Source organism: Lissotriton vulgaris, chromosome 11, assembly GCF_964263255.1.
Source record: "Lissotriton vulgaris chromosome 11, aLisVul1.2, whole genome shotgun sequence".
In the NCBI taxonomy this organism is placed as follows: domain Eukaryota; kingdom Metazoa; phylum Chordata; class Amphibia; order Caudata; family Salamandridae; genus Lissotriton; species Lissotriton vulgaris.
Genome location: NC_141699.1, coordinates 1,094,128,860 through 1,094,409,565, shown reverse-complemented (window position 1 = coordinate 1,094,409,565; position 280,706 = coordinate 1,094,128,860). Strand labels below are relative to the sequence as shown.

Below are 280,706 nucleotides of genomic sequence, written 5' to 3'. Positions count from 1 at the left end.
AATCTAGGTGGATTTATTTACCTGAAAAAATACAAATGTTCAGCATGTCAGTGTTTGCCCCCAGCTCCCGCACTACGATCAGTCTTTTCACGTAAAGACCACGATTTGCACGTTGTCAGAGCTCTTTAAGAGGGCAATGGGGCAAGCAGGAGCTACTGGTCCAAAGAAGGGTGGAGGCCTTTTACTCCTCATGACCTGGGACCCAACTTCTATGGGTTGCAAGTACTACCACTTCGGCACTTGACTCTCAGTGACAGCGTGGGTCGAGCAGTCAAAGGATACTCTTCAGGGGTGGGTAATTGAAGGTACATGAGGGATCATACCTCAGAATACCCACAGTGACCTCAGTAAGATGTTTGCACAGTCCAAAACTCTAGTGTAAAAAGCAGCATTTATGATACGCCTAAGCACAGAACATTGATAACCCACACACGTAGTCTCTCAAGACGACAGCACTCACGCTTGTCAGGGCAGTGCCCACCTGGGCAGGTCCTCTAGTTCTCCCTTCCTCCTCCAGGCTATACTCTGAAGCCCCAGCCGATTGTAAGAGATGCCCCAGGTGATGCCCGCTCCAGCCATGTGTATCAAAACCTGGCTTTGGCCTTGAAAGTTTTGAGCTCTCCAGGCAATAAACCATGAAGCATGAACAACTTTGAGATGGGCCTGTGCTGCTTCCACCTTATACCAACCTCAGCCTTCAGAAGAGTCCAGGAGACAGGGCGCGTCTCTCCCCTGCCCTCCACAATGCGCAGTTCGCATGGCCCCTTTCCCGCGGTTGGTGGTATAGGTGCACAAAGACCCTTGCAGAGGGCGATGGCTTCCAGGTACAGCGGCTCCTTCTTCTTCATGTTTTGTGAGGGTAAGTCCTTCCACTGGTCCTGAGGACTCCTCCAACACAGCGACAGCTTTAACTGTTATGGTGGCCCCCTCCTGGCATGCAGGGGTCACAGCCCTGATCAGGTTAGATCTTCCTGTCAAGGGCCGCAACAGTCTCAGTAGCCACCTCCCGAATTACGAGGTCCGCGGACATGGGCGACGGCTCACAGTTGCAAGGGTAGTGGCCCCAATAGTCTCAGTGGGAATTTCTGATGGCTCTAGTGGCCCCAGTGGGAATTGGTGATGTCTCCAGTGGCCCCAGTGGGAATTGGTGATGGTTCCAGTGGCCCCAATGGGAATTGGTGATGGTTCCAGTGGCCCCAATGGGAATTGGTGATGGTTCCAGTGGCCCCATTGGGAATTGGTGATGGCACCAGTGGCCCCAGTGGGAATTTCTGATGGCTCTAGTGGCCCCAGTGGGAATTGGTGATGGCTCCAGTGGCCCCAGTGGGAATTGGTGATGGTTCCAGTGGCCCCAGTGGGAATTGGTGATGGCTCCAGCAGCCCCAGTGGGAATTGGTGATGGCTCAAGTGGCCCCAGTGGGAATTGGTGATGGCTCCAGCAGCCCCAGTGGGAATTGGTGATGGCTCCAGTGGCCCCAGTGGGAATTGGTGATGGCTCCAGTGGCCCCAGTGGGAATTGGTGATGGCTCCTGCGGCCCCAGTTTCCCTCTCCTGGCAATGGGTGGGTCAGAGACACAAGCAATGGCCCCAATGAGATCTGTAACGCCCCTCACTTCACGGTAGCCACAAAAGTGATTGCGGACTTTGACAAAAGAGTGGATGGCTCTATCGGAGGACCGGTACCTACTGGACTGGGTGCCTCACACTCTGCTCACTGTGATTCACCTGCAAGGATCTGCGCTGATCCTCGCTCCTTCCTGGCTCTCTCCGCCTCCTTATGAGGCACTCTGGTCTTGGCAGACAGGGAGAAGGCTGTTTCTGCAGGCACAGGGCACGTGCTCTTGGCTCCTGGGTGATGGTTGTTTACCCAGATGGGAGACTGGCCCACCTCGGTCAGTCCAGGTTCCAGAAGCAAGTTGTCGTAGTGAGCTTCCTTGACCTGATGGGTCAGTGCTGATCAGTAAAGCATGAGTCTCATGCTCCCACGTTATATTCCAAATCTAGACATATACGTGATGTGTCATCTTTTTTGAAGTGCTCTCTCCTCTGCCCTACCTTTTGTTAAAGGGACAGTCTCCCACAGCAAGAATGGCTCAAACTCTGAATAAATTACAAGAAAGGCCAAGGTAGTAACTGCACTTGTATCAACTTAAGGTCAGGCAGAAGACCTCTGCCTTCACAAGGGTAGCGCTTGGAGTACCACCCCTATTCTAAGCAGACCACGAGAGGGACGTAGGCCATGGTACACACGTGTGATCAAAATTGGATAGAGCGGGTTCTCTCAGCTGGCCTATGAACACTAGAGGCCAGCACTTTTTTTTAACCCAGCTGCCTAATTCAGATAGGTTAGAGAACTTTAAAATGCGCATACCTGACTGGCCGTCCCAAGACAGCTGGCCAAAGAGACATGCGTATTTCAAAGAGCAGAGCTCCCTGGGGCAGCACTGGTCCCGCCCCATCCTGTCTCTTCAGGACGGGGCGGTTGCTGAAAAATAAGACGGTGATACATAAACTTTATTACCATTTTATTTTTGAACTCTGACTTGTGGGGCGACCTTCCTCCACACAAACGAAGGATGGGCCCCTGGGTACCCCAAAGACAGAAACACTCCCCCATCTTCTTATCACTAATGACGGATTGTTACCAAGTTTGATACAAATTGTCATAAATATTGAAATTGCGCGCTCTGCACTCCAGCGAGTAATTCGCTTGTTTAAATGTAAATAAACTGCATTAAGGGACTGCTTCCTGCTTTTCTTTAAAAGAACAGGTTTGGGGCTTCAGAACACAGAAGGCAGCTCTCGTGGGAACATGCACGCCTCGTGGTGCGCGCCAGGGCTTGAGTCGGGGTACCACGCGGGTGGACGGCGTCCCCCCACTTATTTTGCCGGGAGCTCGATAACTGGAGCAAATGGAGCCACACATTCACTCTTTGGCCTCTCTGGGGCGAGATCTGAGCTCATTCAGAATGCTGCTCACGCGCTGGCTTCTCTGATGCAATCGCGTCAAAAGGGGTGAGCGAGGGGAGGCAATGAGTCTGATGGTACAAGCCACCTTTCGTGATGTCACTTCCTGTCGTGACGTCAGTGTCCCCCCACTTCTTTTTAGGACTTGTGCCCTGATGCGCGCCATTTTCTGTGTGACTCTAGGATTGGTCACTCTTCCTTTTGTTTCATTTTCTTCGGCTGCTGCTGGTGTTCTCGAGACATTTTGCTGTTTTGAGGGTTTTTCGTTTCAATGACAGACATCACTGAGCATGAAATTGTTGAAGGCCCCCCCAGCGCCACGGAGTGAATAACGAGGCATTAGCGCCAATCAATCCAATCCATCCTGAACGTCAGAAGCGATGACAACTTCTAATGTGTAATCGACGAGAGATCCCCGCTCTTAAATAAGGAAATGTTAATACTGACCTCCGAGCATTAACTGCAGCTCTCCCTAATGATGGAGAGGTGGGAAACTGACGCGTGTGCCTACAAAAACACGGAAATACTCAATTACCAATTAATGTATTCATGGGAACCACGGAATGTTCCACTGATGGTATAGCAAGCAGACAAGTGAGAACTGTTCCATATGATATGCTGGTGTGGTTAAAATAATAAAGACAGATGTGATGTGGTGTTGAGCAGTCCCAGAGCAGCGTCATATGCTGCCCTCTTGTGTTGAACAGTAGGAACTGCAGGTTAGTTTTACACAGAAAAGGCACATGAGAGTCAGTTTCTGTACTGAGCTGTGTGTGATTTACAAAAACCAACCACACACAGGACTATATGGCTCACAATGTTGCCGTTACTCATAGCCAATTATACAGAGAACGCAAAAGCACGAATAAATGGATGTTGCAAGGAAGAGCAAAGATCTCTGGAGAAAGTCGGCAAAGGTTCCTACAGCGTTACAAACAATGTACTAAGGGGCATATTATCAAGCATAAGCGATAATTATCGCTATGCTTGGTTAGCGGCAATAATTGTATCGCCGTGCTTTGCCTATTTTTATCACTTAGAAGCCTTGCTATTATCAAGGTTTATCTCCTAAGCGATAAAAATCGGCCGAAATGCATGAATATCGCTGAAAAGTCAGCAATATTCATGCATTACCGAGCTAATGCTCTTAGCCATGTTATCCACCTACCATTGGATAACATGGCTAAGAACTGCTCAGGGGCAGGCATTAGCTTTTGGAGATATTCCCGCTTAGCGTGAATATTCCCAAAAGTTGGTAATCGGAGGTAGCGATGTTAGCGGCTGTTTTCAGTCGCTAACATCTTGGCACGCCCACTTTGCATGTCATTAGTGATAATTATCGCTGACATGCAAAGTGGGCCCCTATATGCCCGCTATCACCTACAAGCTGTTGCTAACTGGTGTTAGCGACAGCTTGGTAATAGGGCGATGAAATTATCGCCGCATTAGCGGGAAAAAGTCCCGCTAATGCGGCGATAATGGCCCTTGGTAATATGCCCCTAAATGTGTGCACCTCAGATTGTGTTGTATTGAAACACAGATAGCGCTTTCTGGCCATATATGGGGCGCTGAAGCACTTTCCTGCATAAGTAGCACACTGCATGTGCTGGGTGGAAGAGTGTTGTGTTTGTTTTGCTCCTGTGTGGGAAGTATTTCCTTGTTGTGCATGATGAGCAAGAGGTGTGGTTATTGTGTTATGGGACGCAGAGCTTAGCAGTGTGATGTATGAAGAACTGTGAGAGATAGCTGCGCAGTTTATGGTTTTCTGTACCGTGGCAGACTTGAGCAGCTCTGCGGGACACTTTATGCCACTTCTGATGTTCATAGTCCTCTTAGCTGCTTATCGCACCGGGTTGTCCATTGTGAGATATTTTGTTTAAAGTTTCTGGTCCGGAGCAGGCATGGGATGAAAGGGGGAAATAGTGGCGAGATCTTCTAGGCTGGACTTTGTGAATATCATCCCATATTCGATTGTCACCGTGAGATGTCAAGATGCGATTGTAGTATGTAACTAGGCAGAACCATAAACTTCTTCTTAACACCCTCAAACAACGGATTGGAGTGGATGGCATGCTACTGAAATGGTTCACATAATTTTTTCACAACCGCTCTCAACGAATCAAAATTACCAAACGCAACTTCAGATACCTCCACTATAACCAGAGGTGTTTTCCACGGCTCAGTGCTCTCACCTACTCTCTTCAATATCTAGATGGAGCCCCTACTACCATAATCAAGCAAGCTAACATCAACGTCCACCTTAATGGAGACGACATCCAGTTCTACCTGGAAGTATCCTCCCCAGAAGACATATGCCGTCTAAACGATACTCTAACAAAAATCCAAAACTGGTTATCTAACAACCACTTTAAAAACTCAACCAAGATAAGACAGAAATTCTTCTCCTCTCAAGCGATGGACAAACCCACCAGGTCCAAGAATGGATAAAGCTTATGAACTCCAAAAATTATGACCTAACCCTGGCGGCTCCGCCAAATCCCTGGGAATCATACTGGACCCTAACCTAAACATGAGCTCACACATTAATGCTACCGCAAGAAGTGCCCACAACAAACTAAAACTACTTAACAAAATCAAACCCTTCCTTCCTCCTAATGATTTCAAAACCGCAACGCAAGCCTTAGTTCTATCCAGACTAGACTACGGGGATGCTACCCTCACAGGCACAGCAAAATCCCACCCAGCCCCCATGAGAACAACTCTAAATGCAGCAGCAAGGATGGTCACCGGAGCCAAAAGGCATTATCACACCTCCCCCTCCCTGAAAGATCTCAAGTGGCTCACAATTGAAGCTCGTTGCCACTTCAAACTTGTCTGTCTCACTCACAAAGTCCTTCACACTGCTAAACCAGCCTACCTGGCAGCCAAGCTCACCAAGGCAGGCCCGGCAAGAATCCTGAGGAACACCAACAACCTACTTCTCATTCCCCTCAAGAGGCATAAACAAAAAGCCCTGGCTCGCTCCTTCTTGGGCAGTGCCCCCAAAATCTGGAAGTCCCTACCAGCAGATCTCAGAACCAACTCCTCCTTTATGACCTTCAAGAGAAAAGTAAAGGATCTCCTCCTCGCTCGGCACCTTTGACCTTCCGGAGAATATACCATAGCGACAGTCAAGTAACTCTCAACGCTATTACCTGCCTTCGGAACCGCTGTCCATTGTGCTGTGTCTGTTTCTCTTATTGCCTCTGTGTACATGTTGTAAAGCGCTCTGATTCCCACGGGTCTTGCTAGCATTATAAAAAACTCTCTAAATAAATCAAATAAAATACATGCCGATGTAAACAGAGATCCTTTGAACACTGTGGCATATTATGCAGTATTGTCTATGTGGAGAGTTACTAGAAATTGGGGACTGTGTCTGAAAAACAACCATTTGCAAGGTTGCTTAGTAAGTCAATATTGCATGAAGCCCAAGTTGGCTTGCCACAATGCCATCACATGCATAAACTCGAGATACAGCAAGCAGTGAAGGACGGCTCTGATACCAGCAGGTTCCACTTGGTCACAGGGGGCCTCAGTGGCACTCACACAAGCAAAGAAACCCCACAGTCACCCCTTTGGGTACTGCAACAATCCTCGGCATGAAATACTTATCAACGCGCAATCGCATTCTCATACTAAGTCAATCACTCATCTATGAGACAGTATTGTGCACCATACTCCAACCCCTCATGCCTCCATGCTGTGCACCAGAGGCAATAGTGAGTGCCCTCTAGGACATGGCTGAATATGCACCGCGTCAGTGCTGCTGGCGGGAGAGTACAGCCGGGCACAGGTCCAGGCACGAGTCACCAAAGCGCTGGTCACTGGAGTGCTCCAAAAATGATGTGTGTGCTTGCTCAAGGGAATGTGTAGAAGCCTTCCTCACCTACAGCAGGCAGGAGGTGTGCTGCGGGTCTTGTATCGTGTGTCAATGGACAACTCCTTACCTTAGGTGACCATGGACGACCCCTGACAAGGCCAATGCAGGGACGGGATGGAGTGGTCAGGGAGCCTTCCCCACATCAGCATGCTGGAACTGCTGCTAAGCATGGAACAAGAGATGCTTGGCATGCAAACACAAACATGCAAAGGCAAAGCAAAGGACTACGCGTTGATCTAAGAGGTTCTGCAGGCTACCACTGCTGACGTACACCCAAGGGTGCACTTATCCCTCCAGCACGTGGCATCTTCTTTGTCCATCCAGGCCCAATCGAATCAGCCTGTAAAATCATCCATTTGTGGCAAAAGTTGAGACAGTGGCCAATGGACTGCTCTGACCAACGTCAACAGGTACCAATACTGCAATAGAGGGCAGACATACATGCCAACCCTCCGGATTCAGGCGAGAGACTACCAATTTCAAGGCTAGATTCGCTCCCCCTGATTCCTCAATGCAAAATCCTGATTTCCCTGAAGGCGTCCGTGACAGGGCCTGGTCTTGTGTGACTCGGAGTATGTACTGCCAGTAACCTGCCCCAGCAGGCCAGTGCACAACATTGTTGGCACGCTCTCTGTCTTCCAAAGCGCTTTCTTGCTCCTGACAGATTAAAAAAACATATATTTGCATTTCTGATATCCGATCCTGCAGCAGCACACTTGCAAGTCCCATACATGATAAAAGGCCAGATTCAGGCCTCAATAAAGGTAAATGGGAGAAATACATTCTCCAGATTGTTTCTTTAAAACTCTACAATGTTGGCATATTCAAGTGTGCATTGGTGCATGCTTGTATTAGGACGTGTTAGGAACTAAGGCCAAACCTATTGAACTTCCCAATGCTTGTTGTGAAGTACGAGGAAGAATTCACTCAAAGTGTCAGTTAAGGTGGTAGCAGTGCATTCCAACCTCAGAGACAATCTAACAGTTGGTACTTAAAACAAAATGAAAGCAAAAACAATTGTGTTTTTAGATTTTACACAACTGTAGTTATTGTTCAATGTTCAAATAGACTGACCATCTGACAAGCAATGTATGTGGCTATCCATGTTCAGCGCAATGTGCATTTCTACAAAAATATCTTTTTTTTAAATGCTGAAATAATTACATACCTGTCGTGGCATAATGTTATACCTGCTGCTCAGCCAGTGTGAGTGTGCCGTGTGGAATGTTGGTGCATGGTGATGCCTTGGAATGTTGGGGTGCCGGAGTGGTCAGTTGGAGAATGGACCGAGCAGCAGGGAGGCTGCTCCTGGTGGGGCTTACTGTTGGAGCCTATCACAGAAACTATCCTTACATCTAAGCTAAGGGCTTTTTATTGATGCGTATCACTTGCCTGCAACTAAAATCAGTAGCGGCTCGTGGAGGGAGTGCCGCAGGGGGGTGGGTCGGGGTGGGGGAGTGGCAGGGTGGGAGGCAGTAAACTCCGGCTCGCGGCCGACCGGAGTAATGTAAATAAATAAATAAATAAAACTAATTTTATTGCGCACCCTCAAACGCCAAATGCATTTCAGCGCATGCAATGTAACCGCCCCACCGCCCCCCGGCACTCCCTCTACGAGCCGCTACAGACTTAGCTAAGTAAACCATCTTATGGAACTTACACCTCGGCTACTTGACATCTTTTTATTTGTAATACATATTTTATTTTGTGTGAAATTAGCCTCATCATGCAGTGAGTTTACTGTCAGCCTTGCCATTTCTAATATGGCTGCCACCTTCATCGATGTGAGACGGGACTCTGTTAGGTGACATGTCTGACCTCATTATTAATATTGGGGGGTGGGGTGGGGGGGTGAGAGAAACTGTTCTTTCATGGGACTAGACAGGAAAGGTGGTATCTGCATTTCCACTCTGATCGCAAACCGTTAACGCCACTTGCTTTGGACCTTATATGTCCCATATACAGTGGCAGCCACAATATGAGTCAATACAGAGATAAAAAACAAATTAAAATGTCTTGTTTTCTTCTTAAATGATTGAGCAATTTTCCAGCAACTGCAGCTGAAACGTTTATTATTTAGAAAATTAAATCAAATGATGATACTTATTTCATAATACGTGGATGGGGTGAACATTGGTGTTCTGTGCTCTCAGAAAACATGTCTATCAGGAGTTGCTATGCACTTGACTGAAAAACTTCTCTGGTGTGTGATGATCACCAACAGAAATGGGAGGAGTGCTGGCGAATTACACGCAAAATAAGGGGCGTATTGATGAGGCCTTGCGTCACTTTTTCACGGCCGGTGCGTCACTTTTAGTGACGCAATAGCGGCGTAAAAAATGTGCAGTGTTGTGTCATATTTACAAACTGACTCATCTAGGTAGATGCATCACTTTGTAAACCCCTGTGCCACATTATACCTGCGCCAGGTATAATGTATGCAGGGTGGGCGTTCCGACACAAGTAAGCCTCATAGAAGTGAGCCACTTCTAGGACTCAAATGCGTCAACATCTTACACCTGCATCATGGCAGGCATAGTACTGATGCAGGCAGTTTCACATGGGGCTTGCCCATGCGTAATGACCCATTGCTGAAGTTGCATCACTTTTGTGACACACTCCAGCAATGCATCATTTTTGCGCCTACGGATATGTCGGAAATACTGACGTATCTGTAACTCCTTGCAACATGATGCGTCATACTGTAAATATGACGCATCCAGCATGTCGCAAAGAGGGCGCAATGCAAACTGACGCATCGCTGTTTTCACGCAGCGATGCGTCACTTTTCATAAATGAGGCTCCAAGAACTTTAATTAGCTGCCTGGGTCTGGTTTGATGCTAGTGGTAGAAAAGATCTGCTCTTTGGTTGATTTCGCTAGACATCTGGTGGCCATGTTCCTCTGTTGAATGTATGTGTGCGGTATACGATTGAATACGAGGAAATGTGTGCTATTTAGAAGTAAAATAATCCCTCATGCATTGCAATGGAAGCATACCAAGCAGCCGTAGCACGAGGTGAGACAGTGTTACTCTGGGTCCAGTGTGAGTCTATGGGCAGAACTGTAGTCACAGAAGCTCTGGCACACAGCTGTGTTCTTAAGTCAGACTTAACAAAAGAGGGCTAACCTTGTTTGCTACACTTAAAAATACCAATTTTCAATAAATAAAACAAATGCTCTATCCTCATTTAGTAAACTCTTTGGTGCTGTAACTCCTACCGGATTGAGATGGTTTGTAGTTCCATCTTTGTTTCTGCCCCATCAGCCTCTAGATAGAATATTCACTCTACCCCCTGGTCTTCAGGAACCTGTAAGAAGAGCTGGAGACATACTTTCTTCTTCACCTGCCCCTTCCTGCCTTCCTCTCCTAGCAGAAAGGAAGGATATAGTTTTTTTCTCCCTCAGGCAGGTCCTGCCAGAATTAACAATGTTCAGGTCCAGGTGGTCTGACTCTATGAGCACAGGTGGCTGGTAATTGTGGTTACGAGAACGACTTATTACACGGATCGATACGGGTTCTGAATTGGAAGGAACACAGATACCCCGTCGTGTTCCCACATTTATATATATTTTTTTTCAATAGGAGGCAGATTTGAGCACTACTTCTATTTTCATATATAGTTTACCTTATATTTTTTAATACAGCCGCTCAGAACACTGAGTACGAGATAATTCACTAGGTCTTGGCATCTGTGAGTGTGATTCGTGGTCACGAACACCCCCTGTCTGAAGACCTTTTCGGTTATAACTTTTCTTCTTGAGGGACTGGGGTACCCCTTGTCGCGCTATACCACTAACAGTATGTGGCTAGCAAAAGAAGCAAATATACAGTTGGTAGAAGCCAATTAATGTATTTGTCCTGAAGAAGGTGGAATATTCTAATTAAGACTACCGAAACGCATCGCCGGAGCACATAACACAACCCACAGTGCTCAGACAGTCATAATATGCATCTGAACATGTCCCTCAATACCAAGTGACATGAACAATGGAAATTAATCTTCTTTTGAAAAACTAATTGGAGTTTTCTAAAAAATGTTTCCTCTTTTTTAATTGTTATGTTGTGTATTGTGTTATTGTGCTATTTATGTCATGATGTATTAAGGTACATTGATTGTTCTTTTCATAACAATTTATATTGGCTGTTATTTTATTGAATATACGATTAAATACTCAATATATATTTTCATAAAATCCTGTGGTACTAAATTTGTTTGACTGTGGAGACTGAATGTGAATAGATGGATATTGTGCAATAATTTGTGAGGGAAGCCTTTCCGTATTCTCTGGCTCTTCCTCCACCCATGAATTATTGGTGGGCCCCAGACCTATACGCCCCTATAACCCGGCTCCCATGCTTTCAATCTTTTGTGGGGGTCACAGTTTTTTTTTTATTCGCCCAGTTGTGAAAATATTCTTAGAAGAGCTGTTGGTGAAATATATCGAATTGTCTCCTGTATGTTAGGAAATAAATTCCTGACCAAAATCAATCTGGGTAGTGGGGTGTGGAGAAAGACAATTTTATGGACCAATTAAGGAAAAGATAGGTGTTGCACTTTGTGGTATAAAACTAATTTGCGTTCCTCAGAGAACATTACACTCAAGGAGGATTTTAGCAAGTCCCAAGATGGGGTCAGGTCTAATATTGGAGTTGTAATTGTGGCGCTGCATCTATGCACTAAATAGTCCACAACTGAAGAAAATTTGCAGAAATTATGGTGGAATGTGTTTCCACTACCCTGGAGCTAGAAGAAACTTGGGTGAATACTAGGTGTGGGCGGAGTTCGCAGAGTTCCTCTACACGGAATTCCGTGAAGTGACAAAAAAACTCTGCCAAGCTACGGTGAGTTCCGCAAGCGGCGGAGTGTGTTACCTTGCACCGTTTCCACGGATTTTTAGCACCAGTTGTTTGTCCCATGCTGTAAATTCAGTGTGAACGGCTTACGGCGCAGCGTGAGAGGGCGCTGCTTCTTTCTGCCGCTCAAGTAGAAGTTCTGCTCAAGCGGCAGATTCCTCAACGCAAACGGAAGGTTTCTCAATGGGACAGTAGTGACCTTCTGCGACCTCCCGCGTTGAGAAATCTTGCAGGGAAGAACGGAGCGGAGTTCACCGCCCAGGCCTAGTGAATACCCACCATGACAGGGATGATGTGAGATGCCAACAAATAAAACCAGGGATGAGGGGCTGGTGGGACAGCTGACCTTGAGGAGAGATTTGGAAAGGAGAGGTCTTTTTCACTGGCTGTGGAGTGTCCAGGTGGTAAATATATCTGCAGGGCAGTCGTGCCACCCCACCGCTAAAGAAAGGGTGGTGAGCCTGTTTTCTATTTTCAGGGTGAGGCAGTTTGCTCACCAAGATCTGAAAATAAATGCATTCAATTGTAAATAAAATAAATTGTAAAAATGTTTATGTTTTCAAGATGTATTCAACAAAAAGTGTTCCACAAACTTCTTATTTTGGCGAGGTGTAGCAGGTTCACTGTCTCTTGGAAATATTCAACTGCTTTGGGCCTGCTTGCTTGCTCAGACCTTAGGGTTATCCCAAAATGCTGCAATGAGGCCTCCTCTCCCGCCTCGGTCCAGCACCCCAGATGTGGGCCTGCCTCCAAGATGGATTCCAAGAAAAGCTGGCCCTGAAGGCGGGCTTTGTCGGGTTTCATAAGCTGAATTCTTCGATTCAACCTGCACATTCCACGTGGATCCTGGCAAAGCTCCTGGACATTCCTCGGATGGAAAGGTCGGTCAGAACATTCTCTCTCCAAAGTCTTTAACTCAAGTTTAACGCAGCTTATAAAAGTATAGGGCATATTAGCAAGAACCTCGTTAAAATTATCGCCGTTTTATTGGCAGGAAACTGCCGCTAAACCGGCGATTATGTTGCATACAGGGGCTTGAATCCCGCCCCTTGTTTATCTTTGGTTAGTTTAGCTGTCACTCGATGTGCTTGCTTTCTATTGGATGGTTCTCTGTGTTTCAGCCGTCCAACTTGTGTTTGCTCCTTCCCCGAATGCGAAGCCTGTTTTTCCATCCAGGAGAATCTACAAACCTCCTGAACCTCTAGAAACCCCAGAATGTTGGGAAGAAAGGGCTCAAACCTGATGTGGAAATCTACTGTGGAAATAGTTGTGAAGGTGTAAGTATAAAGTATCTCAAATAGCAAAAAAAACAAGCATTAGCATAGTCAGTAGGTCTCACCTATGCAAGAGCTACATGCTTTACCAATGTGTTTTAGCCATGCTGTATATCAGTGTGGATGCTGTGTAGCATGGCTAGAAGTGAGTGGCATAGGGGAAAGTGACATGGAGTTGAGTCGTAGAGTAGAGTGGTGCAGAGTGGAATGTCATGGAGTGTCAAGAAGTGGAGGGTCATGGAGTGCCGTTCAGTTGAGGGTCATGGATTTGAATATTGTGGAGAGAGTGCAGAAGAGTGGAGTATAGTTGAATGGAGTGGAGTAAAATGGAGAAGAGTGATGTAGAGTGGAGTGCATAGCTTGGAGATGTCTAGAGTGGAGCGGCATAGAGTGGAGGGGCATAGAGTAAAGTAGAGTGTTTTGTAGTGTGAAAAGGTGTAGCGTGTAGTAGAGTGCCATACAGTAGAGTGTTTTGCAGTACAATGGAGTTGTGGGTTGTAGAGTTGAGCGGAGCGGGATGGAGTGGCATAGAGTGGAGTAAAGTTGCATAGAGTGAGTTGTAGAGTGGCGTAATGTGGAGTAGAGTGGTGGAGTACAGTGTCGTAGAGTGGCATAGAGTGGAGCAGAGTTTTGTAGAGTATCGGAGAGTGGAACGGCGTAGAGTGAAGTGGTGTAGAGTGAAATAGTGTAGCATATAGTGGAGTAGGATGTCATAGAGTAGAGTGGAGTGGCGTCCAGTGAAGTGAAGTGTTGTAGAGTGCAGGAGCATAGAGTGGAGGTGCAATGAATGGAGTAGAGTGCCCTAGAGTGGAGTGGCATAGAGGGGAGTGGTATAGAGTGTTGTACAGTGGAGTGGTGCAGAGTAGAGTATTGTGCAGTAATGTCTCATAGAGTGGAGTGGAGTGCCGTAGAGTGGAGTGTTTTGGAGTGGAGGGACATAGAGTGGAATACAGTGTCATAGAGTGCAGTGGTATAGAGTAGCATACACTGGAGTGGAATAGAGTGGAGCAGTATGGAGTAGAGGGTCGTAGAGTGGAGTGGCATAGAGGGGAGCAGAATGTTGTGGAGTGGAATAAAGTGGCGAGGAGAGGTGTAGAGAGAAGTGCCTAGAGTGGAGTAAAGTGTCATAGAGTGGCATTGAACGGAATAGAGTGTCACAGATTGGAGAGTCATAAAGTGAAGGGGCATAAACTGGTGTAGAGCGGAGTAACATATAGTAGAGTGGAGTCGAGGGTCATAGAGAGTAGGGACGTCGAGTGGAGTAAAGGGTTGATGAGTTGAGTAGAGTGGCATAGAGTGGAGAGGCGTAGAGTAGAATGGAGTAAACTTTCATAGAGTGGAGTGGTAGGAAATGGCATAGAGTAGAGTAAAGTGGCACAGAGTGGTATGCCGTAGAGTGGAATAGAGTGGAGTGTTGTGGAGTGGCATAGAGTAGAGTGGAATAGAGTGAAGTGGCCTAGAGTGGAGTGCCATTGAATGGAGCAGAGTGGCGTACAGTGTAGTGGCCTATAATGGAATAGATTGTCATAGATTGGAGTAGGGTAGGGTCGCATAGAGTGAGCGGAGTAGATTGGTATCGTAGAGAGGTGCACCATAGAATGGAGTAAAATGTCATGGGGTATGGTGGAGTTGTGAAAAGTGACGTGGAGTGTCATAGAGTTGAGTGGCATAGAGTGTTGTATAGTGGAGTGTCCCAGAGTGGACTGTCATAGAGTGAAATCGCACAGAGTGAAGTGTTGTAGAGTGGAGTGGCGTAGAGTGTCATGGGGTGTCGTAGAGAGGAGTGTCATAGAGTAGTGGAATATGTGATTTTACAACACCACATATTACCCTGCAGTAGGTAACAACACGGTCGTTACAACAACCGCGTTGTTACCACGCTATACCATTACTACGCAGGTCTTTTCATCGACTTGCACTATATGGCGTGCTAACATTAGAAATGTGTAATTTACTATTCCAACTCAAGCCTACGTAATAGTAGGAAAGGTGTTGGGATAATAAACCACACTATTTCTAATGTTAGTACGCCATCTACTGCAAGTCGATGTAAGGAATTGCGTAGTAATGGTATAGTGTGGTAACAATGCGGTTGTTTTAACGACCCCGTTGTAATGGCATTGCGGTGTAATCACTGCGATGTAAAGGATGTCTCCCAGAGTAGTGTGGCTTAGACTAGAGTGGCTTAGATTGAAGTGGCATGGAGTGGAGTGTTGTAGAGTGGAGTGGAGTCTCGTAGAGTGGATTCGGATAAAGTGGAGTGGCATGGAGTGTCGTAGAGTAGAGTGGAGTGGCATAGAGTTGAGTGGCTTAAAGTGGAGTATGCCTGGTGTGGTAGTGCACTGCCATTACAGACAGCACATTTTTTATTGAAATGACCATTACATTTGCACATACAGTTTTAATGATAAAACTATACAGCGCGCAAACGTAAATGTGGGGAAAAGTCATCACATAGTGTACTGATTTGTTTTGATCATCTTAAACTCACTGTTTCCATCCCCCTCAGAATTACAAGAAATGTGCTTCATTTGTGCTTTCCCAATTCTCATATAATCTGAAATATTTGCACAGTTCATTAACAGACATTTAAATGTTGTTGTGTGCTAAAAAGAAAGCTTTATTTTCCCACCCCCACTGTACAGCAAAATTGTCACATAAACTCCCTCCTTAAAGGATAAGTTCCGTGGCTCTCTAGAATTGTTCCACAAAATATGGGGGAAATGGTTCAACACGATCCCGCCATGAGTCTAGTTATACTGAATGTATTAAGCTCTGCCGTTACTGTCATACGAGGTGAGATGCTGGACTGGAATGGACTGACGCTGCCTGCATGTCTTCTTGACTCAGATCCGCTACATATGTTGATTTGTGAGCTGCAACTAATGAATTTTTTTTTGCAGTTTTATATATACTCAATAAAGTTGATTATAAAAAAAGGATAAGTTAATCAAGAGTCAGTTTGAAGACAAATAAAGAAAAACATGGTTAGAACAATCTACAAAAAGGCTTTCGAACGTGCTCAATGTGCAAAGCGTGTAAAATTGGAAAGAACATTAAAGACTTTGTGGATAAGAATGGATTCACAATCAAAATCAACTGAAACAAATTTCATGTGAATGATCCTTTGTAGTGTATATTTTGGAGTGTCTGTGGGTAAAGTATGTTGAAAGCACCACTTCCCCATTAAAAAAGAAGATTTTAGAACATATCAAGGTGGTCAAAAATAAAGATCTTTCATATGCAATAGCAAAGCACTATATGAAATATCATGCAGAGAATTGGCAATCCATGAGGTACTATGGTATAGAGCACATATTGCAGGCAGAGCAAGGAGTGGAAAGAACCATCCTGCTTTGCCAGAGAGAATCCAAGTACATTATTTGGTTACAAACTAGAATTCCCTTTGGATTAAACAATGATGAAGAAATGTTCATTTATCTGTAGGAAATGATATATTTGATGCCAGAGGAGCTATAAAGTTATACACCAAATATGGAAATCAATAATCCGAAATCTGGCCACAAATGTGCATTGTGTGAAAATTACATTCATTCGAAGGAAGAGGAATACGTGCACATTTGTGATGTATATGAGAACTAAAGGCCTCATTTACTACCTTTTGGCATAGGGCAGCGACACAATTGTCCATGCAATGCTGCCCTACATCAAAAGGAAAGGGCAGAAATGCAATGTATTAATGAAATGCAGCACTTTTCTTGTACTCTCTGCCTGCACTGCCACACAAGTTGGTGCCTAACGCCAACGCAGGCACCCTTTCACCATCGTGCATGGGTGTCTGCATTGTTGACACAATTGTCTTTGTGCAGGAAGGGACACCTTCCTGCACAAAAACAATAAATGGAGGCATTTTCCTCTTTCTATGTGTGCTGCAGACATGGCACAGGGTCAAGGCTGATTTGCATATAGCCATTGTCTGACCTAGGGTGGTGTGGAGTGCAAAAAAGCGATGGATTTAGGCCCAGATCTTTGTACTGGGGTGAATGTAAGACATTGTTCTGCATTCTGTCCATCAACTGTGTTTTTTGCAATTTTCACCCCGAGTGGGCTGGGTATGCTCAGACGTGAGTCCCAGGCTCTCCACATCACTGGAGTCAAGCTATCCAGGCTGAAGAAGGCTGATAGCCAGAAACCGGTCCTTGGATGCTTGATTCTGATCTAGGCAAGACATGGCTTGGTAGTTCGGGCTGGACTGGTCCCATGAGACACAGGGTCACGGCTGATTTGCATATAGCCATTGTCTGACCTAGGGTGGTGTGAGGTGCAAGAAAACGATGGATTTAGGCCCAGATCCTTGTACTGGGGTGAATGTAAGACATTGTTCTGCATTCTGTCCATCAACTGTGTTTTTTGCAATTTTCACCCCGAGTGGGCTGAGTATGCTCAGACGTGAGTCCCAGGCTCTCCACATCACTGGAGTCAAGCTATCCAGGCTGAAGAACACTGATAGCCAGAAACCGGTCCTTGGATGCTTGATTACGGTCTAGGAAAGACATGGTTTGGTAGTTCGGGCTGGACTGGTCCCATGAGGCACAGGGTCAGACTGATTTGCATATAGCCATTGTCTGACCTAGGGTGGTGTGGAGTGCAAAAAAACGATGGATTTAGGCCCAGATCTTTGTACTGGGGTGAATGTAAGACATTGTTCTGCATTCGGTCCATCAACTGTGTTTTTTGCAATTTTCACCCCGAGTGGGCTGGGTATGCTCAGACGTCAGTCCCAGGCTCTCCACATCACTGGAGTCAAGCTATCCAGGCTGAAGAAGGCTGATAGCCAGAAACCGGTCCTTGGATGCTTGATTCCGGTCTAGGTAAGACATGGCTTGGTAGTTCGGGCTGGACTGGTCCCATGAGGCACAGGTTCAAGGCTGATTTGCATATAGCCATTGTCTGACCTAGGGTGGTGTGGAGTGCAAAAAAACAATGGAATTAGGCCCAGATCTTTGTACTGGGGTGAATGTAAGACATTGTTCTGCATTCTGTCCATCAACTGTGTGTTTTGCAATTTTCACCCCGAGTGGGCTGGGTATGCTCAGACGTGAGTCCCAGGCTCTCCACATCACTGGAGTCAAGCTATCCAGGCTGAAGAAGGCTGATAGCCAGAAACCTGTCCTTGGATGCTTGATTCTGGTCTAGGAAAGACATGGCTTGGTAGTTCGGGCTGGACTGGTCCCATGAGGCACAGGGTCAAGGCTGATTTGCATTTAGCCATTTTCTGACCTAGGGTGGTGTGGAGTGCAAAAAAAGGATGGATTTAGGCCCAGGTCTTTGTACTGGGGTGAATGTAAGACATTGTTCTGCATTCTGTCCATCAACTGTGTTTTTTGCAATTTTCACCCCGAGTGGGCTGGGTATGCTCAGACGTGAGTCCCAGGCTCTCCACATCACTGGAGTCAAGCTATCCAGGCTGAAGATGGCTGATAGCCAGAAACCGGTCCTTGGATGCTTGATTCCGGTCTAGGAAAGACATGGCTTGGTAGTTCGGGCTGGACTGGTCCCATGAGGCACAGGGTCAAGGCTGATTTGCATATAGCCATTGTCTGACCTAGGGTGGTGTGGAGTGCAAAAAAACGATGGATTTAGGCCCAGATATTTGTACTGGGGTGAATGTAAGACATTGTTCTGCATTCTGTCCATCAACTGTGTTTTTTGCAATTTTCACCCCGAGTGGGCTGGGTATGCTCAGACGTGAGTCACAGGCTCTCCACATCACTGGAGTCAAGCTATCCAGGCTGAAGAAGACTGATATCCAGAAACCGGTCCTTGGATGCTTGATTCTGGTCTAGGAAAGACATGGCTTGGTAGTTCGGGCTGGACTGGTCCCATGAGGCACAGGGTCAAGGCTGATTTGCATTTAGCCATTTTCTGACCTAGGGCGGTGTGGAGTGCAAAAAAACGATGGATTTAGGCCCAGATCCTTGTACTGGGGTGAATGTAAGACATTGTTCTGCATTCTGTCCATCAACTGTGTTTTTTGCAATTTTCACCCCGAGTGGGCTGAGTATGCTCAGACGTGAGTCCCAGGCTCTCCACATCACTGGAGTCAAGCTATCCAGGCTGAAGAAGGCTGATAGCCAGAAACCGGTCCTTGGATGCTTGATTCCGGTCTAGGTAAGACATGGCTTGGTAGTTCGGGCTGGACTGGTCCCATGAGGCACAGGTTCAAGGCTGATTTGCATATAGCCATTGTCTGACCTAGGGTGGTGTGGAGTGCAAAAAAACAATGGAATTAGGCCCAGATCTTTGTACTGGGGTGAATGTAAGACATTGTTCTGCATTCTGTCCATCAACTGTGTTTTTTGCAATTTTCACCCCGAGTGGGCTGGGTATGCTCAGACGTGAGTCCCAGGCTCTCCACATCACTGGAGTCAAGCTATCCAGGCTGAAGAAGGCTGATAGCCAGAAACCTGTCCTTGGATGCTTGATTCTGGTCTAGGAAAGACATGGCTTGGTAGTTCGGGATGGACTGGTCCCATGAGGCACAGGGTCAAGGCTGATTTGCATTTAGCCATTTTCTGACCTAGGGTGGTGTGGAGTGCAAAAAAGCGATGGATTTAGGCCCAGGTCTTTGTACTGGGGTGAATGTAACACATTGTTCTGCATTCTGTCCATCAACTGTGTTTTTTGCAATTTTCACCCCGAGTGGGCTGGGTATGCTCAGACGTGAGTCACAGGCTCTCCACATCACTGGAGTCAAGCTATCCAGGCTGAAGAAGACTGATATCCAGAAACCGGTCCTTGGATGCTTGATTCTGGTCTAGGAAAGACATGGCTTGGTAGTTCGGGCTGGACTGGTCCCATGAGGCACAGGGTCAAGGCTGATTTGCATTTAGCCATTTTCTTACCTAGGGTGGTGTGGAGTGCAAAAAAACGATGGATTTAGGCCCAGATCCTTGTACTGGGGTGAATGTAAGACATTGTTCTGCATTCTGTCCATCAACTGTGTTTTTTGCAATTTTCACCCCGAGTGGGCTGAGTATGCTCAGACGTGAGTCCCAGGCTCTCCACATCACTGGAGTCAAGCTATCCAGGCTGAAGAACACTGATAGCCAGAAACCGGTCCTTGGATGCTTGATTACGGTCTAGGAAAGACATGGTTTGGTAGTTCGGGCTGGACTGGTCCCATGAGGCACAGGGTCAGACTGATTTGCATATAGCCATTGTCTGACCTAGGGTGGTGTGGAGTGCAAAAAAACGATGGATTTAGGCCCAGATCTTTGTACTGGGGTGAATGTAAGACATTGTTCTGCATTCGGTCCATCAACTGTGTTTTTTGCAATTTTCACCCCGAGTGGGCTGGGTATGCTCAGACGTGAGTCCCAGGCTCTCCACATCCAGGCTGAAGAAGGCTGATAGCCAGAAACCGGTCCTTGGATGCTTGATTCCGGTCTAGGTAAGACATGGCTTGGTAGTTCGGGCTGGACTGGTCCCATGAGGCACAGGTTCAAGGCTGATTTGCATATAGCCGTTGTCTGACCTAGGGTGGTGTGGAGTGCAAAAAAACAATGGATTTAGGCCCAGATCTTTGTACTGGGGTGAATGTAAGACATTGTTCTGCATTCTGTCCATCAACTGTGTTTTTTGCAATTTTCACCCCGAGTGGGCTGGGTGTGCTCAGACGTGAGTCCCAGGCTCTCCACATCACTGGAGTCAAGCTATCCAGGCTGAAGAAGGCCGATATCCAGAAACCGGTCCTTGGATGCTTGATTCCGGTCTAGGAAAGACATGGCTTGGTAGTTCGGGCTTGACTGGTCCCATGAGACACAGGGTCAAGGCTGATTTGCATATAGCCATTGTCTGACCTAGGGTGGTGTGGGGTGCAAAAAAACTATGGATTTAGGCCCAGATCTTTGTACTGGGGTGAATGTTAGACATTGTTCTACATTCTGTCCATCAACTGTGTTTTTTGCAATTTTCACCCCGAGTGGGCTGGGTATGCTCAGACGTGAGTCCCAGGCTCTCCACATCACTGGAGTCAAGCTATCCAGGCTGAAGAAGGCTGATAGCCAGAAACTTGTCCTTGGATGCTTGATTCTGGTCTAGGAAAAACATGGCTTGGTAGTTCGGGCTGGACTGGTCCCATGAGGCACAGGGTCAAGGCTGATTTGCATTTAGCCATTTTCTGACCTAGGGTGGTGTGGAGTGCAAAAAAACGATGGATTTAGGCCCAGATCTTTGTACTGGGGTGAATGTAAGACATTGTTCTGCATTCTGTCCATCAACTGTGTTTTTTGCAATTTTCACCCGAGTGGGCTGGGTATGCTCAGACGTGAGTCCCAGGCTCTCACCATCACTGGAGTCAAGCTATCCAGGCTGAAGAAGGCTGATAGCCAGAAACCGGTCCTTGGATGCTTGATTCCGGTCTAGGAAAGACATGGCTTGGTAGTTCCGCTGGACTGGTCCCATGAGACACAGGGTCAAGGCTGATTTGCATATAGCCATTGTCTGACCTAGGGTGGTGTGGGGTGCAAAAAAACGATGGATTTAGGCCCAGATCTTTGTACTGGGGTGAATGTAAGACATTGTTCTGCATTCTGTCCATCAACTGTGTTTTTTGCAATTTTCACCCCGAGTGGGCTGGGTATGCTTAGACGTGAGTCCCAGGCTCTCCACATCACTGGAGTCAAGCTATCCAGGCTGAAGAAGGCTGATAGCCAGAAACCTGTCCTTGGATGCTTGATTCTGGTCTAGGAAAGACATGGCTTGGTAGTTCGGGCTGGACTGGTCCCATGAGGCACAGGGTCAAGGCTGACTTGCATTTAGCCATTTTCTGACCTAGGGTGGTGTGGAGTGCAAAAAAACGATGGATTTAGGCCCAGATCTTTGTACTGGGGTGAATGTAAGACATTGTTCTGCATTCTGTCCATCAACTGTGTTTTTTGCAATTTTCACCCGAGTGGGCTGGGTATGCTCAGACGTGAGTCCCAGGCTCTCCACATCACTGGAGTCAAGCTATCCAGGCTGAAGAAGGCTGATAGCCAGAAACCGGTCCTTGGATGCTTGATTCCGGTCTAGGAAAGACATGGCTTGGTAGTTCAGGCTGGACTGGTCCCAAGAGGCACAGGGTCAAGGCTGATTTGCATATAGCCATTGTCTGACCTAGGGTGGTGTGGAGTGCAAAAAAATGATAGATTTAGGCCCAGATCTTTGTACTGGGGTAAATGTAAGACATTGTTCTGCATTCTGTCCATCAACTGTGTTTTTTGCAATTTTCACCCCGAGTGGGCTGGGTATGCTCAGACGTGAGTCCCAGGCTCTCCACATCACTGGAGTCAAGCTATCCTGGCTGAAGAAGACTGATAGCCAGAAACCGGTCCTTGGATGCTTGATTCCGGTCTAGGAAAGACATGGCTTGGTAGTTCGGGCTGGACTGGTTCAATGAGGCACAGGGTTAGACTGATTTGCATATAGCCATTGTCTGACCTAGGGTGGTGTGGAGTGCAAAAAAACGATGGATTTAGGCCCAGATCTTTGTACTGGGGTGAATGTAAGACATTGTTCTGCATTCTGTCCATCAACTGTGTTTTTTGTAATTTTCACCCCGAGTGGGCTGGGTATGCTGAGACGTGAGTCCCAGGCTCTTCACATCACTGGAGTCAAGCTATCCAGGCTGAAGAAGGCTGATAGCCAGAAACCGGTCCTTGGATGCTTGATTCTGGTCTAGGAAAGACATGGCTTGGTAGTTCGGGCTGGACTGGTCCCATGAGGCACAGGGTCAATGCTGATTTGCATTTAGCCATTTTCTGACCTAGGGTGGTGTGGAGTGCAAAAAAACTATGGATTTAGGCTCAGATCCTTGTACTGGGGTGAATGTAAGACATTGTTCTGCATTCTGTCCATCAACTGTGTTTTTTGCAATTTTCACCCCGAGTGTGCTGGGTATGCTCAGACGTGAGTCCCAGGCTCTCCACATCACTGAAGTCAAGCTATCCAGGCTGAAGAAGACTGATAGCCAGAAACCGGTCCTTGGATGCTTGATTCTGGTCTAGGAAAGACATGGCTTGGTAGTTCGGGCTGGACTGGTCCCATGAGGCACAGGGTCAAGGCTGATTTGCATTTAGCCATTTTCTGACCTAGGGTGGTGTGGAGTGCAAAAAAACGATGGATTTAGGCCCAGATCCTTGTACTGGGGTGAATGTAAGACATTGTTCTACATTCTGTCCATCAACTGTGTTTTTTGCAGATATGGAGAATGCAGCACACATAGAAAGAGGAATAAACAAGGAGAAATAAAGTTATTGCTGCTCCTTACACCTGCCCTGGAGGTTACACTTTCGAGAAGTCTGCACCACTGCAGCGTCATAAAAAGTGACTCTCCGATGGCGCAGGCCTCTTGTAAATGAGGCCCTCAGACTTTTATTTGTGTGAGAATTATTAATTAAAATGTCATGATTAACTTCTATGCTGATTATGTCGAGCTCTATTTGATACTTCTGTTTACCATATAGTGGAATAAGGGCAATATAGAATATGAGATCAAAATAAGTGGGGTAATTATAGGCTTTTCATACAAAGGTGCTGCACATGGCATTCAAAGTGTGAAAAAGATAGTTCAAAATTATCTAAATCATGTTGCTTGCACACATTGATCTGCCAAGGTGCACTTAGAAAGTGATATAAGAAACGAAACGTGACAAGTGCAAGAATGGACTGTTAACTACAGTTTTACACTCTCACATAGAGGTAACGATGATGGTTATGTTGAAAAAACCATTGGAAGTTCTCAAATGGTGTGCACTGATCATTTTCCTCTTCTTAGAAAATGGCTGAGATACCCGCCACCCCCTCTCAACACAATCCCCAAAGAAGGGAAACCGGAAACAGTTCTTGGAGTTTTTGGAAGAGGGAGGGAGTAACCCTCCCGGCCGTATTTATTAAAACAAAATTAAAACATTAAATCAACATTTTATATTATGTACAATTTCATTACCACATTGCGATGTTTGGCTAACCTTAACAGATTCTCTAATACAGAGGTTCTCCTAGCCGAACTAACATCCTACACACATTTACTTGAAATTATGAAATTGTACATCCTAACGTTTAAGGGCCAACGGCAAGGTCGTAACCGGTGTCAAGATCCCTAACCAAAAATACCCCCCCCACTTGTGAGGGGCGACAGCACTGAGGCGTACCTCAAGTGCAACTACCAATTTCCCTTTGACTTGACGGGGGCACCAATAAAACTCGACGCCACTTAAAGGTCGTTCGAGGACTCGTGTGAGGTATCTAGAAGGTAGCGTAGACCCCCCCCCAAAAACCCTGCACAACTTACCACATCTGCCGTCGCAGACGTCACTGGCCCCGGGAAATTCCCCAGGAGGGGGCTGTAACCCCTCCTACACAGGAAGGGGCCTTGACCGCCTTTCCTTTTCTTTCGGCGACCCATCCTTAGAAGGGACCGCCTCCCCGTTGAGGGGCCAATGGCCACCTCTCCCGAGCGCTCCCATCCGTGTTGGGTGACGCCCACTCATAGGGATCTTCCAATTAGTGCTCACCGATCATGACCTTACCGCCCGACCAAAATAAATACGACAATGCTATCTAAATGACTAAACTAAAATCACAGTAGCAACTATACCTTCATTAAAAGCATGCTACCAATGAACACGAAAGCAGAATTTCTTTATTTGCAAAACGTAACACAAATCGACATTCTTTATTACATACTCAAAATCATCACGAAAAATACCACAACCTGTAAACGAAAATCAGAGTTATCCATCAACTTTATTCAAAACCAATTGCTGTCATCAGGGGCTGGTGGGTGGGTCAAAATTGGCTCTTCGTTCCGTCTCGAGCTCACGTGCAGCGAGGAGGTGCAGCTTCAGAGCACAGGAACAAGAGGATGCCTTCCGGTCTTGCGTCCCCTTTTATCCGTCTTCAGGGCGGGCGTAAACCCGCCCCTGCCTGCCCCGAGGGCGTGGCCAGCCGCGTCAGTGTCTAGGCCAGCCCACTCTAGGGCGGGAAAAAAGCGCGCCCCGGCTACGCCGCTTCGGGCATACCAGCCGAGACACGCCTCCCGCCCAAGATGGCTTCCCGGGGGGATCGTGGTACTCTGCCATACGTGCGGGGGGACCGAGTGGTCGCCCCTTTCCATATGGCTGAGATACCCGCCACCCCCTCTCAACACAATCCCCAAAGAAGGGAAACCGGAAACAGTTCTTGGAGTTTTTGGAAGAGGGAGGGAGTAACCCTCCCGGCCGTATTTATTAAAACAAAATTAAAACATTAAATCAACATTTTATATTATGTACAATTTCATTACCACATTGCGATGTTTGGCTAACCTTAACAGATTCTCTAATACAGAGGTTCTCCTAGCCGAACTAACATCCTACACACATTTACTTGAAATTATGAAATTGTACATCCTAACGTTTAAGGGCCAACGGCAAGGTCGTAACCGGTGTCAAGATCCCTAACCAAAAATACCCCCCCCACTTGTGAGGGGCGACAGCACTGAGGCGTACCTCAAGTGCAACTACCAATTTCCCTTTGACTTGACGGGGGCACCAATAAAACTCGACGCCACTTAAAGGTCGTTCGAGGACTCGTGTGAGGTATCTAGAAGGTAGCGTAGACCCCCCCCCAAAAACCCCGCACAACTTACCACATCTGCCGTCGCAGACGTCACTGGCCCCGGGAAATTCCCCAGGAGGGGGCTGTAACCCCTCCTACACAGGAAGGGGCCTTGACCGCCTTTCCTTTTCTTTCGGCGACCCATCCTTAGAAGGGACCGCCTCCCCGTTGAGGGGCCAATGGCCACCTCTCCCGAGCGCTCCCATCCGTGTTGGGTGACGCCCACTCATAGGGATCTTCCAATTAGTGCTCACCGATCATGACCTTACCGCCACAGGCCGGATAGTTGACCGGCTATCCGGACCCCCCACAAAGCTCCTACCTAAAGGTCATGTTTTAACATTTTTAACCATGCTAAAAAGTCTCCTATGAGTAACTCATTCCCCACCCGAGACAAATGCACACCATCCCCCAAATACATACTGTCATCACTAATACAGCCATGCGAAATAGAATGCAATGTCCTGGAACGGAACAACCTACTCACTTTGTTATTAAGCTTTCTAACAGAATGATTCAAAGCAGGAATCGAAACAGCCCCCCGCCATACCTTTCGTGGGATCATATGGGACCACGCAATTATGCACCCCGGAACTCTCCTCGCCAACCAACTTACAGTGGAAAGCATTGCCTCCAGGAGAAGTCGTCTACCGGTGGTGACTAAATCATTGCCACCTAGATGTACTATGACTATAGACGGCGGTGACCTCGTCCGCCCTAACAAACCCTCGAAAAATGTTTGAAACTGGTCAACACAGAGACCGCCCCTTCCGTAGAAGGACACCCTGTACCCGTATTCCCCAGCTACGTGAATCATGTCACCTGCTTTGAATACGTCCGCGGCACGCCTCACGTATGAGTGGCCCACGACCCACACCTCCTTTGTCACAGCCGGTGATGTCTGACCGCTGGCCCGGTGTTGGGTCGACTGCATAGTCCGCCCCGCCTCGTAGGCTTGCGCAACTGAAAATCAAACAAAAACAAGAGGCGTGAGTACATCATTACAACATGTGCAACCGCACATACCTCTTATAACAATTGGAGGACCAACGCCCCACACGTTTTACGTGCTCAACATTAAGACCCCTAGCTGTAGCTTCTGTAGCAGCCCCTATCCGAAAGGAATGGGTCCCAAACTCGCCCGGGTTCAAGCCCGCAGCGGCAATTGACAACGCAAGCACCCGCTGAAACTGAAATTTCGTCAGTGGGGTGGCGTCCGCGTGTCTCAACAAGGTCCCCCCCCATGATGCCACCCTTCGTGCTAGGTAATCATCTAAACACTTTACCGGACACATGGAGGACCCGGGAATCCTGCGTATGATTATGCAGTCACCCATCCCACCCTGATCGGTCTTGGACCTGACAAAGGAGACAGTCATCGTCTCTCCTCTGATCTGAACGTGTTCCTGGCACAAACCCCCTGTCACATCCTGTTTGTTCCTTGCCACTAGTTCACTTACCCGCATCGCCCCATGAAATGCCAGCGTAAACGCGGCTCGGAACAACACTGTCTCAAACTGAGATGAACATGTGGAAGGGAGTGTGGCCAACAACTGGGCCAACCTATCCAAACCTATCGGGCGCCTCTCATCTACCCTGCGACCCTCAAGGCGTTGCCACCCACGCAGCGCCTTCCGTACCACGAAAGGCGCTGTCGGGTCCTGGATACTATGAGCCCTGGCAACAAAGGAAATGGCAGCACGATGCCTCTGGGCCGTAGCCACTGATTTCCCAGCCCTACGTAAGGACATCAGGAAATTCACTACCCATTCCTCATGGCCCCAAAGCCCCTCTCTATCAGTCCCCAAAAAGGCTAAATAGGACCGAAACGCCCCTTCATATGCCTTCCTCGTCCTTGGTGCTAGACTCTCTCCCACGAGGTGACGAAGTTCGGGGCACCGAGAGACCAGAGAGCTTCGGGAAAGGGTGCCGGCTCTGGGTCCGCTGTGGGAAGGAAACCCGAGAAAGCCTGCATATGAAAACGAGACAGTGCATCAGCCGCCTGATTCATTACCCCCGGGACATGTTTTGCTCTGAATAGCACATTCAGTTGCATACACAGTAACACAATTTCTTTGAGCAGTCTTAAAATCAGTTTACATCGTGCAGCCTGGCTATTGATGCACTCGACCACGGTCATATTGTCAGACCAAAATATCACAGAGTGATCTTTGAACCCTTCTGGCCAGGTTCTCAGGGCCACCAAAATGGGGAAAAGTTCAAGGAAAGCAATATTACTTGTCAAACCCTTGTCATGCCACCATGTCGGCCACCTTTGTGCCGACCATTCTGTGCCGAAGATGGCACCAAAACCTATGCTACCTGCTGAATCTGTCCATAGCCCCAGCTCTTCCGAGGACACGGCTGGTTTGTTCCAGACGACTCGACCATTAAAGTCCGCCAGAAATGCTAGCCAAATGCGCATGTCCTGGCGGACCTCAGCCGAAAGTCTCGTGCGATGATGGCCCTCCTTTAAGCCGACCATAGCTTGGGCAATTGAACGGGAGAAGGGGCGGGCCATTGGTATAACCCTCAGGGCAAAATTTAACTGTCCCACCAACTGCTGTAATTGATGCAGCGTAACTTTAGATCCATTTATACACACTCGCAGGGTTGCCCTGAACTTCAACACTTTGTCAGCTGGCAAACGAAAACAACCCTCACCGGAGTCTAACTCGATCCCCAGAAACTCGAGGCAAGTCGCAGGACCCACCGTCTTACCTGGTGCCAATGGCACACCAAACTGCTTCATTAACATACAAAATTCGGCCAAGGCCCGGCCACATTCAAGATCCCCGGCTGCCCCAAGGAACAGAAAATCATCAAGGTAATGCATTACATGTCGGAAACCCGTCTTCTTTGTGAAGACCCATTGTAGAAAACTACTGAATTTCTCGAAATAGGCACAAGATATTGAGCACCCCATCGGCATACACCTATCCATGTAATAATAACCCTGAAACATGAAACCCAGGAGACGCTGGTCGTCTGGGTGTACCGGGAGCAATCGGAACGCTGATTCGATATCTGACTTCGCCATCAGCGCCCCAGGCCCCAGGCGATTCAAAATGGCTACGGCCTCATCGAAGGATGCGTACCGCACCGAACATACTTCCGGATCTATTGCATCGTTTACAGAAGAACCACGTGGAGCTGATAAATTGTGAATCAATCGGAACTCACCCGGGTCCTTCTTGGGGACCACCCCTAAAGGAGAACAAACAAAATCCTGCACCGGGGGTACACTAAACGGGCCGGCGACCCGACCTCGAGTAACCTCTTTCCGGATCTTATCTTGTACCACGGTCGTATGCTGCAGGACCGACAGTTGATTTTTACACTTCTCCACACCCTGAAAGTCCCCTACCGGGATGCGGAAACCATACGAAAATCCGTTCCGCAGCACCCCAGCAGAAGTACGATCCGGGTATTCACTGAGCCAGGGAATCATCGCCAAGGTATCAATCGGGGTAGGTAAAGGCGCCCCTCGGACTATGTTAGACCTGTTTGGCGCCTCCTCTCCCCCCGTTATCACCCGTTTTGGCTCTGCACGTGGACTCAGGATGGGGCGACCCGCACCCACTACATTCATGTTTAAATTTACACGATCCCTGGGGCCTAGTACATTTACCTCTGTTGAAATTAAAGCATAACCCCTTTTTTCCTGTATTGCCGGCAGGCCTCGAGTAATCGTCGGTACCCATACTTGAACGAAATGGCGTCCCCCCATATTGGCGGGAGGATTCGCCAATATTACTTCCTACCAATGGCATTTTCAACATTCCTGTCTCCTTCATTTTATCCCATGTCAAAGAATCGTAACAATCCCAGGTTAAGCTTTTATTATGCTCTTTCGCCTTTCTAAAAAGATTATCGTAACAAAACCAATGGTTACCCTGGTATGATGTCGAGTACCCCATGATTCGCGACTGATAGGTCGGCAACTCGGCAAGCAACTCGGGCCGACGTTCCCCTACGATCGACGTAAAGATTCCCCATGCATTGCCCCAATTGCCAATATTTTCATTCACTTTAAAGGCTGCCATTTTTGCGCGCCAAACACTCGGATGCATGAGGTCTTTCTGGCCCTTAACATGCTCCACCTCATAATGATCAACCAGCAACGAGAAGATGTTCACATATTCCCCCGCCCAAATCTTCTCTTTAATTGCCATAGGCACATGTTGACCCAACCTTTCTCTACGAGAGGGTGCTGACTCATCCCTCGCAATCGGCAATGGCCGCTTACCTGCACCGGACGCTGCCTCTGCGGTCGTAATCGTCCCTTGTGGCTTGTCACCTACTGCAGCCGGCGCGGACACCTTGGCTGCATCCCGTTTCTCGCGCAATTGCTTCATCAGCGCCTGCGCGTCGACAGCCGTGGCGCCCTCGCTACTTTCGCCCAACCACGCTGTAAGTTGTGCTGCCAGCTCGGGCGGCATATCTTCATTGGACACCGGGGTGACCACCACGGGAATCGGATTCCCCTCCACGGGTACTGGGGCTGGTGCTTCGAGCGGGGTACGGGGAACCGGGACGTCTCCCCCAGCCGGTCCCCTCCTTGGCCTCTTGGCTCTCCCTCCTGGGGCTGCTCCACCCGAAGGACGTTCCGGCCCCCCTTCCCCCTCTCTCTCCGCCACCCGCTTCTTCAGCTCGGTCATCTCCTTCATGAGGACCCGAAGCATCTGTTCGGTCGTCATTCTCTTTCCGCCTTTCTTGGGCATTTCTCCGACAGAGTATCTGTAAGACAAAAGAAAGATTAAAACGCTCAAAATTGGCTCTTCGTTCCGTCTCGAGCTCACGTGCAGCGAGGAGGTGCAGCTTCAGAGCACAGGAACAAGAGGATGCCTTCCGGTCTTGCGTCCCCTTTTATCCGTCTTCAGGGCGGGCGTAAACCCGCCCCTGCCTGCCCCGAGGGCGTGGCCAGCCGCGTCAGTGTCTAGGCCAGCCCACTCTAGGGCGGGAAAAAAGCGCGCCCCGGCTACGCCGCTTCGGGCATACCAGCCGAGACACGCCTCCCGCCCAAGATGGCTTCCCGGGGGGATCGTGGTACTCTGCCATACGTGCGGGGGGACCGAGTGGTCGCCCCTTTCCAGACTCATAATGCCTTTGTATGGTAGCATTTTTCACACAAGAAAACATTAATATATGTTGAACTGTGAAATTTGTACTTATCTTTGCTCGATTATTTTAAAATTAATAGCACTTTTTCTTGCACAGAGTTCACTTTATTGTTTTTACTTGTCACTTTAGTTTAAACTGTACTACAAGTCCCAGGATACCCCCCTAATGGACTGATGGGAAACTCTTTAAGCAGTAAGTGAAAACACACCTGTTGGCCGTGACCAAGACCATGAGGTTGAAATGCATCAGCAGTTTTTATACTGTTACCTTTATGGTTTAAATAAATATCCGTTTTAAGAACAGTCCTTCCAGTGCCACAACGTTTGTGGTCGTCAGTAAGTCGTTATAGTTAGTTCTGCTTTTGCATAGACGGAGCATTTTTTGGCAAGTGTCTTGAGACCAAAACTAAGCTTAACTGAGACAAAGGTCTAACTTTGCTACTCATAAATGCCCTTTTTGAATACCAAAAGTTAGACTTCCGTCTCAGTTTACCTTTGTGATTCCGACCCTTACTTTGGTGGGAAGTCGAAGGTACCACCCCCAAAACGTGTGGGAGTGCACGGGAAAGGGTTCCTACAGAGGAATCATATTTTCCACATGAAGGATACAAACAGAGCACAGATAGCATTTCCTTCAGTTTTGTACATTATTTGGAATTCTGCATGCTGAAATGTCTGCACAGCTCCAGCTGCAACCTCACCAAAGCATTACAGGAGTGTCCACGTGAACCTACCGCTATAATCCGGGGAAACGTAGTGAATTCCTAAACGGAGTTGATGGTGTGCGTCCACCTAATAGTTTATAGGCAGGACACCTTCCCTTTTCGCCCAAGGTTGAGCGAAGAGGAAATTGCTGTTCGGACAAGGTGATAACTCATAAGTCAACCAACATGGTGTAAATCCTACTGCTGAAGGCAGTACGAGAAGCATGTTATTGAGGTGCCCTGCTCTGCATCCAAGGTTTTTATAGCTTATAAAAAAAATCACTCGAAGTCTGGTTGACCACCTCAATTTAACATATAAAAGTCCCGCCCAACAGTTTACCTCTAAGTTGTTTTTAAATTCTGTTTACATTTTTATGAGCAAAAAATGTTTTTTCGGCCTGAAGGGGGCTTTATGTGACCCCACACAAGGAGGGGAGCTGGGGTTCCAATTCCTTAATGGCTTTTGAACCCCCCTACTCACACTAGCCTCATGTTAGCCTTCACTTCAACAGTGCATGCCCTGTCATCGCAAGCACTATAATGCTGAATCAGCATTTATTGCGTGAAGCAATGAGGGCGGAGACTGATTTGCATGAGACAGCTTTATGTACACAGCCACTTACTTCTGCTGCCCTAGCACGAGTGACGGATCGGAAACCTCCACAAGTGTCATCGTAGTACTTAGCGTAATGTGTAGGAGTGTGCAATAAATTCCGATTGGCCGGTGGAGTTCATGGAGTTTTGGTCACTATGTGTTACGCTTGTAATGCGGAGTCTAGCCAATCTCCGCCAGCCGCCATGTGGTGAAGTTTTTACTCATGCACAGCTCGCCAACGGTAAGTTCATGAGCGCGAGCGAGAATTGGCCTCCCTTAGCTCCATTTTCTGCTGCTAGGATAAGCACCCAACAAGATTTTCTCAATGCGGAAGGTTGCGACCGTTTGCGGTAAGAAAGCTGCAGCTCAAGTAAAAAATCTACTTTAGCAAAAGCAAAGAAGCAGCACCCTCTGACGAATCACGTGGTGTCATTTGCGCTGATTATGCAGAGCGGAACAAGCTCCCAGAACTAAAAATCAGCACGAGCAGCGCAACATGCTGATTTCAGCCCACTCGTGGAACACTGCGGAATCTCACTGAGTTTTCATGTAACTCCATGAAATTCTGCAGAGTGAAACTCAGCGAGTTCCACCCACCCCTAATAATGTGGTGATTGCTTACAGCCGCGGGAACCCCCCCTTCAACCAGCCCACCAGGATAGGCCGCTAATGTGCTTTACATCACATAGTCTGATATTTTTACTATCATATGTTCTTTTCACAATAACGTTTGTGATCACAAATAAACAACAGTAGAATGGATCACTTGTACCTGTATTACAACCAGTGGGACAAACTAATGTCAGTTCGACCGGAGAATGAACCGACACACATCTCGGGAGGAACTTAGTGTCTGTCTCTTAATGGAGCAGCTCCACCATGGCGAAGATGTAATTCAGTCTGGACTGATTGTGGTGTCCGTAGGAGCGGTATGTGCATTGGTGAGACCGTAGGTGCATAAGTCACCAGACATCACACAGTCTGGCCTCCCTCAACCAGGTTTCGAGAGGCGCCCTCCTGGGGCATGCAATAAGATGGTAGAGTCCAGTGCGCTGTACACAATTGAATTAAAATCCCTGCCCATGATCTCTGTGCCTGCCAGCATTTTTTTAGAAGCCCCATTAGATCCTGAAGTGACCCGTTGATAAATGTTGGTGTGATGTTTACATTAGCTATGGACCATTGCCTGCCCTTTACGCTACCTGTACTCACCACATATCATTTGTCATAGTAATGAAGAGACAAGAGAGACTGGGCCTTATGGTTTTGTAGAAAGACTGTTGAGCTGTGGGAGAACAAGAAGAGGAAACTAACAAAACCCAACACCCCCCACCCCATACTTCTGAAATGGAAGCATCTGTCGCCCCTTGTCTCAGGCTTTGTCTAGACCTGTAGAGGGAGCCCCCGAGTGCCACCTAGAGGACAGTCTGTTGGGGGATTGTTCTGTCGCCGGAGAGGCGCCTGCTCTTCAAATCACTCCCAAGCAGCTCCCAGGGTGTCAAAAAACATTGACTTGCCTTTAAAAATCCCTTTAAGTCTGGCAGGGTAGAGAAGCGTGTACGAGATGTGCATGGGTCTGAATTTCTGCAAGATCTCAATAAATTACTTGCGTTGCTTCTGGACTTTGAGGATATAATCTGGGAAAAACATTATGCTGGCAGACTTGCAGCTCAACTCTTTTCTCTGCCTGGTCAAGTACAGAATGACATCTCTCTTACCATAATTTAGAAACCCTATGATGACAGGGCATGTGGTAACCACGGTGGTGGCTGTAGCACCAGGGAGTAATGAGCCCTCTCCAGCACAAAGCATGGTGACAGTGCCTCCGCCTGGACCCAGGCTCTCATCCAGGCAGTGATGAATTGTTCCAGCTCCATGCCCTCAGCACCCTCTGGGACCCATAACCAGGCAAAGGTTATTTCTGTGGAGTCAGCCCTCCTTATCTTCGCTGCCTGTCTAATTTCACCACCGTGTGATGGAGTTTTTCATCTCTTTTCAGAGAGCAGTCATTTCGTCCTCCACAGTGGAGATGCAGCATCCACTGCCACGGTGTGTTCCATTACATTCCATCGGTTTTGGCGGAGGAGCAATATCTTTATCACCACTCCTCCTATCTTGTTCTCCAGAAATGTTTTGGACTCTTGTACGACCTTCAGTAGCAGGGCAGACATGTCTGTCTCTCCAGTGTCCAGGCAGGGGTCATGTGGTCATATGATTCTCCTGTGTCCGATGTCTTAGTGGGTTTGGTAAAGTATTCAATCTTGCCCCGCCCATGGCTGCTTGGGATTTATCTTTGCCCGTCATCCCTCTCCTAGCGTACATGGGCACTACAATGTATGCATAAAGTGGTAATAACACCTCTCCAGGGTTGGTTTAGGTGCAATTACGAGTAAGGCAGTTCAGCCAGGCACGGTCTCTGAAGTGGCAGAAGAAGTACTGGTGAGACACTCAGCGGTTGATGCCGAGAGTTACTGGATGTCCCATTTCCAGGCAGAGATGTTCTCTCCCCCAGGGGTGCTCTTCGGCTGTTCATCAATCATTCAATCAAGGACTTATAAAGCGCGACTACCCACCCTTGAGGTTCTCAAGGTGCTGGGGGGGAGGGGCTGGGTCTGTGGTTCAGTCGAAGAGTCATATCTTGAGGTTCTTCCTGAACTGCTGCAGCGATGGTGATTGGCTGAGGTTCAGAGGCAGGGAGTACCAGGTCTTTGCAGTGAGGTCAAAGGAGGATCTTCCTCCAGCCGTGGTCTTACGGATCCGCGGGACGGTTGCCAGGGCCAGTTGGGAGGTGCATAGATGTGTGGTGGGGCTGTAGAAGGAGAGGCGGTGGTTGAGGTATGCAGGTCCGGCGGTGTGTTGTAGACATGCGTGAGAAGCTTGAAGGTGATTCTCTTGTTGACAGGCAGCCAGTGACGGTCTCTGAGGTGACCGGTGATGTGGCTGCAGCATGGGATGTTCAAGATGTGTCTAACGGAGGCGTTCTGGACGGTCTGCAGTTTCTTTTGGAGTTAGCGGGTGATGCTGGCGTAGAGTGCATTGTCGTAGTTGAGTCTGCTGCTGACGAGCGCATGGGTGACTGTTTTTCTGGACTCAATGGGGATCCACTTGAAGATGTTAGGAAGGAGGCGGGGCTTGTGGAAGCATGCAGACATGACAGCGCAGATTTGGTGGTTCATATAAAGCAAGGAGACCATGATAATGCTGAGGTTTCGTGCATGGTCTGTGGGTGTGAGGAGATTCCAAGCGCTTCTCTCTGGATGCTCCTCACCCCACCTCCACGGGACTTGGTAGCCTTTACTCCTGTGGGGCCCTCAGTCCCAGGTCATTCACTCCTCGTGTGTGGTGCCGGGTTCCATTTATTCAGAGTGAGAGGGGGAAGAGAAAAAAAGGAAATCCTTATCCAGCTATCCACTGCCGGTGGCCAGGTCCCCGGAGGAACAGCCGGGCCTTTGGCTGTCATTAGCCAACTGAAAGTGTAATTTAAGGGATGGCAAAAAACTGGATCTCACCTAAAAGGTCCCCTCTACCTTGCACAACAGACTGTAGTCTACTCTTCCCCCCCACCATCCACCAAACAGCAGTTCAAGCAGACTAATCTGCAGTTATTTATTCAGCAAAAGACAAATTAATTTAGAAATTAGCCTTGTCTCCTCTTCGCTCACGTCGGCATCTAGGGCTCCTTCCACCAGTTTCACAAAAATCAGCAATACAATTCCACGGTCTGGGAAGTCAACCTCATCTCCATCGTGTGCAAAAGGCCCGGCCAGGGATATCCAAAATGGATGCCATAGGCCTCCATTACCCTGGTTCACTCACACATGTACCACACATGAACCATGCAGACCACATACACAAACAGGCACTGCATACACTTGGGGTGTTTGCACTAGGATTGGGTAAGCACATAGAAGCAGAACTTTACATGAGCAGGCCAGTAGGTCTTCTCAATAGTGACACAGATAAAAAGGTCGGGTCACAACTATGAACACACAAAACACAGTCGAGTGCCACAGCCTCTCGAGCTAAACCAACAACAGGAACAGTAGCCTGCTGTATGACAATGAGGCAGGGCACAAGTCGAGGATACAAGTGGGTAGATGGCGTCCCCCCAATATTTTTAGGTCTCGCCTTTTCCATTCCGAAGGAATGGGAAATGGAGAGAATTCAAGTGCTCAAAATACTCGTGAAACCAAGGGCTTTTTGGTGCGGTTTTCTTCGAGTTCACGTGACCAAACAAGCACGCGCATCAGCCTCCCTCCCTCCCTCCTAATTGCATTTTTTCACGGCCGCCACCACATCAAAGGGCTTCTCCCAGCATGTGCTCTGCGGCTTCTCCTCCCCTAATTATTCATGGCTGGCCGGTGGCCGGCCGTACTTTCAGTTTCTGGCGTTCTGTTTACTTTACTAACATTTGAGATTTGAATACATTCTACTGAATAAACTACATGCCCCAACACTCTGGGCATTCTCAGTAGTTTCTCGCGTGGTCTAGCGAGACTTTGTTCGAGATCAGGCCCGCTTTGTTTATTCTGGGGCAATTTTGGAATAATTCTTCTGTAGGCTTGCGACCTTCTAATAATAGTCATTGTACATCTTTTCTCCCTATCAGGTGGCTTCCATATATTTGGTAAAAGCTTATTTTGATGAAGCAAGAACCAAGGAACTACATTTCCCATGAGCCTTAGGGATCGGTAGTAGTTTCTCGCGTGATCACGCTTTCAGTTTCTGGCGTTCTGTTTACTTTACTACCATTTGAGATTTGAATACATTCTACTGAATAAATTACATGCCCCAACACTCTGGGCATTCTCAGTAGTTTCTCGCGTGGTCTAGCGAGACTTTGTTCGAGATCAGGTCCGCTTTGTTTATTCCGGGGCGATTTTTGAATAATTCTTCTGTAGGCTTGCGACCTTCTAATGTTATGTTAAATGTTATGTTAAATTAACTTATTGAGCGCGCTAACACCATTAGGTTTCTTGGCGCTATACAGAGGGAGCAGGGAGGAGAGACAGAAGATAACATAACACAGAATGACGGCTAGTAATAAGCTACAGTGAAAAGGTGAGTTTTGAGGGAGGATCTGAATGTGGTGTAGGGGGAGGGCAACCTAAGAGAAAGAGGTAAGGTGTTCCAAAAAGACGGGGCTAAGAAAGAAAACCTGAGGCCACCGTGTTTCTTCCGCTTGAATCTGGGGACAGAAAGTAAGGCCAATTGAGATGACCGAAGAGTGCGGGAGGGAACATAAGGATGAAGCAAAGAAGAAATGAAGGAGGGACCATGACCAGTGAGGGATTTAAAAATGATGCAACCAAGCTTAAAGTTGCAGCGGGCAGAAACCGGAAGCCAGTGGAGACTTTTTAGGAGAGGTTGGACGTGCTGATCTCTAGGTTGATGATAGATCAAGCGGGCAGCTTGATTTTGGATCAGCTGGAGTCTCCTAAGTTGGTATGCAGGAATGCCTACGTAAAGTGCATTTGCGTAGTCAAGCCTAGACATGACTAACGCAAGCAGGGCCAAAGTGAGGGCATCGGTGGTAAGTAGGCGGGAGATTTTGCGTATTTTCCTGAGCTGGAAATGGCTGGAGGAGACTACAGCGCTGATCTGGGGTGTCATAGAAAGGTCGTTGCTTATGACAACTCCCAGACTTTTTGCTGAGTTGACAGGGCAAGGGGGGCTGCCCAGACTGGCAGGCCAAAAGGAAGAGTGCCAGGGATTAGAGGGCCCCCCGACAAGCACCAGCTCAGTCTTGTCGGGGTTAAGTTTCAGATGGTTTGTGCCCATCCAATCGCTGATGAAGCAGAGGGTGTTTTGGAAAGTGGAGATGGATTGGTCACTGGAGTCGATAGTGAAGACCAGTTGAATGTCATCCGCGTAGTTGAACGCGGAGACATTGAATTGGCGGAGGGTACGGATAAGCGGGGCTAGGTATAAATTAAAAAGGAGAGGGGATAAGGAGGATCCCTGCGGGACACCACAGGTCAGCTCGACTTGAGAGGCAGAAAACTGGGACAGTCTGACAGCTTGATGGCGGTGAGTCAGAAAAGAGCGCACCCAATCCAGGGCAGTGCCCTGGATGCCAGCCTCTCTGACACGGTCGACCAAAATATCGTTGTACATCTTTTCTCCCTATCAGGTGGCTTCCATATATTTGGTAAAAGCTTATTTTGATGAAGCAAGAACGAAGGAACTACATTTCCCATGAGCATTAGGGATCGGTAGTAGTTTCTCGCGTGATCACGCTCGTGATCTTGCGCAGCTTTCGAGACAATGAGGAAGTGGGAGAAGGCAGTATTGAGGACTTGGACACATTATAAACATCGCAAATACCACCGATCGGTACCTCCCCAACGGCTTGGATGACCGCCCGAGGTACCGACGGTTAGGTGAGTGCACGCTCATTTTTTGCCGATTTCCTTAGGCATAGCACCATCTTTTGTTCTTTCCAATTTTCAGAGATAACAGTAGCTTTGTTGTTCATAGCACTCGTCTTGACCAAGGCTGGTCTTGCGTGGTTGTGCGCAATGGAGGTGTGTAGTTTGTCCCCTGCACACACCCTGGTGCTCATTGAAAGTGGGCTGCAAAATGTCTTGCAGTATTATGGCTAATTTACAGGCATTTTTATGGGCAGTTAATAGGCTCTGTAGGTATGATTGCCTATAACCAACAAAATTTGGCTTATTGGGGTCTAGTAATAGCATATGCATACCAATTATGCCACATTTTGTAGTTGTTGATACTACACATCACCACAATATTATACAGTGGTTGATGGGTTGTGTATTAAAAGAGAGGGAGTTTTTGTGAGCAATGAGGGTTTTACTTTATATGTTGGCACTATTGTTGTGCTTTTTAACGTTAAGAGGAGTTCATTGGCATGTGGTCCGCTGACAGATTCTAAATTCTCTGCTATGTGTGTCCATACTGTGCTCAGGTTGGGTAGACCTACAGGCCTCCTCCTAAAACTTCATGTTTTGGTTGTTACTACGTTTATCAGAAGGCTATACGTTTGTCTTTAAAGATGGCTACTTCGCTGATGTCTGACTTTACTTAATGCTTTATGCAAACGTGCAATTATGCATTGAGCATTTTTGTATTGCCATTGTGCAAGCGCATACAAATGTAATTTATTTTATATTTTTTTTATTCATCACACACCCTCACATCCTCTCACCCTCACAAACCCTCACCCTCACCCACCGTCACACCCTCAACCACCCTCACCCACCCTCACACCCCCTCACCCTCACACCCTCACTCACCCCCTCATCCTCACCCCCCCTCACAACCCTCTCACCCTCACTCAGCCTCACACCCTCACCCTCACACACTCTCACCCTCGCACCCCCTCACTCACACTCACACACTCACACACCCACTCACCCTCACCCTCTCACCCCCACACCACTCAGTGCTACAACACATATGTGTGTGTAGGTGCAAATGCAATGTTCTTGGATTTTCGTCACAATAAAATACACTGAACATAATCTTCACAACATTTATTTACAAACGTTTAAGCTATTGCCATTATAAATTACAATAACTTTTATTTAAGTATTAATTATTTACAAAATTAAAAACCATTGTTATTTGTAATATCAATACATCTAAGTCACGTAAATACAACACACATTGCATTACAAATGCTATAGGTGTCACATTTGCGAAAGTAAAAACTATTGACATTGTAACTGACAAAGCTATTAATTTTGCTATTTTCAAAACCAACACATAAATTTAAAAAGTGTCATTTACAATACCAATCGCTCAAACTTTCCTAATGCGAAAAGTTAAAAGTATGGGCATTGTAAATCACAAAACAAAAAAATAAAATGTCATTTAGAAAACCAATAGCTCAAACTTTCCTACTGCGAGACCTATTCGCAACGCCAGTGCTTGTTACAAGGTAGAGGCCGTCTACCCTGCCATGAGGTTGGGCCCAACTCAAACATGCTGAATTCGTCCTGGTGTCATTTGCAGACCCCGGGACACATTCAGCAGCGCCTGCACGTTGTCCGCTTTTGTTCCGAGAACAAGGTGCATGCGGGAAGGGGGCTTCGTTCTTTGAATTTCCAGCTGGGCCCAAAACAAAAGGCAAAGTCTAGTGGTCATCAGGCCTCCTTTTGATTGCATACCCTGACTGGGAGCTGTCTGGAGCCTCACACTTAGATGTGAATACAACGGTGGGAAAACAAAGGCACACAGCTTGTTATCTCTCCACGGTGCTTAAGAGAGGCAGGGTTTTAACTTTGTTCAGTCTCTGTAGATAACAGATGAATGCACTGTAAGAATGAAAGGTGTGTCGGTCTGTCCCAGTATTTACACAAATAGCAATTTAAATACCACTAATTTGTTTTATTTATTTATAGCGCCACTCATCCCAATGCAGGGTGTCAGTCACTTTACATCACACATACACATTAAACATTGACAATAAATCATATGTGAGTGCGTAAATCAATGTATAGAATGTTCTATATAAGACAGTGAGGGCTATAAGGTGTAGGAGGCACATGCCCTCCACAGCTCTCTGTGCTATAATAGAAGGATTACAATTCATGAACTGCAAGTAACAAAGGGATCTCTAGGTTAAAAACAGTTACCCACTTACCGAGCAACATAAAAGAAAAATCTGCCATCTGCATGTTACATTATGTGCTTTGCAGTGGCCATGTTAACCCTCTATGCTACCTTTCTTTCAGAACAGGGACTAGACGGAGCACAGATCTCTCCAGCACGTGCTTAACCTCTAGAGTCATCGCATCATTATTGTTCTTTCCTGATATTTGGTGGGCACACAAAGATCTCTGCAGCAGGCACCTTAACCCCAATAGATATTTCATAATACAGACTTGGCAACAAATTATGCAGAATAGACTTACTCCCAAGTTTCTCCATGTTGCCAATTTCTTTGTAGGTGAGTTTTTTAAAAATACATGTATATGTTGATGCCCACGTTTTTGTGTTGGGTTGCGTCACTTTTTGGCACACCCGCGATTCAAAATCCCATTTGTTAAATCTCTTAATGTGCTCAAATGTAATCATGATAGACCTGCTAAACATATGTGAGGTGTTAAGATTTGATGTCACTTCTTCTGATGCTACTTCCTGTGAGGTCAGGGGTTGGGTTGTCATTTCCTGTGATGCCACCAGCGATGTCACGTGCTTTGATGTCACGCGCCATGATATCACTTGCATACTGCACAACTTGTTAGGTACCCCTGATGGAGCAAGGATTCGCACGTTACGGGACTTGCTTGTATTCATGAACCTCGAATAACGTTAACGTCATAACCAATATGTTTATCTTATTAATATTGCACTTTTACACTACACGGGGGTGTCCCAGTGACGCTTGCCTATGTGTTTACTAATCCTAACTACCCTTGCCTAAAAAATGGTCGCTGTTTTGTGGGAATACAGTCTGCGCATGCGTCGGTCATACCCATGTGATGTGACGCACTCGCAGTTCTGGAGGGAACTTGTTGCTCATGCGCAGTACTGCTAAAGATGGCCGCTTTGTTTCTCACATGCTCTTCGCTTGCACTGCTGCTTTGGCCCAACTGTTTTATTCTGCTTAACTCCTAATGATATAGTTATTATAAAGTAAGGGGTGTAGCATAGCCAACCATGGTATACAGTGTATTCGTTTTTTCTGTGTTTCTAAATTGTTTTTGCTTACTTTTCATGTATCGATCTTTGTGGGCCTGGGAGAGGAGTACAACTCCATCTTTGAAGCCCGTGCGGTACTAATCACGTGATGGGGGAAAAGAGAGTCTTGCAGCAGTGGACCTCAGCCAGCTGGCTGCTGAAGCTGAGATGCTCATGGGAACCTGAACCATGCCCCAGCGAGAAGAAATCAACTCGTACCTGCACTTGATACATTTATGTATGCTCTATTGTATTCTGACTTTCTATGCCATGGGAACTGGAATGTAAGGGGTGGGTTCAGAAATTGAATATTTAATATGAGAAAGTTAAAATTATAGGTGGTGTCATGACCTAACCACCTCTCTTGTCCAATCCGAAGTTGGGGATCCTTTCACTTGCAACATTGGTGGGTGGTACACTGCCCCGAAAACAGTATAACTAGCCTAGGTTTAGCTAGAGAAATTGTCCGACTTGTCCGAATAGCTGACCTGTCACTGACCCTACGAACTCTATAGGTGATTGATACAGAGAGCTGCGGAGCACTCTGTCCGTAATTTCCACAAACTCAGTCTGGGGTGGAAGAAACCTTAAGTGCTTGGCGAAGCACTTTGCTGGGAGATTCGAGAACCCAATCGGGGTTATTGGCAGATTCCGTGCAGAGAGGGAGTAGCGCAGGCGTTGCATCCGAAGCTGCGAGTGTTGGTCGTACCCTTTGGTGAGCCCGGTCCTGATCCAAATCCTGGGGTTATCCTGTCCTGACTGTCCATGCGCTGTACCTGCTCGCCTACTGGCATCCTAAGTCCTTGAGGGTCCTTTCCCGCCTTTCCCAACTGACCCGTGGCCAGGGTTAGTCTCTATCCTGTTCTAGGTAATTATATTCTGTGTGGGTGTTTGTCCTTCTGAACTTTTCTCTCTCTCATCTTGAATAAAGCAAACTTGCCTATGTTAATTTCCCTGTCTTTATATAAATTACTTTCATGCAAAGCGTTTACTAGCATGTTCCATATTTCTCCCTACCTTTAGTCGAACATTGAACTGTTTACATATATAGTATGTTCCATTCTTACCCTTTCCTATAGGAAATAAGTACTTGTTGATATAAAAACTTTCATGAGTTACGTTTCTTCTTAACCGTTAGCACAATACGAAAGCTTACTTTGATTAGTATGTTGCCTTTCTTTACCCACCCTTAGAGACGTTGTGAAAGTCTGTTAGACTAAATAGCGTGTTCCTTATTTTTCCCTCCCTTTATTCTTCAATTTATAGATGATTCTTACTTTGATTCATAGCTACACTATATTTCTGATCCTAGTTATTGATAGTCTGATCTGTGTAAATGTCATTCTCATGGCATATGAAGAAAATGATGATTAGATAAAGCTTTGAAAACTCCTTGCGTTTGTGGTTATTACAAAAGTACAAACAATTCAAATGTACATGGTATTTGTGTTTTCCACTTAATCCCACAGCTAGCTCCTGATCCATTGTGATCTTAGGTACCTGTTTTCGAGGATTGGTAAGTCAGGTACAAGGAAATAAATAGAAAGGAACAAGAATTACTGATAGCGGTGTGTAGGTTACCTGATTTATGAATTACAGTGATAAATACGTTATGGGCCCAAGTGTGCATATTTGATAAAATAAGAGTCAGGTGACATGCGCGCTCTATCACCCCCACTTCTTTTATTACAACGTGTGCCCTGCAATGAGGATACGCTTGGTGCACCCCTCAGGTCTTAGGAGAGGTTCAGGACTTCACTGTTGTCAAGGGACTAACCTAGGCTTTTGCACACATTCAAAAGTTGCTGACACCAGGGCCAACATTTTTTTTTAATGTAAAACAGGATACAAGCAATCAGGCGCTCAAGGGAAAAGGAACACTTCGAAGCAACTTCCTTCAAACTCTTCTTATAGATGTGCATTTCAACAGTCTGGGCAGTGCTTAATTTGAGCTGGTGGTTTCCGGTGCTCAGCACTAGCACTTACTTGTCAACACCAGCACTTCGGACAATCTGCCACAAGGTGGCACTGTCCAGTTAATTTACTGATGACTATAACTATAGTAAATTATCAATTCAATACACATTAAAAATGACTATTACCTGTGCCAGGGCTTTAAAATGGGCCGGGTCTCACCGGGTCTGAGCACCGGCACATGGATGTGCGCTGCTCACACTGCTCACTTCTCACTTGTGGAGAAGTTACGACATGACATCATGCCAGGTGAGTGTTGTGGGGGGAAGGGAAATCCTTTAAAGAGTCATTTTCTCTCTGGATTTCCCTTTTCTTTTTGAAATGCAGGAACAACAACATGGTCATGGTGTCACCAGTGGAGAGGTGTGGCGCAGCGGCCAGGGCAACTGACTTCGGAGCAAAGGGTTCACGGTTTGATCCCCGGCTCTGGCAGCTTAGCACCATGTGACTCTGGGCAATAGCTCACTTAATTTCCACGACTGCCCCCAGCGCCTTGAGACCCGTATGGGTGAGTAGTTTGTGCTTTACAAATATGGATTTACCAGCGCTTCAAGTGGAAGCATTTTCAATATTATTTCCAAGCCGTAGTTGCTGCATATGTATCTTATGCAACTATCAAGCATTGACAAAGCCAATAGTCATAATGTGGTGTAGGTATGATGTTACTTCTTGCATCATATATCCAGGGGGCTTTAAGTGTGCCGGGTCTCACCGGGTCTGAGCACCGGCAGTTTTTTAAAGGAGGCCTCGAAACAGGTCTCTATCGGGTTCTGTTTTGTGCCCTGGCACAGGCGGTCCGCTTTTTCCGTATTGCAGTGACAGCAGGTACATCAATGGATGCTGCTCACACTGCTCACTTCTCACTAGTGTGCGCTGCTCACAATGCTCACTAGTGTGCACGTGCTCACACGGCTCACTTCTCACTAGTGTGCACGTGCTCACACGGCTCACTTCTCACTAGTGTGCGCTGCTCACAATGCTCACTTCTCACTAGTGTGCACGTGCTCACACTGCTCACTTCTCACTAGTGTGCACATGCTCACACGGCTCACTTCTCACTAGTGTGCGCTGCTCACACTGCTCACTTCTCACTAGTGTGCACGTGCTCACACGGCTCACTTCTCACTAGTGTGCGCTGCTCACAATGCTCACTTCTCACTAGTGTGCACGTGCTCACACTGCTCACTTCTCACTAGTGTGCGCTGCTCACACTGCTCACTTCTCACTAGTGTGCACGTGCTCACACGGCTCACTTCTCACTAGTGTGCACGTGCTCACACGGCTCACTTCTCACTAGTGTGCACGTGCTCACTTCTCACTAGTGTGCACGTGCTCACACGGCTCACTTCTCACTAGTGTGCACGTGCTCACACGGCTCACTTCTCACTAGTGTGCGCTGCTCATAATGCTCACTTCTCACTAGTGTGCACGTGCTCACACGGCTCACTTCTCACTAGTGTGCACGTGCTCACACGGCTCACTTCTCACTAGTGTGCACGTGCTCACTTCTCACTAGTGTGCACGTGCTCACACTACTCACTGACCCAGCGAGTGTCCCAACTCCCGTGTTTTGGATAAGAAAAAAACGACCCCAATGCCACTTGAGAACTTAAATGTATAAAGTTCAGAAACAAAAAATCCCCTTAGTCACCATGAAAGATTTTAGAAACAGGGACTCGGAAACATTTTCTGCCGATTTCTAAAGGCGAGAAGGGTTCCTCTGGCCGGAATCCCGTGGTGTGTCCGAGGCGCGTGCCAGGCATCGACCAGCTCCGCCGGGGCAGACTGGACCGGGAGTGGGGGGGGGGGGGGGGCGGAGCTGGGAGGGGGATGATGGAAGCGGGTGGTGTAGGGGGGCAGCGCCTCCTTGTCCTGTCAGCCTCCTCTGAGCCGGAGGGGCGTACCCTGCCTGGGAAGAGCCAGCCCCGGACAGAAGGACAGACAGTCATACAGCCCTCTGGACGGAGCTGGGAGCCCCGGGAGGACGGAGGAGGCGGGCGAGATGAGGTGAGCACCGCGGTTGTATGCAATGTTGTGCATTTAGAGCAGTGCTTTAAATGGGCCGGTGCTCACCGGTACTGACAACCGGAATCTCTCCGTGCCCACGGAGAGTCCCGGTACTCACTGCAGCATGTCGAGATTTCTCAAAGTTCCCAAAGAAAGGGTCATCATGAGAGCACGCACAGCATTTCAACTCTGCAGTGCACGCTCACGTGATGAGCAGGTCACACTGGCAGGGACTATCCTCTCGCATCAGCAAAACGTGCCAAGTAGGTCTGTGGTGGCTCAGCCCGATACCAGCAAGTTTCATGATGCACCAATGTGATTGACAACAAAAGCGGTTCCAATGTGTGAAATGGCTCGTTTGGTTAAGGCGCCTGCAGCAGAGATAAGTGTTGTCTTCGTGCTTACGGGTTCCACGATTTCAATGCGGCGACTCAGCCTTTCATTCTTCCTAGGTCGACACCGACTACCACCGAGTTAGATAATAGTACGAAATATTACTTGAGGTGGTAAAAAATAGAAGGGTTGTCCAGCGGCTTCAATTAATGTTTTTAGGCAATTTTACTTTCATTATCTGTTTATTCTGATGTTGCTTGTAGGATTCGAGTTGGCCCACTGTGAATGAAGGATTTTGGGCACCATAGAAATACATTAAAGTGCCACGACAGTTTACTTTGTGGTGGGCGCTATGTTAATAGGCCGCTTATATATTCTCTTTATTCGTATTGCACCCTCCTCTTCTCTGAGAAGTGAGTGCAAAAGGTTTGCAAAAAGGCAGAGTTCACTTTACATCTTGTGTAAGATTAAGGTTTGGGAGGGAGTTAGAGACAGTTTTAGGGTTTGAGGAAGGATTGGGGTAAATGGTAGAATGCTTTATTTTAAGTAATTGGTGGATTATTTTGAAAGATAGATATCTTTTGCATTTCAAACTTATTAAGTCTCTTAAAGACTGCCCTTATTTTCGAATTATTTGTTTCGAACTTTTTGGCTTCTTTGCATTTTCCAACCGAGAATTTCCCAACCTTTAATTTACAGTTTAAGATCGCTCACAGCCCAAGGCCCAAACACTGCCCAGACATACCTCTGTACCACCTCCTGGCTGGGCATACACATTAAAAAGAACAGGTGTCCAGCCCTGCGACTTCCCAGTTTAAAACTTTAAAATAAAGCCATGAGAGTTGCTGATCCGCAGTTCTGATGTTCTGTGAATAGACCAACTCAATAGCACTCATTTTATCGACTTACATGGGATGAAAGGCTGAGCTGTTTGCCCGGCAGAAAAGTGAATGAAGGCGCGGGCCCTGCTGAGTCTGGCTGTGTCTGGCTGAAGTGTGTTGTGAAAGATTCCTCTGTGAGGCAGACAAGGCGGGGGCCACTTATATCTGAAAAGGTGTTGTTTCTGGGGGAGGGGCGGACGGGTCTCTTTAGGAGGGAGTGAATGCCCGGATGTCAGACGCTCATTCACAAAGGCAGGCTCTTGAGAGGTGGGGGCTGTGGCGAAGGGATATTCATTCACTGGCATTCCCAGACACCTCATGTCTCACACAGAGGGTGTGAGGCGTTCTCCTGGGAACAGGTCCACATGACAGGCTGATCACCCCTTCACTTTCACCGCCCCCCACACCCGTGAAACATCACCCCACCCTTTGAAACATTCACTTCTGCATCATGAAGCTCCTGTCTGCCCTGGTGGACTCTTGCACCACGAGAAAATCTCAGCCTAGAGTCTAAATATAAATTAAACAAGCAATGGCAAATCCAATCGGTCTTGGGTTAATGCACTGATGCATGAAAGCACAGGCCTCGCTGTGCTGTCTCTGTCCAACTCGCCTCTTTCTGTGCCTCGCCAGCCCATCACTTGGGTTTTACCCTCTAAACCTGCAGTGTGGCATGGCATCAGAGTCACAAGCTTAGGAAATAAAAACTGAGGCCCTGCCAGCCCGGTGAACTAAAACACCAGCCCAGCAAGCCTTGAAAGAAAAACTTTAAACAAAGAAAGTCCATAATATGGAAAGGACGATGAGAATTGTGTCCAGAGGATGCCATGATTATGCCAGGAGCGCCCGCAATTTCACTCGAATGGTCACTATCAAGCCATGGGATAATGCCAAGGGTGCCAATGGTATGGGGAGGAGAACTGGCATTATGTCAGGAGAGGCCCTATTATGCCAAGGATGCCCACTGTGTGCAAGGAAGTACTGCCATTATGCCTTGCCCAGCATTGTGGCAGGAGTGGGCATCGCCATGTCTACGGTAGCCTCAACATGCCTTGAATTCCCACCGTTACGTGGAAGGATGCACCACTACAGAGGGTGGGGCCAGCATTTATTTATTTATTTATTTATGCAATTTATAAAGCGCGCAACTACCCATGGGTGTCTCAGCATCATTCCAAGGATGGTCCCAACGTGCCAGAGCTGTACCCTGCACACTGGTGGCCCTCTTTGCTTTATTTACATATTTTAATTTCATTCATAGATATGTTTGGTGCTGCCTTGTAGCACAGAGCCACTCTGCACTGCTACCTCTTAACCAGTCAAATATTTGCAAGTGAGAACCTTTCATCCCGGGCGGCAGTTGGTGAAGGGTGGTCGGGTCCGAGGGTTCTTCCGGGTTGTGTCCATTGTCTGTGGCCCCCAGGGATATACTGCCCTTCGACGGCTATCCAATGCTTTCCCTACTGTTGCACTCTGTGGAGTGGGAATAGTAATTTTTACCTCTACGCTATCCAACGCTTTCCCTACTGTTGCACTCTGTGGAGTGGGAATAGTAATTTTTACCTCTACGCTATCCAACGCTTTCCCTACCGTTGCACTCTCTGGAGTGGAAATCATAATTGTTACCCCTACGCTATCCAACGCTTTCCCTACTGCTGCACTCACTGGAGTGGGAATAGTAATTCTTACCCCTACGCTATCCAACGCTTTCCCTACTGTTGCACTCTCTGGAGTGGGAATAGTAATTATTACCCCTAAACTATCCAACACTTCTTCTTGTTAAATGCAATGTAATGGTATGTGTTGTAATGGTATGCGTTGTAATGGTATGTGTTGTAAAGGTATAATGCGATGTAATGGAATGTGTTGTAAAGGTTGTTTTTGAAAATGCAATGTAATGGCATGCTATGTGAAAGGATACGTTGTAAAGGATGTTGCGATGTAAAAACTGCGTTGTAAAGCATGCATTGTAAATGTATGCGTTGTGACATCATACATTCTTCTCATGGGCAGCCTTGGTGACTTCCATAGATGTGAACCAAGAGTTCTGATTGTTCGTCCTCTGGGAAACTTTTAGGTGAATCTGGTTTCAGCATCAGTTGTGCTTTGCTTAGTCGGAGGTTGCGGGTGGGCTTGTAGTGCAGAGTCAGCTTTGGGGGTAGCTCAGCCCCCACACCTTTTTTTGATTTGTAGATGGTCCATAGTACCCCTAAAGTGATCCTCTGGGCCGCTGGGAGCCAGTGGAGTATCTCCGGAGCTGGGGTGATGTGCTTCCCATCGTCGGTCGACGCGGAGCCTTACTGCATGGTGTTCTATCCTTGGAGTTTACAGGTGCCCTTGTTATGAGCTCCTCAGTAGATCTTGTTGGATCATCAATCTGAGAGGACCGGGGTCCTGGTGTCTTCAAGACCGTGCCGTAACTGACAGATGCCAGGATCCCTTTTGTGTGTCACGAGTTGGTGTTGTTGCTTTTTACTGTTGCTGTGATTTTCTGTGCAAACAGCATGGCAGACGCAAGGCCAGCTTTAGGGTGGTGCAGCTGGTGCATCCGCACTGGGCGCTGACCTGAAGAAGGGCCACTGACTTCAGGGGGGGGAGGGGGGCGCTGTGTTTAGCAATAACTTATGAATAAAAAGCACCTGCAGCAGAGTTCCTTGTGCATCCAGCTTTCAGGCAGCAATAAAAATGTCAAGATAACTCTTGTGATTAATGCTCCTACTACAGAGAGAGAGATCAGAGTTTTGTCTAGTGGCAGCTTTGACTCCCCATAAAGTAGCTCAGCGGGTTAATATGCCTGCCTGAATTTTATGTGGAGAGCTGAGTGCATTAGTAACCCCAGCCTTTACCAGTGCTTTGAAACAAATGAAATGTATGTGAGAGAGGAGCTATGGAGAGATGAGGGGCTCTGCTGGAGGGTGATAGTGAGAGACTCAGAGGAGACGGTCATGGAGAGGGGGGCACCAAAAGATATTGTGGCACCGGGTGCCACCAGTGCTAAAGCTGGCCCTGGTCAGATGCTTTTATGGGGCAGAGGGCAAAAAATGTGCAGGGCTTCCGATTCAAGGAGCAGCTCATAATTAAGGAAATATGTCTGCTGAGAAGCAGAAGTAACAGTATTTGTTGCCAACTAGCTGGTGAAACACTAAGGAGCGAGTCAAGCTTTCTGCTTGTAATAAGAGCACGGAGCCCTCAAAAACTCGGGCCCAGAGCAAAGAGCACGGCTGCAATCTCCTTGGGAGGCCTTGTGAGTAAAAGAATGCACTTTGTCGCACTTATGGCTTCTCCAGCTCCCTTGGACACCGTTACCTGAGACTCCTTGACGTGATGTTGACCCTTCTCAGGGTTCCAGTTGTTGTTCCGTTGAAACCACAATAACTCTCCTTAATCCAGCGGTCGTTGTGTTTTACACATGTACTTCCTACTGGATCCTGATTTGAGGGGTTCACCTAACCATGGACGTCATTTAAGGGTTGCCAAGGGTCGCAGTTGCAACCCCTGGCTTGCCCCTTGTGACCACTGGCACTTCCTTTGCAACCCTTGTCCTCAGAGGTCGCAAAATCAGTACCAGGAGCGTATAGGCTGCTCAAACTTATGGACGTCAGTTGCGGCTGCACTCATCTGTGTATTGTCAATATTTGTTATTACACTATTTGGGGAAGGGAAGGCTGGGCATCTGTGCCCTTCAAGGGCCTGTCTCTAAAAGCCTCTCCCCAGTTTAAAGGCACAACTGTTTATAAAAGAAGGGCCTCAGACGCCAACACTTCAGTAGACTTCACGACGTGTGGATACTCTGCCAGGAAGAAGGACTGCTGTGCTGCTGAAGGACTTCTGCTGGTCTGCACTCTGCTGGACTCCTGGTTTGCTGTGCTGACCTGCTGAACCCAGAGTGACTCCAAGGGCTAGTTGGCTGGCCACCTGATGTGAAGCCTCAGGGACATAACAGACTTCCAATGACCTTGCGCTTGCACCTGGACTCTGCCATCTGTGAGTCTGGCCTGCCAAGTGTTGCCCCCCCCAGTCCTGGATTCTTTGAGTTGGGCCTAAGGGGTTTGCCAGCAGAACTGATGCATCTTCTCCGCTGAGAGGTGCATCACCAAAAAGAACCAACGCAACTCCTCGACTGAATGGCAGTGGCACATACCTTAGCGAAACCAATAATTTGCGACTGCTGTGTGGATTGGGTGGTTGGAAAAGACCACATCGCCCACCGCAGCATCTCAGATCCAATGCATCGCCCCAGTGGCACGGTGCATCCAAAACCCAGGTTCTCGCATCTCTTGTCGATAGCAGTCTCGATTACGGACTCCGCACCACAGCTCCGTGCCACATCCCTGACACCGGACTACCCATCTGAAGCCCAGCCTCGCTGCATCCCGGGACCAACGTATCACTCTGTCTTCGTGGCCCATCTACGATCCAGATCCACGCAACGCTCCACAACCAGGATTTAAGATACTCTCTTCAGCGGGCCTAACTGGTTACCTGTAGCCAGCACATGCTCCATCACAGTCAGACTGAACTTGTGACCTTGTCCCTGTCTGGTGCAATCAGATATCGCCAGCAGCGCTTTGTGTTTTTGGCGCCATTTATCATTATATAAAATACAATATCTTCAGATCTACTAATTGGAATTTTGTCATTTTGGTCTTGTTTTATTTAATACATTCTGCGATATTTTTCACACCTGGTGTGGGATCCTTTTGGTGTGGTGTTTTCACTGTTTTACCATTTGAAGTGTTGCACAACTACTTTACACAGTGCCTGTAAGTTAAGCCTGACTGCTCTATGCCAAGCTAGCAGAGGACTGAGCACAGGTTATTTTGGGGTGTGCTTGTGCCTTACCATGACTAGGATTGTGGTTGCTGCTTGACCGGGGCTCACACCACAATCCACCAGTAACGCAATTTCTAGCAACATGCCTTTAAAGTTTCAAGCAAGTTACCATTTACCGCTTTTGGGCTGTAAATTCTCTTCCGCTCGCGGAATATGGGTAATTTTGCGTTCCGCAGAGAACGCGGAATTGCCAAAAAATTCAGTGATCTGCGGCTTTGCAGACTTTTATGCTTGTTCCGGCTTTCAAAATGCGTGTTTGCAAGATATTTCTCCCTGAGCACGTAAACAGCATTCGCGACAGGAAAAAAGCATTGCGAACGGGCGGAACAAGCAATTCTGCGTGTTCACGGAACGTTTGCGTGCTCGCAGAGATTTTTTACCATTTCGCAGAGTTTTGCGTAGTGCGACTACGCAAATTCCGCCCACTCCTAGGTAAAATACAGCTGGTGCCGCTCTTCAACCCCCTAAGACACCAGTCTCCCCAACACTGGGGCAGAGAACACTTCCAGTGCTCACCATACGGGCGTTACCCCCAAACAGAGACCAAAGTAGGCTATGACTGTGCAGTGAAATAACATTTTCCCCTTTCATATAAAGGGTTAAAGATTAAGATGACATTTTCACACACAACCCCTCTTACTTCTTGCAGTTTCCACCATGACATGACATTGGCTGACACTGATATATTATTTTTTTCACTTGGGGCTGATGTTGTTATTGCCAACCGAGTCAATGACACTCATTTTATCCTCTGCAGAAGGACAGCAACTGAAATTCAAACCTTTGACCTGTGTATTGCAAACTGATAATCGCAGGAGGCGCTCAATGCACTGAGCTATTTTTCCAACTATCAAATTTGGTTGTTTTTTTCTCAAGGGAAAAATATTCCAGTCACGTCAGCTGGGAATGCTTTACGTAAACACAGATTTTTGCACGTGCCAAACTTTCCCTGTGTTTTTTGCAAGTATCACTTTATATATTTCGTTTAATTATATTTCCCTGGTCTCCCCAGTGCCCCTACAAACGTCCCCAATCTAAGTTCTCGTTTGATGCTCAGGGGTCACTGACTTTGACATCCTGTCCTAGAATCATTTATAAAACCTGAAAAAATGGTGCAATTCTTGCTCAATGTTTGTAAAATTAGAAGACGAACCTTTGCCCCTGGCCTGAGGGAGGCTCGTGGGCTGCTCGGAATGTCTGCTCGGACTTTAACTCCATGATTTAGCAACAGCAAACTTCGTCCACAGGAGATCTGTATCACGGAAAAACAGACACATCTCTGTGGGCAAATGAAGGCGCGCTCCTTAATTCACAAACGTTTTAAACATAGCTCCCAATTAAAGAAGCTGTCTGATTCTTGGGAAGAGACCCCAGCCACACTAACAATATTTTTGTAAAAAAAAAAAACAACTTCTAATAGGGTTAGAAACTATTTCTTGGTCCAATTTTTTAATATAAGCTATATGAGTTATTCCTAGAAAGCTGCAACTCTTGTACCAGAAATACACCATGAATACTTTCAGGTCTCCTAAAAAGTAAGAAATGAACTTCAAATTTAGGAGAATTTGGACTCTTTTGTTCCCACACTGCGGTTTGTTCCTCCACAGGCCATCTCCCAGCTGCTGGTCCCAGCCTACTTTTTCTTCTCCTCCCTTAGACCTTCTTCCCATAAATTATTGCTTTATGTTGAGCGCACTGACACCCTCCAATGTAGGAGAAGCACTATATTAATTACTAGCAGCCCGTCCTGACGTTGTCCGGGTATACACACGCCCACAACGGAGTCCTGTGAACGCTTGTTTTGCAGGATTTCTGCGTTCCATTTTTGCCGAATGCCCGTTCAATGCCGCTCCAATTGCTGTATGGCCACGCCCCCACATGCCCACAACAGAGCCCTGTAAACGGTTGTTTTACCTGATTCCCGCGCACCATTTTTTCTGAATGCCGCTTGAATGCGAACGCTTATTTTACCGGATTTCCGCGCAGCATTTATTCTGAATGCCGCTTCAATGCCGCAACCATTGGTGTATGGCGAAGCCCCCTGCACAACGCACACAGCCACAAGAAAGTACTAACACGTAGCGAATGCCGCGCCTATTGCTGTATGGCCACGCCCCCAGCACAACGCACACACACACGCCCCCAGCAGAACGCCCACGCCCAAAAGGGTCTACTTTGCCCCTAAGGTTCTATTACCCTTCGAATGTATATGGTGGCCAGCTGTATAGCCTATGTCCATCTGCTGCAACTGTCCTTTCCAACGCTGTTTTGGGTGTTGTGATTGGTGCTGTGGTTCCTGAGATTACCCGCCTCAAAGGTTTGGGCTCTCTCTTTATTATATTAGTATAGATATAGATATAGACTAAAATAAAATGAAGGAGGTCATACCTAGTGGAAATCCAAACATCCTGCAAGGTAAGCAAGGCCTTTGCCACAACTGGCCATCAGCACTTCCAGTGTTTCTGCTGCAGGAGGCAACATGGAGATCCCTCTGCTTTAATGGGATCAGACCCCCCCACAGTGATGTGCTCTGGGTTCACGCCATTTCTCTGCAGCGCAAGACTTTGGACCTCCTTTAGAGCTTCACACAACTTGGAGTCCTCCAACTACTGGAGGAAACTCTAGATGTGGAGTAGAATCCCCAGACCGAATTGTCACCACCATAGATTTTTGTGAAGGTAATTCAGATGATAAATCATTTTCTACTCTATATTTAGAATGAATAGTTCCCTCCCATCTCTAAATGAAGTCCTGTATGCTCTTGTTGGCCATGGTGTACTGTTTGTGACTTGGTGAGCCCAGGTGTCTCCAGGACATGACCAGGTCATCAAGGAGTTTCCCATCCTCCCTTGGGCCATGATGTAGGGTCTGGAAAAGCTCAGGGGTCACTCATCCCGCCTGAGGCTGCAGGACAGGTTCGACGGCAGCTCACGTGTCTTCCATTCTGCCTTGTCCCGCAGTGCAGGTTTGGGAGCAGGTCATGAGTATCCTTTCCAGCCTCAGACCATGGTTCAGGTTTGGGAGCAGGTCATGGGTCTTCCATCCAGCCTTGGACCACAGTGCAGGTTTCAGGGTAGGTCATTGGTCTTCCATCTTACGTTGAACCTCATTGCAGCTTCGCCAGTAACTCATGGGTCTCCTGTCCTCGCTTGGGCTGCAGTGCAGGTTGATGGGTCTTATGAGTTTCCCATCCTGCCTTGGAACAGGCGGCAGCCGGCCTTGCCTTACAGACCGTAGTACTTCTGCACCGACTTTTTCAAAGATTTAAAGCCAAGTGTACCCAGAATTCGCCTGCCTTCCTGTTCCAGGTACCAACTTGTCTACTAGCTTTGTGACCCCGTTCTGAGTCCCTGCCCACCACCCAGGTCACTCCGCTTACCCCTGGCAGCCAATGGGTCAATGGGTAACCCAGGAAAGCATGCAAATTTCAAAAAGTAATACTAAGCATCAAATGCCGTTTGTGTACCCCTCCCCTGGGCTAGGTGTCAGGCCTACCTGTACCCAGAGCCCCCCAATAACTGTGTTGTCCCTTAATTCATTAAGGGGACAAAGACATGGGATGGATAGGATTTGACCAAGAGCAAACAGTTTGGTGAAATGGGAGTGCAAACATCCTAGTGCAGGTCTGCTTCTTTCAAGGTTCGTACCTTTCGAAATGGCTGTTGTTGGTATTAGAATAAATAAAACAGATGAGCGATAAATGTCGCTGGTTCTTCTCCTCAACCTCGACCCCTGTTCCTCACCGTAGATCAGCTCAAACCCCTAGAGAGATGTAAGCATATGTGTAGGCAAGCTCGTGCAAGACTGATCCTCTTCTTACAAGAGTATCACCTATTAACGATGGGCGGGTGGAACGTATAAACTACGAAGATGCACATCGGAATTGAGTCTATCTTGGGGCCTGATTTAGAGTCTAGCGAATGGGACCCACCATCACAAATGTGAGCAATACCCCATCCGCGTTATTGCAACTGCTTTATATCCTATGGCACTTGTGATGCGGCGGGCGGGATTTCCGTCATGTTTGTGGCAGAGCAACCCATTCACCAATCTCTGTACCAGACACCGAGGATTCATGTTCAGTTCTAAACTGTGTGTGCTTGTGCCTATCCATGTCTCTTTGTGTTTTAGAAACTCCGGCAGGACGTTTACCCAATTTCATTCTTTCCTTAGTCCCAGTTAACTTTCTCACTGCACCTCATTTTAGTTAATGGACTGTGACACTGTGTGTTCTCTCCCATGTGTGATATCAAATGATTGTAAGTTCCAGGCCTTTTTTCTTATGACTTACTTAGTAGTTATGTAAATTGGAGAAAAATATGCTCAAAAAGTGATAGTCCAAATCCACACAATTCGTCACAAGGAGAAGCAAGCTTAATCAAAAGCATGGCTTCTGGTTTCATAGTTTCCACCTTGCTCATTACATACCAACTGTTGTGTGAGGGGTTCCAATGGTGAGACCCTGGGACTACAGTCGTCAAACAGATGCCACTGTGTGTGGAACCTGCTCAGTCTTTAAATACAGAGTTCACCACCAGCATGTTTTGGCAAAGTGGCCAAGACAACCTCCTAATACCATGGCTAAAACGAACCCTGGGTGGTGAACCCCACACTGTTCGCTGAGTTTTCCGCACTCCATGTCACGCAGAGCTCATGGAGTTCCGAAAAGGAGCAGAGTTTTTTCCTCGCTCGCGTTCGGCAACGTCAAGTTGGCGAGTGCGAGTGAGGAAAATCAACATCACGGCGAGATTTTTCAACGCTTGGGGGTCAGGCTTCTCATTGCGGGTGGTCGCGTATGCTCGCGACAACTCGCGTTGAGAAACTGCCCTTTCGCATTGAGAAAGCTGCCACTAGACTAAAAAGATACTTGAGCGGCAGACAAGGAAAGCAGGGAGCCCTTGCGCTGTGCATGGTTCTGTTTGCGGTGATTGCACAGTGCGGACAAGCATCCGGCACTGTGCAATCACAGCGAACTGCATTTTGCTATCATACTTCGCAGCTGGCGGAGCTACGCATAGTGTGGCAGAGGTTTTTTTGCACTTCGTAGAGTTCCGCGTAGTGCAACTCCGCGAACTCCGCCCTCGATTAGCTAAAAAGTTCCCACTGCATCACATCGAGTGGGGGGAGTGTTTGTGTCTGCCCACCTTCATGCATTGCACACCTCGTGGTGGGTGAGGGGTTTCTTTGTCACTGATTCTTTTTATACCACTTGATGCCTTAACTGAGCCCATTTCTAAGCACTCCTAATGCTTACAGATAAAAGATAAAACAGTATATGGTTCTAATATTGTCCCCGTATGGATGAGTTGGTGTTGCAGGATTCAAACTCGTGACTTCCAGGACCTAGTAACAGTGACCTTGCACTTCACTGACCCACCTTGTTATCATGTATAGACCTTTATAATCCGAACCTCTATAGATTTGCACTGCTAACCTTCGTACGAGCCCCCTAAGGGCTCTGTATGAACCCTTAAAGCCTTTGTGCAAATAGTGCACATAGGTGTGTGTTGCTGCACAATGCCCCTCCCCACTCCTACTACAGTTACTGCCCATTAAATCAGTTTCAATGACTAGCTAAAGCTTCTCTAGATGAGGACAACTGCCCCTCGGCATCTCCCCCATCAAAGATTATGCGAAACAGACTCAGAAGGATGAAAGGCTGAGTCGGCCCGTACTTGGGGGCAGATTTACAAGCCCCTTTGCGCCTCCATTGCATCACTTTTTGACGCAACGGCGACGCAAACAATGCACCCTATTTACAAAGTGACGCATCTAGGGAGATGCGTCGCGTTGTAAAGCCCTACGTCACATTATACCTGCGTCAGGTATAATGTATGCAGGGAGGGCGTTCCTACGCAGGAAAGCCTCGTAAAAGTGATGCAGTGAAATCTTCAAGATTTCACTGCATCACTTTTAGGACGCCACTGCGTCAAAACCTTATGCCTGCTTGAAGCAGGCGTAAGGAGGGACGCAGTGTAGTGGGAATAGGACACAAAATGCATTGCTGGAGTTGCGTCATCCTTGCGACACGACTCCAGCAATGCGTGACTTTTGCACCAACAGATGCGTCAGAATTTCTGACGCATCTGTCAATCCTTGCGCCATGGTGCACCGTATTGTAAATACGGCACATCCATGGTGGCGCAAGCATTTTTTAGGGTGGCGCAAGGAAAGTGACACATCTCTAATAGATGCGTCACTTTCTTGTAAATCTACCCCTTGGTGTGTTCATGCAGCCATTAACTACTTCAGTGAAAATGACCTTGCTACGTGTGATAACTGGCGTTCCAGCACTTTCCTCACGCGCCTCCTTGGGCAGACGTATAGTGGTTTTAAAGAGTGGTCCTAAGCTTCCCAGTTATGCTGGTGTATCTGGAGGGTCAGTAGGGCTGGGGAAGAGTCACCCAAGACAATAATGCAAACAAGAGACGGCTAGAAGGCTGCCTGGAGCAGCCGGTCACGTGTCCGCTGAGTTCCCAGGACGCCTCTGCCTCAGTAGTACAACAGGAGCGGACAGGATGCTGGCAGCTGACTGACACTGCCACAGCCCTTCCGGCCTTCCAGAGGCGAGCTTTCTTTTCAGTGGCTTCGGTACAGAGGTGGAATGTCACAGGGTTGCCCCAGTGTTCCTCTATGTGCAGTGTCACCTGTACCACCAGCTGGGCTGCAGCCCTCTTGTATCCCACAGAGGGTGAAGGGGCGTGAACTAGAGGGAGTCTGTGGATGTCTTTTATTGGGTGGAATCTAATGCGGCTACAGGGGCGGCTCTAGGCTCATGGCGGCCCTGGGCAGGGAGCGTAGGTAGGGGGCCCCGGTAGAGGGGGGCCAGGTGGAGCGCGGAGGCCAGTGAAGAGGGGGGAGGTCAGGGTGTTAGGAAGTGGAACAGAGCCGGGGGCCGCCAAATCCCTGCCAGGGGCCGCCACGCAAATATGTATCCATCCTCAGAGGATTATTGTATTAAGGATATATATTGGTGTGGTGGCCCCTTGGGTTTGGAGGCCACGTGCAGGTGCACAGCTTGCACATGCCTAAAGCCGCCCCTAGCGGCTAGCTCCGCGAGGACCTGCTTCCTCAAGAAGGAGCTATCCAAGCTACTAAATCAATCCCCGGGTCATCATCTATTCTTATAAGGACACAATAGACCCCTAACAACGTCCTCAGAACATCCAAATATCTCCCCACAATACATCATCTGCAGCCATGGCAGCCAACCCTGGCCCGCACTGGGCCACCACCGGGGACCATAGCGCCCAAGACTTCCCAGCACTATGAAAAAGATGCTGGCGCTTTATACAACACCATTTAAAAACCATGTTTCTACATGAACGAACCAAATACATCTTTTTAAATGTACATTTCCATGATGCCCGGGATGGGGAGCACCCAGACACCTACGCCAGCTCCTCTTTGCCCCCCCCCCTTCCTTGCCCCCAGGTGGGCCCCATAAGCCCCCTAGCCCCGCCCCTTTGTTATGTACAATGCTTGGGTGATTCCCAGCAGCAAACACGTTAGCCCCAGGACTTTTCACCTCCACCCGTCACCTTAAGAGTTAATCCGCTTTGAGGGATTTCCTGTGCGGCCCGCCTCTTTCTTCATTTATCAGCAGGTGTGTGACTCCTGCAGCTGTGAAAAACCCTGAGACACCCCAGTAAACTGGGAAAATCCGGCCACCACCCCCTTACAGCCCGTCCTAGCAAAAATGTGACACCTTCGCCCCCATACAGCACACTCCGTGAAAAGGAAAAAGGCTGAGAGTTCCTTTTAAATCATATTTGTTATCAATTCTTTAAACATGAGTAGTAGTGTGGCTCACAGTGAAGTAGTGTGGCTCACTGGTTAGAGGCGGCAGACCCGAGCGCAGAGGACGGCCCGGGACCAGGGTTCGATTCCCGGCGCGGCAGGTTTCTGGACCAGGGTCAGCGGACTCGATAATTCTCTCGCCTCGGTGCCCACTCTGATCTGCGATCACACTCGGCAACTCTGGGCATTAGCTTGCCTCATCTTCACTAACGGCCCCACCAGACCGCCGGGGATGCCTGGTCTCACCCTGGAGATACCCATTAAGGGACCATCTCTCAGGGAAGCCAGGAAGGGTTTCGCAGCGGTCGAAGCGCCTTGGGACCCTACGGGTAAGTAGTGCGCTATATAAATGCCAATACATACAAACATATGCATGAAGCGGCTTCAGCTCCTCCCAGTGGCGTGTGATCCTCTCACCTCCTGCTATTGGCTGTTTGGTGTATCCTTCCACCATTCCAAGTAGTGCTTCCGTTGAAATGCATGCTGAACTACCTGAAAAGCACACTCATGCTGTTGGTTTGTTCTTTATCTAATTATATGCATTCTGCTCAAACACTAATCTTTTCTGCTATTTTTTTCAAAGCACTGGCAAAGTCAATTGAGCAGGCCTTCATGTGATAAACAATGATTATGCATGAAAGCCATGTAAGCAGCATTTCTGGATGCCTGTATTTCTCTGCATTAGCACATTACAGCAGGAACGATTGTCTTTGGCAATGCTTGTTAAACGTTAACAATTCTTGTAATTCCAGTAGCAAAGTTAAAACAAGCATTGGCAAAGTCAAACGGTCTCGCTTTGCCAATGTTCAGTGTTTTTTTGGGCTTTGCAAATGCCGAATGCTTTTGAAAATGTGTGAACATTGGCAAAGCCAATGCCAGTGGTTAGCTATCTCTCAGCTGAAAGCACAGAACCAGACCAACGTTAGAACAAGCATTGGCAAAGTCAAACGGTCTCGCTTTGCCAATGCTCAGTGTGTTTTTTTGGCTTCGCAAGTGCCGAATGCCATTGAAAATGTGTGAACATTGGCAAAGCCAGTGCCAGTGCTGGCCATCTCTCAGCTGAAAGCACAGAACATTTTATTTTCTACACCTTTAAGTTGACCAAAACCAGCAAGAGATACAGTGAGAGAGCTGTTGGAGAGGAAAGAAAAGGTGCGAGAGAGGAGAAAAAGAGTGTGAAGCGACGCAGAGGAAGGAAAGAGGAAGAAGAGGGACCCAGAGCCCAATCCCAAGTCACAAGAGCACTGTGCTGGGGTACGGCGAAAACAGAGCACGATTGAGGGGATGAAGGGTTGTCAAAGAGCAAGGAAAAGAGAGCGAACATGGGTTTATCAAAAAGTTTAAAAAACAAACACATTGGGAAAGAGCGCAAGTGTCGGGGGGAAAAAAATGAAAGAGAGGCCAGAGCAAAACTTGCGCTCCCATGGAGTGCTAAATTCCAAATGACAAAGGAAAAAAAGAAAAAAGAGTTCCAGGATAACATGGTGGAAGGATACCACTCAGCCAATCAAATGCAAGGTTAAATAATAAATGTTTCATGGGAGGAACAAACACCAAAGTAAGGAGGAAAGTCACCCAATAAAGAGCAGTGAACAGAGACAGACAAGAAAAGGCACCCAATCATGTTCAGGGGGCTGACCCAAAGTCTGGTGTGATATTTTAGACAACGCGTGCGGTGTGTAACATAAAGCTTAATCTCCCTGCAGTGAGACATCAAAAATACGCAAAGCAAAAGACATTAATTTCTGCAACTGTGCACACCCTTGATAAACCCCTTCTCACACATCACACAAAATATAATGAGATATTTGGGGAGCTTTCTAACCATAACTGACACTCACGCCAACCTCATTTAGTGTAACTTTGGTGGTGAATTCAGTGTACAAATTGGTTGTTATTTATCCATAGTTATATTCTGCTCAGAGAAAAAAAATAAGTTGGAAGAAGTATATTGGAACATTTATTTAACTGATAATTGTCCCCTTGCCCTCTGAGAGTAAGATGTTAGAGCCACATACAACAGAGCAATACACACTCCTGGAAACATCAGCATTGTAAAACTTACACATCTTCAGCTGTTTAAGATTCATTAGACAATTCCTGTCAGTGGGAACAGCAGCTGGTCATGAACTCATGACTGTTAGAAGATATAATGTCTTTATTTTTCGCTTTTAAACTTAAATATAGAAAGGAGGCAATTTTATCCATCCATACTTATGTGACAAAAATTCGTAAAAACTGAAACCTGGACTCTTTAGTGATGATGGTAAACATCCCTGCTTGGCTGACCTCCATGGCAACCATCTTGCCTCCTGTGAGTATCTCACTGACCCTCCTTGTACATGTTCTTTGTCCTTCCCAGGTTCCACCTGTTCTTCGCCGCCTGCGCCCTGCTGTCTTCTGCGGTGAGGGCCATTGAGATGACCGACATGTTTGGGACCATCCAGTCCCCCAGGTTCCCAGAATCCTACCCTAGTGACACAGAGGTGACTTGGAACGTCACGGTCCCAGCCGGATACAGGATCAAGATATATTTCATCCATTTCGACCTGGAGCCGTCCTACCTTTGCGAGTACGACTACGTCAGGGTAAGCGACATGTCCTTACTGCGCGGTCTGAGCCCGAGCTGGCCAGAGAAGGATAGATTTTATATCAAATGATGTAGTCGAACATATGCAGAATTGTCAAGCACTTTGCACCTATTTAAGGATTTTTAATATTAAGAATGTCCTCACATGGGAAGAAAAAACTATAACATAATACTTAACACTGACGTCACAAATGTAATGTTTGCATGGGTTGAGGTCAGTATCCGAACGAGGGTGACTCGTCAAAGGTTTTAGGCCCTGTTTTTTAACTCTGTGGTCAAAGAATAACTTGTTGCCCGATAAACTTTAAAAATTATCCTTAACTCTTTAGTTAATCATTAGTAACCCTCTGTCAAATGTAGGACTTGAAACACTTGAGTATACAATAGAAATTCCTTCAGCCACTCTAAGCTAAAGAAGGTTGCAAATGCACCAGTTCTGGGTTTTGTGTAGTTTATACATAAAGATAGAGGTCACATACAGACAAACATGCACAAGTCGAGCACACATGAATGCAGAGCAACATGTCTACAAGTACAGGTATCCAAGCTTAAACACTTACCTAAGCATATTTAAATTTCTGTAATTCCTATAAACATGCTTTTTACGTTTATGATATTGGACAGTTTGACTTACTTTTGTTTAACTATTTACAGGGATTTTTATGTGCTCCTTCTTAGTTCACATTTTCTATATGAACCTTAATTAGAAAATAACAAACATGGCACAGTATGCTTAGGTATTCATGTAGTCAGTTCAATGGTGCATCAGGTGCTGTGGCACCGGGACCCTGGATAAGTGGTGGCTAGGGACACTAGGTGTCCCGGATTTGCTGGGACAGTCTCGCTTCTCCATTATCTGCCTCCCCAAATTCCAGTAAATTAAGCACAAGCCCTGGTTTTTGGAGAGGGTCTAGTGAACATGGATACAGGCACGTGTCCAGTGCAGAGGGTGTTAGTAGCCCCTAGCTGAAAGCAGTTTAATAAACACAGATGACACTGGATGTAAAAGTTCCATTTAACTACTCTTAACATCAGTAAGTTAAATGTGACTTGTGGACGGCTGAAATTAATTGTGCCACCGATGCTGTTACAAAGTGAAAATAGGACTCGAGGCCTCCACTGCTGCCAAGTCGGGCAGCTTTAAAACCACCAACTCAACTGGGCAAGATAAACTCTTTTTGCCAGTTCAAATCCATCCTTTTCAAGACTAATTATCCACCCCTAGAGAAGGCCTTGGTAGCCCGCCAGGCAGGGTGCTTGTTCAGTGGCGGCCGGCATGAGGGGTGTGGTGGGGATGGGTCGCGTGGGGGTTCGTGCGGGGGCAGCAATTTAAAAATAAAATAAACTTACCTTCCCGGTAACCTGCTCTCCCAGAGAACAGGAAGCATGCAGCCTCCCTCCGCTCCCCTAAGCCAATCATAACGCTGCAATGGCAGTTTTGTGATTGGTCGGGACTGACCAGCCAGGCGTCTATGGGGAGGCCGTTTTCTCCATGGTAGTCGTCAATATTAATGGGGTGACCCAGTTACGCACAGAACCTGGGGATAATTACGTTACGTGAACAATGGTTCTGCCACGAAAATCGAATAGAACCCTTCTTATTCTGACCCCACAAATGGGAGAACTTCAATTAATGGTGTAAAAAGACACAACATTGATTCTCTTATGTAATAAAATTAATTAAATAAACCACTGGCAATAAATGAAATGTGGGTAAGATTTATATGAAGAAAATCATAACTTTCCAAAATGAAATTGAAGCCCAGGACTTAAACACACAAAAGAACAATGTGGGTTTTACACAATACCTCGCGGGTTACTCATCGGCATGCTCGTTGCATCGATAGTAGGCATTACACGCCTATAGCTCAACACGAGCTGTTAATCCTTCAGCCTTTGATACTTTGTGCAGATTTGTGCTTATACTTGGCTTTAACACCCGATTAGGACCGGGTTGGAATTATCACCGGTTCCCCGATACCACGTAACTCCACACTTTTTCAGCCCTGAAGAGTCATTGTGTTAACACCCTATCTGACGAAACACGTGTCGGCTGGTTTCTTTCTCAGTGGGTCTCCTTTGATAGGAGGACCATCCAGATACCCATTAAAACAAGATAGAAAGAACACTCGTGTGTGATCTTATCCTTAACACCTTACTATGATTACTCATATCATTACATTTGTTGTGTGCGCTTGATTGGTCTTAATGAACAGACTGCGGGCGCACAGCGGACGCTCCGCTGGCACGCCGAAGGCGCTCCAAAGGCATGCCCGTTTGCGTCCGTCCGTGCCTGGACGTCGCCAGACGCCAGTTATGCTGCCGGTTTTAGTAATAATATTCTCTCTTATCCTCGTGACAAACTTCTTGCCATAAGGCTAACCGGGAGACACTGTGGCCTTCCTCCCTGCAACCCACTTGAGGGTCCGTTCTGTTGTGGGAACTGTGGTTTTAATTCATGGGTGACCATCTCATCCCCCCTATTCATCTTCCTGGCTACAGACAGGACATTAAATTGTTCAGTCGTTAGTTAAGCACCACCTGGATGCGTATGATTTGTTACATGATGAATTCCCTGATGTTCTCTTTTTGACGGAGACATGGTTGTTAGTACATACGGTGACAGAGCCAGGTTTGGCGCTACCTCCGGGCTACAGTATCGTTGCTCCCAATCGAGAGGCCAGAGGTGGCGGTGTTGCTGTTGTTTTTAAATTCTGCTATACCTGCACCCTTTTCAAAGAAACCGTAGTGGGTTGCGAGTATGGACGTTTTGGATCTCCTTTAACTCCAACTATACCATGTCTGGTATACTGGTATACCGCCCCCCCCACCCCCCCCCCCCCCAGGTCCTTTGAAGGAATATAGGGCTGCACTGGTCGATATAGTTGGTTCTCTGGTCGTGAGGTACGCAAGCTTCACTGTCATTGGTGACTTAAATCTGCATCTTGACAACCCCCACGGCTCAGAAGCAGCTAATTTCTCAGCTGCTCTAGCGGCCTGCCAGCTGTTCCAACTACTTTAAGGTCCCACCCACTCTGCTGGCCACTTACTTTATCCACTTTTTTCCAACATTTCATGTGCTCGTCAGACAGAGTAGTAGTGAGCGCCATGACATACGAGCCGCATTCCAGAATTTTTGCAGGATGAACGGACATGGTCAGGAAATCACAAAGCCCGTACCCTCAAATTTCAATCGCGGGTCCTAAGACACTTTCAAAATCAGTCCATGAGTTTGTCTTAATATCCACATTTGTAAAGCACGAACAATCACCCGTAAGGGTCTCTAGGCGCTGGGGGCCGTCGGGAAGATTAAGCAAGCTATTGCCCAGAGTCACATGGTGCTGGGATAACCTGCCGCCGGAGCCGGGGATCACACCGTGATCCCCAGATTCCAGCATCTGTCGCCCTGGCCGTGGTGCCACACCTCTCCTAATATAAAGAAATATATGGAAAAAATAACGCGTTCGATGCTGTAAGCCTTCCCATCAGAGTGACTAGAGGCTCCGTTGTAGAGGGGTGAAATCGGAGGTCCCTCCTCTTCAATACAGAAAACTTCTGCGTTGGGAAATTCCAATCCGGTAAAAACGCTTACATCAGGAAATTCGAACCTGTTTTAACCAGTTCATATTCTACGAAACAATTACCGATCCAGGGGACAACATCGCTCCGGCTGGAGTGTGTCTCTTTAACACCAGAGACAAAAGATTCCTCGCTGTCCACGATATGAAAATTAGAGAACCAATGGGTCCTGATGAAGATGGAGACAATGGGCCCGATTCACAGAACTAACTTAAGACAAAATCCTAAACTTACTACCATTTATTCATTTTGGTATTCACAGAAGGCACTTACTCATTTTGGTATTCACAGAAGTTATGAGTCCTAACTTTAGGACTCCTAAACTGTGAAAAATCCTAACTTTAAGACTTTTGGTATTCACTGAAGGCATTTAGGAGTCCTAAAGTGCCTTCTGTGAATACCAAAATGGTAGTAAATTTAGGATTTTGTCTTAAGTTTATTCTGTGAATCGGGCCCAATGTGACACGTCCATCGAAATGTACATCAACTTGATAGTATGATGCCCCAGTTACCAGCGCAGCATTTGAGGGTTGATGTTCTCACCCCCAGTATTTACCGTCTGTGCATACGGTGTTGTACTGGGGGGTATGAATGTGTGTAGTATGTGTTAGAGATATGAGTGAGGAGTATGTGAATGAGGTGTCATTTTGGGGATATCGTTTCTTGTTTGGAAAATTGGTTTCGATTTTTGTATAGATTACGCAGGGATTCTGATTACTGTATAAAAAATGTACAATTAAAATTTGTAAATAAGTTGGGAATTAAAAATAATGTAAAATAAATTGTATGATGAAAATCATGATCCTGATTCAATTGTTTTTAATAATGTGAATAACAAAATAAAGTATATATGTAATCTAAATCCATGTTTGGCGAAATTATGAGTCAAGGCCCCGCTTCCACGCTATATGCTATTTAGTATTGAAGGAATTCAGGTCAAGTGGGAGTTTGTTCATTATTTCCCAGAAGCAAAGCCCTCCACATTCTTCTTCACACAAATTCTGGTTCAGGTTAGAAGCTTGCAGACGGTGCCAAACCACTGCTGTGCATGGCTGTAGGCCATGTGCTTTGTGGTTGGCTGCCTGAAAAATATTTTACACATCCTAAATTAACATGAAAAAAAAGGAAATTCTATGAAAAAAACTAAAGTTAAAGTGACATTATATTCGGGTATGACGAAGGTGCCCCATGTCTTGCACAGCCCCCCTTGCATTGTTTATGTGCATGATAGCATATGAAATGGCAGGACATATGTCAATAATGCTCTTTCATACCCACATAGCATACCCCTTCAATCCATACCCTGTAAACATAGAACTAACCATGGCTGTCTTCTGATCTAGGGATGAAAAAAGAAACTTCGTGAAAGGTTTGTTTTTCAGCCCTGCGGCTGCTGGACGTGCTTGTTTATTCTCATCCAAAGCACATTGAACGTCTTGGGTTCATTCCTGTCTCATGATAATGGGTCTATGGAGGGCCTCTGGCCTCACATACAGACATAGCCCCCTCTGGCCAAGAAGATGGCTCAGTAGGTTAAACTCTCACCGCTAACATCTGTGGTTATCTCCCAAAATCTACATCACCAGCACAGGTTCGCTTAGAATTTGGCCTGCTGAACCAGAAGTTTCGCAGCATGGGTACGTTTGTAAAACTCTGTCATAAAGTACGCATGTCAGAAGAAGGCTCACTAGACAACCTGTGTTGGAAAGAAATCGACATCCAGCAGAAACAGCACGTGCCTCACAGTTGGGGAGATTTCCTGTCTCAATCCTTGACCTGCATAGGAATCGAATCAACATGGGATTTGATGCCAGATAGAACTAACTTTGATAAAATTACTAACAATGCGGTCAAATGGAAATCCTACCTCGAAGACAAGTCAAGCACCGCAAAACGACGACACGCGTGGACAGTGATAAACTCTTATTCCGGGATAAAGCCACAGCCGTATTTAGAAAGTCATTTTAATATGCAAATAAAACAAAGATGCATAGAACATCGGCTGGGCCTACAGTTTTCAAAGGACTTGTTACCATCCTGGAAAGGTAGTTACACCAACCTTAATTGTCGCCTATGCGGATATCAAAATGAAACATTAACTCATCTGCTATGTGCTTGCCCAGCTCTTATAGACCTAAGGAGACTGCTTTTAAAGAACATTTTTAATAACCTGAACATTCGAACATGCAGGCAAGCAGTTATTCGATGGCTAGATGGATCATCTCCTATGTTAGCTTGTAGGGGGGTTAAATATATGAGGGAAGTACAATCTCTTTTACAACAAGTGGACCCAGGAAAACACGGTGAATAGGAAGTGCACACTTGAAAACTATAGCCAAAAAAGAAATGTGCAATCAAAATGAAATTTTTATATTGTATTCATTGTACGGACTATTGATTTTACCTTGTGAACAATTGAGTACATTATTTATTAACTTTTATTGTTCACTTCAGATGTATGTTGTAATCATTTTTATTAATTTTAAACAATAAAAAATTGACTTGACTTGACTGTGGTTATCTGTAAATTCCAACAGATTGACACAGCCTTCCATCCTTCCGAGGTCGGTAAATTGATAAGCCTTTTATTTGTTATTGTATTTTTTTTTAATTTAAACTGAATGTTTTGGTATTATCATGTCCCTTATTGCAAAACTAGCAGCATTAGGTGACCCCTGCTGCTGAGGGCCTGTGGAGTGATTCCTTTCAGGCTCTCCCTGCCTGCAGCAGTACAGCACTCGCAGAGGTCCAGTAGCCCAGGATATGTGGCCCTGACTGCTGAGGAAGCGCTCCTCACCTCAACATCCTTCTTATATGTGTGTCCTTTGCTGCTGAGGGTGGTAGACTGCACCCCAGAGGCTCCCTCTAACCCCACAATCAGGGTAGTATGTGTCCCCTGCCGCTGAGGGCTGTAGACTGCACCCCAGAGGCTCCCTCTAACCCCACAATCAGGGTAGTATGTGTCCCTGCTGCTGAGGGCTGTAGACTGCACCCCGGAGGCTCCCTCTAACCCCACAATCAGGGTAGTATGTGTCCCCTGCTGCTGAGGGCTGTGGACTGCACCCTGCTGGGGGCTGTAGACTGCACCCCAGTAGCTCCGCCTAACCCCACAATCAGGGTAGTCCGTGTCACCTGCTGCTGAGGGCGGTAGACTGCACCCCTCAGAGATTACTCCCGCCTCCACATCCAGGTGTGTCCCTGCTGCTGAGGGCTGTAGACTGCACCCAGAGGCTCCCTCGAACCCCACAATCAGGATAGCATGTGTCCCCTGCTGCTGAGGGCTGTAGACTGCACCCCAGTGGCTCCCTCGAACCCCACAATCAGGATAGCATGTATCCCCTGCTGCTGAGGGCGGTAGACTGCACCCCTCAGAGGTTACTCCCGCCTCCACATCCAGGTGTGTCCCCTGCTGCTGAGGGCTGTATACTGCACCCCAGAGGCTCCCTCTAACCCCACAATCAGGGTAGTATGTGTCCACTGCTGCTGAGGACTGTAGACTGCACCCCAGGGGCTCCCTCTAACCCCACAATCAGGGTAGTATGTGTCCCCTGCTGCTGAGGGCTGTGGACTGCACCCTGCTGGGGGCTGTAGACTGCACCCCAGTAGCTCCGCCTAACCCCACAATCAGGGTAGTCCGTGTCACCTGCTGCTGAGGGCGGTAGACTGCACCCCTCAGAGGTTACTCCCGCCTCCACATCCAGGTGTGTCCCTGCTGCTGAGGGCTGTAGACTGCACCCAGAGGCTCCCTCGAACCCCACAATCAGGATAGCATGTGTCCCCTGCTGCTGAGGGCTGTAGACTGCACCCCAGTGGCTCCCTCGAACCCCACAATCAGGATAGCATGTATCCCCTGCTGCTGAGGGCGGTAGACTGCACCCCTCAGAGGTTACTCCCGCCTCCACATCCAGGTGTGTCCCCTGCTGCTGAGGGCTGTATACTGCACCCCAGAGGCTCCCTCTAACCCCACAATCAGGGTAGTATGTGTCCCCTGCTGCTGAGGACTGTAGACTGCACCCCAGGGGCTCCCTCTAACCCCACAATCAGGGTAGTATGTGTCCCCTGCTGCTGAGGGCTGTGGACTGCACCCTGCTGGGGGCTGTAGACTGCACCCCAGTAGCTCCGCCTAACCCCACAATCAGGGTAGTCCGTGTCACCTGCTGCTGAGGGCGGTAGACTGCACCCCTCAGAGGTTACTCCCGCCTCCACATCCAGGTGTGTCCCTGCTGCTGAGGGCTGTAGACTGCACCCAGAGGCTCCCTCGAACCCCACAATCAGGATAGCATGTGTCCCCTGCTGCTGAGGGCTGTAGACTGCACCCCAGTGGCTCCCTCGAACCCCACAATCAGGATAGCATGTATCCCCTGCTGCTGAGGGCGGTAGACTGCACCCCTCAGAGGTTACTCCCGCCTCCACATCCAGGTGTGTCCCCTGCTGCTGAGGGCTGTATACTGCACCCCAGAGGCTCCCTCTAACCCCACAATCAGGGTAGTATGTGTCCCCTGCTGCTGAGGACTGTAGACTGCACCCCAGGGGCTCCCTCTAACCCCACAATCAGGGTAGTATGTGTCCCCTGCTGCTGAGGGCTGTGGACTGCACCCTGCTGGGGGCTGTAGACTGCACCCCAGTAGCTCCGCCTAACCCCACAATCAGGGTAGTCCGTGTCACCTGCTGCTGAGGGCGGTAGACTGCACCCCTCAGAGGTTACTCCCGCCTCCACATCCAGGTGTGTCCCTGCTGCTGAGGGCTGTAGACTGCACCCAGAGGCTCCCTCGAACCCCACAATCAGGATAGCATGTGTCCCCTGCTGCTGAGGGCTGTAGACTGCACCCCAGTGGCTCCCTCGAACCCCACAATCAGGATAGCATGTATCCCCTGCTGCTGAGGGCGGTAGACTGCACCCCTCAGAGGTTACTCCCGCCTCCACATCCAGGTGTGTCCCCTGCTGCTGAGGGCTGTATACTGCACCCCAGAGGCTCCCTCTAACCCCACAATCAGGGTAGTATGTGACCCCTGCTGCTGAGGGCTGTAGACTGCACCCCGGTGGCTCCCTCTAACCCCACAATCAGGGTAGCATGTGTCCCCTGCTGCTGAGGGCTGTAGACTGCACCCCTCAGAGGTTACTCCCGCCTCCACATTCAGGTGTGTCCCCTTCTGCTGAGGACTGTAGACTGCACCCCGGTGGCTCCCTCTAACCCCACAATCAGGGTGATATGTGTCCCCTGCTGCTGAGGACTGTAGACTGCACCCCAGGGGCTCCCTCTAACCCCACAATCAGGGTAGTATGTGTCCCCTGCTGCTGAGGGCTGTGGACTGCACCCTGCTGGGGGCTGTAGACTGCACCCCAGTAGCTCCGCCTAACCCCACAATCAGGGTAGTCCGTGTCACCTGCTGCTGAGGGCGGTAGACTGCACCCCTCAGAGGTTACTCCCGCCTCCACATCCAGGTGTGTCCCTGCTGCTGAGGGCTGTAGACTGCACCCAGAGGCTCCCTCGAACCCCACAATCAGGATAGCATGTGTCCCCTGCTGCTGAGGGCTGTAGACTGCACCCCAGTGGCTCCCTCGAACCCCACAATCAGGATAGCATGTATCCCCTGCTGCTGAGGGCGGTAGACTGCACCCCTCAGAGGTTACTCCCGCCTCCACATCCAGGTGTGTCCCCTGCTGCTGAGGGCTGTATACTGCACCCCAGAGGCTCCCTCTAACCCCACAATCAGGGTAGTATGTGTCCCCTGCTGCTGAGGACTGTAGACTGCACCCCAGGGGCTCCCTCTAACCCCACAATCAGGGTAGTATGTGTCCCCTGCTGCTGAGGGCTGTGGACTGCACCCTGCTGGGGGCTGTAGACTGCACCCCAGTAGCTCCGCCTAACCCCACAATCAGGGTAGTCCGTGTCACCTGCTGCTGAGGGCGGTAGACTGCACCCCTCAGAGGTTACTCCCGCCTCCACATCCAGGTGTGTCCCTGCTGCTGAGGGCTGTAGACTGCACCCAGAGGCTCCCTCGAACCCCACAATCAGGATAGCATGTGTCCCCTGCTGCTGAGGGCTGTAGACTGCACCCCAGTGGCTCCCTCGAACCCCACAATCAGGATAGCATGTATCCCCTGCTGCTGAGGGCGGTAGACTGCACCCCTCAGAGGTTACTCCCGCCTCCACATCCAGGTGTGTCCCCTGCTGCCGAGGGCTGTATACTGCACCCCAGAGGCTCCCTCTAACCCCACAATCAGGGTAGTATGTGACCCCTGCTGCTGAGGGCTGTAGACTGCACCCCGGTGGCTCCCTCTAACCCCACAATCAGGGTAGCATGTGTCCCCTGCTGCTGAGGGCTGTAGACTGCACCCCTCAGAGGTTACTCCCGCCTCCACATTCAGGTGTGTCCCCTTCTGCTGAGGACTGTAGACTGCACCCCGGTGGCTCCCTCTAACCCCACAATCAGGGTGATATGTGGCCTCTGTTGCTGAGGGCTGTAGACTGCACCCTAGCAGACTCCCCGACTTTCACAGCAGCACAGTAGTTAGTGAGGCCAAGATCTCAGCATGCTTTGGGAGGAGGGGTAGGGGGGGGGGGTGCTGCTGTTGAATCCGCCCCACGCAGCAGGCAGCTTGTTAATTAGGCGCCTGTGCTTGTTTACCGCCCTCCGGCCGGGGGTGGGGGGGGGTCTTGACATCCACATTTTCACTGCTGAAGACGTGTCCCTCGGCTGCAGAGTTGTCATAACAAGAGATAAGGCGGTGGAATGGCCGCCAGCGCGCGCTCTGCTCAGTGTCACCCCCAGACCCAACCCCCCCCCCCCCGCCACCCCCCCCAGACCCCCCTCCCCCCAGGCCTGCGGCCACTTCTGGGCTGTGAGTCGAGGTGAGTGTAACCGAGGCCGCCTCTCCCGGGGTGCTTTCAGGAGGCACGTGCGCTGTTTCAGTTCACGCCGGGTATCCCTGCAGTCACTGACTCTCCCCCAGCCCGACCCTCGGCTGGCTTCTCTCACGCACCGTCCTGTTGGTTGGACTGACAGGGCCAAAATACAGTCTTCAAAAATGTTGGTTATTTTACAAACTATTGCTTGCTCTCAGTTAGTGCCCCCACCAATCCGCATTCCTCTCCTTTCCGCTGCCCCTTGCCGTATGATGTATTTTAACATTATTTACCTGGGTGATGGTTGGAAAATCTGACCCCACCCACACACAATCCTACTGTCCAAGCCACGCCCCTGATTACAGCCAGGCTATTAAACCAAACACAGCAGAGGTTCATATGTGATGATGAAGAAAAGGAGGCAAAGGCCCCCATGCATCAAGCGTTTTTGCATTCGCAAACGGCGCCAATCGCAAAAATCGGCCGTTTGCGAATGCAAAAACCTTTTTTGGGATGCATCATTTTTTTTCATTTATCGCAATTTAAGAAATCGCATTTTATTGCGATTTCTCAAATTGCAACAGCATTTAAGAAGAAGGTAGGTGTGGGAGCACACTGCTTCACCTCCCAGCAGAGTCGCCCCTAAGCATCATGGTTGATGCAGTCCGACAAGCGAGTACACTTGCAAAGTCATTCGAGTGTTTCACCAGGTGGGTGCAGATTAGTGCTGGCCATCTCTGGACACGTGTTTCTGGATTATTATCCGTCTTCAGCAGAGATTAGGCAAAATGATTTGGGGTTGCTGAGCAGGCTGCCATATCCTTGGAACGTAGTATCTCTCCAGGCGCGCAGGTGCCTCTCCACGAGCTCGTCAGCCCACAGCGGCTCGAGGGCAGCCTTTAAGTAGAAGGTAGGTGTGGGAGCACACTGCTTCACCTCCCAGCAGAGTCGCCCCTAAGCATCATGGTTGATGCAGTCCGACAAGCATTTAAGAAATCGCAAATTTTGCGAATTCTTAAATGCTATGCATGACTTAATTTAATTTGCGAATTCGCAGTTAGGATGGGGAAAATTACCATGAAGTAAACCTTCATGGTAATTTGCGAAAAGTTTCAAAAATGCCAAAAAATGCATTTTTGAAACTTACATGTTACATGCACACATGCCCTTGGGACATGTGTGTGAGTAAAATGTACTTACGTGACATTCCAGGGGTGCAGGGGGGGTCTATTTGCGATTAGCAATTAAGGAATTGCAAGTAAGGAAAATTAAGAAGCATGTGGGCCAAAGTGAAGTAAAATATTTGCCTAGGATCACACATTTTGGCCCACATGCATCATTGTAGGAATTTGCGATTCCTAAATTGCGAAAATTAAGGAATCGCAATTTAGGAATCACGAATTCCTATGCATTAAAAATTCGCAAAAGTTTTTGCGATTTCTTAATTTTCCTTATTTGAGATTCCTTAATTGCGAATCGCAAATAAGGAATCGCTTTACATTGATTCCTATGGGCCTAGAGGCCCATAGGAATCAATGGGAAGGCATTCTCATTTTGCGAATTCGCAATTACGGAATCGCAAAATGAGAATGCAATTTCAAGGGTGCTGGGGGGGTCCAAAGGACCCCCCCGCACCCCTGGAATGTCACGTAAGTACATTTTACTCATACACATGTCCCAAGGTCATGTGTGTGTGTAACATGTAAGTTTCAAAAATGCATTTTTTGGCATTTTTGAAACATTTTTAGCAAATTACCATGAAGGTTTACTTCATGGTAATTTTCCCCTTCCTAATTGCGAATTTGCAAATTAAATTAAGTCATGCATAGCATTTAAGAATTCGCAAAATTTGCAATTTCTTAAATGCTATCGCAATTTGAGAAATCGCAAAAAATTGCGATTTCTTAAATTGCGATGAATGAAAAAAAGGATGCATCCCAAAAAAGGTTTTTGCATTCGCAAACGGCTGATTTTTGCGATTCGCGCCGTTTGCGAATGCAAAAACGCTTGATGCATGTGGGCCTTTGTTTTAAGCAGGAACCCTGATCTGGTAGGAGGTCCCTCCTCGCAGGTCACAAGCTACTCGAAGAAGAAGCCTGATCTTGTAGGAGGGACGTAGGAAGCCCCCCTCCCCCTCGCGAGCTACTCGTTGGAGAAGCCTGATCTGGTTGGAGGTGCCCTCCTCGTAGCTCAGGAGCTACTCGTTAGAGAAGTATGATCTTGTAGGAGGGACTTAGGAGGTCACCCCTCGCGAGCTACTCGTTGGAGAACCCTGATCTCGTTGAAGGTTCCCCCCTCGTTACTCACAAGCTACTCGTTGGAGAAGCCTGATCTTGTAGGAGGGACTTAAGAGGTCCTCCTCGCGAGCTACTCGTTAGAGAAGTCTGATCTTGTAGGAGGGACTTAGGAGGTGACCCCTCGTGCGCAACTCGTTGGAGAACCCTGATCTCGTTGAAGGTTCCCCCCTCGTTACTCACAAGCTACTCGTTGGAGAAGTCGGATCTTATAGGAGGGACTTAAGAGGTCCTCCTCGCGAGCTACTCGTTGGAGAAGTCTGATCTTATAGGAGGGACTTAAGAGGTTCTCCTCACGAGCTACTCGTTGGAGAAGCCTGATCCTGTAAGAGTTCCTCCTTGTAGCTTACGAGCTACTCGTTGAAGACGCCTTATCCTGTAGGAGGCCCCCCTCCCTTCAGAGCACAGGCTCTCTGTGTTTTGAAGCTGTGTCCTTCATAAAAGCATGAGCTCTAAAGCAAACCTTCTTAGGGAGTAGAGCGCCCCAAATATGGAATTAAACCCTTTCGGATAAAAGGACCAACCTCCCTAAATGACAATTCTGGGGAAAAGCTTTCCAACGTTTTCAGCTGTGATGAGATTCAAGCATGTCCACCTATGAAGGTGAAGATTTGAGTGTTGCACAAGAATTTGTTAATCAGGACAAATGTTGACATGTTACCTGCCTTCTACTGTGAGAGGGGACTCTAGGCTCTGTGTTACCACTCTCTCTGAGTCTCTCCTTATCACTCAAGGGTGGGGGCTTCCAGGAGCGGCTCTAGGCTCATGGTGGCCCTGGGCAGGGAGTGTAGGTAGGGGGCCCGGAAGAGGGGGTCCGGGTGAGGCGGAGTGCGGAGGCCAGTGAAGAGGGGGGGTCAGGGTGTTTGGCAGCGGAACAGAGCCAGAGGCCGCCAAATCCCTGCCAGGGGCCACCACTCAAATCTGTATCCATCCTCAGAGGATTATTATATTAAGGATATATATTGGCGTGGTGGCCCCTGGGGTTTGGTGGCCCTGTGTAGGTGCAAGGCTTGCACATGCCTAAGGCCGGCCCTGAGGCTACCCTCGAGGTCCGCCCACTTCCCGTTACTGACATTTGTAGCTCTTATTTTGTACTTGACTGCCTATATAATCTCTGAATGTTATTTGCTGTTTGCTTTCCCTACCATGCTGCTACATAAAGGGCTCTGGCGCCCTGGTAAGTCTATAAGATTATTAAATAAGAAAGTATATTTTGCTGAGGTAGAGAGTCCAGGGTTACAGGTCGCTTATGCAGGGCCGGACTGGAAACTCAAAGACCAATTTTGTGGGACCAGCCCTTCCAGCCTCCCGGGGAAGCGCCCAATGCCTGGTAAGGCCAGTCCGGCCCTGCTCTCTTTGAAGATGGAATTACTCACCCCATGGTCTGCTTTTCCCATAAGTGACAAATGCAAAAACCACAGTTGATGGACAGGATGCAGAACAATGTCATACATTCACCCCAGTACAGGGATCTGGGCCTTGTTTTTGCATTTCCCCTAAGTGAGGCATGAGTAATACATTTATTTATTTCTTTATTTATTTGTTTATTTATTTATTTATTTGAGAAGTTTTATAAAGTTTAGTTTCAACATCTACTGTGAGTCCAGCTATTCAGCCCAGATGTTGCTCTGTGGGTACACCTGGTACGTACTTGAGAATTTTTATTTTAGAATCCGATATAGTGGCGGATCTTATATGGCTACTGTAAGATTTTATAAACCTGATCTTGCGGTCCCTGGGTTGATGGGCGACCCTCTATCCCTGGCTTCCATACTTCTGCAGTATCTTGAGGGGTTTCTCATTGGCTGTCAGGGTGTCACTATAGCGGCTTGTAGTCCCGGTGGGGGAGTCGGCTCCATGTTCGTAAGTTGTTCTCTTGCGCTCTCATAATATGTGAAAGCTGTGCCTGTGAGGGCTCGATGGCCCTATAAACGTACTTAGACCCAGGAGTCAAGCTTCACCCAGAGGGGCACAGTTTGTCCTGCTTGCTCCTTTCTTTTGTGACTCTTTAGCATTTGACATGCTTTTGCTAAAAATTCACAGTTTCTTAATTGTGCTCTGTCAAATTGTACTAATTAATAAGATCCGAAAGGATATTGGGCTGAAAACACTGATCGGTGAAAAAACACTGATCAGTGGTATACTGGTCATCAGTTATCAATCAATCAATCAGGTGTCTTGTAAAGCGCAACTACTCACCCGTAAGGGTCTCAAGGTGCTGGGCAGGGGGTAAGGGGCACTGCTGACGTGCAAGCATGAAAAGGGCCAGGATCTGTCAAGTTTTTAAGTTAAACTTGTAACTGAATCTCTGGGTCCATTTGGACCAGGGCTTGGGTAGTCTCAGACATATGGTGGTGAACCGGCGGTCCCGGGGCGCTGGTGGGCGGCTCGTGTGCAGAGAGCACATCTCTCTGCCCTGAAGGCGTACCTCTGAAGAAGGATGCTGAGGCATGGATGAAGGATGCTGACTCATGGGTGAAGGACGCTGAGGCATGGGTGAATGATGCTGAAGCATGGATGAAGGATGCTGATTCATGGGTGAAGGACGCTGAGGCATGGGCGAAGGATGCTGAGGCATGGATGAAGGATGCTGACTCATGGGTGAAGTACGCTGAGGCATGGGTGAAGGACGCTGAGGCATGGGTGAAGGATGCTGAGGCATGGGCGAAGGATGCTGAGGCATGGGTGAAGGATGCTGACTCATGGGTGAAGGATGCTGACTCATGGGTGAAGGACGCTGAGGCATGGGTGAAGGACGCTGAGGCATGGGTGAAGGACGCTGAGGCATGGGCGAAGGATGCTGAGGCATGGATGAAGGATACTGACTCATGGGTGAAGGACGCTGAGGCATGGGCGAAGGATGCTGAGGCATGGATGAAGGATGCTGACTCATGGGTGAAGGACGCTGAGGCATGGGTGAAGGATGCTGAGGCATGGATGAAGGATGCTGACTCATGGGTGAAGGACGCTGAGGCATGGGTGAAGGATGAATATTCTGGCTCAGAGTGGGCACTTGGCTCACAGGCACCTCAGATAAGTTAACTCGTACACTGGCACGGATAGAGGCACTGTCGAATATAGGTAGAGGCTGGTTACAGCAAAAGAGCCATAAGAAACAAACACAACCTTAAGCCCAATCCATCAATCACGGCAGGTGGACTACATTACCCAGTTACCCGTTGGACACAAACCAGATGCACAGCCAGGCAATCAGGTTCCCTTACATGTGTTTATAGGGGAGGATAAATGAGAAAAAAACATGCCCCACTCGCTTATGTGGTGACATTGAAACCAGCACTCCGTTTGTATTCTTTTCTAAAATCCAGCAAATTCATTCAAAGAACTTGTTAAGGTCATAATGATCTTCTAATGAGCAGCAGTACAACTCTAGTTCCCCAATGGCATTAACTTTACCTTATGATAAAACAAATTGCAGCTGACACATGTTTCGCTCAGGGAGAGTATTCCCTTGGGCGTGTTCAATGGGTAAAGGTTAAAATTCAGCTTCCCTCTATGAGGGTACCTAGTGAATTATGAGAACTGAATCCCAGAACAGCACTTCTAACACCTGTTGCTAAAACTGAGTGAGAACACACTTTAATTAAAAGTTAAAAAGATCAGTGTTAATATGAAATACAGGGAGGAAAGTTGAGGTCACAAATATGAATTCACTCAGTGCCTTATACCGATGTCACAATGTGCTAGTAACTCACACTGGTGACCATTAAATAATAACTTTGACAGTGCTTTTATGTTGGAAATGCACACAAAGGGGATTGTTTACAAAAAACTTTCATCAAAATATGTCCATGATTTTGTTTAGGAAGAAAGTTGTTTGGGCTCAGGGCACGATTCAGAGCTGGGAGGAAGGTTACTTCATCTCAAATGTGTCTTCCTTTTCCATGGTTGATGTAACGCTATAAGTGGCCAATGGTATGCCCCGACATGGGTCCTGTGCTCTCTGTGCCACTGGAACCAAGGTACACCGACTGAAGAGCCCCAGCCATGGTGGAACACTAGGGTTGATTTGTTCCAGTTCAGGAAGAACCTGGCCTTTAGGATTGGGCTGATTTGTTCTTATTGGAGCCTGATTTGCATATGGATGGGTCTAAACTGAGATGGCATGGTGAGCATAAACATGATGGTTTGGAATGCTACCCTGGTGATGTCCAGAGGTTAGACATATTGCAAGTATTCCTCCCACCGCCTTATGTGTGTTTGATGTAACGCCCTAAGTAGCCATGGGTATGCCCAGACATGGGTCCCGTGCTCTCGGTGCACCCGAACCAAGCTACACCCAACTGAAGAGCCCCAATCATGGCAAAACCGGTCTTGGGTGGTTGTGTTTCGGTTGCCAGTGCCAGGCGCAGTGTCTGCGTGTTGTAAGGTTGATGTAGCGTTCCCCGTTAAGGCCCTATAAACAGTGCATACTGCAGCTCAGTAGATGAGCTCCTAGTGAGAGCGCTACAACATTTCCTTGGCCAGACATAAATGTCCTGTACAATTTGGTGCCACATTAGCTCAACCAAAATACAGATTTAAGACATGAAAGCTGTACTTCCTATTAGTAAGGCAAAGCCAGGATGTACTCAGCCCTTAATTAACAGTGGGTACCATATTGGATTTTTCAAACGTGGCGGAAAAGGAATTCCAATATGGTACTATCCCAAACACAGGCATGGTTCAAAAGAAATTCAGAAAAAACAAAGGATTCCATGGGCCAATGATGGTCTTATGAATCTGTATTTATAAGAAATGCTCTTTAATGTCCCATTACAATTCCATTAGTATTCAGGGGCGGGCACCAGATTGAAGCATGGGTAGTGAATAAACGTGAAAGAGAGCCACTCACTAGATTAAACATTAACTTGAACACCGTACAGCTGTATGTACCTATATATTAGTTATATTCTAACTTTTACTGGTTTGTAAAAAAATAAATATTTTTAAGGTAACTAACCAGCTGTTGGTAGACCCCTCAAGAGGGTTTTTCCCAACTAAAAAGGGGCCAGTTCTTGTTGTTAAAAAACACAATGTTAAGATACTAGTGAGTGCTAAAAGTAAAAAAAATAAGTGAATTTGCATCCTTAAAACTTATGCAACCAAGAGAAATATATAAACATATTGGTGACCAAACACACAGAGAAAATTTGAACGGTTATGTCTAGTGTAGCCTTAGTACTAGTAGAATTCCCTTCCAGTACAAAATACTACTCCTGGACAAACTTTAGAAATGTTTCCCACTGTGGATGTGTGTACAGTTCAGCACACGTGCAAAGTCGCAAAAGTTTGGAGAAATAAAAGCAGCATTTATTTTTATGACTGCGTCAAAGATGTGTTATGTGTTTGGGCAAATCTCTCTCTACCCCTGTTAGTAATTAGGGGCTTGAATCGAGAACCATGGGTGGTTGATGGGAGCACCCATTTACCACCCAGTGAACCACGCCTCGACGCAGAGTATTCAATGCAGCACAAAGTGTTTACATTACTTTAACCTCTTCCGCGCTATCGCATTTTCCCACTGTGCGCTGGATTTTTTAAAATCCCGCATTACGTGACAAAGCCAGCTCATAATGCGCGCAGCGCAGGTAACGCCCATGACGAGCTGGCTTTGTCATCCGCGCGGAAGGGGTTAAGGCAATTTTTCCAGTACTGCCGGAAAGTAAATTCAAAAAAACATGTTGCGCTGATTTGGAAAAGTATTGTATTGTATTGTAATTGCATTTATATAGCGCTTACTACCCCTGACAAGGTGTCAAATCGCTTTTTCGATGAGTAGCACGCTACTCTGGGACCCATTAAGGATTTGTGTTGAATTAGTATAGTGAAATATGAAAGTAATTTAAGTGTTGGATAGGTTAGTCAGTTATTTGGATTCCGAAGGACAGAAGAGGAAAAAAGGTTTGTATTTATATAGCGCTTGTTACCCCTGATGGGGTGTTGAAGCAGTTTTTTGGGGGGCAATTATCACGCTACTCCGGAAACCCATAAAGGATTAGTGTTGAATTAGTACGGTGAAATATGAAAGTAATTTCAGTGGTGGATATTAGTCAGTTATTTGGAGTGAGAAGGATAGCGGAGGGATAGCAGGGGAAGGAAGGTTTGCATTCATATAGCACCTGTTACCCCTGATGGGTTTTGAAGCGCTTTTCCGGTGAGTAGCACGTCACTCCGGAACCCATAAAGGATTAGCTTTAAAAATTAGTATAGTGAAATATGAAGTAATTTGAGTAGTGGTTATGTTATTTAGTTTTTTTGGATGGAGAAGGGTAGGTGGCGGGATGGTAGAGGGAAAGAGGTTTGTATTCATACAGTGCTTGCTACCCCTGATGGGGTTTTGAAGCACTTTTTTGCGAGTAGCACGCTACTCTGCAACCCATAAAGGATCAGTGGTGAATTAGTATTGTGAAATATGAAAGTATTTTGAGTGGTGGATAGGCTAGACAGTTATTTGGATTGAGAAGGGTTGGGAGGGGTAGAAAAGGGGAAAAGGTTTGCATTTATATAGCGCTTGTAACCCTGATGGGGTATTGAAACGCTTTATTGGCGAGAAGCACGCTACTCCGGAACCCATAAAGTATCAGTGGTGAATTAGTATAGTGGAATATGAAATGTGAGAAGTGAACATGTTAGTCTGTTATTTTGATTTAAAAGGATAGTGGAGGGATAGAAGAGTGAAGGATTTCGATTTATTTTTTTGAGGTCATAGCAGTAGGAGGAGGCTTTTGGATGAGTTAAAAAGGGGTTGTGGAGAAGAAGAGTCAGAGGGAAGAGATTAGAAAGGTTCGTTTTTGGGGATCGGTATAGTAAAAGAGGTGTCAGAGTAGAGGGGTAGAGTAGGGGAGAGTCTAGAAAGGGTTATTTTGGGGGTCATAGTAGTGGTATGGGTTTGAGGTGAATTTAGAGGATATATTGATAGATGTATAGGGTGAGAAATGGGGTAGTGCATTGAAAAGAGTAGTAAAAAGAAGTTTGAGATGAGTCAAAAAGTTGGGATAGAAGATATATTGAGAGAAGTATAGGCTGAGAAATAGGGTAGTGCATTCGAAAGTGATAATATATAGGGGCAGATTCACATAACTAATCTGAGACAAAATCCTAAACTTCCTACTTTTGGTATTCACAGAAGGCATTTAGTAGTAGTAAAGTTAGGATTTTGTCTTAAATTTGACTTAGGACAGACTTAAGACAAACTTAAGACAGACTTAGGACAGACTTAGAACAGACTTAGGACAGACTTAAGACAGACTTAAGACAAAATCCTAACGTTACTACTACTAAATGCCTTCTGTGCATACCAAAAGTAGTAAGTTTAGGATTTTGTTTCAGATTACTTTTGTGAATCAGGCCCCTAGACCCATAAGTACATTGAAAGTATATAGGTGCATAAAGGAGGTAAGTATGTGTAGATTAAAGATATTGATAGGGTACATTATGAGAAATAGGGTAGTGTATTGGATATGCTTTTTCAGGAGAAATGTAACAAACACACAGATCCAAGTACATGGAAGGTACATAGATGCACAATGGAAGTATGTACATGTAGACCAAAGATGCACCAGATAAACTCCAGTTTTCAAGTGTTATTGTACTTCAATTCTTTTTAAGCAACATAATTATTCTACATGTTTATACAAAGCAATACACAAAGATAGGTACATATCTTTAGTAAAAATAAATGCTTGTATACAGAGGCATATGCTGTAAATTTACGTTGGCGTATGGTGCTTATGTGATGCCAACCTGGTGCAAAATGTTAGTAAATCTACCCTAAGTATAATATTAAAGTACTGAATGTGTCGCTTGTCTGGTTCATGTGATGTACAGACGTTTACAGTCTTGGCGCCTCCTGGTGGCACAGGGGCCAGAAGAGCTAAAGGGGCTAGGGTGGAGCAGCCCTTCTTGGACACCCCCACCAGCCCCAGAACACGGAGCCTTGTTACTGGAGAGTGCAGGCTTGCATCGCACCATCACCACTGAGCAGCAGGGTGCACGCCCATGTGCGACTCTAGGGCGGTGCAACCGGTGCAGCCGCACCTGGTGCTGACCTCAGAGAGCACTGTGATTCGACTAATATGTTTACAAGCACCTGCTGCAGAGTTCTTTCTGAGTCCAGCAGTTTTCAGGCAACAATAAAAATGTCAAGATACCTCTGGCGATTAATGCTGCAGCTGGGCAGAGATTAAGAGTCTAGTGGCAGTTTCCACTCATAATAAAGTAGCGCAGAGGGTTAATATGCCTGCTGCAAAGAACGCGTGCCACACAAATCCCTGCACTGTATTGTACTGCTTTTTTCACAAAGATCCTTTTGTTACCTGAAGTTCAGGGGTTACAACCCTGACATAGCACAGTGAGCTATAAACTGTCATGAAAGAGCTGCATGCAAACTGCATGGCATAGGTTAGGATGTTATCTTTCTTTCTGCTGTCTTTCTTTATCCTAATGTTGCTAAAAAGGGTTCATTTGAGTAGAAATACATTCTTATTAGTAAAGCCAACCACATGGTCCGTTTTTTATTTGAGTTTGTGCCAGTCCAAAGCAAATACTCCTTAAATGCACTGCCTGCTAGAATCGGTGACCACTTCTACACCTTGTAATCCCCACTGGTTTATGTAACATTCCCTAAAGAGTGGTTTACCACGTATGAATCACCAGCTCTGTAGAATGGTGGGGGATGTTAAGTGCTCTGACGCCCTACTCTGGTATGAGTATTGTATTGTATTGTATTGTAATTGCATTTATATAGCACTTACTAACCCTGACGAGGCGTCAAAGCGCTTTTTCGGCGGGTAGCACGCTACTCTGGGACCCATAGAGGATTAGTGTTGAATTAGTATAGCGAAATATGCAAGTACATTTTAAGTGGTGGATAGGTTAGTCAGTTTTTTAGATTTGGAATGATAGCAGAAAGATGGAGGAGGAAAAAAGGTTTGCATTTATATAGCGCTTGTTACCCCTGATGGGGTGTTGAAGCACGCTATTTAGGAAGCCCATAAAGAATTAGTGGTGAATTAATATGGTGAAATATGAAGTAATTTCAGCGGTGGATATTAGTCAGTTATTTGGAGTGAGAAGGATAGCGGAGGGATAGCAGGGGAAGGAAGATTCATATAGCACCTGTTACCCCTGTTGGGCGTTGAAGCGCTTTTCTGGCGAGTAGCACGCCACTCCGGAACCATAAAGGATTACTGTTGAAAATTAGTATAGTAAAATATGAAGTAATTTGAGTGGTGGATATGTTATTCAGTTATTTGGGTAGAGAAGGGTAGGTGGTGGGATGGAAGAGGGAAAGAGGTATTTATATAGCGCTTGCTACCCCTGATGGTTTTTGAAGGGGCTCTGGAGAGATGGGGGCCCTGGGGGAGTGTGGCAGGGAGGGAAATCGTGGAGAAGGAAGTCTTGGGGGGTGGGGGTGCTTCAAAGATTGTGGCCCCGGGCTAGAGCCAGCGCTGGGCGCGCGCTCCCACAGGGCAGAGTTCAACGTACACTTTGTGTAGATGGAGCGGCGTGTGAAACGAAGCTCCTGTTGACAAGTGCGGGGAGAGGGGGAGGGCCATTGTGAGCGCTAAGCCCCTTTGAAGGCAGAGAGGCGCTAGCCTGGAGTGGCCCATATGGAGGCTGCGCCCCATTGTGCCCGGGCATGATGTATGCAGGCGCCTCAATGCCAATGCAAAGGCCCTCGGCTGCTGCCTCGCTTCCCATGAACCCCCAACACTGGCACCAGTGAGGGAGGGGCTGGGGGGGCGTCGATCACATTCAAAGGCCCCATTGCCATGCAGGGCGCGCTGCAGACCCGCAGCTGCGCCGCACAATGTTGACCAACAGGGGCCCCGAGCCAGAGTAAAGTGAACCCCCAGAGAGCGGAGGGGAGGGCGGACAAAGAGCCTGGATGAAGGGCCCTGGCACGCACCCCGGAGGGATGGGGGCAGAGCGTGCCCCCCTGGGCCAGTGCTTAGATCCCTTCGAAGAACAAGGGCCGGAAGCTACTGGAGTCAGGGCTCACAGGGGGCTTTAAAAGGGTCTGGTGCAAACTCTGCGCCAACATCCTATGTGACGTGCAAACTCTGCGCCAACATCCTATGTGACGCAATAGGGGCAAACTCCGCACCAACATTCGACGTGACGCAATAGGGGCAAATTCCGCACCAACATTCTAAGTGATGCAATAGGGGCAAACTCTGCTTCAACATTCTAGGTGACGCAACAGGTGCAATCCAAGGGGCAGATTTATGTTAACTGGCGCATCCCCAGGGATGCGCCAGTTAACATGCGCCACAGTGCGCCACAGCTCCGCCAGCCATGGTGCGCCGCATTTATAATGCGGCGCACCATGGTGCAAAAACAGCACAGATGCGTGACGCATCTGTGCCGGAAATGTGGCGCATTGCTGGAGTTGCGTCGCAAGCGCGACGCAGCTCCAGCAAGGCTCGGGGGTGCCCCATTTTAACAATGCTGCGTCAAGACCTACGCCTGCTTCAAGCAGGCGCAGGCTTTTGACGCGGCATTGGCTTAAAAGTGACTGAGTGAAATCTCATAGATTTCACTCAGCCACTTTTGCGAGGCGCACCTGCCCCAGAACGCCCACCCTGCGCCGGAACGCCCACAAGCGGCGCAGGCTTTACAACGTGACGCATCTGCCTAGATGCGTCACGTTGTAAATCGTTCGTAGGGATGCGCCACATTTACGCCGCCTTGCGTGACGCAACAGCGGCGTAAACGTGGCGCAAGGGCCTCATAAATCTGCCCCCAAGTGCCTTCATGAATTGAATTGAATTGAAAAGGGATTTATCCAATGCAACATTGCCCATAGGCGTCAAGGCGCTAATGATGGTATAGGCTGTGAGGGGGGGGGGGGGGGGAATTACAGATAGATCATTCTATGTGATCTAATATGTGCAAACCCCGCGCCAACATTATATATGATGTAATAGGTGCAAACTCTGCGCCAACAGTCTACGTGGCAGATGATGATGCAGTAGGTGCAAGCATCAACATTCTACATGACACAATAGGTGAAAACTCTGCACCAACATTCTACGTGACACAATGGGTGAAAACTCTGCACCAACATTCTACGTGACACAATAGGTGAAAACTCTGCACCAACATTCTACATGACACAATAGGTGAAAACTCTGCACCAACATTCTACGTGACACAATAGGTGAAAACTCTGCACCAACATTCTACGTGACACAATAGGTGAAAACTCTGCACCAACATTCTAAGTGACGCAATAGGGGCAAACCCTGCACCAACATTCTATGTGACGCAATAGGGGCAAACTCTGCACTAACATTCTACGTGACGCAAAAGGGGCAAATTCTGCACCAACATTCTATGTGACATAATAGGTGCAAACTCTGCACTAACATTCTACGTGACACAATAGGTGAAAACTCTGCACCAACATTCTAAGTGACGCAATAGGGGCAAACCCTGCACCAACATTCTACGTGACACAATAGGTGAAAACTCTGCACCAACATTCTAAGTGACGCAATAGGGGCAAACCCTGCACCAACATTCTATGTGACGCAATAGGGGCAAACTCTGCACTAACATTCTACGTGACGCAAAAGGGGCAAATTCTGCACCAACATTCTACATGACACAATAGGTGAAAACTCTGCACCAACATTCTACGTGACACAATAGGTGAAAACTCTGCACCAACATTCTACGTGACACAATAGGTGAAAACTCTGCACCAACATTCTACGTGACACAATAGGTGAAAACTCTGCACCAACATTCTAAGTGACGCAATAGGGGCAAACCCTGCACCAACATTCTATGTGACGCAATAGGGGCAAACTCTGCACTAACATTCTACGTGACGCAAAAGGGGCAAATTCTGCACCAACATTCTACGTGACACAATAGGTGAAAACTCTGCACCAACATTCTACGTGACACAATAGGTGAAAACTCTGCACCAACATTCTAAGTGACGCAATAGGGGCAAACCCTGCACCAACATTCTATGTGACGCAATAGGGGCAAACTCTGCACTAACATTCTACGTGACGCAAAAGGGGCAAATTCTGCACCAACATTCTATGTGACATAATAGGTGCAAACTCTGCACTAACATTCTATGTGACGCAAAAGGGGCAAACTCTGCACCAACATTCTACGTGACGTAATAGTTGCAAACTCTGCACCAACATTCTATGTGACGCAATAGGGGCAAACCCTGCACCAGCATTCTAGGTGACGCAATAGGTGCAAACCCAGTGCCAACATTCTATGTGACCTAATATGTGCAAGCCCTGAGCCAACATTCTACGAGATGTAATAGGTGCGAATTCTGCGCCAACAGTCTACGTGACAGATGATGACGCAGTAAGTGCAAGCACCAACAATCTACATGACACAATAGGTGAAAACTCTGCACCAACATTCTACATAACACAATAGGTGAAAACTCTGCACCAACATTCTACGTGACGCAATAGGGGCCAACTCTGAACCAACATTCTACATGACGTAATAGGTGCAAACTCTGCACTAACATTCTACGTGACGCAATAGGGGCAAACTCTGCACCAACATTCTACGTGACGTAATAGGTGCAAACTCTGCACTAACATTCTATGTGACGCAAAAGGGGCAAACTCTGCACCAACATTCTACGTGACGTAATAGGTGCAAACTCTGCACTAACATTCTACGTGACGCAATAGGGGCAAACTCTGCACCAACATTCTACGTGACGTAATAGGTGAAAACTCTGCACTAATATTCTACGTGACATAATAGGTGCAAACTCTGCACCAACATTCTACGTGACGTAATAGGTGCAAACTCTGCACTAACATTCTACGTGACACAGCAGGTGCATCTCTTCTACGTAACTTGTTTGACAGAGCAATAGTGAAACATATACATCTGGGCAAAGCCAGGGGTTTGAAGTGCATTAAAATGTATGGGATCTGCACTTGTCAGAGAATAAACACAAAGTTAAACCCGGGCGCCCTGTCCATTAGAGCAAGAAGCAAGAGATGCTGAGATCAGAGACTCTACCCTGGCCTAAAAAAGAGAGGCTTGAAAATGCAGAGTGGCCCCCCGTGGAAGCACACTATGTGGCAAGACAATGCACACTATCCGGCGGGACGGAATGCGGAACATTGTCAAACACTCACCCCCAGTCACAGACCTAGGTTGAATCCATCATCATTCTTTAGCTCACTTCGCAACTCCAGTTCAGACCCAGCCATATACAAATCAGTCTTGACCCTGTGCCTCATGGGAACAGTCCAGCCTGAACTGCCAAGCCATGTCTTCACTGGACTGGAAACAAGCATCCTGGGACTGGTTTCAGGGTAACAGTCCTCATCAGCCAGGCTAGCTTGAATCCAGTGGCAAAGTGAGCAAGGGACCCACGTCTGGGCATACCCTGCCAACTCAGGCTGACTATAGCACTGCAAAAAGAGAATTAGTACCAGTTTAACACTCAAATATAGCAATAAGCAACAGAAAATTTACCAGTCAGCCATGGCAAAGTGCCTTCCACTGCACGGCAACAAGTGTTGCGATGTGTTTCGTAACTTTTGAGTCTTTTGAGGTAGAAATATTTTTGTTAACATCAGCTGATTATGCAGCAGACGATGGATTTTGTGGCAAACACAGCAAATCTATAATTATGCAAAAAGTGCCACCGCTGCGCAATCGCTTAATTTCAGTGGTCCTGACTATATTGCAGCCAGTCCTACCGAAAGCACCCCCATGTCAAGGGTGCGTGCTGTAGTCCTGGAAGAAGAAGCACTAGAGCACGTGAGCCGAGACACCTCTTGAAATGACCACGAATCCTGGACTCCAGCGAGTAGATAGTAGGGCGTGAAATAGAGGAGACCCCCTCGGTCACCTAGAGTCAGGACGGCGTGAGCATCGGGCCAGTGCTGTAGGTGCCGTCTGGTCTGCACCGTCACTGGCGCTACCCATGCTACTCACATCCGCAGGTCATGGTGGACGTGGCTTCTCCATGGGTGGGGGCAGGAGGAAGGGCGAATGTACACATCAATGTTTCTACGCAGAGATTGAGGCTGTCGCACCAGCATGTACCCAATCAGAATACATTTATATCAGCTCTCCCACTACACTCCCTAATGTTTGTGGAGGATGGCTTGTCCCACTGAATATGACACTTTACAATGCATGTGTTACAATGCGTGTCATTACAAAAATAAATTTACATTGCAAAATCCATTACAACGCATGTCATTACAACGCATAATCCATTACAACGCATAATCCATTACAACGCATAATCCATTACAACGCAATTCTATTATAACTCCGCCGGGGCGTTACTTTGGGGAATGTGTTGTAATGGATTATGCGATGTAATGACATGCAATGTATCCCGTCCCGACCAGTTGTAGGGCTCTGATATCCCTCAGGGTCCCATCAACCTCTTTCCTTATGATTCTCTGAGGATGTTGAGGACCACCGGATTAAAATGATTCTGTGAGGACTAGGTCGGTTTCAGGGCTCAGGGCAGAGGGTCTGGGGTCTTTATTTAATGGGGAGCAGGGTTTTGTAGGCCTAAGTGCAGTGGAAGGGGTAGGGGTACTTTTAAGGGCAGGACAGAGCTAAGTGTTAGGTCTTAGGGCGGGGGGACTGGTGTCGGGGTAGTTTTTGGTAGGGGGCAGGGTTTTAGGCCTCAGGGTTGGGAAGGGGTAGTTTTAAGGGCAGGGTGGGGTAGGTTTTAGGCCTCAGGGCAGGGGGGTGAGGTAGAGGGATAAGATTTAGGGGTTACGGGGTCAGGGTAGTGGTAATCTTCAGCAAGCATGTCCCTTTACCAATCATGCCTTTACCACAAAAGTGTGTGTTAAAGGCATGCTTGGCACGGTGACGCATTCGTGGTTAGGACTGCATTGTAGGGGCACGTGTGGTTCGGTCATGCGTGCACCTGTCATACAACCAGTAGAACAAGAGCTATAGGGGAACAGAGGAACCAACTGGCCATCGGTGGATTTATTGTAACAGAAGAGAGTACCTACAGAGACCAGGAAGTATTGGAGAGGAGACAGTAGAGGATATCAGTCAATCAATCAGTAGATTTGTAGAGCGCTACTTGTCACTCACGAGGGCTTCCAGGCACTGAACACATGGACTGCGGAATGGAGTTGGTAAGAGCGAAGGGAGGTCTTCCAACAACAGAATGTGGAAAGAAGAAATATGAGAAACAAGACTAATGGAAAAGAACAGAGTTGCCTGGAGAACCTCAAAACCCTGCTCTCAAGTCCTACACTTAGTGATAGTGAAGTGACGCAGTGTCCGCGAAGAGAACAGACTGGTATGCAATGCACGAATAGGTTATAACATAACATAACATAACGAATGGGCAAAAGAAAAAAATAGCAAAGCAAAAAAAAAAAATTTGAAATAACACAAAACTAAAATATTTTAAGAAAAATCTGAAAAACAGGATGAGTGTTTCTAACTACCTTTGCCAAAGCTTGTAACTAACCAGCAACCAGTATCAGGATAAACAACTGGATGAAATGTTATTTTAATATTTTTTTTAAAATGGCAACAGATCAGGGGAAGTCAAATGAAATAAGGAAGGGCATTCTATAAAGGAGGAGCTGCTATGGGAAAGAGATCTGCTGAAAATTTCAGCTTTCTTATCTCTAGGAAACCCTAAATGAAGCAACAGGCCACAACGTCTTTACGGCTATGCTAGTGCTTCGCAAAATCTATAATCTTTTATCCAATATGCTGCTCATTTAAAGCGTAAGGGTCCTGAAAACAAGATATACCAGCCAAGCCAAATTGAAATATAATGGATGCCACTGGAGACAAAACGAAATTGACATTATATGTCTGCACCAAAAACACTTGTGAGAGATTGGGCTGTTGGTTGAGGTGTGTATGAGCCCTTCTCAATCAACAGCCACAATCCTTGTCAAGGTGAACAACAAACAGTCACTCAATTAATCTGTGCTTGGCCCGCTGGTAGCTTGGCAGAGTAGCAACTCAGGCTTAACTTAGAGGCAATGTGTAAAGTATTTATGCAGCACGCACACATTAATAAAGTAAAACAAAACACAAGAAAAATCCCACACTAATTTACAAATATAGATGAAACTAATAATTTAAAGCCTTAACAGCAACAATCCAATTAGTAGAACAGGAGATATGCAATTTTAAAGGTTTTGAAGAGAAATAGCACTTTGAAGCCCAAAGCGCTATTTGCGGTTATCTGGTCATGCTGGACCAGGTCCCAGTCACAAAGTTATGCCGACCATTATGGAGCATGGGCAGGACACAGGACTGTGTTCAATCTGCTGTTAAAGTACCTCTTCTCCTGGGTGTCGAGATGCAAAGTCCTTGCATTGGCCTGGACAGCACAGGTGCAGAGGAGCCATCGAGTTTGGTCAGTTGTCGGTGTCGAGATGCAACATGCTGGGACGGTGCTTAAGTAGCCGATGAACAAATACTGTGATGTGTGGTCCTGCATTAAGATGCGTTGAGCTGTGTCGACACCAGAGCCTGTTGTGTTCCTGTAACTCAGGACAGGAGGCCAGCCAATTAGCCCTTGGAGTCACTCTGGAGGTCCTTCTTCCTCAGGCAGCAGAACAGCAGAGTAGTCTTTCTTACAAGTAGAGCAGCAGTGCAGCTGGGCGGTCCTTCGTGCAGCAGGGCAGCAGAGTTGTCCTTCTTCTGAGTCTTCCGCAGGTCCAGAAGTGATCTAAACAGTGGGGCCCGAGTGGTCCAATATTTATACCTGGTGCTCAATATGAAGTTGGATAAAGTTCTAGAGTTTTCCCCGAACAGATGAGTCTGGAATTTCCTGACTCCCTGCTCAGGCCTCAGATCATCTAGGATCACAATAGGGTAATGTGACGTCCTTTGAGTGTGAGTTGGGCCAGTGCTTTTGAAGTGCAAGTGTTGAAGGTGACAGCTTTGCCCCTTGTCTTGGAAGAGAGTTCCCATCCAGCCAATACCTACAACCTCTATTGTGATGCTGTCTGGGAGGAATACCCAAAGGCCAAATGCCAATTACACTTAGTCAATTGACCCAGGAAACAGGCTGTGGGCACCAAACTGTTAAGCCAAAACAAATTACATTTCTAAAAGTGGCATGTTCAGAATTGTGAGTTAATTTCTTGGACACCAAACATACATATCCTATCTAATCCCCTGCAAAAGTTAACACTTATTAAATATAATAAGGTAACCCAATGTATAGAATGTAATCAAGGTTTAAGGAGTTTGACACATTTTACGATGTTCTAGAATTATTCCACATACAAAGATCTTAAACAGTATTATTTGTTATTTTCTGTCCAAAAGGGAATGCCTCTAAAGAGTATCAGAAATGTGAAAAGGAACACTGTGTCAGACAGCTAGCTAGGTTTTCTTGACAGGATAAACAAATTCCCTCAAAAACAAGTAAAAGCCGGATTTGTCTCAAATGTCCTTTTGGAATTCACACAGTACAAGGGGCTAAGAAACTGATAAGATTAATTCAGACCTGACTATTACTACTCGTTTTAGGAACGCTTTAGCTTGGAAGGGGATGATACCAGAAATATCTACCTAGTGTTGTGTTAGTATTGTTAAACTAATGTGAACCACAATGTTTAACCATAAAAACATTATAGATTTTATTCATATACATTATTTACTGGGTGGAATGGGGAGCAGCCTAATAATTCGTATTGACATATTTTATTGCTACTTAGTTAGGGTTATTTTGGATGTTGTAACGATTTGCATCATGGTTAATTTGATTCAGATGAATGAAGTTAATTTTTCATAATATTTTATTGAAAGCACAGAGGGTTTGGGGGTATTAGGAGATAAGGGAACTGGGTGTCTTTTTGTGGCAAGCGGAAGAATTGGATATGAGGTGGTGTGAGAAGCAGAAGATATTATGTGGCAGGAGAAATTGGGGACAAAAAAATACAGGATGCACGGGGTGGTGTGGGGCAGGGGTGTTGGACACAAAGAAACACAGGAGGCAGGAGACACTGTGTGTCACAAATGTGGGTGCCAGAAGGCATACACAAATATGACATTTTGGAAACTAGGGGCTATGAGATGCAGAGGAAGGTATGAAATAGGAGGCTGAGTAATGGGGGATTTGTAGGAAGTCTTGTAACAGGAGGATTCACTCTTCGTTCTGCTTGCAGGTTGAAGCCGAGGGCGAGGTCTTGGCCACTTTCTGTGGGAAGGAGAGCACCGACACCGAGCAAGCACCAGGACAGCAGGACATCCTATCCCCGGGCACAACCCTCAGCCTCACATTCAGATCAGACTTTTCCAACGAAGAGCGGTTCACAGGTTTTGATGCGCATTACACTGCAGTGGGTGAGTAGCTATAGCAATACCAAATATACGTAGTTCATAAAAGTATTGTGCAAATGGGAAATTCTTCTTAGTGCTATTGTACCAGTGTCGCGGAGCAGTATCAGGTGATCCTAAAATGAATCGGTAGTAACAATGACGCAACACACCAATGTTGGGGCCCGCGAGGATTAACGTGGTTAGTGGGCCATGACATTCCTACCACTGGTGGAGTAAGTGTCCAGCTGTGGGCACTGCCAGTTCTGTGAGGTCACCTCACAACCGTACTACGACTTAGTGCTGAGAAACACCCTGGTGACACACTGTGAAGTAGGAAAAGCACTTTGCATAAGTGTGAAAAACAACTCGGAATTAATATATGGAGACATGCTAACGACAGCGGCAGGATACCCTTGTGGATGACTGAGCATTCTACAAGTACATAACATAACTGACATCACAGAAAACAGATCCAGATCCTCCTCCAAATATCTAAGCAATTAATATTGTTTTTGTTTTTAAAAATAGACAAATATCAAAATCTAGTTGGTCAAACTATACACGTTGGTTTCATTTTTTGACAGAATGTGGAAAAGCTGAAAAAGACCTGTCACAATATGCAAGTGTGGCAGCACCTAACAGGTTAGTACGCAGAGAGTCAAATGGTATGATTATTCTGCAGTTCAAGAGGAATGCTTTTTTGGGAATACACACTAGTACATTTTGCAGTCTAATGCAATCACTATTCTTGCAAATACTTCTAAACTTTACCATGTCTTACCTTCCACCTTTGCCAGTTATAAGAAACACAGTAACAGATATCATTTTATCACATAAAAATAAAATATATACCTCAACCAAAGCAAGGCTGCTTAAATATTTCAAATCCTTTAAAAGATGAGTTTTATTTATATCACCACAATAACGAAGAATTTGTAGGTTAATCCGAGCTAGGACCAACACCCACACCCACCAACCATGCAAGAATCTATGGATCATCCTAGTTGACAAGCTCAACATGAAGGCTCAGATCAAGGTAGTGTGCACTACCACATCCCACCCATGCTGTGAAAGATCTTAAAATGGTTGCCTCAGAACACCAGAAGGACCGACATGCAAGGACTCATCACCAGCAAGCTGGACTACAGCAATGCGCTCTATGCCGGAATCTCCAAACAACTCCTACACAGACTCTAGACCATCCAGAACACAGACGCAAGACTCATACCAGACCTTCCATGCCACAACCACATTACGTCACACCTCAGGAAGCTTCAATGGCTTCCAGTTCACAAGCACAACCAATTCAAACTGGTCTCACACACACACACACGCACACACACACACACACACGCACGCGCACACACACACACACACACACACACACACACACACACACACACACACACAGAAAGCCCTCCACAACACAGGACCAAAATAACCGAACAGCTGTATACACTTTCCCCAACCCACCAGACACCTACGCTCTGCCTCACTCTCCATCGTACGCACTCCCTGCAACCTCAAAAGCAAAACTGGAGGTTGTTCATTTTCATTATCCTACATCGCACCCAGTGGTGTAATGAAATTTGAAGGGCCCCCCTTGCACAGTACATGGAAGCCCCCCCCCCCCCACACTCCAGACCCAATCAGAAGCTCTTGGGCCAGGGGCCAAGGCAGGGCCTGCGGGGGCTATTGTCACACCACTGATCGCGCCCGAGACATGGAACAACCTCCCTCAACACATCAGATCCTCCTCCTTACTTCTTGCGTTCTGCAAGAAGCACCTTGGGACAACACACCTACACACCTTGCCCAGGCGCCGGGATACACTCTTAGGTGATTAGTGTACTATACAAATCAACATAACATAGCAACTCAGTCTTGGCTTAACCACGTGAAAAATAGCTTGTGTTGTAAATTATCCTAAGCTCCACCACACAGCCAGGAGAGTTGCACACCCTCCCATCACAGGGCGTTCCATATGAGACTTTTGTAACCATCCTATTTGAAGTTGCACCTATTGAAAAAGATGTAAGGCTTTTCAGGTTTTTGTGGGCCTGAGTGATAAAAAAAGTTTTTTCTTTGTTTACAGAGTTGTTATATAGCGCAAACTTGACCCGGTATCGGGTATCAGAGCGCTTTACATAGCACAAGTTGCGTTACATGAGGACACATTCATTTTTGTTAGGTACGGGGAGATTGAGTAATTTGCCCAGAATCACAGGATGTTGCGCGTTACCCAGAATCACAGGATGTTGCGCGTCCTTGCCGAGACTCGAACCCGGTTCCCCAGATTTGAGGTCGACCACTCTAGCCGTTAGGCCAACTCCTCTTGCTTCAAGGAAAGAGAAAACACAGCATCTCCAGCAGTTGATCCCGTCTAGTGGGCAGTAATAATTAGGCCTCAAATGGCACTGCCCGGCAATTAATGCCCATTTGCACCCGCAACAACCCCACCCATTCCACATCAAGGCCCAAAATCTTTTAGTCTAATAACTGGATCAGACACAGTTCCACCTGTCAAAGATGGTGTAGGCAGAGCATATTTCAAGAGAGCTCATTTCACAGATTACCACTTGATCCTCCTCAACAGTTTTCTGGACCACATTTTATTCGGTTGTTGTACACTTACCCCAAAAGTTCCTACGCAGGAGGTTCTCACAGTCTTCTTTTTTTCTCAGTTTTGTCATGGATTTGCCTTCACAAGATATTTGGTAGTTACAATCCCCTCCAAGCACAATTCTGACAGATTTAAAGCCCTGTTGGGAAAGCTGAAAGGCATAAACAATACCAGCTCTCAACCAAAAACCCCACTGACACCAAAACCAGACCAGATTCTTCTCCGACCCCACACTCTGTGTTTGCTCTCTCCCTCGTGTGTTTCTCCACCCACCCCTGTGTTACTCTCACCTTTGTGTGCTACGATTCCCCCTCTCCCCCACCCCTCCAGGTTTATTTTTATTCTACCGCCCACCCACTACTTTTGTCTTCCCCCACCCACTCCTCTGCGGCCCCACCCCACCCCTGCAGTCATCTATTTCTTTTAAATATAATTATTTTGGAGGGACAGGCAGCAAGTTGCTTCCAGCCTCTCTACCTTACAAAAAGTGATTTTACACAAGCGACATTACATTTATTTACTTAATAATCCATTTTGGACTGGTAAATAAAATAAGGCCAGCTGCATCCATTGGTATAGTCATGCATACACTTGCATCCGTCATCCGTCGTGCACACACCTACAAAATGACATCACACCTTTCATTTGCTTTATAATTCTGATGCTGTAGAGTAGTGGCCGAAAACTCTTTTGGTCCATGATGTGTAGCATCAGAAACCAGCATTGGCAAAACCAATAGATTCAAAAGGCTCGACCTACTGGCTCTGACAATGATTGTTAGGTTTTGTTTTATAGCTTTATTGACCAGTGACAACGGTGAAGCGATAGATATTGACACATGACCGGTGATGAATTTTTAATGTTATTTGCTTTTAATAAATGTTGCTTCTATTACAATCACTTGCTTAAGACATCCTCATAGCCATGGATTACAGCTGGAAGACTGCAGTACCACTTACCACATCTAGAAGTCCTTGCAATGGATACATATAGAAATATGTCTGCATTTCCAGTATAAACAAACGGCAAAAAGCAGGTACATGTTTGCAGCTTCCTGGATGTCATTTATGATCTCATTGGTGATGTTTTATGCAATGTCACCAGTGATGTCATCAAGGAATGTCATTTCTCATATCATCTGTGTATATCGATACCAAAAGCTGTTACCAGTACACCTCCAATCCTTTTTTAGGTGTTGCCTGCACAGCACTTGCGCTGTGCTTGAGAAATCTATTGTTTTAAATATAAACTTAAAAGGGGCTTACATCATGCCTCCTCTCTTTCCTAGCTTCTCATTGGTTCTTGTTCATGCCACTTAGCTTTCCTCCACTTCCATTGGATGTAGCATATTTTCCTGCATTTACCAATGCGTGTTCATCGTCTGCTTCTCTTATCATTTTCCCGCGGTCCAAGACATGAACTAAGATCCCCAGCTCTCAAGTCAGCAGCTCTAGCTGCTGTGACACATCCTCTCCACTCCATTGTTATCTGTCAGGTAGCTCTTTCCTTCTTCTGGACGATGATGGATGAAAAAAGCTCTTTATTCATTACATAGGCGAAAGCAATGCATTACCAATGCTTGTTTGACTTCACGTTCTACCTCCTTACCTAAGACTGACTGGATGGATTTTCATTATAGCGCCTTGCACTTACTCCTGGTTTTTGGTGCTCTGAAGTGACATTTTTTGCACTTAGCATTATTCATTCTTTCATCTGCCAATCGTTCTGCGGTTGGTATTATGGTGTCTTCAAACTGACCTGCATAATTCACGACCCTCCCCAGTGCTCACAATCCAGTCTCTCGCGACACTCCTTCACCTGTTGAGCCGTTGATAGAACCAAGACAGATGCAGTAAATTACAGAGAAGAACCTTGTGCAGGTGGCTTCTGGGATGTAGTCATTATGTAAATTAGCCAGAAGCCTGTCCCTTCTCACCTCCATGAATCTATTTGCACAAACTGGGGCAGCCTGAGACAGATATGCTGGAGATGGGAGGACGAAAGGATAAGCGATCATGGAGTTTGTTGACAGGTCTGGTGTCTCTGCTGAGCAGTCCTGTGCTGTTTACAGGGTCAAGTCACAGCTTGTAATTCTGGTGTTACAGCTGCTCTCTGCACTTCAGAATGCTGCTGGGATGGGATTTACGCCTGAGAGCTCTGCTCTGCCTCATCAAATGCGAATGTCGCGAGGCCTACTGAAATTCTAATTCCATTTATATAGTGCTTACTACCCTTGACGAGGCGTCGAAGCGCTCTTTCGGCGAGTAGCACGCTACTGTGGAACCCAATAAGGACCAGTGGTAAATTATTATAGGGAGATATTACATTAATTTGAGCGGTGGATATGTGAATTTTATTTGCATTGAAAAAAGATAGTGGAGGTATAAAATGCTTATGCTATCAATGCAACGTCATTATAGATTACTGAATGTAACAACAGTTCAATTATAATAATGATATAGATTTGCTAGTCGTGCAGTCAGTCATTGGTTCAGCACAGTCACGCCTGTAAATGTTGCATCGGATTGTTAATTGCATTAGCAGGAGATCATGGTGTCTCATTGGCTCACACTGTGTGTTGCATCCAGTGCTTAACTTGTGCCGGTGCCTTGAGGTGGTAGGCACCGTAACTCAGTAAAGTGGCCTAAACTTATTTTTCATTCTCAGGCTTTGGCCCAGAAAAAGAGAGAGAAAGGAAGAAATGGGAACAAAGAAGGAGGGAGTAAAATATAGGAAAACAGGGAGAAAGCGAGGATTGAAATAATTTTCAAGATTGAAGAAAGTGTAGTAGGGTGTAATAGGGGGGAAGAAAAGAGGTGGAAGAAAGGGGCATGAGGTGTAATCAAGACCAGGCAACCTTGGTATTCATGAGATAAAGAGAAAGGAAGTATAGGGTGGTGGAAGAAAGAGGTGTGAGGTGGAATCCACATAGGTTAGCCTTGGTATTCACGGGATAAAGAGACAGGAAGTGTAGGCAGGTGGAAAAAAGGTGGAAGGAAGAGGAAAAAGGTGGAATCAAGACCAGGTAATCTTAGTATTTATGAGATAAAGAGTCAGGAAGTGTAGGGGGTGGAAGAAAGAGGCAAAGAAAGAGGCAAAAGGTGGAATCAAGACCAGGCAGCCTCGGTATTCATGAGATAAAGACACAGGAAGTGTACAGTGGAGGAAGAAGGAGGCGTGAGGTGGAATCAATAGCAGGCAGCCTCGGTGTTCATGAGTTAAAGAGTCAGGAAGTGTAGGAGGTGGTGGAAGAAAGAGGCATGAGGTGGAACCAGGACCAGGCAGCCTGGGTATTCATGAGATATACATGAAGTGCAGGGCTGTGGAACAAAGCAGCATGGAGTGGAATCAAGGCATAGCAATCTTAGTGTTCACCAACTCAAACATTTAGGGGCCGATTCCGATGTCGGTCGGAAAGCACTCCGACCGAACCCGATCCGGGATGATTTCTGACCGAAGCAGACTCCTGCAGTCCGACCGAGCGAGTACGATGCGGCCGTATGCTGTCAGACTCGGTTCGGTCGGACTCCCATAGCAGTCAATGGCAGCCGGTCGTACAACGCGTACATGGGCTCCATTGACTGAATGGGTATGTTGCGTACAAGTGCGCCCCCTACAGTGTGTACGCGTCGGTGCCATACGCACTGTACATGCCTGTGTTGGGGAGACTCATGGGTCACCCCCTGTGTCCAAGTCGTAAGGCTGCGGGTAACTGAGAGTCCGGCGCGGACCCCCAAAGACTACCTCGAGGAGATTTTGTGAGCCGGAAGCTTCAACTCGATCCAGCTATCAGAATCGAGCATCGTACTGGCTCGGTCGTGAAACGTCTCCATTGCGCACCACAGTTAGCTTACGTCCAAGTCGTACGGAGCGATTCGGACCTGGAAACGATTGGTACGGAGATTCTGCGCTTCTTCACATCGTACTTCGTCGTCCGGACCCATGTACGAACCGGACGGAAATTCAGCCTCTGAATCGGATCTGCTGATGCCGAACCCGATTCGGTACCCTTCCGACCGAGATCGGAATCGGCCCCATAGTAGTGACGAGCTCCTGAGAACACCTTTAAACTCCATCACTTATATTTTTTTTACAAATTAGGCCCTGCACCCCTGCGTCCACTGAATGCAGCAGCCAGGCTGTTCTCACATGCTACAAACAGGAAAGCTTCTTTATTTAGGACCAGGGGGACACCCCAAGTTCAGAGGTGCAGATAGGTTATTTTACAGGACACCCGTCAATGAGCACTGCACTGGTGACCTCCACCTCCATGTTTTACCGGTTTAAGACGCAATTTACCCTCAGAGTGACACGCGCACCTTCCGTCACCAGCATTATTACACAGTCTGTGCAGGTACTCACCCAACACTGAAGACGGTAAGACACACCAGGCAGGCGGTGGGAGGCCGTCTTGGTTAGAATCCGTAGCGCGTGATCCTAGGTGTGGGGACACCATCTTAGCATGTCATTTGCATAACTTTACACTAATAGTGTTGAAAGTGTCATTCTTCTGTGCAACAAGTCTGCTGGCCAATCACCTTGCTTGGAACAAGGCCATTGGTTTGTAGGAAAACCCTGTGGCCAAAATGGCCGCCGTCTGAAGCTAAAATGGTGGCTACAGCGCAAGCATCCTTGAATCTAGCGGTTGTCGCCTTAGTAACCAGTGCAACATCACTGAGGCACTTTATACTAGTTCACACTGTATTGTGATTGCATTTACAAAGCACTCACTGCCCTGACGTGGAGTTGATGTGTTGCACCTGGCCTCACTGAATGTTTACTACTGTGTTAAAGCAAATGACCTTGAATATGTGTGAACATTGGCAATGCGCACATCCCAGTATTTGGGCACTCCCTCTGGTTCAAAGATATATAGACTCCTATCTTTGAACCAGAGGGAGTGCCCAAATACTGGGATGTGCGCATTGCCAATGTTCACACATATTCAAGCTTATATCTTGGCGTAAACGGACGGTTACGCCACCAGTTGGAGCACCTTTAAACACAACAACGTGTTTTTGAATACTCAACTACACTCTTTAACCAACAACGCTGTGCATTGCCCACCCTGTCTTTTGAGTTAAAGCAAATGACACCTGTAACCATGTCTGGACAAAACCTGATCCGAGAGACTGCAGAGAGAGGGGTTTGGTTACATTTTTCTTGTGTTTTTTTATAAGTTCTTGAAATTCACAAATTCACTCAAACTTTTGAAACCAATTCTTGACGTAGGCATTGGTGAGGTTGGCTACATTTTAACCCCCTCAATCAGTGTCAGGAGCTAAATAGCATTTTATATGATGCATGATGAGTTAACCTCTTGAGACATGCAAAATGTGTATAAAATGATGGAATGCACATGAGATGTGAAAAAACAAACATTTCCAGAATTTATGAAGGCCATAAAATCATAAAATGTCAGTTGTCTGGATATTATCACTTCCTTCTGAGTTGACACTCTGGTAATTGTTTGAGGTCCGGCTGCATCCTTAGCTCAGTTGTAGACATCTTCCAGAAGCTGTCAACAAATCTGCTCACAGGCCTAAGTGACGTCTGAAAATGTTACTTAACCCAAAGAAAAGCAACCTGTGACCACAGGAACGGGCAACAAGAGACCCCATATCACTGGTTACCATAAACATTAACATTCAAGGAAAAAATTCATACCTTTCCATACATGGAGCACTGAAATAATACAGATGTGTAAACTTTAAAGAGCTTATCAAGCTTGGAATGATGGCTAACATTAGTAAGAAAAGGTCTGCGGCTACCATGGTTACACCAAGGCAAATGACAAACATTTCACAGAGTCCAGGCCAAACTTAAGACAAACTTAAGACATACTTAAGACACACTTAAGGCAAAATCCTAACTTAAGTCTGTCTTAAGTCTGTCTTAAGACACACTTAAGACAAAATCCTAACTTAAGACAAAATCCTAACTTAAGTCTGTCTTAAGTTTGCCCTAAGTCAAATGTAAGACAAAATCCTAACTTTACTACTACTAAATGCCTTCTGTGAATACCAATAGTAGTAAGTTTAGGATTTTGTCTTAGGTTAGTTCTGTGAATCGGCCCCACAGAGAGGAAAGCAGGGTTTTAGATGTAATTATGGATTTTTGGTAGAGCTGTACAAATTGCTTTCTTCAGAGGATTTTGTACTTAGCTAAAAACATGTGCTCTTGTGCCTATTGGGGACATTTGTTATACAAATTGAAGCATGTGTCAGAATATCCTGTAAATGTTTAACTAGGGAGATGCATTTATAAAAGGAAATATGTCTCTTGCTAACCAGAGTATTCATAAGAACCACATATCTTTAATATGTATAAAAATATTGAAGCAACATTCTTCAAGGTTATAAAAGTTATTAAGATATTTGTAAAAAAGTGTGTTAATACATTTACATGTATTTAATGTATTTAGATGTCAGTGATACTGCAGATGAAAATGGAGATTTCCCTCTCAGAAGAAAGTATAAAATTAACTGAAAAATATTTTTCAATCATTTGAAAAAAAAGTTGCTTCATTGTAAAAGCAAACACAGACATGGTGGTCTGCTGTCCCAGGCAGGCCACCATCCCTGTGGTTGTAGCCATTCCCAATGGGTCGCAAATTGTGACCTGCTTTATGAATATTAATAAGGAAGGTCATTTGCGACCCCATTGGGTATCGCTAAATGTGTCTAAGACACATTAGTACATTCTGTTTTGCGAGTTGCAAACTGCAAGTTGCAAAAAATCGCATTTTGCGGCCCGCAAAAGAGAATGGTCGTACAGCTGGCCCCAAGGCCTCTAGGCATGGTGCTCATGGTGTGAAGGTGAAGTCCTCCCAACTAGTTTTTGCTCTTGGATGATGAACGGTTGCACTGCACAGGGCTGCACAAGACAGCAAGATCGCTACCAGGTGCAACGCCGCCGTCGCACAGGCCATGCATTGCTGAGAGGAGCTGACACGGTAAAGAAGCGGTTCTGGGGCATTACCCTTCCCCCCAGCAATGTGAGGTGTGATTTAGGAGCAAGATGAACGGTCTAAATGTTGCTTTGCAATCAAGGGTAGCAAGATCTATGTAAAAAAATTGTGATTATAGCAGTATTGAATCTGTACTTAAAAGTGTGCAGAAAAGATTTGTTTGTAGGAATGAGCTAGGCAAATCTATCACTTCCCACTCCCTTATTGTTTTTGGACCCATAAGCTCAGACCCTTTGTACTGACGAAATGATGTCTATTTGTGGTGATCATATTTCACATGTCTGTGGTAGTGTCCACTCATGCTATAGAAATGGTCTTACACTTGTTCCATTCGGCTTTCTTGTGTCGATGACCCCCTGACTCTCCTAGCATGGGTGGTTTGTATTTGATTGACATGAGTCTAAATCTCCTTACTTGATATTCATCCTCTTGTGGTTTGTTCCTTGCTCTCTCCCCACAGACGTGGACGAGTGCACGGAGCGCGGTGACGAGGAGCTCGCCTGTGACCACCACTGCCACAACTACATTGGAGGCTTCTACTGCTCCTGCAGGTTCGGTTACCTACTCCACGCAGACAACCGGACATGTAAAGGTAGAGTGATGCAGAGAACTGTCAGTCCTATAAGTCAATTCAATTCAGAGAACTTTATTCGGTTACTATCTCAATCCCAATTTTTTTAGCACAGGACAGGACAATCCGTCTTTTTCTCGGAATGGAATAAAATTTACAAAAGAAAAATATATGTAAGGATGACTGTGCAGAAACATCGTCACACGGGCATTTACATAGTGCTCTAGACCACTCATTTAGTTCAGGGAAGCTTAAAGATCTATGTAAAATGTTCAGTCTAAAACGTGTTAGCAAAAATCTATCATAGTCTCCAGTAATTAACAAAATATATGGTTGTGAAGTTGAGGAAACCAGGGTGAGATGACGGGCTTGGACCGTTGTTTTTTTTCATTTCAGTCATAATTCTAAATTCGCTCAATAATCACATACAGCTATTTTTAAAGTCCTTCCTGGACACATTGCACATAGTGTGGGGGTCATTGTAGTATTCTGCATGGCCTAGTTGAAGTAAAAATGTTTTAACATATTCTAGCCATCTTAAATGTTTCACCCCATCAATCCCCAGGGCATCCTTTAATATATGATGATTAAAAGCAGACTCGTCTGTGGTCCAAACCCTATGCCACAGGAGGACGGGCTGTATCTTAATCACATCTTCCAAGTATGGCATACCCAGTTCTGCATGACAAATGCAAAAACAACAATTGATGGACAGAATGCAGAACAATGTCATACATTCACCCCAGTACAGAGACCTGGGCCTAAATCCATCGTTTTTTTGCACTCCACACCACCCCAGTTCAGACATGGCCATATGCAAATCAGCCTTGACCCTGTACCTCATGGGAACAGTCCAGTCCGAACTGCCAAGCCATGTCTTTCCTGGACCGGAATCAAGCATCCTAGGAGCGGTTTCTGGCTATCAGCCGTCTTGAGCCAGGATAGCTTGATTCCAGTGGTGTGGAGAGCATGGGACTCACGTCTGAGCATACCCATCCCACTCGGGGTGACAAATGCAAAACAACAATTGATGGACAGAATGCAGAACAATGTCATACATTCCCCCAGTACAGAGATCTGGGCCGAAATCCATCGTTTTTTTGCCCTCCACACCACCCCAGTTCAGGCATGGCCATATGCAAATCAGCCTTGATCCTGTGCCTCATGGGAACAGTCCAGCCCGAACTGCCAAGCCATGTCTTTCCTGGACCGGAATCAAGCATCCTAGGACCGGTTTTGTGGCTATCAGCCATCTTCAGCCAGGATAGCTTGACTCCAGTGGTGTGGAGAGCATGGGACTCACGTCTGAGCATACCCATCCCACTCGGGGTGACAAATGCAAAAACAACAATTGATAAACAGAATGCAGAACAATGTCATACATTCACCCCAGTACAGAGATCTGGGCCTAAATCCATCGTTTTTTTGAACTTCACACCACCCCAGTTCAGACAATGCCATATGCAAATCAGCCTTGACCCTGTGCCTCATGGGAATAGTTCAGCCCGAACTGACAAGCCATGCCTTTCCTGGACCGGAATCAAGCATCCTAGGACCGGTTTCTGGCTAACAGCCGCCTTCAGCCAGGATAGCTTGACTCCAGTGGTGTGGAGAGCATGGGACTCACGTCTGAGCATACCCATCCCACTCGGGGTGACAAATGCAAAAACAACAATTGATGGACAGAATGCAGAACAATGTCATACATTCACCCCAGTACAGAGATCTGGGCCTAAATCCATCGTTTTTTTTGCACTCCACACCACCCCAGTTAAGACATGGCCATATGCAAATCAGCCTTGATCCTGTGCCTCATGGGAACAGTCCAGCCCGAACTGCCAAGCCATGTCTTTCCTGGACCGGAATCAAGCATCCCAGGACCGGTTTCTGGCTATCAGCCATCTTCAGCCAGGATAGCTTGACTCCAGTGGTGTGGAGAGCATGGGACTCACGTCTGAGCATACCCATCCCACTCGGGGTGACAAATGCAAAAACAACAATTGATGGACAGAATGCAGAACAATGTCATACATTCACCCCAGTACAGAGATCTGGGGCTAAATCCATCGTTTTTTTGCACTCCACACCACCCCAGTTCAAACATGGCCATATGCAAATCAGCCTTGACCCTGTGCCTCATGGGAACAGTTCAGCCCGAACTGCCAAGCTATGTCTTCGCCTGGACTGTTCCCATGAGGCACAGGGTCAGACTGATTTGCATATGGCCATGTCTGAACTGGGGTGGCAGAGTGGGCTAAAGAACGGTGATGGAATAAACGAAGATCTGTTGACTGGGGGTGAGTGTTTGATTCGTTCAGATGCTCCGCCCAACAGCACCCCCACCACCATCTTTTATACTGCATGACAGACATATGTTAACGTACTTTCCGGTACAGCCAAGAAGAACCTAAGAAACATATTTTCTGCCATCTGGGGGCAGTCCTATAAGTCACATTTATGGCTTTTACTGGTTTTCTACACAGACAAAGAGTTAGATACTAGAAATTAGGGACATAGATATGGAGACTTCTGGAGCAGCCCTGGTAAGAGAGTCAACGCTGAAAGGGCATCCAGTTCGAAGGTCAAGGAAATGAACGATAAGACAAGGAGAACAGGGAGACAAGGAGAACCCAAATGGGCCAAGGTTTGAAAAATAACATCAAAGTAAAACTGTTCCCACAAAAGATGAAGGGATTTCCTATCTTTCTCATTACCTTTACTCACATGTTAAGTGGTCTGTTTCGGATAGAGTGTTTCCCACTCTGCTATGTTCCTGTTGTATTTTAGGTTTGACATGCAGAGCAGGTTGACTTTCTGCTATATAAAAACTGCAAAAAAAGTGCAACACAGCTTACCAATAAAACGTATACAAAGGAAAATGTGCCCAAATGGAGTACGTCCAAAGTATGTGGTGTTTGTTACCTAAATAGTAGTTCATGTTTTTTCTTCACATGGCGCTTGACAGACAAGCCCAAGAATTCCTTATACATGCATCAAATCTTTCTTCGACATTATAGCTTTAAAATGGCTTTGCGGGAGAGCAGATGTCATGCTTGCTCGTGAATTTAAAAAAAGTACTGAAGTGGCTGTCTACTTGGGCTCCGGGGGGAAGGTGGGGTGCAGGAGGTGATGAACGCACTCAAGTGGATCTCTGCTTGTGCCCCAGGGGGCGGGGGCACTACGTTGTGCGTGCTTTGACCAGAGCATGAAGAAGAAACAAGCCCGGTGAATCCGCATACACAGGACAGAAAAAAAGCTACAAACAAAACATAGACGAAAGTTACTACAATCTCATTAGCGATGGTTAATGTTTAAATGGTTAAACACGAAAAAAGTGGCAAACAAGTCCTGCACACATGAACACAGAACAAAAAGAGCAGTGAACAAGTCAGGCACACACATCAAACATGAACAAGGACAAAAGAAACATTTCCACCGAAAACACAGAAAAGAAGGGACAAACAAACAAATAACCCACTAGCAAAGAAGCTATTCTTAAAGACAGTACAACAAACCACTAAAAGCCAAGGGGCTGGCTGGAAAGCCACAACTGATTACAGCATGTCTTGAAGAGACAGCGCATGCGCTGCCGAGGCTCGCACTAAAAAAGGGGAGCTTGAGTACCCCAGCTGTTTCAATACTCCTGTATGATAAACCAATAATTTCAGGTTACCCTCATAAATAATGGGGCTGCAGGCAACATGCCAGGGGTCGCAAGCTGATGATCAGGTGCGACCTCCAAATGACATCCATGCTGGGTCATCTTGCATTGTGGTCTACTCTGAACAGTTATGTTATGTTGTGGTTTGGAAAGCTGTGATACAGTCTGCTGAGGAATCTTGGGCAATCAGGCCCTCCAGAATTTGCCATTTAAAAATGTACAAAGAAATAGCTATATTGGCAGTTTTGAGGGGAAAAAAACTACACTTTTATGTGTCCCCTTCTTTTGGCCCAGGGGTGACTGCTGGAACAAAAGAAAGGAGACTCAGCAAGCAGGTGAGACATTTGTTTTTTTAATCCTCTTGCTCAATGCTTTAGCCTCTAGAGAGCTTCCTCGCTACCTGGACCGGTTGCCGCCAGCATGCAGCGCCTTCTTGAATCTGAAGAGGATCATCGAGAGAGGAAACTAACTTCATCGTAGGCAATGATATTGTAGGCTTTGTCCCAGCAGAGCCCGCGCCTACACAAAGCATCAGTGTCTGCCCATCAGCCCTCCTCACCAGCCCGCCCACTCTACCTACCTCTAGCGTTGGAGCAGCACAGTGGCCCCTGGCCCCTATCCAAGTACCAGCTAACACAGATGTGATTCGGGCCCCCAAGGTCTACCCAAAGTGCAATTTTCTTAAATCCCAATTACTCAAAGTTGTTTAGACACAGCAAAAGCATAAAGATATGCTGTTCAGTCTCGGTACATTGGTCTAATGACCATTGGACACTTACACTATTGTTCCAAACAATAACTAACTATAATGACCTCTTGGGCAACAGTGATAGTGACTGCACCACATTTGGTGGATATATTACAGCATGTCTAAGGGACATCTGACCTCCCTCCTTGTTGGGTATCCGGCTTACTGCCCAAATCGAGAGATACATACAGCTGTAGGTGCCAAATGAAACATCTTTGATGATGCACTGTGCAGAGTATTATTATAGGTGATTTGTAAAGCTCATGGCTACCTAAAAAAGGTTTCCCAGCACAAAGCTCTTCAAGAAAACATAGCTCCAATCCAGGGCATCCCAACAATGACACCCAATCGTCAAGCATAAGGATGGTTGAAACAGCCAAGTTTTTAGCATTCTCCGGAAAGCTGTAAGTAAGCTACAGGTTTTTTGCTTCTGCCGCATGGTATTCCAGAACTTAGGGCCTTTAAACGCAAAGGCCTGACCCCCTTGGCAGGATTACCTAACTCTAGAAACCACTGACAACTCACGACTACTTGAGCGGGGCGAACGATTTGGCACATCCCAAGTCGCTAAAGATCTGAGGTGCAGAGGCCCAGTGTTGTAAAGACATTTATGAATGTAGCATTAAGCTTTGTATTGAATGTGACGTTCTGCTGGTAGCCAATTAAGTTTGTGGAGAAAATCCAGTCTGGAAATGGCCAGAGCCAGGACCATCGTCCTCTGTATTGAAGCCGGAAGACAGCCAAGATTTTTTCTGAGCCATTTAAGAATGCAAAAATGATGACCCAATGTTAAGGATAGTCATCTGTTGTGGGAGGTATCATAGGCAGCAGAAGAGATGAAGTTGAGGTGTAGGTTTTAGACCACATGGTAAGCGAGTAGGAATGTCACCGACACCCATAGTCACAGATTCAGAATTCTTGTAACCAACCTCTTTCTGTTTCTATGTCTTTTCTTGGAGTGCAGTGACCAACCTCTTTCTGTTGCTATGTCTCTTTCAGTGGAGTGCAGTAACCCACCTCTTTCTGTTTCTATGTCTCTTTCAGTGGAGTGCAGTAACCAACCTCTTTCTGTTTCTTTGTCTCTTTCAGTGGAGTGCAGTAACCAACCTCTTTCTGTTTCTTTGTCTCTTTCAGTGGAGTGCAGTAACCAACCTCTTTCTGTTTCTATGTCTCTTTCAGTGGAGTGCAGTAACCAACCTCTTTCTGTTTCTATGTCTCTTTCAGTGGAGGGCAGTAACCAACCTCTTTCTGTTTCTTTGTCTCTTTCAGTGGAGTGCAGTAACCAACCTCTTTCTGTTTCTTTGTCTCTTTCAGTGGAGTGCAGTAACCAACCTCTTTCTGTTTCTTTGTCTCTTTCAGTGGAGTGCAGTAACCAACCTCTTTCTGTTTCTATGTCTCTTTCAGTGGAGTGCAGTAACCAACCTCTTTCTGTTTCTATGTCTCTTTCAGTGGAGTGCAGTAACCAACCTCTTTCTGTTTCTTTGTCTCTTTCAGTGGAGTGCAGTAACCAACCTCTTTCTGTTTCTAGGTCTCTTTCAGTGGAGTGCAGTAACCAACCTCCTTCTGTTTCTATGTCTCGTTCAGTGGAGTGCAGTAACCAACCTCTTTCTGTTTCTATGTCTATTTCAGTGGAGTGCAGTAACCAACCTCTTTCTGTTTCTATGTCTCTTTCAGTCCAGTGCAGTAACCAACCTCTTTCTGTTTCTATTTCTTTTCTTGGAGTGCAGTAACCAACCTCTTTCTGTTTCTATGTATCTTTCAGTGGGGTGCAGAAACCTACCTCTTTCTGTTTCTATGTCTCTTTCAGTGGAGTGCAGTAACCAACCACTTTCTGTTTCTATGTATCTTTCAGTGGAGGGCAGTAACCAACCTCTTTCTGTTTCTATGTCTCTTTCAGTGGAGTGCAGTAACCAACCTCTTTCTGTTTCTATGTCTCTTTCAGTGGAGTGCAGTAACCAACCTCTTTCTGTTTCTATGTCTCTTTCAGTGGGGTGCAGTAACCAACCTCTTTCTGTTTCTATGTCTTTTCTTGGAGTGCAGTAACCAACATCTTTCTGTTTCTATGTATCTTTCAGTGGGGTGCAGTAACCAACCTCTTTCTGTTTCTATGTCTTTTCTTGGAGTGCAGTAACCAACCTCTTTCTGTTTCTATGTATCTTTCAGTGGAGTGCAGTAACCAACCTCTTTCTGTTTCTATGTCTTTTCTTGAAGTGCAGTAACCAACCTCTTTCAGTTTCTATGTATCTTTCAGTGGGCTGCAGTAACCAACCTCTTTCTGTTTCCATGTCTCTTTCAGTGGAGTGCAGTGATAATCTTTTCACCCTCCGAAGTGGTACGATATCCAGTTCCGACTTCCCAAACCCGTACCCCAAGAGCTCGGACTGTCTCTACAGAATCGAACTGGAGGAGGGTTTCTCCATCACCCTTGTGTTTGACGACAGCTTTGACATTGAGGACCACCCTGAGGTTTCGTGCCCCTATGATTTCTTGAAGGTGAGTCTTGCTTGTTCATAGTGTGCCTACTCAGACGAGGGGATGATTTGTACAATGAGTTCTGGTCCCTCTTGTGCTCCAGGGCTGACAGCTATACTTTGCAGGTCCCTGGGGACCAGAGCAGATGGGCAAGAGTTTCTCAAGGTTGTACGTCAGAATATCATCTCCAAAACATCATGCTATGCAAATAGTATAGTCAAATGTTGACTGCCACAATACTGTGATGGCAAGGATATAAAGGGAAGTTTGGAGATGTATGTTCTTAACTCCACACACAAACACATAGTCACTTACATAATTGTGGAGTTACGTATAGTAAATTTATACTTTCAATAATAATGTAATATTGAGACCAGAAATGCTGTTCAGTCTAAGGGCTTGATTACGAGTTTAGATTTTATTTATTGCACCCGATAAACAGCTAGACTAAGGGGGTACACTAATTATCGGGTGAGATCATTCACGCCTATTATGAATTTGTGGGGAACAACATGCAGATTTTGGATTTTAATGCATCATAATCTGCATGGTACGGTAAATACCATGGCCTAGATGTATCAAGCATTTTGCGATTCGTTAAGGCCGAAATTCGCAGACTTTTCTGCCTTAACGAATCGCAAACGGACATTTTGCATGTTTTGGGATGTATGTGAAATTAGCAAAATAAGCAATCGCAAAAATATGCGATTCCTTATTTTGCTTAATCATTTAAGGGATCGCAATTTTGCGATTCCTTAAATGCCATGTATGAAGCTTTTTTAATTTGCGAATTCAGGTTAAGGAATGGCAAATTAACACCAACTTGAGGTTCGTGTTAATTTGCGAAATCCTTTCAAAAACCAAAATTTGGCAATTTTGAGGGTGGCATGTAACACACATACATGCCCATAGGGCATGTATGTGCACCATATGCACACACATGTAAGTTTCAGCGGTGCAGCAGGGTGTCCATAAGACACCCCTGCACCCTTGCAATAATTCTCTAATTGCGATTAGCAAATTGCGAATTTGCAATGGGAGAATTATTTCGCAATCTTGCGAATTCGCAAATTAGGAATAATAAGGAATCGCAAAAAAATAGCGATTTAAAGCATACATCCCATTTTGCGATTTCTTAATAGTGATTCGGTAAAAATCGCTATTAAGAAATCGCAAATAGGAACGATGATACATCTAGGCCCATATAATTTTTTTACGTTAATTTCGACAGGTTTGACCTGCCTTAATTTAAGGGCCTAATCCTGACTCATGCGTGAACAGTAGATTTTAAGATGGGTTGGAATATAAAGAGCACCCCGTAATCAAGGCCTTAGAATCAGACGCACTTCAGACTTTAACAATATTTGAAGGTGGGCTCTCTGCAGCCACCCATGCCCCCCAAAACACACTCAGCAATGTTTACTATACAGTAGACCAGTATAGAACAGGAGTACCAAAATAATAATTGGAAAGGTAAACAAAAATAAGAATGCAAAATTCTTTATGGAGGTATGTACCCCAATAAGATCAGCCTCTAGGTCTGGGATAACCTGAAGTGTATTCACCGAGGAGCCTAACTGTTCTCGCAGATGCCCACGAATGCCCAGGCACTGCATGCTGATAATAGGCAGGACCCCTTATGAAATGGGGTGCGCCCTGAATATCGAAACCACAATATCGATGGGACTGAATATTGAAGACAAAATGTTAAACAAATAAATACATACAGGTTAGTAAATCTAGATATATGTACCCCGGTGGTACACATACCTACAAAGTATGTAGATGTGAAGTTTTTAAATAGTAAATCGATACTGCCCTATCTGCACTTACCTTTAGATATTTTGTGCCTCGGATATTCTGCCCTCTATATTCTTGTACCTCGATATTGTTGGAGTCGATATTCAGAAGTATAACCCTTTGGGACCCGGCTCTCCTGATAGAGATGTTCACCTCTAAATACATAATGGTAAAGGCACACCTATGTGGCATCTATAGCCTTTTATTCATGTTTCATCATATGATGTACACAAAAAGAACATTTGTCTGGGTACATAAAAAAGTATTTTGTCAAGAAGTCGATCAGAAATATTTGTATACATAAATACTCTGTAGTAGATAACATAACTATGTTATAAAATGGGAAAACCTACTTCAGGTTAAGTGATGCAGGTCATATGTTTACTGGGGAACATGACAGTCAGAAAAAGCATAAAGATGTAAGTTTTTAATCAATTGTGGATGTGAAGAATGACTTGTGCATCTGAAATAGTGAGTTTGGTGAGTGCCCATCATCTAAGACTTCACACAGAGGATATGTTAGCCTGCATTTAGCTGCACATAAAACAAATGCACAAGGTCCTGGAATGAACACTGTGTACAAAGGGGTCAGTGTGGGAGATTCTTGTTGGTGAGGGCAAAGTATCACTTATTCTCTACTCAAGGACCAGTTTGGTGGAAGAGAGTTCCACTCAGAACTCACGCCTAGGGACTGATCCACACGTTTTACGCTTCTCTTCGGCCAAGAGGTAGAAAGAAGAATTCCAAAATCACAAGTGATCCTGGGATCTGTCCCGAGGATGTTGGGTTTATTGCTGAAAGAAGATGGGGGCCCTGGTGTCCACAGCAGGCCACACACCAGTCCTGAATCCAGGAGGTGGACGCAACCAAGCGATGCTACAAGCCGTGGACTCTACGTCAGTAATGTGCTGGCCACGTAATGATGCTCAGGGCAGGTGACTTGCTTAATATGTGCAATTCCCTTTATTGAATAAGGCACATGCATAGTTTTTCTGATTCCTACATATGAGCAGAGGTTATATTTCTGACCCAGATGACCCCAGAAATCATTCTAAACCTGTCCCCTGGCCTTTGCCGCACCCACAGCCACCTGTTCCACTACCCCCACCTTCCCCCCCCCCACCCCAATCAGGCTAGGTCCAGGAGTCTCTGGCACGTTTACCTGGTTGTCCACATAGGGATGCTCTACTCTGACAGAATGGGGGTTGGGAGCACACTGCCTCACTGTCTCAGCAAAGTTCGCCCCTTTGCATCCTGGTAAATGCAGTACACAGTTCAAACTTACTTCAAAATTAGCTGGAGTCTTTCACCCAAGTTGGTGCTGACATTGCTGTATATCTCTAGACACGTGTTTCTGACACCCTGGTGGTTCCAGGAGCAGGCCCTTTCCCCTCCCTGTCTCTGGGGAAGCCCATTGGTTCCTCCCCACACCAGCTTAGCCGTCTACAGACACAGTGGGGTAAAGGAAATCACCATGGTTGTCCAGGTTAGGGAGTCAAGCATGGCCCCTGTGTTTGCCACCTACAAGCCCACTCCACCCACTTTAAAGTCCAGCGGTGGATTCCTCCTCCCAGTTCAAAGGTGCAGTGTTTGGAGTGAAGCTAGAGTGAGCCAAAGGTGGTGGTAAAATTCCCCTGCCCCCGCCAATCCAAAGGGCCATCGAACCAGGGAAGCTGGTCAAAGGATCCTGGTAGCTACGTCGCCCAACACCCATACGCCCCACATACTCTGCCAATCTCTGAACAGGTCGTATATGCAAATTTACTGGAAAACTAAAATATTTTTTTTTTAAAGTCTGATGGGGTTGTTGGAATGATATGAGCCACACTGTTGAGCAGTCTCACTGCTAATGACATCATAAGGAGCAGACGACGCAGTGACCTGGTCGACATGAAGGACAACAAAAATTAACCTTATGTGCAGTTAGACTCAGACCGTACTGGTACTACAGGGGGACTCCAGAACAGCCTGCAGCACCTGGGTTCACCCACTGCACACAGCCCTGCTGGCCTCAGACAACAACCTTTGGCATGAACATTGTACATGTGGTGTGGCTTCCTGTTGACACATTTGATCCAAGGCTCTGTTGGAGCGCTGCATGTCAAACAGGCATATTTGTAATTATATAAGACAACCTTCTGAGCTTTTTCCTTTACCCCTTGCATGCTCATGACGAGCTCAGCTCGTCATGAGCTACAGTGCTCACGTGCTCATGACGAGCTGAGCTCGTCATGGCCCTTAGAACGCTCGCACGCTGGGATAATTTCCCTGTTGTGCTGAACGTTCTACTGAAACGGGTGCGGCCGTGACGAGGTCAGCTCGTCATGAGCACAGGAGTACTGAAGCTCATGACGAGCTGAGCTCGTCATGAGCACCGGGGTGCTGTGCCCGCCCCCCCCCCCCCGCCCCCCAGCACAGCAGGAAAATTCCCCCAGCAGCCAAGGGGTTAATGTTTGCTATGTAGGTTTTTATTTTTTCTGCATCAAGTCGATGCTGGTCCGTACGTTCCTTATTTCTTGCATGCCTTGTTATGTTGTTTTAATTTGTTACCCGCAGCACCTCTCGCGTTTGCTCTAGGGACTGCCTTGCTGTTTGGGTCAAACTGCCAAAAGTAATCCATGGATCAGCAACTGAGACCAGTTTACCCGTGGAATCCCGTGTCAAGGCAGTGTGAGAGCTGTGTCATAGCTCATATTATGTCTGAGGGTCTTCCACATGCAGCCGGACAGTCTCCTGGCACTCCCTCTCAGATAACAAACTCCAGTGGATCTTAAACTTCTGACTCCTGTAGACCCCCACTGAATCATCAATGGTATCCGGGGACCCCCACTGATTCATCTTTGGAATCCGGGGACCCCCACTGAATCATCAATAGAATCCGGGGACCCCCACTGAATCATCAATGGAATCCGGGGACCCCCACTGAATCATCAATGGAATCCGGGGACCCCCACTGAATCATAAATGGAATTCGGGGAGCCCCACTGAATCATCATTGGAATCCAGAGGCCCCCACTGAATCATCAATGAAATCCGGGGAGCCCCACTGAATCATCAATGGAATCCGGGGACCCCCACTGAATCATAAATGGAATTCGGGGAGCCCCACTGAATCATCATTGGAATCCAGAGGCCCCCACTGAATCATCAATGGAATCCGGGGAGCCCCACTGATTCATCATTGGAATCCGGGGACCCCCACTGAATCATCAATGGAATTAGGAGCCCCTCACTGAATTACCATCGGAATCCGGGGACCCCAACGTATTCATCATTGGAATCCGGAGACCCCCATTGAATCATCAATGGAATCCAGGAACCACCGCCCAGTCGCACCCTCACTGAGTCGTCATTTGAATGTGGGACCGAGCAATTTTGATTATTTGAACGGCAACAAAATACACGAAAATACGGAAACAAGCACTCATCAAACAAATACACACATGCTGAAATATTTTATTCAACTCACAAACAAATAGTTCAAAAAATCTAAATTTGAGATGCAATGGGAAGGTTTTAGCTTTTCTAAATTCAACTGTGGTCACTCATCATCCATACTGTATTCGGTTTAAAGCCCTAAAACTGCTCCCATGAATCAATCTGAGGACCCTAACTTAATTTTTAGATTACAATTTCGAATTCCTTCCCATTTCTTGAATGTTTTACATGTTCACATTTTACATGTTGCTTCTTTATTTATATTCAGCTTTTTACGCAAATCTGATAATATTTAATTATCTAAGCTGTCAGGTACCCTGAGTACGCTTTGTGGACCAAGGGTTGCCAAGACCACAGGTTCAGAACATCTGTGCTATTTCATTTGCCCCAAAGAGTGCTTATAATCCATCATCTCTGAACTGTCTCTATCTCTCGCTGCTTTTCCTCATATCTTTACTGCACCCTCCCCTGGCAGCCAGTTCTTCTTACCTCTGCCTTCCAGGTAAACTCCTCCCCATCCCCAGACAGCCACCCCTCCTGTGTGCCCTCCAGAGCTTCTGCCTTGATGGTTACAACACTTTCTTCTATCTTCCTTCATTCTCTTCTGCCTCAGTGATATTTTCAGACACTTCTTTCTCACCAGCTTCTAAGGAGGATGCTTCATATCTTTGCTCTTGTCCTCCAGCTCCAGACCCCCACAGATCTTAGATTGTTTCCTGATAACAATTGCCTGTCTACCTCATCCCTTTCCATCTCCCGAACCCCGCGCTGCCTTATTTTCACATCTCTATTCTATGTCTCTCCCATCACTGATACATGGACCCCACTCATCTTAGAGTGTGCGATCTCATGTTGCAAACTTCACAAACTCTTTGGCTTCAGCACTGTAGATCCCCTCCCCCTTCTATCTTCTCCTTTCTGACCTCATGGTCTCTGCCCTTTTCTGGTTCTCCTCCTACCCAGTTGTCCACAGCTTCTCTGTATCAATATCCACATTCCTCCCCTGCCAATAACCTTTCCTATAGGTATCCCCCAAGGCTTTGTCCTGGGTTCTCTTTTCTTCACAATTTAGTCTACCATCCTGGTGGCACCATTCTTCTCTAGACTTTTTATGACCTCTGCACCAATGACTCCTAAATAATCTTTGCCTTCCCAGCTCTGTCCTTCCATTTCCAGCCTTGGCTCTCCATTGCTTTTCTGCCATCAGAGGTCTCTTGCGTCCTTCATTCTCCTCTCCGCCACAGGAAGGCCACCGATATTTATGGTTCTTCGCTTAACGTCATCTGCCTGGTCTCATCCTCTCTCATCTAATCACCCTCGTACCGCCATGTAAGAAATCAATTCAGGAGTAATTTTAAAGAAGTTATGGCTCAAATTCTCCATCACCACTACTTCTGTTACAACCAGGAGAAATAGGTACCCCTCTACTCAGCCAGTCTCTCATTGAATGTCTGACATAATATCGACAGACAGAATATCGAAATACAAACATATCGGCACAAAAATATCGACATCAAAAATATCGGAGTCATATCTTCATAAAGGTAAGTACAAAAATATCGAAAAAATAATATCGTAGTACAAAAATATCGAAGTTAAAAATATCGTTTTTTTAAATGTATTAATAATAATGTAAAAATAATTTTAAAATAAATATAATTTTACAAATATTAAATAAAAATATTAAAACAAAATTAAAACTAATACATATACATTTCAAATAAATAAAACACTAAATAATTTAATGTAATTTTATTTTTTTTAATTTCATTTAATTGATTTAATGTAATTTTTTTTATTTTTACCCTGTACGCCTGTACCCCAAAACACCAAAACTGACCCTTAACCCTAAAAATATCCCTGTACCCCAAAAACCCAAAACTGACCCTGAACCCTAAAAATATCCCTGTACCCCAAAAACCCAAAACTGACCCTGAACCCTAAAAATACCCCTTTACCCAAAAACTGAAAACTGACCCTGAACCCTAAAAATACCCCTTTATCCAAAAACTGAAAACTGACCCTGAACCCTAAAACACCCCTTTACCCAAGAACTGAAAACTGACCCTGAACCGTAAAAATACCCCTTTACCCAAAAACTGAAAACTGACCCTGAACCCTAAAAATACCCCTTTACCCAAAAACTGAAAACTGACCCTGAACCCTAAAAATACCCCTTTACCCAAGAACTGAAAACTGACCCTGAACCCTAAAAATACCCCTTTACCCAAAAACTGAAAACTGCCCCTGAACCCTAAAAATACCCCTTTACCCAAAAACTGAAAACTGACCCTGAACCCTAAAAATACTCCCTTACCCAAAATTAATTAATATTATTTAATTACCAATTAATTATTACTTAATAACAATAAAGTAAATATATTAGCACATTACCTGTAATTAATTTAATTTAATAATTATTATTTTTCCCAATTAATTAATTAAGAATAACAAAAAATTATATATTAAAAAATTACTCTAATTAATGTAATTAACTAATTAATATTAATTAATTACCAACTAATTAATAATTAAAAATATGTACAAAATTATATTAATTAATTAACTAATTAATATAAATTAATTACCAATTAATTATTAAATAAAATATTTACAAACATATATTAATTAATTATTATCAAATTACTTCCCACCCTATTTCCCTATAAACCCATAACCCGCTACAGAACATATTTATCAATTAATCAATTAATTAAAATTAATTAAAAATTAATTCTCAATTAATTAATAATTCCTACTAATTAATAATTAATTTAACATAATTAAATTACTTCCCACCCTATTCCCCTATAAACCCACAACCCGCTACAGTAGTAATAGACAATATTTAATTAAATTACATTAAAAATAAATAATAAAACATACTAAATACAATATAATATACACTAAATTTATTTTAAAATTGATATTAGTAACATCGAAGTTATTATTTCGATATTTTTGACATCGATATTTAAAACTTCGATATTACTGATATCATACTAATATCGATATTAAGACTGTCGATATTACTTACCTTCGATATTTTGTCCCATCGATATTTAAACTTCGATATAATTGTATATCGATATTTAAATTTCGATATTTTGTCTGTGTACCCTCTCATTAATGCTTTTGTTCTGAGCAGGCTGAAGGTACGAACGGGCTCTTGGTCAGCCTTTCACAGCACGCCTTCTACTCCGAACAAAGTCCTAAACTTTACCGCCAGACTTTTCAAGCTTCCAGATCACATTCCTCCATTCCAACCTGGCCTTCAGGTTGGAGTTTGTCACCTAAACACTGAGTTCTCTACACGCTCCTCACTCTGATATTGAAAGTGGAGCTTCGCATGGACCCGCTTTGCCTCGCTTGGTTGTTCATCTGCTGCTCTTCGTCCAGGACACTACGCTCTGCATGTAAACTCATATCTGTAGTTACTACTCCATGGGCTATACCCCACATGAGCTTTATTCTTACATGTTTACACTTACCTTGTCCATGTGCACCAGATCCACACCTCAAGCATTCTAGAGAGTCTTCAAATTCTATCCTACAGCTGAGAGATTTACAATTAAAACCCTACGTAAATCTCTGACGTAGGGGTGGGAAAGCCAATCAGGAGGTGTTTGTGAACATCAGCCAATGTTGTGTAGGTTCTGAGAACCATTTTGCAGGTCGTTTCCTACCCTTGGAACAGATATAAAACCTCTCCTGTAGATGGCAGGGGTAAGTGGCTTTTCAGGGTGTGACCGGAAAGGGTCCCCCCAATATTTCTTTGCGGGGTACCCAAGCCATTCCACCTGATTCTTGGAACGGAACTTATGCATATGGCCTTACTCTACTCAAAGTTGTCATCCTAAAGTCTGGTTTTACAAACGTATAATTTTCAGTGCATCATCCCCCATGTAAATGTAGTAGGATTTGTATAGCCCACCAAATCCACCCCCGAAGGGGTATCTCAGGCGCTTGTACGCATACTGCTGTGGAACCCTTCCTGGCTTTTCCCTGTGAGGCGTCCACTCCTGGGCACACCGAGGCAAGAATTATCAGGTCCGCGGAAATTGAGCCCAAGACCCGCCGAGGCGGGAACTGAACCCTGGTCCCGGGCTAGACCTCTGCATCAGGGTCTGCCGCTCTAACCATTGAGCCACACTTCTCCACATATATATTCTAAATGTGTATTAATAGGTAAGTACTATGAAAGACCATGCACAGCAAGATGAACTGGCACTGCAGGCCATGCTGCTGGTTTAGACATTAAACAGAAGTAGTTTGGTTATGTGGCCCTTAGATTACAAGAGATTGCTTCTGCCACACATACCTTACACTACACCCTGGCATGCTTTGTAGGTCACAAGATATCTCAGGCCTGAGGAAGGTCCCTTGATGCTCCACCGCCCCAGGCTTGGTAAGGATATCTGCGAGCTTACCTTGGCAGAGGGATTGTCCATTCGTACAGATCACCTCTAATGTATGTTTTTGTTTTTCTTCCCAGATTAAAGCCGGAAGGAAGGAGTTCGGCCCCATCTGTGGTGATAAATCCCCAGGGAGGATAGAGACGGGAAGCCACAGTGTCCAGATTCTGTTCCACAGCGATAACTCTGGGGAGAACCGGGGGTGGAAGGTATCTTACTTCGCCACAGGTAAGCCCCATCATTTCCTTAGTTCCTCCAATATGGTCAACCTCAAGAAAAGGTTCCATGCATATGCATGTGGTATTGTAAAGCACATACTTAGAGAAAATCCAGCATGAAACTAATGCACTGTGGCAGAGCTACTCAAGAGAGCACCTACACCAAGGGCTCCACGTGAGATCGTAATGCGTAAATATGTTTCTTCTGACTTTTGGAATTTGGAAGTAAAGTGCTTTCACAAAGGCTTGATTCTTAACACTTACAGCCCAAAAAATGTTGTGGAGATATTTTTTTAAATTTTCTTTTGGATATGTTTTTAAGTATATTCTACTTTTGTAGCTAGTATACAGTAAATGTAAAGATGTTCTCTTCAGATCACACGGCAGCAACTGTGGAGTGCTCTTTCTGACCCTGCGCTGTTATTGCGGCTGATCACAAAATGACTGCAGCGTGGTCCGTGGGTACAGACTTTGGCACATCCTTTACTTTCTATTTATGATATTGATGAGATAATAAAGCGAGGAAGTAACATGAACTAACCACTGCTTAAATTATAAAAAACAAACAAATAAAAACAGGGCCCCTGTCAGGAGGCCGCTGCAGCCTGCAATACCCATTGCCCCTGACATCGCTGCCTATGACAGAACCAACACAACTACAAATCATTATATTCCTAGAAGCGTGACAATTCAGAATATTCAAGCCAAAGCTATAGTAATAGCTTGTTCGCAAGTATTAGTTATTTCTCATGTATATTGTATTAATAAATAGCTGTTGTTGTTCTCATCTGTAAATTAGACAAATATCGCCACCATGTGGCAGACTGTCATAGGTGCTGGTGTTAAAAATTAAGTGCCAGTGCTGAGCACTGGAAACCACCGGCTCAAATTAAGCACTCAAAATAACAACTTGCCTCACGTCTGCAATTATTTCTGGATCACAACAAAATAATAAATACATAGTATTCTGTTTATTCTTATCGCCAACATATTTTACTGCACTGCATCTTCGCTGCACATTACATTGCATTGATTAATGCCAGTGTAGGTTATTCCACTGCTTTGCATTATGAAATCATTGAACTCAACATACATGTTTTTGGTCCTTTCTGGATCTCTGATATGTATGGTGGATGAATGGATTACTGTTATCTGGCTAAGGGGGCTTTTTCTGATGCAGCTCCTGGTTGGCTCACTCAGTGTGAAATATAACTAATGCAGGGTCACAGCTCTTCTCCATTTGTTTCTCCCCAAACTAGAGGTGGTCGAGCCACTGAAATCTCGAGACTGGCTTGAGCCTGAAGCCTGGATCTGGCTGAGCTTGAGGTTCTGTTGGAACCTCGAGCCCATTAACGAGCCAAGCTTTCATATGGCTTCTGCCTGCCACTTATCCCTACCCAGGATGTGGTGGTAGGGTCAGAGCTGACGACTTTGGAACTGGGGAACCAGGGTTGAGTCTCGACTTCATCTCACCATTCTGTGATCCCCGGCATCCCTGTTAATGGTGACCTTGTGACTGGTGCTCATGTTAAGCACTCCAATACCTTCGGGTCGAGTTTGTGCTATATATAAACTTCAGAAAAAAACACAGAGGAAAGATAAATAAATACCCATCTACTGGCTGATTTGGACAAAGTGAAACCAGAAACTGGATAAAATTGCAGCTTCCTCGCTTAAATTGTGTGATCTTAGGCGAGTATTTTCTTTTACCAACAATTTTTTTCCTTATCGTGTATGACAACAGTTTCATTTATGTGACTTACGAATATCAATTTTATAGAAACCTATTGTGTTTGATTTAGTAGAATACAATGTTTCTCTATAAAAATCTGGGCCACGTACAAGGTTTACACATGACAATTGCCTCTAAGATCTGAGCCTTGGCTCGGCTCTCCCTGTTGATGTGTTGGCTCAGCCAACGCTACCCAAACCCTTTCAACACAAAGCCTGTCACTGTCAGCCTGTTCAGCTTCTATTGCTATTAATTCAGACAGGAGTCACCTCCTCGCTCATATGCCCCTTTCAACATTGGTCTGAGCAGGTGGACGTTGGCTTGAGGTGAACATTGTCCTGGGCTGGTAAACATTGGCCTGAGCTGGTGATCATTGGCCTGAGCTGGTGAACATTGGCCTGAGCAGGTGAACATTGGCCTGAGCAGGTGAACATTGGCCTGAGCAGGTGAACATTGGCCTGAGTAGGTGAACATTGGCCTGAGCAGGTGAACATTGGCCTGAGCAGGTGAACATTGGCCTGAGCAGGTGAACATTGGCCTGTGCAGGTGAACATTGGCCTGAGCAGGTGAACATTGGCCTGAGCAGGTGAACATTGGCCTGAGCAGGTGAACATTGGTCTGAGCAGGTGAACATTGGCCTGAGCAGGTGAACATTGGTATGAGCAGGTGAACATTGGCCTGAGCAGGTGAACATTGGCCTGAGCAGGTGAACATTGGTCTGAGCAGGTGAACATTGGTCTGAGCAGGTGAACATTGGCCTGAGCAGGTGAACATTAGTCTGAGCAGGTGAACATTGGCCTGAGCAGGTGAACATTGGCCTGAGCAGGTGAACATTGGCCTGAGCAGGTGAACATTGGCCTGAGCAGGTGAACATTGGCCTGAGCAGGTGAACATTGGCCTGAGCAGGTGAACATTGGCCTGAGCAGGTGAACATTGTCCTGAGCAGGTGAACATTGGCCTGAGCAGGTGAACATTGGCCTGAGCAGGTGAACATTGGCCTGAGCAGGTGAACATTGGCCTGAGCAGGTGAACATTGGCCTGAGCTGGTGAACATTGGTCTGAGCAGGTGAACATTGTCCTGAGCAGGTGAACATTGGCCTGAGCAGGTGAACATTGGTTTGACATGAGGTTGTTGAATTGAGTTATTTACTTCGAGTAGGCGATTGTTGATCAAAGGACATGATCACAGGGCTTGCTTTAGGATACTGAGCTCGAGTCAGGCCTGTATTTAAATTACCTCCTTGTTGCTCTGAAAACTTCGCTAAGGTTGGGCGATCCTATCTGGTGCAATGAATATGAGCGTGCTTATTGCAAAGGGATTCTACATGGATAAACATTTAACAAAAGTCTTCAAATTCAAGTGCTATATTCAACTAAAATCAACCATTATCTACAACATTGTGTTAATCAATCATTATTTTTAAAAAAACTGAAAAACATGAACCTTGGAAAACTGTTACTCAACCAAGAAGAAAAAAAGCACAACTCTACTGAAATAATGGAGATGAATAAAATGCAAAGGGTATAATCACCAAGTGTAAATGTGAATATATAACAAAGCAAACATCTTGAATTTTACTAAACATAGCTGGTTGCGAAATAAAAGAAGCACATAATCGCATGTACTCTGGACAGCAATACAGCGCTATGATGCACGATTCACATTCAGTTATGAGATTCAATGTTTCGGTGTTTTTTCAGTTAAAGGCAGAGACCATCATCAGGACAAACATTATCAACACTTTTACAAAAAAACAATCATAAAAAAAATCCATAACATAATTGTTCCTATAAATAAAGCATGATGAGCTGAGCAGAAGATGAATACCAGCAAATAAGCTTACCTCATGTCAACATGGATCCTGGAAATGATTTTGATAATTGATCTGCAAAAAGTGTATAAATGGTCTAAAATGAGGAGGCCACTCTTACATCTCAATAAAACCAGTTTGTGAATCAGAGACCGTGTCACCAGCCAGTCCTACTCAGACAAGATATGAGACTTCAGCTCAGTCTTGAGTGGAAACCAAAGCCTGTCAAAGACCATGAATTAAATCAGAGGGGCAAAAAGAGTTTGGCTACAAAAGAATTGAGTGCTCTGGATAAAAGGCACTAAAGAAGGCCCAGTATATTGATAAACAGGACGCAAGCAAAAACTAGAATCACTTTCACCATGTAGATCATAGTGGTATAACAGTTACAACACAAGTAGTCTCCTTTGCGAGTCACCAGAACAAAAATGAAAGAAAAAGAAATGAAAATATTGTTTTTAAAAAAAGAGGGGCACAAACAGAATGGGTGGGGGGTACTTAATTCATGTAATGATAGGAGCCACTATATGTCTATATGCCCCAAGCTGGTGTTAAACAGTTGTTTGTTTGTTTATTTGTTTTGTTTGCTCGTTTGTTTGTTTGCTTGTTTGTTTGTTTGCTTGTTTGATTGTTTGTTTGTTTGATTACTTGATTGAGTTTAAAGCTCCAGTTTTCCACATTCCAGCATTTGCTTACTCTTGATTTACAGCCCATTTTTTTTACACACTTTACCTAATAGGTGACCTCATTTCCCTTCAGTCTGCAGTCAAACTAAATATGGGTTTGATTGACGGCACTTCTGATTTCAATATCTTTAGTTTGTGAATTCCCATAGAAGCCCAGGTTCTGGTGTTAACCTGGGCTTCTATGGGAATTCACAAGGGCCTATTATCAAGTCCATTATCGCGGCTTTAGCGGCAGTTTCCTGCCAATAAAAGCGGCGATAATGTATCACCCTTTCTTGATAATATGGCCCAATGTTTCCTCATATACAAAAATGCCAATAAAAAGTGCTGCTGTACATATCCAGCATGCACATTCCATAATCAGTGGCGGCTGGCATGTAAGGTGGGTGGTGAGGATAAATAGACTTACCTTCCTCATACAACGTCCTCCTTGCTTAGGTGTTCTCAAGGCAGGCTCCGATGTGGGACCCAGGAAACTGCACTAACCATTCCTGGGGCTACTCTCATGCCGCATGAGAGAAGGGCCAGGATTGGAGGGAGCGGCCTCCTTCGCTGCTCCTGAGGACACTGAAGCGCTATGCTTAATCCAGCTGTCTTAGACAGCTAGGTTAGAGAGGTTTAAAATGTGCATGTCTGGCTGGCCGTCGCTAGACGGGCGGCCAAAGAGACATGCGCACTTTAAACTTAAAGTGCCATGCCCATCACTGCTCTCTGCTGCTGCCAGTCAGCAGCAGCCCCGCCCCCGTCCTGATGCTCGACTCAGGACGGGGTTATTCAAAAATAAAAAGGTAGTAAATAAACTTTATTGCCATTTTATTTTTCTTCTCTAGGGGCAATTTAATTAATGAGGCAATTCTCTTCCACCTTAACGGGGGAGCCGCCCCTAGGTATAATCATCAAGACAAAGAAATCTGTTTTCAGAGATTTCTGCCCACAGGTGCTGGGCCACCACAGTGATTACATCTCTGGAAACACTAGCCACAGGTCCACCGTGCTATAACATTATGGCCCTCTGCAGAGGGCTGTACCAGCTGATTAAGGCCCTGAACTTGAGTTGTAGAAATTTTGCTGCAAAAGTGCCTGTTTGGTTCAGACGGAGGGCAGCTCAGACTTAAGAACCAACGGTTGTATTGTAAAATATGTGTTCAAACTTTGTACTTCATCATGTTTTGTGTTTTATCATACAGGAAACTCCTGCCCAGTCTTAGAGGCGCCGGCCAATGGAAACATCGACCCCATACAGTCGAAGTACACCTTCAAGGACCAGGCGCTCGTTACCTGCAACCCCGGCTACCACGTGCTGAAGGTAAGGGGCGTGTGTCATTCATGGCAACAAGGACAAGGGTGAGGGAATGATTATCCACACGGCTCCAGTGTCCCCGATGTTTCCACAACTACAGACCTCAGGCGCCTGCACCATCTTGTGAGCGCACTGTACGATATCGCCAAACTTTTCCCACACCTAGGCTCCGCGTCACTCACCGCCCACCGCCAACCTGGCTTCACGCTACCCACCACGCTGCCAGACACTGGATCGCCACCACCTGTAAGCTCAGGCACTATCTTCCTTTCAACCGCCTTGGAGTACCCTCCCAGCCTTTCGTTCCGATCACGCTGCGCGGCTTAATTCTAGCCCGCATCCACTATTATTCATCCGCTCTTCTACACCAGCGCAGAGCGCTTTCCAGCGCCGACATCCTCATCACCTTCGGTTTTCTGCTCACCCCCAACCGGGATGGAATTATCACCGGTTCCAGGGGACCTGCACAACTTTTTATGCAATCGCTATAAAGCCCTGATGAGTCACGGGACATTTCCTAGTGACGAAACACGTGTCAGCTGGTTTGTTTTGTTCAACACAGTCGTTGCTGCAATATAAAGAAACTTTTCAAACTTATACTGGTGTCGACCACTGCATTTATATAATGATTTAAGACTGAATTTAACACTATAGATATCCTCATCACGTGTGCCCAGGGCTGTGCCTACTTTACAGTGTAGATCCTGTGATTCACACATCCCCAGGGGTTATCAGGTTACTCCCCCGACCTGCCAGCACCATACCGATACAGGTCCAAGATAGTACACGCAATAGCACGAGCGCCACTCTCCTGACTTAACTAAAACCCCATCCCTAACCTTCACAGGGTAAGGTAATGGACCAAGAGTACACAGAGTGTCCACAGAGTGATATATTTTTTTTACAGGATTGCTTTGGTGGCACAAATATGTGACCATCCCCCTGTTAGTTTATATAAAGTAGGGGTGTCCAATGTCGGTCCACTTTTTCAAGATATCCCAAAGAAATACACTTGCATAATATCAGTACAAATAGGAATCATTTCCATAGTGAGCGATATTCTTAGAAAGGTTGCGTTCCTTCAGTCCTCGTGGACCTACATTGTACACCACTGACATCAACCTTGTTGCATGTTAATGGGTCTTTTCAAGCATGTATTAGAATTGTTTTCCTTTGGAGGGTCTAAATTAGATAGCAACAATTCAATCAGGACAGTGTCCTAAATTATTTGGTGGATTAAGCCAAAATAATTTTAGTGCATTTCAGACTGGGTATTAAGTAAGGAAATTCTGACAGTGATGCAGTCACGGCTCGCTCGTCTCGCGGGTGGGGGATTACATTTTTTTTTTAAACTTACGTTACAGGGTCCAGCACCGCCTCCGCTCCTGCCCGGGACCCGCGCCCGCGTTTTCCTGCTGCAGGCATCCTCCCTCCCCTCCCATAAGCCAATCACAATGCTGCAATGCAGTGTTGTGATTGGTGCAGAATGCTCTAAGCCGGGTGACTGTAGGGAGGCCATTTTCTCTATGTAGGCTGCATGCAGCCTACATAGAGAAAATGCAGAGTGCGCATGACCGGTTTGGACGGCCCCTGAGGGCGCACCAAACAGTCAGCACCCACTGCATTGGGCACTCCTACCCGACCCACCCACCCGCCCGCCCGCCCCCAACCAGACATACCATTCTGTACATAAAATACCATTTTATGTTTCTGCTTCTCGCACTGCGAGAAAGTAGTGAGGTGACGCTCCTCTGCAGAAGCAGAGGTGGTGAAGGGCAGAGGGGTACCCTGAAGCATCCTTCCCTGCTACATACTCTGTTTCAGCTCAAACCAACCTCCCCTTCAACAGAAAGTATGCAGCAATGCACCCCTGGAGAGAGGTAATTTCTCGCACCCCTCTTGAAAAATGGATCATATCCAGTTGTTCAAGGGGCAATCTGGTGGCAATTTACGTTTGGCATCAGGGGCAGCTGCATAGAAGGTCTATATTGTTACACAGGCCCTGAAGAAGCCTCTCTGAACCAGTGCCTAGTTTGTAAAATAACGTGTCATAGCCCTCGGTAGGAGGCCACGGCAGCTTACATCACCCATTGCCCCTGCCAGCGCTGGCAATCGCAGTACCAACCAAACTATTACCAATCACTCTTACAAGTGTGACAATTCAGACTATTCCAGGCCCCCCAGCCTATAAGAATGACAGGTATTAGTCTTTTTTTTAATTTATACTGAATTAATAAACAACTGTTGTTGTGCTTATCTCTAACTTATACAGACAGTGCCACCATGTGGCAGACTCTCACAAGCGCTGGTGCTCACAATTAAATGTTGGTGCCAAGTACCGGAAACCACGGGCTCAAATTAAACACTGCTCTGACATTTTTTAAAACGGTGGCCATGCCATCACCTCCACTCAAAGATGGACTAAAAGCTGCAAACAGCTGGTTCCTCTTTCAGAAGTGTGCTGGCCCCATGGTTGGCGTGGGTTAGCAACCGCAATGGGACCAGTGCTTTTGATGTGATACTGTGCATTGTCCTGGTTTTGGCCAAGAGCACACACTTAAGGGTCTGACACTGACCCTGTCTGTAATGCGGTTCCTGACTTTAAAATGAGCTTCAGACCCTCTCAAACTCAGAGCGCCATCTTTAAATGTCTGTTGGTTTGAGAACAAAAGTCTGTCCTGTAAAAAAAATGTGCATGAATATTGAAACTAAAGGTTTTCAGAACAAAGAAGGGTTTATTATTTCTACCCTGACTGAAATATGTATAACTAAGTAGGGTTATTGTTTTCTGTGCAAACGTACTTTCCATATCCATCAGTTGGGTATATTGACTAACATGTGGGAACTCTTCCTCATTGTTTAATATCTGTCCATATCAATCGGAAACTTCAAAAGTAACAAATATAACTTTTGGGTTTTTAGAGTTTACAAAGTAACAATTGCTGCACTGCCATGTGTGTAGAGTTTTAGTAACTTTTCATCAGTTTGACCTAGAAACCCTTATTTTGTTACAATATGTGTATTAAGGGAGAATAGTTGGAAAATGTGACAAAGTCATACTTATGAGGAAACACTGCACAGAACACTTATTTTTCATGGCATGGGTATTCCAGAGTTAAGGGATTGATGTATTGCCTATTAGAAATCTAAGGCGGATTTTAAACCTAACCCCTTTTTTTACTTAGAGCCCTGCGTTACTCGTCCTGCGTTGGAGAGTAAGACAGCCTCCAACGTCTACAAACTCATGAATTTATTATTTGTCTTTTTTTATCCATAAGGACGATATTGAGATGGACTCGTTCCAGATCGAGTGTCAGAAGGACGGCACCTGGAGCAACCTGGTCCCCACTTGTAAAAGTAAGTGAAGACATATCTACTCTGTTCCCTAGTTCTCTGCAGCGCATTCGCACATGCACATTGGTAAAGTGATCAATATTGGTGAGGCTCAGGTGTGCAAGATTCACCAGTGAAAGTGGTACTCACCTTGTCTGGGGAGTCAAAGCCAGCCAATAGGTATACAAGGCAATGAGGAGATACTCAGACCAAGTTAAGCCAATAGACCTGCAAGCCAATAAGGAGATGCCCAGACCAAAGTTAAGCCAATAGTTAGCAAGCCAATAAGACAATACCGAAATCAAAGACCAGCCAATAGGCATACATGCCAATAAGGAAATACACAGACGAGTAGACATCAATTACAAGCCAGTCAAACTTGGAGAAAGTCCTTCGCCAGCCTATCATGCCCACCTATTTGGGTCTGGTGCAGAGTTTAGCGGTTTCCCTAGTTTCATGTAATGCAAATAAAAACCATAAATTTAAATATGTATATACATAGAGAAGCTTTGACCTGTCCCTCTTAATCCATTGGACTGTTCAGCAGTCTCTTTCATTTTGCTTCCATCCTGCCCCTGTACAGCTTGGAGCACTGGGTCAGCCCACGTCTGCCGTTGGCTCGCTTCCACTGTGAGTGTCAACACTGGCCAATGCTTGTTTTAAGAGTGGTTACCTGTTCAGGATCTGAATAAATAGCATTGCACAGTGTTTCAGGATTCTTTCATAGAACATTTCACGTCTACTGAAAAGAGACCTCGTGAAGTAACGTGAGTCCACCATCGCTGGTGCACCTATGGTACTGCCGTCTCTTGTCTTTTGAAAGGGCGGGCCCCAGGAGGCCGAGCATGCGCAGTATTAGTAAATATCTTCAGAGATCCTGCCTTGTGGGGGCTCCAACCATTCGGGCAGGCCCCTCACCTGGGCTCTTCCTTGCAATCCTTTCTCACCTCAAGCCCGTAGCTGTAGAACAATGGAAAATGTGTCTTACTCGAGGTTTAATACAGTCAAAAATGTAATTTAGGGCCACAAATCCTGGGATTTCCTCCCAGAAAGCCAAAGTTTATTGCAGAACCTGGGACAGATGTACAACTGTTTTTTGCTGTCTCAAACGGGAATTCGACCCGTTTGCGACCGCAACATAGGTCTGCCCTATTTACAAACCCTATTTAGCGAGTAGGTAACCTTTTACAGACTTGCAAAATATTCTTTCTGACCCGCTGTTAGGCTGGGGCATGCCAAGGGTGTCCCTTCCTAATAGCGACTCGCATTGCAATGTAAGATTGTTTTGCAGCCGCAATTGCGGCTGCAAAACACTCACAGTTTACCACCCATTTTAAATGGGTGATAACCCACTCGCAAACAGGAAGGGGTCCTCAGGGGACCCCTTCCCCTTTGTGACTGGTATTGAGAATGTTTTTTAAGAGCAGACAGTGGTCCCACGGACGACTGCCTACTCTTAAAACATAAAACAGTAACGTTTCATTTTTATTTTTTAAATGCATCACATTTTTCTTTAAGGAAAAGGGGCTGCATTTTTTAAAAAAACCTGCTTTATTTAAAAATCAGTCACAGACATGGTGGTCTGCTGACCCAAGCAGGCCACCATCCCTGGGAGTGCCTGCCATTCCCAATGGGGTTGCAAATTGCACCTGTCTCATGAATATTAATGAGGCAGGCAATTTGCAACCCCATTGGGAATCGCAAACAGTGTCTGAGACCCATTTGTACATTCCTATTTGCGAGTCGGAAATTACGAGTCACAAAACGACACAATTTGTGACTTGCAAATTGATAGGGTCATACATCTGGTCCCATGTTTTTTAAATGGGTCCAATATTTTTATTTTCTCTGGAGCAGGTCAGGCATTTCACCATTTTTTCCAAGAGTGCAGGTAGTGCCAGGTGGTTGGGATTTGAATGTTTATGGGTACTCATGTTGCCTACGCACCTTCCGCATGTCCTTACCTGGGCTGTATAAAAATATTTATTTGTTTGGTGCTGTTGCCCATTTGGATACATTTACATTTAGGGAAACAGTTTTGAAGGTGATTTTACCTGCAAGAATCTGTATGCAGTAAATTACCGAAAAGGAGAAAAAGAGAAAGCAAACAGCAAAACACACATACGTTTTGAGAGGTGAAAGGACATGGAGAACCAACGAAGAGAACATAAAACAATAGAAAACAAATAAAAGATCTAAAAGAAAAAAATCAGACAAGCATGAAAAAAGCTATAAGAGATTAAATGCATGACTGAAGATTAAAAGAAACCAAGGCTTGAAAAAAGTGGTAAAAAAAGAGAGAAATTGGAAAAGAATTACACTTCTTTTAATGAGATGAGAATTGCAGATGATGGCCATTCCTGCTTATGCAAAGTTGATATGTTTGACCTGTCTTAAACATTGATAAATTGGCTTACTGATCCATGTTTATTATACTAAACCCTTCCCTGGTTTTCTGGTGCATGTGGTTGATGCTCAGTCCAATGGCACCTGGTCTGCAAGCTCTTTGGTTTGGCACTCAAATATCTAACATTGTAACCTGCTGTTGTGTTAACTTTTTCTCTCTGCGGTGGTTGGGTTTTCTGCATGGTGTCTACGTGCATGACTACTAATTCCTTTCCTCTTTCTTTCTCTCTCCTCAATCTGTTGCCTGTGTCTCCTCTGTCTGCATTGTGCATCGCTGCTCGTTTTCCACCTCCGCTGTGCTACAGAAACAGAAAACCGGATTAGCCGAAGATCGGCACCAGAAGAAGTGCTGGACTAGCCTTTTGGCGACAACTGCTCTGTTGAATTTGGAGGACTTACCTGGTTTATTTTGACTCTTTCCTGGACAGTCATGTCTTCTTCCCAAAACGTTACCTGTAGAGTCACATAACATCTACGTAGAGAGGTACCACCGCTCCCTGAGCTCTTGCAGTTTCATCATCTCCAGGACTTTGATGGTGGTGTGATCGCCGGCACAGACTGCATCCTAGTACATATGGAAGTAGGACTGGTCCAACGACTGGCTTAACAGTGGCTGGATACCTAGCTACCACTATAACTTCTTAATCTGGGTACCACTGTTTTGAAGAATCTGACTATCCACCTGCCCCAAGTTATTTTTGGGAATCCAAGGTTTTCCACTTCTAGTCACTCTATTTGCACTAATCGTAAAGCTCTTCGCCTCTGAGTTCTCCCTTCCAGGGTCATGCTATACTAATGCTCTTGAGAAGCCTGCTTGATACAATGTGTTGCTACTCTTACGAGAAGGGGGAGAGCTGTGTTACAATTTGTCATTGCCAGGAATCAGTAGAGTGGTGAATCCAAAGAACATGAACCATGACGCTATCACCCAAGTGACGGTGCTTCAGGTCACCGACTCTTCCCTCATCGTAGCTACCTTTTCAATTCCTACCACCCGTTGGTAACTCAGGTCCCGACAGGACCAATAACCTCTCTCTGCCAACAGCACAGCCTGCAGCAGGCTAGACTCATGCATTACCATACCTGTGTGACTCTATCATGGATTCATGCTCTTCAGATACACCCGTTGAAGTTAGGGCGCAACACTGGTAACAACAAAACTAGAGTAATGTATGGTAAGGAGACTTGTCCTTGCCCATGTGCGAGTGCAGTAATGAAGAGAGCGAATCTCCAAAACAAAATAGGATGAAAGTGTCACGCCTCATTACACTGTGTGCGTGAAATGTCAGACATCCACATGCACACATACACATGTACGGACATGCACACATATGAACTTTCATGAACACATATGTACAGACACAAACACATGCACACACCCTAACACACACACACACATGCACACAACCCCCCCACACACACACACACACAAACACATACAACACAACACATAAAATACATAGGAGGATTCTAACTAGATCCTTATTTAAGGAACCAAGCCGACTACCTCAAGTTACAGACTTGGAATCATATGTATGACAGACACAGAATGGGTAAACACCTTTGATACAGGCCATTGGGGACTTCTCTATAGAAGACCTCATAGGGAAAAGAACAGCTTGCACGAAACAACATCCTCATCACAGGGACCATGGTGAGTCATGAGCTAGTTGGATGAGAGGCAATATATAAACACGCACAATTGCTACACAAAAGCACAACAGTAAAAAACTTCATCAGAGAGTAGTTTTTGGTCTTTTATTTCCAGATGTATTTGACATGCAATTTATGAAAACAGCCAACGGAGAATAAAACCGATCTAAGACGTGGTGAAGAATACTTGTAGTGGAGAAAAATTCTCTGTGTTTAGGCAGTGCGAAGTACCGTACTTAGAACGGTTTTATTCTCCGTTCCTAACCCAGCAACTAAGGATGTAACCAATTTCATTATCTCATTGCCCTGAAAAAGCCCATGTTTGGGCGAAACGTGTCGGCTGTTTCCATCAATTGCATGTCAAACACATCTGGAAATAAAAGACCAGAAACGACTCTCTGCTGTCGTTTTTTTACTGTCGTGCTTTTGTGTACCAACTGTGTGTGTTTATATATTGCCTCTCATCCAACTAGCTCATATATTCATTTTCATGATCTACAAGCAGCAGATAATTTGAGGTGGGCAATATAAGTTTTACTTAGTGACTAGTCCAGGAGGTGCAGTCTTCTAAAGACCCAGCTGCTTTCCTTTTGTCCTTCCACCATGGTGAGTCAATAACAAAATCTAGTGAATATGTGACACTTTTTTTAGACTAGGCTCTCTGCTCTTCCAAGCTTCTCCAGACCATACTGCAAGGTCTGGTGTCCTGCCAGAACCTTGGGGTGTCCTATCTGAGCCACCATACTCCCGGGGGTGTTCTTGGACCACTCTGAATCTAGGTTTCAACCTTGCGCCAACTAGCATTCTGGAGCAATATGTTTTGAAGAATTTGAAACTCCATAAATATATAAATGCACACGCAAACACATAAAAGCACACACAGATTCAAAAACACACACTTATGCACACAAAAAGGGCTTCAACACTTCGTCAGCGTTAGTAACTTCTACACAAATGCAATTACAATGCAGTACAACATGCACACACACATTTACACACAGACACAAGAAAACACCCAACATGCACACTAAATATTATTTATTTAAATATATACTATTGTAAACCACCGGACATGGAGCAACCCCAAAACACCACGTAATAAAAACAAATTACTCAAAAACAGGCTGCCTCTCTAAATGTGATGGCATTAGGCTTGCCGGACAAGAGCTTTGCTAACAGATAGTATCCCCACCACACCAGGACAAGTCAACAGGTCAACAGCAAACAATCCACCAAGAGAAAGGGAAATCTAAACTGGGAGAGCAAAGACTGTTAGTGAAGAAAACACTATCCTCAGTAGACATGACCCAACCTACCGACCGCAAGCAAGTAAAAGCACTCCTGTGTCCGCAAACTTTCAAAACTTATTTAGACACAACACAAGCAACATGCTCTTGCATAGTGTCTGATGGATACACCCCAAACACCACCAGTTCTGCACACTGTGCTACCGCTCCATGGTTGTGTTCAATGTTTTATTCTCTGTGAACATTCTGCAACGCCCAGAGGGATATTGTTGCAGGCCTGATATGTGAATGCCCCTTCTGTGTGACAAGGCATTTCCCTATGAACCAGTCCACTCCTGTAAACCCGATGTATATTGATTTTATGTCTCAAGTATTTCTTTGTAAAGTATACATTTCGAATAATGAATTTTATGCTACTTTATGCTACTTTTTAAATATTGCTGCAAAAGGAGTGTTCAATTTCAATCAATCAATGTCCTTTCAATAATCCCAGGGATTATAGTCTTCTCCAACACTTCGCCCATAGGTGTAGACCTAATGGGCACTTTGACTGGGAAGCCAGAATGATGACGCCCTGATGAAGTCCCATGTGGGACGAAACGCGTTGGCTGAGCTGTATGGATTACTTCTGTCAAATTGCAATATTTTAATAAAATTGGATGCCAAGATATATACCAGACTCCTGAACTTCTACTTTGAATGGGATCATGACGATTGGATGAAGTGTGGTGCTTTCACCTTGATCAGGACTATTGGATGAAGTGTTGGAGAAGCATATAATCCCAGGGATTATTGAAAGGAAATTGATTGATTGCAATTGAATGCTCCTTTTGCTGTATTGTTTTCGTTTGGACCTTGTGTGTTGGTGGCTTCAGTGCAGTGGGGTCACAAAAAGTAGAGCATTGTAATTAGCTAAAATTGGAACCAATAACACACCAGTGCACCTTTTCTAGCCCCCACTGTCAGTGTGCTTTTTAAGTACTTTTTAAATATGTCTAATATGGCTACCACAAACTAGGTAATTGTTTAATTTAAAAAGTTGTACAAAATCGACCTTTCACCATTTGTGCCAATCCCCTATTGGTTCTGTCCCTTCCGCACGACTGCCAATCACAAGCCCTGCAGAGTAAGGAAATGATTGGCCCTTTTCAGCCACCATGGTGTGTCTGGGTGGTTTTCAAGCTCCTCTTATCCTAATGTGCTGATGTTTCCTGCCTTAATATATGCTACTTGTGCTGCCTGCTCATAAATATGCAACCAGGTGCTGCAAAGTGGAGAATCTATTGCACTACACAATTTGAACCACTCCTTTGTTCTCCTTGTGCACCAATGAAATAAAGTACACTCCTGAGACCACAGTGTTCTTGTATTCCTAGGAAACCTCATTAAACGCGGATTCTGCTTAACTACAACTGATGTAGTCTGTAAATGATCAATGTGAATGGATACAGTCGCTCCCACCCGGGTGCTAGTAAGTGTTCCAGGGAAGGTGCCGTCTCCGGCCATTTTACTTTCTTTAATATTCAAGCCCATGGAGCCGTGTGGTGCTCTACTCACGGATAATAATATCAAGATTCTCCAATACGGCAATGAGACACATCTCTACCTGAACGTATACTCTGCTTTAGACATTCTATGGGCCCGATTCACAGAAACTAACTTAAGATAAAATCCTAAACTTACTACTTTTGGTATTCACAGAAGTTAGGATTTTGTCTTAAGTTTGTCTTAAGACAGATTTAAGACAAAATCCTAACTTAAGTCTGTCTTAAGACAAACTTAAGACAAAATCCTAACTTCTGTGAATACCAAAAGTAGTAAGTTTAGGATTTTGTCTTAAGTTAGTTCTGTGAATCGCCCCCTATGTCTCTAACACTGGGAGTGCATCAGCCATACATGGGTGTCCCATGCCTACCTGAAGGTCATCCCAACCAAGAGAGAACCCCTCTCATTTACCAAGAACAACAAACAAGAAATAGTACAAACCTGGCTCAATGACATGACCCTGTGAAGATTTGAACCCCAACTTTTAAAGAGTGCCAAGTCACTTGGATTCACCGCAGACACCAAAAAACAATGACCTGGTACAATCTGTCTCCTCTAGGGGGCAAATATTTTCGTCCAGAAGGCAACTTTTAGAACAGCTGTTCAACACCTAACACTCTTACATCTGCCTCATGGCCTCCCAGACTCCGCACTGGTACCCCTTAAGGTCATCAGACATGATGCAGCATGTCTCATCCAAGCCTGAAGAAATATTGTCCAATCACCATCATCCTGATGAAACTTCATTGGCTCCCCTGGCCAGACCGCACCATTTTCAAAGTCCTCATGGCCAGTCTTCCCACTTATCTTGCAAGCTCGCCATCTCTGGAGGTTCTCTGCACGCACGCAGCCACGACACAGACTGCAGACTAAGAAGTATAAAAAGCCCACAGCAACAGGTGTTTTCCATCTGTGCACCCAGAATCTGAAACTACACCCCCATTTTCATCAGGACCCCCCAGTGTTGCTCCAATAAGGACGAAGTTGAAGATGCAGCTCTTTAAAAACACGGCATCACACTGCATTAACAGACCAAAAAACACTCTACCTTTCTATCACACATTCAGGCACATGCCTCAAGAAAAGATTTTGTGAGCCTTAATTGTGATTATTAAAGAATCGCAATTAAGGACTCTCAAAAGCCTATGCAAGTAGGAATCGCTATTAAAATACAGGCCCATAGGAATGAATGGTAGATTGCATTCGCAATCTGAGAGTACCAATAGGTACCCGCAAATTGCGCTTGCAGTTTCAAGGGTGCAAGGGTGTCCAAAGGACACACTGTTGCACCCCTGAAATTGCTCTGTGCACATATGTTGCACACACACATGTCCCAAGAGCATGTGTGTGTGTGTGTAACCTACAACTTTGAAAAATGCACTTTAGTGCATTTTTCGACGTTTTTGCAAATTACCATCAAGTTCAGCTTCATGGTAATTTTCACCCCCTAATAGCGAAATCTCTATTTTAAAGTGGTTCTTGCATTGCATTTAAGGAATCGCAAACTGTGATCCCTTAAATGCAATCGCAATTTGAGAAATCACAATTATTTGCAAATTCTCAAATTGCGAGGACCTTGAACCTTGCTGCATCGCAATTGCGCTTTTTGCGGGCTCTAAAGGCCGATTTTTGTGAATCGCACAGTTTGCGCTCGCAAAAATGGGTGATGCATGTGCCTGATTGATTTGTATGCTTGTCTTTAACACTGTCCAGTGCTCCACTGCCTTCCTGCTAGGTTTTTAGCAGATGCATACACACAAAGGTAAGAGCTAGAAAACAAGACGTAGAATTTCTGTAATTTGCCAATTTCAAAATCTCTTTTAAATGCTTCTGGTGCTGAGCACCTCCCCCACGTAAAGCCCTGACACACCTCTCTCATCCCCCCCCCCCCTCACACGCCCAGACAGCCCCTGAGTGTTGTGTAAACGGGCAGCAGTCTCACACTGTTTGCACAACAGTATTGGACTGTCAAAAAGCAGATTTTCAGGATCAAAAAAGGCCCAGTTCACTCAAATGAGCGCCTGTGGGACTCACTGGCAACTGTTGCACAAATGCAAACCCCCAATTATAACACAATCTTGAACCTGGGCTTAAAATGCACATAAAATATAGAATTACTATGTAAATGGCAATGTATATCATGACAGTCTCAGTTTTCGTGACGTGAAAGCAGGCACCACGTGAATGTCAGAGAGTGAGGTTGTGAAGATGTGGTGAGGGGGCGTAGGTCGTGTTCGCCCCGTTCTCTGAACAGACAGCTATAAGAACCTGCCGAGAGCCCCTACCTGAAGCTCTAGCCAGTGGCGTAACAAACCCTCACCCCTCCCCCCTGGAAGGTAAGGATAGGGGTCACCGTTACCCATTCTCTAACTGCCTTTCTGCTTCTGAGTGTTTTATGTGTTTTCAGCTGGCCAGCAGAGGGGGCCTCCTTAGAGGAGAACAATGTGACCCCCTGCACAGCTGGCACCTTTCTCTCTTCAGGGTGCACAGCTGGCACATTTCTTCAGGATGCACATCTGGCATCTTTCTCTCTTCAGGATGCACATCTGGCACCTTTCTTCAGGTTGCACACCTGGCACCTTTCTTCAGGATGCACATCTGGCACCTTTCTTCAGGATGCACATCTGGCACCTTTCTTCAGGATGCACATCTGGCACCTTCCTTCAGGATGCACACCTAGCACCTTTCTGTCTTCCGGATACACAGCTGGCACCTTTCTCTCTTCAGGGTGCACAGCTGGCACATTTCTTCAGGATGCACATCTGGCATCTTTCTCTCTTCAGGATGCACACCTGGCACCTTTCTTCAGGTTGCACACCTGGCACCTTTCTTCAGGATGCACATCTGGCACCTTTCTTCAGGATGCACTTCTGGCACCTTTCTTCAGGATGCACACCTAGCACCTTTCTGTCTTCCGGATACACAGCTGGCACCTTTCTCACTTCAGGATGCACATCTGGCATCTTTCCCTTTTCAGGAGGCACATCGGGCACCTTTCTTCAGTATGCACATCTGGCACATTTCTCTCTTCAGGTTGCACAGCTGGCACCTTTCTCTCTTCAGCGAGCACATCTGGCACCTTTCTCTCTTCAGCGTGCACATCTGGCACATTTCTCTCTTCAGGATACACAGCTGGCACCTTTCTCTCTTCAGGGTGCACAGCCGGCACCTTTCTCTTTTCAGGGTGCTCAGCTGGCACCTTTCTGTCTTCAGGATACACAGCTGGAACCTTTCCCTCTTCAGGATGTACATCTGGCATCTTTCTCATTTCAGGAGGCACACCTGTCACAGCTGGCACAATGCTGTCTGGATTTCTTAGTGATGTGTTCTTTGAAGGAAAGGTCTGTGTTGAGGGTGGAAGTAACGGCCTGATTTATAGTTTGGTGGACGGCTTACTCTGTAACAAACATGATGGGTATTCCGTCTACCAAATTATATATCTCTTAGCACATAAAATAAGGTAAACAGGTTATCCATCACATTTGACACATCTACCAACCTTTAACTCAGGCCTCAAGTCATTTTGTGTTTTCTGTCTGCTGGGGGTCACTTGGGATTGATGTCAGCTCCCATCGGGCCTGGCGCTGGTGTCAAGAAGGATAATTCTGTCTTTTTCAGTTGGCTAGAGCCAAAGGCATAACAAAGGCCCCCGCAGCCAGAGAAATGTGCCAGCTGTGTGGCCCGAAGAGAGAAAGGTGCCAGCTGTGCATCCTGAAGAGAAAAAGGTGCCAGATATGCATCCTGAAGAGAGAAAGGTGCCAGATGTGCATCCTGAAGAGAAAAAGGTGCCAGATATGCATCCTGAAGAGAGAAAGGTGCCACCTGTGCATGCTGAAAATAGAAGGTGCCAGCTGTGCACCCTGAAGAGAGAACGGTGCAGCTGTGCATCCTGAAGAGAGAAATGTGCCAGATGTGCATGCTGAAGAGAGAAAGGGGCCACCTGTACATGCTGATAATAGAAAGGTGCCAACTGTGCACCCTGAAGAAAGAAATGTGCTAAATGTGCATCCTCAAGGGAGAATTGTGCCAGATGTGCATCCAGAAGAGAGAAATGTGCCATCTGTACACCCTGAAGAGAGAAAGGTGCCAGCTCTGCATTCTGAAGAGAGAACATTGCCAGATGTGCATCCTGAAGAGAGAATGGTGCCAGATGTGCATCCTGAAGAGAGAAAGGTGCCAGCTGTGCATCCAGAATAGAGAAATGTGCCAGAGGTGCATCCTGAAGAGGGAAAGGTGCCTTCTCTGTACCCTGAAGAGAGAAAGGTGCCAGATGTGCATCCTGAAGAGGGAACGGTGCCAGATGTGCATCCTGAAGAGAGAAAGGTGCCAGCTGTGCTTCCAGATGAGAGAAATGTGCCAGAGGTGCATCCTGAAGAGAGAAAGGTGCCATCTCTGTACCCTGAAGAGAGAAAGATGCCAGATGTGCATCCTGAAGAGGGAACGGTGCCAGATGTGCATCCCGAAGAGAGAAAGGTGCCAGCTGTGCATCCAGAAGAAAGAAAAGTGCCAGTGGTTCATCCTGAAAAGAGAAAGGTACCAGCATCCACCCTGAAAAAGAAAAAGGTGATAGTGGTCCATCCAGAAGAGAGAAAGGTGCCAGATGTGCAACCTGAAAAAAGGGGTCAGTGGTTCATCCTGGGGAAAAAGGTTACCAGCTGTCCATTCTGAAAGAGAAAGTTGCCAGATGGGCATCCTGAAGAGAGAAAGGTGCCAGCGGTCTACCCTGGAAAAGGAAAGTTGCCAGCTGTGCAACCTGAAAAGAAAAGGAGCCAGTGGTCCATCCTGGGAAAAAAGGCACCAGCTGTCCATTCTGAAAAGAGAAAAAAGCCAGCATCCACCCTGAAAAAGAAAATGGTGATAGTGGTCCATCTTGAAAAGAGAAAGGTGCCAGATGTGCATCCATAAAAGAGAAAGATGCCAGATGTGCATCCTGAAAAGAGACGAGTGCCACCGGTCTACCCTGCAAAGAGAAGGGTGCCAGCTGTGCATCCTGAAAAGAGAAAGGTACCAGTGGTCAATCCTGAAAAGAGAAAGGGGCCAGCGGTGCATCCTGAATAAAAGAATGGCGTCAACTATGCATCCTGAAAAAAGAAACCCTTCCCACCCTGCTTCATAAGTACAGTGCACAACCGGCTACCTTCCACCAGGATAGAGGCAACGTTCTTCTCAACAGCCTCCCTGATATTATAATGACATCCTTGAATGGATCCTTTATCCTTCCACAAGCCTCATAAAGGGCCAGTAGAACTTCCATCCTGTTACCCAAACTCTGCAGGAACCACATTAGCTCCCCCGAGGCCCACAGCACCTTCATGTCCAGCGGCATCATCTACAAGGCATTCAGATACAACACCCTGCTTATGTGAGAAGACAAATTGTCTCAGGCAGTCAGAACCTTAGAAGGAGGTAGGACATCACCAGACTGAAGACAAAGATATGTAAGTAAGACCGGAAAGGAGACCATCCCTACACCAAGGACCTGTGACATCCCCACCGAAATCAGACTGGCTCTGACTTTCTACAAGTCAGAAATAAAGGGAAGAACCATCTCTTTAAGATGCACAACCACCCTACACAATAGAAGCCAAGTTACTTCCTGCCCTCATTATAAATGAGGGCCCAGGGATGCTGTCTGGTGCTCTGCTGATCTCTAGCTAGGTTTGTGCTATAAAGATGATGCAGAATTACATACATCCGTCCATCAATTGTGTGTCTTTTGCTGAATTACATGCAACAGCAACACTCATGTCCCATGTCTCCCAGATAACTTTTTAAAAATCCATGCCTTTGTAAGTTCTTAACATTTAGGACATGCCATGGAAGCTTTAGACTTTTCTGACCATTCAGCTCACTTATGAAGAAGGCACTAACTGTCAATATTGGCCTCCTTCCCACAACTAAAGTCTAATATAATAATGGGTACCAGGCCAATCAGAGTGTGATTCTCGCAGCATTTTCAACCCCTTTGATCTTAACCTCTTTTCAATATACTCATTATAATATTACAGCACAAAGTCTGTCAGACAACATGGCTTTGAAGTAAAATAGGCAACGTCATTAATGTTTTATTAGTTTTATTTTTTTAAACATAATCCTTACATGTGTCCTAAACCCCCACTGCTTCAGGAAAGCAACGTATTGCACCACTAAGGAATTCTCATTGAGGTGTTCCTTCATCACCCTCTCTTTGGATTTTCACCTTACTCTTTGGATCCATAACTGGTTTCTGGGCAATTATCCCATTATAATGCTGCCTAGAAAGTTTGTTAATGCCTTCTAGAGAAGAATTGTTCCTCATGTCCCGGATTCTGAGCTCCTTCACTTCAACTTGACTCTGGGGATTCTTAAATAACCCCAAGGAAAACAACCCTTTGAGAGTTGAATATCCATCTCGACTGAACAGTTGCTGGGTCCTACGCAATTTCATATAAAATTGATTCAAGTGTTTTTCCTTTTAGACCTGAGCCTCTGGTGTTGATGGCAAAACGCCAAGAAACCTTTGTACAAATATGTTTGTTTGCTAATATTAATCAAGCCTGACACATCATTTTTTCAACTCTTTTTGGAAGTTTGTAAGTGCCAAAACCTATAAACAACTGTTTTTCCCAGTTTTTGTGACTGCTGGTGGCACATAGGTAACTGCATCACCCGCTTTTGCAGCTGTGCTCCCCTACGCACTGGACTCCCAGGTCCCCTTATTTTGGGGTTCCTGTTTTCACTGAGCAGGTCTGCTAGGTAGCACATGGGTTAAAGTATCCCTTACTGTTTCCTTTTAATGCTCTGTATTGGAAATGTGTGTTTTTTGTGCTTTTATGATTTATATAAATCGAATAAAGCTTACTTGACTTGACGTATCACGTAATGTCCCTAGGTCACTGAACACTATAGGGCCCGATTCACAGAACGAACTTAAGACAAAATCCTAAATTTACTAATTTTGGTATTCACAGAAGTTAGGATTTTGTCTTAAAACAGACTTAAGACAGATTTAAGACAGACTTAAGACAAAATCCTAACTTAAGTCTGTTTTAAGATAAATTTAAAACAAAATCCTAACTTCTGTGAATACCAAAAGTAGTAAGTTTAGGATTTTGCCTTAAGTTAGTTCTGTGAATCGGCCCCTATAGTGTTTAATGAGTTACTCAGGGACATCCTTTCTGAGGTTACGGAACTCCGAAATATTTTTGGACACCCTATTTTTATTTGGGAGAGTGTATTTAATTCCCTGTAGCACAGAGTTACACCACTGTAGGACCCCTGATCAAATCTGCCAAACTCCCCATCTTGCTCACTCAGATGCAGGAGGCCTTCTGATTGTACACAGATAGAACATAAGCTCCATATGTGCTGTGTAAATCTCCACATCAACACACAGATTTTAATTTGTTGCACACTAATATTCAGTGTAAGACACTTCCAAAGTCTGCTATGTGGTTTGATTGTTTCCTTGGTATGAAATCTGTCACGGTGCTATAAATAAACATTGTACTGAATTTTATTCTATGGTAGTGTTGTTGCTTTTTCCTACACCTTGGCAGACTATATGGCTTGTCTAGTGGGGAGCTCCTATATATGGGCCAAATTCACAAAGGTAAATTACGTGTGGTAAAGTTACGAGTGCGCAGTCTCTGCACTCACGGCGGAGTCTTCGCACTCACGGCGGAGTCTTCGCACTCACGGCGGAGTCTTCGCACTTACGGCGGAGTCTTCGCACTCACGGCGGAGTCTTCGCACTCACGGCGGAGTCTTCGCACTCACGGCGGAGTCTTCGCACTCAGGGCGGAGTCTTCGCACTCACGGCAGAGTCTTCGCACTCGCGGCGGAGTCTTCGCACTCACAGCGGACTCTTCGCACTCAGGGCGGAGTCTTCGCACTCACGGCGGAGTCTTCGCACTCACGGCGGAGTCTTTGCACTCACGGCGGAGTCTTCGCACTCCCGACGGAGTCTTCGCACTCACGGCGGAGTCTTCGCACTCACGGCGGAGTCTTCGCACTCACGGCGGAGTCTTCTCATAGCTCACTGCCGAGAGTGTGCCGTGTGCAGACTCCGCACTCGTAACTTTACTACGCATAAGTTACCTTTGTGAATCTGGTTCTTTGTGTTGTTTATCTACGGCTTCATACTACTCTTGGCGCCTTTGAGTGCATGGTTGTGGAGGAGATGTTTGTAGTTTGTCCTAAATGGGACCAGCTGGGTGCGGTTTGTGAGGTTTGAGCGGACTGGTAGGGTACATACGCATGGGCTGCTGTGAAGAGTGGGGACAGACACAGACACACATGCAACTACACGCCATCTTTGCATGAACAGGGTTGTAAGTGGAAGTGAAAGGTGAGGACATTGATGTGATCAGTGAGGTTAATATTACAAGGGCCTTGGCAGCGAGGAAAAAACACAAGAACCCACCCCTGTTGTTGGTGCAATGAGGGCTTTCCCATCAGTTCATTGGAAGGACATGCAGTGGGGGTTTAGTGGGTAGGGCAAGCGGCAACCGTGGCCAGACCCACTGGCTGAGCCACCTGGTAGGGCCATCCAGATTTTAATCCAAAGTGACAGGGTTTCCTCAGCTCATAGTAGCTAAATCTTATGGAGTCTAAAGACCTGAGAATCTATAGACTCATGGTAAGTTGAGCCAAATGATGTGGACAAAAAGCCAGGTTTTTGGTGCTTTTCAGAAGTTGAGGTTGCTGATGATTATCCGTCCTTTCTTGGTAGGGAGTTCCATAGATTGCATGTTTTTTAATCAAGAAGTCGGTTCCTCTAAAAGGGGTGTCTATGAAGCAGTTCATTCTTGATTCAAGCTTCCTGGTATAAGGGTTCCCCGATGAGCAGCGCAGAGCGCTTGGAAAGAGATTCTTCTTCTGACAGACAGCCAGTGCAGAGTCCTCAAGACAAGAGTGACGATGCCCCACCAGTTCACACTAAGAGCTGGTCTGCAGCAACATTCTGAATATTTACATTTTGTTGACTAAACCCATTGGAAAGGTCGTTCACCTGGTCACAGTGTGAGCCTTTGGGAGTAGGCCAAGTAAGGAAGGATGCATTGTTATGCCAGCCGAGGCTGCTGGCGACCCACAGTGTTGGGGCAGCGGGTGGGGCAGAAAAATAAAAGGTCACTTCCCTGTGTACGGCTATCGCATCTGCTCCGTCCTCTTCTTTTGCTAACTCCCTGTAGCACACTTGCACCCGGACTCCCCTAAGCCAATCACAAAGCTGCTGTCATGCTTGTAATAGTTTTACCAGCATAGATTGGTCTGATCGGACTGGTTTGCTGCTCAGGCTATGCCTGGGGGTGGAGAAATGCTAAGTGCGCCTGACGGGTTGGCCGTCCTAAGAAGACAGGCCAAACCGTCATGCGCACTTATTGTGCCCACCACTCCTCCTCCCTGCTGGCTGCGGCTGTCCATCAGGATAGCACAGCCCCTCTCAGCACTGAAAAATAGAATGTTAAGAACATTGTGTTATTATCATTTTTTCCCTTTTTGCACTGCTCAGAGAGCAGTGGGGCGACGCTCCTCCGCCTTAATGGAAGGGCCGCCGCTGCGTAATACTCGCATGGTGTTGAAAGCCCTTTTTATCACATTATTTACCGGACCCTGGAGTGACAATTTAGAGTGTGTATCTAATACCCAGGTTTGTTTTTGTTACTTGGGTTTAGGGTTAGGGGCTTAGGGCAGGCCATGAGGTCAGAGGGGTCATATGGGGTCCACAGGCCCTCAGTTTTTTGAGGGGTTTAGTTTCAGGTGATTCTATAGCATGGAGGACTTTGATACCTGCAGATATTCTGACAGCCCAGGTGACCCTGGGTCTGCTGTGTTTCCAGTTTGACAATAATCTAGATGTTGTCATTTTAGTTGTAACAGATAAGCATAAAGATACTGAAAGCTTGGGAAGTGCAGACAGATATACATTAAAAAGAGTGGGTGGTCGTTGAGCCTTGGGAGACCTCCACCCTTTGCAAGAATGACGCGGACAGAAATGTAAGGTGTTGTGCAAGGTAGGATGTTACCTGTTCCAGGGTGCGTCCTCACCATGAGCTCCTGCGGTGTTTACTCTTTGGAGTAGAAGATGGCGACGCACAGTATCAAACGCGGCTGAGAGGCCCGGTAGGAGGAGCGTAGGGTCCATCGAAGGCCACTGGTTGGAAGTGATGAGGTTTCTTGAGTTTTGTAATGTTTGCTTTGTAGATTCTGCATTGTTGCTAACTTTAAATCTAATGTGTGGTGACTGGGCGTCAGACCCTGTGTGATAACCATGTCCCTGGCACTGCTGTCTAGAGCCTTCATGTGACATGATGATGATTCATTTTGTTGTTGCTGTTATTATTATGTTTATTATAATGATTATGATGATGCCTAGTATAACAACAATAATAATAATACCAAGAATAATAACAAGAGTTATTATTACTATTTTTATTATTAATATTATTACTATGATTATTATTTCCACTGTCATTATGATGATCATGATTATTATTATTAATAGTATGATTGTCGTTATTAGTATTAGTATTATTATGCTTATTATTATTAGCATTATGATAAGGATTCTTGTTATTATTATTAATAATATTATCATGATGCTTATGATTATTATTATAACTATTATTGCTCTTACTATCATTATTACCTTTACTATTACTATTATTATTATAATTATTATGATTATTTTTACTATTATCCTTATTACTAATATTATTATTACTAATACGATTACTATTATTACTATTGCAATTGTGCTATTGCTATAGCTATTGGTATTAATATGATTACTACTATTACTATACTATTATTTTTATTTTTACTATTATTATTATTATTATTATTATTATTATTATTATTATTATTATTACCAATAATAATAATACTAAAAAAAAAAATAATAAAAATATATGCACATAGTTTAAGATTCCGGCATGACACCGAGTGCACGCTTGTGGCGACCCCGCGGTGGGAGATATATCTTCACTTGATGCTGATTACATGTTTTTTGCTTCTTCTGTTTCAGTTGTTGATTGCAAAGCTCCATTGCAACTGGAAAATGGGCACGTAGCCTTCCTCACTGCAAACAGTGGTACCACCTACCAGTCGAGCATCCAATATTCCTGCCAGCAGCCGTACTACGAGATGAAGCCGAACATCACCAGTAAGTGCCTCCCACCAGGGACTCATTTTCAGTTTTTCAGTTGGCCAATAAGCCACCATACCCCTAGAAATGTCTTCCACTTCCTCTGTAGGCGTCTTGTTGGTGAGAGGAAGGAATGTTACAATGATACCAGGTAGAGGGTGCTTGAACTTAAATAATTTTTAACGGCGAGCAACAGAAACCTTGTAGGTGCAATGACCGGACCCTTGAATAGGGTCATTTCTGTAGCTGGCCAAAGTAAACAGCAGTAGCTTCAGGGAGAGAAATCCAGTCTTTACAAATATTGAGACACAGCTGGCATTGAAACATTGGACAGCCGGTCCCTTTCCGACTTATCTGTTCTCCAGGGTATGTGGCAATGACGTTAGGTACGAGCGAATACCCAGATTATTTATCGGCAATGTTCATCACTCCTACACCAACTCTTCCTTGTCGCAGTCACTGATTATGAGGTGGCCCTACTTTGTAGCCAGGGAGCCAAGCATCAGAGGACCCGTACCCTTCCAATGTACTGGAATGCACCCAGCTCATACATGTCCACCATGTTCTCCATCTTGTTTTTTCTATTCAAGATCACAAAACTTGACCAATGTACTGAAATATAAAAGAGCGGGACACGGATGGTGTTCTCTCTTGGTCCAAACATCTAATGAATGGAATACCATGCCTACCTCTCTTCCTGCCCAACCTAACTATGAAAGTTTAACATAATTATTAAAAGCTTCTCTGTTCAGCAAATAGCTTTTTGTCTGCTGAAAACTTTTCTTGTAGAGTGGTTTGAGAAGTGCCAGGACACCTCTATCTGAGGTACTTGTACGCTGTACAGATTTCTTCTCACTCACTCATTCATTTGTTCGTTCAGCTGCCCTGGAGGTCTGCGAGTGCTGCACCCTCTTATCTTCTCTTTGTGTTGGCTGGTGAGGTGGTCCGGATGAAAGTTGTCCCTACGGAGACCCCGGTGTGAGATGCTGATGGAAGTGCTTTTTGAAAGGGTTGACGAAGGGACTGGAGGGTCTACCAAGGGGAGGGGGTGCCGGCTCAAGGTCCCCCCCGCTAAAAGACAAGTGTTTGACTGCAGTTGCCCGTAACATATTCCAGCATCTGCTTAGATACCTGGGTTGGGTGCACACATCCTGGGGATTCTGCTTCTGAAGAGGAGCTGTATCGTGTGACCAGTGGTCTTGTGGCCATGATGGCTAATAGGAAGCCTTGATAGTGACATAAGGGATTGTAGAAACGAGGTTAAAGAAGAGAGAATAAAAAAGAATGGGAGGATGGAGCAGGGACATTCCTCTCTCCCGTAGTTTCTCTCTCTGTCTCGCTCTCTCTATCTTCCATTACCCTCTAACGGTCTCTTCTGTCACCCCCCCCCCCCCCCCCCCCCCAAGAAGTCCTACTTGTATTCAAGCCCACTGCAGTTGTAACTTTAAAGCTGCTGTAACATTGGCAGTGGAAGGAAAGGACTTGTCATGACCCACAGATGCACCAACATGTGGTTATTTGAAAGCTTCCGATAACCCACAAGCAGATCTTCAAAGAAAAGAAAGGAGGGAAAAAGGAGAGAATCTTAGGGGTGGCCACATTCTACACGCGTTGTCTTAGGATGCGCGTTGCTCTGGTATGTTTTCTGTTGTGGGAACAAGCGCTTAGAAGACTTACGTACAATCATTTACATGAATGCCACCTCCCTGCAATTGCAGCAACACCCTTGTTTCAACGTGCAGTGGGAGGATCGCCACATTGCGTAATGAGAGGATGTGACCTAATGGCTAGAGCGGCCAAACTCGAAGCCGCGGAACCGGGTTCGAGTCTCAGCAGGGACGCTCAACATCCTGTGATTCTGGGCAAATCACTCAATCTCCCCATGCCTAAGAAAATGAATGTGTCCATCTGTAAGGCAAATGGTGCTGATGTAAAACGCTCTGATACCTGCGGGTCGAGTTTGTGCTACATAACTGAAAAAAAAGTAATTACCACTTTTCTAATAGCAAAGTGTGTGGCACCTGGCTGAGCTCAGAGAGATTCTTTAAAGACTGGATGGAGGGAGGATGATAGCAACAACAAGAAGAACAATCATAATCACAAGAAAATGGGGGGAACACCGAAAACTTACCTGAGGCACGCCATCGGGCCAGAGCCGTGAGGGAAACGGCAGAAACAGCGCAACGCCGGGAGGCAGTCCAGACCAGCAGACTACACTCCCCAGCAGCCCCTGGGGCGGAAGCACGCCCGTGACATGCGAGGAGCGCCCGGAGGCGCCTGTAAAAGGCTGACCCCCCGGGAGCCCAGGGGGGAACACCGAAAACTTACCTGAGGCACGCCATCGGGCCAGAGCCGTGAGGGAAACGGCAGAAACAGCGCAACGCCGGGAGGCAGTCCAGACCAGCAGACTACACTCCCCAGCAGCCCCTGGGGCGGAAGCACGCCCGTGACGTGCGAGGAGCGCCCGGAGGCGCCTGTAAAAGGCTGACCCCCCGGGAGCCCAGGGGGGAACACCGAAAACTTACCTGAGGCACGCCATCGGGCCAGAGCCGTGAGGGAAACGGCAGAAACAGCGCAACGCCGGGAGGCAGTCCAGACCAGCAGACTACACTCCCCAGCAGCCCCTGGGGCGGAAGCACGCCCGTGACGTGCGAGGAGCGCCCGGAGGCGCCTGTAAAAGGCTGACCCCCCGGGAGCCCAGGGGGGAACACCGAAAACTTACCTGAGGCACGCCATCGGGCCAGAGCCGTGAGGGAAACAGCAGAAACAGCGCAACGCCGGGAGGCAGTCCAGACCAGCAGACTACACTCCCCAGCAGCCCCTGGGGCGGAAGCACGCCCGTGACGTGCGAGGAGCGCCCGGAGGCGCCTGTAAAAGGCTGACCCCCCGGGAGCCCAGGGGGGAACACCGAAAACTTACCTGAGGCACGCCATCGGGCCAGAGCCGTGAGGGAAACGGCAGAAACAGCGCAACGCCGGGAGGCAGTCCAGACCAGCAGACTACACTCCCCAGCAGCCCCTGGGGCGGAAGCACGCCCGTGACGTGCGAGGAGCGCCCGGAGGCGCCTGTAAAAGGCTGACACCCCCACTCGCCCCGCGAGTCGCGCGCGGGAGCGACCGGGAGAAGCCCGGGACAAGGGCGGGACAGTCTACGGCAGTCCACGGCAAGACCAGGCAGGGCTGGGCCACCTATCGTACATCTCCTGCAAATATGGGTAAGCGGAAAAGCGGAGCTACCGCAGACGATGGCGGAAAAAAGGCTAAAGTGGCAAAACAATCTGACTCTATTTTGTCCTACCTTACTTCTGCGGTGGGGGCTTTAACTAAAGAAATTGCTACAGCACAGCAAGAACTGGGTTTAATAGTTAAGTCTCCCTCCTCAGCTATATCACCTGAAGCACAAGCCATTCCTTTAGAGCCTGACGTCATCATAACAAAACCCACAACTGCTACTGTTTCCACTTTACCTCAAGCTTGCGCATCCCAAACTTTGCTTCCCACTGTAAGTCTGGACCCTTTGGGAACTTTAAAATCATCCTCGAAAAAACGTAAGAAGAGGGAGGCCCCCCCTCGAGTTACTCATGGGATGGAGGAGTCTCTAAAGGACCTTATTGAGGCTCTTTTCGAGGAACGAATTGAACCCCTTTTAGTGGGAATTGCAAAGGACATAGTAGACACTATGAACACATGTCTCGAAGGCTTGTTAAAAAAATGTGTCCTGATAGATGATATAGCAAAAAAAAATTGATAGCTTGCATCTTGGCGATAAAAAGGTCGTAGATTGTCACAGAGCACAACACCTACCTTTACCACTACCTGAGGCCACCTCCGAGCCCATGGAATCAGATATAGTAGGTTTACAGGTTCCCCAACCACCCATTCCTATTACCCGACAGGAGGTCCCCTCAACATCAGGGGAAACTAATTACTTGGGAAGCAAGATTCATTTAAATCTGCCCCCTGCGGTAGTACCCTACGTAGCTGTTTTCCTAGGGGTGACCCCGCTAAGGGAAGGCGAGGAGGAGTCAACTCCCGCACTTATTGGAAAAGCAAAAAAATGGTGTGATGATTTAAGCAGCGGTGATTCAAATACATCCTCTAGCATCATAGCCGCAAGAAGGGTAGGATGGGTGGGAAAACGGGCTAAAAACGTGAAAGGTGATTGTGTGGTGATAAACTTCAATAACGACCATTGCCCGAGTACTCTGTTCTGGGATGGATCAGATATTAAGGAAAGTGATAGCCTCAGGGCAGTCCCATTAGGCTTCTTTTATCCCCCACAGCCCCATTTTAACTCACATAGGATGCCCCCCCCAATTACGGTCCCATCAGTGAATGGGTGGCAAACTGTAACTAGGAAAGTGAGCCGAAATCCACCAACGTACCATAACACAGGCCCTATTATGGATTTGGTTAATCGTTTTAATCCTTTAAGTGATTTGAACACCAACGATTGACTATCTATACCCCTAACATCACCTATAATAGCTATGCCTGAGAGGGTAACTTCCCTACCATGTACATTTATGACCTGGAACGTTGCAGGAATAAGAGCTAAAAGATCAGACCCTACTTGGACCCAATACATTTCTAAACATAAGGTCATAGCTCTGCAAGAAACGTGGGACACTTCACTTTCCTTTTACTTAGATGGCTTCCTAAGTTTTACAATACCCGCTAGTACCAGTAACGCGGGGAGAGCAAAAGGGAGGCTTATTACATTTTTTTCATTAGATCTAGCAGGAACTTTTAACCTACTGAATTCAGGTTCCCCAAACATTCTAGCAATAGAATGGACAGTCTCCCCAAGCTGTATCATACTAGTAATTAATTTTTACAATGCCTGGGGTGGACCAAATGAATTCGAACATGTGCATTGTTTGGCGAACTTGATAAATAAATACAGTCAAAATTCACATACTCCCTTCGAAATTTTTTTAATGGGCGATTTTAATAGCCACAAATGTCAATTGCCTTGTCAATCACTAGATGCAGATTCTCCTGACGGAGCCTGCATTCCTCACTTTGAACACACCAAAATGGGGGAGTCACTTGACTTATTGTGTGCCAATTTTAATTTATACGAATCATTCAAAACTGCTATTAATGAGAAGGTCCCCACGTATAAAGGTACAACTAAGGGGACGATAATTGATTACATATTTATATCCGTAGGCTTAATTTCAAAGACAAGTGACTATAAAGTTACTGTCTCACACCATAGTGATCATAACCCTCTGTCAACTGCAATACACTGGAGTGACTTATGGCGCAGGCAGGTGGATCAGCCCCGGGTTTGCGCCTTGACGGTGCCCAGTGATCAGGGCAGACGACTCAGATGGGGTATGGCCATGGAGGAACGGTTTATGGAAACCCTACTTCCCAAAATTGAGGGACCGATAGAAACTTGTCTAGATCAAACTGCCTCGAACCTTCAGGTTGTCGCAGCTTTTAATTGTATCTGTGCACAAACCGTCAGGGATCTTACAAAACCTAAATCTAAGTACCCCACAAAGCCCCACAAATGGTTTGATAGCAAATGCTCAAGGGCACATAGAGAACTGAAACTGGCTCTTAAGGCCAAGGAAAGGGATAAAGAACTAATCTCTCATCTAAGACGGGCCTATAAAGCCAATGTGAGGGCAAGGAAAAATGAAATTAAGAACAATGCTTGGACTGATCTTCTCAATGTAGATGTTTTAAAAAACAGTAAACAGTTCTGGGAAATCATCAACCACTCCTTTTTTACAGGGGAGAACAACCTGAACACAGATTGTGTAATTCCCGATGAGAGATGGGTACAGCATTTTAGCAAGATTTACGGGGGTGAACCATTAGTCTGCCCAAGTACCACTGAGGTGGCTCACTGTGCAGCCACAGTGGTATTTACGGAAGAGCAGGTCCTTAAAGCCATTACGGATACCACAAAAAATAAGGCTCCAGGCCCGGACGGTGTCCCGGCAGACTTTTTTAAATATTGCCCAGTACTCTGGAGTAAAGTTTTGACCAGAGTGTTCAGAGCAGCAGCCGAAGAATGCCTACCTCAAACTTGGGCAACATCCATAATAGTTCCCATTTTTAAGAAGGGAAATCGGGAGGACCCCGGGTGCTATCGCCCAATTTCCCTCATCGACTCTACTTTTAAAATCTTAGGTAGAGTCCTTTTGAACCAACTAAGGGAAAATATAGAACTGAATGGGGGACTCTCGAATATCCAATACGGCTTTCGTGAGAATAGGGGGACATTGGAACAATGTTCTAACCTCCACCTTCTAGTCTCCAGGTATACGGTGGCCGGGGAGGGGACAGTTTACCTGGCCTTTATGGACCTCTCCTCGGCCTTCGACCTGGTGAATAGAAGTAAGCTATGGACTATCCTACTAGAGCTAGGCATAGAGGAGCCCTTGGTGGCATTTATGGCAAGGTTACATCAAGATCTCAAGGCAAAAATAAGAGTCACCAGGGACGGAAGGTGCACGGAAAGTTTTAAATCTGATAAAGGGGTGCGCCAGGGTTGTATCCTGGCCCCTCTTCTTTTTACTATTTATATAAATGGTCTGGGGAAACACCTAGAAACAGGATTGGCTGATGTTCCCCGTGTAGGAGGAGCTCAGAACCAAGCCCTCCTATACGCGGACGATGCCGTCCTGATAGCACAAACAGGGATTAGCCTACAGATTCTTCTGGACCGTTTTGGTTCCTTTATGGAGAATCTAGACCTGAAAATCAATGTCTCCAAGTCCCACACCATGATCATTGGTCGTAAAGTAAATATGTTGCAGAAAAAATCTTTTATTTGCAAAGGGGAGATCCTTTCTAGGGTCCCAGTCTTTCCTTACCTGGGAGTCCTTTTTGACCAAAGAGGGTCCTGGGTCCCCCAGGTTAAAGCTAAAAGTCTTAGCTTAGCACGATCTTCATCAGCCCTGCTGGCCTTTACAAAAAGACTGGGAGCAAAACCAATGGAGGCTGTGATTAAAATATACAACAGTAAGTGCGTTCCAATCGCTATGTATGGATCTGCGATTTGGGGCTATGCAGAGACGGCAAAAATACAGAGGGTAGAAAACGGTATCATCAGGAATATTCTATCTGTCCCAGATTCCACACCCACCTTCTCTATCCATGAGGAAATAGGCTTACCATACATCTCTGATAAACTAAAATTAGCCCCCCTCCTTTTCTGGGTCAAAACGTGGTTGAATCCCGAGCTGACGCTAAACCATGCCATCCTCAAGGACGTCATTGCAAGGGATAACGCCATGAGAATCCCCTGGCTAAAATTTATTAAATCTACTTTACTAATGCTGGGGAGACCGGAACTTTTTAATGACCCATCTAACATTAGGAGGGAGGATGTCAGATGGATTAAGCAGATGTTTTTGGAGAGGGTTCGTATGGATAGAGAAGATTTGGAACTGAGGAAACCCATGGTGAGGGCACATATCGTTTTAACTACTTCGCCCACCATGGAACCCTACCTAAAAACTGTGACTAATCCTCTTCATAGACTCCTACTGACTAAATTCAGGATGAATTTAATCCATTACTCTTTAGGAAATTTTCCGGTGTGGTCAAAACCTGATGATGGTCCGCCATGCGGATGTGATAATTTTTCAGTTCAAGACACCCTTCATTTTATATTTTTTTGTGACTTTTATAGCAGTGAAAGGAAAAAATATCTATTCCCTGTCTTGAAAGCGGCGGGCTTTACTCAAATAAGGCCAGCCTTAATCTTCCTCCAAACGTTAGCAGATACTTACACCATGTTTAGTGTTGCTTGCTATCTAACCGCGGCATTTAGAACTAGGAAGAAAAGACTACCCCAGATTGACCAGTTTTAACTCAAATTTGTTTTTAAAGGAAAATTTTTAATATTTGTAAATAGATTTGTACTTTTGCATGCAACAATCTGATGAAATGTAATCATTATGCAGAAAACCCTTTTTGTAATGAGATCAAGTGATGTTTTTAAATATTGTATTTGTGTTTGCTTTATGCCTTTTATGATTTTAACAAAAATCGAATAAAGAGTATTTTGACTTGACTTGACACAAGAAAATGTCAACAAGAACAACAAGAACACTGGTACTACACAACAGCAAGGCTATAATGGTGATAGCAAGTACATTAACATTAGTAATAAACGTAGTATTAGTAGTAAAAATAATTACAATAATAATACATGTTTTGATAATAATCATCATGATAATTGTAAGGCTAATGTCCATGATCAGAGTAATTATATTAGGCATGCTAATAGTTTTGATGATGATAATAATAATTACAAAACTAATAATGATAATGATGATAGTGATAATATTGATGAGGATGATAGTGATAATGGTAATGATGATGATGTTGGTATTTCTAATGATGATGATATGATTAGAGCAACAATAATATTCACAAGAAAATGTCAACAAGAACAACAATAACACTAGTACTACACAACAGCGAGGCTTTAACCGCATCGCTGCTGCAGCGATTTTTGCGCTGCGCAGCTTTTTTCTCTTTTCCGCGTTACATGACGAGCTCAGCTCGTCATCAGCATCGAAGGGGTTAATGATGATAGCAAGTACATTAGCATTAGCAGAAGTAGTAAGACTAATAACAATAATAATACATGATTCTATAAAAATCATCATGATAATTGTAAGGATAATGTCCATGATCAGAGGAATTATATTAGACATGCTAATAATTTTGATAAGGATGATAATAATAATAATAATAATAATGATTATACTGATAATAGTAATGATGATGATGATAATAATGATAATAATAATGATGATGATAATATTAATAATATTATTAATAATAATAATAATGATCATCATCATGATCATGATGATGATGATAGTAATATCTGCCATTGGCCTTCAGTGTGACATCTTCCTCTCAGTTGCAGGTTTCTCCATTCCTCACAGTAGTGTGTATTTGAGCCACGGACCTCCGAACCCCCCCCCCCCCCCCCCCCCACCCCCCACCTAGCCTTTCTAGTTCGTTAACTTGTATTTTGTATCGAAGCCTCAAGAGGCAGAATTGAAGCGGTTCACCTCTGCCACGCCTGACGTCACGGTGTAATGCCCTCTATCATGTGCATCGTCTTAAGTAACGCCCACAGGGACCTATTACTCGCAGTAGCGCACGAAGCCGATGAGAGTCAGTCCGAAGCTTGTGTTTCGTATTGATCACAGAGCGGTAAGAAGAAGGTTACACTATTGTCACAGGTCCTCTTGGGCCCTGATACCTGGCGTAGGACACATCGCTCCGTCGGCAACACGGGTTGCTGAACACGTCATAGCGAACGCCATTGACGCGTTGGAATAAGGGACCTACGGCTATCAGAAATACCAGATACTAAGAGCAGACATTTCACCTCAAAGTTACCACATCCAGGAAGTGATACTTTATTGATGAAAGTCTATCTGACTTCCAAGGGAGCCCAACTCACTCCCTCCCCAAAACAACGCGGGACCACCCATAGGTAATATTGTGGGAGTCTAAGAGATAGACTTTATGTGAGATGTGATTCCGGCCATTCAGGAACAGTTAAATAGTGAAAAGGATCTGGTAACTGTAACAATAAGATAGGTCTGTAAGGTGATAAAGTAGAAGCGGGATTGACCTTGTATGGTATCAGTACAACAAAGGAAGTTAACGGGGCAAGAGTGAGGTAGGCCCTATAAACCTATAAAGTAAGAGTAACACGGGAAGGTAACAGTGCAAGAGTGAGCTAGGCCCTGTAAAGTAAGAGTAACACAGGAAGGTAACAGTACAGGAGAGAGCTAGGCCCTGTAAAGTTACAGTAACACAGGAAGGTAACAGTGTCAGAGTGAGCTAGGCCCTGTAACGTAACAGTAACACAGGAAGGTAACAGTGTCAGAGTGAGCTAGGCCCTGTAAAGTAACAGTAACACAGGAAGGTAACAGTGTCAGAGTGAGCTAGGCCCTGTAAAGTAACAGTAACACAGGAAGGTAACAGTGTCAGAGTGAGCTAGGCCCTGTAAAGTAACAGTAACACAGGAAGGTAACAGTGTCAGAGTGAGCTAGGCCCTGTAAAGTAACAGTAACACAGGAAGGTAACAGTGCTAGGGTGAGCTAGGCCCTGTAAAGTAACAGTAACACAGGAAGGTAACAGTACAAGGGTGAGCTAGGCCCTGTAAAGTAACAGTAACACAGGAAGGTAACAGTGCAAGGGTGAGCTAGGCCCTGTAAAGTAACAGTAACACAGGAGGGTAACAGTGCAAGAGTGAGCTAGGCCCTGCAAAGTAACAGTAACACAGGAAGGTAATAGTACAAGGGTGAGCTAGGCCCTGTAAAGTTACAGTAACACAGGAAGGTAACAGGGCCAGAGTGAGCTAGGCCCTGTAAAGTTACAGTAACACAGGAAGATAACAGTGCAAGGGTGAGCTAGGACCTGTAAAGGAGCAGTAACACAGGAGGGTAACAGTGCCAGGATGAGCTAGGCCCTGTAAAGTAACAGTAACACAGGAAGGTAACAGTGCAGGAGAGAGCTAGGACCTGTAAAGTTACAGTAACACAGAAGGGTAACAGTACAAGGGTGAGCTAGTCCCTGTAAAGTTACAGTAACACAGGAAGGTAACAGTACAAGGGTGAGCTAGGCCCTGTAAAGTAACAGTAAGACAGGAAGGTAACAGTGCAAGGGTGAGCTAGGCCCTGTAAAGTAGCAGTAACACAGGAAGGTAACAGTGCAAGGGTGAGCTAGGCCCTGTAAAGTAACAGTAACACAGGAAGGTAACAGTGCAAGGGTGAGCTAGGCCCTGTAAAGTAACAGTAACACAGGAGGGTAACAGTGCCAGAGTGAGCTAGGCCTTGCAAAGTAACAGTAACACAGGAAGGTAACAGTACAAGGGTGAGCTAGGCCCTGTAAAGTAACAGTAACACAGGAAGGTAACAGTGCAAGGGTGAGCTAGGCCCTGTAAAGGAACAGTAACACAGGAAGGTAACAGTGCTAGAGCGAGCTAGGCCCTGTAAAGTAACAGTAACACAGGAAGGTAACAGTACAAGGGTGAGCTAGTCCCTGTAAAGTTACAGTAACACAGGAAGGTAACAGTTCAAGGGTGAGCTAGGCCCTGTAAAGTTACAGTAACACAGGAAGGTAACAGTACAAGGGTGAGCTAGGCCCTGTAAAGTTACAGTAACACAGATAGGTAACAGTGCAAGGGTGAGCTAGGACCTGTAAAGGAACAGTAACACAGGAGGGTAACAGTGCAAGAGTGAGCTAGGCCCAGTAAAGTTAAAGTAACACAGGAAGGTAACAGTGCAAGAGTGAGCTAGGACCTGTAAAGGAACAGTAACACAGGAAGGTAACAGTGCCAGAGTGAGCTAGGCCCTGTAAAGTAACAGTAACCCAAGAAGGTAACAGTGCAAGAGTGAGCTAGGCCCTGTAAAGTAACAGTAACACAGGAAGGTAACAGTGCAGGAGAGAGCTAGGACCTGTAAAGTTACAGTAACACAGGAGGGTAACAGTACAAGGGTGAGCTAGTCCCTGTAAAGTTACAGTAACACAGGAAGGTAACAGTGCAAGGGTGAGCTAGGCCCTGTAAAGTTACAGTAACACAGGAAGGTAACAGTGCAAGGGTGAGCTAGGACCTGTAAAGGAGCAGTAACACAGGTGGGTAACAGTACAAGGGTGAGCTAGTCCCTGTAAAGTTACAGTAACACAGGAAGGTAACAGTACAAGGGTGAGCTAGGCCCTGTAAAGTTACAGTAACACAGGAAGGTAACAGTGCAAGAGTGAGCTAGGCCCTGTAAAGTAACAGTAACACAGGAGGGTAACAGTGCAAGAGTGAGCTAGGCCCTGTAAAGTAACAGTAACACAGGAGGGTAACAGTGCAAGAGTGAGCTAGGCCCTGCAAAGTAACAGTAACACAGGAAGGTAATAGTACAAGGGTGAGCTAGGCCCTGTAAAGTTACAGTAACCCAGGAAGGTAACAGTGCAAGGGTGAGCTAGGACCTGTAAAGGAGCAATAACACAGGTGGGTAACAGTACAAGGGTGAGCTAGTCCCTGTAAAGTTACAGTAACACAGGAAGGTAACAGTGCAAGGGTGAGCTAGGACCTGTAAAGTTACAGTAACCCAAGAAGGTAACAGTGCAAAAGTGAGCTAGGCCCTGCAAAGTAACAGTAACACAGGAAGGTAATAGTACAAGGGTGAGCTAGGCCCTGTAAAGTTACTGTAACCCAAGAAGGTAACAGTGCAAGAGTGAGCTAGGCCCTGAAAAGTTACAGTAACACAGGAAGGTAACAGTGCAAGGGTGAGCAAGGACCTGTAAAGTTACAGTAACACAGGAAGGTAACAGTACAAGGGTGAGCTAGGCCCTGTAAAGTAACAGTAACACAGGAAGGTAACAGTGCAAGAGTGAGCTAGGCCCTGTAAAGTTACAGTAACACAGGAAGGTAACAGTACAAGGGTGAGCTAGGCCCTGTAAAGTAACAGTAACACAGGAAGGTAACAGTGCAAGGGTGAGCTAGGCCCTGTAAAGTAACAGTAACACAGGAGGGTAACAGTGCAAGAGTGAGCTAGGCCCTGCAAAGTAACAGTAACACAGGAAGGTAATAGTACAAGGGTGAGCTAGGCCCTGTAAAGTTACAGTAACACAGGAAGGTAACAGTGCCAGAGTGAGCTAGGCCCTGTAAAGTTACAGTAACACAGGAAGATAACAGTGCAAGGGTGAGCTAGGACCTGTAAAGGAGCAGTAACACAGGAGGGTAACAGTGCCAGAGTGAGCTAGGCCCTGTAAAGTAACAGTAACACAGGAAGGTAACAGTGCAGGAGAGAGCTAGGACCTGTAAAGTTAAAGTAACACAGAAGGGTAACAGTACAAGGGTGAGCTAGTCCCTGTAAAGTTACAGTAACACAGGAAGGTAACAGTACAAGGGTGAGCTAGGCCCTGCAAAGTAACAGTAAGACAGGAAGGTAACAGTGCAAGGGTGAGCTAGGCCCTGTAAAGTAGCAGTAACACAGGAAGGTAACAGTGCAAGGGTGAGCTAGGCCCTGTAAAGTAACAGTAACACAGGAAGGTAACAGTGCAAGGGTGAGCTAGGCCCTGTAAAGTAACGGTAACACAGGAGGGTAACAGTGCCAGAGTGAGCTAGGCCTTGCAAAGTAACAGTAACACAGGAAGGTAACAGTACAAGGGTGAGCTAGGCCCTGTAAAGTAACAGTAACACAGGAAGGTAACAGTGCAAGGGTGAGCTAGGCCCTGTAAAGGAACAGTAACACAGGAAGGTAACAGTGCTAGAGCGAGCTAGGCCCTGTAAAGTAACAGTAACACAGGAAGGTAACAGTACAAGGGTGAGCTAGTCCCTGTAAAGTTACAGTAACACAGGAAGGTAACAGTACAAGGGTGAGCTAGGCCCTGTAAAGTTACAGTAACACAGGAAGGTAACAGTACAAGGGTGAGCTAGGCCCTGTAAAGTTACAGTAACACAGATAGGTAACAGTGCAAGGGTGAGCTAGGACCTGTAAAGGAACAGTAACACAGGAGGGTAACAGTGCAAGAGTGAGCTAGGCCCTGTAAAGTTAAAGTAACACAGGAAGGTAACAGTGCCAGAGTGAGCTAGGCCCTGTAAAGTAGCAGTAACCCAAGAAGGTAACAGTGCAAGAGTGAGCTAGGCCCTTTAAAGTAACAGTAACACAGGAAGGTAACAGTGCAGGAGAGAGCTAGGACCTGTAAAGTTACAGTAACACAGGAGGGTAACAGTACAAGGGTGAGCTAGTCCCTGTAAAGTTACAGTAACACAGGAAGGTAACAGTGCAAGGGTGAGCTAGGCCCTGTAAAGTTACAGTAACACTGGAAGGTAACAGTGCAAGAGTGAGCTAGGCCCTGTAAAGTTACAGTAACACAGGAAGGTAACAGTGCAAGGGTGAGCTAGGACCTGTAAAGGAGCAGTAACACAGGTGGGTAACAGTACAAGGGTGAGCTAGTCCCTGTAAAGTTACAGTAACACAGGAAGGTAACAGTACAAGGGTGAGCTAGGCCCTGTAAAGTTACAGTAACACAGGAAGGTAACAGTGCAAGAGTGAGCTAGGCCCTGTAAAGTAACAGTAACACAGGAGGGTAACAGTGCAAGAGTGAGCTAGGCCCTGTAAAGTAACAGTAACACAGAAAGGTAACAGTACAAGGGTGAGCTAGTCCCTGTAAAGTTACAGTAACACAGGAAGGTAACAGTACAAGGGTGGGCTAGGCCCTGTAAAGTAACAGTAACACAGGAAGGTAACAGTGCAAGGGTGAGCTAGGCCCTGTAAAGTAACAGTAACACAGGAGGGTAACAGTGCAAGAGTGAGCTAGGCCCTGCAAAGTAACAGTAACACAGGAAGGTAATAGTACAAGGGTGAGCTAGGCCCTGTAAAGTTACAGTAACCCAGGAAGGTAACAGTGCAAGGGTGAGCTAGGACCTGTAAAGGAGCAGTAACACAGGTGGGTAACAGTACAAGGGTGAGCTAGTCCCTGTAAAGTTACAGTAACACAGGAAGGTAACAGTGCAAGGGTGAGCTAGGACCTGTAAAGTTACAGTAACCCAAGAAGGTAACAGTGCAAAAGTGAGCTAGGCCCTGCAAAGTAACAGTAACACAGGAAGGTAATAGTACAAGGGTGAGCTAGGCCCTGTAAAGTTACTGTAACCCAAGAAGGTAACAGTGCAAGAGTGAGCTAGGCCCTGAAAAGTTACAGTAACACAGGAAGGTAACAGTGCAAGGGTGAGCAAGGACCTGTAAAGTTACAGTAACACAGGAAGGTAACAGTGCCAGAGTGAGCTAGGCCCTGTAAAGTTACAGTAACACAGGAAGGTAACAGTACACGGGTAAGCTAGGCCCTGTAAAGTTACAGTAACACTGGAAGGTAACAGTGCAAGAGTGACCTAGGCCCTGTAAAGTTACAGTAACACTGGAAGGCAACAGTGCAAGAGTGAGCTAGGCCCTGTAAAGTTACAGTAACACAGGAAGGTAACAGTGCAAGGGTGAGCTAGGCCCTGTAAAGTTACAGTAACACAGGAAGGTAACAGTACAAGGGTGAGCTAGGCCCTGTAAAGTTACAGTAACACTGGAAGGTAACAGTGCAAGACTGACCTAGGCCCTGTAAAGTTACAGTAACACTGGAAGGTAATAGTACAAGGGTGAGCTAGGCCCTGTAAAGTTACAGTAACCCAAGAAGGTAACAGTGCAAGAGTGAGCTAGGCCCTGTAAAGTAACAGTAACACAGGAAGGTAACAGTGCAAGAGTGAGCTAGGCCCTGAAAAGTTACAGTAACACAGGAAGGTAACAGTGCAAGGGTGAGCTAGGACCTTTAAAGTTACAGTAACCCAAGAAGGTAACAGTGCAAGAGTAAGCTAGGCCCTGCAAAGTAACAGTAACACAGGAAGGTAATAGTACAAGGGTGAGCTAGGCCCTGTAAAGTTACAGTAACCCAAGAAGGTAACAGTGCAAGAGTGAGCTAGGCCCTAAAAAGTTACAGTAACACAGGAAGGTAACAGTGCAAGGGTGAGCTAGGACCTGTAAAGTTACAGTAACACAGGAAGGTAACAGTGCCAGAGTGAGCTACGCCCTGCAAAGTAACAGTAACACAGGAAGGTAATAGTACAAGGGTGAGCTAGGCCCTGAAAAGTTACAGTAACCCAAGAAGGTAACAGTGCAAGAGTGAGCTAGGCCCTGAAAAGTTACAGTAACACAGGAAGGTAACAGTGCCAGAGTGAGCTAGGCCCTGTAAAGTTACAGTAACCCAAGAAGGTAACAGTGCCAGAGTGAGCTAGGCCCTGTAAAGTTACAGTAACACAGGAAGGTAACAGTGCAAGGGTGAGCTAGGCCCTGTAAAGTTACAGTAACACTGGAAGGTAACAGTGCAAGAGTGACCTTGGCCCTGTAAAGTTACAGTAACACTGGAAGGTAACAGTGCAAGAGTGAGCTAGGCCCTGTAAAGTTACAGTAACACTGGAAGGTAACAGTGCAAGGGTGAGGTAGGCCCTGTAAAGGTACAGTAACACAGGAAGGTAACAGTACAAGGGTGAGCTAGTCCCTGTAAAGTTACAGTAACACAGGAAGGTAACAGTACAAGGGTGAGCTAGGCCCTGTAAAGTTACAGTAACACAGGAAGGTAACAGTGCAAGGGTGAGCTAGGACCTGTAAAGTTACAGTAACACTGGAAGGTAACAGTGCAAGAGTGACCTAGGCCCTGTAAAGTTACAGTAACACTGGAAGGTAACAGTGCAAGAGTGAGCTAGGCCCTGTAAAGTTACAGTAACACAGGAAGGTAACAGTGCAAGGGTGAGCTAGGCCCTGTAAAGTTACAGTAACACAGGAAGGTAACAGTACAAGGGTGAGCTAGGCCCTGTAAAGTTACAGTAACACTGGAAGGTAACAGTGCAAGACTGACCTAGGCCCTGTAAAGTTACAGTAACACTGGAAGGTAATAGTACAAGGGTGAGCTAGGCCCTGTAAAGTTACAGTAACCCAAGAAGGTAACAGTGCAAGAGTGAGCTAGGCCCTGTAAAGTAACAGTAACACAGGAAGGTAACAGTGCAAGAGTGAGCTAGGCCCTGAAAAGTTACAGTAACACAGGAAGGTAACAGTGCAAGGGTGAGCTAGGACCTGTAAAGTTACAGTAACCCAAGAAGGTAACAGTGCAAGAGTAAGCTAGGCCCTGCAAAGTAACAGTAACACAGGAAGGTAATAGTACAAGGGTGAGCTAGGCCCTGTAAAGTTACAGTAACCCAAGAAGGTAACAGTGCAAGAGTGAGCTAGGCCCTAAAAAGTTACAGTAACACAGGAAGGTAACAGTGCAAGGGTGAGCTAGGACCTGTAAAGTTACAGTAACACAGGAAGGTAACAGTGCCAGAGTGAGCTAGGCCCTGCAAAGTAACAGTAACACAGGAAGGTAATAGTACAAGGGTGAGCTAGGCCCTGAAAAGTTACAGTAACCCAAGAAGGTAACAGTGCAAGAGTGAGCTAGGCCCTGAAAAGTTACAGTAACACAGGAAGGTAACAGTGCCAGAGTGAGCTAGGCCCTGTAAAGTTACAGTAACCCAAGAAGGTAACAGTGCCAGAGTGAGCTAGGCCCTGTAAAGTTACAGTAACACAGGAAGGTAACAGTGCAAGGGTGAGCTAGGCCCTGTAAAGTTACAGTAACACTGGAAGGTAACAGTGCAAGAGTGACCTTGGCCCTGTAAAGTTACAGTAACACTGGAAGGTAACAGTGCAAGAGTGAGCTAGGCCCTGTAAAGTTACAGTGACACTGGAAGGTAACAGTGCAAGGGTGAGGTAGGCCCTGTAAAGGTACAGTAACACAGGAAGGTAACAGTACAAGGGTGAGCTAGTCCCTGTAAAGTTACAGTAACACAGGAAGGTAACAGTACAAGGGTGAGCTAGGCCCTGTAAAGTTACAGTAACACAGGAAGGTAACAGTGCAAGGGTGAGCTAGGACCTGTAAAGGAACAGTAACACAGGAGGGTAACAGTGCAAGAGTGAGCTAGGCCCTGTAAAGTTACAGTAACACAGGAAGGTAACAGTGCAAGAGTGAGCTAGGACCTGTAAAGGAACAGTAACACAGGAAGGTAACAGTGCCAGAGTGAGCTAGGCCCTGTAAAGTAACAGTAACCCAAGAAGGTAACAGTGCAAGAGTGAGCTAGGCCCTGTAAAGTAACAGTAACACAGGAAGGTAACAGTGCAGGAGAGAGCTAGGACCTGTAAAGTAACAGTAACACAGGAGGGTAACAGTGCAAGAGTGAGCTAGGCCCTGTAAAGTAACAGTAACACAGAAAGGTAACAGTACAAGGGTGAGCTAGTCCCTGTAAAGTTACAGTAACACAGGAAGGTAACAGTACAAGGGTGAGCTAGGCCCTGTAAAGTAACAGTAACACAGGAAGGTAACAGTGCAAGGGTGAGCTAAGCCCTGTAAAGTAACAGTAACACAGGAGGGTAACAGTGCAAGAGTGAGCTAGGACCTGTAAAGTAACAGTAACACAGGAGGGTAACAGTGCAAGAGTGAGCTAGGCCCTGTAAAGTAACAGTAACACAGAAAGGTAACAGTACAAGGGTGAGCTAGTCCCTGTAAAGTTACAGTAACACAGGAAGGTAACAGTACAAGGGGAGCTAGGCCCTGTAAAGTAACAGTAACACAGGAAGGTAACAGTGCAAGGGTGAGCTAAGCCCTGTAAAGTAACAGTAACACAGGAGGGTAACAGTGCAAGAATGAGCTAGGACCTGCAAAGTAACAGTAACACAGGAAGGTAATAGTACAAGGGTGAGCTAGGCCCTGTAAAGTTACAGTAACCCAAGAAGGTAACAGTGCAAGAGTGAGCTAGGCCCTGTAAAGTAACAGTAACACAGGAAGGTAACAGTGCAAGAGTGAGCTATGCCCTGAAAAGTTACAGTAACACAGGAAGGTAACAGTGCAAGGGTGAGCTAGGACCTGTAAAGTTACAGTAACCCAAGAAGGTAACAGTGCAAGAGTGAGCTAGGCCCTGCAAAGTAACAGTAACACAGGAAGGTAATAGTACAAGGGTGAGCTAGGCCCTGTAAAGTTACAGTAACCCAAGAAGGTAACAGTGCAAGAGTGAGCTAGGCCCTGAAAAGTTACAGTAACACCGGAAGGTAACAGTGCAAGGGTGAGCTAGGACCTGTAAAGTTACAGTAACACAGGAAGGTAACAGTGCCAGAGTGAGCTAAGCCCTGTAAAGTTACAGTAACACAGGAAGGTAACAGTGCAAGGGTGAGCTAGGCCCTGTAAAGTTACAGTAACACAGGAAGGTAACAGTACAAGGGTGAGCTAAGCCCTGTAAAGTTACAGTAACACTGGAAGGTAACAGTGCAAGAGTGACCTAGGCCCTGTAAAGTTACAGTAACACTGGAAGGTAACAGTGCAAGAGTGAGCTAGGCCCTGTAAAGTTACAGTAACACTGGAAGGTAACAGTGCAAGGGTGAGGTAGGCCCTGTAACGTAACAGTAACACAGGAAGGTAACGGTGTAAGAAAGAGATGCATAGGGTAACTGTTCAAAACATGAAGTTAACATTGCGAGCGTGACACAGGCTGTGTATGGTAACAGTGTAATCAAGGAAGTTAACAATGTAGAAAAGGAAGTTAACAGTGTAAAGGTGAGATAGGACCTGTAAAGTAACAGTAACACAGGAAGGTAACAGTGTAAGAAAGAGATGCGTATGGTAACTGTTCAAAACATGAAGTTAGCATTGCGAGCGTGACACAGGCTGTGTATGGTAACAGTGTAATCAAGGAAGTTAACAATGTAAATGTGAGATAGACCCTGTGTAGTAAGACTATAACCCCCCCACGAGATTACAATGTAACTATGAGTTTGGGCCTGTGTGCTAACACAGGAAGTTACCAACATAACATCAAGACATGTTCTTCAAGGTGATAGTGCAGCATAAAGGGGTGGCTCCTCCGCTAAAGCGGGGGAGCGTCGCCCCACTGCTCGCAGAGCAGAAAAAAAGAAAATGATAATTGTTATTATTATTTTACTTTGCTTTGCTGCTGGGCTGGGTTAGGCGGGGCAGGGCCGGGGTCACAGGGGGAGGAGTGATTTACACACTCAAAGTGTGCATGACTGCTTGGTCGGCCTTCTTGGGCGACCAAAAATTAACGCTCACTTTGCATCTAAGGCACAGCCTGGTGAGGAACATGCACAGTCCCCCTGTCCCAGTCTGAGTGCCGAACCCTGGCGCTGAGACCAATCAAAACGCTGCATTTTAGCGTTGTGATTGGCAATGAGGAGCCTGGGTGCTTCCTGGTTCGGACCTCGCCAAGAAGAGCCCAGACGTGGGTCCCGTGCTCTCCATGCCACTGGATTCAAGCTATCCTGGCTGATGAGGGCTGGAAGCCCAAAACCGGTCCTTGGAAGCTTGTTTCCGGTCCAGGGAAGACATGGCCTGGCAGTTCGGGCTGGACTGTTCCCATGGGGCACAGGGTCAAGACTGATTTGCATATGGCTGGGTTTAAACTGGAATGGCATGGTGAGCAAAAAAAAGATGGATTTGGGCCCAGATCTCTGTACTGGAGGGGATGTATGACACTGTTCTGCATTCTGTCCATCAACTGTTCTTTTTGCACTCGCCAAGAAGAGCGGCAATGTGACGGAGAGACAGCGGCCGTTTTAAAGGTAAGTGTTTTTTTTTCCAACCCCTCTGCCCCGCCACCTCCATTCTCTGCCAGCCAAAACTGGTAGCACAGGAAGTTAGCACTGACCTGTGCTCTTGAAAATAATAGTGCAGCATTGAAATATGTCCTTTAGAATGCCTGTGTAGCAGCGTGTGTCAGCAAGGGGTACACCGAAAGGTTTAGACACCCCCAAACCTTTGACCTCAATCAGAATGCCCACATTCGCCATATCGGATTGCTGCAATGTGTCCCCATGTTAAGCCACCCATCACAAATTGGAAATACAAATTATTAAGTAAACTGACTCACTCAATAACTGAGTTCTAGGTTAATAAAAGTTAAAAGGGTTTATTACAAAAATTCAAAAATAAACTATGCGTTAAGGCTCTCAAAGAAAGGACAATACAGAGAAATGAAAATTCTGAGAATTATTTTAAGTTCTAAGTGCCCAGCAAAACCGGGAGAGCACTGGACAGCAACTCAGAAGAACAGGAAAGTCCTTCTAGCTCATCCCCCAAATCAGTGGTTTTTACACAATATTTTCACATATTGAATTCCAGAAACTGCAGAATCGCTGTGGTTTGAGCAGAGTATCATTTCATCAGCAAATCAGAGCACGTCAACTTTAAACGTCATGTTGTCTTAATACCTAAGCACTACTCAACTCAGCTTGACTTTGTGCTGCAGACATTTCAAGTAGAGGATGGGCAGAGAGAGAGAGCCTGCCTGACAGAGGTGACTTCCATTTTAGAAAAGATGGTGCTTGTACATAAATTGTGACCTAGTCAACACACTTCAGGAAACCACACTTCTACACATCATAGAGAATTTGTTTATAAAATTTTAAAGACCAATAATACCATGTGAATGTATAGATGCGCAATCGAGGGTGAAAATAGATCGTGCATGTTGTTAATGATGCAAAAAAAATATATGAACTTGTCTTGGTGGTAGGTTTGTGAATGACTTCAGAATTGTTACCTGTCATTCATTTCATTGTATTAAATTGACTCTAGCTGAATTGTGCTTTTCAAGTGTTCTGCTTGAATGAGTGTAAACATAAAATGTTTCTCTGCATGGATAGTGCTGCACACCAGCATACGTTCATTTGTGTGTATGTGACCTTTACATCCTTACCCCTAGGTGCCTACACCTGTGACGCAAGCGGAGTATGGAAGAACGCGGAGCTTGGATCCACCATTCCAACATGTCAGCCAGGTACATAAACACTTCTGAGAGACAGACCTTGACGTGTCTTTGATACTTACCCTGTCCGCCTGCCTCGTGCGGTGATGGGACGCGGGGTGGTTGGGAAGGTAAGCAGACGCTGGCCAGAAGGTGGGCAGGGCTGATACAGGCACAGGGAGGAGCTTGAAACCTGAACCAACCTAGCAGTTAACCTGTAAGACTTCATAAGATGGAAGGGGTGGGTCAAAGATGGAGGAATGAGGTAAAGTGACCAGTGACAAACTGGAGTGTGCATAAGAAGATGAAAGAGCCTCCACTTTGAGCCAGAGACATCAAACAAGTGAGACATCTATGTGAGAAAGGTGTAGGCATTTCCAAGCAAGCATTAGCATTTAAGAATGCCTATAACATTGTGTGATGATATGTTATCTGTTACGTTATATGTTAAGTTATGCACATATTTTGTCTTTATTACGTGCCAGTATGTCACAGAGAAGCCTTCAGTACTCTATGAGGGGCATCCTTTGCACATACCAGTGAATTATGGTGGGGCTGGAGGCATAGGTGCTTATTTCCGAAGGCCCAACCACTCTCTGGCCCACCCAGGGCTTTAATCTTAAGTAAATACCTCCATTTTTACCTCCATTTTTTTCTATGGGAGGGTGGCTGGTCACGTGCTGGGTTGGACTTACTCCAACTCTGAGCAGGAGTACATTTATGACTGTTTTGGGTCAGTTTTGGCTTCAGTAACATTAAATGTGCAGTTTGTGGATAGCAATGGGCCCCAAATAGATTGCCTATTTCACTCTATGACAGGTAAAAAGGTCTAGTCGACCTGGAGAATACTATGTTAATTCTAGAGAAATAATCCCGTCTTTCCAGTGGTCTCTCTCTCCCTAAAAGCCTCAAAACCTCTACTTAGCCCTACCTGAACCCCTCCCATTTCATAATAAGTATGTCCCTTTTTACAGGCTCCCCCCTGCTCCCCCCCTGCTCCCCCCCCCCTCATTTAGTACTGAGTAGTAAACTTACAGGTTTGAGGGTCTCCTCATAGAGAAGAGTTGAGATTTACAATTATGTTTGTAAAATGCATTTTTTAGTAACTAAAACGTATTACTGTAGCGCTACTTTATGTACTATAAAATGCAGTTTGCGAATCAGGCCCTGGGTGTGTTTCGTAATCGTCTATGACATTACGCATGTGCTACGTAGGAGCAATGGAGACTGCGCTGGCTCATGTTTTCTGGTGGATGTTAGCACGTTGTTGCCTGCTGGCAAGTGTTCTGGGAGCAAATTGATAGCCAATTAAAAGGCAAATCCGAGCTTTGCCTCTCACTTGTGTACAACCATCTCTGTGCGTTCTTTCTGAAGAGATCTGGGGCCTCATTTATGAGAAACGACGCATCGCTGGGTGAAAGCAGGGATGCGTCACTGCTCAGTGCACACTCCTTGTGTCATGATCGATGCGTCACATTTATAACATGACGCATCATGTCGCAAGGAGTTACAGATACGTCAGTATTTCTGACGTATCTGTAGGCGCAAAAGTGACGCATTGCTGAAGTGTGTCACACACAAAAGTGACTCAACTCCAGCAATATGTACTTTCACATGGGCAAGTCCCATGTTGTTAGTGCCTGGGTCAGTCTTACGCTTGCCATGAAGCAGGCGTAAGATTTTGACGCATTAGCGGCCAAGAAATGGCGCCGTGAAGTCTTATATATTTCACTGCGTCACTTCCATGACCCTTTCTTGCATCAAAATGCCCCCCCTTGCATACATTATACCTGGCGCAGGTAGAATGTGGCGCAGGGGTTTACAAAGTGACACATCTACCTAGAAGCTTCACTTTGTAAATGTGGTGCAACAAGGCACATTTTTTACGCCTCTGGTGCGTCACAAAAAGTGACGCACCGGAGGCGAAAAAGGGACGCACGGGCCCTTGGTCCTTTCAATGCGCTGATGGTTGCAAGGAATGTTCTAGGGAAAGGAACATCTGTGCACCTTCTTTGGCAATATGGAGCCTGGTGTGTCGATCACAGCAGTGATCGGCACTTCCAGAGTATCACAAATGAACAACAGACCACAATGTCGTATGTTATGTTAAACTATTCTATGTTATGTTATGTTGATTTGTATAGCACACTAATCACCTGAGAGGGTGTCCAGGCGCTTGAGCAGAGGGGGTGTATCCTGGCCTCAGACATTGCTGTCGGAGGAGGTGTGCTTGAGAATGGAAGTAAAAGAGCCAAGTGCAAGCCTGAGACGAAATGGGGGCCCAGTCATTTTTACAAAGCCATCTACACTCCCAGTACAACCCTTGCAAGCAATGGTAAAGCCAATAGGTCTGGCTTTTATTTTTATTTCAGTGCCTCCACCTTGACTGGCTTTTTTGCTTGTGTTGTTATATGGATTGTTGAGTGGGTGAATGAGAAAATGAATTCAAGAATGAATGAGCGGATATTTCCCCTGTTGAAACCCGCTAAAATGGGGCAAAAAATAGGGAGTTACCATGAGAGTTATACTTCCGATTCCGGTTTGTGTGCCTGCTGTGTCTGTGTGCCCACATCTGTGTGTTGTCCATGTGCATTGCTGCATGGATCTCTGCGACTGCACCGGACATCAATCAATCAATCAAGCATTTATAAAGCGCAGCACATCACCCATGAGGGTCTCGAGGCGCTGGCATCTCTCTGTCTATCACAGCTCTTTACTCATGCTCAGTCCTTGATTCCTCACAATCTTTGCTGCCTCTCTTTCACTTCTTCCTCCCCTGCCTGCCTCATGCTTCATCCTTTCTGACCGGAAACTAAGGTTCATTTGCCGCACGCTCGCTCGCAGGGATTAATTTCTGCCGGTGCTTACCGGTGCTTAGCATTTTCCGCACGCCCGCTCCGCCCGTCACTTTGGTGAATAACATTGGATTCATACATCTTGTTTCTCGTTCCCTCACTTATTCCCCCATTTTCACCCTCTTGTTCCTTCTAGAGCTCTCAGGAGGCTTAAACGCTGGATAATGTCTACACAAGCAAGGTGCATCAGATGTCTGTGTGTCTGTGTGCTTGGATGACTGCCTGCTCGGTGGTCTGTGTGCATGGGTCCCTGTGGCTCTGTGTCTAAGGTGCCTGTTTACCTGTTGATCGGTGTGCCTGTTGTCTGCAAAGACGTGCTTTTTTGTGTGCTGTGTCTACGTATGCTCAGATATATTTTTTTTCCTTCCTTTTTTAAGGCTTTACATTTTTGGGGGATGTTAAGACCAGGGAGAGGGATGTGAGACACATCGTGAGCAAATAAATATAAATCCATACATGACATTGGATCACTTACTTAGACAGCATAATTGGTACTATTGCAACAAATTACATTATATATGTGTGTGTATATACACATATATATGTTTGTATATATATATATATAAATATATTTTAAAAAATAGATATATATGCAAAAAAAGAAGCAGAGAACTCTGGGTAGTTCTCCAGTTTAGGTGGAAAGCAGCCCCTGTTAGAGCACTCTCAAACCAGCGACACTCTAGATCTGCTCACCTCAAATGTCTGCTTTTCTATCAAAGTTTTTAAGCGTAGGATTAGCACCGTGCCATCCACGCCGAGATAGAAATGGACAAAGCCTTTTGCCATTTATACAGCAAAGTCCTATGCTTAAAGACTTGGCTGTAGAAATGGCAAAAGAGTTTGTCCTTTTCTATCTCGGCGTGGATGGCACCATGCTAATCCTACGCTTAAAAACTTTGATAGAAAAGCAGACATTTGAGGTGAGCAGATCTAGAGTGTCGCTGGTGTTGAGAGTGCTCTAACAGGAGCTGCTTTCCACCTAAACTGGAGAACTACCCAGAGTTCTCTGCATCTTTTTTGCATAATTTAAACAGCACTCTATGCCTGAAAGGGTATTGTGTGTGTGTGTGTGTGTGTGTGTGTGTTTGTGTGTGTGTGTGTGTGTGCGTGTGTGTGTGTGTGTGTGTGTGTGTTATAGTGGACATGAGTGTACTAGACAGAGTCCACCTCACTGGCATAAGTGGAGCTTATTAATCACTCTGGACCCAGATGCTGGCGGGATGGAGATGTTCTGTGTTCATAATTGCTTGATAAGGCAGGGCCCGCCCCCTGGCCTCTCCAGTAATGAGCAGAGGAAGCTGCTGGAGGCTGCTGAAACATAAACATTTCTCTCCCAGTGTGTATGCTAACCCTGGGCCCTTGACTCCTGTTCAGAGATGAGCAGACATGCCTCATTTTCCCAGGACCACCAGAGTTACAGCAGGAAGTATTCATGGGCCAGAGTTGATGTGGAGAGACAAGACTGGCCATAAGTATGTTTTGGAGGGACAAGAGGGGGACAAGATATATTTAGATATCTTATGGCTGTAATATGGGCGAGGACGAAGACCAGTGACATAAGAGAGTCACTTAATTAAAAAACAAACCTGTGCAGGAGGGTGGTACACACATTCAAGTACTTTTGGGTATGTGTACAGCAAGAGTGGAGGGGTGACATGGAAAGTGTGGGAGAGAAATGCCAGTACCCCTGGGGTACCATGGAGGGCAAGAGGGAGAGACGAGATACCAAGGAGACAATTAAAGAAACTCCAATTGAAGAGTGAAAAGGGAGATGCTTGATGAATGACCCCATGTGTGAACACCAGGAGATCCCACAGGGACAGTAAGAACTATTGGGGTGTAAAAACAGCAGATGAGGGTGCAGAGAGATATGAGACATGTTTACTGACCTCCCCTGCACAAACCGGAGCAGAAGGACAAGGGAGATATCTGAGAGAGATATTAAAATACTACAGAGATGAATAGAGAGAAACAAAAAAGTAGGAGGGGGTATAAGACAGGGAATTAAAAAAAAACAATAGGTTGAATTGTGGCCTTCGTGTTACGGGTAGCAATGGGGTGGTTTACTACAGTGCACTAAGTTGTCGTCACTAAGTGGGCGCGCCTTAATTTTTTTATGCGGTTATGTCTTTTTGTCTTTTTTAGATATACCAATAATGAAAGTTTGTTTTATTACTAAGTGATATCGATGTTTTATTCTGTGCTTTTACGGTCATGTTTTGACCGAACAACGATTTGACTTACTGACTGAATGGAGTAGAGGATGGCAAGGGAGATACAAGGGAGATTTAAATGTTTCAGAAGGATAAATACACCCTGTATTTCATGCAGGGCAACAATGTGTGAAGTTGGTGCCAGGGGAGGGGTGGTGATCCCAGGGCACTGGGTGCCAGGGAAAGGGAAGAGGGTCTGAGGAGCGAGAGACTGGGGGACGGGAGCACAGGAACAATGGGTGCCATGGGGCAAAGCAGGTGCAGGGAAATGGGTGATATAAAGGGAAGGCACCGAGGAGAAGAGGTGCCACAGTGGCAAAGGGTCAGAGGAATGATGCTATGGGGGAAATGGGGCAGACATACATAGCCACATGGCAAGAGGGGCCAAGGAAAAGGGTACCAGTGGCAGAGGGGGGATCAGGAAATGGGTACTGTAAGGAAATGCCTCTTTTTGCCTGGTCGCCTCCAAAGTTTTCCACTGATGCTGCTGGTTTTTCAACTCTGAGAGTGCACAGGGACTACGAAGCAGACCTCAGTGCCACTGTTCCAACCCTTTACAAAGTGTAGGTTGAATTGACTATCCACAATTAGCATAAATGAACTTACTTGTAAGTCACTAGTATGTGGTACCAAAGGTACCCAGGGCCTGTGAGTTAAAGTGTCCAACCAGGGCTGCAGCGTAGATTGTGCCACCCTGGCTGTGACAAAATACAACATGGCCGCCCAGCCGGCCACTGCAGCTCAGAGGAGCCGTTTTAAACTGCTAGATGAACTTTGCTATTTATTCCATTGGGAAAGCTCACACTTCCCTGAATAATATTTATGTCACCCTTAAGGAAACCTATCAAGCCCTAAGACAGGGAGCTGCATATGATTAGGCAGGGTGTGTACTTTAATACTTCCTTACAGTAAAAATCCCAAACTAAAGTTTTTACTCTGGAAAGGCTACTAGCTCCATTGCAAGTACAGAGTTACCTGCTGACATCCCAGCCTTGATAACTTCCGAACCAGACTACTAAAATAGGTACTTCAAGGTATCAAATTAATCAAGGCATTAAACCTGACTTGATGCCAGAGTCAAATTTAATATCACTTTTAAGGAAAAGCAACTTTTAGAAACTTGCTGGACTGTGCCAAGTTTTTCCAGTGAAAAAAACGAAAAAGTGCCTGCACCCTCCTTATTTGTATGACGTAGTTAATCTAATTCAGACCAAACCAATACTTAATTTCGTTCAATCAGGTACCTTAATTTGTACCACTCATTTTTTTAGCAAAATTTCAAACGTGTTTTAGGCAGAAAAACAGATACACCTTGACATTTAACACATATATATACATTTCATACAAAGCAAAAAAATATATTCACAATTTATACAACAAAACATCCAAATGACATTTAAATAATGAACATTGCGATTATTATTTTCAAACAAACATCAACTGCATGACTTATCATAAGACAACGTCAAATGCCCAGGAACATTGAGAATTTTTCATTAGTCCTAATGTATACTCAAAATGTTACTCTGTTCCCGTTGGTATGCCGACGCGTTTCGAGTTAGGGCCACTAGGGTTCCCGAACTCTCATCAGGGCCTTATGAGTAATCCGTGTGGGATTTAAGAAAAATAATGACTTTTCATTGAAAGACCATGAGCCTCGTGTGACCCTAATATCATAAATTAATAAATTACAGATTGTACCTGTATTTTTGAGTCAAAAGAGAAGCAATGTGTTCTCAAACTTCCCAAATGAACGGGGCATTTCTATTTAGTCCGCCCGTGTACCCATGTCGTAATGCTGCTGCTCCTAGGTCAAGACACTGTCAGTTTATAATTCGCTACACTGAAAGACTCCAAAATAAATGCATGACATACCTCGTTTCTAGTATTGTGTAATCCTACTCGGATGGTTATACTGCTTGCGGCTTACGTATGTTGATTACCTGTTTAAACAGATATATATCAAGATACGGTCGGCATTTCAGACCGAGGGAGCTTTTAATGATTGACAAAAGTGCTTTTAGCTATTTGACGTCCGCTTCGTACCTGTGTTTATTCGCGCTCATCGTAACACATTCAATCACTGTTGGGTTGCTCTCTTGGTCAATATACATCAATGGCGGTCCGAATTATATGCACTGTACGCTGTTTCTAAATAAAGTGCGAAGAAACAGGTTAGTCCCTCGCGTAGGAAGACGAGCACTAATTTCGATTTTGAACGAGAGGACAGGAGCTTACTTTTTAGCTGATTCGTGCCAAACGCACAGTCGTCTGCTTCCGCATGAAGTCGGGAGCCGTCTGACCGAGTGAGAATGTTTTAACACTAAAATGGTTCTTCTTAAGAATCATGAAGAACTACGTCTCCCATAATTCTAGAGGGCCTAGCCTGCACCCACAATGCAATCTTAAAATGGAGTTCACGGCATTCTCACTCGGTCAGACGGCTCCCGACTTCATGTGGAAGCGGACTACACCGCTTCTCTTTTGACTCAAAAATACAGGTACAGTCTGTACTTTATTAATTTATGATATTAAGGTCACACGAGGCTCATAGTCTTGCAATGAAAAGTCATTATTTTTCTTACATCCCACACAGATTACTCATAAGGCCCTGATGAGAGTTCGGGAACCCTAGTGGCCCTAACTCGAAACGCGTCGGCATACCAACGGGAACAGAGTAACATATTGAGTATACATTAGGACTAATGAAAAATTCTCAATGTTCCTGGGCATTTGACGTTGTCTTATGATAAGTCATGAAGTTGATGTTTGTTTGAAAATAATAATCGCAATGTTCAATTTTTAAATGTCATTTGGATGTTTTGTTGTATAAATTGTGAATATATTTTTTTGCTTTGTATGAAATGTATATATATGTGTTAAATGTCAATGTGTATCTGTTTTTCTGCCTAAAACACGTTTGAAATTTTGCTAAAAAAATAAAAAAGTGAGTGGTACAAATTAAGGTACCTGATCGAACGAAATTAAGTATTGGTTTGGTCTGAATTGGATTAACTACGTCATACAAATAAGGAGGGTGCAGGCACTTGTTCGTTTTTTTCTGTTTTAAAAAAGGTCCAGCCGGCCCCTGTCCCGTTAAGGACCTAGCTCAACTCCCTTGGGTTTCAAAGTTTTTCCAGTGGCCATTCACAGATGCTGGCCACCAGACAGCCTTCTGCCCTCCTGGGGATGAGTGCAAATGACTTCCAAGCACAGGAACAATAGAGGCCTGCAGCAGAAGGAGGTGTTACATCGCACTCTCAGGAAGCCACACAGAGTGTTGGCCCAAAATGGCAACCACACTCCAGGTGCCCTTTTATTCAGGAAAATGGGCTGGCTTCCAGGAACAGAAAGGGGAGACCAGTTGCGAAACCCTTTTTTTCCCTGGGCATGTAGCTCCTGGTGGGGTGCTCATGCCAAAGAACACTACTTCTGTCTAATCTATGTTGACACAGTTGGCTTTCATCCAGTTAGCTACTTAGGTCATGCAGGCAGTGAACTTGTTTTCTGTCATGAGAAAGGCACATGGAGTGACTGTTTCAATAATCTTTTTATACAGCTCTTGAGTGCTAATAACGGTCTTGGCAGAGTGGACATTGAGATGTTGGGGCTTGTGTGTTCAGTGATTGGGTGTTAGTGTTTGCATGTGGTGTCAAGGTCATAAAGGCAGAAAAACTAATTTTCCCACCAAAACCGATAAATGCAAAGCTGTTGCACTGGGTGCTTATAGGTAGCAATTTCTTTTCTGCTCCAAAAAATAGACTCTGGGTACCACCAGTCACCCTAGTCACTTCTCTTGCATAAGGACCCCTTAGCATATACCACAACACACGGCTGCCAGCTCCCTCCTACCTCCCTGGCTTACTGGAGAATTGGTGGTCCTTGCGGCTTGCTGAACAGAAGAGCAAGAAAACACATGAACACCGTCCATATGAGAAGCCGAGAACCTCCAAAATCTTACCCTATTGCTACAAAACCTTTGGAGGTTTCCTGATGGCTCTTTACACAAACAATCCCTCAAATTGTGATGTCCATGAAAATGAAACCTTCAGCACCATCGGTCTGAGCCACCAAACCAAAGAAGACAAAGGTCCACGTCAACAGAGATGTCAGGTAAAATCTCCGGGAGTATGAATTGCCTATGCATGACCGACGCACCAAAATCAAATGAAATCACTTCACGGTCAAAAAGAATCACCAATTTCTTTCGATGATCAATGGAAATTCAATTTAACAGCTGATATGCATGGGGAAAATCACATTGCTGTATGTTTGTTGGTATAAATATGGATTTCAAATCAATTTCTTGAAAGTAATGACCTTGAAAATTTACTGACATTTGTTTTCTCTGTAATGTCTAGACCAGACACCGCAAACTAGGTTTTTGTGGTTAGACCTGGACACAAGGGGTCACTATCTTAGACCCACAGATGTAAAAAAGGACTTTGATTTGCACGAATCTTCAAATCTCCCCACATACACCTTCTGACCTCAAACTGATGCTCATCCGTATCAAGAGTTCCAGGCTACATGAAATGGGTGATCAAGGGCTCGCCTAAATTCCAGAGCCTTGGCAACACCAAATAAGAACGGCATATTTATGTTCTAATGGTTTTGATGATTTGGCTAGATATCAGTGAGGTGAATTTCTGGTTGAATATTCTTTGAGAAATATAGACACATTATTTCCTGAAGAATGTCAATTGAGCTTATTACTAAGTCAATTAAGTGTTCATCAAACAGTTTGCTGTCGTTGTGGAGCTTGCTGTAGAACTGAACTACCATGGGTTATATTGCAGACTAAAGATGCTAAAAAATGGATCAACCCCTCACCCCTTATGATATTCAATTTTTTACCAATGCAATGATGGGTTGCGTAGCCTAAACTCGCACACCACTCTGGAATGCAGGTATGTTAGACCACCCCGGTCAACTTATCTCATTCCCAAAAAAATAACATCCATATTATAGTACCTAGTTATAAGGGTGTCTTCTTAGCATTAAATGGAGGAATAAAAAGCCTTTGACACAGTGGAATGCTCAGAGTCTTAATGCACTTATTGTTGGAAGAACAAGCCATGGGCTCACATGCTTGCTCACCAATACAGTGTGTTGGAGGTCAATTCAATCAGAATCAGTAAGAAGGGTAAGTGAGACATCTGTCATCTGCAGCATTTTGGGATTATTGTCAAAGAGGCCTTATGATGGAAGGAGTAGAAGTCTTACTCTTCGAGAAATATGTAAGTGTTTGATGTCCCGAGAACAGTTCTCCCATTCTACTTGTAATTCCACTGCACTCATGTAATCTCAATCATTCATTATTTAGCTATCATGCCCAATAGCACTCAGACAACCCAACTTAATGGGACGAAAGGTTATTGCAGATAACCGAAGCCACAATGAATGCTGATGCAGACTTGTAAAGGGAGGTTTCCAAATCTGAGGTCAGATCAACGTAATCAATTTTAATCAGCCATGTTCAAATGAATACTTAAGTACTCAGGTGATTTGCCGTGATCTGTAATTACTGATTGATTGATTGATTAAGGTACCTGCTTGGTGTTTGCCAGCATTAATTGATTTTATTAACGTTTCTTCTTTTTTTTTGTCTTGACAGTGTGTGGTCAGCCGACCCGCCCTCTGCCGGGAGTGATTAAACGTATCATTGGTGGAAGGAACGCCGAGCCTGGTTACTTTCCATGGCAAGTTCTCATTGTGGTGGAAGATCTCTCCAGAGTGCCGGAAGAGAAGTGGTTTGGAGGAGGAGCTCTTTTATCTCCATCTTGGGTCCTAACAGCGGCTCATGTCCTCCGTTCCCAGCGCCGAGACAGCACAGTGATCCCTGTCTCCAAGGAGCATGTCACCGTCTACCTGGGGCTGCACGATGTGCGCAATAAGATGGACGCAGTCAACAGGACAGTGGAGAAAATCATCTTGCATGATGACTTTGATCCTAAAATTTATAATCATGACATAGCACTGGTAAAGTTGAAGGATAAAGTTACCCTGAGCATGTACGTTATGCCGCTCTGTCTCCCCCAGTTGGACCATGAAATGGAAGGGCCTCTTCCCAACACTCTTGGCCTTGTTGCAGGCTGGGGCATCTCCAACCCCAATGTCACTGTTGATGAAGTTATCAGCTCTGGGATGAGGACGCTCTCAGACATCCTTCAGTACGTCAAGTTACCTGTCGTGCTGCACGCCGAGTGCAAGACCAGTTATGAATCTCGCTCTGGAAACTACAGTGTGACCGAGAACATGTTCTGTGCTGGGTTCTACGAGGGCGGAAAGGACACATGCCTGGGAGACAGTGGCGGTGCCTTTATCATGCAGGACCCAGATACCAACCGCTGGGTTGTCCAGGGGCTGGTCTCCTGGGGAGGACCCGAAGAATGTGCGAGCAAACAAGTCTATGGTGTTTACACCAAAGTGTCAAACTATGTGGAGTGGTTGGAAGACAAACTGGGAACATAAACTTGCAGACAACAATCTCTACGCTAGCTACTCTGCATGCAATGGCATATTACCAGACACTCTACATGCAATCATATATTATCAAATACACGGCAAAGACAACATAAGGCTAAATAATCTGTGTAGTTGATGGCCTTGCGTACGTTGCAAGGGTGGCATATTGTGAAGTCTCTACAACAATAGCATCTGGCAGAATTGACATATCATCAGGAAATATGCAAGCGGGGACATCTCAGATACAATGCAACCAGTAGGATTTCACCAGTTGGTGGTAATGGCTTTGCAGGCACTTTAAGGAGCAACCGATCTATCTACAAAGGATTGCAGGATTTCAGGCAACCTTAAAACTATCAGATGACCAGCAAACATGTTGACATATTGGCCATTCTCTCAATGATGCATCATCACACACTCCAGTCAACTAGTGCCCAACATGCTTTGACCTATCATCTGATATTTAACAAGGATTGTAGGATATCTGACCGCAGGAAACTCTCCGACATGCTTTCCGTCAGCGAATCTCCCACAGTGAGGGTGCTGCTTCGCTGGTTCTTCCTCGCTCTACTCATTGTGTGTTATTTTGTTCGACTGACCAATCGTAGAGCCTGTTGGCTTGTACCAGTACTGGTGGCATGACAATTGGGGCGAGTGATCACCCGAAACTCCTTCAGTTTCCATGTCATGGCATGATTCTGTTTTTTTACGTAGGGTGGATTCACTCCCTGCTCCCATTTTCTTCTTTCTTTTTTGGGGTTCCATTCATACCCACCTCCTTCATCTTACCGTCATTCTTTTTTTTTGTTTGTTATTCATTTTTTATTCTATTCTTGACTCGTCCATGCTGTTTCATCCTGTGGCGAAGTGCAGGAAGAAAATTATCCATCGGCACGCATGATGCAACATGCAAGGCCGCAGGCCTTTAACAAACGTTGACATCTTATCAGTCCTTAGCAAGTTTTGCCATATAATCACATACACAAATAGGACTGAAGTATCATCAATACTCAACAACCATTGGTGTATCACTAGATATTGTAAAACATTGATGTACTGCCACATACTTTACAGGCACTGAAATATAATCCGATACTCAAAAGAGTTGACATATTATCAGGTACTGAACAAGTGTTGAAATATCATCAGACAATCAACAAGTGTTGACATCATAGGATATTGTAAAAAAATTGATATAGCATGAGATTCTTCACATATGTTGATGAATCATACGATACTCTACACGCGTTGACAAATCACATACTCTAAAAGGGTGACATATTGCCAGACAATCTAGAAGCATTGGCCTTTCTCCGTTTACCCTATGGATCAAGACTTATCAGATAGCCTGTAAGGGGAGATATATAGACTACAGGTCACCATATGGCATTCCATTGGAGCTTCGCTCAGCCTGACAGACATTCTTTAAAGTGGCCAAAAGGAGAGGGGGCGTGGCCCCTGAGCCCAATCGGACAGGCTGCAGCTGGTCCTCCTCCATTCTTGCAAACTCTACACCATCTGGCAAACTGTAATTTAGGCCCTTTGAATCTTAACACCTTTTTACTGCACATCTGGCCTCCTGCTGGATGACCACACACTATGTTTAGAGACGCCTGGGTATCCGCGAGGATCGTTTGGCAGAAAGTGGTCCAAGGAGTGCAGTGGGACCACTTGTGGCAAAACAGTATTACCAGGCGACCATCATGTCTTCGCATCAGGTCAGGAATGGCTCTATTTTTTGCGCAGAAACAGACCCTGAAAGTTGGGGCTTATGCCTGCAAAAAATCAATGGCCCCCATGTGTGTGAAGTACACCCCCCCCACTGTATTAACCCAGAGATCCCCGTTTAGACTCCTAGACACAGATTTTGCTCCTTTGGACTTGGTTTATTCTGTGCTGACTCCCAACACTCCTTGATTGGGACCTCTGTAGGCTGTTGACTTCCAGAGCCTTCATAAGTGGATGGCTACAGCCCTACTACTCGTCTCCCTCTATGACCCTCATTCTGAGAGTAGAGGAGATTAGTTTGCACAAGGATTGCAATCCTGGAATGTGCCATGATTATCACAGTGCTGTTGTCTTCTTCTAACAGAGTTTGGTCGGTCAAAGCTCCTGATATTAATTGGGGAAAATGTGCAATAAAAAAAGGAAAACATGCAGATTAAGGTGCGGTTAAAAAACTGATTCTGCGTGTTATGCCTCATTTTACTCCATAAAACTCAAAATAGGAGGTATTTACCATACACAGTAAAAGCTTCCACTTGGAGATCGGTATAGACGTAGAGCAGTAAATCCTACTCAGAATCATTGCCAATATGTGGGGTCTTGGGCCATATGTATGAACACATTTTCCCCTAGACACAGAATGGGTAGAACCCTTTGATACATCTGGCCCTCAGAGACTGGTGAATTGACTTCTTTAGGCCTCCCATAGGCTCTTTGCATCTGGTTCCATGTACTTTCGTTTTGTCTTTTATTGACGGCTCATTTCAATTCTATAGGTTCTGAGCGGACGCCTGTGATCCGCCACAAAAGAAGATGCTCACATCATCGGCCCCGTATTTTAACTCATAGACCCTAAGGGGTTTCCTGTCAGCTCTGGGTATTCGCTTCACTAGAGTCCATGCGTTGATTTCTATAGGTCGAGTACTGACTCCCGTACGCTACAGACACATCCGCCTATAGTTCGCGGCCCAGATTTACAAAGAGTTTGCATCAGGGTTGCATCACTTCTTTGGCGCATCCTGAATGCAAAATCCTATTTGGGATTTACAAAGCACTCGCATGTCGTTTTGCGTTGCATTGCGGGGCTTTGTAAAGAAAAAGTAACGCAACACAGTGCATAATGCTGCCTTGGTAAACCTTGCATTAGGGAGGTGTTCCATGGGTGATGCACGGGCGTTCCATGCATTCACCAATGGATTGTGGCCCAAACCCATATTTAAAAAGTCTTGTATCCATGGGTTTGGGAGCGAAAAGCTGCCCTCCCCAGGGCAGGTGCAATGTGGAGAAATATCTGTATCTATCCTCGTTATTACCTCCTTTCATAGGTGCTGCGTTCTACAGCACATATACAAGGAGGAACCAGCCTTAAAGGCTATGCCGACCACCAACAGAGGCACCCTTGCGCCATGATGCAAGGGTGCCTGCGATGGCGCTAGGCTGCCACAAGTACGCCAACACCAGGAGAGAGCAGAGCTGCGCCATAACTTTGAAAATATGGTGCTGTTCTGCTCCATCTTTACTCGGTGTAGCACAGCAACTCTCTGCTGCCCTGCGCTGCATTCAGTGGATTTTTTTATTTATTCTGGGCTTGTGTGTTTACTCCCATACACCCTAGGGGGCCGATTCACAAAGGGCTTCAGCACTCGTGGCGGAGGCCCCGCAGTTGTAGGGGAGTCTCTGCAATCTGTAACTACAGTGGGGAGGACCCAAGACGAGTGCGAGACCCCCTCCAATGATTGCATGACCCCCTGCTGCGAGTGTAGGACCCAGCCATGAGTGCAGGACTGCTCGTCACAAGTGTGGGAACCCCTACCACGACTGCGGGGCCTCCTCCACTAGTGCAGGACCCATCCACCACTACTGTGGGGCGTCTGCCTGTAGTGCAGAACCCCCGTGACAAGAGCAGGACCCCCTGTCATGACTGCGTGCCTCCGCCACTAGTGCAGGACCCTCCCCGCCAATCCTGCGGGCATCCGCCACTTGTGCAGGACCCCCTACCATGACTGTGGGACCTCCGCTGTCAGCGCAGACCCCCTGCCACGAGTGCAGGACCCCCTACCATGACTGTGGGACCCCCGCTGTGAGCGCAGACCCCCTGCCACGAGTGCAGGACCCCCTACCATGACTGTGGGACCCCCCGCTGTGAGCGCAGACCCCCTGCCACGAGTGCAGGACCCCCTACCATGACTGTGGGACCCCCCGCTGTGAGCGCAGACCCCCTGCCACGAGTGCAGGACCCCCTGTCATGACTGTGGGACCCCCCGCTGTGAGCGCAGACCCCCTGCCACGAGTGCAGGACCCCCTACCATGACTGTGGGACCCCCCGCTGTGAGCGCAGACCCCCTGCCACGAGTGCAGGACCCCCTACCATGACTGTGGGACCCCCCGCTGTGAGCGCAGACCCCCTGCCACGAGTGCAGGACCCCCTACCATGACTGTGGGACCCCCCGCTGTGAGCGCAGACCCCCTGCCACGAGTGCAGGACCCCCTACCATGACTGTGGGACCCCCGCTGTAAGTGCAGACCTCCTGCCACGAGTGTAGGACCCCCTACCATGACTGTGGGACCCCCGCTGTGAGCGCAGACCCCCTGCCACGAGTGCAGGACCCCCTTCCATGACTGTGGGACCCCCCGCTGTGAGCGCAGACCCCCTGCCACGAGTGCAGGACCCCCTTCCATGACTGTGGGACCCCCGCTGTGAGCGCAGACCCCCTGCCACGAGTGCAGGACCCCCTTCCATGACTGTGGGACCCCCGCTGTGAGCGCAGACCCCCTGCCACGAGTGCAGGACCCCCTTCCATGACTGTGGGACCCCCGCTGTAAGTGCAGACCTCCTGCCACGAGTGCAGGACCCCCTACCATGACTGTGGGACCCCCGCTGTAAGTGCAGACCTCCTGCCACGAGTGCAGGACCCCCTACCATGACTGTGGGACCCCCCGCTGTGAGCGCAGACCCCCTGCCACGAGTGCAGGACCCCCTACCATGACTGTGGGACCCCCCGCTGTGAGCGCAGACCCCCTGCCACGAGTGCAGGACCCCCTACCATGACTGTGGGACCCCCCGCTGTGAGCGCAGACCCCCTGCCACGAGTGCAGGACCCCCTACCATGACTGTGGGACCCCCCGCTGTGAGCGCAGACCCCCTGCCACGAGTGCAGGACCCCCTACCATGACTGTGGGACCCCCGCTGTAAGTGCAGACCTCCTGCCACGAGTGTAGGACCCCCTACCATGACTGTGGGACCCCCGCTGTGAGCGCAGACCCCCTGCCACGAGTGCAGGACCCCCTTCCATGACTGTGGGACCCCCCGCTGTGAGCGCAGACCCCCTGCCACGAGTGCAGGACCCCCTTCCATGACTGTGGGACCCCCGCTGTGAGCGCAGACCCCCTGCCACGAGTGCAGGACCCCCTACCATGACTGTGGGACCCCCCGCTGTGAGCGCAGACCCCCTGCCACGAGTGCAGGACCCCCTACCATGACTGTGGGACCCCCCGCTGTGAGCGCAGACCCCCTGTCACGAGTGCAGGACCCCCTACCATGACTGTGGGACCCCCGGCTGTGAGCGCAGAACCCCTGCCACGAGTGCAGGACCCCCTATCATGACTGTGGGACCCCCGCTGTGAGCGCGGACCCCCTGCCACGAGTGCAGGACCCCCTTCCATGACTGTGGGACCCCCCGCTGTGAGCGCAGACCCCCTGCCACGAGTGCAGGACCCCCTGTCATGACTGTGGGACCCCCGCTGTAAGTGCAGACCTCCTGCCACGAGTGCAGGACCCCCTACCATGACTGTGGGACCCCCGCTGTGAGCGCAGACCCCCTGCCACGAGTGCAGGACCCCCTTCCATGACTGTGGGACCCCCCGCTGTGAGCGCAGATCCCCTGCCACGAGTGCAGGACCCCCTACCATGACTGTGGGACCCCCGCTGTGAGCGCAGACCTCCTGCCACGAGTGCAGGACCCCCTACCATGACTGTGGGACCCCCGCTGTAAGTGCAGACCTCCTGCCACGAGTGCAGGACCCCCTTCCATGACTGTGGGACCCCCGCTGTAAGTGCAGACCTCCTGCCACGAGTGCAGGACCCCCTACCATGACTGTGGGACCCCCCGCTGTGAGCGCAGACCCCCTGCCACGAGTGCAGGACCCCCTACCATGACTGTGGGACCCCCCGCTGTGAGCGCAGACCCCCTGCCACGAGTGCAGGACCCCCTACCATGACTGTGGGACCCCCCGCTGTGAGCGCAGACCCCCTGCCACGAGTGCAGGACCCCCTACCATGACTGTGGGACCCCCCGCTGTGAGCGCAGACCCCCTGCCACGAGTGCAGGACCCCCTACCATGACTGTGGGACCCCCGCTGTAAGTGCAGACCTCCTGCCACGAGTGTAGGACCCCCTACCATGACTGTGGGACCCCCGCTGTGAGCGCAGACCCCCTGCCACGAGTGCAGGACCCCCTTCCATGACTGTGGGACCCCCCGCTGTGAGCGCAGACCCCCTGCCACGAGTGCAGGACCCCCTTCCATGACTGTGGGACCCCCGCTGTGAGCGCAGACCCCCTGCCACGAGTGCAGGACCCCCTACCATGACTGTGGGACCCCCCGCTGTGAGCGCAGACCCCCTGCCACGAGTGCAGGACCCCCTACCATGACTGTGGGACCCCCCGCTGTGAGCGCAGACCCCCTGTCACGAGTGCAGGACCCCCTACCATGACTGTGGGACCCCCGGCTGTGAGCGCAGAACCCCTGCCACGAGTGCAGGACCCCCTATCATGACTGTGGGACCCCCGCTGTGAGCGCAGACCCCCTGCCACGAGTGCAGGACCCCCTTCCATGACTGTGGGACCCCCCGCTGTGAGCGCAGACCCCCTGCCACGAGTGCAGGACCCCCTGTCATGACTGTGGGACCCCCGCTGTAAGTGCAGACCTCCTGCCACGAGTGCAGGACCCCCTACCATGACTGTGGGACCCCCGCTGTGAGCGCAGACCCCCTGCCACGAGTGCAGGACCCCCTTCCATGACTGTGGGACCCCCCGCTGTGAGCGCAGACCCCCTGCCACGAGTGCAGGACCCCCTACCATGACTGTGGGACCCCCGCTGTGAGCGCAGACCTCCTGCCACGAGTGCAGGACCCCCTACCATGACTGTGGGACCCCCGCTGTAAGTGCAGACCTCCTGCCACGAGTGCAGGACCCCCTTCCATGACTGTGGGACCCCCGCTGTAAGTGCAGACCTCCTGCCACGAGTGCAGGACCCCCTTCCATGACTGTGGGACCCCCGCTGTAAGTGCAGACCTCCTGCCACGAGTGCAGGACCCCCTACCATGACTGTGGGACCCCCGCTGTAAGTGCAGACCTCCTGCCACGAGTGCAGGACCCCCTACCATGACTGTGGGACCCCCGCTGTAAGTGCAGACCTCCTGCCACGAGTGCAGGACCCCCTACCATGACTGTGGGACCCCCGCTGTAAGTGCAGACCTCCTGCCACGAGTGCAGGACCCCCTACCATGACTGTGGGACCCCCGCTGTAAGTGCAGACCTCCTGCCACGAGTGCAGGACCCCCTACCATGACTGTGGGACCCCCGCTGTAAGTGCAGACCTCCTGCCACGAGTGCAGGACCCCCTTCCATGACTGTGGGACCCCCGCTGTAAGTGCAGACCTCCTGCCACGAGTGCAGGACCCCCTACCATGACTGTGGGACCCCCGCTGTAAGTGCAGACCTCCTGCCACGAGTGCAGGACCCCCTACCATGACTGTGGGACCCCCGCTGTAAGTGCAGACCTCCTGCCACGAGTGCAGGACCCCCTACCATGACTGTGGGACCCCCGCTGTAAGTGCAGACCTCCTGCCACGAGTGCAGGACCCCCTACCATGACTGTGGGACCCCCGCTGTAAGTGCAGACCTCCTGCCACGAGTGCAGGACCCCCTACCATGACTGTGGGACCCCCGCTGTAAGTGCAGACCTCCTGCCACGAGTGCAGGACCCCCTTCCATGACTGTGGGACCCCCCGCTGTGAGCGCAGACCCCCTGCCACGAGTGCAGGACCCCCTTCCATGACTGTGGGACCCCCCGCTGTGAGCGCAGACCCCCTGCCACGAGTGCAGGACCCCCTACCATGACTGTGGGACCCCCCGCTGTAAGTGCAGACCTCCTGCCACGAGTGCAGGACCCCCTACCATGACTGTGGGACCCCCGCTGTAAGCGCAGACCTCCTGCCACGAGTGCAGGACCCCCTACCATGACTGTGGGACCCCCGCTGTAAGCGCAGACCTCCTGCCACGAGTGCAGGACCCCCTTCCATGACTGTGGGACCCCCCGCTGTGAGCGCAGACCCCCTGCCACGAGTGCAGGACCCCCTTCCATGACTGTGGGACCCCCCGCTGTGAGCGCAGACCCCCTGCCACGAGTGCAGGACCCCCTTCCATGACTGCGGGACCCCCGCTGTGAGCGCAGACCCCCTGCCACGAGTGCAGGACCCCCTACCATGACTGTGGGACCCCCGCTGTGAGCGCAGACCCCCTGCCACGAGTGCAGGACCCCCTTCCATGACTGTGGGACCCCCCGCTGTGAGCGCAGACCCCCTGCCACGAGTGCAGGACCCCCTTCCATGACTGCGGGACCCCCGCTGTGAGCGCAGACCCCCTGCCACGAGTGCAGGACCCCCTTCCATGACTGTGGGACCCCCCGCTGTGAGCGCAGACCCCCTGCCACGAGTGCAGGACCCCCTACCATGACTGTGGGACCCCCGCTGTGAGCGCAGACCTCCTGCCACGAGTGCAGGACCCCCTACCATGACTGTGGGACCCCCGCTGTGAGCGCAGACCTCCTGCCACGAGTGCAGGACCCCCTTCCATGACTGTGGGACCCCCCGCTGTGAGCGCAGACCCCCTGCCACGAGTGCAGGACCCCCTACCATGACTGTGGGACCCCCGCTGTGAGCGCAGACCTCCTGCCACGAGTGCAGGACCCCCTACCATGACTGTGGGACCCCCGCTGTAAGTGCAGACCTCCTGCCACGAGTGCAGGACCCCCTTCCATGACTGTGGGACCCCCGCTGTAAGTGCAGACCTCCTGCCACGAGTGCAGGACCCCCTTCCATGACTGTGGGACCCCCGCTGTAAGTGCAGACCTCCTGCCACGAGTGCAGGACCCCCTACCATGACTGTGGGACCCCCGCTGTAAGTGCAGACCTCCTGCCACGAGTGCAGGACCCCCTACCATGACTGTGGGACCCCCGCTGTAAGTGCAGACCTCCTGCCACGAGTGCAGGACCCCCTACCATGACTGTGGGACCCCCGCTGTAAGTGCAGACCTCCTGCCACGAGTGCAGGACCCCCTACCATGACTGTGGGACCCCCGCTGTAAGTGCAGACCTCCTGCCACGAGTGCAGGACCCCCTACCATGACTGTGGGACCCCCGCTGTAAGTGCAGACCTCCTGCCACGAGTGCAGGACCCCCTACCATGACTGTGGGACCCCCGCTGTAAGTGCAGACCTCCTGCCACGAGTGCAGGACCCCCTTCCATGACTGTGGGACCCCCGCTGTAAGTGCAGACCTCCTGCCACGAGTGCAGGACCCCCTACCATGACTGTGGGACCCCCGCTGTAAGTGCAGACCTCCTGCCACGAGTGCAGGACCCCCTACCATGACTGTGGGACCCCCGCTGTAAGTGCAGACCTCCTGCCACGAGTGCAGGACCCCCTACCATGACTGTGGGACCCCCGCTGTAAGTGCAGACCTCCTGCCACGAGTGCAGGACCCCCTACCATGACTGTGGGACCCCCGCTGTAAGTGCAGACCTCCTGCCACGAGTGCAGGACCCCCTTCCATGACTGTGGGACCCCCCGCTGTGAGCGCAGACCCCCTGCCACGAGTGCAGGACCCCCTTCCATGACTGTGGGACCCCCCGCTGTGAGCGCAGACCCCCTGCCACGAGTGCAGGACCCCCTACCATGACTGTGGGACCCCCCGCTGTAAGTGCAGACCTCCTGCCACGAGTGCAGGACCCCCTACCATGACTGTGGGACCCCCGCTGTAAGTGCAGACCTCCTGCCACGAGTGCAGGACCCCCTACCATGACTGTGGGACCCCCGCTGTAAGTGCAGACCTCCTGCCACGAGTGCAGGACCCCCTTCCATGACTGTGGGACCCCCCGCTGTGAGCGCAGACCCCCTGCCACGAGTGCAGGACCCCCTTCCATGACTGTGGGACCCCCCGCTGTGAGCGCAGACCCCCTGCCACGAGTGCAGGACCCCCTTCCATGACTGTGGGACCCCCCGCTGTGAGCGCAGACCCCCTGCCACGAGTGCAGGACCCCCTACCATGACTGTGGGACCCCCCGCTGTAAGTGCAGACCTCCTGCCACGAGTGCAGGACCCCCTACCATGACTGTGGGACCCCCGCTGTAAGTGCAGACCTCCTGCCACGAGTGCAGGACCCCCTACCATGACTGTGGGACCCCCGCTGTAAGTGCAGACCTCCTGCCACGAGTGCAGGACCCCCTTCCATGACTGTGGGACCCCCCGCTGTGAGCGCAGACCCCCTGCCACGAGTGCAGGACCCCCTTCCATGACTGTGGGACCCCCCGCTGTGAGCGCAGACCCCCTGCCACGAGTGCAGGACCCCCTTCCATGACTGTGGGACCCCCCGCTGTGAGCGCAGACCCCCTGCCACGAGTGCAGGACCCCCTACCATGACTGTGGGACCCCCCGCTGTGAGCGCAGACCCCCTGCCACGAGTGCAGGACCCCCTACCATGACTGTGGGACCCCCCGCTGTGAGCGCAGACCCCCTGCCACGAGTGCAGGACCCCCTTCCATGACTGCGGGACCCCCGCTGTGAGCGCAGACCCCCTGCCACGAGTGCAGGACCCCCTACCATGACTGTGGGACCCCCCGCTGTGAGCGCAGACCCCCTGCCACGAGTGCAGGACCCCCTTCCATGACTGCGGGACCCCCGCTGTGAGCGCAGACCCCCTGCCACGAGTGCAGGACCCCCTACCATGACTGTGGGACCCCCCGCTGTGAGCGCAGACCCCCTGCCACGAGTGCAGGACCCCCTACCATGACTGTGGGACCCCCCGCTGTGAGCGCAGACCCCCTGCCACGAGTGCAGGACCCCCTTCCATGACTGCGGGACCCCCGCTGTAAGTGCAGACCTTCTGCCACGAGTGCAGCAGCAGGACCCCCTTCCATGACTGCGGGACCCCCGCTGTAAGTGCAGACCTCCTGCCACGAGTGCAGGACCCCCTTCCATGACTGCGGGACCCCCGCTGTAAGTGCAGACCTCCTGCCACGAGTGCAGGACCCCCTACCATGACTGTGGGACCCCCGCTGTAAGTGCAGACCTCCTGCCACGAGTGCAGGACCCCCTACCATGACTGTGGGACCCCCGCTGTAAGTGCAGACCTCCTGCCACGAGTGCAGGACCCCCTACCATGACTGTGGGACCCCCGCTGTAAGTGCAGACCTCCTGCCACGAGTGCAGGACCCCCTACCATGACTGTGGGACCCCCGCTGTAAGTGCAGACCTCCTGCCACGAGTGCAGGACCCCCTACCATGACTGTGGGACCCCAGCTGTAAGTGCAGACCTCCTGCCACGAGTGCAGGACCCCCTACCATGACTGTGGGACCCCCGCTGTAAGTGCAGACCTCCTGCCACGAGTGCAGGACCCCCTACCATGACTGTGGGACCCCCGCTGTAAGTGCAGACCTCCTGCCACGAGTGCAGGACCCCCTACCATGACTGTGGGACCCCCGCTGTAAGTGCAGACCTCCTGCCACGAGTGCAGGACCCCCTACCATGACTGTGGGACCCCCGCTGTAAGTGCAGACCTCCTGCCACGAGTGCAGGACCCCCTACCATGACTGTGGGACCCCCGCTGTAAGTGCAGACCTCCTGCCACGAGTGCAGGACCCCCTACCATGACTGTGGGCCCCCCGCTGTAAGTGCAGACCTCCTGCCACGAGTGCAGGACCCCCTACCATGACTGTGGGACCCCCGCTGTAAGTGCAGACCTCCTGCCACGAGTGCAGGACCCCCTACCATGACTGTGGGACCCCCGCTGTAAGTGCAGACCTCCTGCCACGAGTGCAGGACCCCCTACCATGACTGTGGGACCCCCGCTGTAAGTGCAGACCTCCTGCCACGAGTGCAGGACCCCCTACCATGACTGTGGGCCCCCCGCTGTAAGTGCAGACCTCCTGCCACGAGTGCAGGACCCCCTACCATGACTGTGGGACCCCCGCTGTAAGTGCAGACCTCCTGCCACGAGTGCAGGACCCCCTACCATGACTGTGGGACCCCCGCTGTAAGTGCAGACCTCCTGCCACGAGTGCAGGACCCCCTACCATGACTGTGGGACCCCCGCTGTAAGTGCAGACCCCCTGCCACGAGTGCAGGACCCCCTACCATGACTGTGGGACCCCCGCTGTAAGTGCAGACCTCCTGCCACGAGTGCAGGACCCCCTACCATGACTGTGGGACCCCCGCTGTAAGTGCAGACCCCCTGCCACGAGTGCAGGACCCCCTTCCATGACTGTGGGACCCCCGCTGTAAGTGCAGACCTCCTGCCACGAGTGCAGGACCCCCTTCCATGACTGTGGGGCCCCCCGCTGTAAGTGCAGACCTCCTGCCACGAGTGCAGGACCCCCTACCATGACTGTGGGACCCCCGCTGTAAGTGCAGACCTCCTGCCACGAGTGCAGGACCCCCTACCATGACTGTGGGACCCCCGCTGTAAGTGCAGACCTCCTGCCACGAGTGCAGGACCCCCTTCCATGACTGTGGGACCCCCCGCTGTGAGCGCAGACCCCCTGCCACGAGTGCAGGACCCCCTTCCATGACTGTGGGACCCCCCGCTGTGAGCGCAGACCCCCTGCCACGAGTGCAGGACCCCCTTCCATGACTGTGGGACCCCCCGCTGTGAGCGCAGACCCCCTGCCACGAGTGCAGGACCCCCTACCATGACTGTGGGACCCCCCGCTGTGAGCGCAGACCCCCTGCCACGAGTGCAGGACCCCCTACCATGACTGTGGGACCCCCCGCTGTGAGCGCAGACCCCCTGCCACGAGTGCAGGACCCCCTTCCATGACTGCGGGACCCCCGCTGTGAGCGCAGACCCCCTGCCACGAGTGCAGGACCCCCTACCATGACTGTGGGACCCCCCGCTGTGAGCGCAGACCCCCTGCCACGAGTGCAGGACCCCCTTCCATGACTGCGGGACCCCCGCTGTGAGCGCAGACCCCCTGCCACGAGTGCAGGACCCCCTACCATGACTGTGGGACCCCCCGCTGTGAGCGCAGACCCCCTGCCACGAGTGCAGGACCCCCTACCATGACTGTGGGACCCCCCGCTGTGAGCGCAGACCCCCTGCCACGAGTGCAGGACCCCCTACCATGACTGTGGGACCCCCCGCTGTAAGTGCAGACCTCCTGCCACGAGTGCAGGACCCCCTACCATGACTGTGGGACCCCCGCTGTAAGTGCAGACCTCCTGCCACGAGTGCAGGACCCCCTACCATGACTGTGGGACCCCCGCTGTAAGTGCAGACCTCCTGCCACGAGTGCAGGACCCCCTACCATGACTGTGGGACCCCCGCTGTAAGTGCAGACCTCCTGCCACGAGTGCAGGACCCCCTACCATGACTGTGGGACCCCCCGCTGTGAGCGCAGACCCCCTGCCACGAGTGCAGGACCCCCTTCCATGACTGTGGGACCCCCCGCTGTGAGCGCAGACCCCCTGCCACGAGTGCAGGACCCCCTACCATGACTGTGGGACCCCCCGCTGTGAGCGCAGACCCCCTGCCACGAGTGCAGGACCCCCTACCATGACTGTGGGACCCCCCGCTGTAAGTGCAGACCTCCTGCCACGAGTGCAGGACCCCCTACCATGACTGTGGGACCCCCGCTGTGAGCGCAGACCCCCTGCCACGAGTGCAGGACCCCCTACCATGACTGTGGGACCCCCCGCTGTGAGCGCAGACCCCCTGCCACGAGTGCAGGACCCCCTACCATGACTGTGGGACCCCCCGCTGTGAGCGCAGACCCCCTGCCACGAGTGCAGGACCCCCTACCATGACTGTGGGACCCCCCGCTGTGAGCGCAGACCCCCTGCCACGAGTGCAGGACCCCCTACCATGACTGTGGGACCCCCCGCTGTGAGCGCAGACCCCCTGCCACGAGTGCAGGACCCCCTACCATGACTGTGGGACCCCCCGCTGTGAGCGCAGACCCCCTGCCACGAGTGCAGGACCCCCTACCATGACTGTGGGACCCCCCGCTGTGAGCGCAGACCCCCTGCCACGAGTGCAGGACCCCCTTCCATGACTGTGGGACCCCCCGCTGTGAGCGCAGACCCCCTGCCACGAGTGCAGGACCCCCTACCATGACTGTGGGACCCCCCGCTGTGAGCGCAGACCCCCTGCCACGAGTGCAGGACCCCCTACCATGACTGTGGGACCCCCCGCTGTGAGCGCAGACCCCCTGCCACGAGTGCAGGACCCCCTACCATGACTGTGGGACCCCCCGCTGTGAGCGCAGACCCCCTGCCACGAGTGCAGGACCCCCTACCATGACTGTGGGACCCCCCGCTGTGAGCGCAGACCCCCTGCCACGAGTGCAGGACCCCCTACCATGACTGTGGGACCCCCCGCTGTGAGCGCAGACCCCCTGCCACGAGTGCAGGACCCCCTTCCATGACTGTGGGACCCCCCGCTGTGAGCGCAGACCCCCTGCCACGAGTGCAGGACCCCCTTCCATGACTGTGGGGCTCCACCACAAGTGCGGAGACCCTTTGTGCTTCAGCCCCTATGAGTGTACCCTTGTGGACGGCGCGTCTTGCACGCTGCGCTGAGAGATCGGTCACTCAGGCAGATGTTGTGTGATTGTATGACTTATCGATGGTGACACCAAACTCAGATTCATGCTCCAGGACAACCAAACCAGGCTTGTATTTTATTAGCAGACAGGCACTGAGTCAGGGCTTTAGCTGAAATGAAAACACTAGTATTGACAGATTGCAATGCACCTTGGGATATGTATGCAAACCCAGGTGCACATGCGCAGTTTAACCATACAATGAGGTACACAGCTGCGAGCTCTTTCTGCTTTGAGTGCATAGACATACCACTGAGCCCACGCATGCAATCGATCAAAACGAATCAATAAAATAAACGAACACATTATTTTATTGTTCCTCGTCCTACTTAAGTGACGTATAAGGCGCACAGCGGGGAGCATACATGAAAACCACAGGGAACCATTTCTTCTGTTACCTGCTGACTCCTCACTTCACAAAAGACAGTAAAGGGACACAAAAGTCTTTCAAATGCAATAAAACTATTTACGATTTTATTATGTTTCATCCATGTGTAATTTACTCGAATGCAAAGGCTAATTTGGTGCCATTAAAATATATACAGTGAATTAAACCAAAGTCCTCAGCTAAGTTGTCTTTTCCTTTCAATCCACTAACAATTTATCTGTGGATGCCACAAAAACATAATATACAGCCCAGGTGTCTTTGATATTTATGTACAATCTGACATGAAATGCGGAGGAGTGACTGTGAATGAAGTCCGTCGACAGTCAGTGGGTCTCGGGGGAACTGAACACAAACTTAAGATTTCACGACTTCCGGCCTTTGCTACTACTTATTTATTCATTTATTTATCTAGGGCCAGATGTAGGACGGCAAATACCGGAATCGGCCGTTACCAACACGTATTTGAAGATGTAGATGTAGGGGCATGCTAAAACACAGATTCGGTAATTTTACCGAATCGGTAATTTTACTGACAGGTACATGCATCAAACTCGACATTTGCGATTCCTTAATTGCGATTTTTAAGGATTCGCAATTAAGGAATTGCAAATGCCTATGCATCAAGAAATCGCTAAATAAATTGCGATTTCTTAGAATTAGATTTCCTAGAGGCCCATCGGAATGAATGGGAAGACAATCTCAATTTGCGATTCGCAATTAGCGAATCGCAAATTGAGATTGCGATTTCAAGGGTGCAGGGGTGTCCAAAGGACACCCTGTTGCACCCCTGAAATCAAACAATGCACATATGTTGTGTACACACATGCCCTAAGGGCATGTGTGTGCACAACATGAAAGTTAAAAAAATGCAAAAAATTGCATTTTTCTAACATTTCGCAAAATCACCATGAGGTCCAACCTCATGGTAATTTTTTCTCTCTAATTGCGAATTCGCAATTTTTTTTAGTTTCATGCATTGCTTTTGAGGAATCGCAAATTTGCGATTCCTTAAAAGCAATCACACTTAAAAAAATCGCTAAAATAGCGATTTATTCACTTTTAAGTTGATGCATCCCAAATAGTGATTTGGGAATCGCAAACGGCCGAATTTTGCGATTCGCACCGTTTGCGATTCCCAAATCGCTTGATGCATGTGCCTGTGAATCTGTAAAATACCGAATCGGTAAAATTACCGATTCTGTATTTTGATATGTAGGTAGCACTGCAATCAGTGCTACAGGGGTTTAAGAATTTGTTATTTACCACCAACTAGAAGTTGGTGGTAAATAATGAAAACCCTTTAAAAAGCTTTTTTTTGCTTTTTAAACAGTGCCATGTTGCAAACATACATGCCCTAAGGGCATGTATGTCTGCAACATGTGCACCCATGAACAATTGAGGGGTGCAACAGGGTGTCAAAGTGACACCCTGCCACCCTTCAATGTTTCCCCGACATTCATTCCTATGGGCCTCCAGACCCATAGGAATGAATGGCAATTACCGAATCGGTAAATACCGATTCGGTAATTACCGAATCATACGGATTCGGTAATGAAATCGGTAAAATTATCTAAATCCCGATTGCCAGTTCTAAAATACCGAATCGGTATGATTCGGTATTTAAGAATCGGTAATCTGGGATTACCTACATCTGGCCCTAGTGTTTTATAGAGCACGAACTTGACCCGTGAGGGTATCAGAGCGCTTTACAAGGTTTACAAAAATACATTTACAGAAGTGAACAAAAAGGCTTAGAAATGCAGAAGCATACAAAACGATTGGAATGGGGAAGGGGTGCTGGATACATAGGGGAAAGAGGGACACGTGTGTGTGGCTACAGATGCAGTTAATCACTATAGAACCCCACAGCTTCTTGGTGGAGTGAGTAGGTGATCTGATGACCAGGCGATGGTCTTAGATTAGTCAGGCTCTCTGTGGTGGTTGAAGGCAGAGATTAGGCGAGGAATTTTCCCATGAAGAAAGTTTTGGCCTCCATTTTGAAATGTGACAGAGAAGGAATTCTTCTGATGGCGAGTGGGTGAGAGTTCCAAATTCTTGGTGGGGCCCCGGAGAAAGCTCAATTGTAGTTTTTTTTTTTTCCAAAAGCGGGCAGGTTGGAGCAAAAGGTCTCTGGCGGAAAGGGAGTTCCTGCTTCTTCCAGATACCACTAGTTTCTGTGCAAGATTTGTATAAAGTTAAGCTACTGCAGTGATTAGAGCTACTGATTTCTAAATCACAGATCTTTAGGTAGTAAAATGAAACTATTTTAACAAAGTATGAATCTTGTCAAAGTCGGAGGGTCTTGGGGCGGCAACGCCTCCGGGGCAGCCCACACCAACTGGAAACCAGCACTGGGTGATCTGAGATGCTCTAAAGACCCCTTCCAAATTCGTAAAATACTAACAACAAACTTCTTTAAGATGCACTTGAGTTCGTTTTATTTTCTAGCCTCCAGCTTCTCTTTTTTTCCCTTCTCATTTCATCCATTTTTCTTCACGCGACTCCTAATGTCCATACTAATTGAGACATCTCACTCGAATTTCTACATTCTCTGACTTCTTGCTTATTATCTTTCGTTTACGTACTCTTAGGGCCCGATTTATTTAACTAAATAAAGACAAAATCCTAAACTTTCTATCATTTTAGTTTTCACAGACGGCACTTACTCATTTTGGTATTCACAGAAGGCACTTACTCATTTCGGCATTCACAGAATTTAGGAGTCCTAACTTTAGGATTCCTAAATGCCTTCTGTGAATACCTAAAGTCTTAAAGCTAGGATTGTTCTCAGTTGAGGAGTCCTAAAGTTAGGAGTCCTAACTTTAGGACTCCTAAACTGGGAAAAATCCTAACTTTAAGACTTTCGGTATTCACAGAAGGCATTCAGGAGTCCTAAAGTTAGGAGTCCTAAATTCTGTGAATACCAAAATGAGTAAGTGCCTTCTGTGAATACCAAAATGAGTAAGTGCCTTCTGTGAATACCAAAATGAGTAAGTGCCTTCTGTGAATACCAAAATGAGTAAGTGCCTTCTGTGAATACCAAAATGAGTAAGTGCCTTCTGTGAATACCAAAATGGTATTTAAGTTTAGGATTTTGTCTTAAGTTAGTTCTGTGAATCGGGCCCTGTGACTCCTCTTGAATTGCACAAACCCCTGCCACCCTCTTATCTCTCCCTGTCTTTGTATCTTACCTCATCATAGCTCTTCTCAACCTAAGGCCCTTCACCTCAAGTTCTTTCTCATTCCTAATATCCTAATACTTTTTTTGACTCAAAGTTCTCATTTTCCCAACCTCCTCAACTCTCTGCCTTCTTTCTTTTTCTCTTCCTGTTTGTCTTTTACTCTCTGTTTCTCTCCTGTCTCTAATGGTGAAACAGGTTTCGACATTATGTTGTTGCCAATGGCTCTGAAATTCTGCTCTCATTGTGAATTATAGGTAATATGTTAGGGGTTAATCTTAACCCACTCGTATTGTACTCTGGCACCTCCTTGGCTGAGTTGTGCTTTATTGGAATGCACAATAAATAAAGCAGAATAAATGACAGATGCGGCACCATAGGGGAAGGTGATTCATTGCAGGCCATTGGCCAGACAAACAAGCTCTGTCCTTCCCTGGGATTAAAAGGCTAAAAGAATTCCTATAATCTTTTAGGAGGGTGACTGGGCAATTGATATATGTTGACTAATTGTCCCTTCCTGCCAGCACAATGCCCCAATATATACCACTGATTTTGTACGATGGGTTTAATCTTCAGGGGGTGTTAGCATTCTGTCCTGTACACAGTATCTTGTGAAATGGATACTTGTATAGCGCACTACTCACCCGCAAGGGTCTCAAGGCGCTTGTACGAATACCACTGTGGAACCCGTCCTGGCTTTCCCTGTGAGGCATCCACTCCTGGGCACCCCCAGGGTGAAGGCCAAGCATCCTTAGCGTTGTGGGGGCCGTTGTGTAGATTAAGCAAGCTATTGCCCAGAGATGCAGAGTGGGACTCCATGATTGGAAAAGGCACCGAGGCGAGAATTATCAGGTCCGTGGAATTTTGAGCCCAAGACCTGCTGAGGCGGGTATTGAACTCTGGTCCCGGGCTAGACCTCTGCAGCAGGGTCTGCCGCTCTAACCATTGAGCCACACTTCTCCACTTGTGGAGGTGGTATGTGGTGTCCTTGTGTCTTCTTGTGTCACCTGAAGGCAACATGTTATCAGTGAGACATTCACTCTACACCCATTCCCAGTGGCCCTCTCCATTTCTTCTGTCCCACCTGACGCCTAAACCAACCAGGACATATACAACTCTGCCTACTCAATCTCTCCCACTATCCTCCAAGCTCTCGAGGTTTCTTGCGGTGTCCACTCCTTAATCCCATCTAGGAAGCACGCCGTGGCTTACCACTGGTACCCGCTGAACTGAGGGCACACAGACCTCAGATACAGTGGGCAGAAAGAAAGTGGAGCCAGTCCTACTCTTCCAAATCTCTTCAGACCCACAAACTCAGCTCAAACTCTACAATATGTTCCTTCATTTGGCCTAAGTCACCTATTATAAGCACCTAATTCAAACATCTGCAAACTCAGCTTAAATAATGTTTGGGGGATCTCATCTACTCAGCCAGCATGCGCTTCACCATCCCTTCTGCTCAAGAGCTGTGTGGCAGATTTGCCTCTTTCTTCACAGATAAGATGCGTCTCATATACTACAATATTAGAACTGATCTATCCCATCGTAACCAGTAGGTGCCCAAACTACTTTACAGCAAGATACATTAGTGGAGGTTTTCTCCGCTGTTGAAGACTTTCAAACATACTACTTTCTTTCCTCAATTACATGCACTCATACATGTCCTACCGTTGCTTCTTAACATCTTCTCCTCAGGCTTGTGCCCACCTGCTGGAAGAAGAGGATTGTCAAACCATAATTAAAGAAGCCTGTTTTATATCCTAGGATAGAGAGTACCTATAGATATATCTTTCTGCTCCTCACCACTGCAGAACTAGAGCTGGAACATCATCTCAACGTCTCATTAACTCTTTAGGATACATGAATTGCTAGATCCAGAAGGGTGAGTTTTCGTTCAGGAATGGCACTGATACAGCACTTTTGTCGCTATTTTGTGATGGTTGCTAGACATCCCCATAGGACTCATTTTGTTGAATCTCTCAGTAGCATTCAATAGGTTTGGCCATTCTATTCTGCCCAACCGTTTGGCGGATGTTGGATTAGGTGGACCTGCCTTTCCTGTTTCTCATCTTTCCTATCTGGGTATACTTAATCCGTGAATCTCTCCGCTTTTCAGTCTAAACCCTGTCTGGTAGTCTGCATAGTTCTTCAGGTATATTGAAGGCCTGGGCGGTGAATTCCGCCTTGTTCGAGGAGTTTGCAGAGTTTTTCGCACTCCTCACTCTGCCGAGCATGCAAAGTTCTGAAAAACTCTGCTCTGACCATTACGTTTCCTCAAACCTTCTAATATGTTTATGTGAGTGTATATATATATATATATATATATATATATATATATATATATATATATATATATATATATATAAATTATGAAATGATGTTCAGACACTGTGGAGTGCACCAATGTTTTGTGGGTTTTGTGATTGCATGGTAAGCCACTACCATGAATGGGAGCATCCTCCCGCAAGCAGTTCGGCAAGATGAAGTGGCAATTGGTGGAACTATATATATATATATATATATGTGTATATTTAGAGAGAGTGAGATAGGCGTAGATTAATACAGATATATATAGAGAGAAAAATAGATATTATAAATATATATATTTAAATTAATTTAACCCCCTGCCCCAATCCCATGACTCTTAAAAAACACTTTCCACTCCATACTCTTAACCATGCTGGTACCCTAAAAAAACCAATTCACCAACCCGTACGCATATCCATCCCTTCACCTTAAAATTTCCTTAAACCTTTTACTACTCCTTATCCTTACCCTTCCCTGAACCCTAAAAAAACCCTTACCACTCTGCACCCTTAGCCATTCTCAAGCCTACAACCCCCTTTCTACCCCATAACTTTACCTACCCTTGAACCCTAATAACCCCTAAAATCTGTCACTAATCCATACCCTTACCATCCAAAAACCCTAAAAAACCTTACTACCCCATACTCCATGCCCTTACTCATCTCTAAACCCTTAAAACGCCTTTCACCCCTCCCTTCTCCTTAAATCACTTAATTATGTAAGTAAAATACATGCCTATTTGTGGTAAAGTCCTCCACTGTAAAGTGCCAGAAAGTGTCATCTGTGGTACTTGCATCCATGGTAATGGTGGCATTGTCAATGTCCAGCGTGGTAACACCACCATTGTGGGTGCTATATACCTCTTAAATACACTATGCATCACCACACGTTCAATCCTCCTTAAATCTACCTCTTTGATTCTACCTCCTTGGTTCTACCTCCTTGATTCTACCTCCTTGATTGTATGTCCTTGATTCTACCTCCTTGATTCTACCTTCTTGATTCTACCTCCTTGATTCTATCTCCTTGATTGCCTGTCTTCGATTCTACTTCCTTGATTCTACCTCCTTGGTTCTACCTCCTTGATTCCTCCTCCTTGATTGTATGTCCTTGATTCTACCTCCTTGATTCTACCTTCTTGGTTCTACCTCCTTGATTCTATCTCCTTGATTGCCTGTCTTCGATTCTACTTCCTTGATTCTACCTCCTTGGTTCTACCTCCTTGATTCTACCTCCTTGATTGTATGTCCTTGATTCTACCTCCTTGATTCTACCTTCTTGATTCTACCTCCTTGGTTCTATCTCCTTGATTGCCTGTCTTCGATTCTACTTCCTTGATTCTACCTCCTTGGTTCTACCTCCTTGATTCTACCTCCTTGATTGTATGTCCTTGATTCTACCTCCTTGATTCTACCTTCTTGGTTCTACCTCCTTGATTCTATCTCCTTGATTGTCTGTCTTCGATTCTACTTCCTTAATTCTACCTCCTTTATTTTACTGATAGAGCGCGCAGGTCACCCGACTAATTTTATTACCAAATATGCACACTTGGGGCCATAATATATTTTCATTACACTTTTATTTAATCGGGTAACCTACACTCTACTACCAGTAACCCTGTTCCTTTCTATTTATTCCCAATGTAACTGACTTACCAATCCTCGTCACAGGTACCTAAGATCACAATGGATCAAGGAGCTAGCTGCAAAATAAGTAGACAACACAAATACCATATACAAATTGAAAATGTTTGTACTCTTTATAATAACCACAGACTCAGGAAGTTTTGAAAACCTTTATCTAATCATCATCATCATCATATGCCATGAGTAGAAGATTAACACAGATCAAACTATCTATAACTAGAATTAGAAATATCGTATAGCTATGAATAAGGCAGAGAATCATTTAGGAATCGAAAATTAAAGGGAAGGAGAAGAATAAGGAACATGCTATTTTAGATCAACAGACTTTCACAACTTCACTAAAGGCGGGTAAAGAAAGGGAACATGCTAATCAAAGTAGACTTTTGAAATTCACTAACGGTTCAGAGGAAATGAAACTTATGAAATTTGATTCATCCAGATGTGCTTAGTCTCTATAGGGAGGGTAAGAATGGAACATAAACTATATAAGAAAACGATTTAGCATTTGACTAAAGGTAGGTAAAAAAGTGGAACATGCTAATAGACAAATGATGCATGAAAATCTCATTTATAAAGGACAGGGGGAGAAAAGGAACATATGCAATTATGCTTTATTCGAGACGTTAGTTTAGATAAACAATCACCCACACAGACTTTATATTTACCTAGGATAGAGTGAAGACCAACCCTGGCCACGGGTCAGTTTGGGAAGACGGGAAAGGACCCTCAAGGACTTAGATTGCCAGTAGGCGAGCAAGAACAGCTCATGGACAGCCAGGACAGGATAACCCCAGGATTCGGATCAGGACCAGGTTCACCAAAGGGTACGACCAACACCCGCAGCTTCGGTTGCAACGCCTGCGCTACTCCCTCCCTGCAAGGAATCTGCCAATAACCCTGATTGGGTTTTCGAACCTCCCAGCAAAGTGCTTCGCCAGCACTTCAGGTTTCCCAAACCCTGAGTAGGTCTGTGAAAATTCGGACAGAGTGCTCCGCAGCTCTCTGTATCGATCACCTATAGAGTTCGTAGGGTCAGTGACAGGTCAGCTATTCGGACAGGTCGGACAATTTCTCTAGCTAAACCTAGGCTAGTTATACTGTTTTTCGGGTTAGTGTATCACCCCCCAATGTTGCAAGTGTAAGGATCCCCAATTCTGATTGGACAAAGGAGGAGGTTAAGTCATCACACCACCTAAAATTTAGACTTTCTCAGGCTTAATATTCAGTTTTCGTACCCACCCCTTAACTTCTAGCTTCCCATGGCATATGTTTTACAGGGAACAATGGGGTACACAGCAGTTATTACAAATGTAACAAATTCTAGTACAGATCAGCTACTTCGGCTAGGTAGAAGTTCAGTTTCCCAGGAGCATCTTGGCCGTGGCTGCCAGCTGGCTGGGTTCTACTGCTGCATGGTTTTCTTTTCCCCCATCACGTGACTGGTACCATACGGGCTTCCAAGATGGGTAGTAAGCAGCTCCCAGGCCCAAAGAATACGATATATGAAAAGCAAGCGAAAACAATTTAGAAACACAGAATAAAAGATTACACTGTATACCATGAATGGCTATATTATATCCCTTACTTTATAATAACTATAGCATTAGGGTAAGTGCAGAACAAACAGCTTTGCAAAAGCGGCAATGCAAGCTTGGAGCATGTGAGAACACAAAGCGGCCATATCAGCTGTATTGCGCATGAGCAACAAATTCCCACCAGACCTGCGAGTACGTCATATCACATGGGTATGACCAACGCCTGCGCAGCCTAAATTCCCGCGTAGCAGCGACCATTTTAGAGGCAAGCGTATTAAAATTAGTAAACACATAGGCAAGCTTCACTGGGACACACCGTGTAGTGTAAAAATATGCAAAATTAGTAAGACAAACAGGTTGATTTAGTCTATTACATTATTTGAGGCTCTTGATACAAGCAAGTCGCTTAACGTGCGAATCCTTGCTCCATCACTACCTCCTTGATTCTACTTCCTTGATTCTACTTCCTTGTTTCTACCTCATTAATTCTACCTCCTTGACTCTACCTCCTTGAGCCTATCTCCTTGATTGTACCTCTTTGAATGTACCTCCTTCATTCTACTTCTTTGATTCTATCTCCTTGATACTACTGCCTTGATTTTACCTCCTTGATTCAACCTCATTGTTTCTATCTCATTGATTTTACCTCCTTGATTCAACCTCATTGTTTCTATCTCATTGATTCTTCCTCCTTGATTCTACCTCATTGTTTCTATCTCATTGATTTTACCTCCTTGATTCAACCTCATTGTTTCTATCTCATTGATTTTACCTCCTTGATTCAACCTCATTGTTTCTATCTCATTGATTCTTCCTCCTTGATTCTACCTCATTGTTTCTATCTCATTGATTTTGCCTCCTTGATTCAACCTCATTGTTTCTATCGCATTGATTTTACCTCCTTGATTCAACCTCATTGTTTCTATCTCATTGATTTTACCTCCTTGATTCAACCTCATTGTTTCTATCTCATTGATTCTTCCTCCTTGATTCTACCTCATTGTTTCTATCTCATTGATTTTACCTCCTTGATTCAACCTCATTGTTTCTATCTCATTGATTTTACCTCCTTGATTCAACCTCATTGTTTCTATCGCATTGATTTTACGTCCTTGATTCAACCTCATTGTTTCTATCTCATTGATTTTACCTCCTTGATTCAACCTCATTGTTTCTATCTCATTGATTTTACCTCCTTGATTCAACCTCATTGTTTCTATCTCATTGATTCTTCCTCCTTGATTCTACCTCATTGTTTCTATCTCATTGATTTTACCTCCTTGATTCAACCTCATTGTTTCTATCGCATTGATTTTACGTCCTTGATTCAACCTCATTGTTTCTATCTCATTGATTTTACCTCCTTGATTCAACCTCATTGTTTCTATCTCATTGATTCTTCCTCCTTGATTCTACCTCATTGTTTCTATCTCATTGATTTTACCTCCTTGATTCAACCTCATTGTTTCTATCTCATTGATTTTACCTCCTTGATTCAACCTCATTGTTTCTATCTCATTGATTTTACCTCCTTGATTCAACCTCATTGTTTCTATCTCATTGATTCTTCCTCCTTGATTCTACCTCATTGTTTCTATCTCATTGATTTTACCTCCATGATTCAACCTCCTGGATTTTACCTCCTTGATTTTACCTCCTTGATTCAACCTCCATGATACTAGCTCATTGTTTGTATCTCATTGGTTTTACCTCCTTGACTCTACTTTCTTGATTCTTGCTCTTTGTAATCACCTCCACCCTGCTGACCACTCTGGACTGTCTTCCTGTCTCATTCTTTTAGATCTGTCCACCACCTTTGGTCCAATGAGCCCCTGTATTTTCCCTTTATTCTTTCTCTTGGTATTTATGTCATAGCTCTTTTCTGGTTCTCTTCTTCTCTTCTTATGCCCAAGATCCTATCTCTTGGGCTAATCTTGTTTTATTTTTCTCTGTGTGCTGCCCTAGTAGTGACTTGCTGCCCTCTTCTCTTCATTGCTCAAGAGAACCCCACCCTCAGAGGTCGTTTCTTTTTTTGCCCCTTCTTATCTATATGCCAATTATTCCCAGCTCTATTTCTCTTTCTCATCTTTAACCTAGTCTCCAAGATATAATCTCCTGTTGCTTATCGTCTACGTATTGCACCTGAATTCATCTGAAACTAAAATTACCATCTTTCCTGCAGCACCCACTCCTTCTCCCCCACTCCACTTTGTTCCTTTTTTCCCTTTGCTTCTCATCTATCTCTGTTACCTTTCACACATGCTCTGGGCATGATTTTGAAGTCCAGCCTCTTTTCTGTATATTTTTGATGTTTCTTGTTTGTTCCACAAAATACTTCTTTCTTTCCAATTTACCAAACCTCCTATTCTTGATCATTCTGCTCCATCCTGCAGAACGCTCTTTCTGCCCTCTCTGGGCTGTTACGTCTGCCATTCACCTTCGTTTTTAAAGGTTCCTCCACCGTCTACTCTCTCCTGGCCTCATGTCTCTTCTGTTTCCTATACATTCACTTGTAATGTGCCCTCAGTCTGGCTCCTCTTTTCCTCTCATTTCTTGTTCAGCTCCTCTTTCCTCCTGCCCCCTGCATTCTGGTTTCCACTTCAGACTGCTTCGCCGTTCACCCTGTGGCTCCTGCTGATATAATATCATCAGTCTGCCCTCAATCTCTGGAAGATACTCTCTTTAACTGCACTCTCCTCTCCTCTTACATTTTTAGAGCTTCTTTGAATGGCCATCATTTCGACGGGCTTCTGTCGATAGGTTTTAGTCCATTACATCAGACAGCCTGGCACCAGGGCAGGGAGGCAGGAAAATACTGACGATTCGGGGGGGGGGGGGAGGGGGGGGGACACCAAACGTTTCCACTTCAAAGGGGGCACTGTGCTTATGACGGAGCGGTTCCGTCATGGCCCGCCCCGCTCAATGGAACGCTCAGCACAGGCGCAGAATTCACGCCACGCAGGCGCTCCGAGAGGGGCATGACGGAACCGCTCCGTCATCAGCACAGCGTCACCGCAGCTGATGACGGAGCGGTTCTGTCATCAGCAGGCAAGGGGTTAAAAAAGAGACTAAGTTCAAACATAAAAATCTTTACTGCAACTTCGTCCAGCGGCTCCCCATTGATGACGCCTACTCCTCAGACACAGACGGCTGTGTTGCCCCGCTGAACTTTACCTTCTCAGTCATTTTTGTTGGAAAATTCTTCTAAATCTTAAGGGAAAAGGAGACAGGGCCCAATCCACTTCATGTGTCCGACCTCTGCTCTACCGCGGTCGACCATAACCTTTGACTTTGCCATGGTCTTGCGTGACCAGATCTCCACCGTTGGCGTTTTGATCATTTAGGCGCTATTTTTCACTTTCAACTATAAAAAATTCATAACTCCAGTTCTACTGATTGGATTTTTGTTGTTTTAGTGTAAAATTATTTATTAAAATGTACTCTATTTTTCTAAATTAGTCTGGGATTTTTCTTGGGTTGTACTTTCTCTTTATCACTGCTTAGGTGCTGAATATATACTTTACACATTGCACCTAAGTTAGACATGACTTTTGTGTCACGCTACCAGAGGGTTAAGCATAGATTAATTTAGTGAGTTTTTGTGGCTCACACTGACAAGCATTGTGTCTGTTGCTTTAGCAGGGTTTCACCCCCTGACCACCAACCAACAACCCAATTTCTCACAAGTATGATGCTCCGAGCGTCCAGAGACACTCGTTTGGTTCTTCCAATGGACTAGTGGCACTTGACTTCAGATGTGTAATTGCAAGCTTGCTTTGTCGCCTAGCTACCTCTTTCTTTCTTGGTTCCCAGGAGCTATTGGCAATGCTTCCCAGCTTCCATTTTCTTCGCAGAAGGGATGTGACTGAGGAAGTCAGTCCACAGTGTTGCCAAACTTCTCAAAAAGAATCTTGACTTCCTGAGCTGGCATTCAGTGAGGTTGGAGGGAGCAGCAGAAAGGGATGGCTGTGAAGAGCAGCCTGTGTTCATCACCAGCCTCCCCTAACAAAGACCAATGAGGGAAGGAAGGGGGTTAACAAGGGAGGAAGGAGAACAATGAAGAGAGTGTGGGGCTGATGAAGAGAAAGAGGGGAGTGTGGCAGCAGCAGGAGAGAAGCAGGAAAGAGATGAGGCACCCAGAGAGATGGGGGAAGACGGAGGCCTGGAAGCAGAGGGGGTGGGGGAGGCCAGTGGGGAGAGCGCATGGAACAGGGAAAGGTCCAACCCCTGCACTCTAATAAGTGCCAAAATTAAATTGCTATAGAAACTTGAAAAACGTAAAAGAAACTCCAACTTCATCAGTGGAAAGATAGGGGGGCATATTATCAAGCATGGCGTTATAATTATCGCCGAATTAGCGGCAGAAAACTGCCACTAAAGCGGCGATAATGGGATTGATAATACGCCCTTGTGAATTCCAATAGAAGCCCATGTTCTGGTGTCAACATGGACTTCTATGGGAATTCTCTACGGCGTATTATCAAGCCCATTATCGCCGCTTTAGCATCAGTTTTCTGCCGCTTAAAGCAGCCATAATTATAACGCTGTGCTTGATAATATGCCCCAGAGTTCTTTCATTTTAAACAACGTTAAATCAAAGTATCCCAGAGGCTGGACAAACACTAGAACAGAGACGGGCTCCAAGGAATCACAAGCAGGGATCTGAGATTGACAAGTAATCTATTGAATAAGGAGCGAGTGTCAAACCCAAAATCCACTCTAAGAAGATTTTAAACTATTGTCTACAGACAACACAAATATCAAAGGTGTGCGGAATATTTAAATAAAGAAAAACAAGGTTTTTGTTTTTTACTATGACAACCCTATTAAATTTTAAGTGGGTGATACGTTCCATTAAAGTGTTTTCAAAATTAAATTTCTGAATTGTCTCAGTCCCTAAATCTGGAAAATTTGTGACGATATTGGATCCTCTGTGTTGACAAAAAAATCCCTGTCAATTTTAATTTATAATCACTTGCATTCCCCAGATGTTGCTTCAAATAGAGCTTCTGGTGTTTGTCCCAGACTGCTGGAACTTACATCTTCCTGTCAAGAAATGATATTTACAGGGTGGACAGCAGCTGGCTATGATTTTGAGTCACAACGTTTCAGAATTTCAGATTTTAAAAAAGCACCTACATCTCAAATAATCCTTGTTGGCCACTTGATGGATCCTGTCTGAGACTGAACAACAGTGTAATATGCATCTTAATTCCAAGTTTCATATAACATTTCTAGTCTGCATAGATGGAGACATTGACATTGCTATAATACGCCTCAATCAGACCAGGTGCGGAAAGCTATTCCCAGCCCAGGCTTCTAAAACAATCAGCGAATTCATTAATTGACCTCTTTGTAAATAAGAAACTCTTTGATTACAAGACTCAGGGCTGTTGCCTTATGAAAACCTACAGTAGTCACTGAAAAGAGGCAGATCCCTGTCAACAAAAAAAACTAACATAAGATGTGCATTTGTAAAGTGCATGTTCACCCTTTGGGGCATCTTGTGCTTAATTACAGATGCTTAATGTTGCCCAATTCAATGGAATTCATGTCATTGACCTTGTAAGGATGAAAGGTTGAGTGGACCTGCCAGACTTGTGGCCTTGAGACCAAAGGGTCAAGCATAGATTCCTGGAATGGATGCATTAGTCCTCTGAGCCGTCATACCCTGCTGGACATCTCTCTGTACTTTGGCTTCACATTTCTTTCTGCCCTTTAATCCTTCAGGAAGACCACAAAAACTGCAACCTGAAATGCTCTTATTATTGAAAAAAGAAAGTACTGCGCTAGTTCAAGAGACCCCCCTGCACGCACCGGGCCCCAACCATGAAGGTTTGGGGTTGGTTGCTTGAATTGGACCACATCCTGGGGCCAAAAGCCCGCAAAAAATATAGAAATTCTCAAAAAAAAACAAAGGCTCATTTGAGATTAGTTAGACGAAATTTAAAACGAAAAAATAAACACTGAAATTCACCAGTTCTAGTTATCTCAAGTCTCATCTACTGCGAATTACCTCCCATGTTACATCACTTATGACGTGTTTGATGACATCATTAATGAGATCATTGCAATATCCGAAACTGTGCATGTAGGGGAATTCAGTTACAGTTGCTTTAGGGTACGTGTCATAGTTCCTTGAGATAACACCCAGGTAGATTCATGAAACTAAAATCGGCTCGCAAAGGGCCAGATTCTGAGAATCTGGCCCTTTGCGAGCGCAATTTTTGCATTTGGGATTCATCATCCCAAATGCAAAAATCGCTATTAAAGAATTCGCACATTTGCGAGGAATTGCATTTAAGGAATCTCTATTTGAGATTCCTTAAATGCAATTCATGAACCATTTAAAAATTGCAAAATCGCAATTTTGGGCCGCTATTTACCGCGAGGTCAAACCTCGAGGTAAATAGCGAAAACTTCGAAAAATGCATTTAAATGTATTTTTCTAAGTTGCATGTTACACACACACCTGTCCTTTGGACGTGTGTGTGCGCAACACCTATGTAGATTACATTTCAGGGGTTCTACATGGTGTCCTTTGGACACCCCTGCACCCTTGAAATCGCAATTTCAAAATGCGAATCGCTAATAGTGATTTGCACATTGATATGTCTTCCCATTCATTCCTATGGGCCTTTAGTTATTCCTTATTTGCATTTAGCAATTAGCTAATCGCAAATAAGGAAGCTGTAGGAATCGCAAAATGAATTGCGATTCGCACATGTATCTCGTTTTGCGAGTCTGTAATAGCGATTCCTTAATAATCGCTATTACTGACTCCCAAAACGGCCTTTGATGAATCTAGCTGGATAACTGGTGAATTTCAGTGTTTATATTTTCGTTTTAAATTTCGTCTAACTTATCTCAAATGAGCCTTTGTTTTTTTGTGAATTTTTCATTCAAAATAAATTTCACCCAACTATAATGTCACTTAAACCTTTCTTCTTTTTACTGAATACGTAGAAACTATATATATCTATGTATATATGCACATATTTTTTTTCAGCAGGCAAACGTGTTTATTTGTTTATCAATGCACTCTTCTGTGTTTATTCAGCGATAAGCCAGTGAAATCGCCTTGGTCACCGCACGCACTGGTCTTTCGCGCAGACGTCACATTTGTGCTGCTCATTATAAGGCGGAACTATAACCTTCCACCTGAGGATTGGGACATGAAGTGCTCATTGCAATATAATTGGGAGACAAATGGCTGATAAACAGGAAGTGTGCTGTGACTGCAAAGCTCGTTAGAGTAGAGGGAAGATCACTTGTTTCTCAGGTTCATCTCTGTGGAGACTCCTCCACCCCTGTGTATTGACTGAGCCCCAGTCTGCCTCCCACCCTCCACCCCTGTGTATTGACTGAGCCCCAGTCTGCCTCCCAGTGGCCATCAGCAGAAATGCAAGCAGTTCATCGAGACTCATAAAGCAGAGCAGTGAAAAAGTCAGGGGAAACAAGCATTAGAAATGCAATAGGTCTCGCAGCATTAGAGTTAGTGCTTTTAGAATTGTTTATGGTTTTTTTTGTAAATCTTTAGCATGAGGTTGAGGGTGAGTGAGGGTGAGTGAGGGTGAGGGGTTGAGGGTGAGTGTGGGTGAGGCTGAGGGTGAGTGAGGGTGAGTGAGGGTGAGTGTGAGTGAGGGTGGGTGAGTGTGGGTGAGTGTGGGTGAGTGTGGGTGAGTGTGGGTGAGGGTGAGGGATTGAGGGTGAGGGGTTGAGGGTGAGTGAGGGTGAGGGGTTGAGGGTGAGTGAGGGTGAGGGGTTGAGGGTGAATGAGGGTGAGGGGTTGAGGGTGAGGGGTTGAGGGTGAGTGGGGATGAGTGAGGGTGAGGGGTTGAGGGTGAGTGAGGGTGAAGGTGAGTGAGGGTGAGGGTGAGTGAGGGTGGGTGAGTGAGGGTGAGTGTGGGTGAGTGTGGGTGGGTGAGGGATTGAACTTTGAACAGTCTCGCTAGATCTTATTTTCTGACGTGATGTTTGTTTTACGATCTTGTCGGCTCGGCTCGAGTTTGGGCGTTTGAGGCTAAACCAGACTCTGGTTCCGCTCGGCTATGTCTGTTAATTAGCTGGCTCGCCCACCTTTAACCTGCGCCGAATTATATAAAAAGATTAGTGTTTTGGTGACACTTTCCGTGGAAGAAACACTGCATAGTCTGTTAAACAGCAGCGCCGCCTAGCGGTATAGGAGGAGACCAGATGACCGTCATATTATCATATCGCTGCCGAGAGGCTTTTTTTAACGACGTGCGTTATGCGTCGTGGTCTATACTGAGCCGTAAAACAAAACAATACAGAACGGTTCAAAGGTTTGTAAAATGTGAGCGGAAATACTTCCAGCGATAAAATGATGCTGAAAAAATGTTGACGAAATGTGGTTTGGGAAAACAGGACGGAAAACAATCTTGCAACGAGTATGTGAAGTCTGACTGTCGTTATGGAAGCAGGCTGAGGTTTCAAAGGTGGACGGAGGTCCCAATAGTTTCCGGGGCACATACTTCGCTCCAATAGTCTAAAAGGACAACACGTGCAGGGCCGAACTAAGGGTCTGACTCGGCCCTGAGCGTCACAGGACATTCCAAGACATCACAAAATTTGGTATGTAAATTGTGCATCAAAAATCGTGTAAACATACGATAAAGAATGTCCAAGAATCGAAAACTGCATTCCTTTAACATTTGCCACTATTTCATTCTAGTATACTACATTATATCACTGCAGTGAGTGACAGCTATTAGAAGAGATTACTTCTAAACATGATCCTCGAAACATACACGAACAGCCACCCGCTAAACTGACGACTTTATCATTAGTGACTCACGCGTCAAGACACCTCCAAGGCCGATCATCACTCTGCAGCTTTGCTGTATTCTAAACACACCACATGCTGGTAAGCGCAATTCGGATGTGTATGTGTGTGTGTGTGGGGGGAGGGGGGGGAGGGGAGAGAGAGAGAAGGACCTGTTTATTTTCCCTTTATCTGGGTAGGCAGAAGTCCACTGGGGGAGGGGGGAGGAAATCTACTGGGGATGATCTCCCAGCAAACAAGACGGACGGACGGAAGACAGGGGAGGGGGGAGGAGAAATGCGACACGGAGGGAAGGGGAGGGGGCGGAGCGGGGGCGGAGAGGGGAGAGAGAGAGTAGGCAAGGGTAAACAAACACGGACGTGCACGCGCCCGTGACTTTTAAGGTCAATGCGCATGCGCATAAGCTTAATGCGCATGCGCATTGACCTTAAAAGTCACGGGCACTGCAAGGAATCGCCACGATTCCTTGCAGTTAGATAAAGAGTTGATGAGCCCCTATAGTCTCGCTTGCTCGATGCGCATGCGCATCGACAGGCGAGACCTAAAAAACCCACAAGGGCTACATTACAATTCCAAAACTACTGATACTGTGGGACTTGGTAACCTTGGTTTACCTGGTAAAATATCTGGCGGGTCGTGGCCCTGGGGGGTGGTTTGGACAGGCAGTTGAATGTCTTCTATTTCCTCATCTCTTGTAAGTCCTGATTCTACCAGAAACTCCTTTTCCATAAGCAAATTAAGCTGACACAAGATGACCCTGCCCCCTTTCATGTTGATGTGGCTCAAACACTGGTGCTGGAAGGATGCTTTGTGGCATGGAAGCAAAGGAAAATGGGGCTTTCTGCCCCCAGATGAATGATAAAGGACAGTTGTAGTGAGGGTCCACTGGCCCCCCGTCTCTGGGCCCTGGTATCACTACTCCTGCTGTACTAGCACCCGTTGGTTCACACCGTACCCATGGAATGGTTTTCAACAGCTGTAAGGTACCCCATCTCTTCCACACTTTGTGAGCTCCAAAGACCTGAATTCTACGAGCCCGATTCACAAAGGTAAAGTTAGACAAAACTGAAACTTTACGACTTTTGATATTCACAAAGGGCATGTACTGCTCGTAAATTCCCTTTGTGAATGGCGAAAGTCGTAAAGTTAGATATTCGTCTAACTTAACCTTTGTGAATTGGGCCCAATGTCTTTAAAACATTCTACCTACCTACCTGGCTATCTATCCATCTATCTCTATGTGAATTCTTGGTAGTTCCCAGGTTTGGGTGGGGAGCAGCTCCGGTCGCCACTGGACAGTTATACTTAGGTTGTGTTGTTAATAACTTTGGCACCGTTTGATGAATCTTCACACTACTCTTCCAAAAAAGCGCTCTTTTTTCCTAGTATTCACATGGAAAGTTTCAAGGTGATCCATTAAGCAGCGGCCAATAAAAAAGAGCTATTTCAAAACTCACAAATTCCCATGCATTTTCCATGGACTTCTTTAAGACAGGCTACCGCAAAAAATGCTGAACGGAATGACTCCAAATTTAGCAGGAAGCTAGAGCTTGGTCCTCAGATTGTGCTTTTTGTGATTTTGCGTACATCCATTGAGTAGTTTATGAGAAATGAAGGTTAAAAAATAATTGTACATCTGGGTGGTTCGTTGTGAGGTTTCTCTCAAGAGTCCATCAGACCCAATTTTAAAAAGCAGAGCGTCCTAATTGGCCCGGGGGCTTTTTTTCTCTTGGACCATCTCGTTCCGGTAGGAGTCAGACTCCTGCGGGAGTGAACGTGTTGACTGGCTGTCAGCAACATCTCCTGGGCCCCGATTTGATAAATATCTTGCTCCGGTAGGAGTAAGACTCCTGCGGGAGTGAACATGGTGGCGGTTCCTCCATGGGGGCGTTTGGGAGCCGCCCCCCTGCTTTCTCGCCGTGCGAGACGGCAGAAACAAATGGTAGTTAATTATTGCTGTAATAATATAACTACCATTTGTTTCTGCCTTCTCGCACAGCAAGAAAGCAGAACTTCCTGGTTTTGGTTTACAGTGGGCAGTGTTACTCGAGGGCAGGGGGGAGTGGCTTGGGGGAGTGGCTTGCCCACTGTTGTTAATACCGACTGTTTGGGCAGCCTGAGGCCGCCCAAACAGACAGTATTGACAACAGTGGGAAAGCCACTCCCCCAAGCCACTCCCCCTGCCCTTGAGTAACACCACCCACTCACTCTCCCTGTTCTCTCTGTATGCTGCACCAGGACGGCGAAAGTCGGGACGGAGTCTCCGGACGGTAAGTTTATTCATGTTTTTTTTTGGGAGGGGGGTCATATAGCAGACAGATGGCCTTTTTAGGGTTCGCCTAGCGGAAGCTGCGCTCTGCGCAGCTTTTCCGCGCAGGCGAAATCCTGTTGAGAACACTAGTGTGGCTTTGGGTCGGCCCTCGTCCTTGATTGGCTGGCTCCGTAAACGGAGCCTTGCCATTGGACGAGGGGCCTGTCCGTCAATGCCGGACCAGACACGGGGGCGTTCCCGACATTCTTTGGCTTTTGCCGACGTCACGGGACGCCGGGAACGCCCCCGTGTCTGGTCCGGCCGGCCGTGCTTGCTGCTGTCCTCCCTCCTCCCGCCGTCCCCACGTTTCCCTCCTCCCTCCCGACGTCCGTGTCCTTTCCCGCCCCCCTCGTCCTCTCCCGCCCCCCTCGTCCTCTCCCGCCCCCCTCGTCCTCTCCCGCCCGCCCCCCTCGTCCTCTCCCGCCCCCCCGTGTCCTCGCAAATATTGGTGTTTTGGTCAGCCGTAAACGCTGGTGGTTGCTTTACGGGGACTCACGGAAGCGGTTTATTTTGGCTCCCGTGCAGACGTGCCACTGTTGCTGTGTTAATCACCGCCACTATAAACACGCCGGGCATTATTGAACGTTAAAGCTCCCGGGGCTCCCATGTCGCGGCTGTTTGACGTTCCCGTAAGCTGATCAACCAGACCCCCACCTTTTCCTGGCATTAATGAGAGTTAAATCCCCCGGGGCTCCCGTGTTGCGGCTGTTTGGACAGCGTGCAAGAGGGGCTCTGCGTGCTCCGAGTCGGATTCAAGGGCCCTCTGGGGGCTGATCGGAGATAAGGGCAGAGCTCCACTTTAGCACATGCTGGTGCCATTAAAAGCCCATTTGCTGCCCCCGAGGATGAAAGTGACCCCGGGTGAGCCGTGCGCTCCGGTGAAAGGAAATGTGACTTTTTCGACGCCACACCTCCCAGATAACATCCTCTGCTGGGTGTTTTCCCCTGTTTTCCCACCGCAGCTGGGAGCCCCCCTTACTTGAGTGAGTGCCGAGGGAAAGGGGGGTACTCATGGGGAAGGCTGGTTCTTTACGTTCCCGTAAGCTGATCAACCAGACCCCACCTTTTCCTTACCCACCCACATTTTGTTTTTGATATTTTAAATGGCTCGCCGTCCGCCTGGATAAAATGCGGAGCAGCGAGTACTTCCGGCAGTGGCGCAGAAGAGGCACGCCAAACTGGCAGCATATTCTTTGATATCCGGCCTGTTTCTTCGAGTTTTCAGGCGGTGTTTATTGTTTTAACACTGGACGTCCGTGGTAAGTGTTGTACGAGACGAGAGGGGCAGAGAGCCGGCGGCCAGGTGTATGGAAGGGGGCGGAGGAGGGGGAGTGGCTATAGGATAGACTAGCTCTTTAACAGGCTACATTCCTAGTACCTATCCCTGGGTAGCTGGTGCCCGTTACGTCATTGAATGGCAAGTGCGGGAGAAGGAGCGCCATGCCGCAATACACAGTATCCTTTGCAACAGCTCCAGAGCTGAGACTGCCGCTACCCCCTTCACCTGGTACTACACCCCATCCAGTGCACCGTTACTGTTCTGCGTTTGCTGCCCAGCTACTGCACAGTCACTGTGCTACTCGCTGCTTCCAACCGCTATATCACAGAAACAACGCACACTTGACGCAACCCACTGCACAAATCATTGCTGTCCGTTATTGCTCCACAGTCACTTCTTGAGCCACTCGCTGCCAGAGCGGAGACTGTCACATATTCCCGCAAGTCCACAGAACTCTTCCCCTGTAACTTCTGCAGTTGCTGTATCCCAGGCCAGTGCATTCCTTGACCCCGCCACCCAACACACCTGTCTGTGGTGTCACCCCTCCCCTCCAACAGGCTGTATACAAGCCCATGTGGCTGTGCATTGACATGTCCCTACTGCATTACGGCCCGTTATACCCAAGGCTGCGATGTAACTTGCCCCACATAATGCGCAACAACGATTTAGATATTTATCCTTGCAGTTGTTGGCAGCCACTTGCCCTCCTTCCTCAGTAACGGAGCAGCATATAGTATTCTCTGTGCTCATTCCCTTAATGTCGGAGCTAATGTCTGGAATGCAGAGTGAAATACTTATTAGAATGTTTGTATGTGGTCTGAAATGAGTGAAGGGTCGGCTTTTGGTATGGGGGAGCAGTGCTTACATGCACAGGGCTCCAGTCTTCAATGTGGCGCATAGTGCGATCTACGTTAAGATCATGAAAACAGCTGCTTCTTGCCTACAGTGATACAGTTCAAAATGCTTTCAAACATTATTTAACATGGTGCAGGCGCTGTTTTTAGTAAGCCCCCTTCCTTGCCTACACATCTCCCTTACCCCCCCAAGCCATCACATATCAGCCTCCATCCCCCCCAAAAACGAATTGGCACCAGCATAATGGAACTCAGCAGTGAGTGATTTGGGCGAGTTGGAGAGCTATTTGTTTTTAGAGGCCATAGAACACAAACAGCGTTCCTTGCTGCCTCATTTCCATTTACCAGCAGCAGGTTAGACGCAAATTATTTTCCTGCCCAGGGCACTGTCTGAGCAAAGGTCTGGCATTGAGTGGGAGCTAAGAGACTGTTGCAGTTGGAGGGATAATGGAGCCCTGATAGAACCTACCTGGTGTGGCTTGCACCTAAGGGCCTGCCTTCTTCAAGTGACATGTACATTCTCTCACCGCTAATACAGTATTCCAACAGAGAATCTTCAATTGCTAAGCAATACGTTCAAGTAAGAACACAACAGGGCCTTACATGAAATAAAGAACGTACACCTCCCTAAGTAAATCCAGACTCTTGTATGAAAACCTTACCATTTGACTTCAACACTGCCTCTGCTGAGACTAAGCAGTCACTTGACCCACCCCCTACTACTGGGACAGCCCCTTAACCCACCCCTGCGATAGAGCAGCTGATTAACACGTCGCTCAGCAACTGAGTAGCCTCTTCCTTTTACGATTCCCCCATTGCTGGCTCCAACATTTGTACAGATACAGTCCCAAACCAATTTAGTCAATACACCGAACCCCAATGCACGGCCTCAGATATTAATTCAAATGCTGCAAGGAGTGCATACAAATTAATATCCTATTGTGGTTGGTTTGCGCAGTCACCCTTTTTCTGCCGCCTGCCGTCCCACTGTTGCTGTTACTCTTGTAATTCTGGTGTTGCACGCCCCCCACCTACCTGATATACATCATCCTCTTACCCCCAATGCGTATTCTTGCTCTGATTCCGTCATGGCCGGACCAGATTCGTGGGCGTTCCCGACGACTTTTCGCATTCCGCAACGTCATGCGGCCGTGGACGGGGTTTATTTTTTTTTGTCGTCCAGGTTTGTTTTGGTGAGCTCGTCCGTAGGGTACAATAGGTCTCACATTTGCGACAGATTAAGCTAATGGCAATGTAAATGACAATGCCACTAATTTATCTGTTTTCAAAACCAACACATAAATACAAAATTTGTCATTTACAATGCCAATAGCTCTAACTTTTCCAAAGGCGAAACCATTGCATTGTAAATGCTTGTTGGAATGCCTGTTGGTTCCACGGTGTGCTGGTGTGTCTCGAGGGGCTGGGAAATGCTCATGGTTGGTTGAGGCCTGGCAGTGGAGCATCCAAGGGCGTAGCTAGCTTTCAAGTCCGACTCAATAGTACGTGCCAATTGTGCCAATATGCGTTTGTAATATATTGGGCATCATGTGGGGGCTGTTGGATGTGTGACGCCGGCTCGAACAAGCCAAACAATCTCTTTGAATGTAGGGTCATAATGAAAAAGGCAACTGTTCCACTGCCACCACCATAAAAACTCGAGCGGATTCCCGCACGCCGGAAATTAGCTGTGTAAAATTAAGCCCATTAAGCTACAGTACAGTCGCCCTGCTGCTGTCAGACCGCGAATCCGAAAGCAAAACAAATGCGGCGCAAAGTGATTTGGCTCAGCAGCATATTCGACCCATTGTGAAAGATGCTATTCTTGAAAGGATCAATTACGTTATTGACTCGGTACAGCTGCCCGTTACTGAGACCTGTTTAAAGGTCTCTTTCCAGGTACACAAGTTCACACAATCGCCCCTCCACTTTCAAATGTCACCAGCCGCGACTGGCTGTCAGCAACATCTCCTGGGCCCAGATTTGATAAATATGGGTAGGGGGGCACACATCCCCCTCCCCAAGACAAAATTGGCCCTGGGTAACCCATCCACTGGGCCCCAGTGTATTTTTTAAGGGAAGGGGTGCCTGCACGCTGCAGAAAAACTTGTTTTTTCTTCTCTCTGGTGGGCGCATTTTTAAAATTTCCACCAAACGGGAGCAAACACAAAGTCTGCTCCAGCGGATGGGAGCTTTAGAAATGCTCCCGCCAGCAGGGGGCAGACTTGAGATTGGTTCGCCTGCCCAGACTGATGCGGGCAGGGAAACATCAACAGATTGATCCCTGCGGTCGGGAGCAATGCCAACTCCTGCCATTGGTGGGGAGCCAGCTGGGGCTGTGGGGACCCGGGGGCCCCCTCAACCCTCAACTTGTTGACTGTGAGTGACCCGGGTGGGTACTGGGTCACCCACTTATATTACAGACAGGCACCAGAGGATGCGAGCCAGCAGCCATAATAGGCTCGAGGAGTGGGGGCCCAGCAGCCCCCTCCCCATAAAAATAAAAACCTGGGCCTCTGAGATGGGGTCCCCAGGGCCTAAAGAGGCTCAGGGCGCAGGAGCATGAGGCCTCTTTCCATTTAAAAAAACATGGCCCTGGGGGTCCCAGGGCCTTCTTAGAGCTTGGGGGCATGTAGCCCCCCCCCTCCTAATTAGCACATTGGGCCCATGCAATGGGATACCCAGGGCTAAAAATTAGATCGGGGAGGGCGGACCGTGCAACCCTCCCCTTATTAAGTTGATGGGGCACCGGGAAATTGGGGCCAAGGGGCCAAAAACGGCTCGGGGAGTGGGGCTAGGTGGATTCAGAACGAGTTCATTACCTCAACACACATATGATGCATTAAGAGCATATACGTTTTGTAAACAATTGCACACATTAGCTGGACACAGGCTGTAAACAATTAGGTAGAAAAGGAATATGGAAGCTACCCACCACTGTGTAAACTATGAAACAAACTAACACACTCATTGGATGATGTCATCTGTGATGTCAAAAATGAAGTCACAGAACATTTTATGAGTGATATAATATGTGAGGTCATAAGCAGTGCACAGCGAGGGCCCAAGTTATAGTTATCTTAGGGCAAGACCCCCCTGGAGGCAGCCAACCCCGGGGGGCAGGGTCCCCTGTGCCTTCTACGCCTCTGGAAGGATTGGGATGTACACAGGTCAGTTCACAGGCTTACAAGGCACGCCATGCCTTATAGTCCCCCCCCTTCCTAGCCCTTGCATGTGATCTGGCTCTGCAGACAGCACATGTGGCAGTCCACAGCAGTCGATCCATTTACGCCTTCCCGGCATGCCTGTGTAAGTTCCTGGTGGGCATGAATGGAGGTGCTTCAGTCATAAGCATACATTTACGACCGAAAATACCTCTGTGATTAGGGCCTTATATTAGCAGACACATATGCACACATACACGTTAGGATACATACACACGCATGCAGACTCACGTTTACACGTATGAAACACACTAATACTTCACACGCATCTATCATGTTCCTATTCACCCGCATATAAAAATTCAAACAGATACTCACACGTATGTGAACATACCATATACATGCAGACATTAAATATGCATACAAAAAAAGCATGCGTATGCGAACACAATTACACACAGACGGTAAGTGCACAACAAGCTACTTTGGTAAGGTTACTAGGGCACCCCCTATCGCTCAGTGTCCTCCCTCCATTACACTGCGAGGTTCAGTGCCTGATGACGAGATAAAAGCCCCTCTCTCATCACTCACAACAACACAAAACGCTTCACACGGGCAGTCACAACAAGTACAACACCCTCCCAACCAGGCTCTACACACAGAGTAGCATGATACGTGTACACAAATGAGATTCAGAGCATCACAATGAGTTTCGAGGCGCTATAAGCATGCAATCTTAGAGCAATACAATATGCTATAGATACATTGTATTCCGTACTTGCAACTGTTGATTAGTATCGATATCTTTATTGTTCGGTTAATTAAAACCTTTACAGTTACATATAAAAAATATGTGCATGATAACAGGCTTTTCAAATCAGGTACAGGAGGCGGGGCAGCGCACAAGTTGAAAAGGATTAAAAGAGATAGCAAACAATAAAATGTAGGTTGTAGTATTGAGATCAAACTCCTGACTAGGGTGACGGCGTCTCCTAGCAAAAAATAGAAAAAGAATGTCCATCAGGGTGACTAAAGGAGAGGAGTACCCTAATGGGGGAGACTGCCACGACAATGCAAGTGTTTTCGAGTCAACTAACGGGTGCCTGCCTACGTCACCATCAAGGTGCTTGCGCAAGACCAATTAATATAGCAATACACTTCACTGGGTAGAACATGCTGTTCAGCACAGCATGGAATGAATCCTGGTTAAAGGATGTGAAGCCATAATTACCAACAAAGTGCTTGTGCGTAACCGTACGGAAAAACAGACAATTCATTAAGCGTAAAAGTGTTGCCATAATAGCTTAATAAACACTAACCCCTATTGAAATAAAAATAAATCGTAAATCTGTATTTGTAAAGCACAAACTACTCACCCTTATGGGTCTCAAGGCGCTGGGGGCCGTCGTGGAAATCAAGGGGCAGATTTATGTTAACTGGCGCATCCCCAGGGATGCGCCAGTTAACGTGTGCCACAGTGCGCCACAGCTCCGCCAGCCATGGTGCGCCGCATTTATAATGCGGCGCACCATGGTGCAAAAACGGCACAGATGCGTCACGCATCTGTGCCGGAAATGTGGCGCATTGCTGGAGTTGCGTGGCAAGCGCAACGCAGCTCCAGCAAGGCTCGGGGGTGCCCCATTTTAACAATGCTGCGTCAAGACCTACGCCTGCTTCAAGCAGGCGCAGGCTTTTGACGCAGCATTGGCTTAAAAGTGACTGAGTGAAATCTCATAGATTTCACTCAGCCACTTTTGCGAGGCGCACCTGCCCCGGAACGCCCACCCTGCGCCGGAACGCCCACAAGCGGCGCAGGGCTTTACAACGTGACGCATCTGCCTAGATGCGTCACGTTGTAAATCGTTCGTAGGGATGCGCCACGTTTACGCCGCCTTGCATGACGCAACAGCGGCGTAAACGTGGCGCAAGGGCCTCATAAATCTGCCCCTAAGTGAGCAATTGCCCAGAGTCACATGGTGCTGAGCTGCCGCCGGGATCGAACCGTGAACCCTGTGCTCCAAAGTCACACAAAGCTGGGCACACAAAGCTCATTGGGTAACAACCATTCATAACATGGGTGAAGCTATCGTACAGAATTTAAGTAAATCCACAGAGAGTGGGATCGCTTAGTTGATCGGCTGTCCAAGGTGCCCCCACTGTTGAGCCGAGCTCAGTCTGGATGGCTTCCAGGCACTAGGAAAGGCTCCGGCAACTCTGCACTGGATATAACACCAAATCGGTTATACAATGTGCACTTAAAAATACTTAACGGTTCAGTTATAAAGGCAGCTTAACCCCTTCGCTGCGCGGCCTAATCCCCCGCTGTGCTGGGGGTGAGGGGGGCGCGCACAGCGGCCCCATGCTCATGACGAGCTGAGCTCGTCATGAGGCACGGTGCTCCTGTGCTCATGACGAGCTCAGCTCATCAAGGCCACACCCGTTCCCGTGGAACGCTCAGCACAGCAGGGGAATTATCCCCGCATGCAAGCATTCCACGGCTCATGACAAGCTGAGCATGAGCATCGAAGAGGTTAAAAAACTCCCAATAATTGCTAAAATACAGTGCTGTAATTGCTTGGCTGAAATACTGTGTGATAGTAACTTAAGATTTTGCTCCATGAGCCCAGCTACCTCGCTCGAATATGACATTACAACGCAAACAATTACAACGCATGCTTTTACATCGCAGTTTTTACACTGCAACTACCATTATATCGCATGATTTTACAGCACATGCCATTACAACACATTTTTAAAAACTACAATTACAACGCATTCCAATACAACGCATACCATTACAACGTATACCATAACTACCCATAATACTTTTAGGGCAACAGTAGGGTAAGTGCTGGATAGTATAAGGGTAATAATTACTATTTCCACTCCAGTGAGTGCAACAGTAGAGTAAGTGTTGGATAGTGTAGGGGTAAAAATTACTATTCCCATCAACCCCAAAACCCATACCCTCCCTAAAACTAAAATATCTCCATTACTTATCTTATAATGCATTGTAATGGCATGCGTTGTAATGGCATGCGTTATAGTGGTTTGCGCTGTATTGGCATGCGTTGAAATGGCATGCATTGTAATTCCATACAATGTAAAGGCAGTTGCGTTGTAACAGTTGGGTTGTAAAAGCAGTACGATGTAATGACTGCGGGTAATGGATGTTTCTCACTTATCTCGGTCCTCGCACTCTCCCCCACTGCTTTTGTAGCTGTTTGTTAACTTGTTGAAAGAACTTTGTTGCCCTACAGGAGAGCTGAAGGGACTGACTGTTCAGAAGTGTCATCACAGCAGGTCGGCAAGATCTCATCTGGAGAGACCGAAGGGCTGGTAGTAATAGCTTACGTCGCAGGGGGATGACAGCAGGGCAGACGCACAGAAATTGTGAGACAGTCCCATCGGTGCTACCGCATAACCAACAGTTCGTATTCCACCAGGTTTGTTTCCAGGTGGAACCTGGTCTTTTGAAGTAAAAGCTCCGAAATGAATAAGGAGGAGAGGATACCGTGTTGATGGAGATATGTGGCTTATGAGGTAGGGTTGTGGACCCCAGTTCACGTGAGATTGCAGAACCATCCATACGTGTTTATTTGGCGTCATCTTGGCTTTATCGAGTGACCAGGCCCCATGCTTTGTCCAGGTTGAGGGTTGTTAGCGCGTGCTGGAGCGCCGTTGACCAGGCATTCTTGGCTGTGGGCTGGTTTCTTTGCTTCTGTCCAGCATAGTGCGGACGGTGAGTCTCTTTGTGCCGCTCTGAACCTCCAGCACAGTTTATGAGTGCGGCCATCCTAACCGGGAATTGGTGGAATAGCCTGAATTCCAATCGGACCTGAGCCTGAGGAGTGAATCGCGAAAGGCGAAAAATGCATTGAAACAGGGTGGACTGTTGTTGGTTCAAAGTGATTGCCTCCTTTCTCTTTAAGAGTTCTGGGCCATAGGTGTGTGTGGCAAGAAACTTGGCTGCAATTCCTTGTAACAGATGGGAGTGGGACAGGAAACCCCAGCTTTGTTCGTAGCGCGTTGAGTGCAAGGCACCATTTATTTACCTGGGCCCATCTTTGAACTAGGGGTTTTTTAACTTTTAGTTTGGAGTCCAGAACCACCCCTAGATATTCTAAGATCCAGCCAGCTCTAGATTGTTCCCCGCTGCAGTCCACTTGAATTTTGTATCATGGAGGTGAGCGTTTGCTCAAAAACAAATTTCCTTTGTTTTGTTGTAGTTTAGTTTCAGTTCAAGCACCTCTGTATATTCAAGTAACTTAGTTATCAGGCGAGGGAGGCCAATTGTGGTCCGGCTGCTTAGGATGATGTGTTCTGCGTATTGTAACCACCTCACTGGGTGTTTTGCTTGCTTAGACGAATCGCTTTGAATGTCCGCTAACCATGCGTCAAGGTCCACCGTAAAGGTATTAAATAAGCTGGGGGCATGCACACATCCTTGCTTTAGGCCTGTATGCGTAGGTATCTTCCCTGTTGTTCTTTTGCCTTTGCCTAGTTTGATTCAAACTCATGTTTCCGAGTATAAGTTGACTATGGCCCAAGGATCTTTGGTGGCCCCATTTGACCATCTTTGACCATAAGCGGTCTCTCGGGACCATGTCAAAAGCCGCTTTTAGGTCGACAAAGCAGGTGTACAATTTGTTGGTCTTGTAAAAGGCTTTTTCTACGAGGAGGCTCAGATCAAAAGCTGGCACATTGTACTTGTGCCTGGTCTAAAACCAGTTTGTGTAGTTGGGTTGATATTGTCAGCCATGGTCCACGCCTCCAGGTCTAGATGAATGTTGGAGGTGCACAGTTTGGCTTCAACATCAATAAGCGCGGTCAGTCGGTAGTTTGCCGGGTTTGATCTGCTGCCTGCTTTGAAGATTGGATGAGGATACTGCCTCTCCATGATGCGGGTATGCAGTTAGTCGTAAACGCATGGTTAAACTAAGGAGTAAGATATAAGGTCAAAAAGGATTGCTCAAGCTTGAATAGTGCATTTGGGAGGCCGTTTGGGTCTTATGCCCCGTCTGCTCCCAATCTTTTTAGGACTTTCTGGACTTGAATTTCATTCAACCATTGCCCCTCAGACTGATTTTCGAGAGGCGTGATTGTCGATGTAATTGGACCTTGGTAGGTTTCAGGGATTGGAGCTGACGCATCGATCGTTTCAATGTTTGCAATTCCGTCTGCCTCGGAGACGTCCGCGTTATGATGGCGGAAGCTGCTATTGGCCACGATGTTAATTTCTGCCCAGAACTGTTTGTTGTTTTTTGTTTTAGTCATGTGCAGGAGTTTTGTCCATCTTTTTGATTGGTGTGTTTTTTTTGCTGACCAGATTGGCATTTTGTACAGGCGCCTTAAGATGTTGATTTGTTGTTTTGTATCTGGACTGTGCGTTGAATCTCTTTTATGGATTTTTTTAATCACAACTGTGAGCAGCTGGATAACTCGACATGAGGCAAGGGCGTCTGACCGACCCTTGTGTGCTGTTGCGACCAGTGCTTAATTTGTAAAATTAAAAGTGCCAGGGCCCGAGGTAATCACAGGTCACCTCAAGCTGAAGGGATAACCTTTCTCTTGCTGTTTTATTATTTTCTTAAGTATATTAAACACTTTTTTTATATTTATAAGCACTGCTCCAAATTACACAGTGCCACCATGTGGTGGACTGTCATAAATAAAGCTGGTGTTTAGATACAAGTGCAGTTGCTAAGCACCGGCAAACACCAGCATAAATTAAGCACTAGTTGGGACATGGTCCTGCTCTTTCGATAGGGAGAGCCTGGGATTCTAGAACAATCTATCTGACACAATAAACAATAACAGGCTCTCAGGTGAAGCCTATTGTAGTGGAAATAGTTCAAACTTGGCATTCTGTGGCCCCAGAGAATGCTTAAACCTAAGATATATTGTCTCCCACTCTCACCCTCTCATGTCTCAGCACTCATTGACAGCTGCTGTCCCCAGCCCTCCCCTCCAGAGACTGCCTGACAGAGGGCTGTGACCCCCAAGGGAGCTCTCACCCTCTCATGTCTCAGCACTCACTGACAGCTGCTGTTCCCAGCCCTCCCCTCGCAGAGACACTGTCTGACAGAGGGCTGAGACCCCCAAGGGAGCTCTCACCCTCTCATGTCTCAGCGCTCACTGACAGCTGCTGTTCCCAGCCCTCCCCTCGCAGAGACACTGTCTGACAGAGGGCTGAGACCCCCAAGGGAGCTCTCACCCTCTCATGTCTCAGCACTCATTGACAGCTGCTGTCCCCAGCCCTCCCCTCGCAGAGAGACTGTCTGACAGGGCTGAGACCCCCAAGGGAGCTCTCGCCCTCTCAAGTCTCAGCACTCACTGACAGCTGCTGTCCCCAACCCTCCCCTCGGGGAGAGACTGCCTGACTGAGGGATGTGACCCCAGAGTAGCTCTCACCCCCTCATGTCTCAGCACTCACTGACAGCTGCTGTCCCCAGCCCTCCCCTCACAGAGAGACTGCCTGACAGAGGGTTGTGACCCCCAGGGGAGCTCTCACCCTCTCATGTCTCAGCACTCACTGACAGCTGCTGTCCCCAGCCCTCCCCTCGCAGAGAGACTGTCTGACAGGCTGAGACCCCCAAGGGAGCTCTCACCCTCTCATGTCTCAGCACTCACTGACAGCTGCTGTCCCCAGCCCTCCCCTCACAGAGAGACTGCCTGACAGAGGGTTGTGACCCTAAGAGAGACTGCCTGACAGAGGGTTGTGACCCCCAGGGGAGGTCTCACTCTCTCATGTCTCAACACTCACTGACAGCTGTACCCAGCCCTTCCCTCCGAGAGAGACTGCCTGACAGAGGGTTGTGACCCTAAGAGAGACTGCCTGACAGAGGGTTGTGACCCCCAAGGGAGCTCCCACCCTCTCATGTCTCAGCACTCACTGACCCCGGTCCTCCCCTCGGAGAGAGACAGCCTGACACAGAGCTCTAGAGCCCAGAGGGGCACTGAGCGCTATCTGCCCCCCTCGTTGAGACTGCCCGGCGGAGAGCTGTGCTCAGACAGCAGGCCCGGGCCTCTAATTGAGTGATGAATGATCCCGGAGCCTGACACTGCTTAATTAAGTTGCGATAACTATCAATTAGCGCCCGGCTGGATGTGCTTAGTGTGAAGTGTCACCGAGGCCTCCTCGCGCCACTGTGCAGCCGGCGTCAGAGCGCGCATGCGCCGCTGGGGGCCACTGGAGGCCACTGGAGGGATGCCAGGAGAGACAGCCAGGAGCACGAGAGGCCCGAGAACACACCAGCCTCTCTCTGGGCACAGGCATTCTGTTGTGACGCACCAGACTTAGCCGAGTTGTGTCTTTGTAGTTCCTTTACTATGTCCAAGTTGCAGGTTGGTATTCATGTACGTCAGGATGGTATGTCAGTCCAACAGGATGGAAACCATGTACATCAGCCCCACCAGGAGCAGCCTGCCTGCAGCTCAGCCCATCTTCAACTCTCACACCACACAGGCACCCAAGCATTCCATGCATGTCCATCACACCAACATCCCACGCAGAACACTCACACTTTCCAAGTATGTCCATCACGCCAACATCCCACACAGAACACTCACACATTCCAAGTATGTCCATCCCGCCAACATCCCACACAGAACACTCACACATTCCAAGTATGTCCATCACACCAACATCCCACGCAGAACACTCACACATTCCATGCATGCCCATCACACCAACATCCCACTCAGAACACACACACATTCCATGCATGTCCATCACACCAACATCCCACACAGAACACACACACATTCCATGCATGCCCATCACACCAACATCCCACGCAGAACACACACACATTCCATGCATGTCCATCACACCAACATCCCACGCAGAACACTCACACATTCCATGCATGCCCATCACACCAACATCCCACGCAGAACACTCACACATTCCATGCATGCCCATCACACCAACATCCCACACAGAACACTCACACATTCCATGCATGCCCATCACACCAACATCCCACGCAGAACACTCACACATTCCATGCATGCCCATCACACCAACATCCCACGCAGAACACACACACATTCCATGCATGCCCATCACACCAACATCCCACGCAGAACACTCACACATTCCATGCATGGCCAATCCACCAACATCCCACGCAGAACACTCACACATTCCATGCATGCCCATCACACCAACATCCCACGCAGAACACTCACACATTCCATGCATGTCCATCACACCAACATCCCACACAGAACACTCACACATTCCATGTATGTCCATCACGCCAACATCCCACACAGAACACTCACACTGGCTGAGCAGCTAGGAGCTGGTTAAGATATGAATAGCATCCGTACATAGCCAAGATATAACACATTCATCGCTTAGACTGCCCTTACCTACACAGACTGCCCTTACATACGCTGTCTGCCCTTACATACACCAGCTGCCTTTACGTACACAGACTGCCCTTATGTACGCCGTCTGCCCTTACATACTCCAGCTGCCTTTACGTACACAGACTGCCCTTATGTACGCCATCTGCCCTTACATACTCCAGATGCCTTTACGTACACAGACTGCCCTTACATACACAGACTGCCCTTACCTACACAGACTGCCCTCACGTAGGCCGTCTGTCCTTATATACACCAGCTGCCTTTACGTACACATACTGCCCTTAAATACTATGGTGCCCCCTTGAAAATCCTTGCACCGTCACGGTGCCTGCCGTATGGTGCAGGAATTTACACAAACTCCCATTTCTCAATGGGAGCTTGTGCTGCGGGCGGTTTCCGCCCGCCGCGCAAGCTCACATATTGAAATGGGAGTTTGCAACCGCACCATGTGCGGTCACAACGTAATTAGGTGTACGGAACTACCGAACTGTGGTCGGTCCGTTCGCAGGTAGAAACGGTGTCAGTCGGCGGCAACTCTGATCGACCTCGTAATGAGCCCCTATGGGATTTGTCCAGAATCATGGGACGTTGAGTCGACGCTGAGACTCGAACCTGGTTCCCCAGCTCGGAAGTCAGCATCTCTGGCCATTACCCACATCCTCTCACCACCTTGTTAATAGTTGGTTCTGGTTTAGGCGGCTCTAACAGGAGACATTGGCTGGTGCAAGCTGCTTCCTAACGAGACCCACAGCACTTATTGTTTTACAAATTAACCACTGTCCCACGCAAATCCCATGGTTTTTGAGGCATTCCCAGACCAAACCTGGCAAACATGAAATGCCCCAAAAGATACGTCTCCTCAGGTGAGGCGTAACAAGGAGAAATATCTTTATTTCTCCTCGTTCTTTCCTCTTTCTATGTGTGCTGCATTCTGCCTCAGGGGATTGTTTTGTGCAGGAAGGTGCCCCTTCCTGTAAAAAAACAATTCTGCTTACAATACGGGCACCCTTGCACCATGGCACAGGGGTGCCTGCGTTGGCGCCAGGCTACCCAAAACAGAGCCAGAGTAGGAGAAAGGCCGGGAATGCACAGTATTGGATAAATATGGTAAGGTGCTATCCTGCCCTTTCCCTGTCACGCAGTGCAGTGCAGCACGCGCTGCCGTTTGACACAATTCCCTTTATGTCCCTAAATGTTTAAAAATTCACAGGTTTTTAAAGGTATTTATTGACTATACTTACTTTCTCAGCGATCACTTATCAGCCCAAACCTATGCGCATGGCTGACTCTTTGGAATTTGCCCCTGTGGTATTAACCCTTTGCATTCCTACTGGTTTCAGTGTGCGGAAGCCCCAGGTTCACCAGGAGTGCTCTCGCCAGGATTGCTGGAGGAACCTATGCCAAGAAAGGCATTTCACCGTGGATCGCCATGATGGTTCAAGATGGCCGCCCCTTCTGCGGTGGCTCATTGATAGGTAAGCCACGGGAAGCAGAAACTGATGATGTGCAGGTCAAAGGCATCCTTTGGGAGAAATATAAGATGACACATGCATGGAGCAGCCTCTAACGGAACGTGGGGTAAAGTACGAGCTGGGTCAAAATGTCCACTGTATCAACTTGTTTACATCCATTGACACCCTGGCCTGCAGTGTTGCATCCAGTGTTTGCACATGGGCTTTGAATAGTGAATGTGCCCTGATACGTCAATGTGCCCAGACGTGGGTCCTGCAGTGGCGTAACAATAGGCCCACATACCCCGCAGTATGGGGGACCCCTGAGAGCCAGGGGGCCCCCTCTGGCACTGTGAACGAGTGGTGGGCCTCTGGCCTGGCAGCCTCTGACTGGTTCTAGAGCATAGGGGGGTGCTTTTATCTACTTTGCCGGGGTGCCCCCTCAAGTTTCGTTACACCAATGGGGTTCTGTGCTCACTGTGCCATTGAAACAGAGCTAAACATGACTGAAGAGCCCCAATCAGAGCAAAACTAACCTTGGGTTACTGGATCAGGAAGTCCCTGCCTGCCAGTTCAGGATAGATTGTTTCTATTGGAACAGTATCAAGACTGATTTGCATACAGGGTGGTCCAAACTGAGGTGGCACGGTAGGCAAAATAACAATAGACTGGGATGTGGCCCGAGTATTCACCAGTGCCTGAGATTAATTTAAGCATTGCACCCATCACTTTTGTGCATACTTCAGTGTGACGCCCTAGGCTCGATAGGTATGCCCAGACGTGAGTCCTGTGCTCACTGTGAAACTAGAAAGAAGTTACTCTCAACTTAAGAGCCCCAATCAAAGTGGAAACGGTTTTGGGTTGCTTGTGTTCCAGTTCAGAAAGAACCTGCCTGGCAGTCTGGGCTAGACTGTTCTTACTGGAGCCCGGTCAAGATTGATTTGCATATAGATGGGTCCAAACTGAGGTGGCACGGTGTGGAACATAACGATGGACTGGATGCGGCCCTGAGTGAATACCAGCGGCTGAGATTCTAGCATTAGCATCTCGCATTCCACCCATCACTTTTTTTGTCTAGTCCCTGATGTACTGCAAAATTCCCACTAATTAGTGAAAGAAACAGACACCCTTTTGGGTCAGACCTAAAAACAACTTTAGCTGACTTTCAAGCCCTGTGTTAAAAGAAATGTAAAAAAAACAACATTTCCTTACAGGGCTTTCAGTCATCCATCCTTATCCACTGGGCTGAATGCATTTGTTGCTGCACACGTATACATCCACCTAAAAAATAGTCCACTAAGATTAGAAGTTTGAAGGCACTTGTATTTACTAGTGATGGCTAATATGTATGGGGCCGATTCACAGAACTAACTTAAGACAAAATCCTAAACTTACTACTTTTGGTATTCACAGAAGTTAGGATTTTGTCTTAAAACAGACTTAAGTCAGACTTAAGACAGACTTAAGACAAAATCCTAACTTCTGTGAATACCAAAATTAGTAAATTTAGGATTTTGTCTTAAGTTAGTTCTGTAAATCGGGCCCACTGTATTTAAGGGTTTCATCACAATGTTCCATAAAATGTCAATGTCAGTTTTTATACCTGAAATCGCACCCCTCAGGTTTGTGAAGGACATTTCAAGTAGTTGCATCTGACTTGAAGAGGACATCTCGAAGGACCTGAGGTACTGAAGCTTAGTGAAGGCTTTGGATCTGACTCAAGAGGGCCATCTAGTGACCATTTGAAGTATTGCAACTTTGTGAAAGACTTTTTATGTTGTAAATCATCAAGAAGGGCCGCATCTAGTGTGCTTTGAGGTAATGCAGCTTTATGAAGGACATTTAAACCAATTGCATCTGACTAGAGAGGGACATCTAGCGACCACTTGAAGTACTGCAGGTTTGTGAAAGACTTTTGCAGCAGTGGCATCTGGCACAAGAGAAACCTCCAGTAGCAGGTTGTGGTAGTGTAGGTTTATGAATGTCTTGCCGGCTTCAAGTTTTCCAAAAAATCACAGTGAAAGTAAATACATATACATACATAGAAGGGCATTTGGCCAAATTTATTTTTCATTGATGTGTTCAATGGCCATTTTGCTTCGTCCTTACACAGCGCAGGACAATGGAAGAGCGCAGTTCATCCACAATCTGTCCTCTCACTACAAGCAACCACAACTTGCTGGGAGACGACTACCTAGTTAAAAGCAGTCAGCTAAGAATGGGTTTGAAGGAACTTGTTAGTTCCAGTGACTGCTAGGACCTACGTATAAAAGGGTGCCAGTGTTCCCTAGCAATAAAGCCATTTATTGAAAGTTACAATATTGATTTGTCATCATTATCCAGCCTTGGAATAATTACTGCAACAGTAACAAGGTGATGCATTAAATGCTTGAATTAATCTATCTCTGGCAATCGCTCAGGGCCGCGCTCTAGTCCTTCATTTTTCACCAACCATGTACGTCAGACAAAGGCTCACCTTATGCAAATCAGTACTGACCCTGCTCCTCATGCAAGGGAAGAGACCGCACGGGACTGCCAGGTGAGGCCCCTTCCAGACGGGACTACACTACAAGCAACCCCAGACCGGCTGGTGTCATCACAATGTTCCCTTGCAATACATTTATTCAAGGTTGGAATATTGACTTATCGTCATAACCCAGCTTTAGAACATTTATTTCACTTATAGAAAAGATGCCCAAATCATTAGAGATGCAAAAGCTTATATGCAAACATGTATGTTGAAGTCACACCCCCTCTGCTTCGTGAAAGTTTGGCCAAGTAGTTGCATTTGACTTAAGGACATTTAGCAGCAACTTGAGATTTTGAACCTTTGTAAAGACTAAGGGTGGGCGGAAAATCCGTTACGCTCGCGGATTTTGCGGATTTTCGGTAAATTTGCGATCCGCGAACGCTCGCGAATTTACAGAAAATCCGCAAATTCGCACGCAGCGGATTATTTTTTCTTGGTGATACAATTTTGCGGCATGCGGTGTAAATTCGCAATTGCGAACATGTAGGTGCGGCGTGCAGCAACAATCTCGCACTCGCGAACTTACAAAATTTGCAATTCTGCACAAGAAATCCACTAGCATGCAGCATAGACCTTCTGAAAATGATGATTTTTACCAGAAAAACTCCTCAGGTTGACATTTGCCTGCCGTTTTTTGGATTTGAGGCCTTTTGACTTTCTTTAGATCACTTTTGGATTAGAAATAAACTTTCACAAGTAAGTTTGTTTGGGGCATTACATTTGCTGTTCTGCAGAAAAACGAGTTTTGCTAAACTGAAAGCACTCAGCAGCAGGTGCAAAAGTTCAAATTCATCATTAGTAACCATTCCCTGTAGTGCTTCCTGACTGGGGCCCCTCCAGAGTTCAGTTGCTAGTTGCAACAATTGTATGACCCTGCTCTGACCCTCACAGCGGATCATAGAATAGCTACAAGTAGGCCACAAAGGTCCTGGAAAAAAAAATTGCACTGCAACAGAAAGCAAATTACAGATAAGGAAGCAGGTGCCAGACTGGAATTTTAAAACAGTGACACATTAATAAATCAACCCCAAATTAATTCATGTCAGTTGAAGCAGGGCAGGTGTGCTTGCTTTTTCCCCCCATAATCTACAGTGATGATGATGAACCAGAGGGTGGCATTGATGTACCAGAGGTTGGCATGGGTGAAACAGAGGGTGGCAGTGTTGAAACAGAGGGTGCTGTGAACCTGTGATGATGAACCAGACGTAGAAACAACATAGTCGCGACCGTTGCGTGCCGACAAGTAAGTTCGCAATCGCAAACTGGTACAAAATCCTCGCGAGCTGGCAGAAACCCTTGCGAACACACAGAAAAAAAAATCCGCAAATTTGCGAGAATTCGCAGATTTTGCGGATTGCGAGTTCGCAAATTCGCAAAATTCGCGAACGCCAGATTCGCAAAATTCGCCCATGCTTAGTAAAGACTTTGCAAGCAGTTGGATCTTACTCCAGAGTGACATCTAGTGATGACTTGAGGTACTGCAGCTTTTTGAAAGACTTTGCAAGCAGTTGCTTCTGACTAGAGAGGGACATCGAGTAATGACTTGAGGTACTGCAGCTTTTTGAAAGACTGTGTATGCAGTTGGATCTGACTCCAGAGTGACATCTAGTAATGACTTGAGGTACTGCAGCTTTTTGAAAGACTGGAAGCAGTTGCTTCTGCCTCAAGAGGGACATCTATTGATGACTTGAGGTACTGCAGCTTTTTGAAAGACTGGAAGCAGTTGCTTCTGCCTCGAGAGGGACATCTAGTGATGACTTGAGGTACTGCAGCTTTTTGAAAGACTGCAAGCAGTTGCTTCTGACGCGATAGGGACATCTAGTATTAACTTGAGGTACTGCAACTTTTTGAAAGACTTTGCAAGCAGGTCCTTATGACTCGAGAGGGACGTTGAGTAATGACTTGAGGTACTGCAGCTTTTTGAAAGAGTGTAAGCAGTTGCTTCTGACTGTAGAGGGACCTCTAGTAATGTCTTGCAGGGCTGTTGTTTGTTAAAGTCTTCAAGATGTTGCTACTGTCTCATGAGGGACATCTAGTAATGACTTGAGATACTGAGGCCCATGGGTCACCCTACAGGCCTTACCAATGCTTATTGATCGAGCTCCAGAGAGCTGCAGAAAGTCTTATGACATTTATTTGTATCAGGTGCATTTCGAACATCCTGGGTCAGATTAACTTGATTGCACTGGCAACACCGGTGTTATTTTGCACTGATAAGTTAATCGATTACCAAAGGAAAAAAAAAACATTTGCACCAGCCAAAGGCCAGTATAACTACTGGTGTAAAAATTACAATCAGTGTAAACAAGATGTGCTGCTTCACCACCTCAGCACCCTACATAATGCACCTGAAAAGACTGTCCGGACCCCCATCATGATGATGCCAGGTGTAACCTGATTGCAGAGACCAGTAAATGATGACAGGTGTGTGGGGCCTCATACAACAGAGAGACTATATTACTCATATGAAATGTAAGAGTCAAGAAGATTGGCTGATTGGTTCACAACAAAACTGAGATGGGGAGCATTCTATAGGACTCCCATAGCACGCAATCCACCTTTTTAACCTGATGGCAAGTGGTTTTATTGATGCAAACTCATTTTAGCCCAAGCCTAGAGGATTTTTGAGACCAGAGTGCCTTGGCTGCAGTAGAGAGAGAGAGGAATAGGTAAGATAGCCCATGGGGTTGAGTGCCTATTGTAGAGATATATAAGTACCCAACAAGTTAGTGGCTTGAATATCAACCGGGCAACTCTGCATTTCATCCTTCTGAGGTAGATTGAAGGACACTATGGAGATGAATAATAACAGCACTTGTTAGTAAGAACAATTGATTAATTCAGCTTGTGGAGTTTGATAAACGGGCTGTACGCTAACATCTGCTGTGCATGAGTGTGTTAGCCTCTGATGCTTCATAGAGGAGGCCCCCACCTTATGAGAGATATATCCTCATGTCCTTCTTGCTTTGCAGGTGCTCACTGGGTTCTGACAGCAGCTCACTGCCTTCACCACCCCTTGGACATAGACAACCCTGTGGTGCATCCATCTGACATCAGAAATGCCTCTTCATTCACAATTATCCTGGGTGAGTTGGTGTTCAGAAACACAAACAGATGAGAATGTGGACATCTCTAAAACACTTATAAAGAGAACGATGAAAATCGAAAATGTAGTTTTAAACGTGCGTTTATTGGGTTAACATGCATTTTACATGATATTTCCTATTTAGTGGGGAAAAAAGTGGTATTACTGAATTAGAAAAATGCACACACACAGAACGGTACACCATGGGCAGCAGCAGTGCAAGCTTCACAAACACATAGGACAGTTACAGGACAGGTGTCACACACAGGACAGGTGCACCATGTGTGGCAGTGCAAGCTTCTCTAACACAAGGGACAGTTACAGGACAGGTGTCACACACAGGACAGGTGCACCATGTGTGGCAGTGCAAGCTTCACAAACACATAGGACAGTTACAGGACAGGTGTCACACACAGGACAGGTGCACCATGTGTGTCAGTGCAAGCTTCACAAACACATGGGACAGTTACAGGACAGGTGTCACACACAGGACAGGTGCACCATGTGTGGCAGTGCAAGCTTCACAAACACATAGGACAGTTACAGGACAGGTGTCACACACAGGACAGGTGCACCATGTGTGTCAGTGCAAGCTTCACAAACACATAACACAGTTACAGGACAGGTGTCACACACACGACATGTGCACCATGTGTGGCAGTGCAAGCTTCACAAACACATGGGACAGTTACAGGACAGGTGTCACACACAGGACAGGTGCACCATGTGTGGCAGTGCAAGCTTCACAAACACATAGGACAGTTACAGGACAGGTGTCACACACAGGACAGGTGCACCATGTGCGGCAGTGCAAGCTTCACAAACACATGGGACAGTTACAGGACAGGTGTCACACACAGGACAGGTGCACCATGTGTGGCAGTGCAAGCTTAACAAACACATAGGACAGTCACAGGACAGGTGTCACACACAGGACAGGTGCACCATGTGTGGCAGTGCAAGCTTCACAAACACATGGGACAGTTACAGGACAGGTGTCACACACAGGACAGGTGCACCATGTGTGGCAGTGCAAGCTTCACAAACACATAGGACAGTTACAGGACAGGTGTCACACACAGGACAGGTGCACCATGTGCGGCAGTGCAAGCTTCACAAACACATGGGACAGTTACAGGACAGGTGTCACACACAGGACAGGTGCACCATGTGCAGCAGTGCAAGCTTCACAAACACATGGGACAGTTACAGGACAGGTGTCACACACAGGACAGGTGCACCATGTGCGGCAGTGCAAGCTTCACAAACACATGGGACAGTTACAGGACAGGTGTCACACACAGGACAGGTGCACCATGTGTGTCAGTGCAAGCTTCACAAACACATGGGACAGTTACAGGACAGGCGTCACACACAGGACAGGTGCACCATGTGCGGCAGTGCAAGCTTCACAAACACATAGGACAGTTACAGGACAGGTGTCACACACAGGACAGGTGCACCATGTGTGGCAGGGCAAGCTTCACAAACACATAGGACAGTTACAGGACAGGTGTCACACACAGGACAGGTGCACCATGTGTGTCAGTGCAAGCTTCACAAACACATAGGACAGTTACAGGACAGGTGTCACACACAGGACAGGTGCACCATGTGTGGCAGTGCAAGCTTCACAAACACATAGGACAGTTACAGGACAGGTGTCACACACAGGACAGGTGCACCATGGGCAGCAGCAGTGCAAGCTTCACAAACACATAGGACAGTTACAGGACAGGTGTCACACACAGGACAGGTGCACCATGTGCGGCAGTGCAAGCTTCACAAACACATAGGACAGTTACAGGACAGGTGTCACACACAGGACAGGTGCACCATGTGTGGCAGTGCAAGCTTCACAAACACATAGGACAGTTACAGGACAGGTGTCACACACAGGATAGGTGCACCATGTGTGGCAGTGCAAGCTTCACAAACACATAGGACAGTTACAGGACATGTGTCACACACAGAACGGTACACCGTGTGTGGCAGTGCAAGCTTCACAAACACATAGGACAGTTACAGGACAGGTGTCGCACACAAGACAGGTGCACCATGTGTGGCAGTGCAAGCTTCACAAACACATAGGACAGTTACAGGACAGGTGTCACACACAGGACAGGTGCACCATGTGTGGCAGTGCAAGCTTCACAAGCACATAGGACAGTTACAGGACAGGTGTCACACACAGGACAGGTGCACCAGGTGTGGCAGTGCAAGCTTCACAAACACATGGGACAGTTACAAGACAGGTGTCACACACAAGACAGGTGCACCATGTGTGGCAGTGCAAGCCTAACAAACACATAGGACAGTTACAGGACAGGTGTCACACACAGGACAAGTGCACCATGTGCGGCAGTGCAAGCTTCACAAACACATGGGACAGTTACAGGACAGGTGTCACACACAGGACAGGTGCACCATGTGCGGCAGTGCAAGCTTCACAAACACATGGGACAGTTACAGGACAGGTGTCACACACAGAACAGGTGCACCATGTGCGGCAGTGCAAGCTTCACAAACACATAGGACAGTTACAGGACAGGTGTCACACACAGGACAGGTGCACCATATGTGGCAGTGCAAGCTTCTCTGACACAAGGGACAGTGACAGGACCAGCGGCAGCAGCGTATGATCGATCACACACCGAACTGTACAGCTTCAGTTTTTGCCACTCGTGCTTCCTTTTCTTGTACTACTCTAATGTACACATAGCTCTTTATGGGTCCCGGAGTAGCGTGCTACTCGCCAAAAAAAGTGCTTTGATGCCTTGTCAGGGGCAGTAAGCGCGATATCAATGCAATTACAATACAATACCATTTACATAAATAATCTTTAAATTAACAAATTCATTTTATACTTCCATATAAATGCATGATCATATTGACATTTTATCGCCACATTCATGTTTGTTTTCGTTCCATTTATTGGTACCTCTGCTTCTTGCATTCCACATAATGATAAATAAAAAATGAACACCATATGCTGTGCTTCTGTTACAACAAAGCCTGCATGCGTTGCTCCCAATGTGTCACCTCCTGCTCCATTTAATGCTTTTGTGTAAGTGTGTATACAGAAATTAAAAGCCGGGCCTATGGGCTTTGTTAGGGCTTGTTCTACATCCTGTATAACCGAATGAGAGATTCAGGGAAGTGCCTGTGAGTGAGAGCCTCTGAGTGAGAGCCCCTGAGTGAGTGCCTCTGAGTGAGTGCCTCTGAGTGCATCTGAGTGAGTGCCTATTAATGGACGCCTCTGATTGAGTGCCTCTGAATGAGTGCCTCTGAGTGAATGCCTCTGAGTGAATGCCTCTGCGTGAGTGCCTCAGTGTCTGTTGCTCTGAGTGAGTGCCTCTGAGTGAATGCCTCTGAGAGTCTCTGAGTGAGTGCCTCTGAGTGAATGCCTCTGAGTAAGTGCCTCCATGTCAGTTGCTCTGAGTGAGTGCCTACGAGTGAGTGCCTCCGAGTGAGTGCCTCTGAGTGAGAGCCTCAGAGTGAGAGCCTCTGAGTGAGTGCCTCCGAGTGAGTGCCTCTGAGTGAATGCCTATGAGAGTCTCTGAGTGAGTACCTCCGAGTGAGCACCTCTGAGTGAGAGCCTCTGAGTGAGTGCCTCTGAGTGAATGCGTTTGAGAGTCTCTGAGTGAGTGCCTCCGAGTGAGCACCTCTGAGTGAGTGCCTCCGGGTCAGTTGCTCTGAGTGAATGCCTCTGAGAGTCTCTGAGTGACTGCCTCTGAGTAAGTGCCTCCATGTCAGTTGCTCTGAGTAAGTGCCTCTGAGTGAGTGCCTCTGAGTGAGTGTCTGTGAGTACTGAGTGAGAGCCTCTGAGTGATTGCCTCGAGTGAGTGCCTCTGAGTGAGAGCCTCTCAGTGAGAGCCTCTGAGTGAGAGCCTATAAGTGAGTGCCTCTGAGTCAGTTCCACTGAGTGAGTGCCTCTGAGTGAGTGCCTCTAAGTTAGTGCATCTGAGTGCCTCTGAGTGAGAGCCTCTGAATGAGTGCCTCTGTGCCAGTTGCTCTGAGTGAGTGCCTCTGAGTGAATGCCTCTGAGTAAGTGCCTCCGTGTCAGTTGCCCTGAGTGAGTGCCTCCGAGTGAGTGCCTCTAAGTGAGTGCCTCCGAGTAAGTGCCTCTGAGTGAGTGCCTCCGAATGAGTGCCTCTGAGTGAATGCCTCTGAGTGAGACCCTCCGAGTGAGCGCCTCGGAGTGAATGCCTCCGAGTGAGAGCCTCTGAGCGAGTGCCTCTGAGCGAGCGCCTTTGAGGGAGCACCTCTGAGTGAGAGCCTCTGATTGAGTGCCTCTGAGTGAGTGCTTCCGAGCGAGAGCCTCCGAGTGAGCACCTCTGAGTGAGAGCCTCTGAGTGAGTGCCTCTGTGTCAGTTGCTCTGAGTGAGTGCCTCTGAGTGAAAGCCTCACAGTGAGTGCCTTCGTGTCAGTTGCTCTGAGTGAGTGCCTCTGAGTGAATGCCTCTGAGTAAGTGCCTCCGTGTCAGTTGCTCTGAGTAAGTGCCTCAGAGTGAGTGCCTCTGAGTGAATGCCTCTGAGTAAGTGCCTCCATGTCAGTTGCTCTGAGTGAGTGCCTCTGAGTGAGAGCCTCCGAGTGAGAGCCTCTGAGTGATTGCCTCTGAGTGAGTGCCTCTGAGTGAATGCCTCTGAGTGCCTCCGAGTGAGAGCCTCTAAACAAGTACCTCCGAGCGAGAGCCTCCGAGTCAGCACCTGAGTAAGAGCCTCTGATTGAGTGCCTTTGAGTGAGTGCCTCCGAGTGAGAGCCTCCGAGTGAGCACCTATGAGTGAGCACCTCTGAGTGAGTGCCTCTGTGTCAGTTGCTCTGAGTGAATGCCTCTGAGGGTCTCTGAGTGAGTACCTCTGAGTGAATGCCTCTGAGTGAGTGCCTCCGTGTCAGTTGCTCTGAGTGAGTGCCTCTGAGTGAGTGCCTCTGAGTGAATGCCTCTGAGAGTCTCTGAGTGAGTGCCTCTGAGAGAATGCCTCTGAGTAAGTGCCTCTGTGTCAGTTGCTCTGAGTGAGTGCCTCCAAGGGAGTGCCTTTGAGTGAGTGCCTCCGAGTGAGTGCCTCCGAGTGAGTGCCTCTGAGTGAGAGCCTCAGAGTGAGAGCCTCTGAGTGAGTGCCTCTGAGTGAGTGCGCTGAGTGAATGCCTCTGAGTGAGTGCCTCTGAGTGAATGTCTATGAGAGTATCTGAGTGAGTACCTCCGAGTGAGCACCTCTGAGTGAGAGCCTCTGAGTGAGTGCCTATGAGTGAATGCGTTTGAGAGTCTATGAGTGAGTGCCTCCGAGTGAGCACCTCTGAGTGAGTGCCTCTGGGTCAGTTGCTCTGAGTGAATGCCTCTGAGAGTCTCTGAGTGAGTGCCTCTGAGTGAATGCCTCTGAGTAAGTGCCTCCATGTAAGTTGCTCTGACTGAGTGCCTCTGAGTGAGTGTCTGTGAGTGCTGAGTGAGAGCCTCTGAGTGATTGCCTCGAGTGAGTGCCTCTGAGTGAGAGCCTATGAGTGAGTGCCTCTGAGTCAGTTCCACTGTGTGAGTGCCTCTGAGTCAGTTCCACTGAGTGAGTGCCTCTGACTGAGTGCCTCTGAGTGAGTGCATCTGAGTGCCTCTGAGTAAGAGCCTATGAGTGAGTGCCTCTGTGCCAGTTGCTCTGAGTGAGTGCCTCTGAGTGAATGCCTCTGAGTAAGTGCCTCCGTGTCAGTTGCCCTGAGTGAGTGCCTCTGAGTGAGTGCCTCTAAGTGAGTGCCTCCGAGTAAGTGCCCCGAGTGAGTGCCTCCGAGTGAGAGCCTCCGAGTGAGCACCTCTGAGTGAGCACTTCTGAGTGAGGGCCTCCATGTCAGTTGCTCTGAGTGAGTGCCTCTGAGTAAGTGTCTGTAAGTGAGTGCCGAGTGAGAGCCTCTGAGTGTGTGCCTCTGAGTGAGTACCTCTGAGTGACAGCCTCTGAGTGTGTGCCTCTGAGTGACAGCCTCTGAGTGACAGCTCCCCTTCCTCTCTGCTCCCAGGGAAGCACCGGACCCTGAGGAGAGATGACTCGGAGCAGGCCTTCCACGCCCGGTCCATCCTGCTGCACCCGGCCTACAACAGCTCAACCTTTGCGTTTGACCTGGGGCTCCTGGAGCTGGCGGACAGGCCTCGCCTCAATGACTACGTCATGCCGGTCTGCCTCCCCCCCGCCCCGCTGCAGACAGGTGAGAGGGGACGGAGGGGGGGAGGCCTGCTCATGCTCCGCTTTCTTTAGCTCTCTCTGAACTCTACTCTTTCTTGCTTTATGTTCTTTCTTTTGTCGCTTTTCTTTTCTCTCACTTCTGACTTGTTTCTCATTTCACTTTAGCTTTTATTTCCTTCATCCTCCCCTTCCATTCTCTCTTGCTTCTTTCTCCACTTCCTTCCTTTTTTACATTTCATTTTACTCTTTCGTCCTTCTTTCTTCTCCCACAAATCTTTCTATATTCTTTCATTGTTTGCTTGCCCATATTTCTTTCATTCTTAGAATCTGATCCAAATTTGCTCCCTTATTGCTCAATCCTTGTTTTGTTATTTCTTCCTTTGTTCTACTTTTCTTCCTCTCTATTCTTTCGTCTTTTCCTTCAGAATTCTTTATGTCTTTCATTTTTCTGTATTTTTCTTCCATTCTTTCTTCCTTTTTCTGGCTTGCATCACATCTTTCTTTTTTGTTGTGGTTCTTTTGCCTTTTTACTATAGGTACTTAATATCTGTACTTTCTTTTTTGTCGCATACTTGTATAAATAAGTTAATTTACTTCTCTTTTTATAACATAACATGTATTTGTAAAGCACGTTCACCCAGGGGTATCTTGGCACTGAATAACAAATGTTTAGTGATACCCAACTCAATGATATTCATTTTATCGAAGCAAACACAAGGAGATGATGGACGGAGCGCTGAAACTTTTCCGACACTCTCCCCAGTCACAGATCTGGGTTGAGTCCATCGTTCTTTAACTCACTTTGCCACCCCAGTTCAGACCCAGCCATATGCAAATCAGTCTTGACCCTGTGCCTCACGGGAACAGTCCAGCCTGAACTGCCAAGCCTGGTCTTCTCGGGACCAGAAACAAGCTTCCGAGGACCGATTTCTGGGTAACACCCCTCATCAGCCCGGCTAGCTTGAATACAGTGGCATAGTGAGCAAGGGACCCACGTCTGGGCATACCCTGCCAACTTAGGGTGAACAATGCAAACACAAGGAGATGATGGACGGGGCGCTGAATCTTTTCAGACACTCACCCCCAGTGACAAATCTGGGTTGAATCCATCACCCTTCTTTAGCTCACTTCACCACCTCAGTTCAGACACAGCTATATGCAAATCAGCCTTGACCCTGTGCCTCATGGGAACAGTCCAGACCGAAATGCCAAGCCATGTCTTCCCTGAACGGGAAACAAGCATCCACAGAAGGATGAAAGGCTGAGTGAACCCGCCGGGAATTGAACCTCTAACCATGGTCTCGGACACAAGCCCCTACAGTGGACGCATTAATGCACTAAGCTACCAGACCCGGAATTATATCAACGTTTATCTTTTTTCTCAGGTGCTATGATATTCCAGTCGCTTTTGAATTTCATAATCATCTGTCAGTCTTTTTTGTTAGAAAAATCAAGAGATTTATTGAAAGATAACAAATAATACAAATACAACAGAAGAGAAAACGTACCCATCATTGCATGAGGACACAATGGAAAAGACCTGGTTTTAGCTAGTTGAGAGCGGGACAAGTGACCGCATCACATCCTCCAATAAGTTGGGATCTCCTTCTGACCCCTGTCCACCTGTTGTGCTCCAAGGATGGCTCCTTTATTAGCAGGAAAGGCCACTGAATTAATGTATATCTGCCATTTCATTTTGGGATGGTCCCTGCCTCATCGAAGCAAGGAGTGGCACAATCTTAGAAAAGCAAATAGCTAATCCACTGTCTGGAGAACCGATGGATGACCGGCAGGTGGGCTTTCGACAGGTAGGTGCTTGCGTCTTTGGGAGATGACGTCAGAGCTACACCAACCCATGAAGAAGCGGTTGGTGTGTTCGTCTTTGGTCACTCTACTGCCTTTGGAGTGGTAGATCCCAATGAGCGGTTGATACCATCTGTAGGGTATGGTGTGGTTTTGTTTTGCTCCTTCCTGCAAGGGCACTCTCCATCATTCAGGAGACCAATCATCCCTAGTAACTGAGGGCTGCTTCAAGGCTCCTCCTAGTCCCTGATGTCATTTAAGGGGGAAACATCCTTTACAACGCAACTTTTACCACGCAGTGCCTTTACCACGCAACTTTTACAACGCAAACCATTACAACGCATTGCGCTGGGGGGTGCTCTAGGATAGGGAATAAGTTTAATTTACTATCCAACACCTTCCCTAGTGTCCACGGGGACTGGAGTTGGAATAGTAAATTAAACTATTCACTATGCAGCACCCCAAAGCGCTATGTGTTGTAAAGGTTTTCGTTGTAAAAACCGCGTTGTAAAGGCATGCGTGGTAAAAGCATGCGTTGTAATGTCATACATCCTATTTAAGGGGAAGCATCCCTTATTACGAAGCCGGAATCACACTGTGCCTTTACAACGTCGGCTTTAGTACGAATGCGTCGTTGCCATGCATTTGTTTAGCAAGCAAGTCGTTACAATGACTTGCTTTATGGGGCGCAGTGGCCGAGTGGTGTTAGATTTGAAGTACAACACCTTCCCTACTGTTGCGCATACTGGAATTGGAATAGTAAATTATACTATTTCAAAATCCATTAAGGCACGTTGGTATAACGACTTATGGCTAAAGGAGCGCTTCGTACTAATGCCGGCGTTCTAAAGGTATGCATGTTAAACGCACGCGAGATTCCATCATACAACTGGTATTTAACCTTTATGTTCAACCCCTGCTGTGTCTTATCCGCTTCTCTGGATGCTGAGCAACGTACTGTGTGCATGATTGACAGACTGGGGTGCAGCTGGACCAAGCTCTGGATTCTGCTCCCATCTTGCCTCATTGTCTGATTCCTGTCCCGAGATGGATGGAAGGGCCATAACTTCGTAAAGCTTAATGCTGAGAAGGGGGATCTCTTACTTTGGGAAGAGAGAAAGTTTGCTGCAACAACTATATGTGACCTTGTTGCACATCAACCCTTTAATGCCTGTGTCAAAGGATAAATCGCAGGGGGAATTTTGATACATGGGGCCGGATGTAGGAAAACGCAGATTAGCACGTCCTTAATAGCGATTTTTAGGGAATCGCTATTAAGGATTCGCAAAATGCCATGTAGGTAGGAATTGCAATATTTTTTTGCGATTCCTTAATGTTCCTTAATTGCGAATTTCAAATTGTGATTCACAATCAAGGAATGCCTTCCCATTCATTCCTATGTGCCTAGAGACCTACGGGAATGAATAGGAATTGCGCACGCAATTTGCGAGTACCCAATAGGGACTCGCAAATTGCGTGCACAATTTCAAGGGTGCAAGGGTTCCAAAAGGACACCCTGTTGCACCCTAAAATGTGCATGTGTGCACATGTGGTGCACATACATGCCCTAAGGGCATGAATGTGTGCGACATGGCACTTGTAAAACAGCAAAAAAGTGCTTTTATAAAGGAAATCGCAAATTACCGACCAAGTTGAAGTTGGTGGTAATTTGCGATTCCTTAAGGCAATATCGCAATTTGCGATGCCTACTAGCATAGCATTTAGGGAATCGCACATTGCGATTCTCTAACTGCTTGCTCAAAATAAGGAATCTCAATTTTTGCAATTCCTTATTTTGTGCGTAGGTATTTGCCTTCCTGCATTGCACACAGCTGAATTGCAATCGCAAACGCTGAAATTCGTAATTTGGTTTTCAACATCTGGCCCATTGTCAGTTGTACACCATTCTTCTGCGGTTACTACCTGCTTTGGATTACTCAAGGTGCATAAGAAATATTTCCTGCTCCGCCCTTGCGAAACCCACGTAACCGGAGTATCCACGAGTGTCACCTCCAGCTGAACGGTGGTAATTCTGTCCAGCTGGGCCTTCCAGCCGCCCGGATTTCTAGCCTCCATCGTATCCAGAACTATGCAGCGAGAAATGTTTGTAAACCACCAAAAATATGATAATGAGCCAGGTGTGCGGAGGAATCTTCAATGGCTGACCATGGACAGAGGATCAGCTTTAAGACTTTGCGTGACTCTTAGAGTCTTTTACATGAACCCCCTTGTGGCCCTGTTAACCACCCGGGGGGAGGATAAATCAACCGACGTTCATGCGGTTCGGCCATAACGGAAAGCACAAAGGCCACAAGATTGAAGAATCAGCACGTTGAGAAGAGTAAACCACACGTATGAATGACCAATATTCCAGAAGAGATATTGCACCCTACGCTGTAAACTGGATATGGCATCCAATGTCCTACACGTTTTAAGCCCTTCCCTGATGAAGACCTTCACCCAAAACCATCTATCTGGTCCAACCATTTGAAGGTCGAAACGCGTTGGCTTTTCTTATAGAGCGGTTCAGGGCAACTGGATATAACAAGCGTGTCCAATTATAGGCACACTTGAGCAGATAAACTGTAGCTCTGAAAACAAGTTTGTGAACTATTCTCTGACCTCTCCAGGACCTGGCTAGCAGACTGAATTGAGGACAAAATAGCAATATAAGTCCCAATTAGGTTTTTGAATCAGTAGGACTTACAAATGTCAGGCTTGACATTTGAGAACAAATGGTGAAATATTACTGTAAATAGGATTTTTTTCTGTCTATCCATGTAGTATTGTTTCAAAGTCTTCAGTCTTATATTTGTCTGTGTACATGGTTTTTTGTTAAAGTTGTGTAATAATTTCTGTACTGTATATATTCACAAAAAACAAAAAAGAGGTGGATGTTGAAAATGTGTCCTTTGAAGGTCACCCAGAGTTTGTTTTAAAAAAATAAATATTAAAATAAATGGAGCCAATTGTTATTAATGGATCATTGTGCTATAAGTAAAATGTAATTCTTGGTGTCAGAGGCATTTTGTTTTTTCATGACCTGATAACCACCGGAGCACTACACAGACACCCCTGAGAAGCTCTCCACAATTTCTTCTTCGGGTCCCCAGGGTAAAGCTCACAGTCGGAGGCACATGTTCCATTTTCTGGTTCCTAATTCATGGAACGAGTTCCTCATCTCTCTAACACAAGTCAAACATCTCCTGGATTCTGCAAGGTTATCAAATCTTTTCTGTTCTAATTCCTGCAGCACTGGTCCCTCTGACGTCTTCTCTGCATGGACTCAGAAGTTTTGTGTTGGAATCAGGAAACCACAGGGCGATGGCTGGGGAACTTATTGAAAAAATAAGAACCATTTGTCATCATAGGTTTTCAGACTGTCATTCCCTCTTTCCTACTTTTCATCCTTCTTTCTATTTCAGTATTTCCTTTTCTCGTTCTTTCTTTGTTCTTTCCAGTTTCTTCTTTCGCTGTTTTTTTCTGTCATTCGCTTGCTTTTAGTTTTTGTAGTGTTCCCTTTCTAATCGTTCTTCCTTTATATTCATGCATTCTATCTCTTTTCTCATCCTCCCACGTGTTTCTTTCTCTCACACTTGCTCTTTCCTTGTTTCTTTCTTTGTTGTCTGTTTTCACCATTCATTCTTTTTTTCTGGCCATTGCTCTTTCTTATTTTTCTCTTTCTCTCATTTTATTTTCTTCATTCTTATGCTTTCCATTTCTTTGTTTTCTTGCTTGCTGGCTATCATTCTTTCCATCATTCTATTCATCTTTCTCTCTTTCTTTACTTGTATTTTTCTTTATTTCTCTCTGTCACCCTTTTATTTTCCTCCTTTATTTATTTCCTTTGTTCATTCTTTCATTGTATTAATCCATATTAGTCGTTTTTGTTTTTAATTCTTGATCTGCATCTATATTTAACAATTTGCTCATTCCTGTTATATTTCATACTTTTGTTATTCATCTTCTTCCACTGGCCCCTTGCTATTTTTCTTCCACAATTGCGTTCTTTTATTAATTATTGTATCTATCTCTCTGTCCGCTTTTATTAATTATTGTATCTATCTCTCTGTCCACCCGTATCTATTTCATAAATCACATCTCTGCCCCCCTTATTCTCATTCCTCCAGGTGACCATGTGGTTGTCAGTGGATGGGGGAAACAGTTCCTGTCGAAGACTCCAGATGCATTATTGGAAGTGTGTTGACATTTTTTGTTTTGTTTGTTTTTTTACTTTCTGCCTTAATATTTTCCTTAATAATCTAATATAAGCAGGGCTGGAGATGCCTTTAGAGACCAGCAACGGGTCTTATTATTATAAAAACAAAATAGGAAGCCAGATAATAAATGGAAGGTCAAGAAGTCTGCTCACTGTCTCCCAACTCTTGACTTGCTGTGCCTGTGGTCTCTGGCATTAATCTGTTTTTTGGGTGTCTGAGCTTCAAGGATGGGAACACTGGACCTTGGAACAAGGTCACATGAGCTGCACTCTGGAGTTTGCCATGTGTAAGTTGTCTTGTATGTAAAGTTGAAGAGTGAACTTTGCTTAGGCTAGTTGGCGCTTGACATAAGGTCTGGCTAGTGGCATTCCACCAGAATATTGACTAAAAAACACTGCGGCACCAGAACTCCGAGGCCTAAATATAGAGGACTAGAATATTGTGAAGGTGAGCGCGTGCAGGGAAGTATAGATGTACTATTCTTAAATCCTCAAATATATACTTTGAGATTATATGGATCTTCAAAATATGTAGATGTGGAGTTAAGAATGATAAATCTATGCTTACTTATATACACTTATCATCACAATAATTTCTACCTTCATATTTAGGGCCTGATTTATATATCGGTGGCGGGTTGCTCCATCATAACGGTGATGGATATACCGGTTGCGGACATATAAATCCTTCTTATATCCTGTGGAATTTATATTTCGCTGTGACGTAGTAACCTGTCCACCGAGATCTAAAGCATGCCCTAAGTCCTTGATATTTTTGGTTCCACCGTATTTTAGTCCTCAATAATCATAGATAGGAGCCCGGTCAGTCGCTGTCCCTCCCCCCGAGCGGCTCATCGTGGCGTGGGAGACGAGGAGCCAGTGGTGGGACTTGAGATCCGATACAATGTCGTCAGAGCTTTTTAAGCCATCAATGAGTCAGACTGCATAGGCATCAGAAAGTTAGAGCATCTTTGAAGACTTGCTTTTGAATACACTACAAATGCGGATATGATAGTCGAATCGAAAGAAAGACTGCGGCAGTGACGGGAGATCTGGCGAGGCGTGCTTTGTTGTGAGCGTGAAGATTTAATAGTGGGATTAGGTCCAGTTTTGGAAATATCATTAGAAAGGTCCTGGATTAAACACACCGCTAAAGCACAAAACCATCTAGAAGATCTTAGGATAAACCCAGGAAGAAAAATATTGAGAAAGCTAGTATAAAACCGAAGGCAATGGAAGGTCAAAGTTTGGAGAGGAAGCAGAGAAATGGCCATATTTATCCGCCAGGAAATCCTAGGTTTCTTTACCCAGTATGTTTTCGTTGCTTAGTTACAATGCTTGTACATCCTTCACAAAAAGGAAAAAATCTGTAAAATTCCATTTCCAATGGTGACTTGTGTCCCTCTCAGATCGATGTTCCTGTGATAGACCTGGAGGTGTGCAGACAGACGTACGCCACCCTGGACATGAAGGTGACGGATGACATGCTGTGCGCAGGCGAGAAGCAGGGTAAGTGTGGGGCTGCGGAGGGGTGTGGCTTGTGAAACACCAGCTGGCAATAAAGCGTGCAGTGCACCACAAGACACAACTTCAAAGGTCAGGATGGCTGCTGCCCCAGGAGGGGTGTTCATCCATAACTTGTGTTTCCGCCAGTGATGCTGACCAGAGCAACAAGACGCCACAACATCACCAGTTGTGAACACATGTGGGTGTGTAGGAGGGGGTATGGAAGGGACGTTGCAATAGATTTCACACATAGAATTTATGCTATAAATGTTACACGCTTTATATCAAGGGGGTGTCTATCTTTGGAAGATTAGCAGGGGTGAAGGGTTGAGGTTCATAGAACAGCTGTACTGCCCCCTATTATTACCCAACTCGGGTTATGATTATAATAGACTTTTCTGTACGTCTCTCTGATTGGTTGTTAAGGTGAGGGCAGAGAAAGTCACATGCCAGAAAAGTCCTGGCATGTGACTGACTCTTCCCCAGCCTTGCCACCCTGCCAGGTCCAGAAGACTGTCAGAACCCCATCTCCTTTCCTCTGCGGTCCACTCCTTCAGTTCAGTCATACAAGGTCCTTTGTCCAGGGCCACACATTGGCAGTGCCCATTGCAGATCACACTGTCAGAGCCCTGAAGGAAGGGTGCCCGAAGTACAGTTCATGTGACAGCTTAAAAAGGCGCCATGATGGTGCGCAAGTTTGATGACTCTAGGGGCCTCATTTATGAAAAGTGACGCATTGCTGCGTGAAAACAGCGATGCGTCACTTTTCACTGCACACTCCTTGCGACATTCCTAATGCGTCATATTTAATGAATGACGCATCATGTCGCAAGGAGTTACAGATACGTCAGTATTTCTGACGTATCTGTAAGCGCAAAAGTGACGCATTCCTGGAGTGTATCACAAAAGTGACGCAACTCCAGCAATGCGTCCTTTCACATGGGGAAAGCCCCATGTGAAAGGGCTTGCATCAGTCTTACGCCTGCTGTGAGGCAGGCGCAAGATTTTGACGCAACAGCGTCCTAAAAGTGACGCAGTGAAATCTCATAGATTTCACTGCATCACTATTACGAGGCTTTTTGCGGGGGAACGCCCCCTCTGCATACATTATACCTGACGCAGGTATAATGTGGCGCAGGGGTTAAAAAGTGACACATCTACCTAGATGCGTCACTTTTTAAATATGGCGCAACAGGGTGCATTTTTTACACTGCTGGTGCATCACAAAAAGTGACGCACCGGCGGCGCAAAACTGACGCAAGGCCTTCATAAATAAGGCCCTAGAACTGCAGTGTCTGGCTTCGTGTACCTCGCGGCAAGGAACTGCAGGAATCAGAACTTTAAGCGAGACAAAAAAATGGGGCACCTCTCAAAGGGGCGCAGGCGATATAATTAAGGGCGCTGCTTAAAACACGTAAATTAGAAATCTCAGCTTAGCATTTGGTCCCATCCGACTGGCACTGTGCTCCTTCTTTCTGTCTCTGCATCCTGATATTTAATACAACAACTAACATAACACCTCCACCAAGCCAGGATAATTGGCGTTGTCAATGATTGTTAGTTGCATATGATAAATAAGCAACAACTATGGCATCTTTTTCGAAAATAGTTTAAATCCTTTAGTTCTGAAATGAAGAGACTGTGAAAGAACTGTAACGAGTCCCTTTAAAGATACATCAAAGCCAGTGAAGGGTGGCACTGATGGAGCTGAAAAATAGTATAACTAGCGTAGTTAGTTAATTTGTCCGACTTGTCCGAATAGCTGACCTGTCATAGGTGATCGAGAGCAGAGGTGTAGTGGAGCACTCTGTCAGAAGATTTGATAACCCAATCGGGGTTTGGGAGCAAGGGTGCTGGCGGAGCACTCTGTTGGAGAATTTGATAACCCTGTCGGGGTTTGGCAGTTAGCTGCAGAGAGGGTTGTAGCGCTGGCGTAGCAACTTTAACTGTGGGTGCCGGGAAGTAATAGAGAGCCCGAAAGGGACCCGTCTCAGCACCTGCTTTTTAGAACCCTCCGGCGGTGCTGGGCACTGGCAGGACCCGGCCTGCTTAAAGCCCTGGTAGGAATTATGATGTTGCTCTGAGGACAGTCCTTCACTAGAATGAACAGCCAGACAGGACAGGCCTATTATTCCACTGGGCATTTCCCCGGTGGGCTGAATCTCCTGGCGGCAGCTATTGAAAGCCCAGGGCCATTCCTGGGGACTCTGTCACTTTCCCCGGATAACCCCAGACACGGAGAGACTTCCTGAGAGAGAAAGGGAGGGGTACGTTGGAGATAAAGGGATCAAGGAGGGATAAGATAGAGAGGAGAGAGAGAAGAGGAGAGTGAGAGAGCGAGAACGGATGGAAGGAATGAAATAATGCTAGGAGACAAAGGGAGCAGGGCAGGTTTAAGTATTTTTTCCAGGGCTGCTCTGGTTCCCCAGTCCGGCACTGCAGCCAGTAGAGGGCGCACAGCAAAAAATTTGGCTGTCAAGAGGTTCCTCACTAAAAAGAGCGCCATTCAAGTCTTTTGCCAGTTAGATGATAGCACCCCTATTCGGATACTCACCCACCTCTTGACGGGGAGAGCCACTGCCGCCACGAGAAATGTATGCAGATGGGAACCAGCAGGGCTTTAAGTGGGATGAAAAAACTGGTGGGGGTCTCTCAAAGGGGCGTGGTCAATGTAATTAAGGGTGTGGCTTAAAAATGCGGAAGCTAAAAATCTGTGTTTAGCACTGTGTGCCGCCCGACATGTATTTTGCTGTTCCTGTCATTACGTCCAGATATATGATACAACAAGTCACAACATACCTACATGTCAGGACTATTGGCTTTGTCAATGGTTGATAGTTGCATAAGGTAAATAAGCAGCAAGTATGGCGTGTATATAATATTGAAAAAGCTTCAACTGAAAGCCCTGGTGACACCACGACAATGTTGCTGCTCCTGAGTTTCAAAAAAAGAAGGGAAATCCAGAGATAAAATGACTCTCTTTAAAGGATTTCCCTTCCCCTACAACGCTCACCACACGCACATCAATGTGCCTGCTGTCACTGCAGTCCGGAAAAAAATAACAGACAGCGTCTGCCAGGGCACAAAACAGAGTCTGATAGAGACCCGTTTCGAGGCACACTTAAAAAAACTGCCGGCACTCAGACCCTGTGACACGGTCCACTTAAAGCCCTGGGAACCAGCCTGCATATGTCGGACGCTCACAGCAGGAGCACACTGGACACAGGTGGTTGCTGGTCAGGAGTGAGCCAAGAGCGGGAGTCGTCCCATTTATATATCCTCCGGCCGCGTCTAGCCTTCAGACTGAGTAGGAATCAAGGCCTCCTGACACTGTGCCAGGTGGCTCCCTGCATCCCCTCTGCCAGCTCTAAACCTTGCCCCTGACTGGCCTGGCGGCCCATACCTTGGGTTCTGGGTTGGCAATGGACTTGCTGCTGAGTTTTCTGATGGTCCTGGACTTGAACCTTCTGTCAGCAGCGTTGATGGAGTGGGTGTTGGGGGGCACAGCTTTCCCCATACTCAACTACATCTGGTTCGTCCAGGGTTCACAATTCCTGGTCAACAAATGGTCTCTGTTACCAGATTCCTGAGAGCCTTGCTAGTTACTATGAACCATATACGACACTCAATGGGGTCGGTCATGGAAAATTATACTAGGCAGAAAAGGAGAAATTGCTCCTTTTCTAGGTGTCCCCTCACTCACCAGGGTTGCCCCATGGTGACATGCCTCAACATTCGGACCGGAGGGACACAAGTAGGTGCCTATAAGAGGAAGGTATCCTCTAAGCAAATTTGCTGGGATACTGAACCCCTCCGAATCCATGGGGCATAGTTAGGTCCCATGACATGAACCACGTGTTTGGATCAAATACGTAGGTATTACTGCATGCACTTATTATAGTCTGCTGCAATTTAATTATTTTATTAAAAATAACTCATCACAGAGCTAAGGAGTGGCGAACACAGGGCTGGTCCCTGTGTAGTCCCGAAGAAGTGCTTGGGGTATGCACGAAACATGTTGACGATAGGAGTTGATAGGTACACCTTGGCACATTACGTTTAGGGCGCCCTATCTACCCACCTCGTTTTTAATACTACCACCTAGAGGCAAGAATAAAGTTTATTGTAAACCTACTGGGCAGGTATTTTTAGATACATCACGTAGTCCACTCCACAATCACATATGCACCACACATAGTCTTGGAAAGTGCTCCTACGTAACTCGCAAGTCGTCGCACGCCCCAGCCCGTAGAGGACTGGGATGGCCCCAATGATGAAGCATGTCACCATGGGGCAACCCTGGTGAGTGAGGGGACACCTAGAAAAGGAGCAATTTCTCCTTTTCTGCCTAGTATAATTTTCCATGACTGACCCCATTGAGTGTCGTGTATGGTTCATAGTAACTAGCAAGGCTCTCAGGAATCTGGTAACAGAGACCATTTGTTGACTATAGTTTTTGGAGGGTGAGCCTTAGCTACTGTTTTCCCTCTAACTCCCTCTCTTTACTGTTCATAATTCCTGGCCCAGGTCTTGCACATATCTTCTCGTACCAGGACATGTTCCTGGCTACCACCTTTCAACCTCTCCGACTGACACTCATGTCCCTTTTACCCCGGTCACTGTCCATGGTTCTCGATCATACATGGTATGGAATTTCCACCCGGGGTTCCGATACCGAATGGGGTCCTGGTCTCTGAATGTCTGGTCTGATGCATTGACCCATCTCTGATGGTTGACCCAATTATTCACCTTCCTTTGCCTCCACTGAGTGCCGATGGGATTAAATTCTCAATTTTGCCATTGAGGGCTGTTCGGGATGGTGTAGCACCCTAATTGCCTTAGTAGCACAGCAAGGGGTGAGCACTGTGTTGTGCAGTGCGGCGTGTTCGAATAGCCCCTTAGGAACTGGTGCATGCTGATCTCTGTATAGACTCCTTCATTCGAGGCTATACGCAGGGGGCCTTGTTAAGTGTCCACATACATCTTTTGACATACCTGTTGGCTTGGGGCCACTGAGGTGGGATTCATGGTAACAAGACAAAATATCGAAGTCAAAATATAGAATGGACAAAATATCGAATGGACAGAATATAGTGGTGAAAAATATAAAATTAAAGGTAAGTAATTTAATATTGAATAGTAATTTTTACCCCTACGCTATCCAACGCTTTCCCTACTGTTGCACTCTCTGGAGTTGGAATAGTAATTTTTACCCCTACGCTATCCAACGCTTTCCCTACTGTTGCACTCTCTGGAGTGGGAATAGTAATTTTTACTCCTACGCTATCCAACGCTTTCCCTACTGTTGCACTCTCTGGAGTTGGAATAGTATTTTTTACCCCTACGCTATCCAACGCTTTCTCTACTGTTGCACTCACTGGAGTGGGAATAGTAATTTTTACCCCTACGCTATCCAACGCTTTCCCTACTGTTGCACCCACTGGAGTGGGAATAGTAATTTATACCCCTACACTATCCAACGCTTTCTCTACTGTTGCACCCACTGGAGTGGGAATAGTAATTTTTACCCCTACGCTATCCAACGCTTTCTCTACTGTTGCATTCACTGGAGTGGGAATAGTAATTTTTACCCCTACACTATCAAACGCTTTCTCTACTGTATCACTCACTGGAGTGGTAATAGTACATGTTATATTTATTATTTCATTACTTTTAAATTACTATTAAGACATTTAAAAAAAATTCAATATTTTGACTAACTATATTTTTTATAACAATATTTTGATATTTGATATTCAATATTTTTGTACTTACTTGTTTATAGATAGGAATTCAATTTTTTTGCATTCTATATTATTTCTTCGATATTTTGGTAATTCTATATTTGTGTATTTGATATTATGTCAGTGATCCGTGATTCATCTGTGATGAACTCCTAGGTGTCCGAGGAATCCTTTGAAGATTTCGCCCTGAAAAGGGGGGTCCCTTGTCTGTGTGCATCGCTTCAGGCAGACCAAATTTAGCAAAGATTTTTTCAGCAAAGGCCTGATCTTGCTAAATGTGGTTTAGTTGGTTTGAGTACCCATCTACCATCACTATAGTGAGGAGTCCATCCAGGCATCTCCTGAAGCTTTGGTCAAGCGCACCATTCATGGGTCCTCCGTGGTGATGGAAGCGGGTGCGCTTATGCCTCCTGTAATTTGGCATGCTGGACATCGCTTGATGGTGTCATCCATGGCATTTTTGAGTCCGGGAAACAACACCTTCTCTAGCAAGCGTGCCTTGGTTTTGGACCTGCCTTGATGCCCTTTATATTACTTTTTGCATAGAATGTATGGAATAAAATACAATACAAAGTAATTCGAATTATAAATAGGTGTACGCACAGTGTTCGTTCATTGACTACGGATATTGGAAATGTATGAGATATATTGAGGAGATTCAGATTGACAGGAAGAGTTAAATTAATTTTCTCTTCATCTTACTGTTTAGTACACTTATTGATCCCGAGGCATTGTTATTATTTTTTTGATTGTATACTATTACCCAGATGCCGAAGGGTTAATTGGGTTACCCCCTGTCTTAATTAGGTCATGGGCTACACCCGCACTAAAAAAGGCTTTTAATAGTGACGCTAAGCATCGTGCTATGACGCGAAGGCAAGTCAGTGCGGTCTTGTATAAAGTTTATGCTCGACGGAAGGCTTACCAGTACAAATTCCATTGTGAGTTCAACCGCCCAACAGTAAGCTGGGTAAATTGTGTCATTTCAGGGCAGTTGTGCGTGTCATACATGAGGGTATCACGTGACATGCTTCTTGCCCCTTCTTTGAGGCTGGTTTCATGTAACATTAGGGTTTCCCGCAAAATCAACACACGCTATTTTAGTAGATCTGGCTTTGCCTCAAAACCAAAGGGTGCTTGCCGTGTTCCCACCCCATTCTGCCCCGTTTGCACACATTATACAGAAGCTGGTAAAGCAAACTCATTTTGTCCTGCACTTTGGTCAGCTTTTCACTGCAAACTGTATTTTGTGTGGGAAGGTTGATTGATGCAGCTATGTGTTACTTTGTTCCACAAAGAGCTATTTAGTGTTACGTGATGTAGTAAATATGCAAAAAGATGTGTGATTTATTTTTATTAAATAAAAAGATTTTAAAAAAATAAAAAAGATGTGTGATTGCCCCTTAACCCCCAAAAAGGGTAAAGGTGCTGCAGACAATGTCCCATTGTACAACTGAGTCCTTTCTTTATTTCTTTCTGCAGGCGGGAAGGACGCGTGCTCAGGTGACTCCGGCGGCCCAATGGTGACGCTCAGCGCTTCGCAGAGGCGCTGGTTTCTCGCCGGCATCGTCTCCTGGGGGGTCGGCTGTGGGGAGCAGGATCGATACGGAGTCTATGCTGATGTTCTGAAGAATTTGCCCTGGATTAAGGAAAAGAGTGGAGTGAAGTATTAATGCCTACAAATGGCGCCCGACCTCGTGGCCAGAGCTGGAAGGGCCATCTTATCGGGGCAAGCTTCAGACAGAAACGACTCGCCAGCCGGCGCTGTCGGCACTGCCGAAATCACTCTCCCAGGAGTAAAGGCTACATCAATTTCCTGGGGAAACCTACTCATGATTAGCAAACTGATTGAAAAACGCACCTTCTGGCGAACTGGCTGATTTTGTAATTATATTGCACGAGGCAAACGGAATAAGGGCGCCTTATTAAAAGGAGGTCAGGTAATATTGATAGAGCAAACATGCTTCTGGGCTTATGAAACTTATAGCAAACGTAAGGACTTATTTCACAAAAACTTCATGGATCCTGGCGGATATTAACCCTTTCTTATCCTTCTGCTATGAGCCCTCTCAAGTACTGTTTTCCTTTTAAAACTTTAACCACAGATCATATACATAATGAACTCTTTCCATGAATCTGCCACCAGGGGTATGGTTTTACCAACGTGTTGAGTTTGCACCATGACTCTACCACTAAGTGTATGGTTTTGCCAATGTGTGTTGAGTTTGCAACATTACTCTGCCACCAGAGTTGTGACTTTGCCAACATGTGTTGAGTTTGCACCATGACTCTCTACTAGACTTATGGCTTTGCTGACATGTGTTGTGTTTACTCCATGGCTCTGCCACCATGGGTATGGCTTTGCCAACATGTGTTGAGTTTGCACCATGACTCTGCCACCAGGGGTATGGCTTTTTTAGCATGTGTTGAGTTTGCACCATGACTCTGCCACCATGGGTATGGCTTTGCCAACATGTGTTGAGTTTGCACCATGACTCTGCCACCAGGGGCATGGCTTTTTTAGTATGTGTTGAGTTTGCACCATGACTCTGCCACCAGGGGTATGGCTTTTTTAGTATGTGTTGAGTTTGCACCATGACTCTGCCACCAGGGGTATGGCTTTGCCACCATGGGTATGGCTTTGCCAACATGTGTTGAGTTTGCACCATGACTCTGCCAACAGGGGAGCGACTTAGCCAACATGTGTTGAGTTCGCACCGGGACTAGTCTGCACCAGGGGTATGGCTTTGCTAACATATTTTGAGTTTGCACCATGACTGACACCATGGGTGTGACTTTGCTAACATGTTGCATTTGCCCATGACTCTGCCGCCAGGGAAATGGGTTTCCCAACGTGTGTTCAGTTTGCACCATGACTCTGCCACCAGTGGTATGGCTTAACCAACAATTGCTGAGTTTGCACCCATCCATTACCTTCTCTGTTGTCTTGATGTCTTTCCACGCCTGTCTTTGGGTATTTAAAAGAGCTCAGTGCGTTACTCCATTGTTGTGGAACCCACAGCTTGGAGAGAGGTGGAAACTCTGGGGCAGATTTACAAGCCCCTTGCGCCACCTTTGCTTCACTTTTCTCATGTTAAATTTGACGCAAAAGTGGCACAAGAGGCTGGTAAATCTGCCCCCCTGTACCCAGGGGCAGATTTACGAGTTCTGGCGCATCTCTGCAAATCAGCAGGGATGCGTTAGGAAAGATGCGACACGCAATTCCCTCCCTGTGCCACCACAAATGCGTTACATTTACAATGCGGCGCACTGTGGCGCAAGGATAGGGCGATGCGTGTCGCATCCTATGGCGTAAGGGTGGTGCATTGTTGGAGAAGTGTCGCAAGCGTGACACGGCTCCAGCAATGCTTAGGGGCGCCCTAAGTCTTACATGCTGCATCACTCCTTGCGCCTGTTTCAAGAAGGTGCAGGGTTTTGATGCAGCATGGACGTAAAAATGACTTCGTGAAATCTTGTAGATTTCACTGCATCACTTTTACGAGGCGTTCCCACGACGGAACGCCCACCCTGCGACGGAACACCCACATGAAACCTAACGCAGGTTTCATATGGCGCAGGGTTTTACAACGTGACGCATCTCCCTAAATAAGGCACAATGTGGCGCATGGTTTACGCTGCCACTGCATCACAGAAGCGAAGCAACGTCGGTGTAAATATGGCGCATGGGGCTTGTAACTCTGCCCCGCAGTTCCTAAGATACCATAAATGTTCACTCGTAGCTTTACTTCTTCATTTTTTGGAGACTTGTGAATATCTGGAAGTCACAGCAGTATCCTGCTGGAAATCAAACGGTGGTCCTTTTCTAGAATAGCCTGAAAATGTTTGTAAATTCCAGATTAGGTACCGACACTCTTATTTTCCCCCACAGCGTTCATATTTCGCGCTGTAAGTGCCTTCCTCTACAAGCCCCCACATGTCTGGGGGTGCTCTCGTCCTATTCGTAGTCCGGTTGCACACTTACCCCTGTCCATAACATGAGTAAATCAGCTGTTTTCGGGGTGATAATTGGTAGGGGCAAAGTTTAAGAGCTCTCGCAAACTCTGGAGTTTGAGGGGGAGCCCAAATGTTCCAAGGCATTCGTCACTGATACGCTGCTCCTCGCCTCTTGGGAAAGGTTTACTCATGCGTAAAACTGCGCCTTACTAGGGTAAAATATGCATGTGTGCATAACTTTACGGATGCAAAATCACGTTTTGTGAATTTTCAAAATGAATTTGCACTCGTAGATCAGACCATGTGGAACTGGCTTTACAAACTGAGTCCTCTGCGCACAAAGTCAGGCGAGACCTCTCTACACACCCAGGAATTGTGAATGTAATCTTCGTGGTTCAGAATCACACTCTACCCTCTCCCTGGCACCAGCATTTCCCCCAAGGAGAACATAACGCACAATACAGACCCCTTTTCTGTGCATAAACTGTCACCTCTGATGTTGTGTCTGTGGCAATGTCATAAGTCCCTTACCCTCCAACTCATGGTGGCCTTTCCCTGCATCTGAGGTTCTCCTATCCCCACTGTGTCTGCTGTCATCCCATACACCTCTTGCAGGGACCCCCAAACCCCACAGGCAAATGTGTACTCACTGTATGTAAAATGCTGTGTGAGAGTTGTGTGTGTATTGTTCAGTCTCCTGGTGCAATACTCGATCAAGATGCAGTGTAGTGAACTGGACAACACAGCAAAGCTTCTGACACTGCTCACAAGTGCGAGAGGAGAGTCCATGGTTATACCCATTCAATGCTTGGGTTCTCTGCAGAGACTATAAGCAAGTACCTGAGTTCTGCTGAGCAGAAGCAACATTATACCAACCCCAGAGTCCTGCTGAGAAGTGGTGTATACCAAAACATAGGGGATATGTACAAAGAAGTGGCGGAGCGTGTCGTTAGCCATCATGGCTTAACACCTCACCCGCCACTTCTGAGAGGCAAGGCTGCACCATATTTACAAGGATATGCTGCAGCCTTCCGTTTCTCCCTGAGCTGGTGCTACATTTAGCAGTGTAGTGCCAACACATGCACCCTTGCACCAAAGTGCAAGGGAGTCTGCGTGCAGGAGAAAGATTGTTTATGTGTAGGGAGGTGCCCTTTCCAGTACATAAACAATCTTTAAATGCCATTTTGTCACTTTTATGTGCTGCTTAATGCAGAGCACACGGAAGTTACAAAATGTCACTGTTTGAAAAGATTGTTTTATGTACAGGAAGGGGGACCTTCCTGTACATAAACAATCCAAGCCCTTTTGCTTTTTTCCATATGTGCTGCGCAAGGCAACACACTTGGAAAAAACAAAAACGAGGAGAAATAATGCATTTCTCCTCATTTCGACAATTTAAGACCAGGTTTTCCCTGGTCTTAATTTTGGTGCTGCCTTGTACATAGGGAGAAGCGTCAAAATCAATGGGTGTAGCTGTGGAACACCCACTGCCCACCCCTTTCACACTAAGCATAGCGTGAAAGGGGGCCTTATGTACAAGGCAGCGTTAAGCCACTTTAAGTGGCTTACTGCTGACTTGTAAATAAGGCTAAGCCCCTATCGCCCCAACAATGTCGTAAAAAGTGACAATGTGGTGGCAGTAGTTGCTTGTACGTATGCCCAATAGAGTCCTGCCGAGAAGTGTTGTATTCCAAATGTAAAGAATCCTGCTGAGAAGTGTTGTATACCAAATATGCAAAGTCCTGCTGAGAGGTGTTGTATACCAAAGATACAGGGTCCTGCTGAGAGGTGTTGTATACCAAAGATACAGGGTCCTGCTGAGAGGTGTTGTATACCAAAGATACAGGGTCCTGCTGAGAGGTGTTGTATACCAAAGATACAGGGTCCTGCAGAGAGGTGTTGTATACCAAAGATACAGGGTCCTGCAGAGAGGTGTTGTATACCAAAGATACAGGGTCCTGCTGAGAGGTGTTGTATACCAAATATACAGAGTGCTGCTAAGAAGTGTTGAATGCCAAATGTAAAGAATCCTGCTGAGAAGTGTTGTATACCAAATATGCAAAGTCCTGCTGAGAGGTGTTGTATACCAAAGATACAGGGTCCTGCTGAGAGGTGTTGTATACCAAAGATACAGGGTCCTGCAGAGAGGTGTTGTATACCAAAGATACAGGGTCCTGCAGAGAGGTGTTGTATACCAAAGATACAGGGTCCTGCTGAGAGGTGTTGTATACCAAATATACAGAGTGCTGCTAAGAAGTGTTGAATGCCAAATGTAAAGAATCCTGCTGAGAAGTGTTGTATACCAAATATGCAAAGTCCTGCTGAGAGGTGTTGTATACCAAAGATACAGGGTCCTGCAGAGAGGTGTTGTGTACCAAAGATACAGGGCCCTGCTGAGAGGTGTTGCATACCAAAGATACAGGGTCCTGCAGAGAGGTGTTGTATACCAAAGATACAGGGTCCTGCAGAGAGGTGTTGTATACCAAAGATACAGGGTCCTGCTCAGAGGTGTTGTATACCAAAGATACAGGGTCCTGCTGAGAGGTGTTGTATACCAAAGATACAGGGTCCTGCTGAGAGGTGTTGTATACCAAAGATACAGGGTCCTGCAGAGAGGTGTTGTATACCAAAGATACAGGGTCCTGCAGAGAGGTGTTGTATACCAAAGATACAGGGTCCTGCTGAGAGGTGTTGTATACCAAATATACAGAGTGCTGCTAAGAAGTGTTGAATGCCAAATGTAAAGAATCCTGCTGAGAAGTGTTGTATACCAAATATGCAAAGTCCTGCTGAGAGGTGTTGTATACCAAAGATACAGGGTCCTGCTGAGAGGTGTTGTATACCAAAGATACAGGGTCCTGCAGAGAGGTGTTGTATACCAAAGATACAGGGTCCTGCAGAGAGGTGTTGTATACCAAAGATACAGGGTCCTGCAGAGAGGTGTTGTATACCAAAGATACAGGGTCCTGCTGAGAGGTGTTGTATACCAAATATACAGAGTGCTGCTAAGAAGTGTTGAATGCCAAATGTAAAGAATCCTGCTGAGAAGTGTTGTATACCAAATATGCAAAGTCCTGCTGAGAGGTGTTGTATACCAAAGATACAGGGTCCTGCTGAGAGGTGTTGTATACCAAAGATACAGGGTCCTGCTGAGAGGTGTTGTATACCAAAGATACAGGGTCCTGCAGAGAGGTGTTGTATACCAAAGATACAGGGTCCTGCTGAGAGGTGTTGTATACCAAAGATACAGGGTCCTGCAGAGAGGTGTTGTATACCAAAGATACAGGGTCCTGCAGAGAGGTGTTGTATACCAAAGATACAGGGTCCTGCTGAGAGGTGTTGTATACCAAAGATACAGGGTCCTGCTGAGAGGTGTTGTATACCAAAGATACAGGGTCCTGCTGAGAGGTGTTGTATACCAAAGATACAGGGTCCTGCAGAGAGGTGTTGTATACCAAAGATACAGGGTCCTGCAGAGAGGTGTTGTTTACCAAACACACAGAGGCTGGTAAGAAGTGTTGAATGCCAAATGTAAAGAATCCTGCTGAGAAGTGTTGTATACCAAGGGCCATATTTATCAAATATTCATGCAACGCAGCAAACCTCTTTGATGCGCTGTGTGAAAGGGCAGGAATGCGCTGTATTTACCATTATGCAGCGCATTCCTGCTCCCCGCCTGCACTGGCGCATAAACTGCTGCCTGGCGCCAATGCAAGCATCCTTTTGCCGTGGTGCAAGGGGGCCTGCGTTTGAGGCAGGATTGTTTTTGTGCGAGAAGGGACACCTCACTGCTCGAAAATAACCCTCTGATGCATTTTCCTCTTGCTGAGTGTGCTGCAGAATGACGCACACGTAGGAAGAGGCAACATCGAGGAGAAATAGCATATTTCTCCTCGTTATGCCTCCCCTGGGGGGGTGGGGGGGTGTAGCATTTTAACGCACTCCCAGGTCTTCCACTGAAGGTAAATCTGGGAATTCGCCAAAATCCATTGGTGGGTGCGGGGAACAGCGTTTACAACGCAACTTTTACCACGCAGTACCTTTACTGCGCAACTTTTACAACGCAAGTCGTTACAACGACTTGCGCTGGGGGGCGCTGTAGGATAGGGAATAGTTTAATTTACTATCCAAAACCTTCCCTACTATCCACGGGGACTGGAGTTGGAATAGTAAATTAAACTATTCACTATCCAGCGCCCCCCAATGCAAGTCGTTGTAATGACTTGCGTTGTAAAACCTGCGTGGTAAAGGCATGCGTTGTAAAAGCAGGCGTAGTAACGACATACATCCGTGGGTGCATAGGAACACCCACACTAATCCATGTAACGCCTCCCTGGAGCAGTTTGTTTCCTGACAGTATTTAAAAGTTGTTTACACAGGTTGACAGGGTAATGCAAACACAGAATTTCAGTTGGTCAGAAATGGACATCGGTCTATGTTTGTTAACTGCATTGTTCGCGAGCTGGGCTCTGTGTACACTCAAGCGCCCGCCCCTTCCTGTCTCTGCTACTCCCATCTCTGGACCCTTCACAGAGCTGTCATCTCCGACGGCGTCAGGGTTTGTCGCACATATAGCATCACCCTTTACACGGTCACCCAGTGAACAGATGATATCACACGGTGAGCACAAGGTGAGCTGGAAACCCCTGCACACGGGTTGTATAATCATTTATTACGTAAGGCCTTTCCCCGGGAAAAGAGGGAGGAGCTTGAGCGGTCAGTGGCTGTATTATGAAAGTTGGTGGACATTGCGAGTGTCTCCAGCTACCTGGGGTTTATGGCAGCGAGCAGGGGAGGGGGCAAAGGACAGAGAGACGCAGAAGGGAAGAGGAGAGAGTGGGAAATTGGGTTACTGGTTGAGGGGGGTGAAACCCTACTCGAGCAGCAACCACATTTCTTGTCAGGGTGAAACACTAGTAAACCCCAAATTAACCTGTGCTTAAGTCTTTTAGCTTGGCAGTTAAATTAAGAGGCAATGTGCAAAGTATTTATGCTGCACCCAAGCAGTATTACAGTGAAAACACAGCACAATAAAAATACCACACCAATTTAGAAAAATAGGGCAACATTGAATAACACGTTTGAGACCAAAATAACAAAAATGCAATTAGTAGAACCAGAGTTATTCACATTTAAAAATGTTGAGTTGTCCGGTCACATCGAACCGGAACAAAGTTCCAAGTTCAGGACAGCCGTGATGGAGCGATTGAGATTGGGAAGAGACAAGAACACGTTTCAGCATTTTTTCTAGGACTGCTTTTGGTTCACAGTCTTCCCCGCGTTAAAAAATTAAGACAAACCTGACGCAAAACCTTTGTAAATCTGGACCTAGAGATTTAGCTTGTGTGTGAAGCTGCTGCACAGTTGAGATCCGTTGTGGCTTTTTCACTCTGCTGAGGACATGGACGCCTTTGTTTGTGTCTTTGAAGAGGGTAGGAGTAGCATCTCCAAGGCCCTGTCCCCTCCAAGGCCCCCCATGGCTCCTCAGGTAAAGCCTCAGGCTCACTCTCCAGGCTCCACCCACTCCAAGGCCCCGCCTCTCCTCTCACATGATAAACTTTTTTTAAAGGTTGACAGGTCTGTTTCTGGGATCATCCTCAGATGGACGTTTAAAGGGCAGAGCTTACAAACCACTGCTGGTGCCCTCCAAAGATGCAATATTTCCAGATGTTTTTAAGTCATCAACCAGTTTTGTTTTGCTTCTTTACAGTGCAATAGATGAAGAGACTTGGCCAGCCTGCCTTGTCAATCATGGGGAAATCAATGCTGCTCTAAGTTTATTGTTATCAATTTAGATTTGTTAACCTTTCAGTATTATGTTCATGTTCGCATGACTAGTGAATGTAATGTCATGCCTTCTTTGTAAAAACGATATTGTGGTTGAACCTGCTAAAGATAATAAAGTTGAATTAAGTGTTGGCCCAAATGGCTGCTTAGTTTGTTGTATTACAAGTCTCTTTGTTTTGATTACTGTAAATCTCTCACAGATTGGCGTGTGTGCTGTCTTCATTTTATTTACATCATGACTGTATTGAATTATATAAGTTATAAACTTGCTTTTTATTCATGTTGCTATTAGACAAAGAAGAGACAACCTCCCACCAGTGTGTTGATGCACAGGATCTGGTAGAGTTGTGATCTCACAAGGCACAGTTAAAGAAGGGTGTCACATTGCTTTAGTGAATACAACCATTAGAAAACCAGTATGCTCTTTAAAAGATAACACAACGAGTATTTGTAAAGTGCACATTCATCCATGTTTATCTTGGTACTCAATAACAGATGTTTATTGTTACCCAACTCAATGGTCCTCCACAAAACATCATCCTTGAGATGCTAGAGCAGTCACCCTGCCTGGAGCTTAAGAAATAAATGCTGTGCTGCCAGCTACACTACAACATGATAGAGTGCCTGCTCTGGACCATGTGCGGGGGGCCTTCGGTTCTTTCCCGATCCTTTGCCTCCAGCATCCGTCTTGGCCTGGTAGCACCAGGTGACTGAGAAGGAGTCCACATGGTGGAACTCCTAAGAAGAGCTTCCACCCTCCAAGAACTTGCTTCAAGAAACCTGAGTGCTCTGGAGCTCAGGAGCGCCTGCAAACCAGTCTTGACCCAGTGCCTCATGGGAACAGTCCAGCCAGAACTGCAAAGCCAGGTCTGCACTGAACGGAAACAAGCACCCTGGGACCAGTTTTGGGGTTTCACCCCTCTTCAGCAGGATAGCTTGATTCCAGTGTCAAAGTGAGCAACTGACCCACATCTGGGCATACCCTGCCAACTTAGGGCGAACAAAGCAAACACAAGGAGATCATGGATGGACGGAGCGCTGAAACTTTTCAGACACTCCGGCCAGTCACAGATCTGGGTGGAATCCATCATCGTTCTTTTGCTCACTTCGCCACCCCAGTTCAGATAACAGCTATATGCAAATCAGTCTTGACCTTGTGCCTCATTGGGACAGTCACGCCCGAGCTTCTAAGCCAAGTCTTCTATGAACTGTAAACAAGCATCCTGTGACCGGTTTCTGGGTAACACCCCTCATCAGCCAGGATAGCTTGAATCCAGTGGCAAAGCAAGCAAGAGACCCACGTCTGGGCATACCATGCCAACAAAGCAAACACAAGGAGAAGATGGACAGAGCGCTGAAACTTTTCAGACACTCACCCCCAGTCACAGATCTGGGTTGAATCCATCATCATTCTTTAGCTCTCTTCGTCACCACAGTTCTGACACAGCTATATGCAAATCAGTCTTCACCCTGTTCCTCTTGAGAACAGTCCAGCCTGAACTGACTGTCTTCCCTCGGCCGGAAATAAGCACCCTGGGACCGGATTTTCTGGGTGTCTTGTCCAGTCTCTAAATGAGAATGTTACCCCAAATAATCCATCAAGAACCAATGACGGCTGAACATCACGACCATCAAATTATGGCCGTAGGCTAGCCAGAGTTTGCATATCATGTCCCAATGCACACAGCCACTTGCTATCTAAATCGACTCACCAGACAAAATGGCTGCCGTTACAACCGCAAAGAAGTCACAACAAAGGACCCGGAAGTCGTGAATCCCTTTATCCCACAATCACATAACATTATATGGGACTAAATCACATGCAAGTGAGGGGGTGCACATGCTAAAGGGTGGTAAGCCTTGAAAGTGTGCTAAACCCTACAAGCACTTGCATTTACTGTTATTCACAAACTCCTCTCCAACCCCTTCCCACCCCAGAAGTGGTCGGACATTTACTCCACTCAAGGGCAAGAGTGAGAGCTTTTGCCCAGCAACACCCCAGCCAGTCCAGGTTGGAGAAGGCCCTGGCCTCCGCACCCCCCCAGCAGATGACTGATAATCACATTAAGAGACCCCCCAAACTCCTCGTCAGTGGCCTGCAATGGATGCACTTTTGGCAAAGCAGATCGGCATGTGGGTCTCCAGGTTGTTTCGCATGCTCTGCAGTCTATTATATTTTTTTAGAAATAATTCCTCAAATTGGCAGTTTATTTGCAAAAGCAAGTAAAAACAGAAGGGCATATTAGCAAGACCCACGTTAAAATGATCGCCGTTTTAGCGACAAAAAACTGCCGCTAAAACGGCTATAATGGGCTTGCTAATATGCGTTATAGAATTCTAATAGAGGCCAGGGTTAGATGTGAAGGACAACTACCCTGGGCTTCTATTCGAATTCTATAACGCATATTAGCAATCCCATTATCGCCGTTTTGGTGGCAGTTTCCTGCCGCTAAAACGGCAATAATTTTAACAAGGTTCTTGCTAATATGACCCAATGTTCCGAGCGCACAGGGAGTTTCTCCCTGCATGTGGGAGTAGGGGGTGGTCAATGAGTTTTTTCCCTTCCAAAGCTCCCCTGCCTGGCACTGCAGACCTGGCCGAGGAAGTCAGAGGCAGTAGTGCCACTTTAAATAAGATATGCAAACACAACAGGTGATGGACCGAATGAGGATCAATGTCACACACTCATCCCAGTCCAAAGATCTGGGCCCAAATCTATCGTTTTTTTGCACTCCACACCACCCTGGGTTAGACAATGGCGATATGCAAATCAGCTCTGACCCTGTGCCCCATGGGAACAGTCCAGTCCGAACTACAAAAGCCATGTCCTTCCCAGAACAGAATCAAGCATCCGAGGACCAGACCGGTTTCGAGGTAACACCTCATCAGCCCGGCTAGCTTGACTCCAGTGGTGTGGAGTGCTTGGGACCCACGTCTGGGCATCCCCAGCGCACTTAGGGCGGAATATGCAAACACAACAGAGGGGCATCCCTCTGGCCAATGAGCTGCCAGATCAGGGGTTTCCAACAATTGACCAGGCTGAGCCCCCACTGTCAAAACGTGGTGGTTCCCCAGCTATAATTAATGTGGGGCAAATGCAAGTTTGGTGTGGGCCAGTGGTTAATTTGTAAAACAATAAGTGCCAGGGCCCTCGTCAGGAGGGCACAGCAGCTCGCACCATCTATTGCCCCTGTCAGCGCTGAAAATTACAATACCAACACAACTACTAACCATTACACTCCTGCAAGTGTGACATTTCATACTATTCCAAACCCCAATGCTTTAAGAATGGCTTGGGTGATAGGTGTTAGTGAATGTTAATGTATATTAAATGAATAAACAGCTGTTCTTGTGCTCATACTCAAATTTGGCAGACAGTGCTACCCGGAGGCAGACTGTCACATGCGCATTACCATTTAGTGCTGCGCCAAGCACCGGAAACCACTGACTCAAATTAAGCTCTGGTGTGGGTGAACCTTCTGCAGTTTATGAATGAGGTCTCGCTCTGCCAAACTCTAAACATTGTCATGTGTCACCTTCTAAGGCAGTTCCCACCTAAATTAGCAAATGTCCTGACCAGAGGTACAGGGTTGTGTAGAAGATATTTATTGTAAGAAATTTCTAATATCCATTTTTATAGTCAAATTATACCTTATACATGAGCAGCTGGTATGCTAATTACTACCATGTGTTTATTACTCAAACCACAGATGCCTTTGCGAGCTGTTTGCTTCTTTGCCAATTGTTTTGCACCGCGGCACACTCCGCCATCCTCCAGCTCATCCTCTCGCGGAAGGAGCGCCATCTGTGCTCACCGCTGGACTGTTGGACGAGCGATGGTGCTTCCTCTGTATAGTCCAGTCGAGCAGTCCTAGCTGGCCTTCCTCATTCCAGGCTGGCACAGAGCCAGGTGGCCATGCCCTGCCACCTGGCTGAGTCAGGCAGCTTTGCTACGTCACCCCATCTCCCAGACTTCGCAATGGCTTCTACGAACGGTTTGGAAGGGAGCTCTCAGGAACACATTTATTAATATTTCATGCAACGCAGCAAGGCAACTTTCTGGGTTTTGTTGCGTGAAAGGGATAGAGCAGAAATTTGCCAAATGTTCACTTCTGCTCTCTCCCATGCACTGGTGCACTAAGTGCTGCCTAGCACCAATGCTGGAACCCTTACCCCATGCTGCAAGGGTGCCTGTGTACAGGCAGGATTGTTTTTATTCATGTATTTATTTATTTATTTATTTATTTATAAAGCGCAGCATTCATCCCGGAGGATCTCAGAGCGCTATGTAGCAAGAATTCATCACAGGGCTGCAGGTAGGAGTAGTAGTAGATCTGCCGGGTGTTAGGCCTTGGGGAACAGATGAGTTTTAAGTTTTTTTCTAAAAGCAAATAGTCAGCCGTGAGGTGTGAGTCGTGAGGTAGTTCGTTCCACTTCTGAGCTGCCAGAAATGAGAATGAACGTCCTTCTGCCCTCACTTTCCTTTCACGCTTCGTCCTGGCCTGTGCTTGATGGAGGGACCTTAAGCACCTCGTAGGGACGTAGAATTCAATTTTGTTCTGTACATTTCTCGGGCCACATTGATGCAGTGCTTTATGTGCATGACTGAGCACTTTGAACACTGCTCCTTGTCGCATGGGTAGCCCGTGAATATCCATGCTGAGCTAGGCTGCTTTTATTACACACCATTTTGGCTGCAGCATTTTGTGGCACCTGCAGGCGTGTGAAGAGGTATTCTGCCATGCCTACGAATAGAGCTTTTCCATAATCTAGCTTGCTGATGAGCAGGGCCTGTGTAACTGTTCTACTATAGTCCAGTGGGTTCCAGGGAAAGAGTCTTCTTAGGAGTTTCAGAGTTGCAAATCCCCTTCCACACAGGGCCGCTGAGTGAGGATGCCTAGGTTTTTAGCACATTGCTTGTGTGCTGGAGCATCTCCCAGGGTTTGTGGCCACCAGGTAGCATCCCAGATTAAATTGACTCCTCCGAAGAGCAGGATTTCTGATTCCCTGCGTTTTAGATTCAAGCAATGTTCTGACATCCATTGTGCCATCTCTGAGAGACAGTTGTTCAAGTTTGCACTGGTATCCTCATGCCTTTCCCCGAGAGCTATCATCAGCTGTGTGTCATCTGCATAGGGGCAGATACTGAGACCCCATTTTTTACAGATTTTTGCCAAAAATGACACATAGGCGTTAAAGAGTGTGGGGCTCAGGGATGCAACCTTCGGGACGCCACAGCCGATGGTGCTGGGTTTGGACAGGAAATGGCCCAATTGTACTGTTTGTGTTCTATTGTTCAAAAACCAGCTGAGCCACTGTAGGGCTTTGGCATGGATTCCTTTATCATGCAGGATTTCCAACAGTCATTTGTGCGAGACCGTGTCGAATGCTGCGACAGGTCCAACAGTATCAGGGCTACAGCTCCCCCATGATCGGTCAGCGATCTAATGTTATCTAGAACGGCCAGGAGCATTGCCTCCATGCTGTTGGTAGCCCTGTGAGGGATCTAATATTTCATTAGACTCTAAATAAATAATAATAAATATGTGCAGGGAGGGGCGCATTCCTGCACAAAAGCAACAATAAGACCCAGTTTCTTCTTTATATGCAGGATGCAGAAGACATCAGGCTTAGAAAGAGGAAGTAATGAGGAAAAATAAAGATACTTCGTCTTGTTACATCTCTGTTGGGTAGGGGGGAACATCCTTTACAACGCAGATGTTACACCGCAGTTCTCTTACGACGCAACTTTTACAACGCAAGTTGTAACAACGAATTGCGCTGGGGGGCGCTCCAGGATAGTAAATAGTTTAATTTACTATCCAACTCCTTTACATGGCTTATTAATTGCCAAAATGTATTTTGCTTTGGGACTGCAACACAAAAGTGACACAATGCAAAATCCTATTAAACCTGGGCCTTCGTTTTTAAAGTGGCTCATCTTACAATATGCCACACCTGAACCATAAATTAGTCTTTCTGCAGGATTGTGTAGTATGAGTGCAAGTCCGTGCTAATGATAGGATGAGTGTGAATAAGTGAATGCAAGGGAGCATGTGTTGTTATGCGTGCAGGTCCGCTGTTGCATCTGGCATTCTACTCGGCTCATAGAAGCACCCTTGACAAAATGCTGGTGCTGGAATACTGGAGGCAATACTTGTATATGAGATACCCTCGGCAACCATTTTGGTATGGAGCAACCATGAAACAAAATGGCAACACTGGTCTCCTGGAGGAAATTCTTGGCATAGTTGGCAACTGTGGCAAATTGCTTCTGATGGCACATTGGAGGAAATTCTTGGCATATGGGAAGACATCTGCGGCAAGGTCATGGGGTCATCCATGACTTAATGTGGTCCTTGTCACATTAGACATACCCTTTGACACAAGGGAACTCCATAGTGAAAGAGAAGCAGTATTAGGAAAATTCTGGCACTGGCATATTGTATGTGATGTTTGGGCAAAAGTGGCCACGACAGCAAAATGCTGGTCCTAGCAATGGAGGTAATTATTGACATAAAGGGGCACCCATAGGACAGTTTAAAAACTGGGTGATCTCATGGGGTCTGTCAGATTTCAGTATCTTGGCACACCATGTAAGGACGTAAATTTTTAGGGACTGTTTTTTTAGAGCCTATGGCTTTTTAGCAAATGTATGTGAAAATTGTGCATTAAAATTCACTAGTAAAGCCCATTTTTTAAAATAGTTTCTCAGGGAAGAGAAACCCCTACCCTTTGTTCTCTCCCAGAGGAATATATCATATATATTATGCAATTGTGTAACTTCATCAATTTTAATTATTGTGATGTCATCAGGGTTGAGGTTATGTGGCATCACTTCTTGGGGCGATGCAGGGTCCAAGGGTCATAGGATATCACTTACTGTGACATAATAAAGGTCAAAGGGTATTTGATGATACTTCCACTACCTCAGGCATTTTGGTGAATCAACATCCATGCCTCCTTCTCTAGTGGTGGCCCTGCTGTTGGCTTTTCTGAATGTCAGAACTCACCTGAGAACAAGCTTCTTATAGTTTTAAGATGGCCAGCGACCTGTATTGACTTTGCCACTCTCTGTGCACTTAAAAAGCATCTGACATTAGCAAGGCCAGTATCAGTGACTGGCGCCACAAGTTCATGGTGTTAAAATGCATGCGTGTTTATATCTTGAGGTTAGACATCAGAAGTATTTGTTCTACAATGCTTCACGTGTTCTATGTGCAAACATACGTCAGCAAGGACTGATTGAATTTACCAAAGCTTGTTGTAAGATGTCTAGGCACTTCATCAGAAAGAAATTGTTCTCAACTTCTGTAGTTTCTGATGTTGTCTCTAGTGCTCTTTTGTTTTGTTTGAGATTCATTTGTTGTTTATAAATAATTATTTTTCTAAACATGCTTTTTGCACAGCACTTCAATGCTTTTAGAACTATTTCATAATTAAGAACACAAATACAATACTGAATAGACATTGAAGGGAGTGGACGGCTATTATTTACAGCGCAAAGACATGGCAAAAAAACTGTACGAATTGAATACTAAATCATTTATTATTATTATTTTATTATTATTATTATTATTATTATTATTATTATTATTATTATTATTATTATTATTATTATTATTAATATTATTAATATTATTATAATCATCATCATCATCTTCATCATCTTGGTCAGCTGATGCATTACTGATAGAGGTACAAGGAAGGAAACCCACTACAGTAAGTACTTTTCACTTTCTGTCTTCACATCAATTGCACAGCGAAGGTTCCACAAAAAATCGAAACATATCACTGAGCTAATACCAATGTAAACATGTCCCAGAGTGTGATGACCACCAGGGAACATTTCATCACATCCAATTTGAACATCAGCGCCACACACTGCGTAGAAGTGCCGCAAACTGAAGTGCCACACAGGCCTGTCAGAGTTGGGGATCGCAGAAAGGCTAGCGCTGTCACGCACGGCTGTGCATATCCTTAGCAAACCTGCCTTCAAGCCAGCAGTATTGCTATGGCAGACATATTGTCAATTGCTCCGCCTGAACAGTAATTACATCCCCTTGGCTCGCTGCATCCTCGAGGCCATCGTCATTCATCTTAGTTAGTACTAGAGGTGAGAGCCACGGCGAGGCATGGGAATTCCTTGAGAGACTCTGAGTTCGCCCAATTAGAAGCGAAGAGCCACTTCCAAGGTGGCCCTTCTGTTTTGCTGCAGGTGCAGGAGAGAGGAGGAAAGTCGCTGGGTAATTTATCACTGTCTGGAAAAGAAAAGGCACAGAGAAGGCTGGGCACTGGGTTGCTAGAGGCAATGGCATTTATACTCGATGAAGAGAAGGGATCCGTGTACTGAGCAGGCAAGAGAAATCAATGTGTTGAGCTCCTGCTGCAGAGATATGTGTGTCCCTAGCAGCTCAGTGGCTCAACAGTGCCGTCCCAGCTTCTCATCCTTCTGCGGTCGATGGTATGAATACAATTGTGGATGGTAGTTATACACGTCGTTTAAAAGGCAGGACCTGTGACTCTGGTTGGTGTTACATGAATAACCAATAATGCTCCCCTTATTTTGTAGCAGCCTGCTCTACTTAAACTTGGAACGAGGCTGAAGGGATAAGGCCCACGTGTGTTAACCCATTGACCCCACAGACAAAGAAGAGGTTAAACCTTTTGATGCATCAGGCCCAGATATTCATAAATGGAATGTGATTTGTTAGCGGTGTCAGATTGCAAGGTAATGAATGAATGAATAAATATATTAAAAGTTCATTATGGAATTTATCTAGCTGTAATGCTATAGCCACATCTTCCACAAGAGATGCAGACCCCAGGAGCTTTAGTGGACTGTGTACAAAGCCATGTGTGGGGTATTTAGTGGAGACGAGCTGTGCAGGGCCATGCTAGCCGTTCATCCACAGAGAGGCTGTGGCACCTCAATGCGTCGCCAAGGGTGGACAGCCAGACACTGAGGCCTACTGCGGGGTTTCACAGCTCAACACAGGTCCATCGGGCTGGGGAGAAGTCAGTCGCACGTCCTGCTTTGTAGGACTGTGACTCACTACTTGTAAGTCCTGCTGGCCTATCAGAGGCAACAGGTGGTCTGTTGGAAAACCCCACAGAAGCTGACTGACTCCGTCCCATCCCTGTCGGCTTTTGAGAGTCAATTTTCTGTGTAAAATATTCACATTTGCACCCAGAGGTATCTTCAGGGGGGGGGGGGGGGGGGGGGGGGTTCCGCCAGTCTCCAGGAAATGCATTCTCAGATGAAAGCAGGGTCGAGGAACTTTAAGCTGGCTGTGACAACGTCTGAGTCCAAGATTCCCTGGGGTCAGCAGATGTGAGTTTAGGAGCATGTCTCCTCCCCCAACTGCCCCCCCCCCCCCCCCCACCACCACCCCTCCCGACACGGCTCAGCAGCGCTGCAAGTGTCTGATGTATAAACACATTCCAGGTTTGAACGCCACGCTGCTCGCCCTCCCTCCATCAGAGGAGCCTTTTCACTTCATCCTTGTGTGATCAGCTCCCTGGAGGTTCACAGACACAAGTTGTCAACATATTTTTGTTGTGCTTGAAACTAACAATGACTCTTATTTTTGGCGGCCAGGAAGGAGGTGGGGTGGACAGGAGGATTGGGACCATCCGTTCATGTTTTTTGTTGTTTATTAGGGGGAAGCAGGGACTGCAGTTAGAGGCCTCATATTTCTGGTCCCTCATTAGCAAGACTATCTCTACATATATATATATATATTCACTGAAAAAACCATAGGTTTGACACCAGTTATAGTTAGCTGGAAATTTTACTGACATAAAACCATTGAAATTCCCACGTTATAGTTAATTGGACTCACTATAACTTGCGCGCCTTCTATGCACTGCTGATGACGTCACATATTACATCACTCATGACATGGTCAGTGACATCACTCATGACATCACTGATGACACCATCCAGTGAATGTGTGTCTTTCTGAAAAATAAATATGTTTTATATATGTATTTGTAAAGGACGATGGAAGAATAAATGGTTAAATAAGTGTGTAAATGGATGTTTTTTTTTTAATAATTGATTGGTTAACTGCCTTATTAAGTGTATCTTAGTGAATACATATATTAGCGAGTAACTTTTAAATATTGTGATATATGTATCAGTGTTTCACTTTGTGTATAAGTGGCTGCATGGGTTGGTGACTGACTCACTGTTTGTATGTGTTTTGAAGACGGCATATGTGCAGGACTGCATGGGTGGATGAGTGTGTATATATGTGTGTGTTAGTGAGTGAATGACTGTCTCACTAGTGTCTTTATCAGTAACAAGATATGTTTTAATCTAGTATATGTGAGTATTGATGTATATAAGTGAGTATATGAAAGAGTGAGAGATTGTAAGAGTTCCTGTTTAAATAAGTATGTGTTTCTATAAGTGATTGTTTAAGTGAGTAAGTATGTGTAAGTTTCCTTAGAAGTAAGGTGGTAGTATGTGTATAGTTGTATATGCAAATAAATGGATGTTCAATAGTTTATTTGCATGTGTGAGTAACTTTTGGATGACTGTCGGTGTGTAACAAGATGTATAGGTGTATCACTACATATGATGAGTGAGTATATGTATGAGTGACTATATAGAACTGTTGGTGAATGAGTGGATGTGTATATAGATGGTGGAATTACTGAATTGGTTGTAACTGGTATGGGTATCTCCATTTATTTGAAAATGTTAGTTTCTATATTTGAATATGTGTTTCAAGGGTTACATTACACTGAAAGGATATCTGTCACTTTCTCACAAGGATGGTGTCATCAGTGATGTCATGAGTGATGTCACTGACCATGTCATGAGTGATGTAATATGTGACGTCATCAGCAGTGCATAGAAGGCGCGCAAGTTATAGTGAGTCCAACTAACTATAACGTGGGAATTTCAATGGTTTTATGTCAGTAAAATTTCAAGCTAACTATAACTGGTGTGAAACCTATGGTTTTTTCAGTGAATTTAATAGATTTTTTAAATGCTAATTCCTAACTATAACTGGTGTGAAACCTATGGTTTTTTCAGTGAATTTCATAGGTTTTTTAAATGCTAATTCCTAACTATAACTGGTGTGAAACCTATGGTTTTTTCAGTGAATTTCAAAGGTTTTTTAAATGCTAATTCCTAACTATAAGTCTCAGTTTATAAGTAAGACTGTTACCGCTCTAGTTGTTCTTTAGAACACTCTGGGACATTCTGTCATTGGGCTATAGTTGGGCTACATCTGGCTGATATTTGGGCTACATTTGTTTTTTTTTGTCTCTGGTGGCCATCTTTGGGCTACATTGGGCTACATTTGGGCTCTAACATATATATAGCCCAATGTAGCCCAATATATATTTTTTCAAAGTTAATTTTCGTAAAAACCACTTGAGCATATATCTTGAGACATAGCAAAGGCACATCGGGCTACCAGTCCCTACAATTTTGCCAATTTCTTTTTGTATATTGGTTTTTTTTTTTGCCTTGGAGCGCTCCCGGTACACGTACCGGGGAGCGTCCCGTTCGCGCCAATATCGCGAACGAAGACATGATCGTGACGTATCGCGTAGCCGCGTCCGCGTGATACGCATGGCGTAAGCGCACCCGGTAGCACTCGAGCGAATACGATCGCACAACGTAAGCATCTGACGCGCTTACGGGACGCACCCCGTGGCACACCCTGGGGCGCGTAGCGTAAGCGCGTCGGGTCATGTGACCTGAAAATAACACTTTTCATTGGTTCATAACAGTTTTAGTTTCATAATGATGAAGCCCCTTGTCTTGTGACCTGAAAATAACACTTTTCATTGGTTCAATACATTTTTTTTTCAAAAGGATGAAAGACCCCACCTTTTTTCCTTATTCTGACTTTGTCCTTTGACTTAGGAAGACCTGTTTGTACCTCTCTGTACCTTTTTGATCTATATAATGGCTTCAGTAGCAGCAGCAGCTGGTGCATCTGCACCACCACCACCACCACCACAACCACCAAGAAGACCACCACAAGATTACATTGGTGGTCAACAAGAGGAGGAAGAGGAGGAGGAGGAGGAGGAGGGGAGGAGAAGATGGCTTGAAGAACACAATACCCCATACCAGCCAAGACCACACATTATATGGGAGTTTTTTTCGATCCCAGAGGGGAAGAAAAAAGTAAATGCAGCCAAGGTGACTTGCCTAATCTGTGGCATGGAACTTTCTAGGAGGAACGCTAATAAAAAATATTTATTCGGAAACAACACGATGATTCGCCACATGCAGCGCAAGCATCCAATCAACTATTCTGCTGCAGAGATGAGGGAACTGGCCAGTAACCCTCCCCAATCCACAAGCACCACCTCAAAAAGAAAGCAACCCACTCCGTCGGGACCAGAGGCAAGTGAGACGATCCATTCCATTCAGCCACGGTTTGCGAATTTCCGTATAACATGTATTTATTGTGGGAAGACCATCTCCTATGGTGAACTGAGCATAAAGCTCATCATCCTTGCTGGGGACAACCACAAATGCCCCAAGAAACCCTCATTTTTTCATATTATTTCTTTTGCTCCAGTTGAGCCATTTTCAATTCCCTGTTTTTTCGTTTCTCCCCATAAAAATACCAAAAAAATACAAAATAGTTCATAAAAGCCAAAAAAAGTACAAAATGTTCAAAAAAACATTTAAAAAATATACTCCAGCCTCCACATATACAAGCCTCCACAGATACAAGCCTCCACAGACACCAGCCTTCACAGACTCCAGCCTCCACAGATACCAGCCTTCACAGACGCCAGCTTCCACAGACTCTAGTCTCCACAGAATCCAGTCTCCACAGACACCAGTCTCCACAGACTCCCGCCTCCACAGCCTCCAGCCTCCGAAGACTCCAGCCTCCACAGCCTCCAGCCTCCACAGATACAAGCCTCCACAGATATTAGCCTCCACAGACACCAGCCTCCACAGACTCCCGCCTCCAGAGCCTCCAGCCTCCAAAGACTCCAGCCTCCACAGACTCCAGTCTCCACAGATACAAGCCTCCACAGATACAAGCCTCCACAGACACCAGCCTTCACAGACTCCAGACTCCACAGACACCAGCCTCCACAGACTCCAGCCTCCACAGCCTCCAGCCTCCAAAGACTCCAGCCTCCACAGACTCCAGCCTCCACAGACTCAAGACTCCAGAGACTACAGTATCCACAGACAACAGCCTCCACACACATAAGATTCCAAAGACTCCAGTCTCCACATACACCAGCCTCCACAGCCACCAGCCTCCACAAACTCCATTCTCCACAGACACCATCCTCCACGGACACCAGACTCCAGCCTCCACAGACACCAGCCTCCACAGACCCCAGCATCCACAGGTACCAGCCTCCACAGCCTCCAGCATCAACAGACTCAAGCCTCCACAGACTCCAGTCTCCAAAGACTCCACCCTTCACAGACTCCAGCCTCCACAGCATCCAGTCTCCACAGACTCCAGTCTCCACAGATACAAGCCTCCACAGATACAAGCCTCCACAGACACCAGCCTTCACAGACTCCAGCCTCCACAGATACCAGCCTTCACAGGCTCCAGCTTGCACAGACTCCAGTCTCCACAGACACAAGCCTCCACAGACTCCAGCCTCACCAGCCTCCATCATCCCCAGACACCAGCCTCCACAGACTCCAGCATCCACAGACACCAGCCTCCACAGACTCCAGCCTCCACAGACAGCCAGCATCCACAGACACCAGCCTACACAGACACCAGCCTCCACAGACTCCAGCTTCCACAGACTCCAGTCTCCACAGACTCCAGCCTCCACATATACAAGCCTCCACAGACGCCAGCCTCCACAGACTCCAGTATCCACAGATTCCAGACTCCACAGATACAGGCCTCCACAGACACCAGCCTCCACAGACACCAGCCTTCACAGACTCCAGCCTCCACAGATACCAGCCTTCACAGACTCCAGCTTCCACAGACTCCAGTTTCCACAGACACCAGCCTCCACAGACTCCAGCATCACCAGCCACCATCATCCCCAGACACCAGCCTCCACAGACTCCAGCATCCACAGACACCAGCCTCCACAGACTCCAGACTCCACAGACAGCCAGCATCCACAGACACCAGCCTACAAAGACTCCATCCTCCACAGACTCCAGACTCCACAGACACCAGCCTCTACATACCCCAGCATCCACAGATACCAGCCTCCACAGCCTCCAGCATCCACAGACTCAAGACTCCACAGACTCCAGCCTCCAAAGACTCCACCCTTCACAGACTCCAGCCTCCACAGCCTCCAGTCTCCACAGATACAAGCCTCCTAAGATACAAGCCTCCATAGACACCAGCCTTCACAGACTCCAGCCTCCACAGAAACCAGCCTTCACAGACTCCAGCTTCCACAGACTCCAGTCTCCACAGACACAAGCCTCTACAGACTCCAGACTCCACAGATTCCACCCTCCACATACACCAGCCTCCACAGACTCCAGTCTCACCAGCCTCCATAATCCCCAGACACCAGCTCCACAGACTCCAGCATCCACAGACACCAGCCTCCACAGACTCCAGCCTCCACAGCCAGCCAGCATCCACAGACACCAACCTACACAGACTCCATCCTCCACAGACTCCAGACTCCACAGACACCAGCCTCTACAGACTCCAGTCTCCACAGACACCAGCCTCCACAGCCTCCGGCCTCCACAGACACCAGCCTCCACAGACTCCAGCATCTACAGACTCCAGTCTCCACAGACACCAGCCTCCACAGACTCCAGCCTCCATAGCCTCCAGCCTCCACAGACTCAAGATTCCAGAGACTACAGTATCCACAGACACCAGCCTCCACACACATAAGATTCCACAGACTCCAATCTCCACAGACACCAGCCTCCACAGACTCCAGTCTCCACAGATACAAGCCTCCACAGATACAAGCCTTTAAAGACTCCACCCTTCACAGACTCCAGCCTCCACAGCCTCCAGTCTCCACAGACTCCTGCATCCATAGACACTAGCCCCCACAGACTCCAGCCTCCACAGACTCCAGCCTTCACAGACACCAGCCTCTACAGACGCCAATCACCACAGACTCCAGCCTCCATAGACTCCAGCCTCCACAGACTCCACCCTTCACATGCTCGACAGCCAGCATCCACAGACACCAGCCTCCACAGACTCCAGCCTCCACAGACTCAAGTCTCCGCAGACACTAGCCTTCACAGACTCCAGACTCCAAAGACACCAGCCTCCACAGACTCCAGCTTCCACAGACTCCAGTCTCCACAGACTCCAGCCTCCACAGATGCAAGCCTCCACAGACACTAGCCTCCACAGACTCCAACCTCCCCAGCCTTCAGTCTCCACAGCCACCAGCCACCACAAACTCTAGCATCCACAGACACCAGACTTCACAGACACCCGCCTCCACAGACTCCAGCCTCCACAGCCTCCAGCCTCAACAGATACAAGCCTCCACAGACACCAGCCTCCACAGACTCCAGCCTCCACAGACTCAAGTCTCCGCAGACACTAGCCTTCACAGACTCCAGCCTCCAAAGACACCAGCCTCCACAGACTACAGCTTCCACAGACTCCAGTCTCCACAGATACAAGCCTCCACAGATACAAGCCTCCACAGACACCAGCCTACACAGCCTCCAGCCTCCACAAAAACCAGCCTTCACAGACTCGTTTCCACAGACTCCAGTCTCCACAGACACAAGCCTCTACAGACTCCACAGACTCCACCCTCCACATACACCAGCCTCCACAGACTCCAGCCTCACCAGCCTCCAGGGACTCCAGCCTCCACAGCCTCCAGCCTCCATAGACTCAAGATTCCAGAGACTACAGTATCCACATACACCAGCCTCCACAGCCACCAGTCTCCACAAACTCCAGTCTCCACAGACAACATCCTCCACGGACACCAGACTTCAGCCTCCACAGACTCCATCATCCACACACACCAGCCTCCACGGACACCAGCCTCCACAGGCTCCTGCCTCCACAGATCCAGCCTCCACAGACTCCATCCTTCATAGACACCAGCCTCCATAGACTCCAGCCTCCACAGACTCCAGCCTCCACAGATACAAGCCTCCACAGACACCAGCCTCCACAGACTCCAACCTCCACAGACTCAAGTCTCCGCAGACACTAGCCTTCACAGACTCCAGCCTCCAAAGACACCAGCCTCCACAGACTGCAGCTTCCACAGACTCCAGTCTCCACAGATACGAGCCTCCACAGATACAAGCCTCCACAGACACCAGCCTTCAAAGTCTCCAGCCTCCACAGATACCA

At 46.8% G+C, this 280,706-nt stretch overlaps 1 protein-coding gene across 2 annotated transcripts; it reads left to right on the top strand.

Annotated features, from left to right (window-relative positions):
- The first annotated feature begins 45,532 nt into the window (after positions 1-45,532).
- MASP1 (MBL associated serine protease 1) lies at positions 45,533-264,558 on the top strand. 2 transcript variants are annotated; one of them, XM_086944618.1, is made up of 16 exons: positions 45,533-45,638; positions 61,848-62,073; positions 92,946-93,123; positions 103,153-103,284; positions 109,969-110,165; positions 119,878-120,025; positions 125,432-125,550; positions 128,823-128,901; positions 146,737-146,874; positions 168,133-168,207; positions 229,503-229,637; positions 235,116-235,229; positions 241,223-241,408; positions 247,320-247,387; positions 248,818-248,917; positions 256,141-264,558. In XM_086944618.1, exons 1-16 carry the CDS (start codon positions 45,634-45,636, stop codon positions 256,329-256,331), a joined length of 2,091 nt encoding a protein of 696 aa, XP_086800744.1. In that variant the 5' UTR covers positions 45,533-45,633; the 3' UTR covers positions 256,332-264,558. The 2 variants fall into 2 exon arrangements, with proteins under 2 accessions (XP_086800744.1, XP_086800745.1); XM_086944619.1 differs by lacking the exons at positions 229,503-229,637; positions 235,116-235,229; positions 241,223-241,408; ... (1 more) ...; positions 248,818-248,917; positions 256,141-264,558 and adding an exon at positions 178,860-183,409 and having other exon boundaries at positions 45,565-45,638.
- The last annotated feature ends 16,148 nt before the right edge of the window (positions 264,559-280,706 follow it).

Coding starts and splice junctions, on each gene's coding strand:
- MASP1 (XM_086944619.1), top strand. Junction 103,285..109,968: donor AGACAACCGGACATGTAAAG/GTAGAGTGATGC, acceptor TGTCTCTTTCAG/TGGAGTGCAGTGATAATCTT. Junction 146,875..168,132: donor GATGAAGCCGAACATCACCA/GTAAGTGCCTCC, acceptor CCTTACCCCTAG/GTGCCTACACCTGTGACGCA.